Raw genomic sequence first — 288,358 nt, 5'->3', positions numbered from 1 at the left:
TTGTCCCAAGAGCTAGTTAGCCATTTCTGCTAATTTGCTCCATTGTTTAGAGACATTAACATTTAAAGGCTTCCTCCTACATTCCTTGTGTTTCAGAATGAATTTAGTCTCTTTCATTCTAATCTTGGCAAAATGAAGGGCCTTGGATCAGTCCCTTGGCCATCTCGCCCCCCTCATCTTTCTCTCCATCGACCTAACAGCCTTGGCTCTACTTGGATAACTCTTATTGCAAAGTTTCCAAACACATGCCACCCCCTGGGCTAGCCTATGGCTCATTTCTCAAGGGACAATGAGAGGAAAACATCTAGGAATTTATTGTTGGACAGAGAGGGTATCTGCTCCCAACTTGACCAGTTCAGGGGGGCTTTCCCCATTTGTTTTGAGGAGGCAGCACTGTCTTATCTAAACACTGTTTTCAAATCACTTTAAAATTATTATTAGCGAGTCTAAAAAATGGAAACAAATCTATACTGACAACAGATCAATGGTTTCCTGGGGCTTGGGAGGGAAGGTGGGAAGAGATACTTGGAAACTTTGCAGGAGATGGAAATGTTTGTTGTCTTGATTGTGATGGCTCCAAGGGTGTACACATATGTCAAAAGTGATCAAACTGTATACTCTATGGGCTGTTTATTGTACTCTATACCTCAATAAAGTTATTTAATAAATTCTTAGCTGTTAGTTCAACATCTTTCAGACCTCGCCTATGCAAACGCCTTGGTTTACTGATTTGGAAAGCAAAATCCCTCAGTCAATAGCTTGTCTCCCCAGTCCCCAGAGCTGGAAACCACAGCAGTAACATCCTAAGCAAACCCTGCTTTGTAAGATAGCCTTAGTTCCCTGTAACCATGTAACCACTTTACTGTCAATGAAGCTCAGAGAAATTAAGTCAATTGCAATTTGTTCTTGCCAGAGAGCATCATCCTTGCAGTTCAGCTGGGCGTGGGCCACTCTGTGACATTGGAGAGGCAGTACAATGGACATTTCATAGATGAATATTCTGAAGAGGACGTTCAGCTTCAGATATATGGACCACCACCCCCACCAAGACCTCCTCAAGGCCATGAGTAAGACTTTTCCTTTCTGAATGTGTTTGTTGAGGTGCCTTCGGTTTCACCCAGTGTCTCCTTCCCAGCAGCATCCAAGCTGTGTTAAAGGGAAGGGAATCTAGGGCTTTCTCTTCCAAATCAGTCCCCATCAGTCCCTTTTCTCCATCCCCTTCATGGGGGAGCAGTGAAGAGAGAACATGAGAACACTGAGCATCTTAGAACACCTCCAGAGCCTTCCACAGCAAAGGCTCCAATTGCATTTCACTCTCAGGCAAGGTAGAAGGGAGGAGAAGATGATGATGAACACGTGTATCCACGTCTGAGCTGCCTTTTCTAAGGAGTGGCGTGAGTCGTTGATTGTAATCACAAATACCCTTCCTATTCCAAGAAAAAATGCTTCTTCCTCCATTCACCTAGATAAACAAGGCGGGACAGACTTGATAGAAGTCAAGGTTCAGACTGAACTGAATGTGACAAAAGCCTGGCTCAAACAAACTGGCACAGAATTGGAATTTATTGACTATCATTACTAGGAAATCCAGATGTAGGTCTTCTCAGGCACAGATGGATACAGGAGTTAAAATCCAAAATATGAAGAAATCCAAAATATGAAGAAATCAGAGCATCGTTAACATAAATCAGCACTGGAAGGGAACATAAATCTTTTCTTCTGGTTTGCTCTTTTTTTTTTTTTATGTACCATTAAATAGTCTATCAAAGGTCCTAAAAGAAATGAACGGCTCATTTTTCCTAAGGCTTACATCTTATGATTACAGGCATTCTGCATTTTCTTTGTCATGTAAATTTTAAGAATCTCGATAGTAAAATTTCACTAGTATTGGGGAAAAAAGGGGGGGGGGAGACTTCCGGGGAAGATGGCTGGAGAGTAAGACGCGGAGATCACCTTCCCCCCAACACAGATACACCAGAAATACATCTACACGTGGAACAACTCCTACAGAACACCTACTGAACGCTGGCAGAAGACCTCAGACCTCCCAAAAGGCAAGAAACTCCCCACGTACCTGGGTAGGGGAAAAGAAAAAAGAATAAACAGAGACAAAAGAATAGGGACAGGACCTGCACCAGTGGAAGGAAGCTGTGAAGGAGGAAAGGTTTCCACACACTAGGAAGCCCCTTCGCGGGCGGAGACTGCGGGTGGCGGAGGGGGAAAGCTTCGGGGCCGCTGAGGAGAGCACAGCAACAGGGGTGCGGAGGGCAAAGCGGAGAGATTCCCGCACAGAGAGGATCGGTGCCGACCAACACTCACCAGGCCGAGGGGCTTGTCTGCTCACTTGCCGGGGCGGGCGGGGCTGGGAGCTGAGGCTCGGGCTTCGGTCGGAGCGCAGGGAGAGGACTGGGGCTGGCGGCGTGAACACAGCCTGAAGGAGCTAATGCGCCACAGCAAGCCGGGAGGGAGTCCGGGGAAAAGTCTGGAGCTGCCGAAGAGGCAAGAGACTTTTTCTTCCCTCTTTGTTTCCTGGTGCGCGAGGAGAGGGGATTAAGAGCGCTGCTTAAAGGAGCTCCAGAGACGGGCGCGAGCCACGGCTAAAAGCGCGGACCCCAGAGACGGGCGTGGGACGCTGGGGCTGCTGCTGCCGCCACCAAGAGGCCTTGTGCGAGCGCAGGTCACTCTCCACACCCCCCTTCCGGGGAGCCTGCGCAGCCCGCCACTGCCGGCGTCCCCAAATCCAGGGACGTCTTCCCCGGGAGAGCGTACGGCGCGCCTCAGGCTGGTGCAACGTCACGCCGGCGTCTGCCGCCGCAGGCTCACGCTGCACTCCGCGCCCCTCCCTTCCGCCCGGCCTGAGTGAGCCACAGCCCACGAAGCGGCTGCTCCTTTAACCCCGTCCTGTCTGAGCGAAGAACACGCAGAGGCAGGGCCAAATCCAAAGCTGAGACCCGGGAGCTGTGAGAACAAAGAAGAGAAAGGGAAATCTCTCCCACCAGCCTCAGAAGCAGCGGATTAAAGCTCCACAATCAACTTGATATACCCTGCATCTGTGGAATACCTGAATACACAACGAATCATCCCAAATTGAGGAGGTGGACTTTGACAGCAAGATTTATGATTTTTCCCCCTTGTCCTCTTTTTATGTGTATGTGTATGCTTCTGTGTGAGATTTTGTCTGTACAGCTTTGCTTCCAACATTTGTCCCAGGGTTCTATCTGTCCATTTTAGTTAGTTTGTTTGTTTTCTTAATAATTATTTTAATAACTTTATTATATTTTATCATACTTTATTTTATTTTACTTTATCTTCTTTCTTTCTTTTTTTCCTTCCTTCCCTCCTTCCTCCCTCCCTCTCTCCCTTCCTCCTTTCTTTCTTTCTTTCTACTTCTACTAATTCTTTCTTTCTACTTTTTCTCCTTTTTATTCTGAGCCGTGTGGATGAAAGGCTCTTGGTGCTCCAGCCAGATGTCAGGGCTGTGCCTCTGAGGTGGGAGAGCCAACTTCAGGACACTGGTCCACAAGAGACCTCCCAGCTCCACATAATATCAAACAGCGAAAATCTCCCAGAGATCTCCATCTCAAAACCAGCACCCAGCTTCACTCAACGACCAGCAAGCTACAGTGCTGGACACCCTATGCCAAACAACTACCAAGACAGGAACACAACCCCACCCATTAGCACAGAGGCTGCCCAAAATCATAATAAGGCCACAGACACCCCAAAACACACCACCAAACGTGGACCTGCCCACCAGAAAGACAAGATCCAGCCTCATCCACCAGAACACAGGTACTAGTCCCCTCCACCAGGAAGCCTACACAACCCACTGAACCAACCTTAGCCACTGGGGACAGACACCAAAAACAACGGGAACTATGAACCTGCAGCCTGCATAAAGGAGACCCCAAACACAGTAAGATAAGCAAAATGAGAAGACAGAAAAACACACAGCAGATGAAGGAGCAAGGTAAAAACCCACCAGACCTAACAAATGAAGAGGAAATAGGCAGTCTGCCTGAAAAATAATTCAGAATAATGATAGTAAAGATGATCCAAAATCTTGGAGATAGAATAGACAAAATGCAAGAAACATTTAACAAGGACCTAGAAGAACTAAAGAGGAAACAAGCAATGATGAACAACACAATAAATGAAATTAAAAATACTCTAGATGGGATCAATAGCAGAATAACTGAGGCAGAAGAACGGATAAGTGATGTGGAAGATAAAATAGTGGAAATAACTACTGCAGAGCAGAATAAAGAAAAAAGAATGAAAAGAACTGAGGACAGTCTCAGAGACTTCTGTGACAACGTTAAACACACCAACATTCGAATATAGGGGTTCCAGAAGAAGAAGAGAAAAAGAAAGGAACTGAGAAAATATTTGAAGACATTATAGTTGAAAACATCCCTAATATGGGAAAGGAAATATTTAATCAAGTCCAGGAAGCACAGAGAGTCCCATACAGAATAAATCCAAGGAGAAATAAGCCAAGACACATATTAATCAAACTGTCAAAAACTAAATACAAAGAAAACATATTAAAAGCAGCAAGGGCAAAACAACAAATAACACACAAAGGAATCCCCATAAGGTTAACAGCTGATCTTTCAGCAGAAACTCTGCAAGCCAGAGGGAGTGGAAGGACATATTTAAAGTGATGAAGGAGAAAAACCTGCAACCAAGATTACTCTACCCAGCAAGGATCTTATTCAGACGTGATGGAGAAATTAAAACCTTTACAGACAAGCAAAAGCTGAGAGAGTTCAGCACCACCAAACCAGGTTGCTAAAGGAACTTCTCTAGGCAAGAAACACAACAGAAGGAAAAGACCTACAATAACGAACCCAAAACAATTAAGAAAATGGGAATAGGAACACACATATAGCTAATTACCTTAAATGTAAATGGTCTAAATGCTCCCACCAAAAGACACAGATTGGCTGAATGGATACAAAAACAAGACCCATATATATGCTGTCTACAAGAGACCCACTTCAGACCTAGAGACACATACAGACTGAAAGTAAGAGGATGGAAAATGTATTCCATGCAAATGGAAATCAAAAGAAAGCTGGAGTAGCAATTCTCATATCAGACAAAATAGACTTTAAAGTAAAGACTACTAGAAGAGACAAAGAAGGACACTACATAATGATCAAGGGGTCAATCCAACAAGAAGATATAACAATTGTAAATATTTATGCACCCAACATAGGAGCACCTCAATACATAAGGCAAATACTAACAGCCATAAAAGGAGAAATCGACAGTAACACATTCATAGTAGGGGAGTTTAACACACCACTTTCACCAATGGACAGATCATTCAAAATGAAAATAAATAAGGAAACACAAGCTTTAAATGATACATTAAACAAGATGGACTTACTTGATATTTATTGGACATTCCATCCAAAAACAACAGAATACACATTTTTCTCAAGTGCTCATGGAACATTTTCCAGGATAGATCCTATCTTGGGTCACAAATCAAGCCTTGGTAAATTTAAGAAAATTGAAATTGTATCAAGTATCTTTTCCAACCACAACGCTATGAGACTAGATATCAACTGCAGGAAAAGATCTGTAAAAAATACAAACACATGGAGGCTAAACAATACACTACTTAATAACGAAGTGGTCATTGAAGAAATCAAAGAGGAAATCAAAAAATACCTAGAAACAAATGACAATGGAGACACAACAACCCAAAACCTATGGGATGCAGCAAAAGCAGTTCTAAGAGGGAAGTTTATAACAATACAACCCCACCTTAAGAAACAGGAAACATCTCGAATAAACAACCTGAACTTGCACCTAAAGCAATTAGAGAAAGAAGAACAAAAAAATCCTAAAGTTAGCAGAAGGAAAGAAATCATAAAGATCAGATCAGAAATAAATGAAAAAGAAATGAAGGAAATGATAGCAAACATCAATAAAACTAAAAGCTGGTTCTTTGAGAAGATAAACAAAATTGATAAACCATTAGCCAGATTCATCAAGAAAAAAAGGGAGAAGACACAAATCAATAGAATTAGAAATGAAAAAGGAGAAGTAACAACTGACACTGCAGAAATACAAAAGATCATGAGAGATTACTACAAGCAACTCTATGCCAATAAAATGGATAACCTGGAAGAAATGGACAAATTCTTAGAAATGCACAACCTGCCAAGACTGAATCAGGAAGAAATAGAAAATATGAACAGACCAATCACAAGCACTGAAATTGAAACTGTGATTAAAAATCTTCCAACAAACAAAAGCCCAGGACCAGATGGCATCACAGGTGAATTCTATCAAACATTTAGAGAAGAGCTAACACCTATCTTTCTCAAACTCTTCCAAAATATACCAGAGGGAGAAACACTCCCAAACTCATTCTACAAGGCCACCATCACCCTGATACCAAAACCAGAAAAGAATGTCATAAAGAAAGAAAACTACAGGCCAATATCACTGATGAACATAGATGCAAAAATCCTCAACAAAATACTAGCAAACAGAATCCAACAGCACATTAAAAGGATCATACACCATGATCAAGTGGGGTTTATTCCAGGAATGTAAAGATTCTTCAGTATATGCAAATCAATCAATGTGATACACCATCTTAACAAATTGAAGGAGAAAAACCATATGATCATCTCAATAGATGCAGAGAAAGCTTTTGACAAAATTCAACACCCATTTATGATAAAAACCCTGCAGAAAGTAGGCATAGAGGGAACTTTCCTCAACATAATAAAGGCCATATATGACAAACCCACAGCCAACATCGTCCTCAATGGTGAAAAACTGAAAGCATTTCCACTAAGATCAGGAACAAGACAAGGCTGCCCACTCTCACCATGCTTATTCAACATAGTTTTGGAAGTTTTAGCCACAGCAATCAGAGAAGAAAAGGAAATAAAAGGAATCCAAATCGGAAAAGAAGAAGTAAAGCTCTGTCTGTTTGCAGATGACATGATACTATACATAGAGAATCCTAAAGATGCTACCAGAAAACTACTAGAGCTAATCAATGAATTTGGTAAAGTAGCAGGATACAAAATGAATGCACAGAAATCTCTTGCATTCCTATACACTAATGATGAAAAATCTGAAAGTGAAATCATGAAAACACTCCCATTTACCATTGCAACAAAAAGAATAAAATATCTAGGAATAAACCTACCTAAGGAGACAAAAGACCTGTATGCAGAAAATTATAAGACACTGATGAAAAAAATTAAAGATGATACGAATAGATGGAGAGATATACCATGTTCTTGGATTGGAAGAATCAACATTGTGAAAATGACTCTACTACCCAAAGCAATCTACAGATTCAATGCAATCCCTATCAAACTACCACTGGCATTTTTCACAGAACTAGAATAAGAAATTTCACAATTTGTATGGAAACACAAAAGACCCCAAATAGCTAAAGCAATCTTGAGAAAGAAAAGCAGAGCTGGGGGAATCAGGCTCCCTGACTTCAGACTATACTACAAAGCTATAGTAATCAAGACAGTATGGTACTGGCACAAAAACAGAAAGATAGATCAATGGAAAAGGATAGAAAGCCCAGGGATAAACCCACGCACCTATGGTCACCTTATCTTTGATAAAGGAGGCAGGAATGTACAATGGAGAAAAGACAGCCTCTTCAATGAGAGGTTCTGGGAAAACTGGATAGGGACATGTAAAAGTATGAGATTAGATCACTCCCTAACACCATACACAAAAATAAGCTCAAAATGGATTAAAGACCTATATGTAAGGCCAGAAACTATGAAACTCTTAGAGGAAAACATAGGCAGAACACTCTATGACATAAATCACAGCAAGATCCTTTTTGACCCACCTCCTAGAGAAATGGAAAGAAAAACAAAAATAAACAAATGGGACCTAATGAAACTTCAAAGCTTTTGCACAGCAAAGGAAACCATAAGACCAAAAGACAACCCTCAGAATGGGAGAAAATATTTGCAAATGAATCAACTGACAAAGGATTAAGCTCCAAAATTTATAAGCAGCTCATGCAGCTCAATAACAAAAAAACAAGGAACCCAATCCCAAAATGGGCAGAAGACCTATATAGACATTTCGCCAAAGAAGATATACAGACTGCCAACAAACACATGAAAGAATGCTTAACATCATTAATCATTAGAGAAATGCAAATCAAAACTACAATGAGATATCACCTCACACTGGCCATCATCAAAAAATCTAGAAACAATAAATGCTGGAGAGGGTGTGGAGAAAAGGGAGCACTCTTACACTGCTGGTGGGAATGTGAATTGGTACAGCCACTATGGAGAACAGTATGGAGGTTCCTTTAAAAACTACAAATGCAACTACCATATGACCCAGCAATCCCACTACTGGGCATATACCCTGAGAAAACCATAATTCATAAAGAGACATGTACCAAAATGTTCATTGCAGCTCTATTTACAATAGCCCAGAGATGGAAACAACTTATGTGTCCATCATCGGATGAATGGATAAAGAAGATGTGGCACATATATACAATGGAATATTACTCAGCCATAAAAAGAAACGAAATTGAGCTATTTGTAATGAGGTGGATAGACCTAGAGTCTGTCATACAGAGTGAAGTAAGTCACAAAGAGAAAGACATATACCGTATGCTAACACATATATGTGGAATTTAAGAAAAAAACAAATGTCATGAAGAACCTAGGGGTAAAACAGGAATAAAGACACAGACCTACTTGAGAATGGGCTTGAGGATATGGGGAGGGGGAAGGGTAAGCTGTGAAAAAGCGAGAGAGAGGCATGGACATATATACACTACCAAACGTAAGGTAGATATCTAGTGGGAAGCAGCTGCATAGCACAGGGAGATCAGATCGGTGCTTTGTGACCGCCTGGAAGGGTGGGATAGGGAGGGTGGGAGGGAGGGAGATGCAAGAGGCAAGGGATATGGGAACAGATGTATATGTATAACTGATTCACTTTTTTATAAAGCAGAAACTAACACACCTTTGTGAAGCAATTATATTCCAATAAATTTGTAAAAAAAACGGGGGGGGGCATTGTCCATCTCTTTTTCTCTTTCCTGTCTCTCTCTCTCTTAGTCCTCTGTACTGGGTGAATTCTCAGGCAGACTCCTGCATTTTTGCAACCACCCACAGCTCTTGATTACACAGGCCCCTACTGATCCTACTCTATCCTAGATAAAGACAAGCCAGCTCCCTCAGTGGTAATATATCAAGTCTTATAGAGGAACTCTGATTGTCTCTGCTTGCGTTAAGTGCTGATTTGGGAACCAATCACTGCAGCCAGGAGAATGGCCATACCTACTGCCATGGCCCACCCATGAGGGTGTAGGTGAGGAGGGGAATTATAGACCCATCTAAACCACATGAGTTGGTTCCCCCACAGTAAAGAGGAGCTCTGCTAGCAGAATGGGAGAGGAGATTGCATTCTGGTAAGCTGTCATGGTCCCCTAGAAAGAGGAAGAGAAATTGCTAGCATCATATCAGAAGGCTGTTGCCTGAGGATAAAACTCTCTCCACTTGCTACCTCCTGGAGGGTCACAGAACTCGTCTTCTCTCTTGTGAACCTCCACAGTTCTCATTTATCTGGGGGAAAAGGAGATACTTCAACTCTGCTAGAAAGGCTACTGCCCTGCCTCTGCCTGTGCTATCTTGCTTTTTCCGCAGGAGGAAAGGCTATTGCACTGCCCTCCCCATTCACAGTAAAATAACGATATCAGCTTGTGATTCATTCAGAGCAGAGAGAAACCTGACCTTCACAGAGAAGAAAATAGCTCAGAGGGGCAGAATTGATGATGAATGAAATGTCATTTTTCTTGGCCTTGACCTGGAAGAATTAGACATATAGTGATTACATTCATGGAGGAAAGGGGCACCTGTAATCATCTTCTATTATGTGCCTGAGGTTTATGTTCTCAGAAAGTCCATAATTTGAGGTTCTTTCTCCCCCTCCCTTATTCAGTGCTATTTCACTTAATAGAAAGGAAATTTTAGCTGATATTCCTGTGATTTGAAAGCAAGTCTAGCTTTGCTAAAGCTTCTACTTTTACCATTGACCCCCCATTTCCCTGGTCCCTGCTTTGCCACCTGTTGGCTCTGTGGACTCAGACAAGTACTGTAATCTCTCCAAGTCTATTCCCTAAAGGGCAGGTAGAAATAATCAGACCATTGGTAGGGAAACACACCAGAAAATGTTCCTCAAGTTTCTTTTTTTCCCCAAAACCTAGGACAGCTTTTTAGAACTGCATTTTTAAACAGACTACACTAATAAAATGACACTTGTGCTATATACAAATGAAGGTTATCCAGACCTCCTAAAATGTGAATTTATACACATTTGATATCTCTCCGTGCTATGCTAAGAATTGTGTTTTTATCAAATGCTTTTCTTAAATCCATGCACAATTGCATCCCCTTTCACCTGACTCTGATGTATGAGCTACTTCCTCATAAACACAACTAGGACAACAACAGGGGAAGGGAAAGAGAAAGAAGTGTGTTTGTGTGTGTGTGTGTGTGTGTGTGTGTGTGTCCCTGCATGTGCACACACATATGTGGTGAGGTGGGTACCATGATTATTTGACCTGTGCATTTCTACCTAGCAAGGAAGTATTCTGATTATCACATATGGGCTCCATTCCCATGAGTATCCTCTGTGGGAACCCAGTGCCTCCATGTTGTGAGTGGGCATTCAACCAGTCCTAACTTCATACCTAAGGGAAGGGACTTGTCCTCCTGCAAAGTTATTCCACTCAGAAAAAGCAGAAAAGAAAAAACCCTGCATACCTGTGTCCTTTCCTCTGCCCTGTTCTGTATCCTGATTGCCAAGAAGAGAAAAAAAATAATAGCTTAGGCTTGGTTGGAGCAGTGTATGAGGACAGAGACTTCAGGATGACTTTAAGCCCTTGACTATCGTTTGCTGAGAAAATATGGAATTGCAATCATTTCTCCAACAATAAATATTTGCTTCACTGACAATATCTCTAGGTCTTACTGCTGTTTCCGTGTAAAAGAAACACAGAAAAACCTTTTATTTTGATGCCAAATTGTAGTGTAACCTTATGAAAGACATGAAAATAGTGTTTAAACTCAACACGTAACAATGCCATTACTTAGGTGAAGCGATATCAATGTGAACAACTACAGCAATCTAGTCTCCAGCAGTTGTGAGATGCCTGATTTCAAATGTGAAAAAATATCTACATCTTAGAATTGATAAAATATGGTAAACAGGGACTTACCTGGTGGTCCAGTGGATATGACTCCGTGCTTCCACTGCAGGGGGTGCAGGTTCAATCGCTGGTGGGGGAACTAAGATCCCTCTTCCGATTATAACCTGCCATCTCAATGAAAAATCATGCTCCATCCAAGGGACTGTCTAAGAAGGTGAGGAATTAATGCTAAACTCACACCTCTGACTTCACAGCGAGCCCACTATTGGTAGTAGGTGTCCTATCCCAGAGGATGGGGAAAAGCCTAGCTGGTACCCCATTTTCCAAACACAACAGGCTTGGTCCATACATGGTTTGCCACCATCCCCAAAGTGAAGATTACCAGCTCTCCAGTACTTACTCAGTCCCTTAAGCTAATGTTAGCCTTAAGAGGGGGTAGGAGAATATGCCCCCAGGTGTTCTTGGGCTACATTTTGGCTCCAAGTGGGAAAGGTAATTGTAAATTTCAGCTAACCAAGAAGAAGGAGAGAATCCAGGCTTAAAATGGGGGACACCTGGTCAGAGAAATATTTTTCTTTAGATGCCCTTATTCTGGTTTGGCCCCAGATCTCACACAGACAGAGGATAGATGCAGGTGGGGAAACTGTAGAGTCAGGGGGATGTGGAGGTCACTGCCAGAAAAAGCTAGTTTTGGGGTGATTTGTTATGCAGCAATTGATATTGGAAGGAAGGGAAGGAGGGGGGAGTGTTAGAGGCTATGATAACAGCCCCAGTATGAGCCCATGAGAACCTGAACTATAGACTGAGAGAGAGAAAAAAATCACCTCTGATTTGACCCAGAAAACTCAGAGCTTCTAAGCCCTGACAGACATGAAATAATACAGCAGCCAGAATTTCCACTGTCAAAACCTTCCAGATTGGACAACAAACCATGAGACAATTTTGGTCACTGCCCCATATAAAGTTCTACTCTGTAAATTTTCCCTGAAAGGAAGAGCATGTTTTCATTTGCAGTGGTGATCAGGTTCTAGCTACAGAGAGGCTTCACTGATCTCAATGTCAAGCCCTTCTGAGGAGTGTTCTTGAGAAGTGGCTGCTCTGAGGAACAAATAGAAATGTGTGTGAGGGTGGGAACAAGGTCCAGAAGCTCCTGGCATCCTCCTTGCCTCCTTTCCTAAATTTATCTGCTCTCACTTTCTTTTCTATTCTTTTTTTTTATTAGTTACCTATTTTATACATATTAGTGTATATATGTCAATCCCAATCTCTCAATTCATCCCACCACCACCCTGCCCCCGATTTCCCCCCTTGGTGTCCATACCTTTGTTCTCTACATCTCTGTCTCTATTTCTGCCCTGCAAACTTGTTCACCAATACCATTTTTCTAGATTCCACATATATGCGTTAATATACAATATTTGTTTTTCTCTTTCTGACTTACTTCACTCTGTGTGACAGTCTCTAGGTCCATCCACGTCTCTACAAATGACCCAATTTCGTTCCTTTTTATGGCTGAGTAATATTCCATTGCATATATGTACCACATCTTCTTTATCCTTTCCTCTGTTGATGGGCATTTAGGTTGCTTCCATGACCTGGCTACTGTAAATAGTGCTGCAATGTACGTTAGGGTGCATGTGTCTTTTTGAATTATGATTTTCTCTGGGTATATGCCCAGTAGTGGGATTGCTGGGTCATATGGTAATTCTATTTTTAGTTTTTTAAGGAACCTCCATACTGTTCTCCATAGTGGCTGTATCAGTGTCCATTCCCACCAACAGTGCAAGAGTGTTCCCTTTTCTCCACACCTTCTCCAGCATTTGCTGTTTGTAGATTTTCTGATGATGCCCATTCTGGTGTGAGGTGATACCTCGTAGTTTTCATTTGCATTTCTCTAATAATTAGTGATGTTGAGCAGCTTTTCATGTGCCTCTTGGCCATCTGTATGTCTTCTTTGGAGAAATGTTTATTTAGGTTTTCTGCCCATTTTTTGATTGGGTTGCTTGTTTTTTTTTAATATTAAGCTGCATGAGCTGTTTATATATTTTGGAGATTAATCCTTTGTCCGTTGTTTCATTTGCAAATATTTTCTCCCATTCTGAGGGTTGTCTTTTTGTTGTGTTTATGGTTTCCTTTCCTGTGCAAAAGCTTTTAAGTTTCTTTAGATCCCAGTTGTTTATTTTTACTTCCATTACTCTAGGAAGTGGGTCAAAAAAGATCTTGCTGTGATTTATGTCAAAGAGTGTTCTTCCTATGTTTTCCTCTAAGAGTTTTATAGTGTCTGGTCTTACATTTAGGTCTTTAAGCCATTTTGAGTTTATTTTTGTGTATGGTGTTAGGAAGTGTTCTAACTTCATTCTTTTACATGTAGTTGGTCAGTTTTCCCAGTACCACTTATTGAAGAGGCTGTCTTTTCTCCATTTTATATCCTTGCCTCCTTTGTCACAGATTAGTTGACCATAGGTGAGTGGGTTTATCTCTGGGCTTTCTATCCTGTTCCATTGATCTATATTTCTGTTTTTGTGCCAGTACCATATTGTCTTGATTACTATAGCTTTGTAGTATAGTCTGAAGTCAGGGAGTCTCATTCCTCCACCTCTGTTTTTTCCCCTCAAGATTGCTTTAGCTATTTGGGGTCTTTTGTGTCTCCATACAAATTTTAGGATTTTTTTTGTTCTAGTTCTGTAAAAAATGCCATTGGTAATTTGATAGGATTGCACTGAATCTGTAGATTGCTTTGGGTAGTATAGTCATTTTCACAATACTGATTCTTCCAATCCAAGAACATGGTATATCTCTCTATCTGTTTGTGTCATCTTTGATTTCTTTCATCAGTGTCTTATAGTTTTCTGAGTACAGGTCTTTTACCTCCTCATGTAGGTTTAACCCTAGGTATTTTATTCTTTTTGTTGCAATGGTTAATGGGATTGTTTCCTTAATTTCTCTTTCTGATCTTTCATTGCTAGTGTATAGGAATGCAAGAGATTTCTGTGCATTAATTTTGTATCCTGCAACTTTACCAAATTCATTGATTAGCTCTACTAGTTTTCTTGTGGCATCTTTAGGATTCTCTGTGTATAGTATCATGTCATCTGCAAACAGTGACAGTTTTACTTCTTCTTTTCCAATTTGTATTCCTTTTTCTTCTCTGATCGCCATGGCAAAGACTTCCAAAACTATGTTGAATAATAGTGACGAGAGTGAACATCCTTGTCTTGTTCCTGATCTTAGTGGAAATGCTTTCAATTTTTCACCATTGAGAATGATGTTTGCTGTGGGTTTGTCGTATATGGCCTTTATTATGTTGAGGTAGGTTCCCTCTATGCCCACTTTCTGGAGAGTTTTTATCATAAATGGGTGTTGAATTTTGTCAAAACCTTTTTCTTCACTTTCTTTTCATTATGATTCAAAAATACATTTATTTCATGTGGACATAACCCCTCCCCCACCCAAAAGAAATAATAATAAGCCTGGTTTTCCCAGGACAGTCTTAGTGCTTGACACCAAGGCAGCTGCTTGAAAATACAGCCATTGAAGTGACTCCCTCCCATCGTTCAAGTAATTACACCCACCTCTCCACTGGGAAACCCCGTAAGGCATTGGGATGTCCTTTGCAGTATCTGTGGGGAGAGAAGGAACTTGGCAAAAAGAGGCCTGGGGCTCCTCTTTCCCTTCCAGCAGACAGAAGGGTGAAAAACCTTTGAAGGTTTCATCCAATTATATTTACTCTAATGTCATGTGCACATGCTTGTGCATTAAAAGTTACCCATCAGACAACCAGGAAGAGTGATCAGGCACATTTGCACATCTCAGTGGTGGGGAGATCTCGAAAGGAGCTGACTTGGAGAGCCAAGCCCATCTGGAATTGTCTGACCCAACCACACTCCCCAAAGCACCCTCCATCTCCCACCCGACTCCTATCACCATCTCCACTCCATGGAGTTAATTCTAGTCCAGGAGCCCGATTTCAAATAAGAATCAATAGATACATGGACACGGTCTGTGTTCTGCCAAGGTGGATCAGTTTTGTTGCTTCTAATGGCTTCCACTTGTGATTTTATCTAGAGGTCTGTGCTCGGGCTACTGGAGTTTCTGCCTGCACCTACAGAAATCTGGAAGTGCCCACACAGCCCTCAGCCAATGATTGATGGGTGCAGCTATGAAAGCTCAGCCCCCTTGCCTCAAGTAGGGACATCACTGAGATATAACTTAAATGCCAGAGCTTCCCTGAGGATCAAGTGGAGGCCATCCTGTGTGGGATTTCTCTGGGATCACACCCTGCCTTGGCTTCCACATCCCTGTCTTGCTTCCCTCACTCTTAGACCAGTCTTCCCTGGGAATACTGCCTGCTGCATCACTCAGATTGGCTTCTGGGAAGCCCAGCCAAGACATTTCAGGAACTTGTTAAAAAGCAGACATCTGACTCATCTCCAGAGGTTCTGATGCAGTAGATCTGAGAGGAGACCCCTACTCTGCCTTTTTAATAGGCATCCCTGATGATTGTGAAGTAGGGGATGGATCCATGGACTCCACATGGAGAATGATTAGTCCAAAACATGGCATTCAGACTCAAGGAAATATATACCTGGGGGTTACCCTGTGGTTTGATGGTCCTAAGAAAGCATGAAAGTCTGGATGCTGGATTGAGGCCACCTCTGTGGATTAGGGTCCATGAAACATTCAGCAAATGCTTTGCCAACTTGTGCAAAAGGAAGCTTCTGCAACCTGCCAAGATAAACCCTCGTGTTCACATCTACACGTCAGCCCCTGATGCCTGGGAGAAGTAGACTCTTCAAAGCCAACACTACACCCTACTAACCACAGCATCCCAGGACTGTGCAGGTCTCTTAGCCACGTAGCCAGCAGAAGTTTATAGTCCATGGGCAGGGGTAATAAGCAGGAGGAATACATTTAACCCTGGAATATGACTCAGGTTGATGGAAGCTGAAAATTCAACCATTGTAGTTTGGGTTTTTGCAGAAGTAGACCCTAAGCAAAGGCTTTGAGGGCAAGTGGTTAATGTGGGAGGTGATCCCAGGAAGCACAGGGATGGAAATAAGGAAGTGAGACAGGGCAAGGAAGGCAGCCAATAAAGGTTGCGTTACTGAGCATGATACCACCAAGGACCATTAGGGCTTAACTGTGCTAGGGACCTATGAAGCCAGCATGGAATATGGTTCAGCATGAGAGAGCTGAGGTATGTGGTCACCACTTCCCACTAGTTGCTGGTTGAGGGCTGCTCCTCGGGGCATTCATTCCTTAGCCCTTGAAGCAGGCTCCCCTCTATGAGAGAGAGCACTCTGGCAGAGTCATGGGGGCTGGGAGATGGAAGTCAGAACAACCCACACAGGAAAGTAAGTGCTAAAGAGACATGGGCAGGGCACCCATGGCATCTAACAAAGCACCTACACTAATATGTGAGAGCCTGGTCTGTGAAGGCAAGTTCTTTCCCATCACAGTGCCTATTGCATGGGCCTTTTTAAAGCAAGAAAGCAAATTGTTATGGGTGGAAGAAAAAGAAACACAACCACAGCCAAGAAACCAGTAGCATTTCTCCAGACAAATCCTTGAGACCCATCTGTACCTTCTCAAGGAGAGCAGATTGCCTTGTGAGTTCCAGAGCTTTGGCTGGTAACAAACCCAGCTCCTCGTTTCTGATTTCCCAGCTGTGTGTACAGCACAGGCGAATGCCTTTAGCAGCCTGGCAATTCTTGCGGCAATTAGGGTTGCCAAGAAATAGCTACACGTTCACTCCTGCTCTCTGCATCCATGATTTCCCGTTAAAATTAGCATCTTGTTATACAAGGGGTCATCCCCAGGGAGCCCAGAATAAACCTCCTAAAACTTGACGGTTTCAGTGGACTTGAGTGCTGTTCTCTGTCACTTTGACATCCGTGGAGCTGCTGTTCTCCAAGTAACTGATAGAACTCAGGAGCCCTGGATCTGCAAAACTGAAAAAACCCCAAGATTCTGCTCACCTCTGCTCTTCCCTTCCAGGAGCTGTGTCCTACTCAGTATCTTATTCTGAGATCAATATTTTTGTTCCCAAAATTGCTGAATGTGGAAAAGGGCTGGAGGTGCGAGTTTTCTTGTCCCTGAGCCCTCACCTCACATGGCTAAGGTTTATCCCCTTGACGGTTTACACCCTTCTAGGAAGTGATTTCTTCCCACCTTGGATGGTTGTGAAAACGCACGGTCGTGAAACCAAAGTGGCTTGCTCTGCGTGACACAGACAGTGGGTGTGAGACCTGAGACTCAGAACTAATATCATTTTCACTATGAAGTTCCCAGGGTCAGAGAAGAAAGAGAACAGCTCCCACCATGAAAGAGGACATATTCCTTGAAAATGTCTCCAGGTCAAAATATTGGTACACATTTGTGCACATGTTCCCCCCAAAACAAGAACAAAATAGGGAGATTTGTGTTTTTCCACAGTTCAAGAATGTAATGGGGTCTTTCCTGAGATTTGCACTTAGGAGCTGCAGGAGCCGCGGTTGATGTTTCGCCTGATATCCCCTCTGCCTCCCTGAATTCACCTGCAGCTGTGGGGGACACTTCCTGTACCAGCTGATGGCTTCCCACGCAGAATACCTGAATTTCTCTTCTCTGCTTGTTAGGTACCCCTCTTTCACACCTGCTACAGAAACCCTCAAACAATAGGACATAGGGGTCATGGATAAATGCTCTAGTGGGAAAATTTTGAAGTGATTTCTATACAGCTTCTCTGAACCCCAGTGGGCCCCAGGAGTAGCCTGTTCTATTTTTTTTAAGACATTTTTTGCTTGATTATTTTTTTTAAGTTTTATTTATTTTTGGCTGCATTGGGTCTTCATTGCTGCGTGTGGGCTTTCTCTAGTTGTGGCGAGCAGGGGCTACTCTTTGTTGCGGTGCGCAGGCTTCTCATTGCTGTGGCTTCTCTTGTCGTGGATCATGGGCTCTAGGCGTATGGGCTTCAGTAGTTGTGGCTCGCGGGCTCTAGAGCGCAGGCTAAGTAGTTGTGGCACATGGGCTTAGCTGCTCCGCAGCATGTGGGATCTTCCCAGACTAAGGATCGAACCAGTGTCCCCTGCATTGGCAGGCGGATTCTTAGCCACTGCACCACCAGGGAACTCCCAGTAACCTGTTCTTTAACCCATGCTGTATCGACTTTTCTCTCTTCCCCACCTTCTCAGTTCAGCTTCCTGGGATGCCCTCCCAAACACACCAACTGCATCTGGACTTTGTCTCAGGGTCTGTTTACAGGGAGTCCCAAACTAAGGGACTCAAAATATAAGCCAACATTCTTGCTTAAAGACTGAGTCTCTTTTTTCTCCCCACTCCAAGCTCTAGAAACTTACATAAGAAACCCAATCTGGCAGCCACCATCATATTCTCACTCCTCTGCACGTCCTCGGAGACCCTGGGCCAAGCACCCTGACTCTCCCCGCTCAGCTGGAGGCCTGTCTGTTGCCAGCGTCTCCAGGGAAGTCTCAGATGGGGTAAACAAACCCCTTCCTTCACTCATCATCATGGGTGCTAGGAAAATCTATGCACAGATCCCTCATTTCCGGGCTGCCAATTTCCACACATGCTGCAGGTTCGTGCCATTCCTTAAGGAATAGATGTCATGAAAATCTAAATAGAACTCTTACTTTCATGGTTAAATTCCCTCTGCTTTTTTAGCACTGAATGATTTTCTCTTTTCCTTTTGCTCCCTTTCCCATCGACACGCCCTTTGCACATTGCTCAACATCATCCCTAGGCAAAGTAGCCCCAGACTTGCTTTTCCTAAAACCCTGAACCTCTGGAGCACCTCAGCTGGCTCTGCCCATCTCTGCGCTGAAATCTGACATCTCCCTTTCCACCCTCGGGTCTCAGGCTTGTCCAGGAGAAGCTAGTGCAAATGGGATGCCGTGGTCAGGCCCAATGGTCAGTAGCTTGGTGAGAAGGAAGAAGAACTTTGTATTCAGTGCTGTTTGTGTACCATCTCTCTTTTGTGGTGACCACATCCAGACTCCCTGCCCTCCACACACTCCACCCCGTCTTTCTGGAGTCCTTGCCTTTAATCCTTGCTCCCAATGTTTGCCCTCCGATTTTCCCCAGATTGAGTTAGGATAGCAAGAAACAGGTGGAGCAAGATTAGGCCTTAAACATCCATGCTCTGAAGACCTGGATTCCCAAACCCATCTGACTCTACATCTACTCTGGATAATAGATATTTCACATTCTCCCTTTATTGGCCTAAAATACCATTTATAACTCTTATGATACACCTATACAAACAATATTTTTTAAAAATCAATATAATGCCCCTAATATAACATAATATAAAGTATATTATGAAACATAAAAGGAAAGCAATTTAGAATACAATGATATGTATCTCAATATGTAAATGGTCAGGCACAGTTAACTAGAAGACAGTTTTCAGATGTTTGTACCTACTTAGAATGAGTAAGTTTGGATTTAAAACAAGTAACTCAGTTTGCAACTGAACTTTTTTTTTTATTTTTTTTATTTTTTTTATTTTATTGTTATTATTTCCCTATTTACTAGAAAGTTGACCCAGAGTATTGGGTTTTGGTATCAGTTTCCCTTTTTTTTTTTTTTTTTTTTTTTTTTGCGATATGCGGGCCTCTCACTGTTGTGGCCTCTCCCGTTGCGGAGCACAGGCTCTGGACGCGCAGGCCCAGCGGCCATGGCTCACGGGCCCAGCCGCTCCGTGGCATGTGGGATCTTCCCGGACCGGGGCACGAACCCGTGTCCCCTGCATCGGCAGGCGGACTCTCAACCACTGCGCCACCAGGGAAGCCCGCAACTGAACTTTATAGACATTTTTCCTTTACATTCGAGAACTTGAAATAAAAGTTAAACAGTATAAACAGAGGATTTTGTGAGTGGGACAACTAGATACATGGGCCAATAGAGGTGTGTCATAGAGGGAACTCAAACACCACGAGCAATATCGGGGCTGGTGACATGAGTTTTCAAAATGGTGGCCATCTCCTGTTAAAATCCCAAACAAAACAAAGTACAATCTTCAGTAGATTTAACATTGTTGGAAAGTTCAGTTATATTAAAACTTTGGTTTTAATATGTGCCAAAATGCTTTGGTTTTTTTATGTTACATGAAGTTAGCTTCTAGGCTTGAATAATTATAGACAAGATTTTCACCCACATGAATCACCGGGGGTCATCCAACATCATGTGCTTGTCCATCCAGCAGGTTGCCAGACACCCTGCCTCCTGGACCCCTCCCACCAAATGCCAGTAGGCACTGCCTATTATTGTGCTCACCCAAAAATTCCTCATAAATTTCCAAAATGTCACCTAGAGAGCAGTATCAGCCACATTGAGAAGTATCACCCACCCTTTGCCCCCTACGTGCACAGGCCACAGGAATTCAAACAGAACGGTGACCCAAAGATAAAACCCAGTGGGTTCAGTGGGGTCAGCTCTCCACCATCTCAGAGCTAACGTTCTCAGGCAGTGAGGAGGTAGCCAAGCAGCTGGAGCTGAAGCACTAATAAGCAAGAAAAGATAAATATGCTGCCCTACTGACAGGTGCGGACAATTGCCCCAAGGGTAACTTGGCAATATTTACCAAAAGTTTAAGTGTACATACTCTTTAATTCAGCAACTCCACCTCTAAGAATTCATCCCAAAGGTAAACGTGTGCATGAGCAGAATGGTATATATTCAAGGAGCCTCAGTTATAATTGGAACATATTGGAAGCTATTTAAATTTTTATCAGTAGGGCACTGGCTAGATGAATTAAGGCACATCCATCCAGTGGAATGTTCTATAGAAACTGAGGTAGAATTATGCCAACAATACAAAGTGACCTCCAATATATATTTTAAGTGAAAAAAGTAAAGCAGAGAACATTACGTATTATGTGCTTCCAAGTATGAATTATTTGTGTGTGTGTGTCTGTGTGTGTGTGTTTGACACTTAATTGATTTGCTTGTATGTCCATGGACTCTCTGTGGAAGAATTCACTAGAAACTAGAAGCACTCCTTGCTTCTAGGGAAGGACAGGGGCGAGGGGGAGACTTAGTTTTAACTACATACCCTTTTCTACCTTTAAATTTTTGAATTATGTGCATTTAATACCTATTCAAACCACTTTAATTTGTAAAATTAAGAGCCTTTCCTGATAAGGCTGTCTAGGAACAGCTGTGTCCTCAAGCATTAATTTGGAGTAGGGGAAACAGCGGCCATTGACCAGCAGCCAGGGTGGTAGGTGGGACGTGTCTCTGCTGGAGGCTGGGACATTGCAGGGACACTTGCTTGTCCTCTGCTCTGAGGGGTCCGCTTCAGAGGGAATCTGGATCAGCAGGACCTCAAAGACTTCAGACTGTCCCTCAAAGAATTTAAGTCTCCCTGTTCATTAACTTTTCCCAATTATGGCCATAGAGGCTGCTCTTAAAACTTCTACAAAGGAAAGTGACCCAAAAGACAGGACTGGAGACACTGGTGGATGGTTTCCCCGGCAACTACAATTCCTGTTGGCTTTTCAGTATTAGTTTGAAAAGCAAAGGCTCATTCTGCATGTGTGGATCAATGGGCTGGGAGATGACCTCTCCTCTTTCCTGTCACCTATTCAGGAGGCAACCTCCCATTTCTGATGGCTCTTACATCCATGGCTAAAAGAAATGGTGTTACAAACAACTCCTGTGGCTATTTGGGAGTCCATGACACAGCCAAGGGCCAACGAATGGCTTTTCATTTACCGCTATATGTCTTGTAAATCCAGTCAACTGAACTAAGAGTTGTTTCCTCAGTGAACATGTATTGATTACTTAGCATGTGTCCGGGTTCATTCTTGCATTGGGAGAATAAATCATGGTTCCTGTCCCCTGGCGTACTGGCAGATAAGATGTTCGTATAGATGAAGAGTTCAGTTAAATATCTACTGAGCAACTGCTCTCCTCCCAGGCTCCGGGGTGCTGGTTATGATGTGTGTGCCTTGGGTTATCTCACAGAGACCTCAGCGGGATTGAGTCCACAGCAGTAACCCCCTCATTAACATGCACTTGATTTTCTTCTCTCTCCTCCCTGCTCCTTCACTCCTGCTTCCTTGAGATCACTCCCAAGTAATCTCCCTGCACCCAGGTGCTTGTCTCAGCCTTGCTTTTGTGAACATCTGAACTAAGACAAGAGATTCTGAGGGAACTCATCATTAGGAAAAGGAAACTGTTCACCATGACCACAGCTACTTCTTTCTTTTCTGTCAAATTGCTTCATGTAATGGCAGATAACATTGGCTATGTGGGCCTTTGGAAAATTCCAGGACAAATAATGGCATTTCTAATACAAGTTCAAGAGAAAAAAATTCAAGATCCCAAATAGAAGCCTTCAAACACATTTCTAATCACAGCAAACATTCTCCTGACCTCCTTTAAATGGGGATCACTGTAACAAGTTTAAATTCTATGAATAATAAAGTAGGAGTCTCTAGTAGGTCCCTGGAAATTCCACTAAGTTTTGTACAAAAGCAAAATGGACATATATCTTTGAGATACTTCCCATGTCTTTGAGATACTACATGGAAAAGATCACATTCCTCTTTCAGGGACTGCTTTTGGGGATGCCTCCCCAACTCTGAATGGGGCCTCACTAAAATTATTTTCACCACAATCAGATGGAAATTTCTAGATTCCAAACCAATAAACGGTCATAGGTTTTCTCTCACCTCTACTCTCTCTCCAATGACACATCTGGATATGGTTCCCACCCTTTCAGTTCCCTGCATGAAGCTAGGGACCTTCCACATCATGGGGCATCTGAATCCCAGCTGTGAGTCTCACTCAGTGATAAGAGGTTGGCTTGGGTGGGGTGGGGGGCAACAGAGAGGGCTCTTCCCTTTTCTATTCCTTTCCTGAGACAAGGGTAAAATTGGGGTAAAATTTAATTGCCATCTCACACTTGGTAAAATAGAAAAAGAACCTCCAAACAAGGTAAAATTCCATTACAACTTCCCTGGTCTTTATTCGTACTGAGAAGAAAAACCATTTCTCCTTCACATGAGCAGGGAGGTCTACATGTCAAAGACCCTCACAGAGGGACCTCAAGCAGGGGTTTGCACGTGTTCATGCAGATACCCTGCCCAACCCCCCTCATACCCTCTCCCGGCTCTACTTTTCTCCTAAGCATTTGTGACCATCCCTCACCTACTGCACCTGCTAATATTTTTCCTGTTTATTATCTGTCTCCCCAACTAGAATGGAAGCTCCATCAGTGCAGGGATTTTGCCTGTTTTTCTCTCTGTTGTAACCCAACAGTGCCTGATAGACAGTTGGTATCTTCAGTAGTATTATCCTGAAATTAGACAAAAGCTTGGGGGCAGGTGGTTTATTCGGGAGATGATCCCAGATACCAGAAGTGAGGAAGTGAGGAGACGACAGACAGGACACAAGGAAAATTGTTCAATAAATGTTAACTAAATGGATGGAGGGAAGGGAGTTCAGTAACTGGCTTACCCTAAGGAAATTCTACAGCAGTGGTCAGGGGAGCACCACCAGCAGCATTAAGGAACTTGTTAGAAATGCAGATTCCTGGGCTCCATCTCAGACCTACTTGCATCAGAAACTCTGGGAGGTGTTTGAACAAGCCCCTTAGGTCAGCGGTTCCCAACCTTTTTGGCACAAGGTACCGGTTTACTGGAAGACAGTTTTTCCACAGACGGGGGTAGGGGTGGGCGGATATTTCACGCGGTAATGCGAGTGACGGTTCAGGCGGTAATGCCAGCGATGGGGAGCGATGCGGAGCGGCAGATGAAGCTTCACCAGCTCGCCCGCCACCCGCCACTCACCTCCTGCTCTGCGGCGGGTCCCTAACAGGCCGCAGACCGTTAGTGGTCCACAGCCCGGGGGTTGGGGGCCCCTGCCTTAGGTGATTATGCTCTATAAGAACTTTTGTGTTCTCAGACACGTCTTGGCCACAGTCACAAATCAAACGAGTTTCCCCAACTGAACTACACAGCAGCCTTGTGGGAAAACCAGTGGAAAACATCTAATCTGTAGCTCTGTTTCTAAAATGTTGCCTTTAGATTGCAGAAATGCAGCAGCTTCTAGAGTTTAGAAAGGGGGACGGCAACCAGAGGCGGCTCCCCGCCAAGCTCTCCGCCCCCCGCCGGCTCCCCACCCACCTCGACCCCTACAGTCCCACCGTCCCGGGAGCTGAGTACAGATTCCCATTTTGAAAGAATCACTTGCAAATCTTTCTCGGGGAGGGAAAAAAGGGGGAGGAGTGGAGGACCCCAGGAAGGGACGAGGAATGGGTGGCGACCCCCAAGTCCCAGGCTGGAAGGCCTCGGTGCGCTAAGGCTCCAGGGGTCTGTGGAGGAGCCTCGGCCAGGCGCTGCTCCTGTTCGCGCCTGGGTGGCCGACGGTGAAATGGGGTTGTCAGTGACTTTTGCAGGACGCGGCGAACTGGAGCACCAACTAGCGGACTCTAACCCAAACGGCTTCAAGGCGGAGGTGGATGTAGACCCCTACGGCGCACTAGCTGGGGGTCGCCTAGCTACGGAGCCAAGGACGCGACCGCGCAGGGAAGGGCGCACAGCGGCCGCGGCGCCACCCGTGTCCCTACCAGGTGGTTGAGTGACGAGGGGCGAGGTCCTTATTTCAAAGCCGGCGGGGACCGGGCCCGGTGTGAGAGCTCGGGTACTCAGGGAAGGTGGGAGTGGCAGATGCCGATGCCAGAGGGGAATGGGGACTGGGAGGATTTGGGGGACACTTGCTGGCGCCACTTGGCCACAAGGAGCCGCGGCCACCGCGGGCAGGAGGTAGCTCCGCTCGGAAGAAAACACAGCCCTTTCCCAAACTCCGGGCAAAGCCCAGGGGTGTCATCCTCATTTTACAGCTATGTGAATCGGGGCCCAGGACGCCAACAGCCAGCCGTAGCCGAGCCCTTTCACTGACCCGGGAACCCTTGCCCTCGGAATCCTGGAGAACTTCGAGGGCTTTTCATGCGGCTGAGAACAAAGTGAAGACCCCTCTTCCCTCCCCCCGGAGGAAGCCCACTCTCGGGTCAAAAGACCAGAGCTGCTTGGGATGCTCCAAGAGGGGCCGACACTTCCTCCATCTCAGAATTACGCTTTGCTGACACCCAGCCTGGTCTAGCGTCCCCTCCACCCTACCCCCAGTTTCCCTTCTGGCCCCTCTGGTCCCCCGAGCAGACTAAAGGAGCGCGGGCAGCTTCTCCATCCCGGAGGAGGGTCCCCATTCCTAGGTCTGCCGCCCTGAGAGGGGGAGCTTCGAGCTGGAATGGGCAAGGGAGAGGGGGTGGGCCCGGCTTGGGGAGGAAGCTCTCCCGACAGAGACAGGGCTGACGCCGGACACCCCGCCTGGGACAGGTTCACCTGGCTCCGCTGGGCCATTGCTCCCTCTCTCCCCGCAGCCACCTCAATCTTTTGTCGCCCCGGTTGCCGCCCTCTGAGCACGTGTCGCTACCCGGCTGCGTCAGCGCTGGGTAAATAGATGACTGGCCAATGGCTCAGGCGGGGCTATTTAAGAGGCAGCCTCCTGCCCACCTACCGTGAACTTGGCTCGGCTCCCCCGCTGCTCTGGCAGGAACGCGAAGCCGGTCGCGTCCTATTCCGAAGGTAGGTTCCCCGCTTTGGGGGATCCAGGTACCAAGTGTCCTTCATCCAGGTGAAGAAGGGTGTCTTCACTTTTGTGCCCCTTCCGTTTCATTTTTCTGTTTTCTGTGTCTTCTTTCCGACAGCTCGAGAGACATTTCTTGAAGTCAGAAAGGACAGTGCGGGTGGGTAGAGCTGCTTTAGGGACTTCTACTCGCCGGCTTTGTTCTTCTCTCGCGCAGGCAACGCTGGGGTATCTATCTGTTTGCTCGGATTAGCATGTAAATTGCGATTTGCTAGATGTTACACATCGGGGCAGTCTACTTTGCAATCTTTTCAAATAAACTACCGAGAGGTTTTAAGATTTAAAGTCATTTTGAATACTGCAGGGAAATTCAAGTCTTTGGGGAATAGAAACGTGCGTGTTTTAACTGCCGGTGGATCTAAAATGCAGCGGTGCTTGGCTGAAGCCCGATGACTGAGCGCAGATTTCTGATTTTCTTAAAAAAAAAAAAAAAAACAAAAACCTGCCTGTGCTTTGCGTAGTGCTTTATTGCCAATTCCCATGTGCACCTTGAAGAAACTTGAAAGATGTGGCTTTTATTTATTGCTCCCACATTTTTAAACCGTGCTTCTTGGTTTTTCACCATTTATTTCCCTATTGGAAGCTTCTTAGCTCTCTGGAAATGTGCTACTATTCCTCAAGGGTCTCATTTCTCCCACAGAGTCTTCTCTTTAGGATAATTTTCACCTATCTTTAATCTCTTGCTTTTCCAGTTAGGAGAAGAGAGACTACACTCTGTAACATTTCCTCAAACTAAAGGAAAAGAGAAGACATTCCTTCTGCTAAACAGGGCAAAGGACAGGGTCTCTCTCCGTCCCCCGCACCATTGCCCGACCCCGGCTGTGGTTTCCCCAAAAAACGAGCGCGGTGAGCCCGGACGCGCGCGCTGGGGTTACAGCTCCCTCGTGCTTGCACCTGCCTGGCGGGTCCCGAGCCCCGCGCGTTTGGACTGAGCCCCCTTCTCCGTACCTCGGGAGCCCGACCCCCCGCGAGAGCCCGCGGAGGCCCCACCTTTTCGTTCACTTCCCCTTCCCTCTGCCCCCCGCAGCCATGAACGGTGCCTTGTGCCTGTGCGTGCTGATGGCTGTCCTGGTGGCGGGCGCCCTGGCGCAGTCCGTGCCTCCCGCGGACCCCGCGGGCCCCTGGGCGCAGCAGGAGGACGAGGCCCCGCGGAGACAGCTGAGGGCCGTGCGGAGAGTGGACGACGAGCCCCGAGCGCACCTGGGCGCGCTGCTGGCCAGGTACATCCAGCAGTCTCGGAAAGGTACGCAGGCCGCCTCCCTGTCTCTCCCTTCTGCCTCCAGCAGGAGCTAAACAAGCCACAGTTTTCTCAGCCTCAAAGTCTTTCTCCAGGAATAAGGTGATTCAGCAGCTCAGTAGCTGAGTATATGGACAGCATATATGGCATATGGACAGCCCTGTCCCTTTCCTGGGCCTGGCTATCTCATCTATAAAGAGGGCATGAGGGTGGGGTTCCCCTCGGCCCCTTCCAGGTCTTTTTGAGATTCAGAGGGAGGCTCATTCATCTCTAGAATTCCTGGAAATCATGGTTTGGACTGGCGCAGATTTTTTCCTACCAACTTTATCCACAGTGATACCGATGGTGAACACACTGACTGGGGAGCGGTATTTTAAACTGGACCAACACAGCTGGACAATAAACCACAGCTGCTGGGAGGGGTAGGGGTGGGCTCCATTCCCATGAGGCTCTCTTAACCTGCTGGTGTGCCACGGCCTGGATTTGAAATTTAACTCATGGCTTGACAAGATGGGGAGAAAATAAAGGGCTTGGCTCTCCAGAATCTCCTATAATTCCATATGAAGGTGAGAAGGGACCTTTTTACCAGGGGATTTCAGAAGGAAAGAATAGAAGATGATTTGTTATATTTCATCCTCTCATTGGGAAATTGTCCCAACTACCATCTTCTATTTTGCTTTCCTGCTAATTAAACTGAAAGATGTGGAAATACTAGTCAGATGACAGAGAACATCTGAAAATTTGGGGGGTGCCTGCTGATTGTCTGCCTGAAAATAGTTTAATATCTGTCCTTGGATATGGGTTGAATTTCAGCCAAACCAGTCTGAAATATCCTAGGCTTTTCATTGACCATAATCTGGAAGCCCCTTCATACCTTCAAGAAACATCCACCAGAAACAGTTGTGGGTAAAAAAGCCAATTACCAGATGATTTCCCTAGAACTGACACTGGACAGTGGCTTTAAACCACAAACTCATATAGGAATACCCGTCACTTGGAACTTTAGCTGCCAACACCCAGGATCAGCACTAACTAGAAAATAATCATGCTCTTCTATTTGACAAATATGAACTAGAAATAAGTATCTACATCTATAGAGTTTCTTTGACTGTTTTACACATTTTGAGATCACAGTGAATATTTACTCAACTCTAGTATATATTATGCTTAAAGATTCCAAACAAGATAATGCACCCTTTGGGGAGTGCTCAAGAGTTTATCATTAGAAACTGTCTGTAGAGCTTTCAATGATCTGAGGAGAAGCAATTCTGTTAGTGTACACCTGCCCCAAGTCCAGCAAAGCCCAATGCTACATCTGTATTGTCTCTCTTCATCCTCACAACAGCCCTGTGCAGTAAGGTCTATTATCCTCATTGTGTTACTGTGGAAGCTGGGATTCTGGAAGACTGAGTGACCTACGTGAGGTAGCACATCTAGGCAGCATCAGGGCTGAGAGTCTACTCAAGTCCTGCCCTCCCTGGATCATCTGGAAGCCATTCAGCTTCCCAGCTGTACTGCCCATTACAAGTTTTAAAATTTCAAGGAGCCCAGCCCTTCAATTGTGTAAGTCAGGTGTAAGTGCCTACTCTGTGTCCACTAAGTGAGTGAGGACTTTGGTAAATGCACAGAACCATGTGTACCTCAGCAGCAACAGGCAGGAGGATGGGGCATATTGCCGTGTGACTCTGCACAGATAACTGGGTCTGAGAGTTTTGCTGAATGCAAGGACTAATATTTCATCTGAAAGGTGTTGAACAATTAAACAGCAGGGGCTGTTTTTCCTCTGCATAGACTGGGGATACCTGCAAAAGGGTTGGAATGTGCTGGGGTGACACTTAGTTCCAAAGCTGGGAATTAATTGGCGGGGGTGGGGAGAGGGGAGAGAAAGAAAGGGTGGGGATGTAACCTGCTCTGTAGGGTTGTTTCTGGGTTTTAATTTAGCTAGCTTTATTTGATTATCCAACAAGACAGAATACCTGCTTCTGCATTGTCATCAATGAATAAGCCGTGGTCTGACTCGCTGCAGCCTGTGGGCAGGAGTTGGCAAGGGCAGCCTTGTACAGAAGAGCTCAATGCCAGCAGTGGGACCACGGTGGCTCCCAATACAATAGGAACCACCGAGTGATCCTCCACCCCTCTGCCCTTGAAGCCACCTGGGCTTTGCCTGTCGAGGCCCCTGAGGGACCTTTCTTGGCCCTTAGGTTGTATAAAAGAAGGTATGATACTGATTTTCTACCCAGGAGACCACTCTGTGTGATCTGTAGGCCAGGACTGTCACATGCCTCATCATGGCCCTATCCACTCAACGTGAATCATTCCTGGACTCATCCTGTTCCCAAGGACTTAACTCCCATCCCTAAGGGCCCATTTCAGGTTCAGTTATTGTATTTTGGTCAAAATGGCTGAATTAAATTAAATTACCTCTTTGTTCTGCCCACCCTTCTTTGAGTGTTACTGAGGTGCTGAGATTTTAATCTGATGGTGTGCCTTTTTCTCAATATCATTTTTTTAAAAAAGAAGGTAGCTTTCAAATTAATAATCTTAAAACAGTATTTATCTAGCAATGGGACTGGATTCCATTTTTAAAAAAACATCCTAACATCAAAATATCGTAATTGCATTACCTTAAAAAGAGTCAGGCAGGCTCAGGGATATTAAGGGGTAAACTTTAGAAGTGGGTAGTACTGGGGAAATCCTGGTTTAGCACCTGCTTAGAGCCAGCTATGAAAGGGAAAACACCTCTAGGAGTAGAAAAACCTAGGCAGGTCCCAGCTGTGAAAGGTGAGAGTGAATGAATTCACCTAAATTCATACAGATCGCAAACCACACCCACGACTAGAAAAGACTACCCTGTCTCCAGTTAAACAGACATGGGTCCTTCTCCTCGCTTAGATTTTGGCCCAGCAGTCCCACTATCTTGATACCTCTTTGATACCTTTCAGAAGATGCATGTTATGTATTGTCTGGCCTTTTCTATTGTTTTCCTTTACAAACTGAACATGAGATGCTCTTAGATATAATGGTCCCGCTTCCTTCCTCTCTGCCCCTTGTAGCTCCTTCTGGTCGAATGTCTGTAATCAAGAACCTGCAGAGCCTGGACCCCAGCCACAGGATAAGTGACCGGGACTACACTGGCTGGATGGATTTCGGCCGGCGCAGTGCCGAGGAGTATGAATACACCTCCTAGAAGACCCAGCCTTCGTCAGCACAACAGGAAGCAAACTCCTGACTCAGAGGAGGCAGAATAAGAAAACAATCACGCTCGTAACTCGTTGTCTCTGACGTCTGACATTTAAAGTATCTATTTATTAAGTGTTCAGTGTGAAAAATCTGTCTGTAACGTTGTCCAATGCAACCATGCACCTTAGCAGAAATGTACAAGTGGAAGACAAAATGTTTCCCTCATCTGTGACCCACACTCCCCGTTCCTAAAGTGTTGCTATGCTATTAAAGTGATTTCATTCTGCCCCTTATTCCCTGTTTCTACTGAGGGCAAAGGGTCCTTTAATCCTCAGAACATTCAAGCAGGGATTCCTGATGTATGGGGCCCAAGGAAGAATCCCTGTGGTAGATGGTCCCAGAAAGGGCTTGAGAAATGAGGGTCAGGCATAGAGCTGGCTTCTCTACTTCAGGCCAGGTAGCCAGTGAAAGGCCCTTCTGTGTCAGCTCCACGGCCCAGCCCTGGCCGCCCTGGACCCTGGGCCCCTGTGGGGCACCACTGCAATAAAACCTGCCCAGCTTATAGTGCTACTCGTTTGTCTAGGTGAATCCCAGAGAGGCAGCTGGAGATGGAGGTTTCCATCAGCCCATCCCCACAGGGTGTTCTCATCTGCCAGCTGCATCCCACACCAGGGTTTCTCTGGGGGTGCTCTTGGCCTTTAAATAAATAATGGGGCAGCACTGGTCAGCACTTTTATATGTATTGGACCTCTTCCGTGGCCCTGTGGCACAGAGGTTATTGTCCTTTTACAAATGAGGAAACAGACTCTGAGAGATGAAAGTGACTAGCCCGTGGTTCCCCAGCTAAAGAAATTGACAGACCTGTGGGCATATGGCTCCTAGGTTAGCATGACCTCCATCGCTCTAGCACTTCTCAGACTCTGGAGTGGGTATGAATCACCTGGAAATCTTGATGAACTGCACATTCTGACTAAGCAGTTCTGGGCTGTGGTCTAAGCAAACCCCCAGGTAATATCTGGTCCTGGACCACACTTGGAGTCACGACAGTATAGAAAAGAGTCTGTGATTACAACCCCTTGGGTCTCACCACATTCCAGAGATGTACTGCCGGGCATGTTCTGGGGGATCTGGTAGTTACCCAGAGCAGAAGCTCTCTTTTCGTGGGCCACTCCCTCTATTGGGTCTCTGCCGGGATCAGCAGAGAGAACTAGTCCAAAGGGATGTCCAGGGATCATCTAACACCAGCCATCACACAGCAGCCTTTCTGTACCTCCTGGCTGAGGCCCCCAGGAACCCAGGGTTTTATCCAGCAAAGGCCGCAGGTGGCCCAATGCAACAGGACATGCAGCCCCAAAGGGGACAGACATTGGAAAGAATGGTGGTCAGTTCAGTTTTCAAGGAAGGCATACTGCTGTTTGGTTCCATATCAGTTGGGCACCACCCAGTGACCAGTCTGGGAAGTAGATGGTGGTCTATGTGTTACTTTAGTTCTCAAAGTCTTTGATATGCTAATTAGGACCAGATTCAAGCATGCATGGCCTCGGGTGGGCCCTGGAGTTCATGAAGGACTATATGGGGTTGCTTTCCTGAGCTACTCCCTTTCTACGATCTCCCCAGTACTTTCCAGTTCCCTGGGCCTCCCCTTTTTGGTTCTCCACCCAAAAACTTGGGGCTCTGGTTACCCTATTCTGCCACACACTGCCACGTTTGGGCCCACATTCAGGTCCAAGTAGCAGAAGAATAGAGAGAGAAAAAAAGCAATGGGGATTGACTCCACCCTCTTGGGATCACAGCTCCTCTGATCCAAGAGCAAGTTTCCCCTTCCTTAGAGTTTTGGCCCTGGCCAGGCTCATGACTGACTGCTACCACAGCAGCTGTGTGTTTGCCTGGGGGCTGTGGCATGAAAGAAAGAGAAGAAAGAAAAAAACAGGGAATGTTCATGCTCTCTGGCCATTAGGAATTCCCTTTTTCACTCCTCGAGCCACAACTAAGAGGCATCTCCTGGAGATGTCTGTGGCCCAGACCCCACTTCTGGTCCTCAGTTGTGTTAGGCTCAAGAAAGGCCCCACCCATAGCCTTCAGGGACTGTCCCTGCCTCCTCTCTACCCACCAGGGCCTGGTAGTTTCTGCTGAAATTCTAGGATCTTGATGAAATATTATCTCAAGATGTGCTGAAATTTAAAAACCCAGTCATTCACAGCATCAGGCTATTCTCTAAGATTGGTGGCTTATTTTATTATCTTAATTTTGAATCCTTTACTATGACTCCCAAGAGGCTTCTGGTTTGGGAAATCTCAAGACAGCACAAATGGGATTAATGACAAGTGGGATGTTACATCTAATCAAGCTCCAAGACTAACAACTTTTCTACCTTTCCTTTCCATGGCTTCCATGCTGGTCTGGGCACATGGAAGCAGGCAGAATTGGCAAGGGTTCAAGCCTTAGCTGCCCTAACACCTCTGGACTTCAGCCAGAGTGACTCGAAGTGTTTGATCTTCTTCCAAGTTCCATTCTGGAAAGGATTCAACTGCTCTCTGGTATCACCTCGTGTGGACTGTTACAAGCTCTTCACTAGCCCGACAACACGCATGGAAGTGCACCTGTGTGTCAGGCACTACGCTGATGTGGCAGGTACAGCAACCAAGAACTCCAGTGGGAGATTCACAAAAGCACAGTATAATGTTCCAAGAATGATGACAGGTAATATTCAGAGGCTGGGAGAGAGCAGCAGAGCTGGCTGAATTAAGGGGCAAGACAGCTGGGCAGCTGCCCCAGGAGCCAGTCTCAGAGAGACATCTAATCATCATTGCAGCATTGGAATCTGGGTATCAGTGAAATTCTTCATACTTAGTAATTTAGCTAACTGAAGAAATGGGCATCGATTCCTCCTCTACAGAAGATGGCAATGCTCTCAAGTGGACAGTTTTTTAAAAAACCACTCCTGTGGGTGCCAGCTTCTCTCCATAGAGAAACACGTTAAAATCTGCAGGATTCAGGCCTGCTTCTCTTTGCCAAGCTGCTGGTTAACCCACCTAGTCAGCTGAAATTTTAAAACCAGATAATTCAGGCCCTCAGACTGTTTATTCTAAGAATGGGTGATTTATTTTATCTTAATGTTGGAACTTGAATATGACTGCCAAAAGGCTCCAGAGCTTGGAAAATCACTCAATGAAACTGAAAAGAGAACAAGAACCACCGACAAATGAAATGCTTTTTGTAGAATTAAAACCAAGAAAAAAAAAAAAGAGGAGCTCTTAGATGTATTTTGAAGATAACTTGGTAACTATGGTTACCTCTAATTAGTGAGTGCCTCATGCTTTCCAGATTTGAGTGGAGGAAAACTGAAGTGAAAAACAATTCCAAATTATTAAAAATGTTAAGTTCCATTGAGAGCATGTAATGTACTTTTGAAATGTAATTTAATGTCTGTTGAATCCAGTTATTAAAAAGTTGGTATTGCATTTTGGATTTTTATTTTTTTATTTTTTTCTGTAACTTATCATTATTACATGTTACAAAAAATATTGGGATAGATCAATTTAAAAAACAAAACCAGGGGGGACCTTCAAGATAGCAGAGGAGTAAGCCGTGAAGATCACTTTCCTCCTCACAAATACATCAAAAATACATCTACATGTGGAACAACACCTACTGAACGCTGGCAGAAGACCTCAGATTTCCGAAAAGGCAAGAAAATCCACACGTACCTGGGTAGGGCAAAAGAAAAAACAGAGACAAAAGGATAGGGACAGGACCTGCACCAGTGGGAGGGAGCTGTGAAGGAGGAAAGGTTTCCACACACTAGGAAGCCCCTTTGCGGGCGGAGACTGCCGGTGGCGTAGGGGGGAAGCTTCGGAGCCGCGGAGGAGAGCGCAGCCACAGGGGTGCGGAGGGCAAAGCGGAGAGATTCCCGCATGGAGGATCGGTGCCGACCAGCACTCACCAGCCCGAGAGGCTTGTCTGCTCACCCGCCGGGGCGGGTGGGGCTGGGATCTGAGGCTTCCGGCTTCGGAGGTCAGATCCCAGGGAGAGGACTGGGGTTGGCTGCGTGAACACAGCCTGAAGGGGGCTAGTGCGCCCCAGCTAGCCGGGAGGGAGTCGGGGAAAAAGTCTGGAGCTGCCTAAGAGTCAAGAGACCATTGTTCCAGGGTGCGCGAGGAGAGGGGATTCCTTCCCTGTCTGCCCACAGAAGGCAGAGCACAGCCTAAACGAGCTCCAGAGATGGGCGCGAGCCGCAGCTATCAGCTCGGACACCAGAGATGGGCATGAAACGCTAAGGAGCATTTCACCTCCTGCAGCCACCAAGAAGCCTGTGTGCAAGCACAGGTCACTATCCACACACCCCCGGGAGCCTGTGTAGCATGCCACTGCCAGGGTCCTGTGATCCAGGGACAAGTTCCCTGGGAGAATACATGGTGCACCTCAGGCTGTTGCAATGTCACTTTGGCCTCTGCCGACGCAGGCTCGCCCCGCATTCCAGTTATAACTACCGTACCCCACACGCCCCAGCATGAGTGAGCAAGAGAGCCCTAATCAGCCGCTGCTTTAACCCCGTTCTGTCTTGGAATAGACCTTGGGGCCAAAGCCAAAGCTGAACCCCAGGAGCTGTGCGAACAAAAAAGAGAAAGTGTAATTTCTCTGTGCAGCCTCAGGAGCAGCAGATTAAATCCCCACAATCAACTTGATGTACCCTGCATCTGTGGAATAGACAACTAATCATCCCAAAATTGAGGCGGTGGACTTTGGGAGCAACAGTAGGCTTGGGGTCTGCTGTCCATGACTGATTTGTTTGTGATTTTTATGTTTATCTTAGTATAGTTTTTAGCACTTGTTATCATTGGTGGATTTGTTTATTGGTTTGGTTGCTCTCTTCTTTTTTAAAAATTATTATTATTTTTTTATTTTAATAATTTTTTTCTTTTTTTCTCCCTTTCCTTCTGAGCCATGTGGCTGACAGGGTCTTGGTGCTCCGGCCTGATGTCAGGCCTGAGCTTCTGAAGTGGGAGAGCCAAGTTCAGGACATTGGTCCACCAGAGACCTCCTGGCCCCACATCATATCAGTCGGTGAGAACTCTCCCAGAGACTCCGTCTCAATGCTAAGATCCAGCTCCAACCAACGGCCAGCAAGCTCTAGTGCTGGATGCCCCATGTCAATCAACTAGCAAGACAGGAACACAAACACACCCATTATCAGAGAGCCTGCCTAAAATCATACTAAGTTCACAGACACCCCAAAACACACCACCAAACGTGGACCTGCCCACCAGAAAGACAAGATCCAGTCCCACTCACCAAAACACAGGCATCAGTCCACTCCACCAGGAAGCCTACACAAGCCACTGAACCAACCTCACCCAATGGGGGCAGACACCACAAACGAAAGGAACTACGAACCTGCAGCCTGCGAAAAAGAGACCCCAAACATGGTAAGTTAAACAAAATGAGAAGACAGAGAAATATGCAGCAGAGGAAGGAGAAAGGTGAAAACCCACCAGAACAAACAAATGAAGAGGAAGTAGGCAGCCTACCTGAAAAACAATTCAGAGTAATGATAGCAAACATGATTCAAAATCTTGGAAATAGAATGCAGAAAATACAAGAAATGTTTAACAAGGACATAGAAGAACTAAAGAGCACACAAACAATGATAAACAATACCATAAATGAAATTAAAACTTCTCTAGAAGGAATAAATAGTAGAATAACTGAGGCAGAAGAATGGATAAGTGACCTGGAAGATAAAATAGTGGAAAAAACTACAACAGAGCAGAATAAAGAAAAAAGAATGAAAAGAATTGAGGACAGTCTCAGAGACCTCTGGGACAACATTAAACACACCAACATTCGAATTATAGGGGTCCCAGAAGAAGAAGAAAAAAAGAAAGGATCTGAGAAAATATTTGAAGAGATTATAGTTGAAAACTTCCCTAACAAGGGAAAGGAAACTGTCAATCAAGTCCAGGAAGTGCAGAGAGTCCCATACAGGATAAATTCAAGAATAAACATGCCAAGACATGTATTAATCAAAGTATCAAAAATTAAATTCAGGGGCTTCCCTAGTGGCTCAGTGGTCAAGGATCTGCTTGCCAATGCAAAGGACACAGGTTTGAGCCCTGGCCCAGGAAGATTCCACATGCCACAGAGCAACTAAGCCCATGTGCTGCAACTACAGAGCCTGCGCTCAAGAGCCCGCAAGCCACAACTACTGAGCTCACATGCCACAACTACTGAAGCCTGTGCACCTAGAGCCCATGCTATGCAACAAGAGAAGCCACGACAAAGAGAAGCCCACGCACCGCAACGAAGAGTAGCCCCCCATTCACTGCAACTACAGAAAGCCCGCGCACAGCAACGATGACCCAACACAGCCAAAAGTAAAAACAAACAAATAAATAAATTTATTAAACAAAATTAAATTCAAAGAAAAAATATTAAAAGCTGCAAGGGAAAAACAACAAATAACACACAAGGGAATCCCCATAAGGTTAACAGCTGATCTTTCAGCAGAAACTCTGCAAGCCAGAAGGGAGTGGCAGGACATATTTACAGTGATGAAAGGGAAAAACCTACAACCAAAATTACTCTACCCAGCAAGGATCTCGTTCAGATTCGACTGAGAAATTAAAACCTTTACAGACAAGCAAAAGTTAAGAGAATTCAGCATCACCAAACCAGCTTTACAACAAATAGTAAAGGAACTTCTCTAGGCAGGAAACACAAGAAAAGGAAAACACCTACAAAAACAAACCCAAAACAATTAAGAAAATGGTAATAAGAACATACATATCAATAACTACCTTAAATGTAAATGGATTAACTGCTCCAACCAAAAGACATAGACTGGCTGAATGGATACAAAAACAAGACCCGTATATATGCTGTCTACAAGAGACCCACTTCAGACCTAAGGACACATACAGACTGAAAGTGAGGGGATGGAAAAAGATATTCCATGCAAATGGAAATCAAAAGAAAGCTGGAGTAGCAATACTCATATCAGACAAAGTAGACTTTAAAATAAAGACTATTACAAGAGACAGAGAAGGACACTACATAATGATCAAGGGATCAATCCAAGAAGACATAATAATTGTAAATATTTATGCACCCAACATAGAAGCACCTCAGTACATAAGGTAATTGCTAACAGCCATAAAAGGGGAAATCCACAGTAACACAATAATAGTAGGGGATTTTAACTCCCCACTTTCACCAATGGACAGATCATCCAAAATGAAAATAAATAAGGAAACACAAGCTTTAAATGATACATTAAACAAGATGGACTTAATTGATATTTATAGGACATTCCACCCGAAAACAACAGAATACACTTTCTTCTCAAGTGCTCATGGAACATTCTCCAGGATAGATCATATCTTGGGTCACAAATCAAGCCTTGGTAAATTTAAGAAAATTGAAATCATATCAAGTATCCTTTCCGACCACAGCGCTATGAGACTGGATATGTTACAGGAGAAAAACTGTAAAAAATACAAACACGTGGAGGCTGAACAATACGCTACTAAATAACCAAGAGATCACTGAAGAAATCAAAGAGGAAATCAAAAAATACCTAGAAACAAATGACAATGAAAACACGACAACCCAAAACCTATGGGATGCAGCAAAAGCAGTTCTAAAAGGGAAGTTTATAGCAATAAAATCCTACCTCAAGAAACAAGAAAAATCTGAAATAAACAACCTAATCTTACACCTAAAGGAATTAGAGAAAGAATTTTAAAAAACCCAAAGTTAGCAGAAGGAAAGAAATCATAAAGATCAGATCAGAAATAAATGAAAAAGAAATGAAGGAAACAATAGCAAAGATCCAGAAACCAAAAGCTGGTTCTTTGAGAAGGTAAACAAAATTGATAAGCCATTAGCTAGACTCATCAAGAAAAAAGGGAGAAGTCTCAAATCAACAGAATTAGAAATGAAAAAGGAGAAGTAACAACTGACACTGCAGAAATACCAAGGATCATGAGAGATCACTACAAACAACAATATGCCAATAAAATGGACAAATTCTTAGAAAAGCACAACATTCCGAGACTGGACCCGGAAGAAATAGAAAATATAAACAGACTTATCACAAGCACTGAAATTGAAACTGTGATTAAAAATCTTCCAACAAACAAAAGCCCAGGACCACATGACTTCACAGGCGAATTCTATCAAACATTTAGAGAAGAGCTAACACCTATCCTTCTCAAACTCTTCCAAATTATAGCAGAGGGAGGAACACTCCCAAACTCATTCTACGAGGCCACCATCACCCTGATACCAAAACCAGACAAAAATGTCACAAAGAAAGAAAACTACAGGCCAATATTACTGATGAAAATAGGTGCAAAAATCCTCAGCAAAATACTAGCAAACAAAATCCAACAGCACATGAAAAGGATCATACACCATGATCAAGTGGGGTTTATCCCAGGAATGCAAGGATTCTTCAATACATGCAAATCAATCAATGTGATACACCATATTAACAAACTGAAGGATAAAAATGATATGATCATCTCAATAGATGTAGAAAAAGCTTTCAACAGAATTCAACACCCATTTATGATTAAAAACTCTCCAGAAAATAGGCATAGAGGGAACTTACCTCAACTTAATAAAGGCCATATATGACAAACCCACAGTGAATATCGTTCTCAATGGTGAAAAACTGAAACCATTTCCTCTAACATCAGGAACAAGACAAGGTTGCCCACTCTCACCACTTTTTTTCAACATAGTTTTGGAAGTTTTAGCCACAGCAATCAGAGAAGAAAAAGAAATAAAAGGAATCCAAATCTGAAAAGAAGGAATAAAACTATCACTGTTTGCAGATGACATGATACTATACATAAAGAATCCTAAAGACGCTACTAGAAAACTACTAGAGCTAATCAATGAATTTGGTAAAGTAGCAGGATACAAAATGAATGCACAGAAATCTCTTGCATTCCTATACACTAATGATGAAAAATCTGAAAGTGAAATCAAGAAAACACTCCCATTTACCACTGCAACAAAAAGAATAAAATACCTAGGAATAAGTTTACCTAAGGAGACAAAAGACCTGTATGCAGAAAAATATAAGACACTAATGAAAGAAATTAAAGATGATACAAATAGATGGAGAGATATACCAAATTCTTGGATTGGAAGAATCAACATTGTGAAAATGACTATACTACCCAAAGCAACCTACAGATTCAATGCAATCCCTATCAAATTACCAGTGACATTTTTCACAGAACTAGAAAAAAAATTTCACAATTTGTATGGAAACACAAAAGACCCCAAATAGCCAAAGCAATCTTGAGAAAGAAAAACGGAGCTGTAGGAATCAGGCTCCCAGACTTCAGACTGTACTACAAAGCTACAGTAATCTAGACAGTATGGTACTGGCACAAAAATAGAAATATAGATCAATGGAACAGGATAGAAAGCCCAGAGATAAACCCATGCACATATGGTCACCTTATCTTTGATAAAAGAGACAAGAATATACAATGGAGGAAAGACAGCCTCTTCAATAAGTGGTGCTGGGAAAACTGGACAGCTACATGTAAAAGAATGAAATTAGAACACTTCCTAACACCACACACAAAAAATAAACTCAAAATGGATTAAAGACCTAAATATAAGCCCAGACACTATAAAACTCTTAGAGGAAAACATAGGCAGAACACTCTATGACATAAACCACAGCAAGATCCTTTTTGACCCACTTCCTAGAGAAATGGAAATAAAAACAAAAAAATACAAATGGGACCTAATGAAACTTAAAAGCTTTTGCATAGCAAAGGAAACCATAAACAAGACCAAAAGACAATGCTCAGAATGGGAGAAAATATTTGCAAATGAAGCAACTGACAAAGGATTAATCTCCAAAATATACAAGCAGCGCATGCAGCTCAATATCAAAAAAACAAACAACCCAATACAAAATGAGCAGAAGACATAAATGGACATTTCTCCAAAGAAGATAAACAGGTTGCCAACAAACACATGAAAGGTTGTTCAACATCACTAATCATTAGAGAAACGCAAATCAAAACTACAATGAGGTATCACCTCACACTGGTCAGAATGGCCATCATGCTAGAGAGGGTATAGAGAAAAGGGAACCCTCTTGCACTGTTGGTGGGAATGTAAATTGATACAGCCACTCTGGAGAACTGTATGGAGGTTCCTTAAAAAACTAAAAATAGAACTACCATACGACCCAGCAATCCCACTACTGGGCATGTACCCTGAGAAAACCATAATTCAAAAAGAATCATGTACCACAACGTTCACTGCAGCACTATTTACAATAGTCAGGACATGGAAGCAACCTGAGTGCCCAATGACAGATGAATGGATAAAGAAGATGTGGTACATATATATAATGGAATATTACTCCGTCATAAAAAGAAATGAAATTGAGTTATTTGTAGTGAGGTGGATGGACATAGAGTCTGTCATACAGAGTGAAGTAAGTCAGAAAGAGAAAAACAAATACCGTATGCTAACACATATATATGGAATCTAAAAAAAAAAAAAAGAGGGTTCTGAAGAACCTAGAGCCAGGACAGGAATAAAGATGCAGACGTAGAGACTGGACTTGAGGACACGGGGAGGGGGAGGGGTAAGCTGGGACGAAGTGAGAGAGTGGCACGGACTTATATATACTACCAAATGTAAAATAGATAGCTAGTGGGAAGGAGCCACATAGCACAGGGAGATCAGCTCGGTGCTGTTTGACCACCTAGAGGGGTGGGATAGGGAGGGTGGGAGGGAGACTCAAGAGGGAGGAGATATGGGGATATATGTATATGTATAGCTGATTCACTTTGTTATAAAGCAGAAACTAACACACCATTGTAAAGCAATTATACTCCAATAAAGATGTTTAAAAAAAAAAAAAGGTGGTTGGTTAGAAGCAAATCAGAAAAACCAAAAAACAAAACCAACCAACCAATCCTTCACCACTGAGGGTAGAGAAGTAGCACACTACATGTTCTTAAAGTCCCAGGGGCTTGGCTGGCTGTTGACACCTGGCTAAGGCCCTTGTATTCATCCCTGTGTAATCTGCTGGTCAGAACACTGGCCTTGAGAGGGCAGCCTCAGTGGGGCCCAGAGACTGGATATGAGCTGACAGGAGTGGAGGTACCTTCCTACCCAGTTCCTGAGCCAAGCAACCGTTTCTGTGGTGGGTCAGCCACTCATACAGCCGAGCATGCAATGCAGTTTCTTCTCCAGTCACAGACTAGTAGCCCAAGGGTGATGAAGGCCACCGGTGGCTGGAAGTCAGGTAACCAGGAGAGTCACGGGTCACATGCTGTCACTGCTACTCTGGGCCTTAGTGTCACAGGTGACAAATAGAAGCCCCTGGGGGGACCAAGGGTTTATATACTGGGGGGCTTGGGAGAATGACACATCTGTGGCTTTTCTCTTCTGAATAATGTCCGTAAACTTTAGCCTGCAGCTGTGAGTCTCTGCTACCGATGGCCCCCCAGTACTGCAGCTGCCTGGCCCTAGAAAACCCTGCCGAGTTCTGCCCTGCCCTCTGTCTTCCCTCAGACTGGGGCTCTTCCAGAGCAGGCCTGTCTTTCCTCATAGTCAGGCACCCCGAGGCAGGGCTGTGTCTTCCCTCAGAATGTGGCCCCTCAGTAGCAGTGCTGTGTTTTCTGAGAGTGGTTACCTGACGCAGGGCTGTGTCTGTCATCAGACTAGGGCTCGCTGAAGTCATGGCTGTGTTTCCCCTCAGAGTATGGCCCCCTGAGGCAGGGCTAGAGCTCCCCTTTTTTCTTTCTGGCCCCTCATGACTTGAGGGATCTTAGTTCCCTGACTAGGGATTGACCCCGGCCAGGGCCAGTGAAACAATGAAAGCAACGTACCTCCTCCTCACTGTGTCTCCTCAAGGGCGGAGCTGTGTTTCCTCAGACTGGGGCTTCCTGAGAAAGAGCTGTGTCTCCCCTCAGACTCAGGGTTTCTGAAGCAGGGATCTCTCTCTCCCTCTTTCAGAGCAGGACTGTGTTTCCTCAGATTGGGACTCCCTGAGGGTAGGGCGGTGTTTCTTTCAATTTCTGGCTCTCTGAGGAAGGGCTGTATTTCCCCTCAGAATGGGGCTCCCTGAAGGCAAGGCTGGGTTTTGTTTGTATTTTTGGTTTTTTTTTCGGTACACGGGCCTCTCACTGTTGCCGCCTCTCTCGTTGCGGAGCACAGGCTCTGGACGCGCAGGCTCAGCGGCCATGGCTCACGGGCCCAGCCGCTCCGCGGCACGTGGGATCCTCCCGGACCAGGGCACGAACCCGTGTCCCCCGCATCGGCAGGCAGACTCTCAACCACTGCGACAGCAGGGAAGCCCTGTAAACTATTTTAAAAAGGTGCTTTCCTCTGTCTCCTGGGTGTGGCAAGAGGATATTCGTGGTGCTTTCCTCCCCATTCTATGCTCAGTTTTTTCACTAATGCCCCAAACCTGTGTGTATGCCATGCCCTTCTCTATGAATTGCCTGCCTTGGATTCACCTGGTGAACTTAGACCAGGCCTCATGACTTTCCTCAGTGTCTCTACTAGGACAGCTGCCTGCCTTGAATTACTTTCCAGGGAAAAACACACCCACCTGATTTTAGGATTGGATCATCAGGGCAGGTTCCTTCAGGTCTTCTGCTGTCTCCAAGTGCCCTCTACAGGCCAAAGAAAATAAATCCTCCCAGGATATGGTGTTTTCCAGCCAGGAGCCCAAATGTGCAAAAAATTGATTTTTTTCTAAATTTGACTTAATCCGTATTATGATCTCCCAATCAATTCAGGTAATTCAGAATAACTTTCTATCTGCACCAACTTCTCCCCAGGAAACATCTAAGTTCTGTGCACCGGCTCTCATTCGAGCTTGCGGTAGGCACATGTCCACTTTCTTTATCCTGTTGGAAAGCCCCCAGGCCATACCTGCCTCTGCTCCCAGGCAATGTTTGGAGGTGAGTCCCACATATGCCTGGTGCTAGACACTTCGGGACCTCCTGCGGATCTTTCCATTGAGACCCACTTGCTGCCACTTCTACTCTCCCTGTGGTCACTGCCCTGTGATGGGGGTGAAGAGCTAGGCAGGGGTTCTGGAACATCTCCACTTTCTCAATCCCCCCAGGAAATGAGCTTGCCTGTCCTTGGATCCCCACACTCATCTGGGGCTTCCCCCAGACCTTGGACTTGGTTCAGGGACAGGGAAGGCGAAGGCTGCCACAGCAGCTCCCTCCTTCCTGCACCAGCTTGGTGAACCTATTTGGGCCCTGGGAGGCATGGAGTGGGGCATGGGGGAGGGTCAGTAAGCAGTAGAAAGAAAAACTGGCTAGGTTTTCAATCCAGATCTTTTTGTCCTATACCAAAACAGATGCTCAGCCTTTTCTTTCTTCATAACTAAAATCCAGGACTTTGACATCTTTGTTTCCTGGTCCCATCAGCTGCCTCTTTGACAACTTCCCTTTGGGCATGGTGCCCTCTGGTCAAGCTCCCTGGGCAGGAGGCAGGGCTCAGATATACAGAAGGAAATTCATCATAGAACAGGGAGGGGAAAACCAAACCACCTCAAGCAACCCTCTGCCACAGTCACAAGACAGAAGAATGCATTCATTTCTATATTTACAAAACATATAGTACGAGGGGGCTTCCTACCTTTTGAGGGTTCCTTTTCTTGCACCTTCCTTTAAAAAAAATTCTTATTTGCTTTTTCAAGAAATATCTGAAGGTGACTTGCAGAGAGGCAGCAAGCCCCTTTATCTTAATCCTTTGGCTAGTCTCTCCTGGGAAACAGGACATGCTTTCACATAGCAGAGTACAATTCTGCTATGTACAGAATTGTACATATTCTGTGTATGTGACATGTGACATGCTTTCACATAGCAGAGTACAATTCAGGAAATTTAATATTAATACAATATTTTAAAATATACTCCCAATATTCAAATTTCTCCGATCATCCCAATCTTTTCTTTTATAGCATCTTTTCTAATTTGGGATAATGAATTGCATTCGTTGTCCCTTTATTCTGGAACAATTCCTCTTTCTTTCATGGCATTGATTATTTTAAAGGGAACAGGTACATAGATTTATAAAATGTCCCTCAATTTGGGTTCGTCAGTTTGTCAACTTCATGATTCAGGTTTTGCATTTTTGGAACAACAGCATAGAAGTGCTGTGTCCTTCCCAGGACACCACACATGAGTGGTACCTGATACCAGTTTGTCCCATTTGGGTAATGTTCAGTTTGATAACTTGTTTAAAGTGGTGCCCGACAGGTTTCCCCACTGCAAAGGTACCTCCCCAGCACTTTGAAAATTAATAAACATTCTTTGGGAAGGTACCATGTATGTAAATATCCTGCTACCTAACAAATTCTTACCCAATAGTTCTAGCATCCACTGTTGTCTAAATGAGTTAGTTTTGCAAAATTGTGGTTTTTCTAACTCTATTGTCCCTTCTACTCAGCATTCTACTTAGAAGCATGCATTCCAGGCTCCTTTTCCCATCCCTCCTCCCCTTGGAATGCCCTCTCCACTTGGCAAATCCTGCCCATCCTGGAAACCCAGATCCAGGGTCACCTTGTCTCAAAGCCTTCCCCGCCCCAGCCGGTAGATTAACCCACCCACGCTCTCTCTCCACTTCAACCGAGGTGGCTACAGCTACAGCTGTCTGGTCTCCCTGAGCCCGAGACAGGGAGACACTGGGGAGGGGAGCCCACTCCTCCCATGGCAGGACTCCCACCCGAACTCCGCCTGATCTAGCACAGTGCTTCTCAGAGCCTAGTGAGCCCCAGGACCCCTTGCTGGGCTTGGTGAAACACATACCTGGACCCTACCCCCTGGGATTCTGATGCACCACCCCAAAACCTCACTGGCTTAACAGCAAAAGTTGGTTTCTCCTTCAGAGCATATGTCAAATGCTAGACGGCAGGGAGTCTGGTCCACACGGAGACCCAGGATAATGGTGGCTCCACCAACTTGTGACGCCATCATTTCAACATGTGGCTTCAGAGCAAGAGAGGAGCATAGAAAATCATGCATGGACTTTTCTCTGCTCACAGCTCACTGGCCAGAACTAGTCCTGTGCCCTGCCCACTGTAAAGTGACTGGGGAACATGGGGATCCGATGGGCCATTTGGTGACACTGGTTTCTCTGCCGTAACCATGCTCCCTTTCTCTACTGGCACACAGCCATGCAGGCCTTCTCTCTGTTCCTCAAACACACCACATGCTTTCCTACCTTTGGGCCTTTGCACCAGCTGCTCTCTCTGCCCAGATGCCCGTGTGCCAGATCTCACATGGTTGGCTCAAATGCCACTTCCTTGGAGAGGCCTTTCTTGACTGCCCAAAGTAGCCACCCCATCTCTCACACCAGCCTATTTCAATTCTCTGTTGAAATAGGCCTTATTATGCCATGTTTGGGGTCATCTCTCTCCTATTAACAGACGGTACACACACTCCATGAGAGAAACTGATCACTTATCACCATGTCCCATAGATGTTCAAAATATATCTCCCTCAGCTCATCAACCCTAAGGTGTATTACTATTCCCATTTTACAGGTTAAAAAAATGGAGGACCCAAACAGAAGTGGCTTGCCCAAGGTCACACCACTACCAAATGGTAGCACCTGATTGAAATCCATGCTGCCACCACCCACTACGGTTTGCTTGCGTGATTTCACTGCTCCCAAATATTACGGTGGCAGAAAAGTTTATTTTATCCTTTTGGTCTCCATATGGTGATCCTCCACTGTGCTTGGTTTTTAAGTCTCAACAAGTTCTATGGAGGGCAATTTGGCAACATCTATCTGGGAATTTATCCTACAGATATGCTCATGTATGTGGAAAATTACATATACGCAAGGTTTTTTCATTACAATGCTGTGATAGCAAAAGTTTGGAATTAACTTAAAGGTCCATGGGGGTGTGTATATATTCACAGGGGGCATGTGCACGTGGTGGAGTAGTATGCAGCCCTGAAAAGTGAGAAAGAGCTTCAGGTTCTGCTTGAAAGGTTATCTAAGGGAATGTATTACATTAAAAGAAAGGTGGGTTACAACAGAAGTATATGACTTTCATTTAAGTTCCCCCAAGAGCTGAATACCTTCAAGTCTTTCATAGAGATTGTCTACTCAATGAAAAGAACAAAATACAAATCAGAATAGCAGTGTGGTTTCCATCATTTGAACTTATTTTATTGGTACTCATTAGCAAATAAAATTTAATTGTTGATTTTGGATGCATTACAACACACTTTTTGGTAGTGGGTGCATAATGTTCATCATTTATTAACTATACTAAATACTGCAACCTCCGAATTGTTGATTTTTACACGGGTATTTCCTTTGTGATGATGGGTGGCTCCTCTCTTTGAATACATAAAATGGTCCGTTCCATCCATGGTTTTCATATTCCTTTGTTATTCTACCTACTGCTTTAAAATACATTCAAATAAAAAGATATAAGTTCCTTGCAGTGAGTGCATACATACCACAGCGAGGAGAGTTGAAAACACAATTAACCAACACCCTCGTGTTCAGAGAATAAATAGTATGAAATCATGGGACCGAAGCTTGCTCCTGGGGACTTTCTCAAAGTATCTTCAGTGGACATAAGGTCACACTCACTCAACTGAAGGATACGTCTTTTGTGAAGGGTGGTGGGAGGAGGGTAATGGGGGGTACAAAATGACGATTTCATTTGCATATGATGTCATCCTTCCATAAATGTCTGGAACAAATGGCCACAGAGCACCGTGATGTGCAGTGCAGTCCTCAGATCAGAATAAATAAATGACCTGCTTGGATTGGAAAGCCACAGGCGCACTGCGACCGAGCTGGAGAGGACAGATGTTTGTTTAAAATACAGCACAGACAAATAATAAATAAAAGTTTGAAACTTAGTCAGTGACAGCGATGGGACCAGACTCCCTGTTTGTTCATGGTTCTTCTCACAACACTTCTACCTTTTCCTAAGGATAAAATGTGGCACAAGGACACAAAGGGCTTTTTGGGACCACTCTGTTCTGAAACAAGAGGGCAAAACGTGTTTTGAGGGCATCAAACGGCTGCAGAAGAAGACCACAGACGTGAAAGCATGCTCACCAGTCTAGGGTCCAGAACAAGGACCAGAACAAGAGGACCGCCAAAGCCTCATTTCTCTGTGAACCAGTTTGATGTTACCTTTGGCCGTGGTTCTTCTCTTTTACTTTTACTGTTGACAAATTTCATCCATCACCTTTCCCCAACCCCCTTTCCTTACGATCCTATTGTTAAAATCGCCTTGGGTCTGGTCTTAATTTGGTTGTGACACTGGGTCCCAGAAATAAGCTGCTATCTCATTAGCAGCTTGGTGTGTCTGAAACTTGTATTTTGGTGTCACAGAACCACAGAGAGAACGTTCACTGCGACTTCCCATCTAGTACCATTACTTCCCTGCATATATTAAACAAAAAAAAAAAAACGCAGAAAAATAAAACAAATCACACAGAACACACAGGGGCTGCCAAACGGTGCAGCAGGAGTGTAAATACATTCTCTGTCAGGTCAGACGTCTGGCCCAACAGTGGATGACAAAACATGGAGGGATGAATTCAGGTTGAAGGCATGAGAAGAAAAAGTCACAGCTCAAGAAAAGAAGCGACCGTCCGTGGGGGCCGAGCAGTGAAGGTCTTGAAGAAGCTGGGACCCAAGAAAGAAAGAACAGCTCTCCCATCGTGAAAGCTACAGCAGCTGCACGTGGCAGCGGACGGAGGCCCCTTACGCTCTTACAGGGAGGGTGAGACGAGGTGCCCAGTGACACCAGGCGGCACAGCCACTGTGCTACGTGACAGCTCAGGATGTGTGGCTCCGGCAGCCAGCCACAGATTCACTGGTTTCCTATCCATGGGATAAGAACACACATGGGGGTTTCAGTGCTTCTCAAAGGAAAGAAGGAGGAAAGACCCCGGGCTGCCCCTGCCCCCGGCCAGCACGGGCCAAGTCCTCAAGAGAGCGATGTCGGTGCTGGGGTGCTTCCCGTGGGATTGGAAGGAAGGGCAGGGCAGATACAGGTCTCCCGGTCCTATGTACACATTTTACAGAGTCTCCACTCTGCCCCCATTAGGCACGAGGTTGATTTGTCTAGCTCAGGAGGGGGTGGACAGAGGAGAGCAGAGGAAGCGTGCACAGTGAAGGGGGAAGGAGAGGGACGGGGGAGCAAGACTGGTTTCCTCTAGGGGAAGGGCCTTCTCCCAGCCTCACCGTAGGCTAGTTTGTTTGGGGAGTTTAGCACCCATCAAGATGCCCGAGGTGAGCGTCACGGGGGCTTTCATCTGCATGCTGGACCCCACCATGGTGGGGAAGCTGCGGTTCCGTCGGATGCCACTGTTGAGCTGGAGCCCGCCGATGGCACTGGTGACAGTGGGGCATCCAAGGGGCAGGCCCTCGGGTACCAGGCCTCCGGGGACAAGGGCCTGCGTGGGGCCCGGGGGCCCACAGAGGAGAGGTCCCTGGTCCTCAGTCAAGGTGGGGACGTGGGCTCGCCCCGAGTTCACCACTTTGGCCACACCAAACCTCCTGACTTTGTCCACGAGGTTAAGGTTGGAAACAGACACGTCGGTCTGGCTCTCGCTGCTCCGGACAGGCTTCTTCTCCCTCACCTCCCTCAGGATGGAGCTGGCTGGCTTGGAAGCCAGGAAGTTGTCGTAGGGAGGGCTCGTGCACTTGAACTCGAAGGAGGGCGGGGAAGACGTGGGCGACTGCATAGGTGAGTTGGGCGGGGTAGAGGGGATCACGGCCATCCTGGGGGTGTAGGAGTGCAGAAGAGAGCCCCGGCCAGCCCTGTCCCAGCTCTGGGGGTCGTACACAGCCGCAGAAATGCCCCGCTCCTTCAGCAGCCACACCAGCCCCAGGGATGTGCTCATGGTGGTCGTGGACTCACGGACGTTAGTGAAGGATTCGGCCAGGCTCAGTCTCCGCGGTGTGCACGGCGTGGCCACCGGTGTGGACTTCAAGTGGCTGGTGCCGCCACAAGCTGGAGTCGGGGCCGAGTTAAGGCTGATAAGAAAGGACAACAGGTCATTGATCAGAAAATGCCCACGAGCACCAAGGAAGCAGTCTGTGGTCAGCCGCCTGCAGGGGCGCAGCGCAGCCCTAGGACATGCTGAGGGGACTCCCCCAGCCCAGGCTCCCCGGGTGCCTCTTTCCATGTCTGCTTTCCCTCTCACCACAGGGGCCATGGATTCCCCGAAGTGGGGACGTGGTTTAAGTTAACAGGAAGCTGCATGTGATTTCCCTCTTTCAGCCCTAGAGGGTGGGTACAACTGTCCCCTTTGCAGGTGAGGGAACTGAGGCTCAGGTTAGGTGACTTACTCAACGTCACACTCAGCTACTCCGTGGAAGACCCTGGATTTAAACACAAGTCTGAGTGACCCCAAAGATAGGGGGGAGGAAGGCGTTCAGCAGAGAGGCTTTCTGTCCCTCTCAGGTTCCCGCCTTCCTTCCCAGTAGCCGCGTCCCTGAGGCCAGACGTTAACCAGGGCTACGGGATATGAGAGTTTATCCTGGGAATGGTCGGAGCAGGCGGGACATCTCGGTGGAGGACCCTTGGGTGATGGGGAGACTGAGGCTGAAGGTGGCCATCAAGTCAACAGCAGACCTGGGCCTCCTGACTCCCACCACAGTGTTCTTCCCTCTGCACCCTGCTGTCCTTTAGTCCTTCACCCATGGGTGCCCAAGTCCACCATGATGAATGGAGTTATTGGGACAGAGGGAGCCACGTCACGTAGTATCAGATCTTCATCTATGGAACCAGCTAGAAAAAGGCCCACTGGGTGTGTGAAACCTAGTTACTAAAGGAAAAGTGGAAAGGTTCCTTCGTCTACTCATGTCATGCTGACTGAGGACCCACTATGTTCCAGAAGCTGGTATCCAGCCGTGAGGGAGTTAGGGCAGAAGGTATAACAGACGGGCAGCAGTGGGGAATGCACTGCTGTCTGCCTGAAAAGCAGGAGAGACCCACTTTGAACAACTGCTTCAGGGATGGAGTGAGGCCACCCAGGCACGGAGGCCCTGAGCTGCTGCTGGATGAGCAACCGAGCGGCACAGAAAACACATCCCTCCTGACGGTCTCATGAGACCTGCCCTGGCACCTGCCCAAGGATGCAGCAGGGGCTGCAGGTGCCCCTGGGAACAGGCAGCTGGGTGGTCCCCGGGAGCCGGGGGATAGAGCCCTCTCTCCCCAGCCTGACAGGGGACAGGCCACATACCTTGGACAAAGCACCAACTTCGGGAAAGGGGAGGAAGGGGATGGGCTCTGGAGCAGGTCCTTGGAATGAGTGGAGCAGGGCCCCCTCCTGCAGGAGGGACAGGTCAAAGGCAAGTACAAGTGGAGGCATCGGTTGGCTGCACACTCAGGTGACCTCACCACTGGCCAGTCTGCACAGGGTGAGGAACCCAGAACAGGCCTGTCTCACACACGCTCGGGACTGGGGATGCTGGTGGGTCGGGAGCACTCAGAGGAACGTGGGATTTCTAAGGTTAAGACGTGGATTCTTCAAAGGGCACAGGTGGGGCTTCCCTGGTGGCGCAGTGGTTGAGAGTCCGCCTGCCGATGCAGGGGACACGGGTTTGTGCCCTGGTCCGGAAAGATCCCACATGCCGCGGAGCGGCTGGGCCCGTGAGCCATGGCCGCTGAGCCTGCACGTCCGGAGCCTGTGCTCCGCAACGGGAGAGGCCACAACAGTGAGAGGCCCACGAAATGCAAAAAAAAAAAAAATAATAATAATAAATAATAAAATAATAAAAAGGCACAGGTGGAATTCTACAAAATTGATCTACAAGCAATAGAGGGCCCCCCCCAAATCTGGACTTAAAACCTTGTTCACAGAGCCATTCCTAGGGAGATTCTCTATTTTGTTCCAAGCTGCCATTCTTTCAAACTCAGGCAAAAAGCCTTTCTTACTACTGACTTCTCAGGCTTTTTCATCCCTGACGAGGCCAGAAGGACTTAGAGAAGAAGGCAGGGGTGTGGTGCGGAGTCCTATGGATACAGTCAGAAGAGCACCAGGATGCCAGCCTCTCCCAGGGGGAAGCTCTGTCCAGTGGTTCTAAACACGATCTCTTCAAACATAAAGCTGAGGGATAGGGAAGCCGGGTTCTCCAGAGGCAGGAAGGGAGACAGAGAGACAAGCTAAAATTTAGAGGTCCCCTTCCGGTGAGAACCTCGGTTAGACCTGTATTAGTGCTGGCACTCGGAGTGACTGGGGCATTTAGACAGGTTAGGGGTATCCGTTGTCAAGGCCGAGTTAGCCAGGCACAATCAGAGACAGGTCCACGCCTACGTCGTGGGTTAGTGGCGGCCACGCGTGCACACACAGCTCCTTCACAGGGCCCTGCCAGGCAGGCCCTGCTGGTGGTGTTCTCACCCCCTGCCTCGCCCGTGGGCTCACTCTCTGCCCTACATCTGCTCTCAGCTCAACGGGGCCTGGGGCTGCTTCGTCGTCCTCCTCACATGACCTGCGGAGAATTATTCGTCGTTGAAGGTGTTCCTTGGGGCAGCTGCTCCCTCCGAGCTGGCCCTGCTCACCTCTCTCCCGTAAGTTACCTTCCACTCACCCTGCCACCTCGTACCACAGAGAAAACAGCTGATGGGGTCACATGACCACGTTGGGGGAGACCATTTTCCCTTTCACTGGAAGCTCTGGGAGGCCTGAAATCCAGCCAAGCAGACCCCACTCCCCACCCCCCGCCCAGGCCATGCAAGTCCTCTCGTCCTATGGCACCAACTCTTATCACTTCTTGGAGGAGCCCAAGGGAAATGGACCAGGCTGGGCATGTGGTTCCATTCAAGTTTTATCATTTCGGTCATTACAGGGTGGCTGTGACGCATGGCCCCTGGGGCCATTGCCAGAGGCATAAGTGCTACCACAGGGCTCAGTAACTCCATTCTATGAAAGAACACGTTCTACCGACAAACTATGGGGCAAAAAGCCAACAGACTTGGACTTAGGGGCTGTGGTAGTGCCCTAAACTTCAGCTGGTTAAGAAGGGACGTAAGAATCTTCCATGGCCAATAAAAGAGCAACCAAAAGAGGGTCCAGGTCTCTCTATCTGTGCTGGATCTGAATCAATAAGGGCCTTGATTCAAAAAAATAGAAAGAAAGAAAGAAAAAAAGATGGGACTCAGAACAGGTGACTGCAGTGCTTGGGAGATGCTTCCAATGGCTGGGGGTAGATTTGAATGAGCCTCTCTACTTTGGCTTTCCTCAATGTTAAGTCTCACAGGGAGTGTCTCAGCCTCACCCCACCCTGCCCACCCCACGGCCGGGTCCCTTACCTTGGCGTGACCCGTGTGAGCTCGTCTGAAGGATGCAGGATGCGACAGGTGGTGAAGGTGAAGGTGGAGTTTGTCTGTGACATGCACTTCCCAGGGTGGTGGGCTAAATCAGGGGGAGGGGGAAGGGAGGAACAAAATATAGTCCTTGCATCCAAGTACACCCATGAGAAAAGTCAAAATCCCGCATGGCCCTGGACAGATGCAAGAAGCGATGGGCTACCTTGTGAACTGGATCTGGGCGAGGAAGGTGAAACACAAATGTTCTGGATCGAAGGTGGTCCCTCAAAAATAACCACACTTTTGAGCACTGGTGTGCAGAGCATCGAATTCCAGCTTCCAACCCAGTCCAGACAGGGTTTCCCATCAGCGTTCTTTGGCCAGTAGTGGATCCAGTTTGAAGGGCTAATGGGCCCTTGGGGGTAAATTTGGGTTCCCTCCTCAGAGGTCCAAATCGGCTTCCTTCTTTTGTTGCTTTACTTTTCGTTGGCAAATAGGTGCCAAACTCTGCCAAGGGGAGGGGAGGGGTGCAGGGCAGGGAGAGGCACTTGCACCTGGGAACAGGGCAAGGCTCACAGGCTCCCTTTTCTGTTTACATAAAAAGGGGCTTGAGGAAGCTGGCTCCACTACTGTCTAACTGTGGTCGACAGGGAGGGAGATGGGGCCTCAGCTGCCTCAGCAACAACGTGGCAGGAGTCCCTGGGTTCTCTGTGGGGCTGAAGCTCCAGGACCTGGGCTGGGCTGACACACAGTGGTGCAAGCAGCACCAGTCCCCCTGGGCTGCTTTCTTGTCATCTCTAGGATGTCTGGTTTCTGATGAAAATGAGACAGAACAAGTTGTCCTCAACTTATTTCCTCTGAAAGCTCCAAAGAGTTGTTAAGGCAGCTGAAGACTAAGATCTGGAGCAAAGTAAATCACAGAAGCGTTAGGACCATGCATCAGAAAGCTGGCAGGGGATAAGTAGGAATAGAGTCTACAGGAGACATCATGATTGTAGAGGTCATCCTCATTCATAACTCAAATGTAAAAAAGGAAGAGAAAAAAAAAAGGAAAAATGATGCTGTTCCCAATAGCATGCAAGGTGAGGTCTGGGTCAGCCCCTCTCCCCACCCACTCCACCCCTGTAGCCTCTCAGCCCCCAGAGACCTCCTTGGGAGACAACGGATTAGGATATTGGAGGCCATGAGCACGCTGAAGATTCAAAAGGCTGGAACTAGAATCTTCTAGCTCTTTATGGCAAGTTTTCTCTTGGATTTGAGAAAAAGGAAAAGGAAAACAAACCAGAAGAGATCGGTGCCCCAAACCTACAGATCCACACACAGGTGATTGTATCTTAAAACAAAAAGAAAAAAGAAAAAACTAGAACCCAGATGAAACAAACAAAAAAATATTGGAGACGCAAATTGAAGGCAGGCAGGACAAAGCCAAAGCACAAAAATGGTGGCGGTGACTCAGGAGCTATGCAAGACTGGTTTCCCCTGATTATTTTGGTCCAATCCATGTCTTTGTGTCAAGGAAGGCTCCCGTGGCCCCTGGCATGGCAGCCAGCACCGTGGCCACAAGAGCAAACTCTCAGCCACTGGGAGCTCCAGGCAAAGCAGGAGGGGGGTGGAAAACACACGTAAAAATAGCCTTTATGCATCTTTGTTTCTCAACCAAAAAATAATGGTTTAGGAACTCAGATAATTGAGAAATTACTGCAAGCAAAACAAAAATGGAAGAAGCTATGAAGAAAAGACAACCAACCAATCACGATTCTCTGATTGCAATAAGGTCTAGAAACAAAAGCAACAAAAAACCTGAGACAAGCATCCCAAATAACAGGCGTGAGGGGTTATTTGGGAGGGAGGAAAGAAAAATGCAGTAAGTGGAAGTAATTAAGACAGAACAGTTGAAAGAGAGAGAACATTTAAAAAAAAATCAAACAAAAGCAAGGCTTGATTTAAACTTAGAAGTGTACCCCATTTAAATACATGGCCAGAATATCAAATCAAAAGGTCACACATGTTCACTTTCTCCACCCCATTACATATCGGATCTTCAATCGCAACAGTTAGTGTGAGATGGACATTTTAGAGACAGTTGCATCAGCAGAAGCAAAACCCATGTTATTGCAAATGGGTTTTGGGAATAGGAAAAGGCTGCTAAAATTCAGAGGTCATCATTCCCCAGAAGCGATGGACAGTTTTAGAAGACCAAGGAAAATCAACAACAAGGATCAAAAGTGCCAAAGCCAGAGGTTCGGCCCCTCCGCAATACCACTGGGACGCCTGGACCGGCCAGCTCTCCGAGTCACCACTGCCCACCGGGCCGCTGCAGCATCTCCCTTCCTTGGGACACAACACAGAGACAGTGAGTCACCCGAGGCTCCTTGAGCTGCTGGGGGCTGATTCCTACAGGTCTGTGAACAGGAGACAGCAAATTCCCAAAGCAAGAGGCACTGACAGTCTTCTAGGCACGGAGCAGGGGCTCAGTGGGAGCACCCACTACTGCAGTCACCACTGCACCCCAAAGCCCTGCCTTAGGTGCTGTGGGTCAACCTCATGCTGCTCGCTTGGGGCCTCCAAGGACAGGGGTTTTGGATTTAATGTTCTGACTTCCTACTTAAATCCTCATTCCTTTTCTCGGTCTGACTGGAGGACTGCAGTGCTGTGAGCCAGAAGTATTAACACTGACAAGTACTTTATTTATTTAGGAATGAACTTGCATTTCCCCCCCTCAAAAGACCCTAACCTTTATTATTTTTATTTGTTCCTCCCCCCGCGGGTTCTGAAACTGTTACAAAATCCTCATCTGTCAAAGAGAACCTTTAAACTTCATTAATCCTTGATTATTCAAGATCGTCTACATTGGTGAACTACATACAGGTAACTACCGTGCAGATTTTTTGTTCTTTAAAATGTGCCACCTGCAAGCACATACCCTTCAGCCGAGGTGGGGTCTCAGAGGGCTGTATAAGGAGGACAGTCCCCCTGCTCACTTGCACTCTGACCGACCCAGGTGTGCTTTCTGCCCAGAGCAGGTGCACTTGGTAAATGGCTCTGACTGGCTGTGCTCCTCTGGGGGCACATGGTGCCTGGTACTGACTGGAAAATTGGGTGCTTGGGATCTTGCTGCCGCACCAGTCGTGAGGGAGCCCTGGCCCAGCCCTGAGTCTCCAGTGAGTTTGGGCTTCCTTCTTGGATGCCCTGAAGACCACGCTGGGGATTATCTGCAAGTGTGCTACCCAGACCAGGGTGACTGCTGCTTGGTGGAAGGCTCAGGTCTCCAGGGAAGATGGACAGGAAAGTCCAGTGCTCTCCTTGCAGCCCAGGGATCCAATGGTGAGAAGAGGAAAGAAACACGGATAAGGTTGGGTATACTGGCAGGGATCTGCAGGGTGACTGGGCTTTGCAGCCTGGCCGTCCACGTGATGAGATCTGTTCACACGAGCTCATGCATGTCGGTCAATTGGAACAATGCTTTCCTTCCCCCACCCACTGGGAAGGCCAGGCTGGGAATGTGCCAGGGAGACCAGAAACTTCTCTCTCTAAAGGCCATCGTAGCATCGTCCTTAAAAGAACCCTCCCGGGAGCCCACACAGCTGTCAGGGTGCAGCTGCACCTACTAAACTCTATGGGGAGCTGGGACCTACACACACAGGGCTTCCAAGGGGATCTCTGAGGACAGAGGAATGCTGGCCATGCTACACATCCAAGCTATTTTTTGGCTTACAGAAGTAACTTATTAAAATATTTTCTTTAAAATGACAAACCCATCCCAAAATCTTGGAAAAAGGGGTTTTATCTTTGTGACATACTGAGAGCCTTCCAGATTCTTTTCCCGCTCTTCATGGGAAGTGGCCAACTTGTGTAAAATAAACAAAATGCCTTGACCTTTTTCCCCTTTTCTTGACTTGAACATGTCGTGTGAAGCTACCATCACACGACTTGGATCTGCTCTGCCATTTCTATAAACTCATTCACCAACACACACACACACACACACACACACACACACACACACACTTCCCCCACCTCCTTTAATTCTAGTAGCTGCCACCACATCAACAGTGGCATCCACCGGCCGACCTTTTCTGTCCAAGCAAAAACAAACCTATTGAAAGTAAAAGCATTGTCCATCCAGCTTAAAGGCATGGCTTGAAAGCCCTGCAAACATCAGTACTTTTTTTTTTTTCATCTTTTTACCAGCTTCTAATGACTTTGTTGTTTTTTGCTCAAGGAGTAACTACAGTGGAGGTGGGACGTGTATCTTTGCCTGTCAGCTACACGCCCTTTTTTTTTTTTTTTAAAGCAATGTTTTAGAATTCTTCCTAAAAAACTAAACTCTCAGGGCATAGAAAAATGCTCTAAAGACTTTTTCTATCACTTCTTTATATAACTCTACATATGACTTTTTCTGGAAAAAAAAGTTCTCTGATGAGTCCATGTGGGAAAAACTCCATAAAACCTTTGTGTGCCCTGTGCTTCACCATTTACATAAATGCTGTTTGGGATTAATGTGGCTTTAACAAGTGTTTTTCTCTGGGGGGGTAGGGAATCAAGGGCACTTTCAGATACAGCAGTACAGCTTCTTTTCCTTTTTAAAAATAAAAGTGATATTAAACTACACAGTGTTACAAGATGACCTTTTTAAGCCCTTAGTTCCAGGCTTAACTTGGGCCTGTGACTCTTTTTCTCTGCTTCTTAAGCATTTCCTTTATACCAGCCCCTGTCTGGTCCTGCAGCTCTAGGGACCCCTGAGTCCCCAGTGCAGACATCCAGCCCATAGGCACTGGGGAGGTTTCTAGCACAGAGATTGTGAACCACATCACAAGATCTCTTCCTGGTTTCTGTACAACTTTTGTTTCCTGCAAAATTTTTAAAAATAAAAAGTCTACTTGTCCCCCTACACCAAGCTGTCTACTCTGTTTCATCTAAAAAGTGACTTAACAGAGGAACAATCTCACGGAATGGCACAGAGAAGACCAGAAATTCCCTCAGGTGGCCCTTGAGGTATCTTCAGGAGATAAAATGACTTAAAAAAAAAAAGATATATTTATTTATTTTATTTATTTTTGCCTGCGGCAGGTCTTAGTTGCAGCACGTGGCATCATTGTTGAGGCATGCAGCATCTTAATTGTGGTGCCCGGGCTTCTCTCTAGCCGTGGCGTGTGGGTTTTCTCTGCTTTAGTTGTGGCGTGCAGGCCCCAGGGTGCATGGGCTCTGTAGCCGTGGCCCGCTGGTTCCAGAGCACATGGGCTCTGTAGTTTGCGGCACGCAGGCACTAGTTGAGGTACACAAACTCAGTAGTTGTGGCACGCCGGCTTAGTTGCCCCACGGCATGTGGGATCTTAGTTCCCTGACCAGGGATCGAACCCATGTCCCCTGCATTGCAAGGTGGATTCTTTACCACTGGACCACCAGGGAAGTCCCAAAATCACTTTTTAGAATGCTGTTAAAATATCACAAGGGCAAACGCAGAGTCTCTTTGGATTCTTCGGATGCCAACAAAGCTGGACCCTGCGCCCTCTGCCTTCATGTCCGTCCTATGGCAAACACCAACAGGTGCGGGGAGCGGGCCTGGCTAAGCGGCCGCAAGTCCATCATCCAGCTGGTGCTACCAGAGCCTGTTCAAGAGCGCACTTCTCCCGTGCGTCAATAGGCGGCGCAACTGGACAACTCACCGGAACCTCAACGCGCACCCACGTGCTACCTCAAGGGCCCTCCACTTTAGAAGAGCCATTGTGCAAACAAACGCCCACTCAACAATCCAAGTGGGTGCCCCTCGGAGCACGGCAGTGCCCTCCTATGGTTTTCAGAGGTGAGGTTCCATAGAAAAAGCGGTTCCAGCAAGCGGGCTTGTTCTGGAAATGTTAAGCAGGGTTGACTCCGTGCTGTTTGGGATGAGTCAATTATGTGATTCTTCATTCATTTTTCACTTTGGGCTGCACTGGCCTGGTTCTGGTTTACTATACATTTTGATGCAAGAGCACAGGGCTTCCTTAGCATCTCCTAATACAGGGGGGTGAGAGCAGACCCCAGCTTTGTCCGTAATAACCAAATTCCTGTAACTGCTACACACCAGGGTGGGGTTGAAAAGTCTTCTCATTGGCGTGGGATCTCTTTGTCAACTCCCTCAGTGGAGATAAGAAGGAACCTTCCCAGAGGGTCTGTGAATCGAATGTATCAGACTTTCCCTTCTAGATTCATCAGGTCCTCACGGCCAACGTTGCCTCACAAGCCCCTTTGGGTCCTGCTTCTGCAGTGGGACTGACAGTGCAACAGGATGCCCACCCAGGGCTTTGCTCACACCAGCCCCTGCCCCAGAGGAGGCTGGAGTGATACTCAGTTCCTCGAGCTTTCTGTCTGCCTCCTTTCATCCACCAGCTGTTCCCTTCTCTTCACGTAACCTCTCCTGAACAGAGCCTGGACCTACGTATCAACTAAGCAAGCTACAAAAGAAGCTAGTTCTTGGCTTTTGCTTCTGGGCGCCCAAGTGCTGCAGCTTCAGGGATTTTCAAGGGCACTTTTGACCAAATGTGATTTTTGCCTTCAACACTCAGCCTCAAAAATGACACACAGCTCCACTGCAGTACCACTGCCAGATAGGCTGCCATGATTTACAGGAGCCTGTTTTAGGATATTTCTCCCACTGGAAATGGTCTCCATGTGTATGAGCATTAAGTAAACTGATCTTTGCTTTCTTGTCTCTCCTTTAAGAATCAAGGCATCCGAGATAATTCACCTGGACTGTCCATCCAACCATCTGCTGACCTAACTGTGTGACTTTAAACTCGGATCTTAATCCTTTACCACATGCAGACTCTTCTCTACACATAAATACCTAAAATTCAGAACACTGGCAGTACGAGATTATGTCTATTTCTGATAAAAGTGCACTTTCTATATGAATTAAAACATAAAATATATTACTGAAATAAAGTAAAACTGTAATCTAAAAATTGTTTTACATAGTCCATTTTAATCATCTAAATTATTTACAAATATAACAAGGATTTATCCTTTTTAAAGACATGGGATTATAAAAATCAAATAATGACATAATAATACATTAAAATATATTAATAAATATTTTTCAGTACTCAAAATGTTTTCTCCATGAGAGAGCAGGCTCTAGACAAAAGTGCCTAATATACAAGTTTTCCCAATTTCCTCCCATAATACCGGTTGTTAAAAAAAAAAGGTTAATCACCTTCTGTCTTCAAAGGTTCTCCCTACTAAGTCTTCCCAGGCAGATGGCAGCTCCTAGAACTGTGCTGTTTGGCAACAGGAAAGGGCAGACCAAGGCAGGGACCAGGCCAGCGGGGGTACAAATTCCAAGACAGAGGATGCCCCAGGCTTTCCCACTGAAACTTATCTGTCTACCTGTGACTCCAAGATTGTGTGCATAATGCCACTCAGGGTCCTTGGGATGATTTATGTAGAGTGACGTGCTTCTTACATTCCTAGAATCAAAGTGGTTCTGTCATTCCCCACAGAGAAAAAAGAGCCAAATCATTGTCCGTGCCTTTCCCTCCTGCACTGAGCTTTTACCAAGTCTCACCCAGAAAACAAGCTCGAAAGAACCTTTGCCTAGATGATCAGACCCTCCCTAAATTACCTTCAGCAATCTATATAATTCTTTCTGGTTGCACACTACCATTGTGACTCCTCTATAGTTTCCACTGTACGTTTGTGTGCCTCTCCTCAAAGTTGCTGGGATGAGTTTGCTGCAGGTTTGAGGAAGGTGGGAAGAAGCAACGGATACGCCTTTGTGTGTGGTAAGGAAAGTGGTTAGGACTTAGCTCCTCATAACTGGTCCCCTTGCTCCCTCTGTCCTCAGAGAGATATTCTTAGCTGAATTGATAAGCTTTATTCCTTCTCTACAACTTCTCCAAGAGAAACCGAATGGTGCTTCTTTAAATTTACAGGATTCACCTTCTAATCCACCTGCAAGACTGCAGGGAGGGGTCACCACACTCAACACGATGCCTGTCCCTTCAGCCACAGAATCAGCAGACACAGTGTCCCCTGTACCACGGTCTGCCTTCCAGAGGGGCACCAGTGCCGATGACACAGGGAGGTAACAGTACCGAAGGAAAAAGGGTTCCTTTTCTTAAGTGAGAAGATTCTAAATAATATGCATTTTCATTCCCTTGCAAGCTTAATCTGGCAACTCAATGGCTAAATATTAAAATAAGACATAAATAAACCCAGGTGCTAAATAATCCTTTGTACTTGATGATACCTCTAAAGTTTATGTCAAAGAAAAAAGAAAAGTTCCTTGGCCAGAGGTGTGTGAACTTAGCCAGGGGATGGGAGACACCACCATGAACCTCAGCTCTCTCCTGCCCTGTACTCTGTGGGGAGTGTTGGACCTCTCATGAATGAAAATTATCAGTCACAAAGATGAACGTCCTCTCCTCAAATCTGGTGACTTGGGAATGTCATGAGGATGACGACATTGGGTTAATTCATCTTTTTCTGGGTCTCTCCCCTCAGCCCAAGCAGCCAGGGGGTCCAAGAAGTCTGGGGTAAATAGTAAACCACATGACCCTGTGATGCCAGGGCCCTGGGCACAAAGCTTTTCATCCCAGTGACGCCTAGGATGTGTAATTCTGCAACCTCATGGTCATATCTTTAATATTGGGGTGAAGGGAGGTGGGCACAGAGATCAGCCAGTGCGCTTTTCCAGATTCATCTAGAGTTCTCTCTCTTAAAAAGCTTACTGACATCCTCTCAGGGCTTGCTGGATTAAGGAGTATTGCTAAAACACTTTAAAAAAAAATCTACTTTGGGGCTTCCCTGGTGGCGCAGTGGTTGAGAATCCGCCTGCTGATGCAGGGTACACGGGTTCATGCCCTGGTCCGGGAAAATCCCACATGCCGCAGAGCAGCTGGGCCCGTGAGTCATGGCTGCTGAGCCTGCGCTCCGCAACGGGAGGGGCCCCAACAGTGAGAGGCCCGCGTACCGCAAAAAAAAAAAAAAAAAAAAAAAAAAAAATCTACTTTGAACACATGTATAAGCTGGAAAGAAAACACATACTCTTTCACTGCAATTAGGAAAGGGAACAGGCTGATCTATGAAGTGATCTCTGAAATCCTGAACACTTTCTGGGCTTCTTCCAATTTTAATGCATCGTGTAGGTAACAGATCCTCTCATTCACCTTCTGAATGATCCAGCGCTCATAATTGCCCCTAAAACTGCCCAACTCAGCTCAGCTCAGTTTGGAAGTCACCAGGGGACCCGAGAAGCTGCCTTTTAGACATGGGGAGAGAGCCAGAACAGGAAGGGGGAGCTGATGCTTGGGGCGGGTAGGGGGGCAATAATCCACTTCTTTTTAGCAGCCTTTCCTGCTCCCCTCCAGGAGCCCACCAGGCCATGCACCTCCAAGATGGGCAGGGAGCCGCACCCATTTGTTACAAAAGGAGGCATCAGACTCTATTAAAAAATGGAACCGCAGAGTGGGAATGCTTTCATCATCACCCACACAGACGAGCAGAAGCTACAGACAGAGAGCCACTACGGATGGTGCTCGAGACAGAAGTGAGAATGGCCCGGAACTCTGCCTCCGGTAGAGATGCCAGGTTTACAGGAGTGATCGCGATGCCCTCACCAGACCCCTCCTCCTCCTCGGCCGCTGGCGGCTCCTGCATCTCCTCTGGGAAAGCCTGAGGCCGGTTCGGGTAACTTCTGCTGCCTGAGACAGTCACGCATGCTCGGGACCTCTCACCTGAGGTCTCTGGGTGCTGAACTGGCGTGGAGGTAGCTAGGCCCGGGAGGGAAATGTGGTCACCTGTGTCATCTTCTTCGAAGTCGTTAAGGCAGTACACTTCATCCAGGTCAACGTCCAGCGTCCGGAAGCCCTTGGTGACCACACCAGGCCGGGGGTCCAGGATGCCCCCGAGGTGAGGCTGGGCCAACTGCTGCCAGTGGTGAAGGGTGGCAGAACCTTGCAGGAGAAAGGGCAGAGGGGGCGACAGGGAGAAGAGAGGGTTAGGACGGGGGTCTAAGCGGATGGCTGTTCACCACCCTCCAGTGTGGAGCGTGAGCCCCAGGGGGCCCTGGGTGCCACAGGTGGACTCTGGTAGCGACACCCATTGCGCTGCCCTTGCCCCTCCTGCTGTGCAGCAGGTGCTAATCTCCTTCCATGCCTGGAAGGGGCACCAATTTGAGGACGCAAATCAATTTTTTTACAAAGTAAAATTAACGCCATACTATGTGCCAAGGATGTTTGGTGACAAACTCTTTATTTTAATCAACTGATGTCAACCCTCAAATCCAACACAGAATCACTTTAGAAATAGAAGAGGAAAAAATAAGCGAGGCAAGCACAGAAGAGGGGTGGGAGCGGGGAATGTATATGGATTCTATACCAAGTACACACAGCTGGGAACAGAGAAGACAGAGCAGAGGCAGAATAAGACGATGTCAAACCAACTCTAGGACCCACAACAAGAGAAAAGCAAAAAAGAAATTAAAGTAGCACCCAGAGAAGTGGTGGGCATGGCCGTCACCTCCTTTACCTAGGTTTTCTGTATTCCGCCAGCAAGCCTGGCAGGCTGCAGGTTTGGGGAGTGGGAACTGGCTTAAAGAGGCGCGATTTAAGAACACATAAGTCCACACAGAGGTCTGAAGCAGAGGAACCCATCTCCTGGCTGACACCAGAGCCTGGGACTCAGATGACACCAAGCAAGGTCTGTAATAACACCAGAGTGCGTCCTTGAGGACCTGGAAGGTAAACCCGGTGCTCCCAAAGAGAGGTGTTCCAAGACCAAGTCTGCTTAGGAAACTTGGGTTAAGAAGTGTATTTACTGAGGAACTGCATCTCAGAAGCTTTAGCATGTCACTGTGTGCCGAGACTCTGCCCAACCCATCTGCTAGAGCAAACCTTCCCCCCCTTAGGACACTTAATAGTCTTCACACGGCCCTGGTACTGTGGGTGCCCCGCCCGTGGGCATCCTATCCCCATTCCACAGATGAAGATGCTAGCCACACCAATAACATTCCACGCTCAACAGAGAGACTTTGAGAACAGTTCTCAATGAACTCCCAGACACTCACTGCTGGTTTCCCAAGGGCATCCTCTGTTGGGAGGGCAAGAATCCCTCCAGACTACCAGGATGCCCTGGGGAATGTCAGAAAGGGGAACCAGGGATGCCAGGGGCCAGCAGCTCAGGAGTCAAGATGAAAGAGAAGTGAAAGGCAGGCAGGCAGGCAGTGGGGTCAGGAAGTGGTCCAGGAATGTAACTGAACTCCCCGAACCTCCGCTGTGCCCAGTGAGTGCACTGCCTCCAAAACACTGCTGGGAAATAACTCTTCATGGGGCAGTCTCGGCCGAGGAGTCTTGAAAGGATTTTGCAAATGGGCAATTTCAAATCCACTTAAAAGAGAAAAAACTGTACACACTTAGGGATCTCTCCCGGTTTTAAGCGTCCCATGTACGACAGCAATCTAGGTAACCCGAACCTATTGAATATAACTAGAAAATACTCTAAATGCAAAAAAGAAGAGATGAAAGGTGCATATAATGAAACAAACCTGTGCATGGGACCCTGAGTCCCAGGTGCCACGGCACCATTTTTTAAAAAGCTACCCTGCATGGAGGCGTGCCAGCAGGGCAGCCTGCTTTACATGTATCACCTAGACTCACTCCTCAAAATCGCCCTGCACGGTTAAGTATTATTACCCACACCTCACAGACAGAGGTTCACTGAAGTTACGTAACTTCCAGAGTCACTGAGTTAGCGGTAGCATAGCCAGGCTTCAGTGCTAAAGGCCCAGTTCTTTCTGTAAACTCATCCTGCCTCCCTCCTCAAACCACAGGTCTGAAAACTAGCCAGGAACCTGGGCTCAGTGAGAATATGGAGGAATACATGGCAGGCAGTGCAGCTTCCCTGTGGGTATCCAGGTCCTGCCAGGAGATGCACACTCTCCCACCAATGGGGTTTCTCCTGCCACTCCTGGGGACCTCCACGCATAATAATCCAACATGGGCCCCTGGTTTGTGTGTTCACTGTTCACATGTCCACATTCCTGGCAACAAAACTACACTTGGGAGAAATTTTAAACAAGGCAATACGACACCCAGCTTGGGGCAGCGCATCCAGGTCTTAGAAGGAAGATGAAAAATCCCCAGATGCAATGTGGCCATGGCCACACTGGGAAGGGGACTAAAGGGAAAGTCAACACACTGGAAAGTGAAGAACCATGTCAAGGAAGTGGCAGATCTCCTCATCCTTCTGAAGGGGGTTCTAGACGTTTACAACGCACCGGGAAAGAACTCCTTGAGGCTGGGGGTCTGGGCCCGGAAAAGAGTCCCATGGGCCTCCATTCTCCATCTGTTTAACAGGCTGCCCCCATCTCTCCCCACCCCATGCATGAGTCTGAGAGAGAAATGAGGCTACAGAGAGTTGCTATTTGGAGTTAAAGAGGCTACAGAAGTACATGGAGTTTTTTGCATTCCCTGAAAATGCAGAGCAAGGAAATCTAGTGAGATTACAATGGAAAGGTTATGCTGAAAGATGCATATAATACGTGCCTTTTTACCCCACGCCTCAGGCCTCCTTTACTCATGGAATAGCCAACCTTTACTGAGCACTAAGGGCCAGGCTCTCTTCTAAGACGCCTACATTTACTGACTCAGTCATCAGGATAACCCTGCCATCCTCACGTTACAGATGAGGAAACCGAGCGCAGGGAGGTAAAGTGACTTGCCAGAGGCTGCACAGCCAGGCTTTAAACCCAGGCTGGCTCCAGTGCCCAGCCTCTTGACCATAAACACCACCTCTCAGACAGCACTGAGGAGGCCTCACATAATGTGAGCCTCAGAAATCGGGTCAATAACACACGTGAATGGTGTTCTAATTCTCAAACAGGTGTTTTCTATTCTACAAAAGTGACTATTGGTGAAAACCTCTGAAAACTTGACTGTCATGTGAGTTATGCCATGCAGGGGGCTCATGGACCATCTCCACTCCTGACTGGTTCTGAGGCCTGAGCAAACGTGGTGGTCCGGGCGTGGCAGTGGATGGGAGGTGGAGTGTGAGGGGTTCTGCCTTATTCAGAGCCTTTGTTGTCTCTTTCCTATCCCGTTTCCCCAGCTCCCCCCCACCTCCCGTGCCCACCCCTCCTGGCCTCCTTTATTTGTCAAGCACAAAGCAGGAGGATCACCGTACTATTAGCTACCTCCCATTACCATCACCTTCTCCCACCCACATGCGAATGAAGCTGGGGTCAGGCAGGCAAAGAGGGGAAATTTCATGTCCCTAGTCGGCACCAGGATGGTCTATGGAGCAGGGCGTGGACAGCGCAGAAACGTAATTACGGTCACTGCCCCTTTCCTCTGTTTGCTTTCTTTCCTCACCCCACTGTTCTAATTAAAAGGTTTTCATGTCACCAAAGGAGAAGAAAACTAAATCCATGTGTGTCAGCAGAGCACCTAGGGCTTTAAAAGTTAGAACTAAACCTGCTGGATAATGTACAGCTTGGAAGTGTATGCTTTTCCCTAATTACATATTAACTTGTTTATATTTGGAAATACTATCTGGTTATAATCAATCAGAAAGGAAAAGCAAAATAGAGGGGAAAAATACTGCCTGATTCATCCTTTTAATGCCAATATATCTCTTTCTAGTTTGAATATTTTGTTTGTCCTTTACCTGCTTAAAACGTGTAAGATAAGGTGAAGAGACAAGAGTGCTAGCATTCTTAAACACCTAGCCCAGTTATTTTGGCTGACACCAATGAGCAGATAGCAAGATTAATTAAATAGGTAAGGGAGACACAGATGGACGACACAGATTGGCTATCTGCTATGATCCCAGCCAACATTCTCCAGGGGCCTCACCATAGGTACATTTACCTGGGCCACTGGAGAGCATGGGAATCCTATCAGCTTCTTGGTGGCAGTGGAAAAGGATGTAAGAACATTGGCCCCAGCAAAATACTGGTCCAGGTCTCAACACTGGTAAGGCTAGCCCTTATGCCTGAGTTACTGGAATAGGGGCAAGTTCAAGGAGCCTACAAGTTAATAAGCACCTATCAGATGCTGGGCACGATAAAAACACATCACATTTATTCCTTGACACAATCTTGTGTGGCAGATGTGAGCCCTATTTCACAATAAGGGCAACAGGGCTCAAAAAGGTAAAGTAACTTATCCAACACCACAGTTAAGAGCTGTAATGAACCCAGCATCAGGCAGACTTCCATGTCAGCACTTCACCATATCAAATTAAACATGGTAACACAGAAGTAATTGTAGAGGAGAGGAAGAAAAAAAAATATTGGTTGTATTTTAAACAGCTAAGAAGTCAGAGGACTACAAAATGGAGCCAGAGGGATAGATCTCTATCATGAGGATACCTTACAGACCATAGTGATAAGACATGACTTTTTAATGGTAGTGATATGGGTTCCTGGTGAGCAGGGTACTATAGTTGAAACTTATCTTGCAAATCTAATGGGATTTCCTCTTATTCTATTAATTTATCACAAAACTACTGCTATCTACGTCACAAGATTAAAAGAGAAAAAGATGAATGGGTCAAAATAACTTAAAAAAAATCTCTTCCTACAATATGCTTGGAAAATGAATCCAAAAACATATCTTTAAATGATCTAATGAAACACAAAGTAAAATATAGAAAGCAGACAAGATAGAGATGATAAATTCCAATGACCTTTGAGAGACAAAGGAGAAAAAAGAAAAGAAAGGCAAAAAGTAAAATTGCAGAAATGGAAGATTTTATTGAAAGAAAAACAGACATAATTATGGATCAGAAAACAATCACCAAGCTTACAACTGAATAAACAGTTAAAAAAAGGATGAGCCATCCCTCTTCTGAAATCTAAGAAGGACCTAAATTATACAATTAAAAAGTAATTATGAAAAAAGAATGTTCGCCCACCCTCTTCCTTCCTTTGGAGAATTATAGCACCCAGCATTTCTTGGGTCTTTAACAAGTACAACCTCATCTTACAGCATGCATCCTAACAGGGGTGATACTGCCCCCCAGGGTTGAAAACTGGTTCTTCTGGGGTGAATAACTGTACTCTCTTTAGGCACAGATACACATATAACACATATATCTATGGCATTAACTTTTCTCGGGGGGAAGGATTGGGAATTAATGTCTAAAATGGCTTCTTAAAGAGGGTAATTAAAAAAAAAGTTGAGAAACACTGCCTTACAGAAATTCTGATTTGGCTTTGCATTAGATACATAGTAGAATTCTGAAATACCTTCTCAAACTCTCATGGGTTTCCAAACTAAAGAAGAAAAAAAAAAGAAAATTACAAGCACTTAGTGGCTCTCAGCAGGGTAGTGGTAGGTAAGGGGAACACATGTTATAATGCCTAAAGCAAAAAGAAGGAAAACAGGGGAGTTTTTCCATGAGGTTAATCATCTAGGGTGTCCCTGACACTAGAAACTGAATTGCCCCCTGGAAAAGGTAGGCTTAAAGAGGGACAGGACTCACTCGCCTCCACAGCCACCCCCTTCCCGGCCCCCAAATTGTGGAGGTCTAGAAGCCTTGCTCAGAACACACTGCATCTGAGGAAAGCCATACCCTCTTTATTTGAAGACCAAAGCAGAACATGAGTCAACAAACAGCAAACCGCTTTCACTTGGTTATTGAAAAAAACAACTTACAGCGTTTGCTTTGCACACCCCCTCCCTGACATCAAATTTTCTGAGAAGTCAAAGCATCAATTGGCTACACTTCTCACACCCCCAGGCATGTCCTGATTAACTTCTGAGGATGTTAGGAGCGCCTCTGCCTCCCCAAAAGATTTGTACTTCTAAGGTTCTAAATACAAGAGAAAGAGAACTAGGAAACCAGCGCCAACACGTTTTCTTTTCTTTGGCTGAGTTGGAGGTTAGTCTGGGCTGCGTGTGTATTTATTTCCAAACCTGCACCGGGAGAGGTGGAGGCCTGGCCACTCAGAGGAACTCAAACCAGCAGCGCGGGTGGCTATCTCGGAAGAAAAAGGAGTAGGCGTTACAGAGGTTGCCAGCTTTCCGGTGGTGGATCAGGGACCACAGAGAGTCGCTGAGGAGGGCAGAGAGGGGCCGAGGCCCCTTGTGATCACCTTCCAGCGGCTTGACGATCTGCAGCTTCTCGGGCAGGTAGGAGCGGCTGCTGAACGACATGCCAGAGAAGCCGGTGAACTCCGAGAAGCGCGAGTGCGTGCCCAGGGACATGATGCTCTCGGTGGGCGTCAGGGAGCCGCTGAGCAGCTCGCCCTTCTCCGCCAGCTCCCTGAGCTTCCGCTCCTGCTCCTCCTCGAAGAACCTCCTCTCCGAGAGGTAGTTCTCCCGGCGGAGGGACAGCCGCCGCAGCGCCGTCTCCAGGTCGTGAGAGCCCGGGGTGCCCGGCGTGCCCGGCTTCTTGCTCCGCTCCTCGTTTCTGGAAGGAGGGGAAACGGGGGGTGAGCGCGGAGCACCCAGCAGGGGGCGCTAGACAACGACGGCCTTACTGCTAGTTTCCAGGTGGCAGCTGGATCTTCTAAGTAAAACCAAGGCAGTTGAAATTTAGGCTAAAATGGGGAAACAAATGCCTGTCCAGAATAACAATTCCCTCTGTTGGTTCTTTTTTTCCTCAGGGAGGTGAGGAGGGAGCACTAAGGTGCATTGCAAATTTGCACACACTACATAAAATCCAACCCCTACAAAACATCTCCCTCATGACGCCTTAGGAAGAAACCTTCTTCAGGCTGATAACCAATATTTTATAATAACTCTAAGTGGACTATAACCTTTAAAAATTGTGAATCACTATGTTGTACACCTACCTGTAACTGACATAATATCGTACAGCAACTATACTTCAATAAGAAAAATAATAAAGTCCCGAAAAACCCAAAGTTCTGATAGAGCAGTTTCCAACTGTCTGACCCATCAGTTAGAAAAGCCAATTTTGTGAAGTCATAGGACAAGGATGGACAATGGAATGGCGGTTGTCGGCACGGGGGGTGTCCTGCAGGGCTTCAGGATGAGAATGACAGACCACCACTGAAGAGGACCCATCCCAGTAATGCATAGTGTGGCGGGCACTTGCCAGACACCCTGCACCCCACCTTCTGAAGCGAACCAGATTCTGGTCACAAGACCGAGCCTGAGTCCTCCTCAGCCTTTCAGAATCGAAGCTACAAAGGGGTTCATGAAACAAATGTCTGGTCTGTAGCCTTACAAATAAAGATTAACAGAAAAAAACTGTCATTTATCCTCTCCTCCAACATTTTACAGAAAAGCCGACTTCTGGTGCATCCTGTCATAACTCTTTAAACTGGTTCACATAGCAGCATCAAGATAAGCATAAGCTCAGCCAGTTGGTACAACAGATTTGAGAACTGGAAGGTCTACACTTCTCAGGCGACTCTTATCAGCCCCCCTTCTTCTGATGACTGAACCTGTGTTCAATCCCCCCTGTCCCCAAAGCAGAAAGATAAAAGACCCCGGCTGGCTCACCCCAGGTCTGCTGACTCTGCTTCCAGGATGATGCTGTTGGTCTTGTTGTCAAGGACAACGTTGCCGACGTCGCTGCCATAGAAGCTGGACCGGGGGGTGCTGACACAGCTGGACAGGAGGGAGTTCATGGCCGAGGACTGGTTGGAGCCAGGGATGTTCATGGGGGACGGGGTCAGAGACCTCTGCTTGACGACCTGGTTGATGTTTCTTACGGTCTCAAAGACTCGCTTCTGGTGACTGGGGAGAACGCACATCATCCATGACTAAGCAAGTGCAGGAATGACCCTGGAGTTCAATCCTCCAAACACTATCCCCTGAGAAGCCAATAGGCAGCTGGCCCACTGTGACCCCCAAGCAACCTGACACCCTGTGCCTTCAACGTGTTTCTTAGGGTGTTGGTTGGAATTCAAGAGACTCAATACCCACAGAATTCAGGGCTCCACTACGTGGTTGTGTCCTAAAGTTGATACTGCTTCCTACTTCCCTTAAGCTTGACCTACAAATTTTTTTTTTTTTTTTTTTTTTTTTTTTGCGGTACACGGGCCTCTCACTGCCGTGGCCTCTCCCGTTGCGGAGCACAGGCTCCGGACGCGCAGGCTCAGCGGCCATGGCCCATGGGCCCAGCCGCTCCGCGGCATGTGGGATCTTCCCTGACCGGGGCACGAACCCGCGTCCCCTGTATCGGCAGGCGGACTCTCAACGACTGCGCCACCAGGGAAGCCCCTACAAATATATTTAATGGTAACTTTTGTCTCCCACCTAGTTTTCTTCTCTCATGATAGTCTCTAGAAAGCAAATTCCAGGAGGGCAGTCTTCACTGCTCAGCACATAACAGGGCTCAATAAATTTTTGCAGAATGAGTCTTTGTTGACCATTCATATTTAAAAAAAAAAGTAAGACTTAAAGTTAGTCTTAAAAACTTCTATAATGAGATGATAAACACCAAATTAGTCTTTTTTTTTTTCCTGGAAACTGCCATTTCTAAGAGCAGAACCACACTTTGATGCTCATTTGTTCTCTTTAAGGAGAAAAAGGTAGGTATGTTTCTATAATGGCTGCTTCTTTCTGGGCTGCAAAGGGCTTCACACATGCACCGAGGCTTAGGGACTGGTCACTTCCAGGATCCCATTTAAGTTCTGTCTATGGGATTTGGGTACAGAGAAAACTTGATGAAATCAGATCCACAGGTTCCTTACACCTCCGAGCAGGCCAAGTGCAAGCTCTCAAGTTAGGAAGAGAGATGGCACAGGCCGGTGTGTATGCAGAAAGGAAACAGAAGCCTTGCTCACACCCCACCCCCCGAAGAGCCCTCTGTATCTCAGATTGCATCTTATTTTTCTTTTCCTTACAGATGTCAAATTTTTTTTAAAGTAACATTTTCCACTGAAAAGAAAGATAAAAATGAGCGGTGGTGTCAAGATGGAGCTTGCGTGAAGAGAGATGGGAAATACATCTGTCCTTCCCTAACTTTCCGCAAGTTCATAATATATATTTAAAACCCAACCAGAGGAGGAGGGGGGTTGTCAGCTGCGTTCTCTAATTCCCCCTAATCTAGACTGTCTGCGGAAGGACCACAGTGATCACTGCTGGCATCTGAACCCCACCCCACAGTCCCTGGGAGCTGAGAACCAAGGCCTTACGCAATGTCTGGCGACTCGGGCTCTTCCAGCTGCAGCTCCTTGCGCATGGTTCCCTCGATCTCCGCCGCCAAGGAGTCCTGGGAAAAGCCGGGAGACACACAGTGAGTGAGCAGCAATTCAAGCGCTCTGTCTCTAGAAGAGGCGCGAAGACAGCCTGGACACAGAGCATAAACCGAGGCCTCGGAACACAGGGTGACAGCAACTGCCACGGGCAGAACGCCGGGCTGAGCGATCCCCGTGGAGCTGAGTGTAAAGCCCCTTTGCTCCTATGAACTGAGGGTCTGAGAGCAAACCCAATGTTCCCTGGGCTAAACCATGGAGCTGTGGCGGTGACCACAAGAAGAGGCAGAGAGCTGGCGGGGGAGGACCTGAGTGATGGGTGCTGTCATTTGGGCTCTGCTCTTGTGATCCCTGGCCTCCGGCAGGGAAAGCTCCTGTGCTCACCAACCATCTGTGGCCCACCCACCTTTAACAACCGGCTCACATCTCATTTCCACCAGGAATCCTTCATCTCCTCCCCAAGGAGACAGCAAACACATTAAGACCTTGCCAGTTCTCTGCACAGTCCACTTGCGTCTTTCTCTAGCCAGGTTGTGAATGTGTGGGTCTGGGGAAGACCAGTCATTGAGGACTTCTCACCTCCTGGATGGGCCAAGCCCCAAGCTCAGACTCAGCAATGAAGGGGCCTGCTGAGTACCCCTCTCCCTGAGCCGCCCACCAGGCCTCACTGGGTGAATCGGAGCCTGACAATCCCTCATGCTCATGCAGGTGGATGCCGATAGGACCAGGGTGTGCAGAAAAGCACCTGCTGAGGCCTCAGAGGAGGACACCACCTAGGAGAACCTGAAGAGAAGGGCTAAATTCGTGCCGAACAACAGAACTTCTTGCGATGACGGGAATGTTCTCTTTCTGCACCATCCAGTATGGGAGACACTGGCCACAGGTGGCTACTGAGTGCTTGAAATGTGACCAGTGTGACTGAGGAACTGAATTCTCTTTTTTTTTTTTTGCGGTACTCGGGCCCCTCACTGTTGTGGCCTCTCCCGTTGCAGAGCACAGGCTCCAGACGCGCAGGCTCAGCGGCCATGGCTCACGGGCCCAGCCGCTCCGCGGCATGTGGGATCTTCCCGGACCGGGGCACGAACCCGTGTCCCCTGCATCGGCAGGTGGACTCTCAACCACTGCACCACCAGGGAAGCCCAGAACTGAATTCTTAACTGCAGTAATTTTAAGTGATTTAAATTTACATAGTCACTTGTGGCCAGTGGCTTCCCAGCTGACAGCACATGGGGCCTCCTCCAGGGTGTTCACCTCCAGGGCCCCCCAGTCCACTGGCGATGCTCCCGTCTGGAATTTGTAATTTTTAAGCTAGTTTATTTTTCTTAATACTGTTTACATTCCAAGTTCTGCACAAGGGAAGGACCTTCATACCACTTAAGAGAAACAAGATACCAAACTACTAATGACACTGCTGTTCTGGAGGAAAGTCACAAGCAAGGTCTGTGACATTTGTGGCCACGATCCCCCCTGGGCCATCTGGAGATGAGCATGGATCCCTTCTCAGAATAATGTTTTTAAATGAATAAAATAATTAGGATTAAAGAGGAAGCCAGATATACTTAGTTAATTACTAAAATATTAATAGCTGCAAGTATGATAGAGTAACACACAGGATCGGGTTTCAGGACTGGTAATGACTGTCACTTTGAAGCGGAGATTAGCACAGGTGGTGTCTTGGGACATCTGTGGCCACTGACATGTGCTATGAGAAGAGTTGTGATTTCGATGGATGACAAAGTCACGCGGATGCTTATATCACTGTGGTTTTTTTACCTACCTTCATGAAGGAAGGAAACACCAAGTACAGTTAGGGATTAATGAACATATAGGATATAATCCTCCCTCGAAGTTCAAGGGCCCACTGAATCCTGTCTGTAGATCCCAGATTAAGGACTCTTGGCCATAATGCAAGAGAATTGGGAACATACTTGAGCAAAACCTGCTACTCACTGTTTTATTCAGCAGTTAGAAGGGCTGGGAGCAAGAGAGGCAGACCCGGGCGTTCTGCTCCAGAGACACAGGCATGATGCGAGCTTTAGATTGCCTTCAATACCTTTCATGCATAATGCACTTTAAAAATAGCGTCTTCAAAAACTGAGCTCTGCCAACAGCAGAAAAAGGGCAAACAAAAGCTCCACCTCAGCAAATAATAAACGCTGAGAATCAATCTCTCCAGAAGAAACCCAAATGCAGACTTTCAATGCAACTTTTCTTATGTCCTGGTTTAGCTTTAAAGTACAGGTCTGTCCTTGAGAGCAGGAACACAGGAGAGTGAATCCCAGGCATGCAGGAAACAAGACAGCCCCAGGAGATGTGAAACCGGGAAGGAGGGAAAGTGAGGCAGGGAGTGTACAAAGCTACACGGGCCCGTCTGTGAGCCGAGCACAGTCAGCTCTAGATCGCGATTCAGGGGATATATTGTCCTTTGCTGCCTTCACTGGGATTCTTGGAATCACTGGATCACCAATCTGTTTCTTGGAAAGCTGACTATTTACGTTGTGTCTTTCTTTTTGGTTTCCCTTAGATTTCAATCAGGTGGAGAGAGAGCGCCTGACTTTATATACGAAATCAAAGAGGAAAAGGAGATCATGATTTAGAAAAAGTGGTTCAGACAGCAAGGGGTTGGGTGACAGTGTCTGCAATGGGGAGGGGGAATCTGTGAAGAAAAAAAAGCCCTGAGTAAAGGTCAATTTGAAAGGGACCAACTTTCACAAACATTTATACAGCCCTCCACTCCTATTTCATTTAGGGGAGTTTCTCTCAAAAGTTCTTCTCTCCTCAGAGAGAACTGGTATCTCATCAAAGCATGGAAATAGAGCCTGAAAAGTTCTTGGTCGTTTGCTTTTCAGTCTGTTGATCCAGCCATCCAGATCTAATATCTAGTAAGCACCTACGACTCTACAATATACCAAGCACTGTGCTAGGTGCAGAGTATTAAAGAAGGGGAAGGAGGAAATAGCAAACAAGACATGGTCCCCACCTTCAAGGGGCCCTAGTCTGACAGAAGAAGATAAAATGAGAAAGTTCCCCAAATACTACTGGGAAATGACCAGCAGAGGGGCACCACCCTGTGCTGCCCAACCCCCATAGGGAGAGGTCAGCCTCCTGGAAAGCCCTCTTCTCAACCACATTCCCCTAAAGCTTAAACATGAAACAGATCAGGCCAGGGTTAAAGAAATAAGATTGTGGGGAAATAAGATGAAAAATATAAAAATGTCACACCCAGCATAGAGGGAAATCTTTTTTCAGATCGCAGATGCCGAAAGCCACCAGAACGGTTAATAAGCATACAAAGAACTAGCGGAAGCTTAAGGCAATTTAAGAATTCTCGAATGTGCTTGTGAGGCCAAAATAGCACATACTCTAAAAAAGTCGGGGAAAAATAATGTAGAGTGCCTTCCAAATACCTGAGGTGCCTACTAAATCTAGTTCCTACTAAATTTATCTTCCAAGGGCAGGAATAGAAAAGACAGATTCAGAGGGACGGAAAATAAAGAACCAATTTGTCTCATGTGGTTAAGAAGCCACGGGCTGGGCTCGCGAGCCCTCATCTCGGATCCAGATCCAAGCTGCAAAAGGAGAAGCCACCTGCAGAGGCTCAGCTCCAGACCCGCCCTCCTCCCAGGAGCACCCGCTGGCCTGAGGGTGGGAAGTGGGGGTCAGGCAGCAGGCGGGCACTCACCATGGGAAACAGGCCCAGCGAGTGGTAGCGCCTGGACGTGGTGTTGGGCATGGTCTTGTTCCGGAGGTTCTTGAGCTCTTCCTGCGCCTCGTGGAGCATCTCCATGCACTCGGCGTACTTGTCCTCCAGCTCGCGCAGCTGCCGGACACCAGGAAAGGGCAGAGGGCTGGGATGTGAGACCCGGTACCACCCACCCACCCACTCCAGAGCCAGGGAGAACCAGGATCACTACCAGAGGCTCCCGCCCTCCACAGGACCAGCTGCCCTGGGTCCTGAGACCAGAGTCCTCAAGGCAGTTTTTCTTTTACTTGCAGACTCGGAAATCTCCTAAAACACTAACGAGCAACTGAGAGAAAACAAACGAGAGGGCAAATCATCACTCCCTCGTTTCCTGCCACATCTTTGAACAGGGCTCCTCTGACATGGCGTGCTCTGTGTCCTTTCCCTTATTGGAACGTTTGTCGGGGGCCCGTGCGCGCCCAGCTCCAGGCTGGTGTACAGCCCAGCCTCCCAGGTGCCCACGACCAGCGTCAGCGCGACTGGGTGCTGCCTTAGGAGTAAGAATGACATTCAGTTCAATATCAGAATGGTTGTTCAGATGGACGGGACCCACACAGCCTGTTGGAGGGAGGCTGATGTACCCCAGCTGGGACTGGGGGCCCTGATGAAATGAGGGAGAGCCACTCACCTCGGCTGTGAGCTGCCGCTGGGCATCCTTGGCGGCCCCCAGGTGTTGGACAAGTTCTTCATTTTCCACTGCACACTAGAACGTGGCAAAGGGAAATCAGCTTCTCTTTTAAGACACGTAGAAAAGTCTAACTTTTCCCCTCTTACTCCCTCATCCGTTTGATCCTATCACATGTCCACAGGGAGATTTTATCTTATACTGGAGTCAAATTTTGTCTTTTATATAGTTTGGAAGGCAGCGTATTTCCTGTGTCCGTGTTCATTCCCTATCGCTTACCCCTACCCTCCATAGTCACAGCTGCTCTCTGGAAGCATTTCACCTCAGGCTTCTAGCAAAGGCCTGACATGGGAAACTTAATTGTTTTTTCGCTGCTTCATCTTAAATCTAAAGGGGACTTGGTTCTACTGCAGAATATACAGGTGCCCTGTGTAAGGACAAATACCAAACTAGATTATTCAGACTTTGAATTCCCAAGCTCTCTGTTTACAGCCGCTTTACCTTTCTTAATGAGTTCTATTCATTTGCAGATTTTTCTTAGGAGGTAAGTGGTGATAAATGTGCTCCCCTTGCCAATTCAGGGCAACAAATTTTATGCTATTGAATCCAATAAGCTTTAGCAAAAGCTCTAAAGGGACAGCACAAATTCCTAAAATATGAATCTAAAGGGCACTGTCTTTGGGGTACATGCCCCTTCTCCATCTCAGAACAGCTAGTTTTTTATCAGCCAGAGAAACAGAAGCCTTACAGCTTTTGCCTTCTTCTGCAAATCAACTATTTGGGAGAGCAGGTGTGTGATCTCCTCCTGCTGGCGGGCAGCATCTTCCGTCTTCTTGGCCAGTTCCTCCGAGATACTGGCAATCTGCACGTTGGCATCCCCTTTGACCAAGAAACAACAGTCACGAGAGCCAGAGAGAATGGTTTCTTTGTGGTTTGTCCAAGAAAAAAACATCTTTATTACAAGACAGGGGGGAGTAGTGGAGAGGGCACGTGAAGATGGCTTGGAGGGAGAGTCCCCATCTTCCTATATGGGCTCGGTCTGTCGTGAGGAGGAACCGGCCCACCAGCTGTGGCTCGCAGGCTCTGGGTGGGTCCTCACCCCACTGCCCAGAGCCACCTCCCCAGAGAAAATTGGGCAGGCTTTCGCAGTCAGCCCGGAGGTGCCATACCAAACAGAAGGCGCCTCTGGCCAATTCTGCACGTTCCACACAGGAACACACCCCCATCAGTAACAGGAAGCCCTGCTGCACTCTGTTCTAGAAACGAACTACTGCCATGCAGAACACAGTTCCCCTGGGCGTTTTCAACCCATATTCAGAGCCATAACTCATTTTACTAGATTTAAACATAGGGTGTCTTTCATTGACTTAGTGTTTTGCTGACACTCAGAATACTGTGTTGCCCGTTTGTCTTAACGTGTAAACTTATAATGGAGAGGGTGGGGGGAAGCACGTCGTATTTGCAAAGCTGAGAACTCTGGCCTCAACGTTTACACATCAAATTACTGATACTATAAGGCTGTTCTTCCACATCTTCAGCTCAGGACTCCGAAGCTGGACCTAACTCAGACATTCAATAACCAATATTCCAGCAGAAAGCCAAAATTAAAATTAATTTTAATTAATTGCGAGAGATTGGGAACATATGGCTGACAACACCGCACCCAGTGCTCATACACGAGGGTGAGGGGTGCCACACAAGATCAAGGGAGGCCTCTAGTTTTCAGAAAATGCTACTGAGCCCAGGCTGGCGGGAAAACCACACTCTATCAGGTGATGCAAATCTGTCTGGTCTTAATGATGGCAGATGGGGAAAGTAAAAGCGGGGGACAGGAGGGGCGGGGGGCAGGCCATACTCAGCTCCTTCACGCAGTCGTTGACCAGCTGCTGCTCCTTTTCTTCATAGGTAATGGTCTCTGTCTTCAGCTGGCAGGCCTGTGGACAAGGCTCAGGTCAGAGATCCCACAGTCACACCTGGACAGCCTAGGGGATGCAGCAAGGGCTAACCTGGGTCTGGAAAGCTGCCCTTCAGCATCTCCCCAGCTGTGACCCACTGAGCCGTCAGATATAGAAAGTCAATCCCAACCACTAGAGGGCACCACACAAAGCAGGTGCTAAAAGTCTTGTGAGCGTCCCCTCTATCAGTCGGCCTGTCTACTCACGTGTGTCTGTCCTGGCTCATAGTCATGGACCCCCTTGTGACCCAAACAGTGCCTATGACACAGCCCTGCCTACTGTGGGCATTCTAAGGATAACCACCACCACAAGAATGGCTAACACTTATCACACCTACTACGTGCCGGGCACCATCCTATGAGTTTCTGAGTGGGAGTTAGACCTGTTGTATTCAGCTGAGTAAAAACAGGGTACACTATGAAAGCATTAAAGCTCAGAGACCCAAGAGCTACCCTCGGACTCTGGATGGCTTTGCTCCTGGCTGAAAAGGTGGGAAGATAAGAGATCTGAAGGCCCCAAGAAAACGCCCCAGTTAGAGAGGTATCTCTGAGCCCTCAGGTCCTGGCCCCAGAGATGCCACAGTCCTGAAAGCCAGATGCAGGAGCCGGAATCTGTGGCTGGGATCAGATTCCCTCTGCTTGCTTTAGGGGAAGACTCCGACAGAGGGACAAACTGTTGTGTGCCTGGGGCTAGAGCATTTACTTGGGGCAGATGCTGGAACTCAGAATGGGGAAAACTGGACTGTGGTCTTGGCTCAGCCACTGCCTGGCAGAGAAAGCTTGGTCACACTGGGCTTAAGTCTCCCATCAGTAAATGAGAGGCTGGAAGAGCTGATGGCTAAGAGACATGAATGACCCTTTCCTCAGGCAGAAGAGCATCCTGTTAAGCCCAGATATGAGGCTCTTTCCAACATGTGAGGCAAGTTCGAGGTGACACGTGGTCTGCCCTATTGGAGGGACTTTGGGGAACCCTGGGCCAGCTTAGGTGAACATGCAGCCCAAACTTGACAGACAAGGGCCTGATCAATAGGGCTGTACCATACCTCTGGCTAGAGAGCATAAACTCACTGATAATTAAACAAAAAGGACTAAATTTGCATGCATCTGTATTTCTGGATAGGGGCAGTGGGTGAAGGGAAATAATGTGGGGTTTGGAGCCACAGAGACTTACAAACCCTGGCTCTGTTGCTCACTAATTTGCAAGATCTTGGGCAATCAAAACACTTAGTAGCCTGGGTCCCGGTTTTCCCTACTGTAAATGAGAATCAAAGTAAGCAGCTTCCAAGCCTTGTTGTGAAGATTTTTTAAAAAATAATGCAGGCAAAGTACCCACCATAGTGACTAGCCAATCAGAAATACTCAAAAGCACAGGTTTCCAAACCGCCTAACTCAGTTCAACCTTTTTAAGTTAACTGTCTAAGAAATATGTCTCCAAGTTCTCGTGTACTATTAGGGCACATCTGACCTGCAGTAAAGTGAAAACGAGGCTTTCACACCAGGCCTCCAAGTCATTTCTATGTCCGAGATGGAGACCACCGTGGCAAGGCCCCACTTTGCAGGAGCTTTGGCCCTGACCGAGAAGGAGAAGGGTTTGCCACTCTTACCCATCCTCACGCTGCATAATTCACCAGTCCGTCTGCTGCAGCCCGGACAGTATGTGCTGCCCTTTGAAGGCAATGCCCAGCTCATAAATGAGGCACGCCCTCTGGGCACTTGGTGTGGCTGTGACCCCAGGTCCCCATGGCTCTTCCACAGACCATCACCCTGGAGGACGGCGGGGCTGTAATCACAGCTATTCACACCAGACATGCAAATGGGGCCACCATCCTTGCAGAGGGGACGAGGGCAGGGAGTGCACTTCACCTCTGATCGAAGTACAACGTTCTCCTCTTCAAGGTCTTTCAGCTTCTTCTGGAGAGAATCCAGATGGAAGTAATTCTGGACGGAGGAGGATGACTCATTCCTCTTCAACCTGGGGGAGAAAGTTCACTTTCTAGGGAGGGAGGCATTTCCTCCCACCACCTGGCAAACCACGGAGAAGCACAAAGAAGGGCCGTTTCAAAGAAAGCTCATGAAAGGTGCAGGGGTGACAATGACCCATCAAGCTGCTCCCTCACCACCAGGAAAACAGCACAGGCTTATGGCACTTCAGAGCCACATCCCAACCCTTTGCTGCCACTTTGCCTCAGATTTCGGGGGAACCAACTCTATTTGAAGTCTACACAATCTGGGATGCCTTCTATGTGCCAAGAACTATTTTAAGTACTCTACATGTATGAACCCATTCAGTGCTCACAGCCCTAAGAACTGAGTACTATTATTATGCCCACTTTACAAATGAGGAAACAAGCACAGAGAGGTTAGTAACTTGGCCACGAGCCACAGAGCCAAGATCTGAACTCAGGCCATCGGGCTCTAGAGTTCATGTTCCTAATAGGAGACTCTGCTGACTCAGAGAAGCCCCTCCCCCCAGGCACCCCCCAAGGACCCCCCACAGCACTGCTGGCTCCAGAACCCTGTATTTCCTCCAAATGCAGAGTCCAGCCTGTTGCTCCTTAACAGCCAGGCCAAACCAATCTAAAGTGACAAATAAGCAGTAAGACCCAGGAAGAGGAAAACTAAAATCCCATCAGAATAGGGAAATCCATCTGTCGGAGGCACTCAGAGATGTCTGGCCTACAGAAGGCTGAGAGCAGCTGACTCGTGCTGCCAGTGAAGGTGACGCTGTCTAGGAAACTCCAAGGACATGGACCACAGCCAGCCAGTGCTCCGGCCTCTAGAGACAGGCCCTTGGGTGACTTACGGGGTGGAGCACACAGACTCCGGCTCGCTCTCCTCTGCGGCGCTGGTGTAGAACTGAAGCAGCTCATCCTTCATGGACAGTTCGTGCCGGAGCTGTGACACCTGCACAAACACAGCCCGTCGTGCGCTCTCTAAATGTGACAGTATCCCCACTCGTGCTTAAAAACTTATGGCTCAGTGACAACATTTTTTAAATTCCTCCTTCAGAGTGAAGGCATGTCGCCGATTTTGTGCTATTCAAGGAAAACAAAGGGCTGAGTTTGATCCCATTTAAGAAAAATACAATCAATTACCTTTTGGCAAAAATCCCTCTGTCTAAATGTGTAGTTTTTACTTTGGTACAAAGAAGAGGTGAGAGGGGACTAGAAGGTGCTAGAATGATGGCTGGGGGCGGGGGGCGGCAAGACAGCATAGGGGCTTTGCAAGTAAATAGATGACCAGCTGGGAAAACACTCAGAGAAGCGGACCATGTTACCACATGGAGGAAGAGGCCATTCACTTCTGCCAAAACCAAATCCCATCTCGGACCAGGACCCTGGTGATGCCAGTTCCAGGTGGGCAGCTATAAGCAGCGAGCCCGTCAACCCTTGTTCTCCCGCTTGGAAAATCTCATAGCCCCACCTTGTGACTGCTACACCCACACAGGAATTCTGGCCAAGCTTGGACAGACCTTGCTTTGTACTCAGTGATTACAAGATAGGCATTCCAGATACAGGAAGAAAAGAGGCAACCATCAGGAACTGGCCGTACCGACTACTGCAAGGATGGTTCTGCAAGTCACACTTATTTATACTTCAGGTTTAAAATAAACAAACCTGAGCCATAAAAATTTTCACCTGCCCTTTCACCATTCAGCACCGATGAATAGGCAACCAGCACTGTGAGCGAGGATTATAATTGTTTTAATTCTTTCTTGTTTCTAATTTGATTTGGGGTCTATAGTTTATCCCAACTTTCCTCCACAACACCGTGAATATATTTTATCTTCCATGGAGAAACCAGTTTTATGTGCGTAAAGGCTTCAGCTTCAACACCTAGACTGATCATTGAATGATGTGCCAAAGGGAAACAGTTTTCAAATTCCAAGGTTTCCCAAGGGGACAAAAAGTCACTTCCACCCCCAGGTGCAGGATGCACTTTGTGTGAGGAAAGGAAGCCCCAAGCAAGGGCAGCACCTTGGAGAAGTAGCACGTGAGGGGCGACGGGTGACCATTTACTGGTTCTTGATGGCATGTCCCTCTGCTCAGAAGGGGCCAAGTAGGGGGCCAGGCTGACCTTCTCCCATACTTGGGAGAAGGGAGATTCAGGTCATGATGCTGGAGGCCGGGAGAGCAGGGGTCAACTTTATTTCTCCTTGAACACGACCGTATCCTACCTCATCACCTTTTAAAGAAAGCCCAGGATTAAAATTTGTCTTTATACAGCACTGTACATCAATTATATCTCAGTAACACCAGAAGGGAAAAAAAATCAATAAAAATTACAATAGGGGGCTTCCCTGGTGGCGCAGTGGTTGAGAGTCCGCCTGCCGATTCAGGGGACACCAGTTCGTGCCCCGGTCTGGGAGGATCCCACATGCCGCGGAGAGGCTGGGCCCGTGAGCCATGGCTGCTGAGCCTGCGTGTCCGGAGCCTGTGCTCCGCAACGGGAGAGGCCACAACAGTGAGAGGCCCGCGTAACGCAAAAAAAAAAAAAAAAAAAAAAAAATTACAATAAACCCTTAAAATACTTTTTTCTTATCGAGTGGCTACTCTGTTTCATCACATTAAATGATTGGTAAACCCAGACAACAATAGCTGGGGATATCTTTAATGAGGAAAAAGTCTGAATACGTCTTAGGGACAGGAATAAGGGCATCCCTGCCCCTCCCCAACAAGAAAGTTTCTGATAGAAAATGAGGGAGAAGAAATGAGAAGAAGGAAAGCCAATCAAAGTCCTCACAGTTCAGATTCACTGTTCAAAGGCCAGTTACGGGGCTTCCCTGGTGGTGCAGTGGTTGAGAGTCCGCCTGCCGACACAGGGGACACGGGTTCGTGCCCCGGTCCGGGGGGATCCCACATGCTGCGGAGCGGCTGGGCCCGTGAGCCATGGCCACTGAGCCTGCGCGTCCGGAGCCTGTGCTCCGCAACGGGAGAGGCCACAACAGTGAGAGGCCCATGTACCACACACACACACACACACACAAAAAAAAGCCCAGTTAGGATAATGGCAAAGACACTAGCAAGGGGGGGCCTGGCTGTAAGCTCCTAATTCTGGTTGTAGCAACCCCGCCCGACTCTGCAGCCTTCCTCCTCCCGTCCACACCATATCCCTCCCAGAAAACCAGTGCTGCTCCTCTGAGACCTCAGCCCCTAAGTTAAGCCTAAAATGTTCTTCCCCTGCCCCCCAGCCCCCCTAATGATGGGGGCTGAAGACATAGGCTAAGATTTGTATCATTAACATAGTAGGGCTTCTATCATGAAAACAATAGGCTATTTTTGGTTTTGTTTTAGAAACACAAAATTATATTGTGCTGATGCAGGGGCAGTCACTGCCTCACCCTGCAGCATGGCTACAGCTCCTTCTCCGCCTGCCAACGCCCACCCCGGCTCGGGAATCTCCTCTCATTGTTGGAATAGCCTGCGTGCCCTTTAGCCAAGCTCTGAGTGTCTTTCTCAGCTGACATGATGATCTAGACTCTTGGAGGACACGGGCTGTAGCGGGTCCACACTGGGGGCCTACTGACCACGTGAGGGCTGGTCCCAGCCTGGGAGACCCGTCCACACTGTCGGAAGGAGACACAGATGAACAGGAGGGGCGGCAGGAACGCAGCTCTCCATGCCCGGGGAAGGCCTTTCCCAGCGGGATCCCGTGAAATCATCACCTTCCTCGGGCACGCCTTTTGCGGCACCCAAGCCCCTGCAGACGCCCCTGCTGCCAGGTCCTCACCTCCTCCCTGATGTGTTCCACCTGCTCCTCCAGCAGCTCATTCCTCTCGGTTAGTGTCTTGTTCTTCTTCAACAACGACTGGCCGATCCGAGCAGCCAACTCTAGATCCCGCTCTTTCTGTGAAAGGCAGAAGCGAGAGCAGAGGTTGAGAAAACCCGTGCTTCCAGCAGGAGCCCACAGAACTCAGGGTCAACTGAGGAAAACAAGGGCGTTCCGCAAAGGCAAGGAATTAACTAATTCACCATCCACGCACCAGCGTCTGATACCTGTTCAAAGAGGAGCTCACTCAGCTACCAGGGCCCCAAGCAATGAAAGGGAACCTTCCGATCTAATGAAAACAAGTCTCTTCCTACAGGAAAGACATGCTTCCAAAAACCTTTCTATGCAACTGCTTTTGGTCCTTGTGTAATCATTTGATAACCTATCTCTCTACCTGAAGGGCTGGGCTATTGTATCACCAGCACCCAGCACGGGGAGACAGCTCGGTAACTATTTGCTCAATGAATAAGTGAATCCAGAAATTCCAAAGTGCACTTAAAATAGCTAAGGCAGCCTCTCTGGCACACATTAAGCTGGAATTTACTGAGTTCCTTAGATTTACCGCGTATGAAACAAAAATGTTTAAAGTTACTCTAAAATAGGATACAGTTATGTGTTTCTTTTACTTATGGAAGGTAGGCTACTTAGGCTTTATTTTTTTAAAAATAGCTTTAAAAATGGAGAAACAATGCATAAAATTGCCCTACTTCAGAAACAAAGACTGTTGCAGACAGAATTTTCTGTTAGCTCAGTTGTTGACATTTAGAGTACAGCAGTGCACAGAGGAAGATCTTTACTGGCATACAAAGATACAGCTGCCTTTATGGGAGGAAAGCTGTTGCCTGACAGTGGAGACAGCGGGGTGGACGCCGTCACCAAATGCAGACTCACTGATCCTTGCTGGTGAAACTGCTGGCCATCACGAGTAGATTCACTTGCTCACTTTTAGGTGGGGATTGGCAATGGGGAGGAGAACTCCGGAAAATGAAATCCTTTTAGAAGCCTATGCTAATTATTCTGTTCATCTGGTGTAAAAAGCAGAAGAAGAGGGACATGGGGTTTTGAGCAGAAAAAAGCTGGGGATTCAGGAATCCTCGCTTCTGATAACCACGTAGTCTTAAGGCTTCCACTTAACAAGGATCGGGTACCCTCTAGATCCATCTTTTCCAAACACAGATTATAAGCCATCAGTAGGCTGAGAATCATTTTAGTCATGACAACTGCCATTTTGTTTTAAATGACATTCAACAGCACAGAACTGAAATACCAAAGTGCATTCCACATAGTCAGGTTATCACTTCATGCTTAAATTTTGCTTGTCACACATTTACCGACGACCTAAGAGGCATTTCTTAGAGCAGGTACCCGTCAAAAGTTTAACTGGGGCTTCCCTGGTGGCGCAGTGGTTGAGAGTCCGCCTGCTGATGGAGGGGACACGGGTTTGTGCCCCGGTCCGGGAAGATCCCACATGCCGCGGAGCGGCTGGGCCCATGAGCCATGGCCGCTGAGGCTGCGCGACCGGAGCCTGTGCTCCGCAGCGGGAGAGGCCACAGCGGTGAGAGGCCCGCGTACAGCCAAAAAAAAAAAAAAAAGTTTAACTGCTCCAGGTGAACCGTTCTACCCTAAAATTTGAGAGTCTGGGTTCTGATTCAACATCCCGGGGGCCCAGTTCCCTCGTCTGTGAGATGAGGTAGGGTGGACGGGCAGACTTGCTGAGGGACCCTTGGAAGAATCTTCTAGCTCTATGATGCATTGAGTTGTAAGATATTTCAAAAAGCATCTTTTATTTCTAACTTCTTATATACCCACCAAATTATACCATGCAATGGTAGCACATCTTCCTTTGCTCATCCCGGGAGTTTCGGTGAATTACAAGCAGAGCACCGGAGGTCAGAGCATAGTCTGGGGGGACTGGCTCCAACAGCGATTTGGCTCTCTGGAGCTCTTGCGTGAATGATGGTCTCTCTCCCCTAGGTCTTCCATGGTCCTGAAACCTGTAACTGCTGTCCCAGAAGCCAGCTGGGTGTCATGTCAAGTGAGCCATAAACTCCTCCAACTCCTTCCCAATCTGTGCCTCCCCCTCATGCCCTCCCAGGGAACAAAGGGGACCAGTGAGTCTGCCCAACGAACCGAGACGCCCCTCTCTGTGCATTCATCTGTGCCGGCTACTGTGTCTACCAAGGAGGGTCCTTTATTACTTTTCAGACACAACGGTTGTGCACATTTGGTCCTGGGAGGAAATGACTCACAGGGATTGTGTGAGGGAACCCACTTCTATAGGGGCCGCCTCAAAATTAGCAACCAGTGCAGGTGGTTTCAGCCGGCTAACTCTCTGTGAAAACTGTAGTACCACTGTCCATTTCCCTTTGGAAGTGTGGTCTCCATAAATCTCACTCCAGTCTGTTAAATCTTTCTACTAGAGCAAGCCCTCAGACTGAATACCCAGCAGGTGCTTCATGCTCGTTGGCTCACTGCCTACTGTTCTGTGTTGCTTGCCATCACGCAATCGAGCTGCTAAGTTTCAGCACACACAGACATTTCGTATGCAGATTTCAGTGCAAACAACTCAAGCCAAAATCATAATGATGAAGACAGGCCGGGCAAGGCACTGATGAGCACGTGAAGAATGCTGAAGGCTTCCCACGGCACACAGGGGCCAGAACCCAAGAGGAATGGGATGCAGGCAGGGGAAGGAAACAAATGCTGAGGGGCTCAACAGTGAAGCCCCTCGCCCCTCCCCACTATACCCCAATACACGTCAAACCTCGGACTTGAGGGCCTCCTTGCCCTCCGGAGGGGGCAACTCTCACTTTGTCTACACCCAAAATCTAATCTGTATAGTAACATAAAGAAAATGCTCTGCTGGAAAAAAAAAAAAAAAGGAAGTTAGAGTAAAAATATTCAGAGATGAAATGAAATTCTTAAACAAAAAAGTCATCAGAAGGTCTCTGGTTTTTCTAAGGCAAAAAGCCAGTTGGGTTTCTCTTTAAGAATTTCAGTAATGAAAAGAGTCTCATTTCTTACAACCAGCCAACATGTGATAAATATTTACTTCGAAAACCAGGAAAACAGCTAGGAAATGACCACTGGATCAAACTCCAGTGAGAAAATGAGACCATAAATAAATCTCAATTTGGAAATCAGCTGTTAGAAGAACTGGTTCTTTTATTCCCCAGGAGATGGCGGTCAGGTAGGGCTCATTCTGGCTCTCCTAGCTCCCTCTCCGCAGCTATGTTTCGCTGAAAACTTAACGCACTGTAGGATATATGTATATGTACGGCTGATTCATTTTGCTGGGCAGTAGAAGTTAATACAACCTTGTAAAGCAACTATACTCCAATAAAAAATTTTTTAAAAAGACTGTGACTTGTGTCTCAGCCCCTTTTAGCAACGACCATGAACACTCGAGCTGCCTGGCACGGTCCCAGAGATGGAGAGCTGCCTGCCTCCCATGCTGAGCAGCTGACTCATCTCATTCACCCATTTGGGGATAAAAAAGCATGACTATGGTGCTCCTGGAATAACCCTCTCCATAACTGGGGAGGAGACAGCTTTGCCCAAAGGTAAATTCCGAACAGCAGCAAAAGCCAGGGCAAGCTGCAGAATCCTCTTCCCCTTTAACCTGAAGGCAAACTCTTCACATTGGCCAAGGGCTGTGCTCCGGCATCCCGTGCAAATCCTGCCAGCACCCCACCTGCATGTGGCAGGCATGCAAAACCAAAGCAAATGATCAGAGGAAACGGAACCAAAGCCAAGAAAAGCACAGCATGGCGCAACCTTCATGGTGACTGGGGCAATTAGACTTTAACCAGGAAACCCGCCTAGTTCCACAGAAAGGCAGCAACTCAGATGTGATTCTTATCAGGAAAAGGAGAGGCACAGCGTTGTATATAAAACACGCAGATGCACACAGACCATGGCCATGGTGAGCTGCTAAAAATAAAACAAAGAAGCACAGCAAAGAGCCATCTGAAGAAACTGCCCCACAAATATTCTTTTGAGCAACTCAGTTTTTTTTAAAGACGACAGCATACTTTTTTATACAGTGACACTCATTTAAGAAATGAGCTGTGAAGTGCTGATGACCAGGATCTGCATACAGGGCTGGAGTCCCAGGCTGCTCTGAAGTGGTCCTCAAACATCCAAGCAGAGACAGGTCTGGCCCTGCAGAGTCCTCACCCAACCCTGCCAGCTCACACCCGGCAGGAGCCAGGAACCACGGGCCATGGATACTCACTGAAGCAGCATCCCATTAAAAAAAAAGTTATCCAGTTCATGTTTTTAAAGTAAAAATGTCTCACTGGGGGGCTTCCCTGGTGGTGCAGTGGTTGAGAATCTGCCTGCCAATGCAGGGGACACGGGTTCGAGCCCTGGTCTGGGAAGATCCCACATGCTGTGGAGCGACTGGGCCCGTGAGCCACAGCTACTGAGCCTGCGCGTCTGGAGCCTGCGCTCCGCAACAAGAGAGGCCACAACAGTGAGAGGCCTGCGCACCGCGATGAAGAGTGGCTCCCGCTTGCCACAACTAGAGAAAACCCTCACACAGAAACGAAGACCCAACACAGCCAAAAATAAATAAATTTATTAAAAAAAAAAAAAAAAATGTCTCACTGACAATCAACTAACCGTACTCCCCAAAACTAAATAAACAGGGCAGTAAACAACTACAGGGCCACGTGCATAGTGGTTAACGGCCCAGACTGGAAAGGAGCTGAGCCACCGGGTGTCGTCCGTCCTCTCAAATGTCGGTCCCCTCACAGTAGGATGGGGGAAATAGTGGCACCTACTTCTGAGAACTATCACAGAATTAATGAGATGATGCACAGACGACACCCAGCTCTCAAAGTTTACCCTTAATAATAAGCGTGACCACAAAGGCAGACACTTATCAAAGGCCCATCATTTCCAAGATTAAAAGGGAGAAAGAAATCAGGACCCAAAAGGGTCCTCGCCTTGGAAAAACGTCTAACCAATCCAGTTGGATGAACAAAGCCAACAGAATGACAGGGTGGCTCCCGAGCTCAGGGTTGGCCGGGGCACGGACTACCTGGGGCCGGGGGAGTGTGACAGCTTCAGAGATCCCCAATGAGCCCTGCAGTATGACACTCAAGGCAAGAAAAGACAGAGGGGCCAAATGGTACAAAAGGTCACAGGTGGGAGAGCAGGCAGCAGGTCCCGGTGATGAGTACTAAGAGGATTCAGGAATGTGATCAAGTGTGTAGCCTTGAATGCCACGCCAAGGAGTTCTGAGTGTCGGGGGTAGCCGAGGTCATTAAAGAGGGCTTGGGAGGGTGGCAGCTGCAGGGAAGAAATCTGCAGAGAGAAATCTCACTGCCAGGGCTCCAGGAGCTGGAGTGGTGGCCTTGGAAAAAAAATAATAAAGGTACAGACGTAGGACCTCCCTCAGAAGACTTGAGGACTAACTGGGTATGGGGTGAGGAGTGGATTTAGAAACAGGACACTGTTGGGGAAAATTGACACAGCAGGAAGGGGGAACATGGTAAAAACTATTTTCAAAAGTTGGTGGTGCCAACCAAGCTAGCCTACGAGGTAGCTAATGCCAGCCGCCAAGACGGCTGCAACTGGAGAGCCACCAGAAGGCCAGTGCCCTAAAATGCCTCACCAATGGCCCTGTCACACGGCCAAAAAATCTAAACTCACTTATTCGGGGCTGAGCGGTTTGTAACTTCCCTGACATGCAGGTGGTCAAGCAGGTCTCGGCTCCTGCCCTGTCTCAGCTACACTGGGTCTACCCGTTGGCGGCCTTCAGGAGAATGGGAGGGGAGTGTGTAGCAGGGCAGGTGAACCCTCAGGAACTTGAGGTAGGGGTAGGGGAGTATTGGAAGGGTCCAGCCCTCAGAGCGGGTAGGAGAACACTGGATGTGCAGAAGGGAAAAGCGCAGAGAAAGAGAGAGACATAAAAATGGGGTGAAAAGGGCTTCCCCGGTGGCGCAGTGGTTGAGAGTCCGCCTGCCGAGGCATCGGACGCGGGTTCGTGCCCTGGTCCGGGGGGATCCCACATGCCTTGGAGAGGCTGGGCCTGTGAGCCGTGGCCGCTGGGCCTGCGCGTCCAGAGCCTGTGCTCCGCAACGGGAGAGACCACAGAAGTGGCAGGCCTGTGTACTGCAAAAAAAAAAAAGGGGGGGGGATGAAAAGATGCCCCCCACCAAAAAACCTCAGGTCCCACACTCCTGCTTGGTCCTGTGTTTCAACTTTGTCCTGCCACTGGCTGAAAATGATGATTTCTGTGTCTCTCATATCTTTCTACTCTCTTCCTCAAGAAGGGCTAATGAAGAGTCACATGACCCCAAATCATTCTAGATTCTAGCACAGAAACCAGGGTCTAAAAGTTAGCACCTCTGGGACTTCCCTGGCGGTCCAGTGGTTAGACTTTGCCTTCCAATGCAGGGGATGCGGGTTCGATCCCTGGTCAGGGAGCTAAGATCCCACACGCCTCAGGTCCAAAAAACCAAAACATAAAACAGAAGCAATATTGTAACAAATTCTATAAAGACTTTAAAAATGGTCCACATCAAAAAAAAAATCTTTAAAAAAAAGGTTAGCACTTCTGCATTTGAGGTCTGATTTTGTGGGGAGAGTGGGAGGTAGTGCTTTAAGATGGGCACTTATTCAATAAATACTGAGAACCTACCATGTTCTGGCCTGTTGAAGGCATGGGGATACACATATTACACTCATCTGCTTCCAGAGGCCACCATAGCACCTTAATTCTCAACTGTCAACAGAACGCTGAGAAGAAATTGAGAAAAGCATAGTCTCTAAACTAATTGCGGCTCATCTAATCCCAAGCACGTTTCCTAAATTTTCCTTACCATGCTTGCTTTGGTTATTTCCATGCTGATGCTGCATAATAATATTCCCTTAACCTGATGTAAATAAAAACATAACAGAATGGAACTAAAACATTACAAAGATATGGATAATGATGTACTTTTCTGACATTTTTTGTATACACTTAACATATATCACTAGTATATATTTTAAGGGTTTATAAATCTTAAACAGGGTATTCTATAGCAAGTATTTAAATGCCACCTTATTCTGTGTCATTAATACATTCTTTTTAAAATCCAAAATACCTTGTACAAAGCTAGTGACAGAAACCAACATAGCTCTCAGTTCAGAAGATAAATAAAATAAAGCCACTGAATTATACCCTGAGAGGGCTCAGTTGCTGAGATTCTTCACCAAGAAAGATAGTAATGTATGCTTTAATTGATATAAATTATAATCAGTTATAAATGACTCTTTGCCTTGTCCCGAATCACTTACCTCCTCAAGAAGCCGAGTTACAGAATCTATGTCATTATATGTCTTAGTCATCTGGCCAACTCTTTCAGCACATAAAACTGCAAGAAATAAAAATGACAATGAAACTACTGATGCTACAAGCCTGCCGAACAAACAACCCACCTAAAAAAGTGACTCTAAAGTCATACTGGGCACAAAGGGTGTTTGGTTTTGCTGGGTTCAGCCCCACTCGGTTTCGTTCCCCGGTTCCAGAGGAAAGATTCAAGCTGTGGGGTGAGGGGGCAGGGGTCTACTATTCACTGCAAAGCCTTGTCGCTGCGTGTGTGTGCGTGTGTGTGTGTGTGTGTGTGTGTGCGTGCGTGCCCATACGCACGTGCACACTCGGGGGTGGCGCTGAGTGAGGGCAGGGCGCTGGAGTGGAAAGGGGTCTGGTTTCATATACGGTCAGCAAACCAAAGTGGGTCAGCAGCACAGCGACTGAGGTATGAAGCGTTAGAAAGATCCAGAGGATCTCGAACCCACTCACTGTGCAGACCCAACTACGTGGATAGACTGGGTCCTTCCCAAAGCAGCTCTTGGTATAACTATTAAACAGCCTTAGCTGATAATTTCATAATGGCACACAGTCCCCTCTTCCCCAAATGGCCTAAATTCTAAGGCTATGCAACCGGTTTCCAAACCATGAAAACCAGGGTGACAGATTTTTTTTTTTTAATCCACACTCCCACCCCATACCCTCACATACGGTATTTCATGACATATGCCATTTGCTTAAGAGGCCTTAAGAGGCTGTCTGCAGGCCACTTTAGGACTGTGTTCTTCCACTGGAGAAAAAGGGTGTGCACTGAAAGGACGCTTTAGTCTCCGGAAAAATCTCAGGGTTGTTTTATTTTAAATCAATGGCAAGGAATCGATTTGTAGCCCAAACCATGAAGGTAGCATGGGTTTTATTCTAAGGAGGAAGGAGTGAAAGAAAGCAAATGGATTTAGGGCCAAAGTGTAAAATTTTTTGAAACCAGCCACTTAGGGGCTAAATAATAACTTGTTAGTAACTCCTCATAACTAAGACTCTAGAAAATCATTCTTTTAAGCGTAGAGGGCTTAGCTTTCGCAACAACCCACTTGCAGTCACAGCCCATGCAAGGCCTTTGGGAACTGAAGTGTATTGCTAAACCAAACTCAGTAGCGTTACTAATGGCTAACTGCAACTGGAAAGCAATAGGTCTCTAAATATTTTATAAGTCCAAGTAGAGATCATCCTAGTGGGTGAGCGCAGAGAAATCTGATCTGTTGGAATGATTTTCTAGCTTAAGGAGGAGACCTGAAATCTGGTTCCAAATCTGAAACCCTCCCAACACAAGGCCCTCAGAGCTGGGGGCTGGGGGGATGAGGAGAGGTTCCTTTGCTGGCCTCTCCTCCACCCAGTGCTTTATGGCAGGAACCCTCCAGCCATTGGAGGGAGCATTGCCTCAGGTATTTTCCTTCTCTTCCCACAAGAAAAAGCAAGGGAGATGTACAGGGTTGGCTTGAACCAGAATTTAATCTGATGGAGATGGAGTCCAGCTCAAATTGCTCTAAATAGATCATCAGCTCGAGGTCACAAGAAATCCTTAAGTGGAGATTCCTGTGCCTCGGACAGGAGTTGGTTTTCATGCTGCACAGCTGTGATGCTCTGGAACGGTGCAGACAAGACCCAGGAGCCCTCTAGCCAGCTCCCTCTAGGAGAGTATGGCGTCCCCTGTCATCTACCGGCAGGTACAAAGGCCTCTGTGTTGAAGCTTGTGCTGCGACTCTAGGGCCAGCTAATGTCCCCCTTGCTCTCCTCAAAGGACCAAGTCCTCTGCTTTCCTGGAAAAAAAGACAACCAGCCTACATTTTAAACTAATCTTGGTTCTATGTCACTCTAACATAAGAGAACAAGATTTGGAGCAGCTTTTTGCTCTGGGATTGTATTAAACGGAAATTACACTTATATTTTTTAAGCTATTTTTTTAAAATTGAGATCACAATAGTTAATCATGTGTAGATAATCAGATGCAGATGTCAGAAATAACACAGAGATCCCATACACCCTTTAAGTTTCACCCACAGTAACATTTTGTAACATTATATTCACAACCAGGGTACTGACATTGCTACAATCCAGGAATCTTACTCAATTTCCCCATTTTACTTGAACGTGCACGTGAGTGCGTGTCAGTGTGCGTGTGCGTGTGCATGTGTGTGTGTGTGTGAATATTAAGCCCTAATGATGTTATCGCCTGTGTAGTTCCTCGTATCCCCCAGCACAAGGACCCCTTGTGTTGCCCTTTTATAAAGCTAATTGTAGAAATATTTAACATGCTTTAACAACTGAACCCAATAAAACGTACACCTGGGCCAGGGTTTTTTCCAGCATTAACCAGTCAGGCACATAGTGTCACCACGTACACAGTGACCGGAGGCTTGGGGTGCAGAAGATGCAGGGAGAACCTCTGGGAGGTTCTGAGGTCTTTGACAGAACCCACCTACAGAAGTCAGAGGCAGAAATGAAAAACTCCTATGGAAGCATGTGTACTATTATTCCAGTTACGTTTTCAAAATACATATAATCTCACCGGTGGGGGGGGTGTGCAGATTTATAATACACACAAGAAAACAGCAAAGCCATTAAAAACACTGATATTTGGATAGAATTACCAATTTTAATATTCTTTTTTGTGCTTCAAAAATTTTTTTTGTAGTGACCGTGCACTGATGGGGAAAACATTACTTAAAATATTTTTTAAAAACCATGTGGTTGACTACAATAGAGGGTCCTCCCTGAGGTAACTTTTAAGAGAAATTAGTAGCAGCAGCAGCCTACTTTTACCAAGCACGCTGACTACAGCCTGGCCTTGTTCTTAGCCCTCTAGATGGATTATATCATTTATTCCTCAGAGCAATAAATACTACAGGGTAGGCACTCACATTAACCTCATTTTACAAATGAGAAACTGAGGCCCAGAGAGGTTAACTGACTCATCCAATGTCACACAGCTAGCAAATGGCAAATTTCAAAATAAGAGGAGACTCCTAGCAGGGGCAGCAGCTAACATTTATGGAGGCCCTGCTATGTCCGGGGATTTAACGTGCTTCTTTTGTTTACTCCTCAGAACAATCTTGCAGGGTAGGCGCTGTTATGATGACTACTCCATGGATGAGGAAACTGAAGCTCAGAGAAGTTAAGGACCCGACCAAGGTCACAGCAAATGAGGTTGCATAGGGCGGGAACTGAACAGAGGCAAGTCTGGCTCCTGAACTAAACTAAGGAGCCACAAAGAATGCAAGGGCAAGGCTGAGGTCAGCACAAATCAACAATGTTTAAGAAGCACAAAGAAAGCAAAAAGCATCTGTGGTGTAGGTCAGATCCCTGACTCTGGGGCCCTGAGGCTGAGGTTTTCACAGGAGACTCTACCAAGGTCATGAGGCCCTGGGCAGACTCCTGTAATTGTGTATCTTGGGTTTCTATTCCGAGAAATGAGGAATAACAAATGACTCTTTAAACAGTAAGACAAGCACAAGCTGCACTTTTCAAGCACCATTTTTCTAGATACTCAATCTAAAATAAACCGTCACAAATTTCTCTCTCCAGGAGAACAGTATTTCAAATAGAAGTTCCACTTCTGACCAAGGGAACTCTACCAAATAAATCCACTTCCCCCAAAAGGTGTCCAAAACAAACAAAAATGTTATGCTCAGTAGAAGCTAGACATAAAAGACCATCTATTATATGACTCCATTCATATTAACTATCCAGCATAGGCAACTTATAGAGACAGAAAGCAGATCAGTGGTTCCCTGAGATTAGGAGTCTTACGGGAGGGAGATGTGTATGTTCCAAAACTGAATTATGGTGATGGTTTCCAACTCAGTAAATTTACTAAAAAACACTAAATTGTTCACTTAAAATGGGATAATTTTACAGTATGTAAATTATACCTCAATATTTTAAGTTACCACCAAATAACATGCAAACAAGCATCCCTGAACTACCTATGCCATATTCCAGCCACGTCCCTGTAACATGACAAGGTAAACACATTCTTCCACGATCTCATGATGGAGCCTTCCTCCGGCCACAAGAATGTTCTCAGAAGCAGAACTGTTTAGGAATAGCAAATCATCCATTCGAAAAATCAGCACTGATGAATGGCACATAAATGTACTAATCTATCTCACACAGACTAGACTATTTTTATTTTATTTATTTATTATGTATTTTTTATTGGAGTATAACTGCTTTACAATGTTGGGTTAGTTTCTGCTGTACAATGAAGTGAATCAGCTATATGTATACATATATCCTCTCCCTCGTGGACCTCCCTCCCACCCTCTCCCATCCCACCCATCTAAGTCATCATAGAGCACCGAGCTGAGCTTCCTGTGCTTTATAGCAGGTTCCCACTAGCTAGCTATTTTACACAGAGATAGTTATCATAAATATTTGCTCAGATGGCAGAAGAATTTTATGATATGTCCATAAGAAAACCGAGAGCCAGCTCTCTCCCGTTTTACTCTTCCACCCTTCTCCCAAGTTACAGCCACTTCTTGGAGATTCAGCCATGCCCTTCCTTTGCCTGTCGCCCTTCAATATCTATCTTCAAAATAATTTAGACTTGGCCCCAAAGCCCAAGTGTATTAACTACTAAGACCCATAAGACACACCTGATTTGGCTTAAAAAACAAATAAAACCTAACTATTTTCATGCAGCCCTTGAAGTGTGTACAGGAATAGGGTGAGGCGCACAGTACCTGGTAATAAAAAACAACGCTCATTTGTCAGTAATTAGAACAAAATGAAAAAAGGCAGAACAAATGCTCTGTATTCTTGTTTAAATGGCTTCACGTCAAAAATGGCCAGAAGCATAACGAACCTAATTCTTACAAATGTCCCATGTCCCTTCCCACCTGTATAAGTCACATGATGGCAGCTGAGTCTTATTCATTTGGGGGGCCCGACACATGGTTGATGCTCAAAAAAATAGAAGGTTTTGTTTTACTCCCAGGCCAGTCTTTGCAAAGAAAGGCTCATTTCTAAGCAACCAGAGGACCCAGGGAGGGGTGAAAACATAAAAGCCTGGTGTATATCTCATCACCTCCAGATGAGCACGTGTCTTGGAAAGGGGAAGTATCCCCTCCCCGCCAGGCTTCCTGCATAAAAAAGAAGCCATCTGGAAAGAGGCGATCAAATTCAAGTCCAGTGTGACACAAAGACATGATGAGGCACAAAGCTGCTAAGAAAGAAGCTGCATTAACAGAAAGGCATCAACTAATAAGCAGCTGTGGTCTTAAGCCAGAAGCAAACGGGCAGGCTGCTGGCTACTACGACTGCTCTGAGGTGAAAGGTGCTGGTTTATCATGGCAGCTTCAGGGACAGTCTGTGGGACGGCGTGGTGGCAGAGGCCGGCCTAGAGCCCAGTGCATTGCGAAGAGTGGTCTGTTTGGCCACGACCAGCATCCGCATGGTGCTGGGGCTGTGCCCTGGGAGGCGGGAGTGAGGTGTCTTGCCAAGAGCAGAGACCTGACAGTATAGCTCTAGCTACATCTACCTGCTCATCAGCATCCCCATCAGCTGAAATTTTAGTGTGACGATTGTACAGGCCCACTTCCCCTTGCCAGGGTAGTCTGAGAGCAGGGCACCAGAGCAAGTTACTGAAGAGGCCGGGAAGAAGAAAGGAAATAACTATTAAGTATTTACAACATGCTAACTGCTACCATGGGTATTTTACAAATATTATTTCACTTAAAACCCAGAACAACCCGATGACACAAATATGACCCCCATGAAACACTATGAGACAGAGAGAGGGGCTAAGTGACTCATCCAAAGCCAGACAGGACATAACCATGTACTTGAACCTGGTCTGTTGGGTGCTATAACCATCCACCCTTCCCTAGCCTTGAACATTCAGAGTTGACCTATGGTGGCCATTCGTCACCAGAGTGTTTAATGAAGGCCTCCTTGGTGATAACCAAGTGGCTCACTTATGGACTTCTCACTGTGTGCCCAGCACTCTGCTAAGTGCTAAATGTCTAAGTGCTGGATGTAGACCCCTCCTTCAGGGTCTATACTCATCCTAGGAAGAAAGTACTACTATTACCCACATTTTAGACATGAAACTGCACAAGGTCACAGAGCTATAATGAGAGGGTCTGATTCTATTTGACCCCCAAGTTGGGTCTCTTAACCACAGCTGAGTAAACACATGAATCCTACCCTCGAGGACTTCGAGGCCTAATTGAGAAGGTCAGACACATGTATAAATGAGTATGGAACAAGCAGGAAGTCCTAGGTGACAAAATGCTCTTGGGGAGTTCAGACACAAGACGACTGGGGACTGGGGCACAGGTGCCCCAAGTGGGCAGAGCAGTAGGGGGACCCCAAAATGCACAGACTGTGGGTCAGCTTTGACCATGGCCAGCCCTGGGGTGATGCTGGTACCCCCACCCCAGAAAGAGAACCGCCCTGGACAAGGGACATCACCAGAGGCCTGCATGGAGTAGCCATGGACACTAACAAACAAACCTCAGGCTGAAACCAAGGTGATGAAAACCATGGGCAGAGAGACCTTTGTAACAGTGCTGAGGTCAGTGCTGATAAGCTAGGCCGCTCCTTTCTCTAACGTGACCCTACAGGAGAGAGTCCTACAAAGCAGTGCTGCTGGCCACGCTGAATCAATACAGACTGCAGGGCCCAGGCCTGATGGCTCTTTTCCTGGGGTGGACATTCCCACCCCACAAGACATCACAACCACCAGCAGGACGCGGCACCATTCCCCACATGGCCCAGCCTTCCCCCTGCAGCCCGAGATGTCACTCTCAAACTGGAGGAATGAGCTCCATTTGCGCTGCTTCTTGTGCTTCATCTTGGAACCATCTGGAGGATTTGGACATGTGACGTTGGCCATCGTTTTCATCTCAGCTTTTGCAGATGATAATTACTGGTTAGTGCTCAGCACCTGAAAACTGCCCTTTGTGCAAAAGACGGACAGCAGCCCCCTCTGAGGAGGGGACGTGCGCTGTCCCGCAGTCTCAGGGCTCAGTAAACCCCAGACCTTGCCACATGCTCTTTTCAAATCCTGCCACCCAAGGGCAATCCTGAATGACACCTGCCAGGAACTGAGTGACCAAGCTTGCAATTGGGTAACAGCCTCAGAAGCGTCCAGGTGAGAAAACATTACATAGTCGGGCTTCTTTAGGCCTCTCCTTGAGAAAGCTGAGGGAAACTGCCATGCAACAAACCACAAGGAAGTGATGACAAAACTCCACTCTTCACCAGTGTTTTCCTGGTGTAGGTGCCACCCCTCGGGCACAGAGGGGGTGTGACCACCATGTCACTCAGCAGCACTGTGATTCCCCACCCCCAGCTAATCCTGAGCAGACGGGATGGGGGAAAACAAGAAAAGCCTGTCTTCAAGAACACCACTCAGTAAGAAATCACTTGAGATCGACTCAGTTTCTGCACAACGCAAGCCTCCAGTGACCAGAAGACACAGAGCCCAGGTATTTTCTCTCCTGAAGACAGAAAGAGCAATGCTGCCTCTGACAGCTGTGTGAGCCAAGCAAGCTGCTTCTCTGGGTGCCTTGTGGGTTATGAGGATGACATGAGGAATGGGAGGCAAGGGCCCGAGGTTCTACTAGCTGAGAGCCTGGGAGTGGCGGAGGGCAGACCCCAAGGCAGGGCGAGGGCCCTGCTCTGTGCTTGTGGCCCTGGGACTCTGGACAACATATCTGAGTCTCAGTCTCTTTGAGTGCAAAATGGGAGTCATGCTTATTTCAAAGGCTGTTTTGAAGATTAAATGGCTGACACTGGGAAGTGCCTATCACCCCCACAAGGTGACCTGGGAGGGAACAACAAATGTCTCCTGTACCCATGGCTACCAATATGAGTGTTACCCCAAACTGATTTTGTCCTTCAGTTTTCAATCAGAAGTATCTCTTTTAGAACCACTGGTGGTGTGGAAAACCACCTAAATCACCTCAGAATCCAGGGAACATGGTTACATCCATGTCTTGCACATATTCTCACTATTCACAGGGTCAGAAGGAAACAGGGTCCCGCCCAGTGAACACCTTGCTCTGGGATACAGGTCAGGCTTCCAGCAAAACTAGACACAGAAACCAAGCCTTCCAAACCAAACCTCTGTCTTCCTCATCTACGCCACAGACTTCCTTCAGGCCGGGAACAAGTCTAGTGAATTTCAATTTACAAAGAAAACTAAGCATGTTGACAATGAAGTCTAGTTGGCCTTTCATATCCATGGGTTCTACATATGCAGAGTCAACTAACTCCAGATTGAAAATATTCAGAAAAGAGAAAATTCCAGAAAATTCCAAAAAGCAAAACTTGAATTTGCCGCACTGGCAACTATTTACTTAGCGTTTACATTGTATTAGGTATCATGTGTAATCTAGAGATGATTTAACGTATACGGGAGGATGTGTGTAGGTTATATGCAGATACTATGCCATTTTATATAAGGGACTTGAGCATCCATGGGTTTTGGTATCCAAGGGGGTCCTGGAAACAATCCCCGGCTGATACCGAGGGTCAATTGTATCTTTCTTTTGCAGTTACTGTCCTGAAAACATTATTTTCACCTTCAGGACAGCTAAAAAAAATTTTATTACAGAAAGGAGGGAAACTGGATGGGAACAAAGAAGAGACAAGGAAGAGAAATGTAACAGTCTATCTTAAGACGGCAAATACAGAGACTGTTCCCCCCTGCCCCCCGACCCCTACCATCGAATGTGATCACAAAGTAGAGACCCTGTCATCTGTGAGATGTGGACCAGCACAGGACAAGGGGCACTGGAATCACCCAGAAGGTGTGTTAAAACCCAGATTGATGGGTCCCACCCCAGCATGTCTGACTCAGCAGGTCTAGGGCGGGGCCCGAGAATGTGCATTTCTAACCCATTCCCGGGTGCTGCTGCTGCTGTGTAGGGCCCCTACCTTGAAAACTGCCAGCACAGTATCTAAGAGCAGTCTATGTAGGGCCCTAGAGCCCGTCTATGTAGGATGAAATCACCTATGAGCTGTGTAACTTTAGACGAGTTGCTGAAGGTTCCTCTTATAAGTCTATGAAATGGAAAATTGTAACAGTACTTAACCTCCTATGGTTATTTTAAGGCTTAAATGCATGAATCCACTTAAAGTACTTGGAATGGTGCCTGGCACATAGCAAGTACATACTAAACACTGGCTATCATCATCATTATCATCTGGCTATCAGTTAAAGAAAAAAGTTCAAAATATATAGATATATGAAATATGTACATAAAATACATGCAATATGATTTTTCTTCTCTTGACGAGGATATATGATACTGCTCTAGAACCTAGTAAAACCTTTCATTTTAGAATCATATGGTTCAATAAGTGATTTTTAAAATGATCTTACTATGCTTTTAGGCAGCAGCTCATCTCATACTTTAATGTGCATAGGAATCCCCTGAAGGTCTTGTTAAAATGCAGATTCTGACCCAGTAGGTCTGGGGTGGGGCCTGGGGGTCTGCATTTCTAACAAGCTCCCAGGTGATGTGGGTACCCAGGATGCACGCTGAGCGGCCCAGCTTCAAGGGACACAAGCTGTTCCAGTGAAATCTGGGCTGGCCCTAGTTCTTAAGAGCAGATGGAGGCCTTTCTCTTGATCACTTCCAGGAACGCAACAAATGCACAGTCCCAGTCGGTCTTTCACTCCTCTCTCCTTTCACCTCCACCATCTCTTTCATGAAAGGACCAGGCAGGGGGTGCCAGGTTTCAGCACTGCTCTCCCCCTTTCTCCAATTAAACACTTTTAACTCTCCTATAGGTGAAGTGTTAATATTTTCAGGGCAGTAACCTCAAAAGAAAAACACTTTCAGTATAGAGTCAATTATAAACCATTTAAAAAATAAAAAGTTATTCTGAGACATGAAAACAGGCCATCACAGAGCAGAATTTTGAAAAAGTTTTTTGATTGCTTTTACTCAAGACCTAAAGAACTTCCTGCAGTTACTCTTTAAACATTCTGTTTCACAACACCCCCCCCCGAAAAATCCCTTTTTCCGGGCTGTGAGTGAAAGCCCCAAAAGCCCAATTAGGAAACTCACACTCAGCATTTGGGCTTATGTTTATTTAAAACACTCCCCCTCTTCTCCAAAAGCAGCACCCCTCTGATACAGCCTGGGGGTGAGTTCCCAGGTAATTTCAATGTCAGCCCTTGTACTTTTCTATTTGAAATATTTCTAAACTTTTTAAAAATCCCTATTTCAAATTGGTGATTAATAATTTTTTTAAATAAACAATTTCCTAAATTAAACAAAGACATATTATTTAATAATGACTCAGTTTCTTGTCCATTAACCCACCAAAAGCCATTCAGTCAGAAGAAAACAATGAAAACTCTTAAAACAGAGTGCTGGAATGCCATAAAGTGTGTGCATGTGGGGGGACTACTGACGTTTGCAAAAAGTATGAATTTCAGGGCTTCCCTGGTGGCGCAGTGGTTGAAAGTCTGCCTGCCGATGCAGGGGACACGGGTTCGTGCCCCGGTCCAGGAAGATCCCACATGCCACGGAGTGGCTGGGACCGTGAGCCATGGCCGCTCAGCCTGCATGTCTGGAGCCTGTGCTCTGCAACGGGAGAGGCCGCAGCAGTGAGAGGCCCGCGTACCACAATAAAAAAAAAAAAAGTATTCAAAGACCTCGGTTAAGCAACAGAGCTAGACAAAATAATACACACTGTTTGATTTCATTTACATAGATCAAGAACAGGCAAAACAAATCTAAGGTGATACAAGTCAGGGCAGTGGTCTCCCAGGAAGGAGGTGTAAACTAGAAAGAAAGGGGGGCAAGGGGACTTCCCAGGATGCTGTAAACGCAGCTTCTCTCCTGGCGGCTTTACATTCACCACGTAAGATGTGTGTACTTGACCTTATACCCCACTACGAAAATAAAAGACTGCTGTGAGATCAGTGAAAACAGCCAGGCCTACATAGACACTAAGAGGGAAAGGATCAGACTGGCGCAAAGAACAGAATTTACCCTTCTCCAGGAGGTCCAGGGTTTCAGGCTGCTTGTGGATGGGCTTCCTCTCTTCACCCTGGCAGTCATACTCAAAATATTCTTCTTCTCCTCCCACGTCTCTTAGGGACATTGCTGAAGTCACCCCAAAGCCAAAACATCACCCGAAGGAGCAGTCCCTGAAGGAGCTCCTGGCTGCCCTCCTGGAGGAGGCATTGGGGCCGGGGCCCCCAGGGCGCACGCTGGGCCTTGGCTGGGGCCACGGACATGCCCTGGCTCAGCTGAAGTGGAGGGTGTGCACAGGGCCACTGGCCCTTCGGCGCCCAGGCGACCCGGAAGGGGGTGGTTCCCACAGAAGGAGGCGGGGCGGAGGGGGGGAGAAGCACCTATCGGAATGGGAAAGCCCTGCCCAGCCCTGGGGTGGCCCTAACGGGTGCTCTGGAGTCAGAAGGAAGGTGAGCAGGCAGGTGCACGGCCTTGGGCCAGCTCTCTGCCTCCAGATTCTTCTTCCGCTTTTGCTCCCCCAGAAGCAATGAGGAATGGTAGCTTCCTGGAAGTTTCGCAGCAACTGCACAGGGCAATACCATCCATGCCTCAAGCAGGAACACCTGTCTAAAGGTGGAGCTCTGGCGGAGGAGGTGCCCTGGCGACCGACTGCCCAGTTCCCTCAGGTGGGAGAGTTCCTGTGGGCGTGCTTCAAAACTTGGGACAAATCTGACTGTGACAACAGCATGACACAGGGCTGAAGAGGGAAGGAAAAGATCATTTTGGTTTCTAGCAAGAGGGAAAGAAAAAACTGCAGTAAGCGCTACTTGTATTAAGCTTACTTCATCCCAGTTTTTCTGTGGTAATAATACATTGCATTTGCTCTTTTTTAAACTGCGTTTTGTAAATCCCACTCTCACCCTACATCTGTGTATTCACAGCCAAATTTATAAAGATCTTTTCTAATTGCAGGATAAGGGGAAAAAAATCTACAGCCGAATAGTTTGCAAAGTTGCCTGAAAAAAGAATCAAGTTTTATCGCACATCTCACTACCACTTCCTCTACACTGTTTGATTTTGCCTGTAACAGTGAAATGGCAGGTCCTTCCATCAAACGCACTGAAAGGTGGCCTGAAGCACAGGTGTCTCAGAGAATCATGGCACATTCTACAATTCCTGTGCTTCGGCCACCTCCCCGCTACACTGTGGCAGGTCTCCCTGCTCCTAAAAGCTATACCAGGAGACCTAAACCACCTCTCTACCCAGTCACCTCCCTCAGGTAACCAAGGGGGCCTTTAGCAGAGGCCAGATTGTCAGCAAGAATTCTCTGCACAAGTTCAGGAACTAGGTCTCATCCATCTTTAAATCCTTAGGGCTGTAGATCCTGCTAAGTCAGCTAAAAATGTCTGCTAAACTGAATCGCTACCTCCATAAAAACGAATAGAAGACCATAGACCAGTGCCTATAAACAGAAAACTAGAATAAAGGTTTTATTAAGAAATTAACATCTCGAGACATACTCATTGCCGGGTTACTTTTCTGGAACCTGAAAATGATTGCTACATTTTAGGATGATAAAAATCTGTTCTTTGTAAAAAAGTAGGGTCAGGGCTTCCCTGGTGGCACAGTGGTTGAGAGTCCACCTGCCGATGCAGGGGACACGGGCTCGTGCCCCGGTCCAGGAGGATCCCACATGTCCCGGAGCGGCTGGGCCCGTGAGCCATGGCCGCTGAGACTGTGCGTCTGGAGCCTGTGCTCCGCAACGGCAGAGGCCACAACGGTGACAGGCCCGTGTACCGCAAAAAAAAAAGTAGGGTCAGTAGAAATTCAGTAGCAGGGAGTTCAAAATCACATTTTGAAAATCTTCATAAGCTTTAAATACAATGTTTATAAAGGCAGACACTCAGGGGAAAAAAATCGTTCTTTAATCTCAGTAAACATTATCAAATTGGGGCTTGTTAATTCAATGCAAACGACAGTGAGTCTGAAGCTCTGGGAGAGGAGGGAGGGAGAAAGCTCCACTGTGCATAATTCATTCGGCGAGTATCAGATTGACTATAAGATGTGCAGGCTAGTGGGAGGGGCTGTAGTATATATAAATGGGGAAAAAAAGCTGATTTCATATATTTGAAAACACTTTTAAGTGATTTTACTCATAGCCAGTTGGTTATACTCATCTTTTAACTCAATTCTAGGCTACCTTTAGCAAATGATGTTCAAGTCTCTATATATTATATAATTAAAAAATATATACATGTAAATTAAAAGATAAATTTAGGACATGGCATTGTGAACACAAGACCATCCTAGCCTCCCCATGTCACCCCATTTCTCTCAGTTCTCTCATTCTTCAGGGTACTCCCCACCTCAAACCCTTCCTCCTTCCCTCCCTCCCTCTGCAGGGGTGTGAGGGAATTCTCCAACCTCATCCACATCTGCATTCACTTCAAGGTTAAAGGCAGAGATGGGACAAAGTGCACCTTCTCTGAGAGAACAGTTTTCCAAAAGTCAAAGCAGAACAGACGCCTAAAGACCAGCAAGAAAGCCCAGGAATCCCTGTGCCAGGTGATGGATGGACCATGGGACACAGACATGGGAGGTGGAGCTGAGGGTGGCCCAGCTCACCCCGGACAGTCAAGCAGCTGTAGTGTGTGCTGTCCCAGAAGGACTAGAACCGTGGCCCAGAGCAGGGGGGCAGGGCATAGGTTCTGACCCATATCCAGGAACGTTCAAGGCCACAGAAGGCAAGTGTCACTCGCCTCCCTCCAGTCAGAGGGAGCTCTTCCTGTGAGTGTCCTCTCCAGATTTATTCTACACACCCAACAGAAGTCATCTTCCCGAAGCTCCACCCTCTGCTGTCCAAAGAGTGGTCACGAGCCACTAGGGCTATTTACTTTGAAATCTCTATTGATTAAAATTAAATAAAATCCAAACTTCAGTGGCAGTAGCCAAATTTCAGACGCTCCATAGCCACATGGGGCTAGTAGCTACCAAACTGGACAGCACAGAATGTTTCCCTCATCACAGAAAGTCCCACTGGACAGGCACGCCCAAAGATACCCCTTGTCTTCAGACATGAGCCTGATGCTCCTCAGCCAGCTTGGCCTGCTTTTCCCCTGCAACCTGTACCCGCTGACCCCCCTCACCCTCTACCAAGAGTCTCCTTCCCCTCTGTATCCCATGCATTCTGCTCCTCTCCATGAGCCTCCCTGTCCTTTTACTTCTCTGCCTATACAGAGCAGGGTGGCCCGTCACTGAGGGTCACTTCCCCAAGGCCCTTACTTGTGCTATTTTTAAAAAAATAAATGAGAAACACAAAGCTCTGAAAACTTGGGCTCTAAGCTCTCTCTGGCCCTCTCATCAGTTCTCTAGTCCTCCGCTTCTACATCTGAGGGATGACATTATCTCTGTTTTACCAAAGTTGCTGATAAAAATGTACAGCTACATCATACCTTTACATTTAGTTCTTTTTTTTTTTTTTTTAAATCATCTTAACAGCCATTCAGAAGACTGCTGAGCTGGAAAGGGAAAGTCAGCCTCTACCTCCAATGGTGCATCCCACAATAAACACACATGAAAAATGGGGCCTGTTTACATGTCTGAACACAAGTGCAGGGAAGTTAGAAAAGCATCTCAAAAGCCTAGTATCAGTTTTTCAATTAATGCTTAAAATACCTCTGACAGAACTTCACTCGCAAACCAGCCACCCTGACCCTGGGTGACATTTTAGAGGTCACTGCAGTCAGGGAACAGCACACGTGCCACCTGTGTGTAATGCTGTGGATTTTCATTATGGAATAAGAAGTCCTAAAAACAACCACTGCACAATCTGCCTGAGTGTCCCCATTTATAAAATCAGTATGAACTAGACCACCTCCTGCTGTGACATTCAAACCTATAATGTTGTAAAAGGGGACACGAGGGTCGATGATTACAAGAGACTGCAGCAAGAAACAGGTGGTCAAGATACTATACCTTTTTGTTTTCTGGCTGTGCTGCACAGCTTGTGGGATCTTAGTTCCCCGACCAGGGACTGGACCTGCGTCCTCAGCATGAAAGCGTGGAGTCCTAACCACCGGACCGCCAGGGAATTCCCAAGATACTATATCTTGTTCAAAATACCAATTACCTTTTTTTTTTTTTTTTTTTTTTTGTGGTACGCGGGCCTCTCACTGTTGTGGCCTCTCCTGTTGTGGAGCACAGGCTCCGGACGCGCAGGCTCAGTGGCCATGGCTCACGGGCCCAGCCGCTCCGCGGCATGTGGGATCCTCCTGGACCGGGGCACGAACCTGTGTCCCCTGCATTGGCAGGAGGACTCTCAACCACTGCGCCACCAGGGAAGCCCCCAATTACCTTTTGAAAGGGATTTTTAAAAAGAACTTAATAACTAGTACTATATCTGAAAAAATAAAATTAAGCACTGGCCTGGCACTTCACCGATCCACAAAGCTTTTACTTTATTTACACGCTTTACCCCGCTTCGCAATGGTTCTGGCCAACATGGTTATCCCCATTTGCCAGATGAGAAAGCTGGGTTGACAGAGGCTCACTGGGGTCCCAGGATGTACCCAACCACTGGTAAAAAGAAGCAACAGGCCCCAAATGGAGCCACCTGTGCTAAGCCCCAGGGCAGCCAACCAAGACTTAATACCTGACTAAATGCAGCTTCAGCCTCTCCCAGGAATGGAGTCTTAACCAGTCGGTCTGGAATTTCCCAGTCGGCAGTAATGAGGTAATCTGCCTGATAGACCCCATCCATCCCCCAAAGAAAGAGAGATAATCTGCTTTTTCCCCGTCCCTGCTCCCGTCTGTCTATAAAAGCCTTCCATTTTATACAGCTCCTCAGAGATCCTTTCTACTTGCTAGACAGGATGCTGCTCGATTCATGAATCGCTGAAGAAAGCCAATTTGATCTTTATATTTATCCGTTGAATTTTGCTTTTTAACACCACACAGCCACGCAGAATGCAAAACAGGCCCCAAAGGCAGACTCCAGGCCAGCACTCTTTTCTGGCATTCTATCTATTTCTAGAATAACTACAAAAGTGCACTCCATTTCTTTAACTTAGGGACATATACTTGAACCCAAGCCTTTCTGAAAATTAAAAAAGCCTCACACTCTTTATAAGCATACTTTTTTTAAGTGACCAGTGTAGCCAAGAAACAACATAGGATTTCGTGACCAGACATAAAGAATTATCTTCCAGACCCCTGTGCCCAGGGATAGTCTCTACTCACACTGGCATAGTTTCCCAAACACACCTGATGTAAAGAATCACCGAAAGCGTGCACTAAAGATTCAGATTTCTCAGGGCCTCTCCTTGTCTGGAGTTAGTCTGGGAATGTGTTTTTGTAATAAGCGAATGATTGCCATTATTTGCCAGGTTTTAGATGTCCTGCAATTAGAGGTGGGACACAGCCAACGTAGGTAACCAGGACCCTGTTTGACGCTAGAGTTGTTGTTTTTCTAATTTTTATTGGAGTATTGTTGATTTACAGTGTTGTGTTAGTTTCAGATGTGACTGAAGCAAAAGTGACTCAGTTATACATATACATATATCCACTCTTTTTGATGCTAGAGTTTAAACTGTAAACACTGAGTACATGTGTGAAAATTCTGCAGAGACCACTGCTGTACTCTGTTGATCGCTAGCTATTTCAAACCTCTAAAAATTACATTAAGGTATCGGGCAATCAACCCCTCCAATTTCCTACTATTCTAAGCCCCTGCCCCATACCCCTTGTTTGGGCGGTAGTGGGGGACACAGAGTATTAGACTCCACAACTAAAACTGATTAAGGGGGAAGGATACAATCAGTGGACTGAATAAAGCTCTCCTAAACCTCAAAGAGAAAAGCAGCCATTTCTTAATTCCACCTTTAAAAGAGGGGTCCCTAATCATCCTGCAATCTGTATTCCCACCCATTTGTATTACTTTTTCGGTGCTCACCCTGCAATTTAAGTGTGAGTCGGTAACTCTGACATAAATGATGATTTTGCATCTTTTTCAAAACATATGACTTATCTTTTGTTATTAGTATGGAAAGCTCCCTAGAAGTTTCCCTCATTAAAGATTCGAATGGCAAATAATAAGAGAGACAAAGCAACGCTGTGTGTCTAACTCCTACCTGGCCTCCTCACCAGGAAGTTCAGGACCAGGAGATGAAAGGGCTATTCAAACACTGATTTGCAATTTTAAAGATGCATAAACACCCAGGCAAATTGCCTTCGTTTCCAGACTAACCTGCCGAGGTCAGGAAAGAACCCTAGTTAGACATGTATAAACAAGTAACGACAACATTAGCATATTCTTGAATTCCACTCCCTTTTGTGGGGTTTCCTAAACCAGATTAGTTCTGAGCTTCCATTCCTTTAATTCCCTGCTTTACTTAACTATCTTTAAAACAGGATTACGAAATGTAAGTCAGTTGCCACAGTAAATTCTGTCCCAGTGGCCTTCTCTGCTTCATCCAAATTGGGATGGAGGATAAAGGCAAGTATTTTGCTCAACATAATTCCGACAGTAATTGCAATCAACATTTATTTACCCTTGGACAGATGAGCTGCCTCTTCTTCCATTTTCCTTTTCTGCTGGAAGAAGAGAGATCTGGCTGCCTCGGGGCCAAAAGACTCAACTGAGAAATGGCTGGGTAAGAAAATCCTTCTGATAGACACCCAGATAAGAGCAGGCCTCCTCTCACCCTTCAGATTAACCACCGAGAGTGACTGGCTTCATTTCCTCAGACAAGGGTGTAAATAGAGCTGGACGGTGTCTCAATTGGGTCAAGACAGTAAGAAACCTTCCTCCCTCACTTCCAGGATGGCTCCGTGGGAGCCATGGCCACACCCAGTGCATCCCCGGGCTGTGAGTCAGGCCCTCTGCTGTAACCAATGCTCCGTGATCCTGTGGTCCATACTTTAAAAAGTTATGGAGGGTTCAGCGAGTCACAAATCACCAAGAAAACTTCAAGAGGTCAGTGATGGATTCTGAAAAGAAGCACCCCTATAATTGCCTCCTGGAGGTGGGTAATAGGATGGGAACTTGCTTCAAGAATAATGTACCCAAAAGAAAAAAAAACTGAGTCATCTTTTCCCTTCACGACCCTGGGAGTTGCCCACCATCATCATTACTCAGGATGTTTAAAGATGCACAGGGACTCAACATGGCAATGTCTTCATCTAATGCTTGGGGATGGTGGGGCTCAGCTAGGGAAGTTTCTCAGCACATTTAAATATCCATTCACCCCCACTAAGAAAGGTTCTTGGCCCTTTTCCTGCAGCCCACAGTCAAGGCAGAAATCAGCAGATAAAGAGATAATTATGTAGCTCTTAGCCTACTAATGAGGCCAGGTCCCAGCCTGTTACATCATTCAGGTTAATCAAATGTAGTCATGTTAGAGAGACTGAAACTCTGGATTCAATTAAAAAGCAGTTAGTTACCTTACCTATTACTGGCTCGTGTGAGGCTGGAAACGTATCATGACTGGGGGAATGGACCCTCTAAGTATATATATTAATTGTGTCCTTTTTGTGTGTGTCTATGTAAAGGCATAGATTGAGGGTCACTTTAAAGAAGAAATTAAAGATGACAGGTTAACTGTGTCATATACAATTTGATGTCAACACCACAGGAGCCTGAGACTCCTCCCCTGTGGCCTGAGAATGCACCTCAGTGCCATTTCCTGTTGCCTGGAACCTCCTGAGGCCGCTCCAGGCACATAAACTCCACGCAGTCTCCTCTGGAATGTGCCACACCCTCCCTGCACACACAGCGGATGATACAGGCTCTTCCAGCCCCTCCCAACATCTCCCACCCCCATCTCTGGGAGCCCACAAGGAAAATTCATTTGACTTGTCTGCCAGGTGGGAGGCTGCTTCTGCCTTTTCTCCAGCCTCCCCTGTGCCCCCAAGTCTGGGCTCAGAAAAGGGTGGACTCTCCCAGGGCAGAGGACCATTTCCTGAAGACACTAGTCCCTGAACCCTAACAAGGACCACATCTCCACTTGCGCGCGCGCGCACACACACACGCACCACCCCAGAGAGAATTCAATCCCACTGAACTGTGATGCTCATAAGCCCAGCACACACCAACACCACCTCCAAACTGCCAAGGAGCCTCCCACAATCACGAGCCCTGCCCACCTGCTGTCCCTCCGCCACGCCTTCGCAAGGGTCAGAGCCATGGGGTGCTGGTCCCGTGGCCCTCCTTCTGCCCGTCTCCCCAGGAAGATTCCAGGACACCCCCTCCCCCGAAGGAGACAATGGCCCTGCACATCCCCGCTCTGTTCTGCAGGAGTCATAATTACCGTCCGAGCATTCTTCATAATACCAGTCTAGTTCATAATAATCCGCTTCAATAAATTTCTGCATAGTCAGTATTCTTGCAGAGGAGAGAATGCACTTCACGGCGCCATCGACGTCAAGTGAAACGCTGCCATGCCTCCCCGCCCTTCCAAAACACTGGGCAGAAGAGCGTCCCAAAACACGCCAGAATTAAGCTGTGCATTCTTAATGACAGTCTGGAGCCAAAACAGAAAAGGGGCAGTGAAAAGAAAAATTGTGGAGGGTCGGAGGAGCAGAAAGAAAGGCAATTTGCAGAGCTATCAGAGACCCTGGCAGCCCCGCTAATAAAGCGGCACCAGCCAGCAGCCCTGAATGGGAGTAGCCAGAATCGTCCTATCCGGAAGCACAGAAGGTGACGTCAGGGACACACACCACCACCCTGAGGTCTCACTCCAGCCTCGCCTCCCGCTCCCGCTCATCTTTCAATCTCACAGTTGCCATAGAAACAGGCCGGCTCCGAAAAATGATGCAGAGATGGAGGAAATGTCTTCCAAGGATGCTGGGAGCAGGGGCTGAGAGGTGCCGCGTTGGCAGAAAGGAGGGTGCAGGCAGAAAAGGGGGGCAGCACCAGGGACCTTACCACCATCGTACCCTCCAACAAATGTCAGCACAAGTTTATTTGCTTAATTCTGGGTCACTACAGAATCTGCATTTGAAAAAGGGCACCTTTAAAAATCTGCAACCATTACTTCTTTCCTCAACCTGATTTTAAATATTAAGCATTATTTCTTAAACATTTTAATGACCACCTAAAGGAAATGTAAAATACTTAGAAAATGGAAACGTTTTCATTTAGATACAGTCCTGTGCTCTGCTCATGCCTTTGCTCAAACTCCTAGAAAAAGAGCCTGCAACATACAAATAGAGAAGAACGCCATTACAAAGGGGCCCGTGCAATATAATAGGCTGTTTTCATGGACATTTATATGTGTAATCAAGGTACAAAAATACACACCAGAAGGAAACAGCCCACCCTCAGGAAGGTGGTTCCCTCTGGGGAAAGAGTGTAGGAATGGGACTTTGAAACTGTACTTATAAATGCATCGGTAACGTTTTATTTATTAAAAAAAAGTGAAGTTAACATTTATTAGTCCTAAGTGTTTAGCATGTTTGAAATATTTCTTTTAAATGAGTAATGGGATAATTAAACAGATTTTAGTCTTCCTATAAGTTAAACTCACTCCCTAAAGCAGGGTTTCTCAACCACAGCACTATTGACATTTAGGGTCAGATAATTCTTTGTTGCGGGGGGCTGTCCTGGGCATGGCAGGATGTTTAGCAGCATCCCTGGCTTCTACCCATTTAGGTGCCAGAAGTACCACCCTCTCTCTCTGTAGATGTGACATCCAAAAATGTCTCCAGATGCTGCCAAATGACCCTTGGGAGCAAAATCTCCCTTGGAAAACCACTGCCCTAAAGCAAAACTACCTACAGAACCTCACCAGCCTGTTAGCCAGGTACTGTAACCGTCTGTTGGTGTCAACAGCAACAAGTGTGGCCTTGATTCAGTTTTCCTTTTAACTTTCTACTCAAGACTGTATAATTTGCGAATGGGTAATAGTAAAAGAACTCTTCAACCACTACTGGGCGGGCAAGCTTCTTTCCTTCCACAGTGACCAAACGGGGACAATTTCCCTTTATCCTTCCAATGGCATATGATACCTCAGTGAATGAACTTGGAGGAAAAGGCATCCCTCTAGGGCAGGGCTTCCCAGGCTTTAATGAGCATGTGAATTACCTGGAGCTCTTGCTAAAGTGCAGATTCTGATGCAGCAGGTCTGCAGTTGGGCCCAAGATTCTGCATTTCTAACAAGCTCCCACATGATAGCAATGCTGCTGGTCCCCAGACTACACTGGATGGCAAGGCTCTTCAATAGAATAGACAGATTGGGGTGGGGGGTAGATTTTACAGTGTGTGTGTATATGTGTGTGTGTGTGTATCTGCCTGTCTGTGTGTGTCTGGTAGAAAATTTAGAGGAAAACTATATAAGTGTGCGTGTGTGTGTGTGTGTGTGTGCGCACACAGACCTCAGACCCTAACTTGGATACACACTTAAAATTTTCTAGGACATTCACCTAATTAAAGTCAGCAGCCAATGATTTTAATTCCTGCTGTAACTGCCCCCATTATCTGAACATATCTCATCTCTCCCTTTGGTCCTTATCATGTCTCTTCCTGGCAATGATGGCACCTCTCAAGAGCCCCACAGCAAACCACCAGGCGACCTCTCAGATGTCATTCCTTGTGACAGGTGAGCTGAGGCTGGTGTCCTAAGGTTTTCCGAGACTTTATTTTTTTAAAGTTCCCTAAGGTGTTTCTAAAAAGATGATTATAGGTCTCATAAATAAACCGATCAACAGTTAACAGGTTCCTCAAAATCAGCAAGTTCAACAAGTTCAATCCAATATTCGGGGCGGGGAGAGTCCAATATTAATTTTCAAAATGAAGACGGAATAAAGGAACAGGAAATACAAACTCCACAAAGCATCATAGAAAAGTTAGGTGCAGTTAGAAACCCCTTAAACAAAGACTTGGCACATTTACCTCACAGTGCTACGAATTTCAAAAATATTTTATTCATCCCACATCACCATAAAAGCAAAAATCAATGGATGGATGGATGGATGGTCAACTAATGGCAGGCAGTTTAGCTTCATAGCTAAGAGCAGAGCTTTTGGAGTTGGGCGGCCTGAAGTTTGGTCCAGGATCCTCACTTCCCATCTCTGTGACCTTCTTAGACACCCGAGTCTTATCTGCTCAATGGGGTGACTATAATACCTGCCGCACAGATGGGGCGAGGCGTTAATTAATTAATGCACGGCAGAGCACTTAGCACAGCACCTGGGACAAAGTGAGTTTGCAAGAAATGTTAGTTGGGATCATCTTCATCACTCTAATTCCTTAAAAAAGGAAACAAGCCGGTATGAGCAATTAAAAAGAGAGTACAATTTTCTAAACTGTAATTAGGGAAATGAGGTAGAAACGTCATTTATTAGCTTTTCCCAGCATAATTCATTAGAAGGCATTGAGTTCACAATAATGAGCAGAAGTGGCAATCTGGGGCCACTTACAAATTACTGAACACAACTTACATCATAGCCGAAGACTGCATATACCCAATTGACTTTTTTTCTTTTTTTAATTTATTTTTTGGCTGCGTTGGGTCTTTGCTGCTGCGCGCAGGCTTTCTCTAGTTGCAGCGAGCGGGGGTTACTATTCGTTGTGGTGTGCGGGCTTCACATTGCTGTGGCTTCTCTTGTTGTGGAGCACGGGCTCCAGGCGCAGGGGCTTCAGTAGTTGTGGTTCGCGGGCTCTAGAGCGCAGGCTCAGTAGTTGTGGCACATGGGCTTAGTTGCTTCACAGCATGTGGGATCTTCCCAGACCAGGGATGGAACATGTGTCCCCTGCATTGGCAGGCGGATTCTTAACCACTGCGCCACCAAGGAAGTCTCCCAATTTACTTTCTTAGAAAATGGGAAAGAAAGCAGAATGTGTATGAATAAGGAAACAGCATCATTTATGGGTGAATTTTATGGGCCTTGAGCAAGTTTTAAATTGAACCCCTATACCAAAACTGCCATGTGATAGGCTCAGAAGGAGGCAGTAATCCATCCACAACTCTGCAGAGATGGTTCCAAGGTTAAAATCCAGGTTTCTCTGCCTTCAAAGCCACACTTTCCTCCAACATTCCCATGACTCGAGAGAGTTACAGCCCTTCCTTGGCCCAGGCTTACTGCAGCTGAAGAAGCACTTCCTCCTCCGATGTTCCTGGGCTCCCCCCATCACTGCCCAACCCCAGGAGGATGAGGAATCGGGACTGGTCCCAGGAGCAGTCTCAGAGAAGACCCCCTCACTCACCCTCATGTTCACACAACACTTTTTTTTTTTTTTTTGCCGTACACAGGCCTCTCACTGTTGTGGCCTCTCCTGTTGCGGAGCACAGGCTCCGGACACGCAGGCTCAGCGGCCATGGCTCACGGGCCCAGCCGCTCCGCGGCATGTGGGATCTTCCCGGACCGGGGCACGAACCCATGTCCCCTGCATCGGCAGGAGGACTCTCAACCACTGCGCCACCAGGGAAGCCCACACACAACACTATTTAAGAAGTGCTGACTGCACATCAGACAACAGCCCTTTACAGCTCACTCACTCCTCAGACCCCTGCGACCTAATACCCCCTCACTGGGCAGACAAGGAAAGGGGGCTCAGAAAGTTGAAGTCACTTGACCAGGATCACTCAGCAAAAACCAAGAGCAACTGAATCCAAAGCGGGCACCAACCACCTCCAAAGCCTTTTCTGTCTATAATTGAGAAAACAGGCCTGGGCTCTGAGCGCAGCGGCGGCCGGAGCGCTGGGGCGGGCCGCTCTGCTTTCCCAACGCCTCCCGCCGCGCCGCCGCCTCCTGCTGGGCCAGCCGCCGGCTTCTCCTCCCCAGATGGCCCTCAGCCCGCACGCCAGCCGGCTCCATTACAGCGACCCGCAGTCCCAGCGTCGTGATTAGTAATGATGCACCAGGTTATGACCTAGATTTATTCTGTAGACCTAATCAGTATGCTGAGGATTTGGAAAAGGTGTTTATTCCTCATGGACTAATTATGGACAGGATGGAACGGCTGGCTCGAGATGTGATGAAGGAGATCGGAGGCCATCACATAGTGGCCCTCTGTGTGCTCAAGGCGGGCTATAAATTCTTTGCTGACCTGATGGATTACATCAAATGAACAGAAATAGTGATAGATCTAGACCTATGACTGTAGATTTCATCAGACTGAAGAGCTACTGTAATGACCAGTCAACAGGTGACATAAAAGTAATTGGTGGAGATGATCTCTCAACTTTAACTGGGAAGAATGTCTTGACTGTTGACGATATAATTGACACTGGCAAAACAATGCAAACCTTGCTTTCCTTGGTCAAGCAGCATAATCCAAAGATGGTCAAGGTTGCAAGCTTGCTGGTGAAAAGGACCCCTCGAAGTGTTGGATATAGACCAGACTTTGTTGGATTTGAAATCCCAGACAAGTTTGTTGTAGGATATGCCCTTGACTATAATGAATACTTCAGGGATTTGAATCATGTTTGTGTCATTAGCGAAACTGGAAAAGCAAAATACAAACCCTAAGATGAGAGTTCAAGTTGAGTTTGGAAACATCTGGAGTCCCACTGAAATCACCAGGAAAATTATCAAATGTTCTAGTTCTGTGGCCAGCTGCTTAGTAGAGCTTACTGAATGTATCCTCTAAGAATTTTATCCATTTTGTATTCTAGAAAGGTCAGTTGCTGCATTCCCAAACTCTTTATTTGCACTATGAGCCTACAGACTGTCAGTTCCCCTTGGGTGGATTGTTGTTTGACTTGTGAATGAAAAATCGCTTAAACCACACCACTATTTAATGAAAATATTGAAATTGTATCTGTAAGAAACATTTAAAGAGAAGAATATATTAGTTTTTTAATTGGTATTTTAATTTTTATATATTCAGGAAAGAACAGAAGTGATTGAATATTGTTAATTATACCACTGTGCGTTTAGAAATGAAGCAGTCAGTTTCATACAAGTGACAGCATTTAGAGGTATTGTTATGTCGGATAAACCATATGTCCTGGAGTTATTTTAGTAGGTTTCAGTAGTATTAACTGTATTTTCCCGTTTGTTCAGATTATTTCTGGAGAATCTTTGTCAACAGTTCCTTTTAAATACAGGTTAAGGAGTTCTAAAAACCTACCACTTTTTGAAGTCTTCATTGTAAAAATCCTTAAAATAAAGGCTGTCTCTTTAAAAGAAAAAAAATATTGAGAAAACGTGCAAGGAGTATTCACAAATAGAATTTGAAAGAAAAAAAAGAAGGGATAGAATTAAAGGAGATAACTCAAGTTGGCATCGCACAGAGAAAACAAATTGAAAAGATATTTTTAAGAACGATATTAAAAATGATCAGGAGAGTAAGAGTTAAGTTCAAATTACCAATGTGTCTTTTGTGATATTAAAAAAAATTCTATAGGCATACCTCAGAGATCCTGCGTTTTTGGTTCCAGACCACTGCTTTCATAAACCAAATATCGCAACATAGCAAGTCACATGAAATTTTTGGTTTCAAAGTGCATATAAGAATTATGTTTATACTATACTGTAGTCTATTAAGTGTGCAATAGCATTATGTCTTAAAAATATGTACATACCTTAATTTAAAAATAACTTATTGCTAAAAAAAATGCTAACCATCATCTGAGCCTTTAGCAAGTGGTAATCTTTTGGCAACAGTAACATCAAAGATCACTCATCACGGGCTTCCCTGGTGGCGCAGTGATTGAGAGTCCACCTGCCGATGCAGGGGACACGGGTTTGTGTCCCGGTCCAGGAAGATCCCACATGCCGCGGAGCGGCTGGGCCCGTGAACCATGGCCGCTGAGCCTGCGTGTCCGGAGCCTGTGCTCCACAACGGGAGAGGCCACAACAGTGAGAGGCCAGCGTACCGCAAAAAAAAAAAAAAAAAAAAAAAAAAAAAGATCACTCGTCACATCACCATAACAAATATAATAATAATTTAAACTTTTGAAATATTGAGAGATTTATCAAAATGTGACACAGACACACAAAGTGAGCAAATGCTGTTGGAAAAATGGTGCTGACAGATTTGTTCGTTAAAAAACCTTCAATTTGTAAAAAATGCAGTAATCTGCAAAGCACAACAAAACGAGGTAGGCCTGTATTGCCAGCTCTGTCAAGAAAGCGGCCCAACTAGGACACTATTCCACCCATCCCCAGCACATCAACATTCTGGTGCTCAGATATGGGTTAAAACTTAACAGGGCTCCTTGGAGAGTTGCTGATTCCACGTCTTTCGGCAGGAAAATTCAAGACAGGCCTGCAGTAGCATGTTGCACAAAAGCAAAAGACCACTCCAGAAGGTCTGGGGTAGAAGTGATAAGGCATAGGAGCCTGCTTAAAAGGACATCATCAGCCAGCTTGTGATAATTCGAACATCAAAAAGAAAAGATAGCTAATAACAGTTCAAGGAAACGGGTTGAGTCTGTAAAGGCCATGAATATCAATGAATATGAAAATAAAAAGGGCAACCGAGTGAACAAGGCAACTGATATACTGCCTTAGGGAAAGGGGAAAATAATAGAGAGACATTTTTAACCCATCTTAAGAAGTAGGGGAGGGCGGGTGTGTATGACTGTTCTGTTTCTGGCGCTAATATCTTTTATAAAGCACTGTATGAACATTTCTCTAAGTAGGGTGGCTATGAATAAGCCAACCACATATGGAATGAGGAGGTAGGTAAAAGAATAGAAAAACTTCATGTTGTGGCCACAACTACCCCCAGGTAGGAGGAGGATCAGATCCTGGGCTGCAAAGTTAGTTATATATTGTCTTTTGTAAGCATTTAAGAGACTCTAATAGATTTGGTCTGCAAAGTTAAGAAGACTCTAATTAAATAAACTTGTAATCAAAGTTAAATGTGTAAAAGAATTTAATAAAATTTCTGAGTTTCTAATTATTAGTTGTGTGAACACATAAGTATTCATATACACATACACAATTTAATAGACTCATATGCATATATATATACATATAAGAATTTTAAAGTTATTCAATACATTTTAAAAATGACTAAATGCTAACAATTTTGGATTAAATTACTACTGATGCAATTATGAGTCTGCAGATAACTGCAAATTAAGATGAGTTTCTGATCTTAATTTTTTAAAACACTGCCACTACCAGCCACTGAGCTCCTGTGGCAGAAGGCAGGCTGCTAACGAACAGCTTGCTGTCAACTACCCCCTCCCAAACCATCCCCACCTCATTTCAAGCACAGGAAAAGCAGGCACCCATCCCACCTCCAGGGAGAAGGTGGGGACAGAAAAAAGGCAGGAGACGGCACCCAAGAGAGACCTACAGACTCAAGTGCACCCCAGCCTGGATGCAGTCCTCATTAAAATCACTCATACATCTGAGAAGGATACAGAGAAGAAACAAGAGTTCGGATATGTTGCATGGTTCCAAGTTTGCTTCCTGCAGCCTGGGAGGGCTGCACAGGGCATCTCACGCCTGGGACCAGCAGGTCATGTAGCAGACATCACAGGTTTCAAAACACAAACCAGAAGCTCAGAACACAAACCGTACCTCAGAACCACTACGGCCTGAGCCCATCACCCAGGAGGGGCGGATGGGCTACAAGCTGAGCTGTCATGTCAATTTCCCGCCTGAGTCCGTTCCCACTTTGTCTTAGACATGCTGGATTCACATGAAAAGGAAAACGGTCAATCTGTACAGAATTGCTTGCCAAGCATTTCTGTTCTTAAAAGAAAAAGCAAAGATAAATCAGCATTGGAATCTGGAATGATGAGAAAGAGTAAAAGCTGGCAGGTGGCAGGTGACAAAGTAGACCTAAGGGTCACAGGGTAATCTGCTCACTGGGATAAGTAGCTGGCTGCCCTGCTCACCAGACACTGTGCCCAGGGCTCCTGGTCCCGGTCAGCACCCTGCATAGATGTGGCTGCTTTGGACCTTCAGAGATAAGCTCCTTCAATTCTCCCGGACGCCTGGCGCCCAGGTCCACGCCTGGAGGGGAATGGCGGGGAGGCGGCGCCTTGACCGCATGTCGCTGACATGTGGGGAGTGATGGTGCGGCCAGGGCTTCTCTGCTTCCACCTTTGACCCTGCAGACCTCTGTGTAGCTAAAAGCAATGAAACTGGGCCCGAGGAAGAGCCCGCTCACATGAGGAGCGAGCAAGAGAGGGGAGAAGGCACAATTCCAGGGCTCACTCAGGTGCTCACCTAGAAACAAAATTGCCTGAGGTCTTGAGAGCAGCAGAAAGGACACAACCAGTACGTGGGCGTTTACATGAGAGAAACTCACTGGCAACTATTTATAAATATAATGTACACATTTTAGTATTATTTTTGTTAGCAAATGATAATGAAATGTTTTCTCTGGCTATTAGTTCCCTTCTCCATCCCCTGTACAACCTCCCTGACTCCCATCTTTTATCTTTCCTTCCTTCTTTCAACCCCACCTACCACAATGTTTGTCAGTGCTCCACATGGCACCCCTCCCGCAAACACACACACACACACCCCGTGTTTTCTCTTAGGTCACCATCTCATATAACTTTTGACCCCTCCCTTTAGAAGGTCAGCATTGTGTGTTATTTATCCATTTAATTTGCACAGGCTCAGTGCATATTGTGGTGCCTTTATTTTTGTTTCACTTACGATTTTAGTTAGATGAAGGCAATCTTTGGAAGGGGGCAAGAAACAAAATGATCTTTCTATTCTATACGTTGTTTTTAATTTTGCTTTGTTTTTACAAAAAAAGATAAAAAAGGAGAAAAACTTGTTTTTTAATTTGAAGAAGATGCCTTTCCATTTTCTCTTATTTAAGAAGCACTTATTAAGTACCGATTTAATACAAGGCACTGGGCTGAGGACTCTGGCCTATTCAAACATGAAGTGGACATGGGCTGTACAATAATGGTTGGACTAGATCAACGGTCTTTGGTTTTTTTGCCATTGTTTAAATTAAATTTTACAAAATTAAAATGGGACGGGGAGCTGGTTTAACATGCAGGTTCCCAGACCCCATTCACTCCTCCCACACAAGCAAGGTAGACAACTCAGTACAGGATGCCAACAGAGGGCCTCAAGGGCATCATGTGTTGGCCCAACCTGGTGCAAAGTCCCTGGTTAGATAATGAAAGAAAATCAATAATCAGATGTCTTTGCTTCCTTAGCCAGAGAACCTCAGCTGAAACTCAAACAAGTCAAGCTCATGAAAGATTACAGGTACATACCAGGCACTCAATAAATACTTGTTGACTGACTCATTAATAATACTTTACAGCAAAAGCAAACAGTGAGATGATATCTTGAAACTCTTATTTGCTTCATAACCTTCTCTTCTTAGGAAAAGGATTGTTCCAGATAAACTCAGAGGTGAAGTTGTCAGCAGATCATTTGCGCTTGAGACAGAGAGAGATTTCTTCTCTCGTCCAATGCTCCTTAACCAAAAAGTTAACAAAAAGCACAGCCCTTAGAAAAGGAATCAGAAGGAGCCATAACTACCTACATACCAACACAGCAACCCTCATGGCTGCTGTCCACTGAATGTTATGAGACTAGAAAAATCTACAGCACACAGAGTCATCTCCACTTGAATTCAGGGAAGCATAACCTATAGACCACAGGACGCAGGGGCAAAAATCACAGGGAAGAAGGAAACCTCATCTTGAAATTAAGCTACATCAGGCTAAGTTTCACTTGGGACAGTGACCTTGAGTGAAAGAAAATGAATTTTGAATATGTCGGACACATTTTTATAAATAAATAAGCTACTGACATATTCTAAAGCTGAGGGTTTGCTTTTTTCACGTTTACTAAATGTGTTTTATTCCTAAACTAGAATTTTTTTCTTATTTAGTTTCTCTGAGAGAATGGCTAATTATGACATAAAGTGAGACCAGACAACCTAGGTTTGAAACTCAGCACCCCACCTTACTAGCTGTGTGATTTGGGGCAAGCTCCTTAACTTCCCTGGGCCTCAGTATCCTCATCTGTAGAATAGGGATAGCAAGACTATTTTATTCAGAGGTCACTGTGAGAATTAAATGAGATACTTGTAAAGCATTAAAAACAGTGCCTGGGGACTTCCTTGGTGGCGCAGTGGTTATGAATCCTCCTGCCAATGCAGGGGACAGGGGTTCGAGCCCTGGTCCGGGAAGATCCCACATGCCGCAGAACAACTAAGCCCGTGTGCCACAACTACTGAGCCTGTGCTCTAGAGCCCGCAACCCACAACTACTGAGCCCACACACCACAACTATTGAAGCCCGCGCGCCGATAGCCCGTGCTCCGCAACAAGAGAAGCCACCACAACGAGAAGCCCGCGTGCAGCAACAAAGACCCAACACAGCCAAAAATAAATAAATAAAATAAAACAGTGCCTGGCACACAGTAAGACTATCCTTTCTTCCTGTTGCACCATCGAATCCTAAATGCTCCATATTTATGGGTACATTTGCTGTGTGGGTCATTTTCATTTTCTGTGTTTCTCAGACTCAACAGGAGTGAAAATCCACTTGACTGTTGAAATTTGTCTGAAAAGGTCATTCTACCACCTGGTAAAGGTAGAAACCCCAAAGCTTTCTTGCCTCTTCTTAACAAGCCAGGTGAGGGCCAGATTTAAAAGGCAAAGCATTGTTTCGCTCCTCTGGGGGATGACATGTAGGAAAGGGAGATGAGTTTCATCCCACCCAAGGTGTCCACTCTGATCTGTGTAGCAATGGTGTAGGTGACCCTCTTGTCCAATGGTTCTCACCTAGAGGAGCGTGTCAGAACCCCCTGGGGAACCACTTACCCTGATTCCCAAAGAGAACCACTGCCCTGATTGATGCAGAAAATAAATCTAAAATGAAAGGAAGGTTTACGTTGTCTTCCCACACACCTCACAACTGACTTAATACACTGGTGAGTCACAGTGGTGTGAACCATGGCGTGTCCTGGGTTACACGTGTTAACAAACAGATGAAATCCAAAAAGGACACCAGGTACAGAACAGGGCTCCTAACCTCTAACCTCTGCTTCCACTGACCCCTGGGCCAGTCTGGCAAGGCTCACAGACCCCTCCTCAGAAGAAAGATTTAGAGACATAAAATAAAATACAGAGGACTACATAGGAAACCAATTGTATCTCAATGCAGTTATTAAAACTTCAAAAAGAAGTCTGCAGTACAAGTGCCTCTTTATCAATGCACATTAAATAAGATCAGCACATCTAATAATGAATGTAACTTCAAAGCAGTGATGAGTAAACACCTTATTTCTTCTGTATCTGCTTCTTCTGTAGCATGACATGAAAATATCTGTGATTTCTACTGGTGACAAAGTCACAGGCCCTGGTAATACCACTGTGCTTTGTTTTTTCTATGTTCATAATGAAAGCAAATGCTGCATTTCAGTTAGAAGTTCATGAAATTAAGGATGTAATTTTTTTTCCTTTACAAGTTAACAGAACTCCAATTTCTCTCTACAGACCCTTTGGGGGTCCCAGGACCTCAATTTGAAAGCCCTGCTCTAGAGGGCGCTGCATTTAAGTTAAGAGTTAATGCTTGATCATTCATTTAATTGATATTTAGCAAATACCCACTTTGCTCTAAGCGCAGGTACCACAGAAGAAAATACAGAATTAAGGTTAGACTTGAAGGCAACCATGCTCTAAGAAATTTCGGAATCTCTGCTCAATGTTTATTTTGGTTTTCTAATTTTATTATAATTTGTGTTATGTACTGCCAAATCCACCAGGATTTTTTTTTCTCTCTCTCCTTTAAATATATCACTAGAAGCAAAACAAACAAACAAATAATAACAAGCCACAATGTCTGTTCAAGTATACTGTTAAAAGGATTTTAGAAGCTATAGATCAGTGTTATGGAATAAATACTACGAGCCCTCCACACCTCAATTTCCTTGATAATAAAATCAGCCTGGCCCAAACTGTAGACATTTTACAGGGATGAGATGAGCCAGTTCATATGAAAGGTCTCTGACAACAGTGAAGTATTATCCTTGGGTGGTGTTCCAATCATACTGTGAATGTAAGTGATTAATCAGTGTGTGTGTGAGGGACCCGGGAGCCTCCCTCAGCAGAAATGGCCAAGCGGAGTCCTGCAGAATCACAGGAGGGTCTGTTAAGGAAGAGTAAGTAACACACAGGGATTTCTGGAAAAATAACTCTGCTGTGAATTCTACTGTGAAGCAGTCTGGAGAAACCAAATACGAAACCTACCAGGGAGGTCACCCAGGACACAGTTTTCCACAGAATACCACATCTCCCTGGGCATACAGATACCGTGAGTAAACAAAAGTGACTTGTAATGAGCCTCCTCTAGGCTACAAGATACACCGAAAGTTCTGAAGCATCAACTTGACCATTAGTTCAAGTCTAATGTGCTTCATATCTGCCCTCATGTAGATTATTCTATTTTTACTCCTATCAAAACTGATGGTCTGCAGTGCTCACAAAGAGACTGTAGGGTTTGCACGAAGTATAAAAACACAGGCCAATTTAAACAAAATTCCTTCCTTACTAATATCTAATAGAGAAAATGTGAAAATAGCCCAGTTACGTGCTAAAGAAGAAACTTAAAAGTTCGACTTGTTTATTATTAATGATTTCACAAATTCAAGAGTATTGGAGATTGGTTTGTATTAGCAAAAATAATTACAGAAAATTTTACAGATGCACAATAAGCTGGGGTTTTTCCCCCCCCACTTTTATTTATTTATTTATTTATTTATTTTGAATAAGTCGGTTTTGAACCAAGTTATCTCTAAGTAGAAGCAGGACTGTTGTACTTTTTTTTTTGTTTAAGGTGACACAATGCTACATGGGTATGTAAATGATGTCACTTTGAAAGTGACATCACTAATTTAGACTAGGTTCAAATTAACTTGAATTTTAAGTCAGGAGGGTCAAAACAAAAGAGAACTGGTCTTACCAATCTCACAGGGCTGCCATGAATTTCTAAAGAGAAAAATTACATCAAAATTACATCTTGAGTGAACCTCAGAAATATCATTGTGTTGTAAATCAACTACACCTCAATCTAAAAAAAAAAGCAATATCACTGGCATGAATATTTTTAATTATCATATATTTTTCAAACCTGCAAAATCAAGTTTCACATCCTTGTCATCACAAACACACTGAAAGAAGCCCCACCTAGTGTACTGCTCACCGTACTAGGTGTCAGCTCTGCAGCCCACGGCAGGACCAGTTTGCTGCTGCAGCAACATCTTGCCTCTCCCAAATAACCAGCTTAGTGGCCTTTCACACAGAAATCAGCAGCCTTGATATCTCAGGCTATGTCCTATAAATACTGAGCAGCCTAGAGATTCCCAATACCTTGGGTTTTAAATGCAGACAAGCTCCTCTCCAACACAAGTTTCTAAGGACTTACATGGAAGGAAATGGGAGCTTATTTTTTTTTTGGCCCTGGCTAGGGAAGTCCCTGGGAGCATTTTCTTTTTTTTTTTTTTCCCCATCTGTTTTTTTTGCTGTTGTTAGTAAGCTTTTATTTAGTTAGTTTTTGGAATTTTATTTATTTTTTTTATACAGCAGGTTCTTATTAGTTATCTATCTTATACATATTAGTGTATATATGTAAATCCCAATCTCCCAATTCATCCCACCACTGCCACCCCCCCTTCCCCGCTTTCCCCCTTTGGTGTCCATATGTTTGTTCCCCATATCTGTGACTCCATTTCTGCCCTGCAAACGTGGGAGCATTTTCTATTCTTCAATAAGGTTAAGAGAAAGCTGGTTCAAATGAAAACTCATACTTGTCCCCACTACTCTGACATTTCTATCCAGAAGACTCAAAGTCAAGGCCTTTTATGGGGCTAAATCCCACAGCCACATTTCTTCAAGTACTTTCCACAGATGGCAGGCTGCAAGATGCAGCAGCCAGTACAGGCGCTCACGTGCGGCCATGGCTAAGGACGACAGGGCATCACAAGAAAGGGGAATCACTCACGGAAGTACTTCAGCGTCTCCTCAATCTGCTCGGTCGTGAGGTCAATGTTGGCATCTGGAGAAATGAGGGGTGTATGGAGCCAGTCGTCGTGGTCATAACCGTAGATGGTGTCAGCTCTTAGCTTGTAATGGGGCAGCTGCTCCTCCAGCAGGCTGATGATCTCAACTTCCGGAAGGTCAGTGCTGTTGCACACGTCTGGAGGGGAGAAGATGGAGAGATGAAAGCCCGACCTGGTGGTGGCCCCGCCGCTGCTAGTGACCTAATCCTGGGGCCTACAGCCAGTGTCTTGGCTACTTACCCGCAGCACAGAGAGGCCAGATGAGGCCACATCAGAGATCTTTTTCCAATTTAAGTTCTACTCTTGAAACTAGGAGTTATGCATGCTTACTGCCAGACCTACCTGAAATAGTTCCTGCTTGTTTAGCCGCCCACTTTCTGTGAAGTAAAGCCAAAATTCTTGTGCTTTCACCATTTGGGCTAAGTCTTTCTTTCCGACTCTTTCTCTGGCCATTCTCTCAATGACTCTACAATTAAGCCAAACCAGTTATAATTTCACCAATATGCCAAACTTCTTCCTGCCACTATTTTACCATTCAAACCATGTCTCCACATAGATAAGATCTTGCCTTCGTTTAATTCATTCATTCACCTGTTCATCCTCCTGCATTTCCTTCCATCCACCCATCCATCCATCCATCATCATCCAACTATATCCTGAGTCCCACAGTCACAGGAGACATGATGGTAAACGCAACAGTCATGGTCCTTGGCAATGCCTTTGCAATGCTTGTATCCTCATGGGGCTTCCAGCCATTAAAACAACAAGTGCCCCTCCATCAAGGCACAGCTTGAATACCACCACCCCCTGACAGGATGGTGTTTTGAGCATACCAGGCAGTATTAACCTGTCTTCCTCAGGAAGAATATGGACACCTTTGCCCAGAAGAAGGGCTATGCCAGAGACTTACCAAAATCCCCATCTCCTTCGTATTTAATAAGAAGGCTGCATGGCAGCCAAAAAAATTATGGAATCACAGGTAAAGAGAGCGTTCAGTGGCCAACTTCCCCCCTTCTTGGGCAGGAGCCCAGGGAAAGCACCTGCTAGCTGCCCCCCGCAAACCTCCTACCACCCCACGCTAACCCTTCTTACTTAATTCAACATATAAAGCTTCACTGCAGGACATTTCGACTCAGGAAGTCCACATGGCTTTTCAAGTGCTTGTGGAAAGAGTTATAAGTGGAAAGTAAAGACATCTCAAATTTTACTTGGAGCTCTGGGGACTGGAGGGGGACATGTGAACGCTCAGGATTCTCTGCCTCATGTGGGAAATGTCACAGCCAGCGCACTTGGCATTTCAGCCAGCCCCCACCAGGCTGGAGCTGCTCAGCCACTCTGCAAAGGTCTGCGGAGAACAAAGTAATGTCCTCCCCTCGGCCAGAGCCAGCAGCCCAACCTCAAGGAAGAAGATGTCCCATATCTCTTTATCATCTCCCGCCAACGACAAAACGCCCTCCAAAAGGCTCCAGCTGAGCTCCTAACTAAGGAGATATTTCCTCGTCTCACAGTCGAGTGGGGAGTAAGTTCCCGCAAAGCTCATCTCGAGGTGAGGCCTCACAACCATAAAATGACCAGCATCTGGCTGAGGGGATACAGGGTCAAGGAGGGATGACACCCAAACGATGGCATCTCTTGGCTAACCATAGATCTGCTCCACAAAAGGCCACGCCAGCCTGTCCCTAGGAGAACGGGCAGGGTACCAACACATTCCTGTGTGACACACCCACACAACAGGCTAGAATCTTCTGGTGCCACTGCCATTTGGTGGTGGGAAAGGCAACAGACTCCAAAAAATAAAAATAAAATCCCTTCTAAGAACACCGTGTTACTTGTGAGCACACTGGCAGCTGCTCAAACGCTGAGATTTCCCTGTCCTTCCAGGTTCCCAGGGCTGAAGGTCATCATATTTACAGTGTGGGTCCTTGTGCCCAAGAGGTATCGTTTTCCTTAAAGCGTATGATGACCAGTGAGATCAAGTATCCAAAGGTGAGGCTGTGTCAAAAAGCCTTTTTAAAAATACTCTGAATATTTGATTTTTCCGTAATGTGACCCACCATGTAAACATCAGCAAGTTTTCAGCTACCTGGCAGGCCCAGAGAGTTAGGAGACAATTATAAAGACTGCCCAGGGAGCTTTCCTTGACCCTGGCTGCAGAGCTAGGGGCCCCAAGGACCTCCTGTGGAGGGGGACACCACCTCTGTCACATGGAGAAGACACATCTGAGGCCTGAGGTTGGGTAAACATAACATGAGAGCCTTTGAGAATTCCCCTGTTATGCTTTCACCGTGCCACGCACCAAGCCAGGAGCCTTCAGTGCATTCTCTGACCCTCCCGGCAACCCGCGATGTAGATAATATTTGCTCTGACTTATAGGTGAGGAAGCTGAGATTCACAGGAGCTGTGGAATATCTTGTAGGGCAAGGTCACCTGGCTAAATAAGTGGCAGATTGTGTATGAGAAGCCTCAGCCGTCTGACTGCAAGCTGTGCCCTTCCCTCTGCCATCTGCCGCCCACCTCCCAGGCGGGAGTACTAGAAATGCTGGGGGATTCCCAGGCTATTCTCAAAGGGAAGTTTTCGTTCTAAACAGGTACAGATTTCATAAGTATGGTAGAGGTGTCCAACTAAACACACTGACACATCAGGGAGGTGTCTGGATGATTTTCCCTTCCAGCGCGTAGGAAGTAAAGCCAAGAACTGAAGCAGCTTGTCTGCCGACTCACCCCCTCCCCTGGCGCTTACTCAAGCTCAGTGCGTGAAAGGGCATTGCTGGCCTCACTTGGAGGAAAGGAACCTTTGAATGCTCTCTACGGTCATCATTTCTCCACTGCTCCAACTCACACTATTAACAAGCTATACTAGGTAGTCTCGGGTAAGTCTCAAACAAAGGGCATCCACCTCCTGAGTGAACCCAGGCCCCGAAAGGTCCATGGCTTCTGGCAGGTCGACAGCAACAGCAGCCCGGAACCCACCGACCCCCAGCCTGTCAAAGCATCAAAGGCCAGGCTCACCCAGGCAAGTCGGGTGGACTTAGGCTCAGCATCCTCTCCTTCGCCAATTACAACAGCCCCATGGATGCCGGCTCCATCTGTGAAAGACACTTTTAAAATCACAGTATTGCCCTGCTTTAAAAACCTCCCCGCTCCCTATAAAGTGCTTCATGATTCAGCCCGCACTTTCCTAAGACAGAGCCTACTGACTGCTTCCCGATAGCCAATTTCTGCTTCTTTCTTTCGGTAAAGTCACCCCAAAGGTGTGGCTGGGCACACGGCCACGCAGCTAAAAACTACATTTGCCATCTTTCCTTGCAGTAAGGTCTGCCCATATGCCTGGTTAACAGGATGTAAACAGAACTTCCAAGCCAGACCCTATCCAACTGTCGAAATGCAGAGATGGGGTGGTGCTGGAGCCGCCTTCAACTGTATAAGTAAAGGCAGCACCTAGGGGGTTACCAGAGCAAACCTGGGTGCCTTGGACAAGTGGATAGGGGCAGCACTCCTGGGCCATCTACCACTTGGACTTTTAAGAGAGAAAGAAATACACATCTACCTTATTAAAGCCACTTCTCAAGGATCCCTTCAGTGAAGCCACACCAACTTTTTGCCATCCTCCAAACACATTTTTGCACAAACCTTGGTTTGGACACCAGCTGTTCTAGCTGTCTGGAATGCCCTTCCCTGCCAGCAAACTCCATGGCAAAATATCACTCAAATTCACCCCATATTTCAAGCTTCCCTTGACCTCTCCCCTCTGGCTATGTATCTAGTACAGAGATTATTTCACTACAATGTTACATGCATCTTCTAACAGAGAGTCCCTCAGGAGGAGCTCTGAATTACCCCTTAACATCTAACCCAGCCCTCAGCATCACGCTGGGCAACAGGAAGTGCTCAGTAAGCGCTGGATGAATGATGGAAAAAAGGGAGGAAGAATCGGCCACGGGTGGCAAGCCTAGTCGGACAAACACCCAGCCTTTAGAATGGGGGAGGTGGAGCCATCTAGTGTCCAGGTCTTTTCAAGTCTCACTCAGTATCTTCGTCCAGCATGGAGGAAAGTCCCACGGGGAAGTGAATGGCGCCTCAACCACTCAGCAAACGCAAATCCAATCCAATGTCCAGCATTCTTACAGCACCACCCTGGGAGCAGAACGTAAGACCTCTCTTCACCTCTTCAGAGCTATAACCCTTCCTAGCTTTCTCCAAGACATAAGGTTTGAAGCGGGTCCTCCTATCCGAGGATGGGGGCTTCACTGAGGGCTGTGGGAGGTGGGAGTGGGCCCTGAGGGTCTGGGGCTGTAGGTCCAGCTACGTCCACTCTCCACCTGACTTGGGCTAGATCCATAACCCCCAGAGGGGGCTTGAAGGAGGCCCCTCCTTCTAAGCATTTGCACTGATGCAAAGGTGACACGCCAGGTTCATGAAACCTGCCAGGCACCCCAGATGATGCAAACATTTTACAGCAGAGACTGCAGCTCTAAATTAGTGTCCAACGTTTAAAAATCAGAGAATCTCATGCAAAAATACAGATCCCTAGCCTGTTGGGAAAAGCCAGCATATCTAGGACCACACAGTTATAGGCTCTGAGTGGTGGCCACCTCCAGATGGGTGGGTGGGGGTAGCTCCACTGGGGTTTCTGGGCCTTCTGCCTGTACACTGGAGCTGAGGGCGCTGGGCCCAGGAGAACAGAGAGCTGCAAGGGACAGGAGGACAGTATCCTGAACACTCCCCCAGGCTCCGGAGACCCTAGGAAAAACAGCAGGGGGAGAGGCGAGGATAAAAGGAGGGAGAGAGTGCAGTGCTGGACAAAGAGAAAAAGCTTGGTCAGAGAAAATCTGGCAAAATCAAAGTAAGAGAGGAACAGAAGGGCACAGGAAAGGAGGAAGGAGGAAAGCCAGACCCTGAGGCAGGCCAGCCAGCACCACGACTGCCACCTGCTGGCAAGCGCCTGCTCAGCCCTGGATGCAGCAAGAGCTGCTCCAGGAGTTTGGAGAATGGGCTCCCAGCCCTGGCCCTGCCCCCAACTTCGCCATGTCACCCGCAAGTCACGTCTTGGTTTATCTTGGTTTATCTGGGACTTTGTCTCTCCATCTGTAGAACAAAGGCATCAGGTTTCAGAAAAGCTCTTTTTCTACCCAAAATGTCTCTGAGCCACCAGACCAAGGGCTGTGTCTGGGGGTGGCCGCCACTCCCAGCACACCCTGCCTCCACCGAGGGGGGCCCATAGCACCTGGATATGCCGACTCCTTCTGAGAGGGCGGGGATCTGTATTTTTACATAAGATTCCCTGATTTTTAAATGTTGAGAATTCTGTAAATACCTGAGGTCAAATTAAACACATGTGCCTCCGGTTTGCATGCCGGGGTTTCCCATCCTGGTGTCTAACTCTGGGCCTTGGGAGAAGGTTCCAGACTACACTAAAGGTGACAAGCAAAGAACGTGACCCCAGCCTGTGCTTGAAGAACTTCTGGCTAGGGTCCGTAAGCCCCTGTCATTACCCATTAACCTTGGCAGTGACTGCAAACCCACAGCCATGTTTTAAAGTCTTCACAAGACAAGACAGCTCACCTACTCAGCCGCCTGCAAATCATTCTGTACAGACTTGAAAACAACGCCTTTTTCATGAGTTATTAGGATTAAAGGGCATGAGCTCAGAGACTCACACACAGGCCATACTGGTGCCAGGGACACACGTGATACTTTGCAACTGGTATCTGCCAGACGTCCTTCTGGAAAATTCTTCTCTATCATAGGGTCACATAGTTAAGAGTCTCACCTAAGCTTTGTTGGGGAACTCAGTGTTAGTAATTATTCTCTAGAATACCATAAAAGTTGTGATTTCACCAACTACAAAGGGACCTTTAGAACTAGAAATTACTGGCTCAACCACGTCATTTAATAGAAGAGGGATGCACTCAGAGAGGCTGAGGAGGTGGCTGAATGTCACAGAGCAGCCAGTAACAGACGTGAGACCGAGGCACGGTCCACTGCATGGCCCCCGCACCAGGAGCCTCAGGAAGCGGCAGGACCACCCCGCAGGCTGACATTCTCCACTGTTTACCCAGCACCCTGCCTGGTAACCAGTAAAGGCTCAATAAACATTTTGCTGAATGATACAAACCACTTGTATCTATTCTTGCATTTCACTTGCTCTCACAAACCAGTAGGCAGTGCAGGGTGAAAAGCAGGAACACATTTACAAACCAGGAAACCAAGGTCCCAAAGGTTATACGAGGAGCCCAAGTCATTCCACTCGGAAGTGGCTGAGCCCACTGCACACACACCCCTGCCCCCCGACACCGTCCCCCCAACTCTAATCCACACATGACTCGCTGCTACTCTCTGCCCCTTGAGAGGATCACCTAGGGAAGGAACCTGCAAGAAAGCATTTCTCCTCCCTTCACTCGTTTGTGGGCATTTCAGCAGAACTGGGGGACCCTCCCGAGAACTGAGTCTGGGGTGATGGTGTCCCGGGGCAGATAGCACTTCTGTAATGGGCTCTTTATATGCTCCTTCGGTTCTACCACAGGCCTTCTGTGCCAGGATCTATGAGGGTGGGATCCAGGAGCTGGCTTTTACATCAAGTTCTCCAGGGGGATCTTGCCCATCAACATTTGAGAGTTGACAGCCCCTTGTGATTTTCATTAACTAAATTTGCTTTCTTAAAAAAAAATTGATAAATAAGGCCTGTGGCTCAACGTTCAAATGGTCTAAAAGGGCAACGTGGTCCCCTCGCCTATCCCTCCCACGCACCTGCCTTCTCCCCACTTCCACCCGAGACTTCTCAGACCCCTCCCCAGGACCGGTGTGAGCTCACACCCAAGCCAGCCTCTCTCAGCCCTGCCATTTACAGAAGGGGACACTGAGGCCCTGCCAGAGGTGCGGGGACCTGGGTGAGGTCTCGTGGCTGAGCAGTGTTGGCACTGGACGCCAGGACTCCTGATGCCTTCCTGTCCCCACCATCCTAAGTTCACCTCCCGACACACTACCTCCTGCTCACATTCCAGCCCCACAGGGACATGACGGGGACAAGATTTCTCTTCTCTTCCTCGATGCCTCGCTGTGAGCAGTAACCGGTGTCTCCAGAGACACTCGCCTGGAAGCAGAAAGGCCAAGGAAATCAGGATTCAGAGACAGAAACAAAACCTGACACTGGAAGGGCCGTGGCCTTACCTGCCACCAGAAGTGACTCTTTCTAAGAAAAAAGATAAACAATGACCCCGGTTCAGTTCCACACAGATGGGGTGTCAGGTTCTGAGCTGTGGCTTGATCACACACGACACCAGCTCCCCGTGACAGCGGCACAAACGGAGATGGTCGAGCCGCCCAGCGGCCGCCTTCACAAGCAGGGTCTCCAACACGAGGCTGAAGCACCACCTTGTGCAACTGAATGTGGCCCCGTCCACTCAGACTCGCCAGCGTGTTGTGCAACAAGAGGGCAGGAAGAGGCGGGACAAAGCAAAGTCAGAAGGACCCTGCTATGGAGGCCCCCGGAAGTCAAACTGATCGCAGTGTTTTGCAGAAATAGTGACTCCAATGGGCTGGGCACAGAAAGCAGACGATACCACATTACAAGATAGATTGACTCTAACACTAAGACATAAAGTTAGAACTGCACAGAAATTTTATTTTAAAAGGAAAAATTAATGTGTTAATTTTAAGAGTTAAACCTGCAGGAAAATGCTCAAAAAATGGGGTGGGGTGGGGTGGATTAATATTCATTTGAATTTGTTTTACTAGGAAATAAATAGGAAAAAAATACTTTGGTTTTCCAATTTTCTTGATAATTTCTCTTAAAAGCGTACATATTATATATCTTATACTTATTAAATTACCAGGCGAAAATATTTACATGAAAATAGCCAGTGTCAGTGTGATTGTAATTAATGTGCTCACAGCTGAATTAGTGTTTAAACAGATGGAGCTGGTGGAAATTGGAACGACACTTGCAGTAAACGGTTTGACAGCATGTTTGGAGAACCAAAATTCTGTCATGACCCTCAAACAAGTAATCTCCCATATGGGATTAAAAATAAGACCGGAATCCAAAAAATCTGAAGTGCAAAATACATAAGTGTGTTTATAGTACATATCTGATAAAGTTAAAAACATGCATAACCAGGTTCCTTGAAAAGTTAACATGCATAACCAGGTTCCTTGAAAAGTTAAACAGAATTACCATATGATCCAGCAATTCCACTTCCAGGTATATACCCAAAAGAAGTAAAAGCAGGGACTTGACCAGATATTTGTACACCGTATTCATAGTAGCATTATCACAATAGCCAGAATGTAGAAGCAACCCAAGGGTCCATTAGTGGATGAACAGATAACAAAATGTGGTAGATATGTACAATGGAATATTATTCAGCCTTACAAAGGAAGGAAATTCTGACATAAGCTACAATATGGATGGACCTTGAGGACGTTACACCAAGTGAAACAAGCCAGTCACAAAAGGACAGACACTGAATCCTCCTATGGGGGGCTGGAGGAATCAAATTCAGAGACGGAACGCAGAAAGGTGGCTGCCAGGGGCTGGAGGAGGGGGGAAGAGGAATCTGTGTTTAATGGGTGCAGTTGCATCTGGGGAAGATGATGAAGTTCTGGAGATTTACAGAGGTGATGTGTGCAAAACAAGGTGAAGTGTACACTTAAAAATGGCCAAAATCGGGCTTCCCTGGTGGTGCAGTGGTTAAGAATCCACCTGCCAATGCAAGGGACCTGGGTTCAAGCCCTGGTCCGGGAAGATCCCACATGCCTCAGAGCAGGTAAGCCCGTGCACCACAACTACTGAGCCTGCACTCTAGAGCCCGCGAGCCACAACTACTGAAGCCCGTGCACCTAGGGCTCATGCTCCACAACGAGAGAAGCCACCGCAATGAGAAGCCCACGCACCACAGTGAAGAGTAGCCCCCGCTTGCCTCAACTAGAGAAAGCCTGCGCGCAGCAAAAGACCCAACGCAGCCAAAAAAAAAAAAAAAGGCTAAAATGGTAAACTTTATGTTATGTATGTTTTACCATTATTTTTTTTAAATAAATAAACAACCACTCTACTCATGTTATCTCCCAGTACGGTTTCACATAACTCCTGTTTGTTTTGTTTTGTTTTGTTTTGCGGTATGCGGGCCTCTCACTGTTGTGGCCTCTCCCATTGCGGAGCACAGGCTTCGGATGTGCAGGCTCAGTGGCCATGGCTCACGGGCCCAGCCTCTCCGCGGCATGTGGGATCCTCCTGGACTGGGGCGAACCCGTGTCCCCTGCATCGGCAGGGGAATCTCAACCACTGCACCACCAGGGAAGCCCTAGTGTCCCATTTTGTAGAACACAAAGTTTTTCAGAAGCAAGTATATTGTGTTACAGCAAGAATGCCTGTATAAGGTTTAATTTTTGTGCAGTCAAATTTTTTTCCACCAGTTTTACTGAGATATAATTGACTTACAGCACTGTGTTAGTTTAAGGTGGACAGCATACTGATTTGACTTACATATACCATTGAAATGATCATCACAATAAGTTTGGGGAACATTCATCACCTCATATAGATACAAAATTAAAGAGACAGAAAAAATTGTTTCCATGTGATGAAAACTCTTAGGATTTACTCTCAATAACTTCCATATATAACAAACAACACTGTTAATTATATTTATCATGTTGTACACTACATCTCTAGTACTTATTTATCTTATAACAGGAAGTTTGTACCTTTTGACTGCCTTCATCCAGCTCTCCCTCCCCCGAAGCCCCCATCCCCCCCTTGGTAACCACAAATCTGATCTCTGTTTCTATGAGTTTTTGTTTGTTTGTTTCTGAAGTACAATTGACCTACAACACTATGTTAGTTCCTGTTACACAACACAGTAATTCAATATTTCTATATATTTCAAAATGATCACTAGGACAGGTCTAGTCACAGTGTGTCACCAACCAAAGATATTACAAAACTCCTGACTATACTCCCCACACTGTACATTTCATACCGTAAATCATTTGTTTTGCAACTACAAGTTTGTACCTCTTAATATCCCCTTGATCATTTTCTTTGTAATCCTAGCCTTTGGATGGCCTTCCCCATCTCAAGATTACGAAAATATCCAGCAATATTTACTTCTAGCACTTCTATGGCTTCATTCCTAACATTCTGTCTTTGAATCACCTGGAATTTATTGGGTTTGAAGGAGCTATATAGGGATCCAGCTGTACTTTTTATAATGATAACAAACAACAGCAATAATAATGGCAAATATTTATGGATGCTACCATCTCCAAGCATTTATCTCCACTGACTCATTTAAACTTCCCCACAGCCCTAAGAGTGGAGACTATTATCATCCCCACTTTACAGAAGGGGAAACTAAGCCACAGAGGTTAAGTAACTGGACCCACATCACATGGTAAGTATTAGACCTGGCTTTCTCACACAGAGTCTGGACCCATTGGCCACAGCCATAGCCACCACCCATGGTGCCTCTGGCCCTCTGGTCTCACTGATTAAATAATTCCTCCGTGTAACTCTCTTTTCTCTAAATTGTCCTCCTCCTCCCAACTTCCACTCTCTTGAGTACTTTGCTTTGAGACTTCCTAAAACATAGCACATCGCTAAAGCTTTACTTTTGACCCATTCAGAGACTTTGTCTTCAAATGTCAGACGTGACTGATCTTACTTTTGTCCTGCCTCCTGGTGGTTCTACTCTCTTGAGGTTCCGTTAGTTACCTGTCTTTTGTTTTATAGAATATGTGTCACCAGATTCTTTTTTTTTTCCCTAGTGATTTAGGGCAGAGTTTCCTCCAAGTGCTAGGAATGGAGGGTGGCAGGCACTATGCAGGGTGGCCTCCAGCTATGAGTTACCATCACCATTTACCCTATGAGCTATGCAAACATCATCATTTTCTTATGGGGGTCATGTTGTGAAAGACGAGGAAACACTGATTTGGAAGGTTCACACTCTATCTTTTTTTTTTTTTTGTGGTACACGGGCCTCTCACTGTTGTGGCCTCTCCCGTTGCGGACAACAGGCTCTGGATGACCAGGCTCAGTGGCCATGGCTCACGGGCCTAGCCGCTCCGCGGCATGTGGGATCTTCCCAGACCGGAGCACGAACCTGTGTCCCCTGCATCGGCAGGCAGACTCTCAACCACTGTGCCACCAGGGAAGCCCCACACTCTATCTTGTTTTTTGTTTGTTTGTTTGTTTGTTTGTTTGCAGTACGCGGGCCTCTCACTGTTGCAGCCTCTCCCGTTGCGGAGCACAGGCTCCGGACGCGCAGGCTCAGCGGCCATGGCTCACAGGCCCAGCCACTCCACGGTATGTGGGATCTTCCTGGACCAGGACACGAACCCGTGTCCCCTGCATCGGCAGGCAGACTCTCAACCACTGCGCCACCAGGGAAGCCCCACACTCTATCTTTAAGATATGACACCTTATGATATCATATCAAAGAGGCATGGTAGACACTGCTAGTGGCTTCCCAACCACCCATACTCTCCAACTTTCCTTAGTATCAAAGACCTGGGAAGTCTACATTTCTCAGCCTCCCTTGTAGCAAGGTATGACCAAGAGCGTTAAGTTCTGGCCATTGAGATTTAAGCAATGGTATGGTGAGGCTTTCCCAAAGGCTGCCTTCCTACAGCCTGAAACTTGGACATGATAGCTGGAGCTTCAGCAGCCTTCTAAGACCATGAGATGACCTGAAGGATAGAAACCACGAGTATGGTGGAAATGAAGGACAGGAGGAGCCCAGGCCTTTGAGGCCAGGAGGGCCACACCAGCACTGCAGAGCCTCCCTCTGAACTTCTTTTACGTGAAAGAAAAATAAATCCTATCAGGTGAAGGCACTGTTCTATGCAACTAAGCTTAAGCCTTGCTGATACAGGTAGTTACCTTTAAATTACTAGGAGGTAAATCTGTATTTCTCTCATTATCTGTAGCAAAAATAGGATAACTTGCTTATACTTCATCTCACTAATCTTCCTCCCACCTCTTGGGTTTTGTTGCTCTAATCTGGGGATTCAGATCCAATTTCCTGTTTTCAAATTATTAACTCTTTACACTTAACCTTTGCTTTCTGGTTTCCAAAAATATTTACACCCAATATTTATAGTCAGACTCTCAAAGACCTTCAAGGCAGCCTGAGCAGCTGCCAGAGTTGAGGGCCCCATCCTTCTGTCTATCCTCTCCTCCCCAAAGTCAGCCCTTACCAAGGAACAATGGAAGTCAGTTAGCATTTGGGATAAACTTTGAGATAAAGATTTATGTGCCAAATCACAGAAACTTCATTTTATTAATAGAACAAAATTTTGTGAACCCGAAATTCCTACTGTGCCTCTACCATTCAATGCAGTCAACTGTCTTATTGTTAATCTAAATTAACTTCCGGAACAGGAAATTCTGTTTATAAATGAACAATGGTTACTTTTTCAAAACATCACATGAGATCATCTGGATATTAAAAGATTTCAAACTCATCCAAAAACAGATCACTACAGCCTGATAATAAACAGTTAAAACAGATGAAACAATAAAACCTGGGCGTGAAACGATTCCACGTTACTTGAACCAGGTTTCAAACCAACACAAACGTAAATTCAAAATGTAGAAAATTACAAAGGATAACCTCCTACAAAGAAGAATACAAATGAAGAAATATAAGCCTTTGTTAAATATAAATAAATAAAGGAAAAAAATGTAAAGTTATCTCATCAGGTGACGTATGTATGATACACAAGTGTCAGGAGCAGTTAAAGTTCCTCCAAGGTGTGCACTTGAATAGCACGGATGACCACTCAAGATCCCTTGCTCAGCTTCCCAACGCCAGGGATGAGCCAAGAAAAACAAGGACAGCAGAAACCAAAAAGCGACTTTCTGAAAGCCTATTAAAAATGCAGGGCTTCCCTGGTGGCGCAGTGGTTGAGAGTCCGCCTGCCGATGCAGGGGACATGGGTTCGTGCCCCGGTCCGGGAGGATCCCACATGCCGCGGAGCGGCTGGGCCTGTGAGCCATGGGCACTGAGCCTGCACGTCCAGAGCCTGTGCTCCACAACGGGAGAGGCCACAACAGTGAGAGGCCCGCATACCGCAAAAAAAAAAAAAAAAAAAAATGCAGCCACACTGGGAGACATGTGAGTGTATTGCTGGGTGACAGCTAAAGGGCCTGGGGTGTCTTTTTGGGGTGATGAAAATGTTCCAAAATTGACTGTGGTGATGATTGCACAACCCTGTGAACATACTAAAAACCATCAAATAATACCCTGTAAATGGATGAATTCTATCTCAATGAAGCGGTTACTCATACACAAAAAATGTAACCACAAGGAATGTGAAAAAAGGTCTCTGGGCACATCTACCACCCTTGGGTATATCTCCAAATCTCCTACCAAACACTGTTCATGAAAGACGCATCTGAATCCATCCAAAAGGTTAAATCACCTTCCCTATCATCCTAGGAAAGCCCAAGGAATTTCTAATACCCTTCACTGCCATTTCTACTGAAAATGGGTCAAGCAAAATGAGATTTCATGCTTAGAAACAATAAACTCTGGCTGCCTGGAGACTCCAACGATATGGAACAACTGTTCACGGCTTAACAATGCTGAGGGGAATGGGCTATTACTGGACCCAACAGGAGTCCTTTGAATTTTTATTTCTGGCTTCTCAGCTAAAAAGGGATATTTCTCTCTTATTGTTAAGTTGAAGTCCTGATACAGATCAGGGCTTGAAGGTCTAGACCAGCAGTCCACCAACTACAGCCCACAGTATAAAATTTGGCCCCCTGCCTGTTTTTATAAATAAAAATTGCATTGGAAAAGAGCTACGCCCATTCCTTTAGGTATTGTCTGTGGCTACAACAGCAGAGACCACAGAACTGACAAACCTAAAATATTTACTCTCCGGCCCTTCAGGGATAAGTCTGCTAGCCCCTACTCTAGGCCATTGGAGCCCAGGTCCTTCCCCTACCCACCCCCACTGAGTTCCCTAGTCCAGCAGAGCTAAGAGACTAGGCAAAGGGCTTAAAGGTCACTGACGCCACTTCAGGGGCTTTCCTGAAGACCACCTACATGCCTGTGCCATTCAAGACCACTACTGCTACCTGAGGGTCTTCAAAAATCCAGGCTGATTTTCCCTCACTCCCCACCCTTGCTATGGTTCACTGTGAATGAAGTATCATTTCGTAACTCAGTGACCTTGAGCCAGGCCATGGAACTTCCCTGGGCCAGTGGAATGTGTCACTTACTGCATGTCCAATCAGAGGCTCTGACTGTGCCTGTGTGGTTACATTTGTCCCCTTGAGTTCCTGTCCTCTGCCAGGAGAAGAACATGGCCCTACACAGCTGCTGCCTGTCATCTCAAATCTTCAAATGAGACAAGTGAAGCAGACCTGAACTGAAGCTCAGGCATGGAAACTTAAGACAAAGAGCAAGGAGTAAATGTTGCAGTAGCCACTGTGAAATTGAGAGCTGTTGGTTACCCAGCATTTCTACAGCAAAACCTAACTAATACACACACCCAATTTAAAAGCATGTAAAGTACGGCCACCGATAACTAGCAGGATAAAGTTCACTGCATAGGACTGACATTCCATCATCATCAGGATCTCCTAACAAGTAGTCTAAGCAAGAAAGACGTGGCCACTCTTGGCTTTCATAACACCCTCCCTTAAAAAAACAACTCCTGGAATTAACTCCAGCAAATGGCAGATGGGAATAAAATAAAATAAAGGTGGGATGGACCAAGGCAGGAGAAGAGATGGGAGCAGATCTCTTGTTCTACACATTTAAAGTTGCCGGCCCTACCTGTCATACTCTCTAGACAAATAACACCTCTCTCCAATCCCTTTCAAAAAAGTTGCAAACCCAAGGCACTGCAGGTGTCTGGTCTCAAGGTTAAGGCTGCCACTCCAGTTGCTAGTGCTCCCCTGGCCCACTAGGTGGCGCTGCATCCGCACCTGCGCAGGCTCACACCCTCCCTCAGGTCCCAGACAAAGGGAGGAGAGGACACCAGAATACAGTACTTCCAGGCCTACCTCAGACTCAGACTTGCCCCTTCCCATTTCTACTCTCCACAAACCCTCCTTAAATAGAACTGAAATAGCACTGAGCGATGGAGTTCAAACCTACAGTTAACGACAACCTGAGTTGTCTGTTGTGAGGTTTTTTCAACACCGAAAAAAAAAGTATAGTTACATTTATCAGGTACACTGAAATCTAACGTGTTGGGTTGGGCGTGAGAACTGAATTCCTACCAAAAGAAGAGAAGGGAGGTCAGGGTTCCCATGCCCGTCGGCTCTGCCTCGTCATCATGTTTCTAACCATTAAGAAGCAAGACCTTCCTTCTCTCCCACCAAAAACATGACCCACATGCATGGTCCATCATGTAGATCAAAATCCAGTTTGGGGCTGAAAACCTCCTGGAAGAGGGCAATTCGAGTCTTGCCCTAAGCTGACTCTCTGGGGGTCTGGGCTTCGTGTTGGCAATCTCTGGCTCCTCTGGCCATACCAGTTCATTTTCTTCCACCTGCCTTTAAAAGTCCTTGCTAGCTTGAGACTGAAAAATGGAATACTGCCTGCCATATCGGTAAACAAAGGATGTCACAGTCATCACCGACTGCAGCCACCACCAGACAGTGAGCTGGTGAGCCCTGAGGGAACTCAGGAAGGAAGAGAATACCTGCCATCTAGCAGCCTTCAGACAGCAGCCACTCCCTACCGTGAGCCCTGAGGAAACTCAGGATGTGAAAACACAGGATACTGGCCCCAGATAGCTGAGGTGCATATCAAAGGAATGATTTCAGTGAACCCAGACTCTTGCATCTTCCCATACATAGAAAAGCGCTAAATTCCTTAACTTGGGATATCTGTTTGTTTTTAATTAACAATTATCTTTTTTAAAATTATTATTTATTTATTCTGGCTGCACGGGGTCTTCCGGCATGCGAACTCTTAGTTGCGGAATGCACGCGAGCTCTAGTTCCCACACTAGGGGTCAAACCCAGGCCCCCTGCATTGGGAGCGCGGAGTCTCACCCACTGGACCATCAGGGAAGTCCCTTAATGATATTCTTTTGACATTCAGACTACCTGCCCTTTGTTGCAAAACTTCTATATAACCTGGCTCTCCCCTTGCCTCCTTGGAGCAGTTCTCTCAGGGTTACTTGAGATGCTGCCTCTGGGCTTGAAGTCCTAAAAATTCCCACCAAATAAAACATAACTCTCAATTGTTAGGCTGTGAATATATATATATATATATATATATATTTTTTTTTTTTTTTTTTTTTTTTTTTTGCGGTACGCGGGCCTCTCACTGTTGTGGCCTCTCTCGTTGCGGAGCACAGGCTCCGGACGCGCAGGCTCAGCGGCCATGGCTCACGGGCCCAGACGCTCCGCGGCATGTGGGATCTTCCCGGACCGGGGCACGAACCCATGTCCCCTGCATCGGCAGGCGGACTCTCAACCACTGCGCCACCAGGGAAGCCCTGTGAATATTTTTTAAGTCAACAAGACTCACGCTGCCCCTGGCTTGTGATCACTTGTCCACTGCCCAGTCCGTCCCCTTGAGGCATCAGGCTTGCAGTCATCATCCCCATGACATGATGGGCACATCACCTCCAAGCCAAACACCGTCCAACTCCCCACCGCTCAACTCCTGGAGTCCGTGCTCCCCCTCTGCCAGCCACCTCTGAGATCTGAAATCCACACATCTCCCTCCCTGCCCACAACCCCCAGTCCTCCCAGTTTTCAAGACCCCCTCCCCTTGATCCCCCATATTGCCTCCATCGCCTCTTCCCATCCAGCTTCAATCCCACAGCCCTCCCTCCCTCCCTCCCTCCCTCTGTGGTACTTACATGGCACCCACAGGACAAAACCCAATTCTGCACAAAATCAACAGTCCACCTTACTCTGCCCTGCAGCTGGGCTCCGGGGGGTGAGGGGTAATCACAAAGCATGATGGGCAGACGGAGAGCCCTAGAATGCCGTGGGCTCCCAGGCTCACCGCGCTTGGCACCCCATCTCCTCTTCCAGCACGGTGCCCAGGGGTGCCAGGGAGGGAAGTCCGATGGGCTGGGTAGGGTCTGAAACAGCCTCTCCCTGGGTGGGAAACTAGGGTAACACAGCCTCTGCGCAGCTCCCAGGTGCCCAGAGCAGGAGCGGGCTGGTCCTCTCTCCTTTCCTCCTCTCCCAGAGGTCACTTCCCTCCCGAAGACTCCCAGAACTCCCAGCCTTCAGGCCTCTTCTTCACTCCATTCCTCTCCCTGCCCGTTTACCTCCATCTAAGAATTCAGAAGATGTCCCGCACAGGGACTGCAGGCAGAGTGAGACAGGCCCTCCTCCCTCCACCCCCTCACCTGCAAGCTCACATCTTCACGACAAACCCCCCCCCCCCCGAGTTTCCCAATGAGCATTACAAAGCCCTTCATTATCACAGGAAGCCTGTTACCTAAGACACTACAGGGAAAGGGCCAGCTTTACCACAGGCCAACCTCACCTCTCCCACATGCTGGAAAACACTAAAGAACATGAACGCAGCACTGCCTGTAACCTGCTGTCTTTACCTAAGAGGTTCTGGTTGAACGGGACGGCGAGGCTTACCAAGTCTTCACCAACCGAGATCCACCTCCGTTGTAAAATTTTTTTACAAGGCAAAAAATTAAAAACTGTAACTGTTTCTTTTTATGCAGTGGGGGAGGGGAAGAACAGGGAAAGGAGGGAGAGAAGGGAAGGAGTAGGGAGATGGGGAGACAGGTAGCACGGAGGAGAGAAAAGGCGCGGGAGGGAAAAGAAAGAGGGGGAGAGAAGGAGGGGGACGCAGTGGCGAGAGGAAGAAAGAAGAAAAGGAGAGAAGAAAGGAAAACTGAAAGTAAAAGTTCTCCAAGAGCGCCCTCTGGAACCAGAAAGCCTGCTGGCCCCTGTCTCTATTCGATTTCCCTATTCTGGACATTTCACGTGTGACCTTTTGTGTCTGGCTTCTTTCACCGAGCATACTGTTCTCAAGGGTCATCCATGCCATAGCAAGTATCAGTACTTCACTGCTTTTTATTCCTGAACTATATATACTCCATGGTATGAATACACCACATTTTGTTTACCCATTCATCAGTTGATAGACATTTGGGTTGCTTCTACTTTTTGGCTATTGTGAATAATGCTGCTTGGAACACTCATAAAGTTTTGTGTGTGGAATTATGTTTTCATTTCTCTTGGGTACATAACTAGGAGTAGAACTGGTAAGTCAAACAGTAACTAGTATGTTGAACCTTTTGAGGAACTACCAGATTGTTTTCCACGGTGCAAGCTTTCACCTTGACGGCAGCATCGTGAGGGACCCTGAGCCAGAGCCACCTAGCTAAGCTACTCCTCAATTCCTGACCCACAGAAATATGTGAAACTATAAATGTTTGTTGTTTCAAGCTGCCAAGGTTTGCGGAAGTTTGTTACACAGCAAGAGATAACTAACAGATGAGAATTAAATGAAGTTAGACACAAAAGGTGTTTAGGACAGTGTCTAGCACATAATAAGTGCTCTATCAATGTTAGCTACTATTATCACAGTATCTTCCCACCACAGGGCCTTTGCTCATGCTATTTTCACTGCTTGGAATGCTCTTTCCCTCCCTCCCTCCCTGCTAACTCCTACTTATCCTTCAGATTTCTGCCAAGACTACTTTCCCACAGAAACCTTCTTAGAAATGCCACTTCAGGGAATTCCCTGGTGGCCCAGTGGTTAGGACTCTGCACTTTCACTGCCAAGGGGCTGGGTTGGATCCCTGGTCAGGGAACTCAGATCCCACAAGCCATGTGGCATGGCCAAAAAAAAAGAGAAAGAAATGCCACTGCAGAAATCCCCTTTATACAATCTCTTAGCACCCTGTACTTCTGTGAATATCAAACATAGTCATAGTTAAATCGTCATCTGTGTAACTATTTTCAAGACATTTTTTCCTCTTCCGAAATATAAAAGAATCTCAACCTGGCACACCGCCCTACCCTCTGTACACACAACGGAATCTCAAGAATACCTCTCAAAGGCCAACAACCCACTAGAAAAATGAGCAAAGACAAAAAACAGGCTGTTTTCAGAAAATGAAATAGAACAGAAAGGAGGCACAGACTCATTCATAATTTAAAAGAAACAAAATAAGATGAAATACCATTTGTTATGACTACCTGATTAACCATGATGAAAATGGTTGATCAAACTCAGAGACTGCCACTTCCCCACATGGATGCTGGGCACTTAATGGGTGCAGGCTCTCTGGAGGGCTGTGCTGTGATGCACACAAAATCCTAAATGCACATTTCCTGTTAGCCCACAGACATGCAGGATAAGTGACCCAAAAGATGTACATGCAAGAACGCTGTTCCTTGGAGCACTGTTAAAAAGCAAACACTGGGGCTTCCCTGGTGGCGCAGTGGTTGAGAGTCCGCCTGCCGATGCAGGGGACATGGGTTCGTGCCCCGGTCCGGGAAGATCCCACATGCCACGGAGCGGCTGGGCCCATGAGCCATGGCCGCTGGGCCTGCGCGTCCGGAGCCTGTGCTCCGCAACGGGAGAGGCCACAACAGTGAGAGGCCCGCGTACCACAAAAAAAAAAAAAAAGCAAACACTGGAAACAACTTAAAGCATCCGTCAAGAGGGGATTGACAAAAACAGAGGCTCTTTTTTGGTCACTGAGTGGCGAGTATGATGAACTCCCTGCCCTCATAGCTGCTACTTGCACAGCAACCCTGTCTGCAGGGGCAGTGCCTGCCTGCTCACTACATATCCTAATGAGGCCAGGTCCACACAGTTACAATCAGAATCCAGGCTCCATCATTTTAATTTAGTTTCTCCTTTACATTACAGTAAGGCATTACACTGGTTCTTCTAAGATGATGTATTTAGAGGGATTCGTTACCTATTAATTTCTGATTAATAAAGGAGGAACTACACAATGTTTGTTATAAAAAAAATGTCTGAGAACAGCTGGTTTAAATAAATGGAGATGATAATGATACAGCCAAATGAGTGACTATGGAGCCATTGCAAAGCATAAGGCAATATTCTATGTACTGTAATGAAACAACCATAAGTAATAGTTAATTTTTTTAATGCCGATTAGGGTATATGGTATGGTCCCATTTGTGTATTTCTAGAAAAGGAATTATGTGCATAAAAACCTCCTGGAATGATGTTTTTTAATGGTTAAACTGTACAGATGGAAGAGTGACTGTTACCCTACGTTGACTAAGCTTTGGTACAATTCCAAGCTTTACCATTTGCATGTGTTACTTTCACCATTTAAAACCCTAGTTAAATGAAATTATTAGAAGAGAAAAATCCACATGGAAGGAAGTTAAATAGGGTCAGAAAACAACACTACTGGATTGTAAACCCAAGGATGCCTGGCTTACATGAGAGGACAGGCCACCCCACTCTGCACCTCCTTAAAGGTAAGGGTGGTAACAGTACCTGCCTGGCAGGACTGTGCTGAGAAAAAAGTGAGTTTCCAGAGCAGTGCCTGGAAGCCTGCCAGGCACAGAGCAACTACTCAATAAGTGCCAGCCATTGCTAGGATCTGTGATGGCTGTCAACTTGACTGAGCCATGGGGTACACAGATATCTGGCCAAACATTATTCTGGGTGTTTCTGTGAGGGTGTTTTTGGATGAGATTAAGATTTAACTCGGTAGACTGAGTAGAGCAGATTCCCCTCCATGATGTGGGCAGGCCTCATGCAATCCATTGAAGGTCTGAATGGAACAAAAAGGCTGACTCTCCCTCGAGTAAGACAGAATTCCTCCTGCCTGACTGCCCTCCAGCTGACATCAGCTTTTTCCTACCTTTGGACTCAAACTGAAATACTGCCTCTTCCTAGGATGGCGAGCCTGCTAATCTTTGGACTGGAATTACATCACTGGTTCCCCTGGATCTCCAACTTGCCAACTACAGATCTTGGGACTTGTTAGCCTCCATAACTGTGTAAGCCAATTCCTTATAATATGATATATATATGTAATATTTTATATATATATATATATATATATCCTGTTGGTTTTCTCAGGAAAGCCCTGACTAATACAAGATTTATGAAATTTGATTTGTTCCAGGTCTAATTACAGTTACAAAGTTTCTGTTCATAATAGTTTCACTTGATTTGCTCAAGTTTGTCAACGTTCACACAAGATCAGACATCAGAGAAGAAAGTCAAGTTTCTCTGGGCCATGAGTCCCAGAGTCACCAGTGAACTGTGTGGCTGGGAGAACATCCAAACCCAGCTGCAAGGCACACCCAGCACCCTCTCTTGCTGAATCCCTGGAAAGCCCCTACAGCAAACCTCCACAGAGTGGGACAAACAGGGTGCTGACGGCAGAGGCCCACGTCTGGCCGCTGCAGTCCCACTAAAGAGCATCTGGAACAAAGTGTGTGTGAAGTGACACTGCTCTAATACTTGCAAAACAAATTAATGTAAATCCATTATGAAAACTTGGCATCTAAGAAAACACCCTTAGGAATACTATTTGTGGCTGGGATCAATGTTCTGAAGCCCCTGCAAAGCACCCCTGATCAATTCGTTAATAAGATTACTCTTTATTTTTATTGTAATTTATTATTTGCCAGCTTCCTAAAATGGTTTAAAGTAGGCAAAGACTAACACCAATACATTAGGTGCATTAAAAACCTGCTTCAGGGCTTCCCTGGTGGCGCAGTGGTTGAGAGTCCGCCTGCCGATGCAGGGGACACAGGTTCATGCCTCGGTCCAGGAAGATTCCACATGCCGCGGAGCGGTTGGGCCCGTGATCCATGGCCGCTGGGCCTGCGCGTCCGGAGCTTGTGCTCCGCAACGGGAGGGGCCACAACAGTGAGAGACCCCCGTACCGCAAAATATAAATAAATAAATAAATAAATAAATAACCTGCTTCAAATTCAGAACGAAACCAATTAGGAGGATAAAAATATAGCAGGCACCTGCAACTGTAGCCTCCCAATCACATGTCAAGAATCTTACTAATACATTTTAACTAAATTTTTTTGTTTGTTTGTTTGTTTTTTGCGGTACGCGGGCCTCTCACTGCTGTGGCCTCTCCCGTTGCGGAGCACAGGCTCCGGACGCGCGGGCTCAGCGGCCATGGCTCACGGGCCCAGCCGCTCCGCGGCATGTGGGATCCTCCCGGACCGGGGCACGAACCCGTGTCCCCTGCATTGGCAGGCGGACTCTCAACCACTGCGCCACCAGGGAAGCCCTTAACTAAATTTTACAGTATATGTCCAAACCTAAGGATGAGGAATGGAGGAGAAGCAAGGTCAGCTGGTAACTCCCAAAATCATTCACAGCATGTTTAAAAGGCAAATGTGAATGTTTTGTGTTTTGCTGAAGGTTAAGTGTTAGCTCTAAAATCAGCATAACAAGGCCCTCCTCCTGTACTGCATGTGCAAAAACAAACCAACTGCTAAATAGGGGTCATTCCACTGAGAGAGGAGGCAAAGAACACTTCTAAGTTATAAATTTGAAAAAAACTTGTAATTCCCTAGATTCTAATTCACGTATTCTCCCTCTGTGAAAGAAGGGATGTTTCACTGTCCAGTCTTTTCTGTTTCACTTAGCCAAGTAAGTACCATTTACATCATACATTTTCAATGGAAAACACAGTAAAAGTTTTATACTAGACAGGAATTGACAAGCAAGATTTTACATTCAATTCATAAAAGAAGTCCATAATACTTTAACTTGAGCATGTTTTCAGAGGACAAATCATCAACTCTGATGGCTTTAAATCAGTGATAGAAAAGGAACAAATCTGAAATGGTGGCCCTGTGTTGACAAGGACACCAGACAGGACTGTTCCCATAAGCATAGTGGCAGCAATCCTGTCCGGGGTCACAGCGAGTCATTTCCACCTCTGCCCACCTCCAGGGCTCTGAGGAAGAGACCAGAGCTCATCTACGGACACCAGCAAAAAGTTGGCCTCGAACAGATGCTAGTTGAACAGAATTATTGAACAAGCCTGAAAATACTTTAAATACACAGACAGACAGACAGACAGACAGACACACACACACACACACACACACACGCCCCACAGCATCTCCATTATCTCCCATCCAGAGTCTCATCTGTCTTGAAACCTAAAACTGAATAGAACAGGGCAAGAGGAGCTCATGCCTCTGAGGAACTCACTGGTTTGTGGCCCAGCAGATTGTGAGTAACAGCATATAGACAGGACAGAAACCAGATGGGTCATCAATCATCAGACTCTGATCAGCCTGGAGGAAGTGAGGAGAAACATCAGCCCCACATCAAGAGACAAGCCAGAGCAGAACTGATTAGCAAGCTCGCCGTCACCGGGGTGTGGATGCAGGTACACGGCCAAGCACATTTAGTACAGAAAAAAAGAAAAGTGGGGCAGAAAAGAGGGAAGGAGCGGGGGAGACACCCTGCCTGACTCTATTCTTCACCTCCTGAAAAATTCCTTGCTGACCCAGACACCAGGTGAAGCTTTAAGAAACCAGGATAAGACACAGGATCAGGAAAATCAGTAGGAGAGGCCAGAAGGGGCCTCAGAGATTGTGGTCAGCCGCTGCAGAGAATTTCAAAGAGCAAGGTGGTGGAGTCCAGAAGCCTGGTCCCAACTCAGACCCACTGCTCATGGCCCTGCAGGGGTCACCTGCCTCCCCTGAGCCTGGATGAGGGGCTGAAGGGTGAGCAGCCTCCGAGGTCCCTCTGCTCTGCCTGTCAATAACTCGATACTGCAATTCCCCACCCCAGGTCCAAGGACAACCTGCCAAGCCAAACAGAACAGGAGAGAAACAACCTTCCCGGTGGCCTTTTCACCCTTCCGGTCGCAACTTTCACAAAGAGAAGCAACAGTGGACATGCCGGGTAAACACACTTACCACATGAGCTTGTCCGAATGAGCCTGCCTGGGCAGAGTCTTGGCAGAGGCTGGGCCCTCACGGGCTGCCCAAACTGAAATACCAATGCCATGTGCAGAAAGAAACTCCAACAGCAATTCAGAGCAAAGAGCGATCCCCCATTAGCACCCAACCCAGGCAGCACCTCAGCACAGCCAGCTTCTGCACCTACTCAGCAGTTCTCTGAGCTTGCTTGTCGGGGCAAATCCTAAGACTACTCGCTGCCCTGGAAGCACAATGGGTTACGTAACTAGAGGCAGCATGGGCACCCTATCGGCTCATCTTGTTAAACTGCCCCAAGCAGAAAATGACGCACCCCAAAATGTGATATCCCTAGGTTGAGGATAAGGGGAGGGAGAGGGGGAGCAGGGCTTTGTGATGGGCATTTGGGCTTTGCCTAAAAATTAAAGAGGAACAAAAAGCCTGTTGTTCATCTCAGCGCTCCCCAGGAACTGTGGGTGGCGTGGATTTATTAGAGGCCGGGTGCCAAACGGTCTCCCAGGACTGCACTTGGCAAAGCCCTTGGAGGCCACATACGCGTTCTCAGAGAAACTCCAGATCTCTGGAAAATGTTTTCTGTTTTGTGTCTTCCTCTCAGTGACCGACACGTAAGACTTTAACCTGAGCGTGTTCTGCGTTGTCTGGCTGCACCTTAAACACGTAACAGTGTCTGTGTTTACACTCCTGTTTACCAAGCCACTGCCAGACGTGACAACACTGAGCTGTTTCTCAGCCGTCCTAAGGTGCCTGCTACAGATGTTCCAGCAAAGAACCCCCAGTTACCATGCCCCATAGCCTTTGAAGTTTCAGCACTGCAATTCTGCCATGACTTTGCCCTCGGTTGTCATGTTCAAAGCTAAACTACTTTAACAAGCTAAATGTTTCCCCGATTTCACTGGCACAGATGCCACTAGAATCCCAGTGATTAGACCATGTGTTTAGACAAATGAAGATGCAGTTGGGACACTTCCTCCTCTGAGAAGCCCTCCTAGTCTCCCGGATCCTTTCCCCTCCAAGGCTCACCCAGGCACCCTCCTTGATGCTCTCCCATGTGCTGTGATTCTCACTGGTGTAACCATTCTGCACAGCCTGTTTCCACTCACTCATCTACGTCCCCACCCAACTGGACAGTATTCCTTGGTCGGGGGTGGGGGCGGGCAGGTGGCAGAGAACACATACCCCAGGGGTCATGACCTACATGCAAGCCCCACCCCTTAGAGCTCAAGATCTTAGGCCAGATGCTGAACCTTTCCTGATTTAGTCTCTTTACCTGTAAAAATAGGACAATAGTCTCCACTTAATAGGGACTCAGTACAATTAAATGACAACTCATTCATTCAGCAAATGTTTACTGAGCACTGGCCACAGGCAGGTGCTCTTTCAGACACTGGGACTCGGTGGTGCCCAAAGTCCTTGCCCTTAGCGAGTTTCTATTCTACTGCAAGTTTGGTCAACGAAATACAAACATGTAGTACTCACGGCTAAGTATGGGGAGACAGCTAAAGCAGGTAAGGAAGATGGGGAAGGTGGGTGTGGACCACCCTCTATGCAGGGGAGTCACAAAAGGCCTCTAAGGAAATGCCATTTGGAGAAAGTAAAGAAGGAATCTGGAGGACATCTAGGGTTAAGGCGATCCAGGTGCTGAGCAGCAGCAAGAACAAAGGCCCTGAGGTGGGATGTTCCGGGTGTATCCAAGGATTAGTGAGGAGGCCAGTGTGTCCGGAATGGAGTGAGTGAAGAGGAGATAGGTCAAAGGGGCACAGGGAGCCCTGTCACTTAGGCCACGGTCAGAAGGGAGCCCGCTGGAGGTTTGGAGCACAAGAGTTAAACCACCTGACGTTGTATTTAAAAAGCCACTCCCGCGGCTGGACCCGTGAGCCATGGCCGCTGAGCCTGCGCATCCGGAGCCTGTGCTCCACAACGGGAGAGGCTGCGGCAGTGAGAGGCCCGCGTACCGCAAAATAAATAAATAAATAAAAAGAAAAATAAAAAGCCACTCCTTTGGCTGGGCAGAGATTGGATTGCACAGAGGCAAGAAGGGAAACAGGAGGCCCAGTTAGGAGCCCACTGCAATGATCCGGGCGTGAGATGAAGGTGGCTTAGACCAGGGTAGTTACTGTGGGGCTGGGGAGAACCAGTCAAACTCTGGACACACTGGGAACAAAGAGTCAACAGACTTCCCAGCAAACCAGGGTCTGAAAGAAATACAGAGGTCATGAATGCTTCCAAGGCTTCTGGCCTGGGCAACTGGAAGGATGTAAGTACCATTTAGAAAGACCGCAAAGAAAGCAGGTGGAGGGGGACATCAGGAGTTCATTTCTGGCCAAGTTAGTCAGAGATGCCCATCAGGCGTCCAAGTGAAAGTGTTATGGGGAGTCAGATCGACACATCTGGCCTTCGGGGCAAAGGTCTAGTTTGAGGACAGGAACTGGAGAGCGCTCAGTGTAGAAGCAGATTCTAAATCCCGGAGCCCGCGTGAGATCACGTAGGGCATGGGGTACCCGAGGGAGTGAAGGGCTGAGCCCCGGGGCCCCCAAGGTTCCCAGAGGGGAGCAGCTAGCAAGGTCGGGACCCAAAACCAAGGGAGGACCGTATTTCCAGGAGAAGGGGGTGGTCGGCAGTGTCAACCCCTGCTGAAAAGGCTAAGGATGGACCCCTGAACCAAATGAGGCCATCAGCACTGGGGGCACAGTGGGGTCACAAGCCTGCTCGCGGCAGACACAGGAGAAAAACAGGAGGAAAAACAGAGCAAACCGAAGAGCAGAGACACAGACGCTGGCTGCAGGGAAAGCAGAGCAAAGAAGGATTCTTTTTAAGAAGGGAGAGATGATAGCATGCTTTTGTGCTAACAGGAAAGATCCAGGAGCAAGGAGAAACGGATGGTGTAGTAGAGAGAGGGCGGGGGCCGGAAGCGTGTCCTTCAGGGGACAGGCAAGCAGCGGTAGGATTTAGTGCACAAGTGGAGGGGAGGCCCCTGGTGCAATCGGGAGCTCAGGGGTTCAGCACCCAGGCATTCGGCTGGGATCCCGGCACCTCCAAGCCCCTCACACCCAGGAAGCCCTTGACATGGGGTGGGGCTGGGGGCCCTCAATGCCTAACTGGAGAGAGAACCAGGAAAAACTACACACCATTCCCACTCAAAGCCCCCTCCTGTGCTGGCTCCAAGCAGTTGTCTCAATGATCCCTTGAGGAAAGACACAAGCGAGGGCTCCGTTACAATGTGCCTGAATAGCAGATGTTGCCAGTGCGCTGGGGGGTGAGCGCCCTGTTCTCAAGACACTGGGAAGGCATGACTGAGAAAACTAGACAAAGTTTTTGTCTGTGCAAAACTTGACAGTGTACAAAGGGCGCTGCAGGGAGTTCCCCACTGCTGCAGCGCACAGCATCATGGCATGTTATTTCCATTACACCTATCTTATGTCTGAAGAAACTGAGCCTCAGAGAGAGGGGCAAGGGGCCAAACTACACTGAGCCCCGCTACGGGCCAGGGACGCTGCTCAAGGTTCAGTGATCCCGTCTTTAACCTTCACGACAGTTCTATGAGGTGCTGTCTTCATCTCAGACAAGTCAGTTCTGGATGGCCAGTCTCATGATCCCAAAGCTCAGACTCTTTGCACTTTGGTAGTCCCTCCCCACTCTCCACATCCCTCCCCCAGACCCACTCCTTCGGCCCCACCCTTCCCCGGTCCTCACTGACTTCCCCCGTCCCTGGCAGGGAGAGACACCCTTACCAGTGATGGTGCAGGCATCCCGGTACCCTCTGCAGCCGGGAGCATCTTCCACAGCCTCGCTTACATAGTGTTCCTCAGGGATGCCCGGGCTGCAGCCTAGGACTGCATGGTTGCACGCCTCCGAAGGGGGCACGGAGTTGGCCAAAGTGTCGTCGTGCAGAGCTGTGGCGTCCAGCTTGGCAGGTTTCACGGGGAGGTGCCCACTGCCATCGGGGACCCCGCTGCCGGAGTCAGTGGCAGTCGGGCAGACGGCCCCCAGGAGGTCTGGCACACCAGCAGCGGTTCCTCACGGGGAGTCTACGGGACAATCCAGAGAGAGGAGCTCAGTGACTTAGAGTCTCTGAAAAAAAAGAACAGAATCTTCAGAGAATAAGGACCCCGAGATGATGTGGGATCAGACTGTAAATTTTGTTTCCTTCAAGCCAAGGTACTTCCAATTGAATTCTTCAGTTTCGATAAAAGAATTGCAAGTGAAGTTGCATTCAACCAATCAGGTACCAGTACAGAACAAAATACAGAGTGTGTGGCTTCATTTACTAACTGAAACCTGTCTTGAAGCAGCTCTAAGCAAATCAACAGACTGGACCACAGCTAAAATGATGACACCTACCCTGAAATGAGCATACCCAGGTCACCTGGCAGCCACATGGAGTGTGGGAAGAGCTATGCATGAGCATCCTGGGGAAGACATGCATCCCTCTAAAAAAAAGGCATCTTTTTTTTGTTTATTGAATTATGTAAGATGTGATATCTCTCTTAAACCCTTTCCAACCACCGTATATTCTCAACTCTCCAAGAGCTTTAAGGCATGCCCCAACCTTAAGCTACAGCATGAAATTAGAAGACTTCTTTAAGAATATGATGTAAACTACAGACCGTATGCCAAAAAAACACACGCAGGTTCAGGAAAATCATCCCATTCATAGGGTCTCAGGAATCCAAGGGCAGCAGGTTAAGGGTCTGGGGACTAGCAGGTCACTCTCTATAGGGGCCATTCCAGCAATATCAGCCTGACCCAGGGTCTACACCCCTGCATAAAATCTGGATGGGCCTAAAAAATACCTGCTAGAAAAGGGATGGTGCATGGCAGAGGCTACTGAGAACCCCACTTGGTTCCAGTAACAGCAAACCTACATGCAAGAGATGTCTCCACACATTTCAGGAGAGCGCTACTGCCTTAGACATTAACTTTCAATTCAGCCATGGCCCCTTTCCTCCCAGCCCACCTCCACATACCACATACTGTGGGTATGCATACATATACCCAGAAAAAATGCCAAACATGACCATCATGAACAAGACAGAAAGCCTGAGAAACATTCTTTAGCAGGACAGTTCTCAAAGTGTGGCCTGAGAACTCCTGGGGTTCCCTGAGACCAGTTTAAACGGTCTGCAAGGTCAAAATGATTTTCGTAGGTACTTTCACTATCATTCTCTCATAGATGGTACAATGGAGCTCTCCAGAGACTTCCATGATGTGTGATGATACCTTTGTTCTGAAGGTTAACGAAGGGAATGTGTACTTCTGAATCCTTGTGGTTTAAATTTTTCTGTTTTGATTTCTAATACAATATATGTAAATCAAGGTGACACACATGAACAAAAGCTCTTTGGGATCCTCAATCATTTTCTTGGGACCAAGAAAGTTTGAGAATTATTGTTCTAGTAATGATATATTTACAGTTCATTTTTTTCTAATAAGAAAAAAAGAGAAAAAAGAGGAAAGTTAACAGAGATTTACTCAACATGGTGTAGTCAGTGATGAAGGGAAACTACAGCCCTCAATATTAAGTTATTTACCAAAATACACTAAGAGTTCCTATTGTAAATGGTGATAAACTCCCTGTCCCCACTAAAATGAACACACAAATATAAAGTAGGAAGAGGTGGGCTTCCCTGGTGGCGCAGTGGTTGAGAGTCCGCCTGCCGATGCAGGGGACACGGGTTCGTGCCCCGGTCCGGGAAGATCCCACATGCCGCGAAGCGGCTGGGCCCGTGAGCCATGGCCACTGAGCCTGTGCGTCTGGAGCCTGTGCTCCGCAACAGGAGAGGCCACAACAGTGAGAGGCCCGCGTACCGCAAAAAAATAAAAAATAAAGTAGGAAGAGGTGCGGGAGCCTGTACGTCCCTGGTGAAAAGTGATAGGGAACCAGAGATAAAAAACAGGAATTGTATCGACATCTCCTCAGAGATTCAAGTACAGACAGACGGAGAAGCCGCCCAGTAAGGAAAAGCCTGGAATTCTCAAGAAGAACTCCCAAAATATTCTAGGCAGCAGAGGCCTGGGGGTGGACTAGAAGACCTTCCAGAAGGGAACCAATTAAGCTATTGTTATAGGGTACTCTGAGATATTTAAAGACATAACGACCCCACTCTTCCCAAGCAGCTGCAGGTACTCGGACCACACCTGGTGAGCTATCACTATTAAATAGATGGACAAAAAGAACTCAGAGGTGGGGAAGACAAGCTGAAGTAGGTACGGCAGTGAAATTAAACCAGGGACACTTAAAATTAATACACGTTATTCACAAACCTGAAGCCTAGAAGAAGAAAAATGGGCAAAGGATATGAAGATTCTCTCCCCTCCCCCAAAAAGAAGTATACAAACACACACCAAACGTTTTCAGGAGCATTAATTGTGACTCAAAAAAATCTCTTTATCAGACTGACAAAGATTTAAAAATTATAACAATGCTCAATTTGATACGACTTTTTTTTTTTTTTTTTTGCGGTACGCGGGCCTCTCACCGCTGTGGCCTCTCCCGTTGCGGAGCACAGGCTCCGGACGCGCAGGCTCAGCAGCCATGGCTCACAGGTCAAGCCGCTCCACGGCATGTGGGATCTTCCCGGACCGGGGCATGAACTCGTGTCCCCTGAAGCGGCAGGCGGACTCTCAACCACTGTGCCACCAGGGAAGCCCTGATAAGACTTTTAAGAAATTTATAGTGGAGAGAGGGGTAATAAATTCAGAAGGACAGCTTGGCTAAATGCATGTGGCTTTTTGGCCTGAGGATGCACAGACCAAGGGTGCTTATCACAGTGAAAGGCTAAGACAAGCTAACACGTAACAGAGAGGATGGAGCCAATTACAGTGCAGCCACAGAGACGTGAACTCTGCAGCTGCAAAAAGGAAGTCTCAGAGCAGATATGAATTGATCAGCGTGGAAGGATGCTCTACACAGAGAAATGGTAGGTAATGAACATGGGCTCTAAAAGGTTTTGAAAACTCATTAATGGATTGAACCCTCATTCGAATTTTCTTTAATCTGTACCTCGACGCAGTCTATATGATCCTTACACAGGAGTTTGAAATAGTTTCTCCCTTTGCAAAATGCCATTGTCCCCCTGAAATCAATAGGGTTTTTTTTTATTGAGATATTATGGACATACCACATTCTGTTAGTTTCAGGTGTACTACATAGTGATTTGACATTTGCATACATTATGAAATGATCACCGTAAGTCTAGTAACCATCTGTCCCCACCAATCAATGTGGTTTTTAAAACAAAGGGTCAAAAACATAAAGATTTCTTAAAGAGAACTTCAATCATGGATTTTACAACTTTTGCTTTCGTTTTCTATAAAATGAGGGAGTTGGCCTAAATCCCGATCACCAGCCCCAAATCACTACTGTCCCTCCTCCTAGTACCTTTGCTTCAACTTACAGCTCTCACACACTAACTCAGAAACATAGCCAAATAGTTCAAGTAAGTGCAAACATTTTCTCAAAAAAACAAACTTTGGAGACACCAGCCCATGCTCACTCAAGCCTCAAAGGGAACTCAAGCAACCACATTCAAGTCCAAAGTCCACTTTTTATGGGCATCAACTGGCGAAGCCTTCAAAAGCTTGAGAAGCCCTCTTTTTTTTTTTTTTAAAGTAGAACAGAACGACTCCAATTGATTTTTTTTCATCTCAAACCCCAATTAAAATAATTAAGCACACAGATGTGTATATTCAGCATTCACATGCATACCAACTTGAGGTCCATCGTATCCCATGATTTGTGAATTTTAATTCTCACCATATGACTTTTTTGCCACAACAGTATTTTTGTTTTATTGTGGTTAAAAACAAACACATAACATAAAATGTACCATCTTAACCATCTTTAAGCTCAGGAGCGTTAAGTACATTCACACTGTTGCACAACCCATCTCCAGAACACTTTGCATCTTGCAGAAATGAAACTCTGTATCCGTTAACCAATAATTCCCCATTTCCGCTCCTGCCAGCCTGGGGCAGCCACCAGTATGCTGTCTATCTGTATCTCTATGAACTCACTATTCTAAGTGCCTCCTATAAGAGGGATCCTACTGTATTTGTCTTTTAGTGACTGGCTTATCACTTAGCATAATGTCCTCAAGGTTCATCCATGTTGCAGCATGTCAGAATTTCATTCCTTTTTAAAGGCTGGATAATATTCCACTACACTGAGAAACCCTTCTTGAAGTAAAAATCTAGTGGGAAATAATCTAAATGTCTATCAATACAAAAGCAGTTTATAAATTATGGCCCGCCCAAATCACTGGATTTTATAAAATAAGATTATCCACATAAGGCACTTACATCCATGCCAGGTACATATCATATTCTCAAAATAATCATTATCATTGAAAGTATAATTTCCAGACTCTCAGAATCAGGCACCTTTCTGGACTCTCCGCCAATATTCATATGCCAACATTTCCAAACCTATTATATCATGAAACCTTTTGCCACAGGATACCTGGTCCCATGGCATTTATTTCATGGAACAGACTTTGGGGAAAGCTTCTCTGTATTTGGCAAACCTCCATACCTTCATCACCCCCTGTCCAGGACTCATCTCTCCCAAAGGCTGTGGGAGCTCCTTGAAAGCATGGGCTGGCCCTAGCACCTGTTAGTTACTGAGTAAATGTCTGCAGAATAAATAATAATGAATGAAACAAGGGGTTTGGTCCAAATGACTTGAGGATTTTCTGAAGCTACGAAGCTGTAATTCTATGATCCATACAGGAACCAAAGGGTCAAAACTCCCAAATTACACACAGCTAACCCTGAAGATTCACAGAAATCAATAGGGAAACTTTCTGAAACACTCCTGAGGTGTTCCAGGGATGCAGACCACCTCCCATGGGCCCTTCAGAATGGCTTCAAATGAACCTCACTTCATCCTTTCCAATACAGATCAACATATGCCAAAAGTGATGTCACTATTAAACGTGTAAGATCATCCATATACAATAATTCAGGAATCAGGAAGCCTCATTTATAGACCACTCAGAATCTGGGTTGCAAGTCCCTCACCCAGTTTCTAGAAGAAAGAGTCACAGCAGGTACCCTCTGAGGAGACCCAGGGACCGTGGAGTGCTGAGTGGTGCTGAGAAGGACACCGTAAGGACTCAGTTTCCTAGGACAACTGTTTATCAGTGTTTTTATTCATAACGCATTTTTTCTGCTGATAACTCAGGATCTCTAACAGCTCAAGGATCAGAAATAAACAGAGCCAGGCATCTGATCAGACTCGCAGAGGAGGCAAGCATCCACTGTAGGAGAGACCGCCTAGCACATGGCCCCAACGACCCCAAAACATCGTTTGGGGTGAAGAGGAGAGAGATGAGTTCCTGTAGGTCTCCAGCCTCAGTTTCCTCCTCTCTGAGGTAATAATACCCACACCTCTCAGACTGCTAAACTGATTATGGACACAGATGCAAATAAAGTACCCAGCACAGTGCTAAGCACACAGCAACCCTCCAAGTTCACACACTCTCAAAGTGGTCACCTCCCCCTCAAAATGATTCATTTACTGTCTAAGAGAAGTGACCCTTGCAAGTTCCTAAATTTTCACAATTTCCCATACCAGTATTCTGTAAGGCAGTGCACAACTGTAAAATCTTAACAGTATCAACTTTTGTTGAGACTTACGGTGTGCGCCAGATACTATGTCAAGTGCTTTGGAACCTCTAACTTCTACCACCTGCCGCTGGGTCACCTCTCTCTTAGCTGAGTACTGTTACCAGTTCCATTTTACAGCTGAGGACAAGAATGCTCAGAGAGGTTCAGTAACTTTCCAAAGGTCACAGAGCCAGCAAGAGGGGGAATCCAGGTCTGAACTGAGATAAGTGATGGGAACCCCATGGGAAAACGATCCTTGGCACCTGGTTACTGCCCCTCACTCTAATGTACGCAGGCATTTCCAAGGCTTCACACGGGGTTCAGGAACAAAGCAGCCACAGCCCTGGATGCTCTCTGGCTCTGGCCAACCCTGGCACACCAAGCAAAAGGCTTCTTTCAGGCAGAGGGAACAAACGAGGCTTAAGCAAAGTGAGAGTGGACGGCCCTGAGAGATGAAAGCACCTCTGTCTTACTCGATTCTGCTTGGGGAGCCTTTGGGAAGGAGAGATTTTTCTTCGCAGAGGAGTGAGAAATTCTGCAACCTGGTCAAATTTTCAGCAAAAGAGGTGCCAGGAAAAGAAGCAGGAAATAGTACAGAAGGAGGCAGGCTGTTTTGCATTTGAGCTGAGAGGGATCTCCTGCCTCTCGCCTGGGGCCCTTGGCCCAGGTCCGGTGCCTCACTCTTCTCCTCAACTCGTGATCAAGATTCCAGCCCCTAGGCTGTCAAAGAGTACTGACCAAGCTGCTCAAGCCTGACCCAGTTTGCTGCTGACAGAATACATGTGTGCACAATCTTCTTCCTCTCCAGCATGGGATTTTCGTGGCTCAGAACCTGAGCAAAAACTCCAAGAGCTGTGTGACACTGAGGGGATGGTGTCACTCCTCTGGGCCTCAGCCACCCCATCTGAACAAAGAAGAGACTGAATGAGCAACAAAAAGCCAGTGGCCTTGCAGATAAGCCATGCCAGGAACCCCAAGTGCAGGCAGGTGGAGCTGCAGGAGGGCTTCTGTGTCCTAGTCAGCCCTTCCCCCGCTGCCCCAGTGCTATTAGCATGAACCCTCTGCCACCCACGTGTAGGCAACTTCTGGCAGGAGAGCCAAGGGACACTGTGCAGACAGAGCTGCCCTTTGTGAACACAGATCACCTGTTTCCCAAGGGCTAAAGGAGGCGCTTCCTCCAGGACAAACTCAGAGGTTGTCAGGAGAAAACCAGAACAGAGCTTCGGGGTTGGCGGCCCAACAGGTGACAAGGAGAAGCCCGTGCTGGGTGACCCCCTCCATGGTCAGCCAGGTGCCTGAGCTTTCAAGGTTTATGTTTGGGGGGCAGAGGCAGCCAATGCATCTGGGGGACTGACTTACTGTCACAGTTCAGCAATTCTGAACAAACAGGTCCCAGTGCAGCAAAAGTTTTCAAAAAGGGACAAATTGTTCTCCAGGATCATATGAGCCCTCTATTGCTATTGTGACAAACTGCCACAAATTTAGTGGCTTGAAATAGTCATTTTTCAAGTCACAGTCCTATAGGTTAGCAGTCTGACACGAGCCTCGCCGGGCTCCAGTGGAGGCGTCAGCAGGGCTGCGCTCCGTCCTGGAGCTCCGGGGAAAAATCCGTATCCAGGTTTATTCAGGTTGTTGGCAGAAATCAGTTACTTGTGGTTGCAGGACTGAAGACCATACTTCCATGCTGGCTGTCAGCCGGGGGCTGGTCTCTGTTCCTAGAGGCTGCCCGTGTTCCTTCCCCTGCTTTCCACGGGCTCCTAGAGGCCTCTCTCCAGTCCCTGCATGAGACCCCTACATCTCAGAGCCAGCAAAGGCATGTCGAATCCTTCACACACTCAATCTTCTCCTTCTGCTGCATCTTTCTAGTCTCCTCTTCTGTCCTTTTCTGTTTTTAAGGGCTCACGTGATTACACTTCAGATAATCCAGGACAATCTCCCTATCTTAAAAGTCATGTGACCAATAGCCTTAATTCAATCTGCAGAGTCCCCTCATAGCAGTACCTAGATCATTACTTGACTGGCGAACCAGGCGACAGGAGTCTTGAGAGAACAACTTCAGAATTTTGCCGCCCACAAGGGCCTTCGGTTCTAAAGGCACAGTATGCTTTAGAAGCCCCCAATAGCCCCAAGCCTAGTGAGAAGGCAGACCACAGTCAGCCCACAGCCTCCCAGGCCCTTTCAGCCCCAGAGCAAGATGACTCAGATCCAATGATGGGTACCACACAGGACTGGGTTTAGTCCCAGCCCAGCCACCCCCTACTGACTGCAGTCCCGGGTCAGGTTCCAAAACGTCTCATCTATAAAATGTAGGTACCACCAATGGTTGACAAGCTGCCGGAAGAAGCAGACACAATGAAAGGAAATGGCCTGCCAGGCCTAGGACGGCAGGCCTGAGACCGAATCAAAAGTCTGGAGACCTGCCTTAGGGATCACAAGCATTTAGCACCTGGACATGCGATAGAGGCACTTTTTCACCACATTGTTTCTATCTTAGGAATAATCACATGAGGCCAAGGAACTTGCAGGCTGTGGATAGTCCTAAAGGAAAAGAGCCATTTGAAATCAGGGTGAGCACCCCAGAACCGTGATACCTGCTTGAGGCCGACTCGCTTGCAAAGGATCTTGACTGAGGCATGACTGGCACCAGGGTTCCCCCCTCTCTGGCCAGGGCTATTTGCTTTGATGCTATCTTACAACTACTTCTCTGAGCAAACGGCTGCCTGCTTACATGGTGATAAGACGAACATGTGCTTTTTCAAAGTGCAGAGAGCCCCAGCACTCCTTGCAAAACGAACTACAGGTCTGGCACTGGGCTTGTTCATTTACATGCATGATCTCCTTTAAGGATCACAACCTATAAAGTAATATCCGTACCTGCTTTTTACAGAAGAGAAAACAGGCTCAGAGAGATTAAATTACTCGCCCAGGATGTGAACCTAGATTTGAATGGCTCCAAAGATGTTGCTGTATTACGGTTCTGAGTGTATTGTGCTTATGTGCTTAAAGTTGTTCGAAGTCCAGTGGAGAATCAGATATTTCATTGGGTCCTTGACCAATGATCATTCTCCTGCATCTAGCCACTGTCTCTTAAAACAATGCTCTTGCCATAACAGAGGCAAAGGAACTCAAAGCGAAGACCCCACTGAGACCACTCAAGCCCGTATAAGAAATATGCACACCCCAAACAGCCCAAAGATGGGGATCTGACCTCCAGGGCCATGTTGGGCTGGCGGACAGCTGATGGGCGACTGTGCAGGTCTTCTCCTCCCCTACTTCTCCATCATATCACTCCCCACTTCATCTGACTTTTCTGGCCAATGGGACAAGGGGCTAAGGAGTAGAAAATATCATGTAAGAGTTGAACAGCTGGAGGAGGAGGAGACGAGTTGCAGTTTTGCAGCGACAGTGTCAGGAAAGAGCAGGGCCGCCAAGAAGCAGCCACTGGCCCTACAGGATGACGCTCTCTGTGGGCTTTCACACGCGTGACGCCATTTGTCCCGTAAAATAAATCTATGCCATAGCTTGGAAGAACCGTTCTCATTCTGTGAGGTGGGAAAAGGTTAAGCGGCTTGCTCCAAGTTTTCTCTCAGATAATGGCAGAAGCATCTCAGATAATGATTGGAAGCATTTCTTATTTACTCAAAAATTTCAACTACTGCTACACCTTGCTGCAAAAGGAAGGAGCATCTTGGGAGACGGCATGTGTGACCACCCACAGATTGAGGAAGAATACTTGGAAGAGCTGATATCAGCAACTACAACCAGAAAGTCAGAGCCACATGAGGTAACCAAAGGCACGGGAAAGGAGACGCCATATGGTCTCCAGGACGGCAATCAGGGCCCTCCGTGAAGTCCTATGAGCACGCCTGAGGGTCCCTAAAAAAGAAGAGGCCAGGACAGCTGGAGACTAAGGCAGATACTGTCAAGGTTTCCACCAGGATGACTGAAGGGAAGAACCTGAGCACGGAATGGGGGCTGCACGGGTGTGCCCGTCACATATGCCCAACACCTGAGCCTGTCACTTGTGTCTGTCACGTCTGCCTGACCCGGACACCTGATAGGGGTGTGCCCGTCACGTGCACACCCCCATCAGGTGCACCCATCACGTGCCCCTGACCCGTGCACCAGACAGGTGCGTCAGTGCTCCCATCATGTGCGCCCAAGACGAGTGCGGTGCCCTCACATGTGTCTTTCCGCCCTTGCTCTCTCTCTCCCATGCTCTCATGGCCAGGCACACACAAGCACCCATGTACACCAACATACATGTGTGAGATAAATGCCATTCTTCTTTTTTTTTTGTATTTTTTTGCGGTGCGCGGGCCTCTCACTGTTGTGGCCTCTCCCACCGCGGAACACAGGCTCCGGACGCGCAGGCTCAGCGGCCACGGCTCACAGGCCCAGCAGCTGCGCGGCATGTGGGATCTTCCCGGACCGGGGCGCGAACCCGTGTCCCCTGCATCGGCAGGCAGACTCTCAACCACTGCGCCACCAGGGAAGCCCAATAAATGCCATTCTTAAGGCCATACTGTTCTCTAGCTCTGAAGGTGAATCCCTCCAAGTTTTCTTTTTAAATCAAGAATCACTCAAAGAAAATTTCCATCACTCAAGTCAAGTGGAGAAAAATGCCTCTGACTCAGCTTAGTCCCATAACTCAGCCTTCTCTTTCTAAACTGTGCTGAGGACAGAAGCAAACCCACCAATACAAGGCACGGCCCCCTGCAGATGCCTACGAAGTAAGGACAAATCCATTTCATCGGTCAGGTCTCACTGAATGAAAAGTGTCATGTGACCAAATTCCCCGGTTTCCAAAAATAATTCTGCTACAACCCAGAGCACAGATGTGCCCAGCCACGCTGCCTTCTGTAAGCCCAGTGCCCTCTCCCAGAATAAGGAAGAAAGGAGAATAAAAAGGTGGCACGCTCTGACAGCCTTACGTAACAGTCCCTGTCTCTCCGGCTGGCAGCAGCAGATTTATAACGTGCCATAAATAGCTCCCTCTCCAGGGAAAGGAGACCTCGCTGTGAGGCTGAGCTGTAGAGCCTCACTGACAGCCTGCCTCTCCTCTTCCATCCCCAACGGAACCTTCATGTGTCTTGCAGCACAAAGCGAGTTCAGTGAGAGCAGCTGGCCCAAGCCCAGCGCAGACCTAAGAGACCTGAGTCACCTAAGGGACCCTAAAAGCTGAACAAGACATTCAGGGAGCACCGTGTAGCACAAGCCAGTGTAGGAACCATAACTACAGCACGGTCCTCTGCAGACAAGCCTCCCCAGCATACCAGGCCGACAGAGCCGCTCTGTGCTCCCAAACCAAGTCGGGACAAATCGCAGCCTCTGGACATTTCATTCTGCCAGCCAGAGTGTGTAAGGCCAGCCTGGCAGGTGGCAGGCAGGCTGGAGGTGGTTCTTGGTGGAGCATCCTGGCCCATATGCTCCCTGCCCCAATTCAAACCCCCATCAGAAAACCCAGATCTGCACCGGAGTCCTCTCCACATTCCCAGGTCCAGGGAGGAACCCTAGAGGCTGGCTAAAGCCGGGCAGGGTAGCAGGAGTGGGAAGCTCATCCCAAATCCCTGTGGGGTGGCTTGTTGGAAATCTCTGTGATTCCAGGCTGGAAAGCAGTTGCTCTGAAGAGGAAAACTTTCCCTGAGAAGACTCAGATGTCTTAAATGAGGAAGCCCTGCAGCCCACACTTCGAAGGGGTGTGGGGTCTCTGGGGAGCAAGAAACGGGGGGAAAGAGCAAGTCGGGATCCACGGGGAAGGCAAGTACATGAGGCCTGTTAGTGATAAAACCTCACCCATCCAGAACAGTGGCTGCGGAGCTGTCATGCTCAAGGATAAAGGTAATATAATAACCAGAGTGAGGAAGAGGCCCGGGAATGCGGGGCAAGGGTGAGAGAGGAAGAGAGGGGAAGAGAACAGTTCTCTGTACGGGACCCCTTCTTGGGTCCCGGCTTTTACTGCACTCACTCCCCAGGTGGAGTCTGGCTTTTAAAAAATCATAATGACTCCAACAAGGAAAAGAACACGAATGCTTCCCGTGAGCCCAGCCAGGCCCGGGTACATTACCTCAGGGAATGCTGACCTAAAACTCAGAGCAGCCTGCAGGCCTGCGTCATGGCCCTCCTCCAGTTGCCGATGGGGAAACCGGGCTGGAGGCAACACCCCACAGTCCCAAGAACCTAGAGGCGGGGCCGGTGTTGAACCCAAATGTGTTTAATGCCTCAGCACGTGGCAAACCCGCCAATAAATGCATAACGACAACATCAACTTAGTTCACGGTATTCTTCTCTTACCACTTATGTAGATCTAAAATTTTCAAAACCAGTTGGGACATAAAAAAGAGCAATCCTACATGAAAAAGAAAATTTTAAGATTATAAGGGAATGTCGATTTCAAGACAAATGCTTTCAAAGAAACCATGAAGATCATTTTACACTGAAAAATGTTAACCTCCCCACTAAAAATACTCATGTAGGAATCATTATGAGAGAAAATTCAATAATAGTTTTCAGGAGAAAAATCACAAGTAATCAGAGAAATGAAAATAAAAACAAGTATGAGATACTCACTTGTTATCTATCCCACATGCACACCTTTTCCCCCTAGTTATAACCTGTGCCTCTGACCATGTGGGTAAGGAGGTCGCTCACACCCGGGAGTACGCATCAAAAGCAGTTCCACTTGGGGCTTCCTGGTGGCTCAGTGCTTAAGAATCCACCTGCCAATGCAGGGGACACGGGTTCGGGCCCTGGTCCAGGAAGATCCCACATGCCACGGAGCTACTAGGCCCATGTACCACAATTACTGAGCCTGTGCTCTAGAGCCCGCGAGCCACAACTACTGAAGCCCACGCACCTAGAGCCCGTGCTCCACAAGAGAAGCCACCGCAATGAGAAGTCTGTGCACCACAGGAAGAGTAGCCCCTGCTCGCTGCAACTAGAGAAAAGCCAGCGTCCAGCAATGAAGACCCAACGCAGCCATAAATAAATAAATTTATTTAAAAAAAAAAAAAAGAAAAAAAAAGCAGTTCCACTTCTACAATTATTTCCTAAGGAAAAATCATAATGGTGCACAGAGATTGAACTTTCCTCTTCCAGCACTGCATCACAGTGAAACACTGGAAAATAAAAAATGTCTAATAATACGGATTTCAATGAAATAAAACATGGTCCATCCATATAACAGGTCTGTACATGTCCCATTTCTAATGATGCTGCAGAGAAACCCATGGAAGCCAAGAAAAGGTACTCGGGATAGCCTGAGTGGGAAAAGGCAGGTCACAAAACAGGGTATAGAATATAGTGTCTCTGTTTTAGTGAAAATGAGACACATACAAATATAATTGAAGAGTATTTCCAGTAGAATTTCATCTCCGCAGGCACCCTTTTCCCATCCACAGAACTACACCCAACAGTCCTGTTACCCCTCCTTATTAGGTCCTTGGCTGTCCCCCAGCACGACAATCGAGCCCTCACCTCTCCACGCTTCAGCACCCCTGCACCGTCCTACCAGCCCACATGTTTAAACAGCCTGGATATGAGTGCATTTCCTCACCATGGCCACAGAGGTTCAAATGCCATTTCCTAAAGCATATCCACTACAAGTTCACCCCTCTGGGGACAGAAAGACACAGTCACCATTAGTCACTATGGGATGTTGGGCAGGTCAGTTAGTTAAACTTGTAGAAGTTATCTACAAGCCTCAGTTTTCTCATCTATAAGATGGGAAATAATAATAGTACCTAACGATGCAGGGCTCTCATGGGGATTAAAGGAGATAATACACTAAAGTCAAATGTCCTCTAAGCCCTTAGTAAATGCTCAATAAATCACACCTCTGCTCAGACCTCTGAGAAAACTCCCCAGAAGCGGAGGTTAACCTTCTGGGGAAATGGGGGCCCTATTTCAACAGGCACTTTCCTACAATCAGGCTTTATAAAAAGTTCAAGCACACATAATTTAAATTCCATACCTCTTATAGTATTGGCAGAAACTGAGTAAAATAAAGACTTACCCTGTCTGTTTTGTTCACTGTTGTGTCCCCAGTGCCTGGAACATAGTAAAAGTCAAGTGTAGAATGAATTAAATGATTCACCCTTTATGCTCAAACCTACTGAACACAACCAACCCAACTGTTCTATCTTAACCACAACTACACGATAGGCTAGTCACCACGATAATTGTGGTGACATAAAGTACAATGGATTTCCACTGAGTCATCTGTCATATTAGGAAATGAGAAGGAAATGTGGGATCTTCCCGAACCAGGGCTCGAACCCGTGTCCCCTGCATTGGCAGGCGGATTCTTAACCACTGCGCCACCAGGGAAGTCCTTAAATTGTGTTTTGAAGAAAGCTTCATTTCCATTTCCATATGAGCTTCTCAATGTGCACTGAACCTACCGTGAAATCATAGCCTTGTGTTTTTGAAAACAGATTCCGCCGCTATGGAAACAAGTTGTCACTGTATACTGACTTCACTGTGGGATCAAGTGAGAAGAAACATCTCAGCTTGGACACAGCTACTTAGCTACAAATATTGTTCTTTTCAATAAAAGTGCTTAACCGTAATCAATAAAGCCCTTAAGTTCCCAATTCTGTAGACAAACTGTAGCACATAAAAGTTCCTTCAGCTAACAATTCATACTTCAGGCACATGTGTAGTAAAAAAAAAGTGTCCCATTCCTGATTTTATTAATTCTAAATAATCCCCCGAGAGGCCAAGTGGGTTCCACTTGGTCCACATTCAAAGTCAGATTCTAGACTTAAACCAGCTTGACGGCAAAGAACAAATTCTCTACAAAGCACTAATGCAGGCATCTGGAAATTACAAGAAAGGAATGGGAAATCTTAGCTCAAGTTTTATCATCCACTTTCAGTAAGTAATCCAAAGCAGACCTTGGAATTACTCATGAAGTAGCACAAATAATTAGGAATGCGTGATACTGACAGCAGAAGCCAAAAGTCTCTATATAAGAATATCCCAGGAAGCAGTGAGGTCAGAGATCAGAGCCACCAATGGGCTGAAGGAAGCACATTTTTCCCCCAGAAAAAGGCACTCCATTAGTCTTTCTGACTGAAATTAACAGGGCCGTTACTAGGAAACTCGTCAAAACAGCCGTGCAAACATTGAGTGAACACTGACAGCTGGGCCTTCAGTCACAGAGCTTCGTGGGATGGCAGGATCTCACTAGGGTGAGGGACTATGGTAAGCACAATGCATAAAGGCAATAGCAAGACAGGAAGTGAAAGGAGGAAACACACCAGCTAGGAACTGGATGGCGGGGAGCTGGGGGGTGGGGGGGGAAGGGGGCAGGGAGGACTGAGTCATCCCCAAGCAAAAGCGGGCTGGCGCCTCACTAGTCCCCACCAGACACCACCCCCAAGGGTGCCAACTACGGGAGGCTCCACAGAGGCACCACATCTGACCGTTAACGACCTTGCTCCGAGGGACCAATACCCACACGCAGCTTTATTTAGCAAGCCAAGCTATCTCTTTCTCTCTCCATCATATTTCCAGAACAGAACAAGCAGCATCTCTGCACAGCCTTGGTGGGTCTAACACACCTCACAGATCCTCTTCACAACTTAAAGTTGAACAGCAGACCCAGCTAAGACAGCCTGCTCATAGCTTTAAAACAACACCACCCACGTGGCCTCAGGGGAACTGATGAGGTCACATTTTTACAACTGTGTTATGCTTTGCCTACACTGTGTTTTTAATTTTTGGACTAACTGCCAAGTCTTAAAAATCATAAGTTTTCACACACAAGAGTCTGGATTTCTCAGCCCCTCTTGATAAATGTGGAGATCCGACAACTTGAGGCTCACATTCGTGAGATTTTGCTGACAAGTAACACTTGGTCAGGACCTAGAAAACAGCTGCCCTCCAATGTGCCAAAGTCCCCACCACTCCCTAGTACCTGGTACCCAGTTGATCTCATCCCTTTGTGTTATCCACCTGGCCTCTATTAGCATGTTCTATAGGAAAAAAAGGGGGGCAACATTCTGGAATAGCTTTGCTTCCACTAATACAGAATGATTCCAATCTTGGCAGATATTCTTTTATATGTCAATGTCATTTGCAAAATTCCAGTTAAAAAGAATCTCCAGAAAGGGGATTGGTTTTAGATGGAGTTCTGATTAGCGTATTGTTTATACTTACAATTGTGACATATAACCCAACGTAAAAATTTTTTAAGAAATCCTTAAACTTCACATCATGAGAATTTTCTCCAACAAATTCTACTGTTCAATTTACAATCAGAATCTTACAGGAGATCTATTAGACCTTCAAAGACTAGATAATCCCAATTATACTTAAATTGTTCCAGAGCAAAGGAAATGAAAAAGAAATTCACTTCTTTTTATGAAGCACATATAACACTGACACCTAGGGACTTCCCTGGTGGTACAGTGATAAAGAATCTGCTTTCCAATGCAGGTTGGGTTCGATCCCTGGGACCCCACATGCCGCGGGGCAACTAAGCCTGCGCGCCCCAACTAGAGCCCACGTGCCGCAAACTACAGAGCCCACATGCCCTGGAGCCTGTGTGCCACAACTAGAGAAGAGAAAACCCACACATCACAACTAGAGAGAAGCCTGTGCACCACAACGAAGAGCCAGCATGCCGCAATGAAAGATCCCACATGCCACAATGAAGAGCCTGCATGCTGCAACTAAGACCCGAGCCAAAAATAAATAAAATAAAAATAAATAAATAGGGACTTCGCTGGTGGTGCAGTGGTTAAGAATCCGCCTGCCAATGCAGGGGACACGGGTTCGGGCCTTGGTCTGGGAAGATCCCACATGCCACGGAGCAACTAAGCCCATGCGCCACAACTACTGAGCCTGTGCTCTAGAGCCCGCAAGCCACAACGACTGAGCCCGCGTGCCACAACTACTGAAGCCTGCGTGCCTAGAGCCTGTGTTCCACAGCAAGAGAAGCCACCACAATGAGAAGCCCGCGCACCGCAACGAAGAGTAGCCCCCGCTTGCCGCAATTAGAGAAAGTCCGCACACAGCAATGAAGACCCAACGCAACCAAAAATAAAAGAACAAAAATAAAATTTAAAAAAATAAATAAATAATAAATCTTAAAAAAAAAACACTGACACCTAAACCAGATAAATACAGCACAAAAAAATGTAAACTAGAGACTAATCTCACTCATGAATAGCAACACCTTACTCCACAAGGAAATGCCAGCAGCATTCTCAATAAGGTTGGCAACAAAGTTATATCTATACTACTCTAATATCTCCACGACTATGTAACAATGTGCACAATAATCAACAGCCTTCATCAATAACCAGTTAGAAGATGCAATGGAAGATAAAACACCAAATACGACAACAAAATATAATACTCAGAAGCAAACTGAACAAGATATATGTAAAACACAGGAAAACATTTTTAAAAATCAAAGTTATTCATTATGACACAAATTAATTGTAAGAGTAAAATACTGGAAGCAACCTCAATGTTTACATATAGCAGTTTATACCAAACACTGGAATACTACGCCACAGTAAACAAAAGAATATATCAGGAAGATCTCCGTAAACTGATTCTAAAACAGTCTCTGGAATCTACTGCTAAGTGAACAAGAAAAGGTTACTACTTTCTCTACAAGGAAAAAGGGAAATAAAATATTCACACATAAGTAGCTATTTATTTTTACAAAAAGAAATAAGGAATGAACTAACAATGGAAAATGGATTACCTCTGGGGGTGGGTAGGAAAAGGGTGAAAGATTAAGAAGGTAATGAGCCACCTTTGGGTAGAGCTTTTCCTACACTTTGGACTTCGGATCATGTTAATGTTTTACATAATCTAAAAATTTAGTTAAGCCAATGAAGATGGAGACTCTAACACTGAATGTAAACAGAAAGAAACAGACATAACCAGAGAGCAAACAATAACAACCTTAGCAACCTTAGCACTCAGAAGAAAAGAAAGCATCAATCAAAAAAGAAAAAAAAGCAAAGCATCAATCAATGTCACTAGTGCATACAATACTCTTGTATGTACTCAGTGAGATACATTCTCTAAAGGTCAAAAAGAACTGCAAAAAGTAAATCTTGAATTTTATATAGTAGGTTTGTTGATGGTAGTGGTATGAGTGTAGCCAATTTTTAAATTATTTGGGGTGCAGTGTGTAAATATATTGGTGTTGTTTATAACAAGGTTTGGGAGTTGTCAATTTAGTTGAAAGGGCAGGGAAGGCATTTTTGGCAGAAGGCACAAGAAAACCGTAAAAAATTTCAACATGGGTGGAACTTAAGATTTGGGGGGTAAAGGTGGAGAGGCGAGTGCAGATACAGGCCACTTCAGCACACAGCTCCAGGGGCTACTACTCACACTGTAATCTATGTAATTGTACACTAAGGTGGCCCTGGCCTCGTACCCCATGCTAAAAAGAGTTTGGCCTTTGTCCAGAGGCAAATAATCCACCATGGCAGACATTCTCTCGGCTGCAAGTTCACCCTGAGATGCTCAATGATTTAAAGGAAACCATGGGCTTTGACATGAGAGCTTCATGGCCTGGAGGTCAGGAATACTCAGTATAAACCAGCACTGCCAATTCAGATCTGCAAAAAGATATGTATTCTAAAACCTATTCTAAAACCTATTCTAGAATTTCCACAATTCTGTGACCTCTGATTAGACTCAAACAGTATCAAAGCAAACGGCCTTTACCCAATGTAACTACTGAAAAACTTAACCCACTGAAAATATATCCTTAACCCATTGAAAATATATCCTTAATATTCTAAGGTAAAATCAATTCATAGATCATTTTCAGAAAAGCGTTTTCATTTCCCAGAAGAAACCTAGCACAAATATTTTAACTTCGGTATTTTAGGAAACATTCTGTAAGCTGCTTAAAATCTTTACTTTTCACTTGCTTTTCCATGGTAAGTTCATAATAAAGCAAGATTCATCCTGTTCTTAATAGTCTAGAATCACATGATAGCTTCCCAGATTCCAGTTGACAACATCCTAAGAGTTCTTAGGAATCACATTCAGGTAACTCAGCAAGTTCAGAAAACTGTTTCACAACTCAAAAGTCCTCCTGCACTGACTTGGGACTGTCTGTGAGAGAATTCACATTTTTGTGACGCGTCACCATCACCCAATCCAGGAGCCTTCTGTGGCATGTCCCCCAGGTCCTATCTCACCTTGGTCTTGGGGTGTTTCAGTTATCTACTGTTATACAGCAAACCACCCCAAAACATAATTGCTAAAAACAACAACGACTGATTATCTCTCACATTCCTGTGGGTGTGGCAGAGGCTCAGCTGGATGGTTCTTCTGGTCTCACTTGGGATCTCGCACAAAGTTGCATCAGATGATAACAAGGGCTAGGGCATTTAAAATGAGTTCCCTCACACGTCTAGCACCTTGGCAGCGATGCCTGCAAGACTGGGACCTCTCTCTCATGTGGAAACATGTTGTTTCCACCATTGGGCTTCTCCAGTGGTGGCAGGAGTGTTCAAAGTGTGAGGCAGAAATCGAAGATCTCTTTAAACTCGGTCTTGAGAGTTACACATTGTCACTTCTGCCACAGTCTATTGGTAACAGTAAGTCCCAAGGCCAGCCCAGATTCAAGGGGAAGAGATACAGACTCCACCTCTCCACAGGAGTTGGCAAGAATCTGTAGCCCAGCCCAGGGCAAGACAGCATCATTCCCCTCGGACAATAAGGCACAGCTGTGCTGCCCCTGCCTGCTTTCTCTTTGTTCACCATATGGCTCACAAGAGAGTAAGAACTTGGGACTTCCCTGGTGGTCCAGTGGTTAAGACTTCGCCTTCCAATGCAGGGGGAGCTAAGATTCCACATGCCTCGCAGCCAAAAAACCAAAACATAAAACAGAAGCAAAATTGTAACAAATTCAATAAAGACTTCAAAAATGGTCCACATCAAAAAAGTAAGAACTCACAAAGTCACAAAGTCTTTCCTGCAAGAAAAGTCTGATTACACAAAGAACCGGAATGCTTCTTCAGCTATGGTCAAGGACAAGAGTTGACAAACTTCTTCTATAAAAGGAAAGAGAGTGAATATCTCAGGCTTTGAAAGCAATATGGTCTCTGTCACAACTATTCAACTCTGCAGCAGCAGCAGGAAAGCAGCCATAGATAATATGCAAACAGATGGGTGTGGCTGTGTTCCAATAAAAGTTTATATACAACAACAGGTTGGAGGCGGATGGAGTCGGCCTATAGGACTTAATTTGTTGAGCCCTGGGCTAGGAGAATGAGTGCTGGATTTGGGACTGGAAAATCAGGCCTGGAATTCTGACTTTACTCACTATCCATGTGACCTGAGTTTGTTCAACTTTCTGAGGTCACCTTCTTGATCTAAAACGTAGAGATAATGCCATTCATCTTCTGAGGCGGCTGTAGGAAGGGATATGCGTGAAAGTGCACAGCCCCTTCCCTCAGTAAGACAAACATGCCTTGGTTCTAGCCTGCAGAGCCTGGAGAACAACTCCTCAGGAGGGGGCTCCCAGGGAAATCTAGCTGGCAGGACAGAAGGACTGTCCACCACTGTTTCCCAATGAAATGGAACCTTCACTGATGAAAATTATATTTCGCAGCAGACTGAACAGTCTTTGTTAGAGACCTGGCCCTGTTTTGCTCTTTCTCAATAGCAAAATATCTTGTTTTAAGGCATATAGACAGGATGGACACAGATGGTTTTTCACAAACAAGTAAGCATACATGGTCAGTGAAAAAACAAAAAAAAAACCAAAGTAAGCAAGCCTCAGAGGTGTGATTACTCAAACAGAAAGTTTGTTCAGTGGCATAGCAGTATACTCATACTGTATTTAAGCTGGTTTTGTAGCTTCTGAAAGGTTAAACAAAAAACAGTCTCTGAGACAAGTATATATATATATTTTTTAATGCTAAAGGCGTAACTGGAATTTTTTTAACATGGGAGTGCAAGCTTTACTTTTCTAAAATTGGCCCTGATGGGGAAAAATAAAGTATTCAAAAATTTTTTTAAAAATCTATCCTTAGCCAAAAGGAATTTAAAGCATTGAAGTACTTTGTTTGCATCTCCCCTAATAGGGCAGTGCTTTGTAATACCAAGAGTCCTCTAAGAAAATAAGAGATTTCTATATAGCTGGCAGCATTCTACTCCAGCTTTCAGAAGATTCCATTCATCCACAGGAAAGTAGACAGATTAGAAGTTGAGTGATTTGTCCACTGTCAAAACCTCGTCCGCTGTAGGATTTTCCTGCAGCACCCACACGAGCAGGATCTCAGCCATGGCCCCTCTTGCAATTTCATCGTCCCTTTCTGCCACAGCGGTGTGGCCCTGGCCAGAGCAGCTGTCCCAGTCTCCAGGAGAGACAGCTGCATTCTGGAGGGACGGCGTTAGAAGGGCGTGCATTCCCTCCTAAGCCCCAGAGTGAGTGCCAATGGCTGTCATCATTTGGATTAAATGTCCCCTTCCAAAGCAATCTGGATCGCTTCCAGAGCAAAATACTACTGAATAAAGTTAAAATCTAGGCAAACGGATGGATGGAAGGGTCGATGACCGGACTTGTTGCTCCTGATCCATAAATTAATAAATGGATACATATTGTTGGTCTTCTGAGTCAGAAATGAGATGGAAAAGAAGTGAGATGACTTAGCATGAGACAAGCAAAAGCGAACATTCCCAAATTCCCTTGTATCTGTACTTGAGCCGAATGGAATTCTCACATGATAGCTGGGATGTCTATATTAAGGATCTCAGGCCAATCTTCTACTAAATAAAGTTCCAGTGGCGTTGAGTTCACATGATACCCAGAGCTCTCCAGACAGCTGCTTGTTCTCCCCATATCTCCCGCTTTGGGACTTCAGCTTCAAAGTAGCTCCTTGCCTGCTCTTGCCATGGCCAAAGTCCATGCTGTACCCAGGAGGTGTGAGTGTGATGAGCTATCAAAGGACTGACAGATAACAGAGCTGCCTCTCTCGTGCTCTGTGTGTGTGTGTGTGTGTGTGTGCGCGCGCGCACGTGCACGCTCACATGTCTCTAACTATCTGCATATGTACATGTAAACCCACGACTGAAGGTCGATGGTTATGTAACATGTTAACATCAGGGGAAGATGGATCAAGGGTGTGTGGGAACTCTCTGCACTCTCTTTGCAAATTTTTTGTAAATCTAAAATTATACCATAATAGAGGGGTTTTTTTTAATAAATAAATAAACTTTAGGTCAACTTGAAGGCTTGAAGCATATAATTCCAGTTTCCAAAGGCTCCTTCAGCATAAGGAGATGAAGCTGATCAGGTCCCCAAAAGACTGCAAAACACACCTGACATTCTGTGACTGTTTAGTGTTGACATTAAGACGTTTCCCCCCTCCCCGATGGCAGGCTGCTACTATACACTAGTGAGGTTGCTAAGCAGAGTCCCACCTGCAGGACAGGCAGTCAACTGCTTATTATGTTCCTAAGCCTTCCCACACTGTCAGTGCCTCCCTGCCTCCACTCTCCCAAATGCAATGGGACAACAAACACCAAGACATGACAATGCGCAGGGGAAGCAGAGGGGCAGTATTCACATGTCTCCTTCTTACCCACAAGAACCTTCCTCAGGAGACCAAAGCAGACTGGTCCTAATTGCAACTGCCCGTGTCAAAACCATGGCAGGGGTGGTGGGGAGAGGGTGGGGGGATGGAGGGTATGGGGGTGATGGTCAGTGGGGGTGGAGGGTGGGGGAAATGGGGGAGAAGAGGTGGGGGGATAGGGGAAGGGGGGTGAAGAGGTGGGAAGGGATGGGACCACGGTGATGGGCCTGGACCAGTCAATGCCTGCTCATGCCTCCCCCTCCCCTAGCCCCAGGTGTTGCAAAGGAGGAGGCTAAAGAGTGGAACAAAATCTCGATTCTGTTAGGAAAGAGGAAAGGGTAGTAGAAGATGGATATGTGAATTGGCAATCAGTTTCTGCTACTACCATCATTCATTTGCTCATTCGTTCATTCAAGCTGTGAATCTGCTGACAGTCTGTGTCTTGAACTCTTGCCCAGAATTGGATTCTAGCCCTCCAGGAGCTTGTGGTACAGCCACATTTGCATAAGAATATTCCATTTCCCTGATATTCAAAGTAGCACTGGATATCCCAGGCAGTCTAAATACCAAAGAGTAATTTACTGGTTTCAGAGTGATTTTAATTACTGCATCGTAAAATGCACCAGTGCCCCCCTTCCCATCTCCATGGTCACTGCTGGCTGGGAAGCTGCTTAATCTGAATCGGTTGAGGGAGCAGAAGGTGCCCTTCACCAGGCCCCATCCTATTAATAGCAGCTGTGCGTGACTCAGGTTACAGGTTGGCTCAAATCCGTATCAAACTGGCTCCTCCAACTGAGGCAATTTTGGTACTTAACTTTGTCTCTCACATGAGATTCTTATTTTTAAAACCCGAGTACTGGAAACAGAAAAGTTAATGTTGAAGTATATTAGAAAGGATATAGAGCAGTCTATTATTACAGTTAAGGCCAGAAAAAAGTAAGCACTGTGATTTTCAAAAAAAAAACATACCAAGTACTCAATGTTGTATCCTCATGTGGCACACATTTAAAGCTTAAGATATGAAAAACACATACTATTATGTTGCATTTGGGACATTAAAAAGCAGGATTTCTTACCTTGTTTCTAAAAGATTTCTGAGTGAATAGAACAAAAAAGAATACTTTTGATTTTACAATTTCTAATATTCACCTGGGTTAAACAAACTATTTAATGTCAGTTAATAGATATACTATCTATAATTTTAGAAATCAATGATACAAGAGAAAAGGGTATATTTCTGTTTATGTTGAAATATTGTAAGCATTTATTGCAGGATACTTAACCCCAGATATATTTCAATTAAACAAAATCATTTCAAAGGTTTGCATGACACAAATGGCCAATAGGCACATGAAAAGGCGTCTGACATCAACAGACATCAGGGAAACGCAAATCAAAACCACAGTGAGACACCAATTCATACCCTCTGGGATAACTAAAATCAGAAAATAATAATAAGGTACTTCCCTGGTGGCACAGTGGTTAAGAATCTGCCTGCCAATGCAGGGGACACAGGTTCAAGCCCTGGTCCGGGAAGATCCCACATGCCACGGAGCAACTAAGCCCAGGCGCCACAAGTACTGAGCCTGTGCTCTAGAGCCCGTGCTCCACAACAAGAGAAGCCAACACAATATGAAGCCCGCACACGGCAACGAAGAGTAGCCCCCGCTTGCCGCAACTAGAGAAAGCCTGTGCGCAGCAACGAAGACCCAACAAAGCCAATAAATAAATTAATTAATTAGTCAAAAAATAAAATAAAAACAAATTGTTTTTAAAATAAAAAAGGATAATAACAAGTGCTGGAACCCTCATACACTGCTTGTGGGAAAATGTAAAAGGGTGCAACCACTATGGAAAGCAGTCTGGCAGTTCCTCAAAAAGTCACCATATGATCTAGCAATTCCACTCCTTCCCATCTACCCAAGAGAAATGAAAATATATGTCCACACAAAATCCTGCCTATGAATGTTCGTAGCAACATTATTCATAGGAACCCAAAAGTGCAAACAATCCAAAAGTTCATTAACTGATAAATGGATAAACAAAATGTGGTATATATCCACACAGGGAATATTATATGGCAATAAAAAGGAATGAAGTACTGATCGATGCTAGAACATGGATGAACCTCAAAAACATCATGCTAAGTGAAAGGAGCCAAACACAAAGGACCACACATATTATACGATTCTATTTATGTGAAATGTCCAGAATAGGCAAATCCAAGGAAACAAAGCAGATTAGTGGTTGCCTGGGGCTGGAGGATTGGGGGAAATATGGAGGAAGTGGTGATGAGTACAGGGTTTCTTTTTGGGGTGATGCAAGTGTTTAAAATTGATTATGGTGATGGTTGCACAACTCTGAATACACTAAAAACCAGTGAATTCTACACTTTAAAGGGGTGAATTGTATGGTATGTGAGTTCTATCTCAATAGAACCATTTTTTTAAAGCTGTTAAAGTCTATGGGAAGGGGTAACAATAAAGGGATAGGCACAATTTGGAGTGATGAAACTATTCCGTATCCTGGTGGTGGTCACACAACTCTTATACATGTATTAAAATTCACAGAAGTGGATGCCAAAAGAAAAAAGTCTATTTCGCTATATGACAATGTGAAAAATAAACATTTGTCCATGAGTCTATGGCTTTGGGCACGCACAGCTGACGTATTATGAACAAATGCTCAAAGCTAATCACGTCAATGATTAGTCTGTAAGACAGGGAATGACTGACCTCTTGCTGACTTGGCTGTATCTGCTTCAGTGAATAAAATAACCAAGTCACCTCCACTTAGCACCATGCATAAATTGTAACATTCCCTTCCAAACAGTTCAGCCATGCTGGGAACAGGTATGATGGTGATAAAACAGCAGAAGTCCATTTTGACAGGAAATAATGGAGTCTTCCGATATAATGCTGCTTCTTCCAGCCACTAGGTGAGGAGTGGGACTGGCTATACAACTGGTGAGCAGGTGACCTGGGGTGAGTTATTTCAGACCCTCCTGTTTAAACCTACCCACAGCTTCCCATCATTGCTTAAATAAAACCCAAGCTCCTGATTCTGGCCTGCAAGGCTCTCACTGTGCAGCAGGTATCTGGCTGTACCAGGCTGGGGGCAAGGACGAGGCAGGACAGCAGCATGGGCCATGAAGCCAGCCAGGCCTGACCTTGCAGCCAAAGGGAAGACTGAAGGAGGTCATTCACTCCACGGGATTGATTCATTGATCACGCTGACTCAGTGCTCAGCGCAGTAACGGGCACATATGAGCCCTCAATGAACAGCAGCTACTGTTACTATTATAGACACACAAGTTCCACACACATACACAGACACACACCAACGTCAGCTTCCTAAGGACAGGTGTCTGCCTCCCCCGTATCCTCAACACCCACAAAACCAGTCTTAGAGAACAGAGGTAAGGTTCAGGAAGAGCCCAAGTGTTTAGAGAAAATTCTACAAAAATTGAAAGCAGACCTTTCCCAATATCTCTGTCACAGCTTACCTAAGTGTCAGGGTAGAGTAGGCTGTCTTCAGGGAGAGAGATTTTGGTTCCCACCTGTGTGAGACGAGCAGTAAATCCATCGCTGGTCATGGAAAAGGCACAGGGGACCCTCAGCAGACAGGGGCTGGGTCTCATTTCACTCAGAGAAGACAAATCAAGGAGGGAGGGAAGGAGTGTCCCTGGATTTGGAATACCTCTTTGCTCGGGCCAGTTGAGGCCTGTTCTACCTGCCCAGCCAGGTCAAGCAGGGTCAGTGTGAACTTGGCTCAGAGCAGGCCCTTGCCAGGGCTCCTGTGGGCCTGGATCCTGGGGGCGGCGGTGGGGAGGCAGTGGCTCTTCTGACAGGATTTCTCCAGTTTTCACCCGGGTCCAGGAGGAAAGGAGACCACACCACGGAAGGGGGCCAAGCAGAGTGCACCCAGCTCCCTCACGGAGAGGAGAGGCTTAGCAGGCCCCTCGAAAGCAGCCACTTGCCCCAAGGGTCCTCCTTTTACCCTCTTCCTTCGCCACCAATGTGATCCCTAATTCTGAATGGGACTGTGGTATTTTCTCTCTCACAGAGTGTTCGGGTTTTTTGGGGGTTTTTTCCCAGGGATGGGCGGTTGGGGGGTGGTCATCATCCACCTTTTCTTTCTCTATGTGCAAAGGATGTGCTCAGCTATCACACTACACAAACTGTAAACGTCCACTAAAAGTCAAGCAGACGGGGTCCATAAGGTCCACCAGCTTAAACAAATGGAAAAGAAAAGATTTCATTGTATGGGGCATTGCCTGGGAGAAGCAAGAACTCATAAAAACAGCCATTGTTCGGGAGGAAAGAATCCAATGGCTTTATTCCAGGCAGCACATGAAAAAGCAACATTCAGCCAGCTTGCCGAGTCAGGGAATCTAAATGGCAGTGGAGTGGCCGGTCAGCCGGCTCCCCCTGCCTTTCCCCCTTAACAGAAGGCTTGAGAGGAGCCAGGCACACCAACACCACCAAAGGCCATGGGAAAATGGCTTCTTGAGGGCCTGTGCGCCTGGCCCCCAATTTGCTCAGGATGCAGGGAACTCTGACAACGGGACCTCAAATCCCGAGGCCCCTCACCACCCCAGTCCTTAGCACACTGGTGTCCGTGGCTCTTTCATGATGGCGGGGAGGGTCAGAGGGAGATAAGGGAGAACAATGCATACAGTGTGAGCTCAGCTAGGTTAAACACACATCTCATAACCATATGCACACAGAATAAAGACTGGAAGGAACCCCCAGAATGCCAACTGCTGTTATCGCTAGCATCCACACGCACAGACCTTGTTAGTTCTTCACATAATGTACAATAACACAAGTTATTTTTTCCTTCCAGATTTAATCATGCTTTGGGTCCAGTTGGCTACCTTCCCAAATCAGAGGCTGAAATTGCTCAACAATGGCATAAGCAGCCTTAAGCAGTGATGCTCCAGGGGTATTTCCCTCAGGAAGCCTCAGGTGAGATTACGGCTCCCTAGGGGGATAGCTTTCCAAGTTTTCTGGGACTAAACCCCAAACCCACAACAACTGACTCTTCTGTGTGTGTGTCTACGAGATCATCTGAACGAGTTAGCGTGCACTAGAACCTTCTGGAGGGCTTGCGAAAACACAGATTGCTGGGCCCCAAGCCTGAGTTTCTGTGGTCTGGAGTAAGGCCCGAGAATTTGCATTTCAGACAAGCTCCCAGGTTAGCTGATGCTGCTGGCTGGGGACCAGCAGGAGGGCCACTGTTCTAAACCAAAAGGTAATTTCAAGCCAAACGCATCCCTAAGACACCAACACACTGAACTCCAGCACAGGGCTGATGCCATGCCCCTCAGAGCTCTACCTGGGGTGGGGCGTTTTTGCTTTGTAACCTCCTTTAAATTCTTGTGAGTTTGGACTTCACTGATTACTCCCTGCTTCTGACGGAACCTGTAGATCTAATAATTCAAAAACTGGGCACATGCTAATTAAGCTATCGTATCATGAGGCCATAGTGCAGCTTTAAATCACAAAAAGGTCTTCAAATGAGTCACTGGGGTGTCGCCAGGCAGTAGAGAATGCAGGATTAGAAGGGGGAAAAGGTGATCTTGATGAACAAGAAATAAAGTTATTTTAAGACCCTCAGAAAATACCAAAACTCAGTGTTCAGAATTGACAATCAAAAAGCATACATTTACTGGGAAGGAGGAGAAAACTACTCAATTAGCACCAGAAATATGACCCATTGGTGCTTTATGGATTTATGATTGGCAGTTAGTTTTAAAGGAAAACATTTATATTTCTTCCTCCCAAAACAAGTACTATAAATTGCAGCAGACACTGCACCTTCTAGCCTAAATCCAAACATAACAACTGTGAACACACTGATCCATCTTCCCCCTGTTAGACGGGCTCCAGGCATGCAGTAGACATCCTCTGAATTCCATCTTCCCAGGAGTGGGAACTCCAGCAAGAGCTGGTTTATCCTCCTGGCCGGTCAGATGAGCCACAGACTCCTCCAGAGCAGGAAGGTCTTGTACAAGCAGCCGCGCAAGGCAGCACAGAGGCAACCATCAGAACCCACATCTGCCGGTGGAGCCACCTAACTCCACCCTGCCTTCCTAAGCTATGGCCTTCTGAGGGGCTCTTAGGAGTTCCAGAATAGTGCAAAAATTATGTGTGATTTTTTTTTCCAGATGTGCTCTATGGCAGATCTGAATCAATAAAAAGAAATAAAACTGTAACAGTTGGACTTCCCTGGTGGCGCAGTGGTTAAGAATCCGCCTGCCAATGCAGGCGACACGGGTTGGAGCCCTGGTCTGGGAAGATCCCACATGCCACGGAGCAACTAAGCCCATGTGTCACAACTACTGAGCCCACATGCCACAACTACTGAGCCCACGTGCCACAACTACTGAAGCCCGCACGCCTAGAGTCCGTGCTCCACAACAAGAGAAGCCACCACACTGAGAAGCCCACACACCGCAACGAAGAGTAGCCCCCGCTCGCTATAACTAGAGAAAGCCCGCGTGCAGCAACAAAGACTCAACACAGCCAAAAATAAAATAATAATACATTTTTTTAAAAAACAAAAAAACTGTAACCGTTTTTTTGTTGCTCAGCCAAAACACAACACTTCCAGTGATACAATGCTACCCAAGTGAGTCCCCAGTTTTTATCTGTTTGCCACTCAGTTTGGAGACCACTGCCCCAAAACACACATTACTGGCTTAGATACCAGCCTGGTACAGGAGGGAGGGAGGTAGGAAAAGAGGGCCAATCTCTGCAGGCTCAGAGGTGTGCAGGCACAAGTGCTCTGCTTATAGGATATACTAAATTGTTCAATTACCTGAAGTTCACACAACCAAAAAGCTCCAATAAACAGATTTTTAAAATTACATTTATATGTAACGGGAGATGATGGCAATTCTGAAGAACCTCTAAATAAAGAGTACACTGTGCAGTGTTTCAATTTATTAAGCACAACAGCCTGATTTCCAGCCCTTCCAGGTGAAGGAGCCTCGGCTAAGTGGAAAACACATGCCAAGTCCTCAGGATCACAGAACATCGCAGGCTGGGCTGAGATCTGGGGCCCAGTCTGGGGCCCAACCATGGCAGCGAATGGAGAGTCCAGGGGCCTCAGAGGCCCCATCTTCACTTTAAGCGATAGCATTAGGCAAAGGGTATCTGATCTCCCTTATCCCAGATTAGACCCACGACTACCCAACCTCACAGAGAAACTTCAGCTTTTGTTTAAATGAATTAAATAACGATGTGATTCCACCTTTAAAACTTCTACCCTGGAACAGTTTCCACAGTGGGCTTCCTGCTTCTAAATAAGGTTATAAAATGAAAAGGTATACTATAAAGTGTGTTCTCATGAACAGAAGTTTATGGTAGCAATACGTTTCTGCTTTGAGAAATTTTAATCATCACATTTCAAAATTGCCACATCTTACAGGAAATTTTTTTTTTTTTTTTTTTGCGGAACGCGGGCCTCTCACTGTTGTGGCCTCTCCCGTTGCGGAGCACAGGCTCCGGACGCGCAGGCTCAGCGGCCATGGCTCACGGGCCTAGCCGCTCCGCAGCATGTGGGATCCTCCCGGACCGGGGCACGAACCCGTGTCCCCTGCATGGGCAGGCGGACTCTCAACCACTGCGCCACCAGGGAAGCCCCCAGGAAATCTTTTCAAAGAAACACACAGGCATCAGCTGGTAAAGATTTTATTTTCTTCAAGGAAACTGGTTTTATGGCTTGAGTTTCTTAAACTGAGCTAACTTAAAAATCCAGAGAAATCATGTAATTCAAGTGAAAAAACAGAGCCCAGAAAGAAAACTGGCAGCAGGCTCATGGCTGTTTCAGTGGCTGAACAGCTGACCTTTGCTACTAAATATTTGTAATAACTAATAGATAGCATTTATTAATAAGCACTTAACCTGTAGCACCTCCCCTCACCCTCACCACCTGATGAACGAAGCACCCCATCTCAGTCCTACTGAGGAGGAGACCGCAACTTTAGAAGCTTAGGCAATGATCAAACAGCTGGCAAGGGGTAGAGGGGGCTAGAACCTGGGCGGTCTGGCCCCAGAGCCCAAGCTCTTGGCACCGCAAGACGAAACTTGTACTGGCAGATCCAATTTATCGACTCCACTTTCTAGGAAAGTTGCCCTCTTACACACAGAAAACTCCTTCCACATAACACAAATGAGATCCAAACGACCTTTAAAAAAAAAAAAAAAGCCTGAGCCTGGATGGGAGGGGAGTCTGGGGAGAACGGATACATTCTCAGCCATATGAATGGCTGAGTCACTTTGCTCTGTACCTGAAACTATCACAACATTGTTAGTTGGCTATACTCTAATATAAAATTAAAAGGTGGGTTTAAAAAAAAAAAAAAAAAAACAGCCTTAAGAGTAGATGGGGGTGAGGGAGGAAGACACTGTAGTAATGAAAAAGCAGTATTTTAAAATTCCAGCATCAGTGTTATGGTCCACAATCTACAACAACCCAATGCCTGGGGCCACCTGAAAGGTGGGTTTGTACCCAAGCCAGGGGACGGGGACACCTGGACTCCAGCAAGTCAAGAGAACTAGCTGGGGGCTTCCCTGGTGGCGCAGTGGTTGAGAGTCCGCCTGCCGATGCCGGCGGCGTGGGTTCGTGCCCCGGTCTGGGAGGATCCCCCATGCCGTGGAGCGGCTGGGTCCGTGAGACATGGCCGCTGAGCCTGCGCGTCCGAGAGCCTGTGCTCCGCAACGGGAGAGGCCGCAACAGTGAGAGGCCCGCGTACAGAAAAAAAAAAAAAAGAGAGAGAACTAGCTGGTCACGGGCCACACTTTTCATCCCATACCAATCCACTTCCGGAGATCAGCACAAAGAATCACAACCAGACGGCAAGGAACACTCGCGTTTCCATTTTCAAAACACTAAACTATGATCACAGTCATCATTTTGTTTTATTTAAACTATACAGCCTCCCGCTAACCAAAGGCATTTTAAAGGGCCAGGAAGAAGGCTGTCCATCAAGTTATCAAGAGCTCTAAGAGGCCAAAGCACTGTCCCCTTCCAAATCCCAGTCCCCTGGGGAAGGAGCGGGGAGGGGCTCCTGTTCCCTCAGCAGGCCACTGTGTGAGAACCGGAGACACAGGGAGCAAAGCCAGAGACTGGCTCAGAAACGGCCAGACCTTGCAGACACAGCCTGTCTGAGACCATGGGCACTGGGATCCCCTTTACTCCCCACCTCCATGGAGAAAACAGGACACAGGGGCTCGCGTTGGAAAAACCCACAGGCAAAAAGCCAAAGACAACATCCATCTAAAGCTGGAGAGATGTGCCCACAGGGCTGGGGGTTTGGAGCAGTTAGAGGGGTGCTGGGGTCAGAGCAAGGACAAAGGATTCCCAAGACAAAGGGGGAAGGGAGAGGGCAGGGGTCAGGAGGAGGGGACTAGGGAGAGGAGGAGGGATGAAGGAGGGACCAGCAGGAGAGGCCATGGGGAGGAGACAGGAGGAAGAGAAATGGGGAAAAGACAGGAGGAGAGGGGCGAGATGGAGGGGAGAGAAGAGGACAGGCAGGAGGAGAACTAAAAGCAAAGACAAAATGAGACAGCTGAGGGCTTCCCTGGTGGCGCTGGTTGGGAGTTGGCCTGCCAATGCAGGGGACACGGGTTCGTGCCCCGGTCCGGGAAGATCCCACATGCCGTGGAGCGGCTGGGCCCGTGAGCCATGGTCGCTGAACCTGCGCGTCCGGAGCCTGTGCTCCGCAGCGGGAGAGGCCACAACAGTGAGAGGGCTGCGTACCGCAAAAAAAAAAAAAAAAAAAGGAGACAGCTGAGCTCCATGAAACGGTTGCTAAGCTGCTGCCCATAAACCCACAATAACAATCACAGATACACTAATCCTTACCCCAAAAGGGGAGGAAAGGTCAGCAAGAACCGTAAAGCAGAGTTCCCAGGATGGAATTCCACATAAGCATCCTTCCTAATGAATTCTTTACAAAGGAGACCAACATCCTCTGGTAATAAGAACCCAGGATCATCATTCTTTTTAAAAGATGAGACAAAGAGATCAGTATAATTAGCAGCACTTCCAGACCATGACAGGTCAGGGTCTACTTCAGTATTAGAGACAGTAATCACAGCAGTGGCAATGATACATAATCAGCCCTAGAGAGTAGAACAGCCTTTTCGCCATCCAAATTAAGAATTGTATTCCTTGTCTGGGACGTATACTGTGAAGCAATCACTTTTATGGGTTCTTTTTCCAAAAGAAAAAGGACAAAGAACTTTAGTTCAATGAAAAAGAATTTTGCAAGCACAAGCAGTTTCTATTAAGAATTGTCTATTTCATTGAAAAGAAAAGGTATTTTCACTTAATGGCAGTTCTGAAAAATAATATAAAAAAGTAGTGAGGCAATTTCTGAAAATCATTTATTGTAATACACTATATTAATAAAATAGAGGACAAAGACCATACAACCAGCTCAAGAGATGCAGAAAATGCATTTCACAAAATTTCAACAAACTTTCATGACAAAACATTCAACAAATTGGGAATAAAAAGGAACTTCCTCAACCTGATAAAGAGCATCTCTGAAAAAGTTACAGACAGCATCAGACTTCATAGTGAAAGACTGAATGTTTTCCCCTATGATCAGGAACAAGACATGGACGTCCACTCTTGCCACCTCCCTTTAACACTGTCCTGGAAGTTCTAGCCAGAGAAAGTAAGCAGAAAACTACTTGCCGGCTGGGCAACCTCTAATTGGTTTCCATGAACCCACCTCTGGGGGGGGTCGGCTGGGAGGATAAAATGCTATAATCCATGTAAATGCTCAATAAATGCTATCCACTGTTATCGTTAAGAAAGAAGAGACAAGTCCATTCTCTATGTCTACATCTTTTTTTTTTTTTTTTGCGGTATGCGGGCCTCTCACTGTTTGCAGAGCACAGGCTCCAGACGCGCAGGCTCAGCGGCCATGGCTCACGGGCCCAGCCGCTCCGCGGCATGTAGGATCTTCCCGGACCGGGGCACGAACCCGTGTCCCCTGCATCAGCAGGCGGACTCTCAACCACTGCGCCACCAGGGAAGCCCTATGTCTACATCTTTATTCCTGCCCTGCAACTAGGTTCATCAGTACAATTTTTTTTGATTCCATATTTATGCATTAGCATATGGTATTTGTTTTTCTCTTTCTGACTTACTTCATTCTGTATGACAGACTCTAGGTCCATCCACCTCACTACAAATAACTCAATTTCATTTCTTTTTATGGCTGAGTAATATTGCATTATATATATGTGCCACATCTTCTTTATCCATTCATCTGTCGATGGACATTTAGGTTGGTTCCATGTCCTGGCTATGGTAAATAGTGCTGCAGTGAGAACACTGTAGTACATGTCTCTTTTTGAATTATGGTTTTCTCAGGGTGTATGTCCAGTAGTGGGATTGCTGGGTCATAGGGTGGGAGGGGGAAGCTGGGGCGAAGTGAGAGTAATATCAACATATATACACTACCGAATGTAAAACAGTTAGCTAGTGGGAAGCAGCAGCATAGCACAGGGAGATCTGCTTGGTGCTTTGTGACCACCTAGAGGGGTGGGATCCCACCTAGAGGGGTGGGATAGGGAGGGTGGGAGGGAGGCTCAGGAGAGAGGGGATATATGTATGCATATGGCTGATTCACTTTGTTATACAATAGAAACTAACACGGTATTGTGAAGCAATTATACTCCAATAAAGATCTATTAAAATAAATAAAATGAAATACTTTGCCCAACATCATAAAAAAAAGAAAGAAGAGGCAAGTGTTAGAGCCCAATTTCAGAGGCTGAAAGAGATTATCTAGATCTTGCTCGGGTTGGTTCCTCTAACACACTCTCCCAACACAGAACATGCTATTCCCTCCACCTGAATGGCACTGCCCCCTCCATTTGACTGGGTACTTTTCCTTTAGCTCTCGGCTCCTCAGGGGAGCCTTCCCAAACTCCCTAAGCCACAAGCTCCTATGATAGCCCTCCAAGTACAGTGGCCTCATGGTCACAGTTACAACTTTACATTTGTTTGTGAAATTGCATTATGTCCATGTACACAACCATACTGTAAACTCCGGGGGGCAGGGCTGTGTGTCTGTTCACCATCCCCAGCATCGTGCCTGCCATTCATTCAATGAAATCACTGTGCCAGTTATCTAGAATAATCTTTACTTAAAACCAACTGATTATGGACTTCAATCACATTTACAAAATACCCTCACAATAACAGCTAGACGAGTGTTTGATTGCATAACTGAGGACTACAGCCTAGCCAAGTGGACACATTGAACTGACCATCACACCCCCTAAGATCAGGAACAAGGCAAGTATGTCAACTTTTACCACTCTTACTCAGCACAGTGATGAAAGTTCGAGCCAGTGCAATAAGGCAAGAAATGGAAATGAAAGGCACGTGGGTAGGAAAGGAAAAATAAAACTGTCTCTATTTGAAAAAAAACAAAACACTGTGCCAGGCACTCTGCTAGGTCCTGAGCATCCCCAGTTCACATGATATATGACGTCCCTGACTTACAGCAGCTTCCATTCTATTTAGGGGAAAGGCTGGAAACAAAACCCATAAACCAGTGAGTAAGATCGTAAAAGAAAATAGGCAAGGGTGGTCCAGTGGTTAAGACTCTGTGCTTCCAATGCAGGGGGCGCAGGTTCGATCCCTGTTTGGGGAACTAAGATCCCACATGTGGCGCTGCCACAACAAAAAAGAAAGAAAGAAAATGGGCAAAAAATGGGCACACCATAAGTATTTGTCCAATGAAAGAATGACAAAGACCCTTCTCTAATTAGTTACTTAACTCCTAAAACTATCAAAGTAGCTTTTGTTTGTATCAGACCACAACAGCACGGCTCTCCTCCGTGGTTCCACAGCGCTATCTACTGCACTCTGCCAGGTTAACTTCAAAGGAGCATAAGCTCCCCAGAAGGTTAAAAGGCACTTCAATAGCCAGAGACAGATCTGGCCTGAAAGTGAGGAGATACTGCCTCTAATTCTCAGGACCAGAAACACATCAATTTTTCCCAGTTGCGACATGAGTCAGAGCAGCCACGGCTATCTCATGACCCAGGAATTCTGTTACACGGCTCTTGTGACTACAATTTGTGATTTTAAAAGGTTCATGAATGTGTGACAAAAGAGAGCACAGGGAGGCTGCAGAGGAAGTCGGCTCCTGTGAGGCTGGCTGCTATTTCCAAATCCATGCCCTTCTATCACCCTGGCAGAGGGATGGAGCAACTTAAACCAGCACCATGAAAACCAACTGAGTTAAGATTGGAAAGCTCACTTGTGCCCTTCAGTCATTCGAGAAATATTTATTGAGCAACTATTATGTGCCAGGCACCATTATGTGCCCCCCTAGTACTGGGAATATAGCAGAAAATGAATACAACAAAAACCCCTGCCCTTGTGGAACTTGCAATCTGTGGGGAGTAATTATCTCAACAAGTTTTGTCCCCTATACTACACAGACAAGAATGGCCCTTTGGGTCAAGAGCTGAATGCCGAGTCAGACGTCTGCATGCCTTCCACTGTCCAGCTGAAGCCTTGCACAATGCTCTTTACCCTCAGGAGCCACAGACAAAAATATCAGCAGTGATAGGCCACTGGAAAAAAAAAACCTGCTGATACAGACGGGTAACCTGGTGTCAGGAAAGGCTTCCGAGGCCAATCTCAGGTCAGAACTAAAAGGTGAGTGGGAATTAGCCAGGCTGCCAGAATAGGCTGTGCAGAGATTGGGGGGCGGGGGGGCGGGGGGGTCCTCTACAGGAGAGGTAACAGCAGAGGCAAAGTCCCGGAGGAGGAAGAAAGCATGGCTCAGTTAGGGAACTGAAAAAGCTCTGAATGGCTTCAGCAAAGGAAGGAGGGGTAGCAGCCTCTTTGGCCCCATGGGGAGTTCCTGAATGGATTTGAAGCAGGGGAGTGATGGGATTCTATCTGCACTTTAGAAAGGTCACTTTAGCAGCAGAGTAGAGAAAATATTGGAGCAGCCAAGCCTAGCAGGGCATTAAGGGAGATCTGGGAGGTGACTGCCCAGAAGGGAGGGAATAACAGAAATGGAGAGTCAGGAAAAGGTCCAGGTTCCTGCCTGAGCAGCTGAGAACAGTGGTGCCCTCCACGTGACTAGGCAGACCCTTTTTATGGCAGGGAGGAGGCGGGGACGAGGGGGAGTACATGGTGGCACTGGCGGTGGTAATGAGCTGGGCAGTGTCTGTGCATCTTAAAACGGAGGTGTGCAGTGAGCAAGCCGGTAGGTAAATGGGTCCAGAGCTCAGGAGAAAAGATGTGGGTTGTGAATGGGAACCGAGGCCACAGGCGTGGTGGCCTCCAGGGGCAGAGTGCAAGGCAAGGTGCTCACCTGAGGTGACACACCCTGAGGACACCACCACTGAAAGGCTACACCGGGGCAGAGGAGGCTGCAGCCTGCCAAGGCGGGGTGGCGGAAGGAGGAGGAGGGAGGCCGTGAGGGTGGAGCTTTCCAGAAGCCAACGGAGAAGAGTGTTTTGGGATGGAAACGACGCAAGTAATGCAGTCTGTGCTGTCAAAGGTCAAGGACGCCAGGACTGGAAGGTGTGCTCCGGGCTTAGCACCAAATTCACTGTGCTGGTGCTGGTGGAGTCATGGGCTCAGGTGCCCAATGGTAACAGGGCCAGAGAAGAGGAGAGGACGTTTCAGTGAGACTGGCAGCGAAGAAGAGAAAAGCTATGAATGGGGGTGAAGACATGGGGTCCAGGAAGATGGCAGAGAACTGAGTATGTTATAGGATAGTGGGTGGGGTCCACGGAGAGAGGACGCTCTCCTGAGAGACAGAAAGGAGGGCCGATCAACAAGCACCAGCCCTGAGTAGGTGGGAGAGGATGGGATCCAACAAGAGGGCACAGATCAGCCTCAGGCAGGAAGAGGGTCCCTCCCTCACGTGACAGGAGGGAGGACAAGAGAAAGGCACTCCCACGGCCGGCCGGGCATGAAGGCGGCAGGGCAGCTAGGCTGCTGGCTCCTGCTCACTCTGTTAAAAGTAGCTACTGGGCTTCCCTGGTGGCGCGGTGGTTGAGAGTCCGCCTGCCGATGCAGGGGACGCGGGTTCGTGCCCCAGTCCGGGAAGATCCCACATGCCGTGGAGCGGATGGGCCCGTGAGCCATGGTTGCTGAGCCTGTGCGTCCGGAGCCTGTGCTCCGCAACGGGAGAGGCCACAACAGTGAGAGGCCCGCGTACCACAAAAAAAAAAAAAAAAAAAAAAAAAAAAAAAAAAAAGTATCTACTAAAAGCAAGCGCTTAGGTATTTGAAAGAGACATGGGAAGTCTAGATCAATCACTGCAGCAAAACGCAGAGAGAGAAGCCCAAGGAACCACAAGGGAACCGCTGGGCAGAGCCCACGGCCCGGCTGAAGCTGCTTTACACGGTCATCACGCTGGGTGACAGGTGATTATATAATTTCACCAGCCATCCCCAAAAGGCAGGGGCAGAGTTCTGCCAGGTGGCACCAAGGAAGGACAGCAAGTACTCAGTGAGGACAAGACAGGGTGGAAGGGAGGAAGCCAGGAACCTGGAGGGGGCAAGGAATGCGTGCAAAAGGCTGGAAGGACTGGAGTTCAGAGAGCAGGGAGGTTATGCCTAGGATCTGAAGTGAACAGATAACTCCAGGAGATGACACAGTCCAGCTGTGACGGGGCAGTGGGTGAAGCAGGGTGGAGAAGCCACTGCTGGAGGGGAGACAGGCAAGGTGCTAGGTGAGCCATCAGAATGCAGAATGATTCAGAAGTAGGTCAGGGGAAGATGACCTGAAGTCAAATGCTTAAGTCTTCCCTGGTGGAGGCAGTGAGGCTGGGAGCGAAAGGAGGAAGGAGGGGATAATACACTGAAACTCACCAGCCCCAAAGGAACGGGCTCAGAGCTTCTTCACTGAATGCCTGCTACATGCTGCCAACCAGCAAGAACAAGGCAAACCTTCCTATACATCCCCTTCTTTAATCCCTGCAATCACACTACACTGTCTTAGTCTACAGATGGAAAAATCGAGGCTCATTGGCTAAGAACTCGCCCAGGGTCACAGAACTGGACCCAGAATATGAGGTTCCGGCTTCTGAACATCAAATCAGCTCGTGCCCACCACACTCACAGAGAGACAGGGTAGATTGCATTATTTATGCCCCAGCAATCAATCACTTATGCCCATGCAAGGGTTCTCTAATTGCGCCTCACACCATCTCTGAGGAGGAGGGGTCAGGGGCCACCCGCTGGTGGCTAATAAGAGACCACCTGTCCTCCTGAATGGCTTACTGTACTCACTGAGATGGGAGGCCACAGTAATTACCCAGAGCCCATTAAAAAGAGCCCAGAACGTGATGTGCTAATAGTTCCAGAATAAACTCATCGAAATATCAGTTTTTAAGGAAACACTAGTCTGGAATTTATATTTCTAAAAGAGCTAACTTGATCCTACTCAACAGGAAAAATCCCTTCCTTCCCACACTTCCAAACAAAGCAGCCAGCGTTTTAATTCCAATGACAATGTATTTTCATTTTTAGGAGGACAGCGGACTACCACACTTTTTTAGTGAGGTAAAAAATATTGGTGCCACCGTCTCAGGGTGATTTAAAAACAAAAAAAACCAAAAAACTCTGCCAGAAGGCAGCATGATTTTCTGTCCTCAAATACTTCAGATTCCAAGAGAATGCACCCTTCAAATTCTTTACCCATAACCTCAGCCTCTGACCCACCTGAAGCATCAGCACCTGCTTTACAAGGGAACCTGCTAAGCATTCTTAGCTCAGTCCCTTCAAGGCTGCAGGTGGACTAGCCGAGTCCCCTCACTTCTCAGGAGCTGTGGCTGTGTTTGGTTTCTCCCCTGTGCCACGCCTCAAGGCCAGCCTTGCAGGGAGGGAAATAATCTCAGATTTCTGATGTGAGCAACAGTGATAATGATAAACCTTGGATCAGCTGTTTAATCTTTTTTAATCTCCCTGGTCCCTGAAATTCTGATCCTCCCTGGGGGGAAAAATGCTATCATCCACATCCATCATAAGGAAACTGGAAACGTACCTTCAGATAGCCCCAGTCTAATGAGAGAAGCATTTTTAAAATAGTCAATTTCCCAATGCCATTTGCAGCAACATGGATGGACCTAGAGATTATCATACTAAGTGAAGTAAGTCAGACAGAGAAAAACAAATAACACATGATATCACTTATATGCAGAATCTAAAAAATGATACAAATGAACTTATTTACACAACAGAAACAGACTCTCAGACATGGAAAACAAATTTACAGTTACCAAAGGGGAAAGGGTGGGGGGAGGGATAAATTAGTTTGGGATTAGCAGATACACATTACTATATATAAAATATATAAACAAAGTCCTACCCTATAGCAGAGGGAACTATATTCAGTATCTTGTAATAAACTATAATGGAAAAGAATCTGAAAAAGTATATATATACATAAAAAAACGGAGTCACTTTGCTGTACATCAGAAACTAACAACATTGTAGATCAACTATACTTCAATTAAGAAAACATAAAAAATAAAAAATAAAATGGTCAATTTCCAATAGGGCACTGTCTCCAGACACAGGTTAAGCAAATATGCGTATTTACACTGAGACAACATTATCGAACCCTTTAAGAATCCTGGAAATTTTTCAATTTTGAAAATCCATATTCCTAATGATAACAATCATCAATTGTTATTGATACTGTGCTCTGAGGCATATTGTTCCTCTTTCTCTTCATCATCTGTTCAGTGGTTACTTCATGCTCATTGATTTGAGATGCACCTTCTGACTTCTGCCACGAAGCGTCGTTTCTCAGCCATAAAAGAAAATAGCTGTGACAAAGCGAGAGAGAGGCATGGACATATATACACTACCAAACGTAAGATAGATAGATAGTGGGAAGTAGCCGCATAGCACAGGGAGATCAGCTCAGTGCTTTGTGACCACCTAGAGGGGTGGGATAGGGAGGGTGGGAGGGAGGGAGACGCAAGAAGGTAGGGATATGGGAACAGATGTATAACTGATTCACTTTGTTATAAAGCAGAAACTAATAAAAAAAAGAAAGAAAATAGCATTCTCGTCCTTCTCACTGTTTAGCTCCAGCTTGAGATGAGGATGCCTCCACTCATTTCTTTGGTGTTGGGAAAACTTAAACCCCAGTGCCCCTACCAACCACTTGACCAACAAATTGCATATAACGATTTTTAACACCAGGATTCTTAAATTGTGTAAATGCTTTGTGATGTTAAAAATTCCACTTAGGGGCTTCCCTGGTGGCGCAGTGGTAGAGAGTCCGCCTGCCGATGTGGGGGACACGGGTTCGTGCCCCGGTTCAGGAGGATCCCATGTGCCGTGGAGTGGCTGGGCCCGTGAGACATGGCCACTGGGCCTGCATGTCCGGAGCCTTGCTCCACAACGGGAGAGGCCACAAAAGTGAGAGGCCCACGTACCGCAAAAAAAAAAAATTCCACTTAGAATACATGTAAGATTGAAGGCATCACACTAGATCTTCTTTGCTCGTGGCTTCCCTCACACAGGGCCAGGTGTCCCGAACTGCCAGCCACCAGGCCACAACACATCCTTCCACTGGCCTTGAGCTGCTACCACTCTCCCTGGGCCTGTACCAACCTCTCCTCTCTCCCTGCCCCCATACCCTGGCTCTCCACACAGCAGCTGGGGGATCCGTGAAAAAAGTCAATCAATTCATGCCACTCGCCTGTTCAGAATCCTCCAGCAGCTTCCTTCCAATCATACTTGGATTAACATTTCAATTCCCGACCAGGGCCAGGAAGGCCAGTGAGATGCAGGCTTGTGATGACCATCCCCCTATCTGTGTGCACTTACCCAGGGGGGTGCTGCCCTCCAGCCACACTGGCCTTCTTGCAGAGGCCTGGGCGCTTGCCATCTGCCCTACCTGGCACTCTGTGCCTCCATATTTTCCCATGGCTCATTCCCCTCCCCTCACCAGTACTGGGTCTCTTCTTACCCACAACCTTTGTGTCTCTCTCGCCTGCCCCCAGACCTGGACTGTCTATTTACTGTCAAATCTCAAGGCCTGGTCCAGAGAAGCCACTCAACACACTCAGAAATCATTCTTCTAAGGAGACCTCCAGCTCCTACCCTGCCAAGAACACCCTCACTCCAACCAAAGGCGACCCTTACCTGCAGAAGGCCGATGAAATCAGAACCAACCACCTTTCTGGAGCAAGCATAAACCACTCAGCAAATACATCGGATGTGGCATGTACACATCTCTGCCCACAGCCTGGAGCTCCAGCACCTGCACCCACCACTCTGTAAGATTCCTCTTCTCCAGATAAAGTTAGGAAAATGAAAAGAGACTGTTCCTGTTTTTCTTTCCCATTCTCTCAATTGGCAGAGGTATCAATGTGAATAATTACTTGACCAGTTCAGTATCACTTTTCTCATGCTGATCTCACTCTATAGTTTGGGGTGTGGTTTTTTTTTTTTTTTTTACCTTTTTTGCAACTAAATACATTTTTAAATTCAAAAAAGTATTTTTCTACAATAGTTATATTTACTCTCTCTTGAAGAAAAACGCCTAGGTTACAGAAACTTTTCTTAAGATCTACTTCTGACAGTTATAGCCATCATTAGAGTAAGAAAAGATGCTAATGTATGAACATATTATTTCATTATTTTTGAAATAAGAATATAATGTTGTGTCATAGCTACAAAATTAATATAAATATTTCAAAATATCAGCACTTTGAAATAAACACGAGGAAACTTCTATAATGAAGCTTGCATCACTCTGAGCTTTAAAGAATATACCTTGAGGTCATATCATATAACAGCACATTTCCTGCAGAAATTCAGGCTCCTAGAACAATAATTTAAGTCAATTTGATATTGATTCTATCTTGTGATCCCAAGCTGAGATGTAGGTCACTATGAAAAGAAAGGGAGAGGGGGAAGGGCCATGTGGAAGCTGAGTGATAAAAGCTGGTTAATGAGATGCAGGAGAGGTCATCAGCAGAACCAACAAGGCACAAATCCTGCCAAACTAAACAAAAATTACCAGTGCTCCAGGCCAGCTCATCGATCTGTTCGGGCTTAGAATGGCCCTGCAGCTACCGCTGTGCCACAGGAATGAAGAGGGCATTTAAAACAGACACTTGGCCAAACAACCTCCAGTGTAGCATCACCCTCGGACTTACCTGCCCTCCTTATACTTTCTAGAAATGCCAAGGTTCACTTTTACCCTAAAATGGGCAAACTTTCTTCCTGTCCTACTGTGTCTTTTTCTAGTTCCACACAGGGTTAAATGAAAGGGCCTAAAAGGAGAAAATAAGGAAGTATGGAGGGAGGGACAGAGGGAGCACCAGGGGAGTGAAAACAACACAGAAATAAAAAGAGAGAGAGAGACAGAGGGAGGGGAAAAGACAGAGAAGACACACACAGAGAAAACAGAGAGACAGAAGGAACAGCAGAGAGAGAGAAAATGACACCGAGAGAGTGACAGAGAGAGGAAAAAAAAAGGAAAAAGTTCATGGGAAAAAAGGAGTAATGTGTTCCATGGAAAAGCTATTTGTTTCCAAGTCGCTCTCTTTTCCATGTACTGTATTATGCCATATGTGGGAAGTGAGGGAGGCTGGAACTCCGCCTAAGAACATCTGCCAGGGACCTTAAAAGCCTTAATAATAGCACAGCTGGTGTCCCCAGCCTAATGAGCTCACCACCCACGTGACCCCCCTTCCTCAGAGGCTCCTCCAGGGAAACGAGGGGCCGAGGGCTGGCCCAGGCCCGCCTCCTGCCCTCCCCCACGTCTAGGCTCTCCTTCCTCCACTGCCTTCGTCCTCCCTTTCCTGAAATCACCCCCACCCGCTTTCCTGAGCTAACTTACTCTGATTCCCCCAGTTCCTCAGAACAGAGAGGTTCTTAACACGAAAGGCAAATATCAGAAATAAAAGAGGTGGACATCACTACAGATCTTCTGGACATTAAAAGCACAATAGTTATGCCAATAAATAATTCAACAGCTTAAATGAAATGGACACACTCCTTGAAAGAGGCAACTTGCCAAAACTAACACCGGAGGGAAGAAAAGGTCTGAAAAGCCCAATATCTATTAAAGAAATGGAACTCCTAATGAAAAGCCTTTCCACATTCAAGGAAAGGCCAGGATGCCACCACGTGGGCCTTTCTGCCAGGGTACAGGCCCCTCCAGAAGCTCTGGCGATTCACTGTCTCTGACAGGGAGGCTCTCAGCCAGCTTGACTTTCCCACTGATCACTGCCTGTAACTAGGAGGAAACCATGCACACAAAATTGGAAAGGAGGGTGCTGGGGCATGGGAACAAAGAAGTGAGGCTTTACAAGTTTGGGAAGTTTTAACCCTCCCTGGTATAATTTTTTGAAACCAATTCCCATCACAGTGCACTTTTAAAGGCCCTCTGGCACTTGAACAAACGGCACCTTAGCATCAGGATGGGCAAGGATTTCAACTTTTAAGGGGAAACCTATTGGAAACTGACAGAGAGGAGACTCCAGCTGGCACTGACACGGTATCCATAGTAATTGGAAGAAGCTGAAAAATCTGCGATCTCTCTCTCAGTCCGAGCGACACATCCCAACCACAGTGAGGAGCCAAATGGACATGATACATGGGGCTTATTCACCAGAAAAAGACAAAGAAGGCCACGTTTCAGAAACCGCACTTGGGGACACACAATACCATGGGTGTCTGTAAGCATGCAGTACTGAGGCTAGCAAATTACATGATTCTATCCCTGCCTACCAGGTAATTATATCAACAGCAATCACATGATTAGCTGAAAGGTGGGCAATCATTAACTTTTCCTACTGTTAAACACTGTTACACACCAAAAGACAGGGTTTTATACCTTGTTAATGCCATGAATAAGTTATCTAAGCCTTGACAACTTCCTGTTTTGATTTATAACACCAATGCCACTCCTGCAGTAAGTTAACATGGCAAAATTCACAAAAATTTAAAGAACAATTATGGTATTTTAAGGACTATAAGCACTTTTATACATTATTCCCTTTTGTTGAAATGTTTAATAAACTGAGAATCCTTTCCAAAAATAAGAGTTGTTTCCGTTCGCAAAACAACAAAAGCATTAACAGAATCAGTATAGTCTTTATCAACCTTGTCCTTCCACTTTCACTCTTCTTAGGTTATACATCCAAGGTCAAGTCTATGGTTTTCAAGTCTTAGGGACTCCTCCTGGCTCCATCTTCGGGCCCACAACAGTACACCTGGCCAAGCTGTATTTGGGCATCAGGCAAAAAGAACATTCAGTAATACCAATTCTGTCTTTATTTAAATTTTTGATTTTTTTCATCACTGATTTCTTTACATTTAGATTTTTTTTGAAATATTGCACTAAAATACTATTGATATTGATTACTTAAATTTTTTGGCAACTCCCCTGCCGTTAAATTTTGTACTGTAGGCAAGTGCCTCAGTCACTTTAACTTAGCCCAGGCCCTAGCCCACAATAATAACAATACACCCTGGGTGAACCAATGAAGCAGAATAAACACCCATGCTCCCTGTCAGAGACTGGACAACAGCTGCCTTACGGACCATCTACTAGGGGTATGTATGTGTGTGTGTTCTAAATGACTCCAAGGGGAAGGGGGAATCGTATGAAAGCCACAAGTTCGAGCACAGTTAAATTCTGTGGAACAAATATTTTACATCATGTTGCATTAAAATCTAATAGTGGCCAAATTAACTAGAATCTTTAATTATCTTACACATTCAGCTCCATTAATTTTTACTTACATATACACCTTATACAGTCAATACTTCCTCAGAGGTAACCACCACTATTCTGATCCTTATTACAGGATAGTTTTGCCTGGTTTTTTTTGTTTTATTTATTTATTTATTTTTGGTCACAGCACGCAGCATGCGGGATCTTAGTTCCCCAACCAGGGATCAAACCTGCGCCTCCTGCAGTGGAAGCACGGAGTCTTAACCGCTGGACCGCCAGGGAATTCCCTGCCTGCTTTTGAAAATGGAATCCTACAGCGTATAATTTTGTGTCTGGTCTCTTTTGCTCAATATTTTGCCTGGAACTTTCATCCATTTGTTGCATGGATTAGTATTTCATTCCTTTGTATTGCTGAGTAGTACTCCATTGTGTGGATATACCAATTTGTTTATACAGTCAACAGTAATTAATGGACATTTGGGTTTCTTCTAGTTTGGAGCTATTGCTAGTAAAGCTGCTATGAACTAAGTAAAGAACACTGGTTTCTGCTGAGTATATGCCCAGAAGTGAATCACTGGGTCATAATATATACGCTCAGCTTTAGTAAATATTGCCAGTGTTCCCAGTGTTTGTTCTTCTTTGCAGGCGGTGCATGAGGATTCCAGCTGTTCCACATTCTCACCAGGGGTTGATATTGTCATATTTCTTATTTTGTCCATTCTGCTGGGGCTGCAGAAGCATCTTTGCTAACACAAGAGATTTCTAATTCCAATTTTACAACGATTCTGTAGCTCCAATAGTACAAACCGTAAAACCTCAAGTAAGATGTACATGAATCACAAAGTGCAGAAAAATCTCTAATTCAGAGCTCATTATTTCAGGAATTCATAAAAATATGGACACAAGCAATATGTGAGACAAACACACATGATGCTTGGCAAGGAAACCTGAAAACATTCATGAATACCACAGGAATTCTTACAGTCAACACGTTACTGTAAGATGTTTACAAGGCTAAGCCAGCATCTCTTCTGAACCATGGAGAACCGAGTGATACAACTCTACAAATAAATGCACACCTATTATATATGAACGAACCCAAAGAACATTTTAGCCCTTATCCTCCCTGGCCTCTCACAGCAGAGGGACCCTATGAACCCCACCTATCGCCACAAGAACACTCTCTCCCAGCATTTCTGGTCTCCTGGTCAATCTCTGTGAGTGCTTCTACACGTGGTATCACCACTGTCCACACGGGGATAGCCCCCAGACCCTGACCTCACACTCAGATCTTTCTACTGAGCATCAGCCCCAGATGTCCCACTGCCCTAAATACCTCCCCTTGGAAATCTCACGAGCACATCAAACTCAGCACATTCACAATAGGATCCTCCAGGCCTTCACCCCTGCACAACTGATTGATGTTAATCCAGTGTGGAAATCTTGGCCCCAGGCTTGACTCTGCCCCCCATCCCCGAACCCTAACACCATCTCCCCGAACAGCAGGGCTCATCCCCTCAACATCACTCAAAGGAATCCACTTCTTTCCACCCACAATATCACTTACGACCCCAGGTGAAGTCACCACGCTCTCTCTCCCTGGGTGAAGCCAGGGTTTTCACTGCAGGTCTCAGTCGACCAGGAGGTGGATGAGGCCTGGGACCACACGCCGGCCTGGGCACGTTCACCAAGGGAAAGCCAGCCACCTCCCCTAAACGACCCCCCCGCCCTGCCACGGCTTTCTCTTAGGAAAGTCTACAAACTGCATCCCTTTTCCGCCCTTGTGAACAAATGTAGCTGCAACTTCAGAGCTTATGAGGGAAATTCTGAGACTTGATTATCCTCGCCATTCTCTGTCTTGCTGCCTCTTGCCAAATAGAGAATCCAGTATATCATAAATGATAAAGCTCTGACTATAAGATAACCAAACTCCCAGGAATATTTTCTTTTTTCCCTTCCATAGGAGTATTATTTCTCTTCCAGTATCAAGAGACTTACCCAGCTAAAAGTTTTTCATGCCATGGATGAACCTAGAGATTGTCATATTGAGTGAAGTCAGAGAAAGACAAATATCATATGATATCACTTATATGTGGAATCTAAAAAAATGGTACAAATGAACTTATTTACAAAACAGAAATAGAGTCACAGATGTAGAAAACAAACTTACAGTTACCAGGGGAAAAGGGGGGAGGGATAAACTGGGAGATTGGGATTGACATATACACACGACTATATATAAAATAGATAACTAATAAGCACCTACTGTATAGCACAGGGAACTCTGCTCAATACTCTGTAATGGCCTATATGGGAAAAGAATCTAAAAAATAGTGTATATATGCATGTATATAGCTGATTCACTTTGCTGTACACCTGAAACTAACACAACATTGTAAATCAACTATACTCCAATAAAACTTTTTAAAAAATAAAAAGTTTTTCATGGTAACATTCAATAGTTGCTATGACATTCCTCTTGTACTTGTAAAGTAGCTCCTTGTTAATAATACAAACTATTTTCCTACCTTGCAAGTATAGTATAAATATATCCACTGCATTAGCCAGCACTTTAGTCTATTTTCCCAATGATCTGCTTGTCGTTCCTTATCTATTGTTGTAGTAATAAGAATATCCTGCTTATTTTCTCAAATAGAAAGGTATTTTCTCAAAATTTTAACACCAAACTACACTTCTCCCTTTAAGAGACCTTTGAAATGTCTTGATATTTGTGTCCAAATATCAAGTCAAAGGGATTTCTCTAATACCTTGGGATTCTTGCAAAGTTAACCCTTTCTCCTCAGAGCCGAAGGAGGGAAGATAGTTGTCAGATGAACAAAAACCACAGCCTACATCACTGCCTTAGATCATGGGGGCTATTCCTGTTAGTATCACAAAGATGAAGGCCAGCACATACCCCTAGGGCGTGGCACAGATATGTGCTCCAAAATTATTTGTGGATGAATGGATCATAAGTTCAATAACAGCAACAATAATAATGGCTAACACAAAATGCTTACTGAGTTAAGCGTACATATTAATTCATGTGATCCTCTTAATAACTATATGAGGTTATCATATAAGGTAATGATTCAGAAACTCGCTGTCATAAACAGTTCTTTGCTGGGTTTAACATATCTAGCCCTGACAAAGCACCAATCTTAAAGTGGGGAATAAAAAAGGAACACGGCTTCAAACACATCAACAGTATGGTAGTTTATCCAGACACATTGTTAAATCTGCATGTTTTTATTTTTTAACAAATGAAAAAAACAAGGCTATACACTACTCAGGTCCATAAAGCAAAATTTTACAATTCCCATAGTACTCAGCCTTTTATTGAAAACATTCTAGATTCAAAGGTTGGAATGAAATACCCACCGTCCAGATAACAGTCTTTTCTTCTCTGCAATGAAAGCCAGTAAGCCAGTTGTCTCAGAAGTTCTGCACCCCAATGTAGCACTCACAGAGCACCAGTGAGTCACACATGTAACAAATTGCTCATTTTCCCTCCCCACCTTTCCTCTAAATCATTACGCTGCTATTCCAGAATCATAGGTTTGGTTTTTTGTTTGTTTGGTGTTTTTAATCCCCCATCACAAAGCTTACCAATTCCAACTTTGTTCCAGTTTCGTAACTCAACAAGAATCTGCCTGTCCCTTTAGTTTAAATAAACCTCCAATTTTCTTCCCAGGTTTGAAATTCTCCAATGAAAGCAAGGCCCACATCTTTGGACTCCTCTTTTAATTGAGAAGAAAAAAAAAAAAAAAAAGGCCCTTGCCATTCTAACTGTGCTGCCAGATTTCTGCCAGTGTCAGACCACCAACACCCCACCCCCACTCAAAGTCAAGGTCCAAGAGGAAAACCAAATTCACTGTTAGAACCCTGTATTCAGAATCCCAAAATGTAATGGATTGTCTTCCTGAGTTGCCCTTCTGTTTTAACCTCTTTGGTCCTCCAACTCACAAACTCCAATTTCCATTCAAAATAAAAAAGGTGAGGGAAAAATGGACGCAAAGACCATAAACACACAGACCCTAAAACACTAGTAGCTTCTAGAAACCTTATTAACCTGAATCCCACTACACTTGCTAAATAAATTAAATGTGACGCCCCCAGAGTTAAGCAGCAACCAGAAGCAAGGGCTGAAGCAAGAACGCCTATTACCAACCACTTTTCAGGAATTCCCCACAGCTCAAAGCAAGGCAAAGACCATGGTTAGTGCTGGGAGGATAACAGAATGAAGGGAGAAAAGTGACTTGAAATAACCATGTCACAACCATTATGATGGCAATTATAAAAAAAAAAACAAAAAAAACAGAAAATCGGACTTCCCTGGTGGTCCAGTGGTTAAGACTCCATGCTTTCAACTCAGGGCTCATGGGTTTGATCCCTGGTCGGGGAACTAAGATCCCACATGCCGTGTGGCCTAATTAATTAATTAATTAATTAATTAAATATACATAAAGTAAAATTTAAAAAAACAGAAAATCACAAGTGTCAGTGAGGATGTTGAGAAATTGGAACCCTTGTGCACTGCTGGTGGGAATACAAAATGGTGCACTCACTGAGGATAACGGTATGGTGAGTCCTCAAAAATTAAACACAGACTTACCATAGGATCCAGCAATTCCACTTCTGGATACATACCCAAAAGAAGTGAAAGCAGGGACTCTAACAGTTGTTTGTACACCCATGTTCATAGCGGCATTATTCACAACAGCCAAAAGATGGAAGCAACCCAAGTGTCCAAAGACGGATGAATGGGTAAACAAAATGTGGTACATATATAACAATGGAATAACATTCGGTTTTAAAAAGGAATGAAATTCTGGTACGTGATGCAACATGATAAACCTTGAAGATATTATGCTAAGTGAAATAAGCCAGATACAAAAAGACAAATACCGTATGATTCCTCTTATATGAGGTTGCTAGATATTCAAACTCATAAGAGACAGAAAGTAGAATGGTGTTTGCCATGGGCTGAGGAGAGGGGGAGAATGGGGAGTTAGTGTTTATTCAGTACAGAGTTTCACTGGGGTAAGATGAAAAAGTTCTGGAAATAGATGGTGGTGATATTTGTACAACAATGTGAATGTACTTAATGCCACAAAACTGTGCACTTTAAAATGGCTAAAATGGTAAATTTTATGTTATATTTACTTTACCACAATTTTTTTAAAGACACAAAAATGGTCACTGCATTAGGGAGTTCCCTTCATCTCTCAGACTGGAGGACTTGGGCACCTCTAAGGGAAAAACAGAATTGGGCAAAGGTAGGTTATCTGCTCCCACACCCCACAGGAGGTTATGGAAGGGGCACGGCAGCCCTATGGCGTTGAACCTGCTAAGGAAGCAGGAGGGAAGATGGTAGGGTGAGGAGAAAGTTACATATACTGGGGTCAGATCCACTCACCTTCCATCTGGCTCCCATTCTGTCGTTCTTGTGGTCTCCCATATTCACAGTGCACATGAGCCAGCACTTAAGATTTACTCTTCAAAGGGTAGGTAGGTGGATAGATGGATGGATAGATGGATGGATACATGGATGGACATTTCAACTACTTGGCTAGAATTTGGGGAGAACTGCCTATGACCGCTCTGGCATATTTTTAAGAACTCAAAACACCTTCCAATGTTGGGGTAGGGAGGGTAAACCACTGGCTAAATTTTGGGCTGCTTTTCTCACTAGTGATTTAGAATGACAGTTTGTCCCTTCCCTCTTGGGTCCTCCAATTATACAGTTCATTGCATACAAGTGAAGGAAGGGAAGAGGTGGGTGTTGGGAAGAGAGTGGATTCAGCAATCTTTTCTGAAAACCCCAGCCCCTTTCTTTTCGGTGGAGGGCAAGGGGTCGAATCCAGCTTTGAGCACCAATTCTCCCCAGCAACGCAGGGAGCAAGTGTGTGCTGGCTACTTACTCTTCCCAACATACAAGAAGTCTGGCCTTGTGCTTCTGAAAAGAACATTCTGTGTAACCATGAAGGAATGTCTAACAATTAACACTACCTGGGACGTGTTTAAAATGCAGATTCAGGGGCTTCCCTGGTGGCGCAGTGGTTGAGAGTCCGCCTGCCGATGCAGGGGACATGGGTTCGTGCCCCGGTCCGGGAAGATCCCACATGTTGCGGAGCGGCTGGGCCCGTGAGCCATGGCCGCTGAGCCTGCGCGTCCAGAGCCTGTGCTCCGCAACGGGAGAGGCCACAACGGTGAGAGGCCCACGTATCGAAAAAAAAAAAAATTTTTAATAAATAAATAAAAATAAAAAAATAAAATGCAGATTCGGATTTAGCAGGTCCGGGGCAGGGTCTGCCATTTCACAGGTCTAACAAGCTCCCAGGTGATGCTGAAGCTGCAGGCCGACCCACCACATATTGAATAATAAGGCCTCACACTCCTGCAATCAGCTGGAACCATGACAGCAGGAACCAAAATCAGGCAGAAACAGCAACAGTCAGGATCTCCCTCTAATGAGCATCACCCTCCTCCCACTGCCATTCTCCACCCAGGCCACAGCCACTTGATTCCACCATGAATCTGGACCCTTCGTCACTTTGGGATAATTAGCCAAGCCATCTGCAGTCACTCACTCCCAGCTTTTCTCATCATATTGAAGACAACTCATGCTCCTGGAGGTCAAAGAAATGTTTGCTCCCCACTCCCCAAGAAAAGTTTCCCCATGGTCCTCATACAGAAACTCGAGGATGACTGCTGCATTCATTGCTTACCTGCTCCTCTTGGCTAAAATGCATGATTCAAGAATACACGTGAAGCCAAACTATTTTCAACACTCTAGGGAGACATTTTAGCTTTGGCCATATCTCAAACTGGAAATTTTTTGTGAAGGACCATAATAAAAGGAGGCGAGCATACACTAGATCATGCCTCCTCTACTTTTTGCAAAACTGAAAAACTGAGAGCTTGCAGAATGCTACCATTAAAAAAAAAAAAAAAATCCAGGCCCACCCACAGTATATGCTGTTGATATTAAAGAACTACCCGGAAGGACTTTTTTGACTTTACCAAAACATCAGAGGAACTGATGGAGAACCTCGAAAATCCTCTGGTTCTCCATATGCATGGATGCTTCTTCTCTCCAAACCTGGAGAGAGAAGAAAAAATAAAATCTTGTACTCCTATTCTAATTAGTACCTATTTTAAGAGCTGCAAATACACCTGCATCTATGTTATCAAATGTAGAATTTACCAATAGCTAATCTGTGTAAACACAAGTCAGGAGACAGTGGCATTTTTTTTTATGGTCTTTTTTTTAAAATAAATTTATTTATTTACTTATTTATTTTTGGCTGTGTTGGGTCTTCGTTGCTGCACGCAGGCTTTCTCTAGCTGCGGCGAGCAGGGGCTACTCTTCGTTGCGGTGCACGGGCTTCACATTGCGGTGGCTTCTCTTGTTGCAGAGCATGGGCTCTAGGCGTGCGGGCTTCAGTAGTTGTAGCACGCAGGCTCAGGAGTTGTGACTCACGGGCTCTAGAGTGCAGGCTCAGTAGTTGTGGCACACGGGCTCTAGAGTGCAGGCTCAGTAGTTGTGGCACACGGGCTTAGTTGCTCCGTGGCATGTGGGATCTTCCCAGGCCAGGGCTCGAACCCGTGTCCCCTGCATTGGCAGGCGGATTCTTAACCACTGTGCTACCAGGGAAGTCCCTCAACTAATTCTTTTTTAAAAAAAGATTTCAAAGCCCCCTGAATACCCTGAGCAGGGTCTTCCTTAACATTCAAATCCAGATAATTTATATTCTGGTGGTTCTTTAATTTACTCATATACCTATTTCCCCTAAAAAATGGAGCATCCTTTTCAGATGTCAGTATAAAATCCATTTCCTCTGGGAAGATTACCTTCTGCTGTGAAATGTCCTGGCGTATCATAAAATCTGGAACTAGAAGAGATACTAGAAATAATCCAGCTCCAAGACTGTCAAACTGGGGTACAGGTGCTTATGCTGTGGGGAGCCCCCAGAACCCCAGGGAAAATAAGGTGCATCTTCCCTGAGTGTTTTTTGACTCAAGGCAGCAATTTAAAGCATTTTTATACTAAAATACGTAAGATGAATCCTGCATTCCATTCTACATCAAAGGAATCGCTGAGGGCTTCCTTGGTGGCAGAGCGGTTAAGAATCTGCCTGCCAGCCGCATAGCACAGGGAGATCAGCTCAGTGCTTTGCGCTGACCTAGAGGGGTGGGATAGGGAGGTGGGAGGGAGACGCAAGAGGGAGGAGATATGGGGATATATGTATATGTATAGCGGATTCACTTTGTTATAAAGCAAAAACTAACACACCACTGTAAAGCAATTAAAAAAAAAAAAAGAATCGGCCTGCCAATGCAGGGGACACAGGTTCAAGCCCTGGTCCAGGAAGATCTCACATGCCATGGAGCAACTAAGCCCGTGCACAACAACTACTGAGCCTGTGCTCTACAGCCCGTGAGCCACAACTACTGAGCCTTGTGCCACAACTACTGAGCCTGTGTGCCACAACTACTGAGACTGTGCGCCACAACTACTGAAGCCCACGCGCCTAGAGCCCGTGCTCCGCAACAAGAGAAGCCACGGCAATGAGAAGCCCGCGCACTGCAACAAAGAGTAGCCCCCGCTCGCCGCAACTAGAGAAAGCCGGCCAGCAGCAACAAAGACCCAACACAGCCAAAATAAATAAATAAATAAATTTAATTAATTAATTAATTTCAAAAAATAAAAGGAATTGCTGAAGTAACACTGAAAAGTCATTGAAATCTCAGGCTGAGCTCCCCAATCCCCCTTTCCAGGGTTCCTTTGCCCTGAAGGTTATGAGGGCAAGTTTCAGAAGCATGAAGAGAATCCATTTCCTAGCTTGAGACACAGAAGCCAAAAGACTTTCTCAAGGCTGTGAGTGGCCGTCTGAAAGGTCACTGCCCCTAGATAGTCTTCAGAGAGGTTTACAGTGCTTCTCACCACCACCCAGGTGAGTCTGAGAGCAGTCTTTCCTAGAATGCCAGACTCGAAGCACAAACAAGGGTTTTAAGAGCTCGCTTCCCACCCTGTTCCACCCTCTTCTACCTCAGGTGCAGTATTAACAAACACATAATTAAATAGGCTTCTCAATGAATAATGCAGCCACACAGCCCTTCATAAACACATGTCAAACCCTTTCTTTAACCAGCTACACACCATTTGGTATTATATGTAGCTCAGAGGTGCCTAGATTGACACATGCTATTATTTACTGTCTCCTTGCTAAAACTTTTAATTTTTCAACAGTGCAGGTGGCCTCCATTTGGATACACCTAATAAGAAGGCAAGTCAAAATAGGGAACATTTATTCAGAAAGAAGAAAAAAGAGTGGGGGAGGAACCAGAAGACCCATTCACAGTGTATCTCTATACAACACTCACCCAAGATAAAATCTAAGAACACACATGAGCCTTGGGCTTGGTGGAGATAGTTCTCTCCCTGACATCTGAATCTCCTTAAAAGAACCACCCCTTTGTCCTCCCACAAAAATCATGGTGCATACCAAATACAGATGAATTAAACAGATCAGGGTTCATTTTCAAAACCAAGGGTCATGTAATCACATATTTGAACAGGCTGGCCACTGTAACATTATCCTCAAGTTTATTAAGCTGCAAGACAGGTGAAAGGCTTGATTTAATATCTGCAACTCTCAGTGAGTTTAAATGAACTCTTCACCCTCCAATGCCTTTCTCAATGAAGCCCTATAGAAGAAATAAAGAACTGCCCCTTCAGGAAAAGCAGCCACCAACCTGCTTGCTTTCCTCGGCTGTCTTCCAGGTTGTATGGTGCCAAAGAATAATCAAGTGTACGAAAACAGCAACAGCTGATGGGGCAGAGAAAGCCCAAGGTCAGCTGCCCATCTTGGGAGCAGGCAGTCAAGATGGGAAGCCCAGAGGGTTAATTCCAGACTCATCTAACAATTACAGAGACCTACTATGTGCAAAGTCAGGGGTAGGGGCTCAGAAGAAAGTCCACATCAGATGGCAAACAGTAAAATGTTGTTAGTTTGGAAACTGAAAGTTTAGGAACTCCTCGGAATGTGAATAATGCTATTTTATTTTCAAAGTCCTTTTACAGGATCTGATTCAACCCTCACAATAAATCTATAAGAAGGAAAATAACGGCTATTATATCTGTTACCTTATCCCTATTAGGGCTCAAAAATGTTAGCAAGTCACAAATCTAGTTATGTTGGAATGAGACCTGAAAATCCTCCCAGGTCATTCAAACTTTTACACTTTCATTCAAAACACTCTTTAATCCTTACAACAGGCCAGTGAGGTTTGTTTGGGTTTTGTTTGTTTGTTTTAGGGGGTCATTCCCAGAGAGGGGAAAGCCAAGTCAAAGAGGTTAAATAAGGGCCCAAGTCACCCAGCCAGCAAAGAGAGAAAACAGCTGGAATCTGAATTCAGGTTCCCCACTCCAAGGCCAATGTCCTTTTTTAACACACCAGAGAGGAGTGTGAGCAGCACAGCGAGAGTGGAGACACCCTCCACGGAGAGCTGGGGATGGGAAACCAAATCCCACAGGTCCCTGGGGCATCAAACAGGAAACGGCTTGTGCTCAGGCCAAGCTGAAACCCAACTCTTGCCAAACCTGCTGCACACAGACATGGGCTTTCTACCCAGCTCAGCATCATCCCTGAGCCCAGCTCAGAGCTCCAGGTGGCTCAGCCCATGATTGTCTGGGTACCTCTGTGATAAAGCTGGGGCCAGAGGTCGAAGGGCAGACGAGCGTGATCTTTCCAAACCAAGAGAAAGAGGAAGGTGCCATCTGTCACTCCAGGTCGAACTCGGAACCTGCCAGCCAACCTGTCATCCTCCACTGGAACTTGGGACACCCTTCCCAGTGCAGCCTGCCCAGAGCCCACACTGCTCAGTCGGCCACCTCCCTCTCTGCTGCTCTTGTAGTTGGAAACGGGAAAGGACCCTGTTCCTAGTTTCCCTGGGGTTTGTCTCCCCCCACCCCATAACCAAAAGATGCTCCACGGAAAAAGTACCCAGCCGGCCTACACACTCGCAGACACTGACAACGTCCACACATTTGTTTGAAGCAAACAAAATTCTAGGGAAGCTTATCGGAAAAAATATTTTTTAATCAGAGGCCTAGACATACTTAGGAGGCGCTCAAAGTGGACGCTGATTTCAGTTTCTGAACAAGTGCAGCGAAGGGTTCTAAAGCACGTAGACTGAACGGGTAGGGGCCATCCAGCGCCAGCCCCAAGAGCAGCGGGGCCGGGCTTTTGACCTGTACTTCCCTAAACACAACTTTACAAAAGAAGCAGCAATACATTTCATTAAGTTTCTTGTTACCTGCAGGAGGCTGACCTTGGAGATTCGAAAAGAACTGAAAAACTCAGGTCAAAAAAGTGACAAAGTGAACTTGTTAACTCTCAGGACGGAAAGGAGGGGTCCTAAAAGCCATTTGTCTCGACCGAAACACTCTCAGAAGATGCAGTTTACATTCGTTTTGTGGGTGAGTGGCAATCGGGGCTCAGCTCTCGCTCAGCTCGGGACTCTTTGAAGGTCGCCTCACTGTCACTTCGGAGTGCCGGAGCCCGGAATCAGGCCACGCGGCGTGACCGATACGATGCACTACTGGCACCTTCCTGTGCACCCCCAGGGCCTCCCGCAGGTGCGGCCGATGCCAGAGGGGGGCCGACCCCGCAGGGTCCCGGCCTCTCGCCGCTACCACACCACCCATCCACACTCCCGGGACACCCGTGTCCTTCCCCACCCAACCCCGGGCCCCATGCGCCCGAGGCACGGGTCAGCGGTCCACGGGCTTACCCTCGAGAGGCGCACGAAGCGCGGCCCCGTAGCAGGCGCGACCCCGGGGGCCTCCGGCGCGGGGCTGCCCGGGCGCTCGGCTCTCCTGGCCGCCTCCTCTTCGTTGTCCTCGGCCGAGTCCCGGCCGCCCGGCGGCTCCGGTTCCTTCCGCAGCAGCCGGCCGGGCGGCACCGGGGCGCACGCGACGGGCTCGCCTGGGGCGCCTCCTCCTCCTTCCGCTGCCCGCCCGCCGACTCTGCGCTCCCGGGCTCGGGGTCCGAGGTTCCGGACGCGGGGTTCGTCGGGGCGCTCGGGCACCCCAGCGCTCCCTCCCGCGCCGCCCTCCCGCGCGCGGCCGCTCTCCGGAGGCGTCCCGCTCGTAGCGCGCGGCCGTCAGGGGCTCTGGGTGCGCGGGGGCGGCGGCCGGGTGGGCCCCGGGGCGGCGGGCGGGGGCGCTGCTGTGGACCGGGGCACTGATGCGAGCGCCGCGCCGCGGCCTCTCGCCATGGCTCTCGGCGGGCGGGCGCTTCGCACCTCCCCTCCGCGCTGCCGTCACCGCCCTACGCTCGCCGAGCCCTCCCCTTCCCCCGGCCCCGCCTGCCGGCCCGCGCCGCCACCTCCAGGACGCCCGCCGGGCGGAGCGCGGCCCAGCGGCCCAGAGCCAAGCCCCTCCTACCTCACCGGCAGGTGACCCGCTCCTGCACCTTTACCCGCGCGGGGCCTGGAGAAGTCCCCGGCGAAACAGCTGGGTCGGGAAAAGGTATCACACACAACCACCACCACTACCACCACCCCCGCCGCGAGCGCTTATTTACTTCTAGCACTTCTTCGTGTCCGTCCAGCCAGTCTAAGGGCAGGATGGAACTCACGTGGAGACTGTTTGCCGAGAACGCAGTAGAAGTCCAGACGTTTCGTTCCTGCAGGCCAGGCCGTCCCTTAGGAAAGCAATCCTTAGTCTTAAATAAGGGAGGGACAGAGCCGGGAGGTGGGGGGAATATAGATGAACAAAATGCCACCAAAGGGTAAGGGAGGAGGACAGGTGTGTGGCGGATCAGGAAACAGTCCAGGAAGTAAGTCTCACAGGCTACTCTATTATGCAAATGACCGGTGGAAGGTTTAACGGGGAACAACACGCATGACCTCATTTCCACTTGAGGCTGCTGAGTCTACAGCGTTGGCCTAGTCCCTGGCCAAAGGTCATAGAGGACATTGGGAGGACATGGAGAAGACTCAGACCAGAACCGAAGACCCAGGGAAACTAAACCATAGAAAACCTGGTTTCCAGTACTGGAAGAGTCAGTGTATAGTAGAGACTGGGTCAGGCAAGAGTCATCAATGGATACTAACCCTAGGGGAGACTTTACTGGGGAGCAGATATTTGCCTGGATTAATGTGCTTTCCCATAGGTGGTTTAGACTTATTAGTAGCAAGAGAGAAATATTCAATATACAAAGGCACAGAGAGACAGCACCTTGACCAGGATCAAAACTGACATCATTAATGAAAGCAGATGGATATCATGTCCTCAGAACACATCACGTATGCAGTATTTCCAGGAAGAATGCATAACCTGAATCTAATGATAATGAAACCCCAGACAAACCAAAATGAGGAATATCTATTAAAAGGGGGCAGGAGTTGTATTCTTCAAACATGTCAATGTCACAAAAGAACGCTTGGAAAATGTTCCAGATTAAAGAGTGCTATAAAGTCGTGACAGCTAAATGTGATACCTGGTCCTAGACTGGATTCTTTTGGGGGGAGGGGACGCTGTAAAGGACATTCCAGTGGGCAAAACTGGAATCGTGATAGTAGATTAAAGTGTTGGATCAATGTTAAATTCGCTGATGTTGATAATTTGTACTATGTTCATGTGTAAGAATATCCCTATCCTTGGAAATACACACTGCAGTATTGTGTAGGGTTAAGGGGGCATTCTGTATGCAATTTACCCTCAAATGATTAAGGAAAAAAATGTTGATAGAAAAATGATAAAGTAAATGGGCAGGATACGAACAATCAGTGAATTTGGGTGCAGGGCATATTGGAATGTTTCTGTAAGTTTGAAATTATTTCCAAATAAAAAGATTTTGAGGGACTTCCCTGGTGGCGCAGTGGATGACTCCGTGCTCCCAATGCAGGGGGCCTGGGTTCGATCCCTGGTGGGGGAGATAGATCCCACATGCGTGCTGCAACTAAGAGTTCACATGCCACAACTAATGAGCCCTGGAGCTGCAACTAAGGAGCCTGCCTGCCGCAACTAAGATCCAGTGCAACCAAATAAATATTAAAAAAAAAATTTTTTTTTTTAAAAACCATCAAGTGGGAGAAGAGATGAGGTGGGAGGAAGGCAAGAAGTGGTCATAAAAAGACAACACAGGGGGGGCTTCCCTGGTGGCGCAGTGGTTGAGAGTCCGCCTGCCGATGCAGGGGACACGGGTTCGTGCCCCTATCCCGGAAGATCCCACATGCCGCGCAGCGGCTGGGCCCGCGAGCCATGGCCGCGGAGCCTGTGTGTCCGGAGCCTGTGCTCCGCAACGGGAGAGGCCACAGCAGTGAGAGGCCCGCGTACAGCAAAAAAAAAAAAAAAAAAAAAAGACAACACAGGGGATCCTTGTGGTTTTAGAGCTTGTGGCTTTAGAACAGGTGATAAAATTTATATAGAACTTACAGAGACACACTTAAGTACAAGTAAAACTGGGGAAATGGAGTAAGGCGGATTGTAAGAATGTCAGTATCTAGTTGTGATACCATATTAAGGTTTTGCAAAATGTTATCATTGAGGAAATTGGGCAAAGTGTATTATTTCTTATGACTGAATGTGAATCTACAATTATCCCATTAAAAATTTCAATTACAGGGAGTTCCCTGGTGGCCTAATGTTTAGGATTTCAGGCTTTCACTGCTGTGGCCAGGGTTCAACTGAGATCCCTGCAAGCCACATGGAAAGGCCAAAAAAAAAGAAAAAAAAATTCAATTAGGGCTTCCCTGGTGGTGCAGTGGTTGAGAGTCCGCCTGCCGATGCAGGGGACACGGGTTCGTGCCCCAGTCCGGGAAGATCCCACATGCCGCGGAGCGGCTGGGCCCGTGAGCCATGGCCGCTGGGCCTGCGCGTCCGGAGCCTGTGCTCCGCAACGGGAGAGGCCACAACAGTGAGAGGCCCGTGAACCGCAAAAAAAAAAAATCAATTACAAAAGGAGATCAAGCATATTCCAGGTGTACATAAATGAGCATGGCTGCCTGGGAATTCAAAGAGCAAATGTGCTGGAACTGACTCCTAGTGGGTTTAGGGCAGACATGGAGCTGTTACCAACAGCGAGGGTTTTTAAGGAAAAAAACAAAAAGACTATGTGAAGTATAACTGACAGATCAGGTTCCTACCAGTTCTGTAATTTAAGAATCCTAGAGCTGGGGGATCTTTGAGATCATCTAGTCCAACCTTCTCATTTTCAGGAAACTGCGGGCAGAAAAGTGGTACATGACCAGAAGAGCATCAAATTAGTGGTAGACCCATAACTACAACTCTTGTCTGCTGAATATGTCCAATGGTCTTTGCACCTTTACCAGCTGCCTGTCACTCTCTATATCCATGAGATTTAGTCAAGGTTGGTACAGAATTTTGAAGTCATTCATTCACCCGTTTGGAGTGTGACAGTGGCCTTGTGGGAGCAGGGTCCTGACATTTGGTTTCCAGCACCAGATGGCAGACATGTGGATCCCGCTCAGGAGGAGGAGGGGCCAATCTCCCTCTTGTACTCCCAGCTTGGAGGAAACAGGTGGCAAGCGGAACGCCTGGAGTGAGTGAGCCCCCCCGCTGCCCAGCTATGGGCCCTGAGCTACTTGGAGCTGATGATAACCTGCTGCTGCTGCAAGTCAAGGGTGCAGGGCCCTGGGAGGGAGGCAGTATGGGCACACAGAAGAGAAAACAGTCATTGCCCTGGCAGGTCCCAGCCTCATCCAGTGTTAGCAGAGGTCTCTGCACCAGAAGTGACTCTGGGCTTCCCTGGTGGCACAGTGGTTAAGAATCCGCCTGCCGGGCTTCCCTGGTGGCACAGTGATTGAGAGTCTGCCTGCCGATGCAGGGGACACGGGTTCGTGCCCTGGTCCCGGAAGATGCCACGTGCCACGGAGCGGCTGGGCCCATGGGCCATGGCCGCTGAGCCTGCGCATCTGGAGCCTGTGCTCCGCAACGGGAGAGGCCACAACAGTGAGAGGCCCGCGTACCACAAAAAAAAAAAAAAAAAAAGGATCCGCCTGCTGATGCAGGGGACACAGGTTCGAACCCTGGTCCAGGAGGATCTCACATGCCTCAGAGCAACTAAGCCCGTATGCCACAACTACTAAGCCTGCGCTCTAGAGCCCGCGAGCCACAACTACTGAGCCCAGGAGCCACAACTACTGAAGCCCGCGCGCCTAGATCCTGTGCTCTGCAGCAAGAGAAGCCACCGTAATGAGAAGCTGGGGCACCACAACAAAGAGTAGCCCCCGTTTACCGCAACTAGAGAAAGCCCATGCGCAGCAACGAAGACCCAATGCAGCCAATAAATAAATAAATAAATAAATAAATAAATAAAATTTAAAAAAAGAACTCACTCTGGCCTCCCTTGAGCCACAGAAAGCCCCAGAAAGCTATTCTTTCCTTTTGTCAAATCAAATCAAAATCAACACATGTTTGTTGATATTTGCCAGGCTCTGAATTAGTAACTGGGGGAAAATACAAACAAACAAAACAAACAGCAAAAAAAACATATCTGATCCCTGACTTTTAGGAACACAAAATACAGCAAAGGACCCAAGATGGAAATGTAGAAAATGATCTGACAGAAGAATTAAAATGCTAGCTCTGTGGGCTCGGGTTCTCCTCAAAAGCAGTGTTGGAGAAGGGCTTGAGGGCAGTGATCACTTTTGGGAAGTGATCCCATGGAACAGGGGTGGGAAAAGGAACCAGGACCACACAAAACAGAGAGGGAGAGAAAGCCCATCCAAGGGTGCTTAATCTAGCTGGTCACCTCTGTAATCAACTGAGCTAAGTCCCACTGGGGGGCCCTCTGAGGAACTGCATAGAATGCAAGACAAAAGGAGGATACATCTATCCACCAGCTCCTATCTCTCATTGGTCAAGTGGATGCTGAGCAAATAGTAAACCAAGCAAGTATGACACAGGACATACATGCATAAAATGATGGCTGACTCACTAGCAAAAAAGCAGCCCGAGGGCAGGGATTTTTGTCTACTTTATTCATTGTTGCTTTCCCAGCACCAAGACCAGCGCCTGATTCATAATGGATGCCCAATCAATACATACGGAATGGTTGAAATACTAACTCAGGTTGATAATAGAAGACATTGTAAAAAATAGGAGCATAAGTCATTTTTTAACAGTTTTTGTATGTATGTGTCTATTTGTGCCAGGTGTTGGATAGGCTAGGGTGACAGTATAGTGAAAACAGGCACAGTCCTGGCCTTATTGGACTTTTCAGTCTAGGAGAGGAGTCAGGTAACATGATACATACACACATATTGAGTTAGCTTGTGACAAGTGCTATGAAGAAAAGGATGCATGCACTAGAAGTAGGTAATAGGCAGATTTATGATAGATTAGTTGGTCTGGGAGGACCTGTCTAAGGAGGTGACGCTTAAGTTGAGACCCAGAGGAATAGGAGCCAACCATGCAAAGGGGAGGGGCAGCATGAGACAGAGACCCAGAGGCAACAAAGACTCTCAGTAGCTGGAGCTCTGGGGAAGAGCCAGACCATGGGCCTGTGATGGTTTTGGTAAGAAGAAAAGAGTTTTAGGTAAAGGAGTGATGTGGTCAAATGCAGTTTTTTTTTTTTTTTAATGAACAGTTTTACAACACCATGTACTGGTGTGTCAATAGATTGTTCATTTTTTAAAAATAAATTTATACATTTTGGGCTGCATTGGGTCTTCATTGCTGCATGCAGGCTTTCTCTAGTTGCGGTGATCGGGGGCTATTCTTCGTTGTGGTGTGCGGGCTTCTCATTGCGATGGCTTCCCTTGTTGTGGAACACAGGCTCTAGGCGCATGGGCTTCAGTAGTTGTGGCACTCGGGCTCAGTAGTTGTGGTTCGTGGGCTCTAGAGTGCAGGCTCAGTAGTTGTGGAGCAAGGGCTTAGTTTCTCCACAGCATGTGGGATCTTCCCAGACCAGGGTTCGAACCCATGTCCCCTGCAATGGCAGGCGGGTTCTTAACCGCTGAGCCAGCGGTGAAGCCCCCAAATGCAGAGGGTATATATGGAGGGTATAAAGAGGACCAGACCATCTCAGGGCCAGCCAGGGAGGCATGACTTCCATGGCATCCACCTGCACCACCTCTACTGCCCACCAGTAATACTTCAGTGATGTGCTAACACCCCACTGTAACATAAGTGGGCCCCTCAAGTTCAGCTGGTAGAGTGTAGGGTTGCGTAACTGAAGTTTCATTTAAATCAGTATTTCTCAATCTTACAATTACTATGTGAAAAAAAAGGAAAAAATATTTTCTATTCATCTCATAAATATGTAGGAAATAGACCAATTATTACAAATAAAGTATCAGCTTAAACTGACAGGGAGCTCCCTAAATGATTGTGGGGTACTCACTTATAACCACCTCCCACACGTACATCTTCCAAGAAAAGAACTTGAACCTGCCACCATTCCAGAATGAGAGCAAAGGTCCAACTACTTTATATCCACATTCACATTATCATTGAATTTCTTATCTTGGGGTTGTAATCTAACACTTATTGAGCACATATATGTACCAAACACAGTACTAAATGCTTTAATAATAACAGCTCATTGAATCCTCACAGTAACTCTGTGGGGTAGCTGTTATCATCTGCAGTTTATAGATAAGGAAACTGAACCTCAGAGAAGTTAATTAACTTACCTAAAGTCACATACTATTGACAAGGTCAGAATCCGCTCCAGGTTTCTAGCTTCTTATGACTAATTAAACACATTGCTTTTTTTTTTTGCGGTACGCGGGTCTCTCACTGTTGTGGCCTCTCCCGTTGCGGAGCACAGGCTCCGGACGCGCAGGCTCAGTGGCCATGGCTCACGGGCCCAGCCGCTCCGCGGCATGTGAGATCTTCCCGGACCGGGGCACGACCCCGCGTCCCCTGCATCGGCAGGCGGACTCTCAACCACTGTGCCACCAAGGAAGCCCAAACACATTGCTTTTGTTCCCTGCACATAAAAGAGAATCAACCTCAGTCTCGGAAGATGGGAAGAATGGAGAGGTGAGGATTGGGGTGGGAAAGGAATCCTATAATTAAGACATTAATGTTGATGCATTGCTCACAGATTCCTTAGAAGGAAAAGAAAATGGATTAATACCAATAGCTTCTTTATTGCATCTGGTGTTTATCTTGAGACTTCAAACACCATCTATGCATGGATAGCTTCCAAATTTATACTTTTAGCCCTGACTTTCCCTCCTGAACTCCAGACTCCAGAAGTTTATAAACAAACTTCCGACTTGATGCTGACATTTGGATGTCTAATAGGCATTTCAGCCTTCTATGCCCTAACCTGAACTGCTGGTCTTTCCCCAGTTTCTACTCTTCCAGGCTCCTAGGTTTCAGTTGCTCAGGCCAGAAACCTTGTAATCATTTTTAACTTCTCTCTTTTTTCCACCCCACATCCAACCTGTCCTCAAGTCTGTAGGTTCTACCTTCAAAATATAAGCCAGAATCTACTTCTCACCACTGTCACTGTTTCCATCTTACTCCAAACCACCATCACCTCTCCCAAATTCCTGTAAGAGCCTCCTAAATCCCTGCTTGCTCCCCGGCCCCCATCTCCCCCACAGTCCATTGTCAACACAGGAGCCAATGTTCTGGAAAATGTGAGTCATATCATGGCTTTCCTCTTTTATTTTTAATTAATTAATTAATTAATTAATTAATTTATTTATTTTTGGCTGTGTTGGGTCTTCATTGCTGCCCACGGGCTTTCTCTAGTTGTGGAGAGCGGGGTGGTCTACTCTTCACTGCGGTGCACGGGCTTCTCATTGTGGTGGCTTCTCTTGTGGAGCACAGGCTCTAGGAGCACAGGCTTCAGTAGTTGTGGCACGCGGGCTCAGTGGTTGTGGCTTGTGGGCTCTAGAGCGCAGGCTCAGTAGTTGTGGCGCACGGGCTTAGGTGCTCTGCAGCATATGGGATCTTCGCGGACCAGAGCTCGAACCCGTGTCCCCTGCATTGGCAGGCAGATTCTTAACCACTGCGCCACCAGGGAAATCCCAGCCTTCCTCTTTTAAAACTCTAAAGTCTCCCCAGTGCTCTCAATATAAGCAAGAGTCTTCCCAATGGCTCATAAGACCTACATGGTCTGCCCCCGACCTCATTTTCATCTTTTCTCCAACTCACTCACTCATTCCAGTGGTCTCCTTGCTGTTCCTTGAACGTGCCAGGGACACTCTCACCTCAGCACTTTGGCTCTGTTCCCTTTGCCTGGAATACCCTTCCCCTCCTTGAACCACCTCATTTAATAATGCCACTTCTATTCCCTTGGCATCCCACTTCCCTTGCCCTGCTCTATTTTTTTCTTATTTAGCACATTTAAAAATATTATAAAATTTATTATTGTTTATTTTCCATCTCCTCTTTCTTGATTCATGAGGTAGACTTATTCCCAGATGTATCCTCAGCACAATATCTAGAATATAGTAATTGTTCAATAAATATTTCTTGAATGATCAAGCCTTCAGAATCTAACCAAAGATCAACATTTTATTGTTTAGGGGGTGGAGAATGTAGTACTTTCTGTTTTTCATATCAAACTTAAAAGATCTTGAGGATATGTCCCGAACATTCTTAGCTGTCTTTTCACAACCCATTGTGAAGTGACCATCTATCAAAAACCTGCTAGATCCTATTTGTTTTCAAGATCTATATTATTATCCTTGGGGTAATGAATGTCCCACATTACTTTCTGATTATGGTAGAAAAGGACTTCTTATCTCCAAGTTCTAGGACTCTGAACAGAGTCATTGGATGACTCTGTTGACACTGGCTAAACCTCCAGCTTTCAGGGACTTTGAGCTCATCTAATCCTCTTTCTAAGCTAAAGAGTCCTAATCTCAGTTTAGCCTGATAGAAAACTACCTCTGCTATTTTAATTCTCTAGGTGCTCCTATCTAAATCTTTTCAAATTTATATGCCTTTCTGAGTTTCTGGTGTATATTTTAAGTGTGGCTAATATTATCCTAGATGCTTGTTTCCTAGTGCTGTGCGTATATGTTTTGTTTTATTTTCCCCTGAGCAAGGATTCTTCATCCAGGGTCCATGGGGGTCTCAGGGTAGGTGTTGGGGTTAATTAATATTAGAGTGGACTAAAGCGATATAATAGGTAACACTAAAATATAATGGCTGAACACAATGCCAATTTTTTGCTCAAGTAACAGCCTAGAGTAATTCCAGATTGTTTCACACACTTATTAAAGGACTTGGGCTAATTTTGGCTCTGCCGTCTTAGGTCACCCTGGGCCTGGCCATCTCAGTTAGGGGCTGGGGTAAAGAGCATGGAGGAGGTTTTATGAGTCAGGCCTGGCAAGGGCACACATACCACTTCCACTCAAATTTCACTGGCCAGAGGTCCTACTGACATAGCCACACTTAACTGCAAGGGAGGCTGGGAAATATAGTCTAGCTGAACAACAAAGAAGAAGGGGAAAATAGATTTTGGTGCTCAGCTAGCATTTTCTGCCAAAGGGGGGTCTGCGAAACGGACACATACACAAAATATATTTTTTATTACATTTGTTTTGTGCTATTTTGAAAATTATCAAGAAAATTTGCTTCATCAGTTAAAATTATAAGCTTATGGTTTTACTATACTTTATGCTTCACCAGGAAGCACGAAGTTATATGACTGGCCCAGCTCAGTCACATGACTGTAAGGACTTAGGGTTGCCGTCTGTTACTCATGAAAGATGCCAGTACATATGACCCGGCAAGGTACAAGCATCATCATACCATCATACTGTGTTATGACATCTGAAATAATTTCTTGTTAATAAGAATGGAGCAAAACCTGATGTGAGGGACACTCTTGGGGCTCCATCCACATCCCTTGTGGCCCTACAGTTTCGTGCAGCCAGTACCAGCTGCCAGCCCCTGCATCTCTTTCACTGTCTGCCTCCCCTGGCCACTGAAGGCTGCTCTGCTCAGTACAGTGGCCTGGAAGTTCTGGGGAATCGATGACCTTGTACCAGAAGTTCCTCTGTCCCTTAGGGCAATGTATGTTTTATGCTGGCTGCCAGAATTCGTCCATGTGATTAAATTCCAGTTATTTTTGCTTGATTAAACATCCTTCATTGGGTATTCTCCTTCCCCTGTCTCACTTCTCTTCTCTCCTGCCTATGTTTCCTGGGATCACCAAATAAATTGCTTGCATAGCTCTGGATCTTCTTCTGGAGGAACCCAAACTAAGACACCTATCCTGCCATGAGTATTACGTGTATTAGTCAGTGTTTGCGCTCAGAACAGATTATATTGGAAGCCGTCAAAGCAAAGAGCCTCAAAGAAAATTCTTTAGCCTCTCTGTGATTATGTCACAATAGAAGGGAGGTGAGGAGAGGCAGGGTCAGCTGTCTGAGCACTGCAAGGTCTCTGAGAAGAAAACTAAAGTAACAATCTTGCACTGCTCAGCACCATCAAGTAGAACATTTTCCTCCTGGTGTTACTAAATTTATCGCCTTTAGCAAAATAAAGCCATTGACCCAATATGAATAGATTCCTGTTTTTTTGACTGGGCCCTGGGAATAAAGAACCAATAAGAAACAAACTCCAGGGCTTCCCTGGTGGCGCAGTGGTTGAGAGTCCGCCTGCCGATGCAGGGGATATGGGTTCGTTCCCCGGTCTAGGAAGATCCCACATGCCGTGGAGTGGCTGGGCCCGTGAGCCATGGCCGCTGAGCCTGTGCGTCCAGAGCCTGTGCTCCGCAACGGGAGAGGCCACAACAGTGAGAGGCCCGTGTACCGCAAAAAAAAAAAAAAAAAAAAAAAGAAACAAACTTCATGTAGGGTATACTAACTTGGCAAAAACACAGCTGAGTTAAATGATGGAATAAGGTGGCGAGACAGTTTAACTTATTCCTCCCAAGCCCACCCCGCATGGACCAATTAAATGGAGGATGCAGCAGCAGCAGTCTCTTAAAGGAAGATGCCAGGCCTATCTGTCAGCTGAGTAGACAAAGAAGGACTTTCAGGAATGGAACGAAGTGCTCATTCCTTTCATTTTACTTGAATCACCCCATGGGACAGGACACAAAAGCCACCTCATCACATGGGATGACATTATTGCCAACAAAAGCACAAAGCCCAGGGCAAAGTGCAGGAGTGCCTACGTCTGAGCATCTTGGACATTCTGAAGAATGCGTGAATCTTTTTCCTGAAAAGTCAAACTTGGGTCAGCTTCCATTCAGAAACCTTGTTTGAAGCAGGCTTCAAGGTCATACATCCCAGTGCCAAGCAGGAAAAAATGACACACTATTCGAAGAAACTTGATTAAGTCATTGCTTCCCTTTTTCCCCTCTATTTCAAAAGCTTGTTGGATAGAACACATTTTACTGATTCTTTTCCTCCCCCCTCTCAATTGGTTTGAAAGTTTTGCAAACTATTTCTATTTCTTTAATATTTACCCTTAAAATTTAAACAAATTTATATTTCTTTAAAACAAGATGTAATCTTACTTGAGGATGTACTCTAGGAAAACAAACAAGAATGAACACAAATAAAGAATGTAATCGTTCACACGCAAAATATGATGATAAAATACAATATGTGCCTGGAGCATCTGGGAGTGCCAGCAAGTAAGAAGTGCTCAAGGGACTTCCCTGGTGGCGCAGTGGATAAGACTCTGTGCTCCCAATGCAGGGGGCCTGGGTTTGATCCCTGGTCCGGGAACTGGATCCCACATTCATGCCACAACTGAGAGTTTGCATGCCACAACTAAGGAGCCCACGTGCCGCAAGTAAGACCCGGTGCAACCAAGTAAATAAATAAATATTTAAAAAAAAAAAGTGCTCAAAACACAAAACCAAACCCAACCCACAGTGATAGGGTATGTCAAAGGGTACAGGAGTTCACTGAAAGAGCTTCCAATGGCCAAAGCTGAAATAATTTGAACCACAAAATAAAGTAGTATTGGATTATAACCCAAAGGGCAAAATAAATAGCCATGAATCCACACTGATACAGATAAATGATTGAATAAATAAATACATGGGGAAACAGAGACAAATCTCTCATGCAGAAGTATTCCAAATAAAGTGTGTAGATCTCTACTCTCAAGTGGGTGGTGCACAACTCCCCACTCCATAAGTGTGGACTGCATATAGTAACTTTCTTCAAAGAGTACAGCATAGAAAGGGGGAAGAAATCACTGTATGGTGGAAACACCTGACAACCACCAGCTCAGCTAGGCAATCAAGGTTTACAGCAGTGATGAGTCAGGTTGATAGTATGTAATTTTGATATGATGTGATGAGAATGGCACTTTGCCTCAGTGGTCATCCTCTCCCAAACCCACAACCCCAGTCTAATCATGAGAAGTATATTATAAAAATCTCACTTGAGGGCTTCCCTGGTGGCGCAGTGGTTGAGAGTCCACCTGCCGAGACAGGGGATACGGGTTCGTGCCCCGGTCCGGGAAGATCCCACATGCCGCAGAGCGGCTGGGCCCGTGAGCCATGGCCGCTGAGCCTGCGCGTCCGGAGCCTGTGCTCCGCAATGGGAGAGGCCACAGCAGTGAGAGGCCCACGTACCGCAAAAAAAAAAAAAAAAAAAAAAATCTCACTTGAGGGACATTCTAAAAATATCTGACCAGTACTCTTCAAAATGGTCAAATGCATCAAAAACAAGGAAAATCTGAGAAACTATCACAGCCAAGATGAGCCTAAGGAGACCCAACAGCTAAGTGTAATGTGGTGTCCTGGATAAGATCCTGGAACAAAAAAAAAAGAATATTCAGTAAAAACTCAGGATATCTGAATAAAATACGGACTTTAGTTAATAAGGTATCAATATTTTTTCATTATCAGTATTTGTGAAAAATGCACCACACTTATATGAGATATGAATAATAGAGGAAACTGAGTGTTGGTCATATGGGAACACTTTTACTATCTTTGCAATTTTTCTATGAATCTAAAACTATCCTAAACTAAAATGTTTACTTCAAAAATAGTGGTAAACATTGAAATTGGTATAATTTAAGGTCTAAATAATTTTTAATAATGTGATGAGAATGTTTAATGCATTGGTTATTAAACAGCCATTTCCATTAACAGTATTATTTAAATGTCAACAAGATGAATGACTTGAAATTAAGATATAATTTCTGCAGTCTGGACCGTTATGGAAGAAGGAAAAAGATGGAGAAAGGAGATCAGTCTAAAGGTTTCATCCTGTGTAAGGAATGATTTTGATGGAGAAAGGTAAGTTGTTTTTAGATATTAGGGGTTATTGCTAGAGAAACTGAAGTATAGCTGTAGAACATTCAGATCAATAGAGGGGAACAGTGATAAAGTCAAAACAAAATATGACAAGAATAAGAGCAATGAGTAACCGATGGTCAGAGGAAACATTAAAAGGTAAATCCTCCTTTAGAAAGAGAAGACTCTCAGACAGGGTGAAAAAACAAAGTCCAACTTTCTGGTGTTTATGAAAGACACACCCAAGAGAACACGATTTTTAAAAAGTTGAAAGTATTGGGAAGGGCAAAAATACAACAAAAGAATGCACAATAAGTTAAGAAAAGAAAAAATAAAGAGAAAGCACAGGTGACTATTAATATGGCAGCAGTGTCCTCAAATTCTGTACACCTGCCTTTCTCAGTCAGCTCACATACAACCTGAGTCCACATCCGGCCTGAGTGCAAGGAGTTGTGCCCTTCCCCCCAGTAAACCTGAGGATCCTGAAAACTTCACATTTTCCAAAAATCCATCCCATTATTCTCATCACTTCTTGTGCTGGGCCTCTAAATGACCCATTGCAGGCCCCTTGCCTCTGCAGATCTCACTAGCCAATGCCACTTTGAGGCCCCCCAACTGTCTGCCTGAGCACAGCTAATATAAGGCTGTTATGTTTAATTAGAGATGACTAAGACCTGCGGATAGTAATTACACATTAGCCCAGTTAACCAGATGGAAAGATTCGATGTTGTGATATGTCATTTATCCCCAAATTAATCCGTGAATTTTATGTAATTCCAATCAAATGCCAAAGAAACCTTATTTTAAGGAAATGACAATATATCCTAAAGTTCATATGGAAGAAAAAATACATAAGAATATACATGACAATTAAAAAACAATCAAGGGGTACTAATTTTGACCAGAAAGTAAAATATGACATAAAGTGACAGTAATTAAGGGGTTATTTCTGTCATAAGAATAGATGAATTGCACAGAACTGAGACTAGAAAAGCAGAATAATGTATCTGTGAGATTTTAGTTTTATGGATAACAAGACACTATTTTCCCCTCATTATAGTAATCTAGATTCTTTTTTTTTTTTTTTTTTTTTTTGCTGTACGCGGGCCTCTCACTGCTGTGGCCTCTCCCGTTGCGGAGCACAGGCTCCGGACACACAGGCTCCGCGGCCATGGCTCGCGGGCCCAGCCGCTCCGCGGCATGTGGGATCTTCCGGGATCGGGGCACGAACCCGTGTCCCCTGCATCGGCAGGCGGACTCTCAACCACTGCGCCACCAGGGAAGCCCAGTAATCTAGATTCTTAAGGGTCCTGGATAATCAAATAGAAACTATTTTACTGGAAGAAAACTGTATTAAGTTTCATTAATCCTATGGTGCCCACTGTGACATGGGTTTTAGGCAAAATCCTGGGACAAATCCGAGAAAACACTTTTCAAAAAAACCACTTTTCTCTAAGTGTTCCAGTCTTCTCTGATTTCTTTTTAGTTCTTCTTCCTCTTTTTTTTTTTTTTTTTTTCCGGTATGCGGGCCTCTCACTGTTGTGGCCTCTCCCACTGCGGAGCACAGGCTCCGGACGCGCAGGCTCAGCGGCCATGGCTCACGGGCCCAGCCACTCCGCGGCATGTGGGATCTTCCCGGACCAGGGCACGAGCCCGTGTCCCCTGCATCGGCAGGCAGACTCTCAACCACTGCGCCACCAGGGAAGCCCTCTTCTTCCTCTTTTTAAAGAGATGATCCTGATAATATATCCCTAGGGGCCTCACTTCATCCTTAGAAATTCCAAGATTAGCAGCCACCACCAATAAAATAAGCCGTTTTTTTAAAAAGTTATATTATAAAATATGTGAAATATAAAAATAGAATCAAAGGGACTTCCCTGGTGGTCCAGTGGCTAAGACTCCAAGCTCCCAATGCAAGGGGCCCTGGCTCGATTCCTGGTCAGGGAACTAGATCCCACATGCCGCAACTAAAGATCCCACATGCCACAACTAAAGATCCCACATGCCGTGATTAAGACCCAGCGCAGCTAAAAAAAAAAAAAAAAAAAATAGAATCACATAGTGAGCACGATGTATTCACCACCAGCTTCAAGAATTATCAGTGCGGAGCCGATCTATCTCTATCCTCACACAATCCCCTCATCCCTTGAATTATTTTGAAGCAAATCCCAGTCCCAAACATCATATAACTTCACTCATAAATATCAGTGTTACAACTGGGGCAAAGATTAGACTTAGGGTTAAGGTTAGGTCTAGGGTTGCAACAGAGTGAGTTTTAGGGTTATGGCTTGGGCTTGGCTTCGGGCATTTGTTAACCTTAGGACAAAGAGCCATAGGGCAGAGGTAGGGCTACGCCCAGTGTTATAATTAGCATTAGGGTTAAAGCCAGTGGAATGCTCATATGGTGAATGTAGTACATGTTCTTTTTTTTTTTTTTTTTTTTCACGGAAATCTTTAATAAAAGGCGAAAATCTTACATGTTTTCAAGGGAAACGACAGGATTGTAGTACATGTTCTTGATTTCACACCCAGGTTTTCTTGCCTGGCTAGTGTGCACATCCTCCATTCACTTCCTTCTTCTGAAATTTACTCTTATCTTAACTGTAACAATCTCAACCCTGGAAATTAAGGTCGTCCATCCCTAGTAGCCTGCAGTCACAGTTTGACTGCTACAGGCCTTCTAAAGTGACACCCTTGCCTCAAGGTGGGACCAGCTCTGGGGTGCAAATTTTGGTTCCAGGCTCCCCGTGGGTTCAGGCTTATTGTAGTCTGCATTGCTTAGCTCTTCTCGTGCCCTGTCTTGTTTCCCTCACTGCCCTCCCCCTACAAGCACTTTCCCAGTAAATCACATGCACAAGAATCCCCTTCTCAGGTTCCACTTCTAGGCAACTCAACCTAAGATAGTGATCAAAAACCCAAATATAAGAAGGAGATTAATGTTATGAGCTGTCAAAAACTGACAATCACCTGCAATGCTTATCTCGATAAGAAAAAGTAACAAGATGCATAACCCCCACTGACTACATATCCTACTCCAGGGACAATATTTTTCCCTCTCTCCTTCCAGTAAGCTCAAGAAGGCAGAATCCCATTTTTTTTGTTCACTGCTTTAGCCTCAGGAGCTAATGTAGTAGCTGACACATAGTGGGCCCTCAATATATATCTGTTGAATGAATGGACAGATGATACATATGATTCCTCTAACCCTGTTCCTAGACTACTGCCGACTCCAGGCAGTCACGATGCCAGACTTTTCTCTCATAATTTGAGGTTCTTTAGTTACAGCCAGGCCATGAGACAGCTCAGTGCCTTGACTCGAAATGACCCTCAGTCACACACACCGCGCTGCCTTGTCTTAACCATTTTCCCTCTCTTTATCTCTTGTCATCTTTGCCCCTTCATTCTCTGTGATAATTTTTCTTTCTTCTGTATTATTAACATTTAATACCCAGGTGATTAAGAACCATCTCCAACTGGTTTAAAAATGGAGAACTCAGTGGAGCAACTTTAATAAGGTAGCAACAAACCTCAATGAGCTTATTAAAAAATTGGTCTGTAATGAAGGAGGCACCACAAATTCCCGAGGAAAGGAAGAATTTTAGTGCTAGGATAATTGGTTAATTATTCTGAGGGGTAATAAAGTTATAACCTAATTTACCAATGTTCATTGAAACAAATTACAGATGGACTAAGTAATCTGATACCCAAAACTGAAACGAGTAGAAAAACAGGTGAATAACTAATCTCCATGTGGGAAATGCCTTTCTGAGGTTAAAAATATATATTTTTTAAAAATCACAAAGGAAATGTTAAACCTTTGGCACCACCCCATCACATATGAATTTATCCTCGGCAAAAAATCAGAGATACTTGCCAAGATGGACGTATAAAAATGTTCATTTCAGTGTTAACTATGTATCAGGAAAGAGGAAAAGAAACTGGCGTTTACTCTGGACAAGGAGAGTGTGCCTCTCCTCTCCCCTATCAGAGACTGTTAGGGAGGTTGACCTAGTAATTTGTAAGAGAAAAATCTGAACTCAAATAATCTGCAGATTCTTTGCACTCCTAAAGGTAAAAGTCAGGAGTGGGCAACATTTGTTTAGGCAAACTCCTCAATGACTTCGCTGATGATGAAAGGTTAGATTAGGTTAGTTCTGTCTAGAGGGAGGTGAGTAATGGATAGAGAGTTCAGATGCTCCAACAGATAACATGCTAAGACTTACAATTTTCCCCTGAGGACAAGGAAGAAAGGGAGGTGAAGTCCGATGAGTAGAAGAGGTAAGAAAACAGAAAGAGCTATAGGCAGAGTCCTAGGGAGGAGTGTGGTGCATGGTTACCTGTGGGAGGACTTGCAGGCTGTAGATGGGCCACACTCCATTTTGTCCATTTAAATTATAAATGTATAAAGTACACACATATATAAAATATAATTTAAACATATATTCATTTAAATTACATGGTGTACAGATAGAATAGGTAGTACAGTTATGTGCTTCCAAATTAGAACTGTTCAAAATGCATCTCTTATACCCAGTCCTGCACCCATCCACCCACTTCCCCTCCACCGAGTCAGTAGTTACTGGTTTCTCGTCCATCTTTCAGGAGATGGTGGATCTACTCTTTTATATATGAGCGACATATATTCTTGTCCCTTTTTTTTTCTTTCCACAGATGGTAGTCTATGCACCTTGTTTTTTCCCCTTAATCATTAGTCTTGGAGATATTTTCATATCAATGCACAAAGAGCAAATTCATTTCTAATTTAATCAGTCTCCTGCTGATGGACATTTGAGCTGTTATCAATTTTTTAAAATTACAAACAAGGCTGTAATGAATACTTTTGTGCATACGTCATTTTGCAAATGTAAGAATATATCCACTGGATAAATTTTTAGAAGTAGAATTTCTGGGTCAATGGGGATACGCATTTATTATTTTGATAGATATTGACAGATCGCTCTGCCATCAGCAATGTGAAGGTGCCTGCTTTCTAACACCCTTATAAGCATCATGTTTAACATTCACTTAAAATTTTTATTGAAATATAGTTGATTTACAATGTTGTGTTTCAGGTGCACAGCAAAGTGATTCAGTTATACATACATACGCACACATATATTCTTTTTTAGGTTCTTTTCCATTATGGGTTATTACAAGGTACTGAGTATAGTTCCCTGTGCTATACAGTAGGTCCTTGTTGGTTATCTATTTTATATATAGTAGTGTGTATATTTTAACCCCAAACTCCTAATTTATCCCTTCCCCACTTCCCCCTTTGGTAACCAGAAGTTTGTTTTCTATGTCTGTGAGTCTGTGTCTAACACTTTTCAGTTGTTCCCTTTCTGGGTTGTAACCTTCCTCTGTTATTGCCACAACTTCCGTAAAACCTGTTTCACACAGTAACACGGGCTTTGGGGAAGGAAGAAGAAGAAAGCACTGTCAGGTACATGAGGGGAGTCAGGGCCAGAGGTGGACAGGATGTGCTGGAGATAAGACGGTCGGAAGGGACCAACCATTAAGAAATTTGTTGCAAGAAGTGACCAAAAAATACAGTTTCACTGGAAATCTAGTTCAACCAGGAGTTGCCACAGTATGTGCGGTGGATGTTAGAGTGATTAATTTTGTTATTAAAGGAAAAAGACATCCTAGGAGGCCAGACATTTTACGGGCAATGGGTTAGTATTATAAGGTTGAAAATCCCCTATCCAAGAGGGAGGTGGAGTTTGGCTTTTCATGAATAAGTTGGTGCTGGAAGGATGACCGTGCTCCCTCCCAGGCCTTCCAGAGTGATGGGGCGCAGCAGTCCTGAGGCTCCAGGACTCCAGCTTCCGTCTCCAGGAGAATCTGTTCCCTGATGGGAGGGCTGGAAACCCCATGACACCTTGGCCAGCCTCTGTGTCCAGTTCAATGGGGAAATGACAACCTGGAAGAACATCATAGAAACCATCTCCTGCCCTCTCGGTTTATACCCTTGGTTAGAGGATTCCTCCCCACCCTCCATTCTGTTTCATTCATTTCTGTTTTTATCTTTACTAATGCTTTCCTTCTATTTCCATAGGGATCATTTTGTTGTTATTTTTCTAAGCTCACTGTCCTTGAGCTAAACCTAACAACAAAGAATTGGCAAATCCACAACATAACGAGTAACTTCTAAAAATGGTTCTCAGGAACTGGCAGAGCAAGCAGGACAAAGCAACGTAAAAAGAGGATTTGGAAGATTTGCACATGCCAGTTAATAAGCTTGAAGATATGCATATGAAATTTTGAACCCAACAAATAAAAGGAAATCTTCTTTTCAAACTCCTGTGGAACATTTAAAAATAGTAACCACTGATTAGACCACAAAGGAAATTTCAAAAAATCCCCCAAAGCCAAATAACATACAGGCCAACCGCAACAACAGCAAAATTTGTTAATTAAAACCAAACAAAACCCTAACTCTTAAATATCTCTTAAAGAAAAAAGATAATGCAAACTATGGATGCTATACCTTTTCACATCTATAAGGCTATTAATTATAATTTTGAAGTTTTAGTCTGCTCTCTGCATTGTTTTTGTTTCCTCTGAGTTACTCTATTCGTTTGCTTATTTTAATCTTTGTCTTTAGAGTCTTTTCTTGTATATCATGATATTTCTGGCTATGTGTTCACATGCGAGGGTAAGGCACTAAAAGGCTCATTCAGTGTTTATTGCACATTTTCAGGGTTTATTGATTAATAAGCTTCGTTTTGTGTCAAGGCACTGAAATATCTCTTTTATTGGGAGAATTTGCCTAAGCCAGGTGTCAATATTTTCTCTTGGGCAAATCTCTTTTCCCAGCAAGGAACCTTCCAATCTTTGCACCAAAGATGAGAACACTAGCTACTGTCATCATTCTGGTCAGGAAGGGCCACAAGGTTCAGAAGGCATTCTCTATCCTCTGATGCTCTAAGTCCTTTATTCATGTCATTAACAAAGTACTTCCAAGTTTTTATCTTGAAAGCAGAAGCAAGGGCAGAGAGACACTGCCCAGAGTGTCGAGTCAGTTGGTAGCAGAGGTGGAATTCCTTTCATCCACTACCAAGATGAGGATTAAATGCCCAGACTCTCACATGTTAGTGGCTGAGTTGGGGTTACTTCTGCTATAGATCCTCTGCTTATGTGAAGCCAAGTGCTTTCTGTGTTCCAGATGGAAAAGCCTCAGATTTCCCATCTGATGATGATTTCTTTCCTTGTTCTTAAGTGCCATTATGGTTTAAGTCCTGATTCAGTCATTTTAGTGAGGATTTGGGAGGCTGCATAGCAAATTCATGTGTTCAGTTCCTTGAATCATGAGTCCAAATTATCTTGTGAGGACAATTATAGCCTTTTACAAGTGTCCTGGTTTGGCTTCCTTCTGAGTAGAAGTGGAGCATCTTTCTCAGGTTCCCCAGTTGTCATAAGAATATGTGAACTTCTTCAACACAGGTGCTGCATATTTAACTGGCTTTAAGGAAAAACTACACTCCAGGTATTTTTCATAGTAGATAAACCTGGATTTAAATCTCTTCTATCTTTAAAAGTTGTGACCTAAGTGTAGCAGTGTCAATGGAAGCTTCTCTGCTGAGCCTCTACTCTGAAAGCTTCCCCAGACTAAACAGACCAAGAGGGCTGAGTGCCCTGAAGCATATCCATTCCTGCAGAGGTCAGCGGCATTGAATGGGGTAAAGCTATCTGCTTATGTGGAGCGAACATGAAGAGGAATCCGCCTATGAACTCATAGTGTTTACAAGAGTGCAGCTTTTCACAGCACATGTTATAGACCTCAGGGATGCATTTATTTCAGGAATAAAATTTTCCTGACTAAACGGTTTGCTTTTACTTTGTAGCCAGTGAAGATTTAAGATGTTCTCTCTAATAGCAGCTAGAATACACAAAGCCCATTTCAGGGCCCATTCTGCACACTTACCGTCATTCAGAGCCCTCAAAATATGTATTTTTTTGTTGTTGTTATCTTCTCTCCAGGATCCAGGTGAATTTTCTTAATTTGTTTGCCCTTTCCCTATTTATTTTTTTGCCTAACTTGACATGTATTATTATTTTGCATGCTTTTTCGAATGAAGAAAGATAACCAATAAGTGATTTTTTCTCCTCTGCAATGTCTAACATAGTGCTTTGTTCAAAGGAACTTTGTATGTGACTGAATGAAGAGATTCTTTATGATAATCTAGACAGTAGGAAGAGAAAGCAGAAGGTATTTCTGAGAGGAAGAGGTTGCATGTAATTCAGCATTTGGTATCCTTCAAGTCAGATTCATTCTTACCAACTATAATGAGAAGGAAAATCTAAAATTGTGGTGAAGGCAAAGGTCACCCTGAAAGTGCCAAGGAATTGAAGCAATTAAGAACATGGTGTTTCAGCTCTGCCCTGTTTAAGATCCTAAACAGCACTCAGCTGTTTTTTATTTTTTGAAATTGAACTAATGCCTGTTGAGGTCCTACCTTTGGTCCAGTGGTGGTCACTGAGCAGGGTGAGTTTTCCTTCATGCACTCTCTAGCTTGTGTTTGTGATATTGTCTTAAAATTATCTATAGCAGTTCTTAAACTTTTCTGGGTCATTGGTACCTTTGAGACTCTGATCAAACCATGGACTCTCCACCCAGAAAAATGCACATGCACACAACATTTTAACTGCCTTGGCAGGTTTATGTATTCCCTGGAGGCATTCAAAGAACTTAGGCTAAGAAGCACCAGGATTTGGTATTGTTTCTGACATGAACGCTTAGGCTGTCAAAACTCGGAATAAACTAGTTGATATTTCATTGTATGTCTTGATTAATTAGGAAGTGATAGATGAGGAATTTTTTTCCACATCAAATCTCTTAAATACAAAAAACTGACAATAATGGCTAATGTAAGACTCCTGAGAAGGCAAGAAGGGTTAGAAGTCAAAGAATAGGAGATGTGGTTGAGATCAGAGAGAGGCACGGTTCCTACACTAAAGGTTTGCAAAGCGTGGTCCCTTATCGGCAACATCCACATCACCTGAAACCTTGATAGAAATGCGAAATTAGGGGCCTCGTCCTGATTTACAGAATCAGAAGTCCTGTGGGTGGGTGGGCTTGTTTTAACCAGCGCTCCAGATGATTCTGATGCCAAAGTTGATAATCTCTGCGCTAACTCGCATGGAAGAGAGGAGCTGGTGTTAACGTTTCTGGTGGTTGGAATTTGAGAACGTGGAGCTTTGAAAGTCATAAGCAACCAACTGGAGATCAGGGATCTGGTCTGTTTTCTCATGTACAAGAAAGAAGGTAATTCATAGCCTTCTTTTTTCTAAAGGGTCAGGAAGCTATTCGAGGAGCCATTCGTTATCCGGATTATGTCGTCACGTCCACCTGAACTCTGGAGAGCATCAGAAAGAAAAAGGATGGAAGGAAACGGAGGACAGTGGGTGCAGGAAGAAATGACGAGGGCCCAGGACTCCACTGCCACCAACTATGCAACTACTGGCCAGGTAGGTCCCCGCCACCCGCCCAAGCCCCCAGTCCCCACACACAGTTAGGGTGGACAGACTCTCCAACTCTGCCGCCCACTTCCGGGCCCCAGCCAATAGCTACTCAAAGTGCTCAGCCAGTCAGCGCCCCGGTGCTCCTTCCGGCGTTCTGCGTGCTGCCCTAGAAACGGGATGGGCTAATCCAAATGCGGAGGGGTGCGGAACTCTCAAGTACGGTCGCCGACTCTGAGCCCTGCACTTTTCACCCCGATCTAGGGTGGATCGGTGGACTCGTCCTAACGCTGGGCGCGAGGCGGCTTCACTTCCAGGCCCCAGCCGATGGGAAGCGAAACTGCTCAGCCAATCAGCGCCTTACGCTCCTTCCGGCGTTCTGCGTGCTGCCCTGGAGACGGGCAGGCCGAATGCAAACACAGAGGGGTGTTAGACCTGCACGGCCTGACGCTGTACGCCTTGCTCCATTGCTTCGCCCCTGGCTTTTGGCCAGTGGACTCGTCCTAAGGGGTCGGGGGCGAGACGCGCGCACCGGCATCCAGTGGATCTGCAGCTTCTCCCCACCGAGCTGGTAGGTGAGTGGTAGTGGCGGTTTTAGAGGCCACTAATGTGGGTTCCTGTGTCTTTCAGCGTTTGTTGGAGAGACTGTAGGCCTGTAGGGGAGCCGCCCACCACCCTCCCTCCCTCCCTCCCTCCGTGGACCCTGTGCCCTCAGCGCCCCCTCTCTCTTCGGGTTCTGCTTTGTGTTTGTGTTAAACCCTACACAACTTTTGGTTCAGGGTACGCGGGACACCTCTTCTAGACCTGGGTTCGGGAGATGCGCTTTATAGACGCCCCGTATTCGGAGTTTTATCCCTTAAAACTCTGACTTAGCTTTCCGGGTTCTGAGCCGGCCTCGCTGACTGATGTCGGTGGACGTGGGGAGACAGTGAAAGCCGCCAGTTCGCTGGCCGCGATCTACTTGGGGTGGGGAGGAGAGGGTGTTTACGTAGCGACTCAGAGCCTACACTTTAGACGTCAGACCAGGCTCAAAGCTTGCAGTTGATTTGGTCCGAAAAGTGTTGCGAGGAGGAGCACCTGTTTAGTGCTTATCATAGTGCCCGCCGCCTTTTGTGCCCTCGGGAAAGGTTGACTTCGCCTGCGGTTTTCAAAGGTAGCGCGCATCCGGACGGCGAGTTAAAACACAAAATTGCTGGACCCTGTTTCCAGAGTTTCTGTTTCAGTAGATCTGGGCCCAGGGCGAGGATTTGCAGTTCTATCGAGTTTCCAGGTGTTGCTGATTGCCGCTAAAGAGGGAGTTAATGATTTGAAGGTGGGGATGATTAAGAGGAGGGTTCACTCATGTCTTTACCAGCGTGCTGTTACCACCTGAACCGTTTCAGAGTTTGTTGAATGTAGGCTCTGTCCGCTGAATCTTAAATGCTTCAGTTGCTCGTATGTGTGAATTCCTCTGACTTCTGGCTTCTCAGATGATACCTAGGTGAACTTGTAGATTAAAAGAGACTTTAAAATGCACCATGCTTTTAGAAAATGTGGAAGACTAATCTGTGGTGTCTGGGAATGCACACTACAGCGAGAAAACTATAAAGAAACGCATGAAAGTCTGGAGAGTGATTACTTTTGGGGAGTAGGAGTTGTTATTGTCCTAGGCTCAGGGAAGGGATTCTGGGGTCGCTGGCAAAGTGCTATTCCTGACCTGAGTGATGATTACGAGGATGTCTCCCTTATAATAATTCATTAAAGTATACATTTATTTTGTGGGTTTTTCTGTATTTGTGTTTTATTTTACAAGTTGAGGTTACAAATGTTTAAAAAAATACATGTTAGGAAGTCTAAGGTGAGGAACATCCCTGGAGTGAGTCAAAAAGAATCTTAGTCATGGGCTTTCAAATTTGAAGATAACTTAAACTTAGAAGACCATCTGAACCAATTCTTATTTTAGTCTAAGGAAGTTGAGCCCTCAGAATCGGGAAGTGCTGCAGGTAATAAACGCTCGTCTAAGCCCAGTTTGTAATTGATGTGTTTTGTTAATTTCAGGCTGCCTGCTCTGCTCAGATGCCTCTATTCAGTGAAAGATTGAGGACATGAATTTGGCCTGACTCAAATTCAAAATTTTAAGATTTTATTTTTTTTCTTGTGGCCTAAAACCTTGTTTTCAAGGAATCACTTACTCATCTTACATAAAAACGTATTATTTCAACATCTTATTCTGATGTATCCTAATGTACCAATTCGTGAACATTTAATTAAGGTCTTTGGTTATTTTTTTTGCCACATAATTACTCCTGTTACGGCTGCATTTTGGTGGGTCAGGACTCAGCACTGGTTCTGTTTACCTGAACCAAAAGACTGGCACACATTTCTCCAGGAAAGATGGGTTTATTTGGCATCAGCAGGGAATCCCAATTCGGGGTGTGTAACCATGACAAGCCATCGTGCAATTCCCCAGCATGGCAGGGAAGGCGAAAGCTTTTTTAGAGAGGAAAAGGAAGTTGGGAGGGCTGTAATAAACAAAGAATCCATGGCTTTTAATTGAGTTGAGTCCTTGCCAGCAAAGAAGAGGAATCTTTCTTCTTCTCTTTGGGCTCTGCTATCCTTGCAGGGCATGAGAGCTCCCCGCTTCTGGGCTCCTGACTCTAATTGAGGTTTCTGTTTATTAGTTTTTTACACTTCTCCCTTTTGATCAAGATTTTTCTCTGAAAGCATTGCTGATCAAGAGTCAGGTTTTCTAGTTTCAGGGGCTTTTTGTCCCTCAATGTCAGGAAGTATCTTTCCTGGGTGTAGTGTCTCAAGTCGGAGGGAAAGTACACAGATGGGAAACCTATTAAGGTCACAAGTAACAAGGAAAGGTAGGAGGGACAACTCTCAGGCACTTTTAATCTAAAATCCATATGTTGTCAAGACGATAGACATTGGGGATCCTCTGAAGTCTTAGGCCATCATCAAAGGTTTGGCTACTATATGGTTAGGCCATATTCAAAATGGTTGTTCTCTGCTCTCTGTACACGCCCTGCTTGACCAGTCCCTGCTTCACTCACATGACTATCCAATCATCTTAATTATAGAGGTTAATTAGTCCCTGGTAATTGATGAGCCCATCTGATGTCAATCCCCCCCCATAAATGGTAGCCTCCTCCTCCCTTGAGCAGTGAAGAGCGCTGCCGTGTCCTGTCCTGCCTGCTGTCTGCCATACACGGTGGGGTGTCACTCCAGGACCTTGCTTCAGACATGTAAGATCCTCTGTCCAATAAGCCATTTATGTCTCTGTCACTGAGTCTGGGCTCTTCGAGGCTTGGCAGCTACAAGGCTTGCAGGCCTGAGGGGGTGCAGCCTAACAGTGACAAACTTCCAGCAGGTCTGATCTGGATATCTTGGGAAAGCTGTCTCATCAGATACTGTCTGCTTCAATTCCAGGAAATCTTTACTTTCAGGTCACCAGAGGATGTGCAGGTCCAGTCAGAGTGCGGTGCTTCCTTTAGATGTATTGTGAATCCAAGAGTTGTATTCCTTGGAGTTTGGTGGCACAAGGGTTGGTTAGTAGTACTTGATAGAGGCCTTTCCAGTGATGCTGAAGACAGTTCTTCTGGAAGTGTCTTTCCCAGTAAATGAAATCTCCAGGTTGCAAGGTATGATGCTTAAGGTCTTTGTCTCCTGAGGGTGCATGGTAAAAAGACCGCCCTACCAGGCTTTCCTGGTGGCGCAGTGGTTAAGAATCTGCCTGCCAACTCAGGGGACATGGGTTCCAGCCCTGGTCTGGGAAGATCCCACATGCCACAGAGCAACTAAGCCTGTGTGCCACAACTACTGAAGCCCGTGTGCCTAGAGCCCGTGCTCCACAGCAAGAGAAACCGCCGCAATGAGAAGCCGGCTCACTCCAACGAAGAGTAGCCCCTGCTTGCTGCAGCTAGAGAAAGCCCGCACACAGCTACGAAGACCCAGCACAGCCAAAAATAAATAAAATAAATAAATTTAAAAAGACCGCCCTACCAAAACATGGTTATTTTTAATAGAGGCAATTAGACCTTTCAATGTTGGAGTATCTCTCCTTTTATTAATTGTGGGTCGTAAGAAGCAGGAGACAGGTGCTTTGGGTGTCCTCCGATGATCTTAAAGGTTGAGAGTTTCTGAATTCCAAAAGGGGTGGATCTGAGATTTAGAAGGACCAACAGCAATGCTTTTGGCTAAGGTGTTTGGAGGGTCTCGACACATTTTGCCAATTGAGTCTTCATAATGCCGTTAGAACGTTCAACTAAACCAGAGGATTGAAGAGGGTAAGTAAAGTGTATGTGTTGTAAAACCAGCTGAACAGCACACACTTGTTGAAGCACCTGGCCTGTGAAATGGGTTACTTGATTACTATGAAGTTTGAGAGGAGTTTCCCAAGTAGCAATACTCTTTTCCAAAAGGACTGTAGCCACGTTAAGAGGCAATAGGCTGTCTGCAAGGGAAGTCCAGTGAAAACGTACAGACCGTGACTAAAGCATACTTTATTCACTAGATGAAGTTATATGAAATCCATTTGCCAGAGCTCAAATGGTCCATCATGCAGATGAAAATGTCCTGGGGCAGTACGCACAGGCCTACATGGGTTGTATTTTGACAAGTGAGGTAGGCACCTTTTGTGGCCTTCGTAATGTTTCCCCAGCAATATTGATTCATGAAGGCTATCATTTTGTCAGTAGACTGATGCTTTAATGCATGTACAGTGGTGAGGAGTGGGGATCTTGGTCTCCCATAGGACTATTGTTACTTAGTTCAAACCAGAGCTTTCTTTTCTATCAAACCAACAGTTGCTGAATTTCTAATTTTTTTGTAAGTCAGCAGGCAGCTTTCTTTTATTTATTTTTATTATTTATTTATTTATTTTTGGCTGCATTGGGTCTTCGTTGCTTTCTTTAGTTGCAGCGAGCGGGGGATACTCTTCGTTGCGATGCGTGGGCTTCTCATTGCGGTGGTTTCTCTTGTGGAGCACGGGCTCTAGGCGCGCGGGCTTCAGTAATTGTGGCACATGGACTCAGTAGTTGTGGCACACGGGCTCAGTAGTTGTGGCATGCAGGCTCTAGAGTGCAGGCTTAGTAGCTGTGGTGCATGGGCTTAGTTGCTCCGTGGCATGTGGGATCTTCCCGGACCAGGGCTGGAACCCGTGTCCCCTGCATTGGCAGGTGTATTCTTAACCACTGCGCCACCAGGTAACCCCCTGAATTTCTAATCTTGTTTTTCCTTTTCTGAGGCCAACTGTTGGGCCTTTGTAGCCAGTTTTTCTAAATTATCATTTGGAGATATATCTCTTTGGACCATGACAGAGGTTTGGCTGCCATTGGTCCCTTTAAGGGCAGCATTCCTTGCAGAAATAGCAGCAAGGTGATTTCCTTTTGCTTCCAGAGAGTCAAGCTTAGAATGCCCTGGAATCTTAATAATAGCTAAAGCGGTAGGTAGAAGTATTGCATTCACTAATTCCTGAACATAGGGGCCACTTAAAATTTTATTTCCACTGGAAGTAAAGAAGCCACATTGCTTCCCCAACATTACAAAATCATGAGCTACTCTAAAAGCATATCTACTGTCAGTGTAAATATTGACCCTTTTGTCCTTGGCTAAACTACAAGCCCCTGTAAGGGTGTGTAATTCAGTATGTTGGGCTGAAGTAGCCATAGGTAAAGATGCTGCCTCAGCAACATCAAAAGGAGTTGCAGTAGCAATACCCAGCAAAGTATTTGCCATTGTCACCTTTAAAATAACCATCAGTGAACCATGAGAAGTCACGTTTACCCAGTGGAATTTCCTGTAGAACCATGAGGTGATTCGTGTGGAGAGGTACTTCGTTGGTGAAGGAGGGGAGAAGAGTAGCCAGGATAAGTTATTACAACAATAAAAAAGTTATGGGAGGGGCAGTTAACAAAAGGATTTCATAGGCGGTGAGGAGGCCAGCTGATAAACGTTGAGTGTAATGAGAATTTAGGAGAGCTTCTATTGCATGAGGTGCAGATGGTTAAAGGGGATCCCACATGGTTTTTCCAATGGCCTTAACCAAAGGGCAGTGGCTGTAATGGCTCTAAGGCAAAGGGGGTATCCCTGTGCCACAGGGTCCAGTTGCTGTTTATAATACCCTTTGGGCTGATGGTGGTCTCCATGGTTTTGGGTGACTACTCCAAGGGCATGCTCTTCCTTTTCATATACAAAAAAGAAAAAGGGAATATGATAATGGGGATGCCCAAGGACAGGAAGGTTCATCAAACTCTATTTTAAGGCCTTGAAGGCTGTGTCTTGTGGTCCTCCTCAGAAGATTGGGTTGAGGTTGTTATTGCTGAGTAAAACATGTAGAGATTTGGCTGTAAGAGAAATTTAGAATCCAATTTCTGCAGTAACCAACTAGCCTGAGAAAACCTCACAGCTGGTGCTTAGTTTTGGTTTTGGGAAACGTAGGCTGCCATGAAGTCTATCTGGACCTAGGTGTAGCCCTTTTTCTGATATTAGATGCCCTAAATATCAAACCTGGGTTTGGGCAAATTGCAGTTTTTCTTTGGTGACTTTATGTCCCTTTAAGGCCAAAAGCTTTAGGAAGTGGATGCTATCTTCCTGTGTTTCTGTTTATTAATTAAAACAATTTTTTTATTGAAATATAGTTGATTTACAATGTTGTGTTAATTTCAGATGTACAGCAGAGTAATTCAGTTATACATGTTTATTAATTTTTTACACTTCTTTTTAATGAGTGGGTTTCAGGGAGGAGAGGAATGTAAAAGGGACTTAGTAAAACTGTTTCTTAAAATAGATAGATATTATCTGTGCCTTTTTTGGGTTTGATTGATTTAAATTCAAAACTCTCCCACATTTTTTTCTACTTAGAATTTAGAAATTTCGCTGTTAATAGTTTGATTTCTTATTTGATCTAGATACCAGGTTTATAATCCAAATGACTAAATGTAATTACTAGCCTATAAGTTTTTTTAATTTTTAATTTTAATTTTTATTTTGGCTGCATTGGGTCTTTGTTGTTGTGTGCGGGCTTCTCATTGTGGTGGCTTCTCTTGTTGCGGAGCACAGGCTGTAGGCACATGGGCTTCAGTAGTTGCAGCACGTGGGCTCAGTAGTTGCGGCACATGGGCCTTAGAGTGTGTGGGCTTTAGTAGTTGTGGCACGCGGGCTCTAGAGCGCAGGCTCAGTAGTTGTGATGCATGGGCTTAGTTGCTCTGCAGCATGAGGGATCCTTCTGGACCAGGGCTCGAACCCATGTCCCCTGCATTGGCAGGCAGATTCTTAACCACTGCACCACCAGGGAAGTCCATGAGCCTATAAGTTTTTATAGTAGAATTTTTCCCATTTTGCAGTAAGTTTTAATTTCATTGGAAGTTGGAATCACAGAGTTACTCCTAGATTCTTAGATTAATGGTTTCCTATACCAAGATAGGGGTCAATAAACTATTGCCTACCGGCCAAATCTTGCTCCTCTGTCTGTTGCTGTATAGCTTATAACCAAAGATGAATAAGTTCTGGAGATATATATATATATATATATATATATATCATCGTGATCATGGTCAGCAAAAATGTACTATGTACTTTGAAGTTGCTAAGAGCCTAGATCTTAATTGTTCTTGCCAGAAAAAAGAAATAATTATGTGATGAGATATGGTTACCATCATAGCATTATTTAACACTATTATAATATATAAATGTATCAACATGTTGTACCCTTTAAACTTACACATTGTTATATGTCAGTTATACCTCAGTAAAAATATTGAGATAAAATTCACATACTATAAAATTCACCCCTTTAAAATTGTACAATTCAGTGAATTTTAGTGTATTTACAAAGTTTTACAACCATCCGCATTATCTAATTCTAAAACATTTTCATATGCCCCCAAAGAAACCCCATACCCATTAATTTATTGCTCTTTTATGTTCTGTTTCATAGGGATTTTGCTATGTTCTGACTTTCTGGGTACCATACAGAAACATAAGCTGTTTGTAAAGAGGATATCTTACTGCTTGGATAATTTCTGGGAAGTTTTATGTAGTCTAGCATGTATAATCCTCTCAAAGAGATGCCAGTTTAAAAGATGTTTTTGGTTGAGTAAATAACTTTGTTGTTGGAAATATGTTTAATATATCAAATCCATTATTTTATTTCAGTTTTAATTAAAAATCTAGAATCTAGACTAGTAAAAGACTACATCAAATTGTTATTCACTCAGGAATATTATGGGATTTTTCTTGGCCAAGAAAATGAACTCATTATCCTTGCTAATGATGTGGATTTTTTTTTTTTTTTTTTTTTTTTTTTTTTTGGTGCGGTACGTGGGCCTCTCCCATTGCGGAGCACAGGCTCCGGATGCGCAGGCCCAACGGCCATGGCTCACGGGCCCAGCCGCTCCACGGCCTGTGGGATCCTCCCGGACCGGGGCACGAACCCGTGTCCCCTGCATCGGCAGGCGGACTCTCAACCACTGCGCCACCAGGGAAGCCCTGATGTGGATGTTTAAAAAAAAAAATTCTTGATTTAAAAGAGGAGTTGGCAAACTTTTTCTGGAAAGGGCCAGATAGTAAATATTTTAGAGGGTGTGCAGGCCATAGGGTCTCTGTTACAACTACTCAGCACTGCCATAGTAGCCTGAAAGCATCCTTGGACAATATATAAATGACTGAGCATGGCTATGTTCCAATTAAGTTTAATTTACAGAATAGGCAGCAGGCTGGATTTGGCCCAGGAACCAGTAGTTTGCTCACCACTGACTTTGAATAATATTTGGATTGACTCCAATCCCTATGGATTAGATAGATGTACTATCATTCCATGTTTGTTTATAGAGTGTATTCACATCCATTGTCTCATCTCTCATAATTTGGGTTTAGGTGGGGCATATTACCCCATTCATTATACAGATATTGACACAAAGTGCTTTCCAGTGTAACAGAAAGTAAGAGAGGTATCAAGATACACTGGCTGAAATCTCATTCATTCCCTGATTTTGTTCCATGTGTTGGAAATAGCTGTCATTTTCATTATTTTTATTAATGTCTTGTTACTACGGCGTTGAATATTAGTTTGTGAATTGTTTCTTTTATTTTTTCCCCTTTTTTCATTCTATGAAAAAGACTTGTATTCAACATTTGTAGGTGAATATTTTGAATTTATAGAATTATTAGATTTATTTACATATTAAATAGCTTAGGCTAATTAATCATGCAGCTAGCTTGCTTTTTTTGTTGTTGTTGTTTTGTTTTTTTTTTCTGGTATGTGGGCCTCTCACTGTTGTGGCCTCTCCCGTTGTGGAGCACAGGCTCCGGACATGCAGGCTCAGCGGTCATGGCTCACGGGCCTAGCCGCTCCGCGGCATGTGGGATCCTCCCGGACCGGGGCACAAACCCGTGTCCCCTGCATCGGCAGGCGGACTCTCAACCACTGTGCCACCAGGGAAGCCCTTGCTTTTTTTTTTTTTAAAGAAGATGTTGGGGGTAGGAGTTTATTAATTTTATTTATTTTTGCTGTGTTGGGTCTTCGTTTCTGTGCGAGGGCTTTCTCTAGTTGTGGCAAGCGGGGGCCACTCTTCATCGCGGTGCGTGGGCCTCTCACTATCGCAGCCTCTCTTGTTGCGGAGCACAGGCTCCAGACGCGCAGGCTCAGTAGTTGTGGCGCACGGGCCTAGTTGCTCTGCGGCATGTGGGATCCTCCCAGACCAGGGCTCGAACCCGTGTCCCCTGCATTAGCAGGCAGATTCTCAACCACTGTACCACCAGGGAAACCCCTAACTTGCATTTTTTTTTTTTTTGGCGGTACGCGGGCCTCTCACTGTTGTGGCCTCTCCCGTTGCGGAGCACAGGCTCCGGACACGCAAGCTCATCGGCCATGGCTCACGGGCCCAGCCGCTCCACGGCATGTGGGATCTTCCCAGACCGGGGCACGAACCCATGTCCCCTGAATCAGCAGGCTGACTCTCAACCACTGCGCCACCAGGGAAGCCCCCTAGCTTGCATTTTTAAAAAATAAATTTATTTATTTATTTGGCTGTTATTTGGTGTTCGTTGCTCTGTGCGTGCTTTCTCTATTTGCAGTGAGTGAGGGCTACTCTTTGTTGCGCGGGCTTCTCATTACGGTGGCTTCCTTTGTTGCGTAGCATGGGCTCTAGGTGCGCGGGCTTCAGTAGTTGTGGCTCGCAGGCTCTAGAGCGCAGGCTAAGTAGTTGTGGTGCATGGGCTTATTTGCTCTGCGGCATGTGGGATCTTCTCAGACCAGGGCTTGAACCCGCGTCCCCTGAATTGGCAGGTGGATTCTTAACCACTGCGCCACCAGGGAAGTCCCAAGCTTGCATTTTTAAGTGTCATTTTTGTTTACTTTTTAGGAGCTAGAGATGCTATTAGGCTGCCATTTTATCAAACGTGAGAAGTCAGCCCAGAGATGGAAAACTTCATTCTGTATGAAGAGATTGGCAGAGGAAGCAAGACAGTTGTCTACAAAGGGCGACGGAAGGGGACAATCAATTTTGTAGCTATTCTCTGTACTGATAAGTGCAAGAGGCCTGAAATTACCAATTGGGTAAGTCAAGTATGTTTCCCTCCCTTTGGGAAAAGACAGAGTTATGATCAGATAGAATAAGTAGTATGTAAACAGAAGCCATTGAACTCACTATAGCAAATGGCACATTTTCAATTTGGAATGGGCAGCCTTCTCTCTGTAGTGCTACCAATCCTGAATAATGACTAATAAACATACCCAAGTAATAAGCAACTTAGGTTTTTGTTCTTTGTTTTTGTAAGAGTCAGGGAAAGTATACTCTATATTAGATCACTTATTATTATTTTTTTTTTTGCGGTACGCCGGCCTCTCACTGTTGTGGCCTCTCCCGTTGTGGAGCACAGGCTCTGGACGCGCAGGCTCAGCTGCCATGGCTCACGGGCCCAGCCGCTCCGCGGCATGTGGGATCTTCCCGGACCGGGGCACGAACCCGTGTCCCCTGCATCGGCAGGCGGACTCTCAACCACTGAGCCACCAGGGAAGCCCCAGATCACTTACTTTTAAATTTAGTATATGATTATGAAGCTTTCCAAAGGAAGGACATTGGGTGAGAGTGACTTGGGTTTGCAGTAGCTGTACCAACTTTACAGCCCAGGCTCCTTGGACCAAACCTAGATTTTTTTTTTCCAGCTTGTTTTTTATTGTGGAAAAATACACATAACATAAAATTTATCATCTTAACCATTTTTAAGTGTACAGTTTGATATTAAATACATGCATAGTGCTGCGTAGCCATCACCATTTTATATGAGGTGCCTTTCAGGAACAAAGTACAAAGGTGATTGCCGGAGGCCAGGGAAAGGGGAAATGGGGAATTATTGTTTAATGTGTATAAAGTTTTAGTTTTGCAAGATGGAAGGAGTTCTGGACAATTCAACAATCAAACTCTTGGTATTTTCCCAAAAGAGTTGACAACTTATGTCCACACAGAAACCTGCACACACATGTTTACAGTAGCTTTATTCATAATTGAAGCAATCAAGATGCCCTTCAATAAGTGATTGAATAAACAAACTGCTACATATATGCAGTGAAATACTGTTCAGTAATAAAAAGAAATGGGCTATCAAACCACAAGGAGAACAGGAACTTTAAATGCACGTTGTCAGGTAAGAGAAGCTGATCTGAAAAGGCGACATACTGTATGATTCCAACCATATGACATTCTGGAAAAGGCAAAAGTATGGAGACAGTAAAAAGATGAGTAGTTACCAGAGTTTGGGGGGTGGGGGGGGTAGTGGGAAGGATGAATAGGTGGAGTACAGAGGATTTTAGGGCAGTGAAACTCTTCTGTATGATACATGTCATTACATATTTGTCCAAACCCATGAAATATACACTCTGTTTTCCACAGAGGCTATACCATTTAATATTCCCACCAACAATGTGCAAGGGATCCCATTTTTCTACATCCTTGCAGACACTTGTTATTTTCTGTGTTTTTTTTTTTTGTTTGGTTCGGTTTTGTTTTTGTTTGTTAAAACAGCCATACTCATGTGCATGAGGAGGTGTTGGCTTTTGAAAAGCGTGTGAACAGTTAAGGGAAGACAGTTATATGGGGGGCAAGGTGCACAGTAGTTGGTAGATTCGGAGCTGGGAACATGAGGAATCTCTCTTCTGATTAGGATTTCTCTGAGGTGAGAATCTAAGTCTTCAGTTAGGAGATGGGGGAAGTGGAAGGCAGCGTTCTAGAAAAGAGGAAAGAAAAGGTGTGAATTAGTCACCTGGAGAACAGACCAGCTGGGGCCATTTGAGATTGGGAATCATCAGTGGAAGTTAGCTCAGTCAGCGTGGTTTGTGTCTGCTTAAGTGCCTTGGGTGTATGCAGAGTGTGTGGAGGATTGAATTGAACTGGAATAGCAGTACTAGAGCGAGTGAGCTGGAAAGTGAGTGAGTGGTGGTCATGGACTAGGATGTGTGGAAGAGATTTTGGAGAGAATACAGTTATCAGTAAAAAAGAAAAAATCTAGGACTTCCCTGGTAGCGCAGTGGTTGAGAGTCCACCTGCGATGCAGGGGACCCGGGTTCGTGCCCCGGTCCCAGAAGATCTCACATGTTGCGGAGTGGCTGGGCCCGTGAGCCATGGCCACTGAGCCTGCACGTCTGGAGCCTGTGCTCCGCAACGGGAGAGGCCACAACAATGAGAGGCCCGAGTACCAAAAAAAAAAAAAAAAAAAAAGAAAAGAAAAAATCTAGCAATGCTGTCCAGTAGGAATATAATGGGGGTTGCACATATTTTTATTTATTTTTTATTTTTGGCTGTGTTGGGTCTTCGTTGCTGTGTGAGGCCTTTCTCTAGGCGGTGAGCGGGGGCTACTGTTCGTTGTGGTGCGTGGACTTCTCATTGTGGTGGCTTTTCATGTTGCAGAGTACGGGCTCTAGGCGCGTGGGCTTCAGTAGTTGTAGCACATGGGCTCAGTAGTTGTGTCTCGCGGGCTCTAGAGCACAGGCTCAGTAGTTGCGGCCCGTGGGCTTAGTTGCTCCACAGCATGTGGAACCTTTCCCAACCAGGGATCGAACCCGTGACTCCTGCATTGGCAGGTGGATTCTTAACCACTGCGCCACCAGGGAAGTCCTTGGGGTTACAAATCTAATTTTAAAGTTCATAGTATCTATGTTGAAAAAGGAAAAATAAGTGGAATTCATTTTATTAATATATATTACTTAATCCAGTATAAACAAAGTATTATTATTTCAGCGTGCAACCAGTATAAAGTTATCGAGATATTTTTCTAATTTTGATGCACACATCTGGTGTGTGTTTTACACTTGGGGCTCATCCCAGCTCAGACCAGCTGCTCCTCAAAAGAGCACAGTAGCCATCTGTGGTGAGTATTGGCCACGGTATCTCCTGCATTGGCCAGTGCAGGCTGCAGATGGGTGGTTGCGGTGAGGGTGGAGGGTGAGATTGGCAGCCCAGCATCTGGAAGAGTGGGTACTTGGCATGTATTGAGTGTATGGAGGGTCCAGAGGGGTGTGCTGTGGCCTGAATTCTGTCGGGATTTCTGTACCTCTTTAATTGTTTCACTAGGACCTTCCCTTTTCTGTGCCAGAATCAGCAGAGATCCCTTTAAACTTGCTCACTGAGGGTTCTCCCCATTTTCTCTTGGCTTTATATTCGGGATCTATTACAAGATGCTCTTCAAATTCTTTCTTGGTCACTCTGATGCTTGGTTTTCTACTCATCTGTCTTCTAAGTCATGTAGATTCATTTTCCTTTATTTTTGGTACAGTATGAGCCCACCTAATTGTTCCTAGAGTGTGCCAAATTCCATTTTAAAAAAAAATATTTATTTATTTATTTGGCTGCACCAGGTCTTAGTTGCGGCACATGGGATCTTTTTTTCTTTTTTTTAGCTGAGGCATGCAGGATCTAGTTTCCTGACCAGGGATCGAACTCAGGCCTCCTGCATTGGGAGTGTGGAGTCTTAACTGCTGGACCACCAGGGAAGTCCCCAAATTCCATTTCTAAAACAGGGAGCTCTGTATTTCTACTAATTATGGGCCTGTTAGCCTGTGTTGAGTGACAGCAGAATTTGTAATTTTTTTTTTTTTTTTTTAAAGAAAATCAGAAAGCAAGGGTGCAAAGCACTTTGGTAAGTTAGTCATCAGCAATTCTGAGTCTTGATGGTTCGCACACATTTTTGTGGTTTTAGTTCCTATATTTAATGGGATTTTTAAAGGGAGAAAGCAAAAATCCCAGAAGCAACTTAGCGTTTTTAAACGGACAGGCTTTTGCATCTTTATTGTTGAGTTTTGAATTCACGCTTGTTTTTGGTGCATAAGTATTCTTATAATCTAATGGAAATGTACATTTTAAGATCAGTATGTTCATTGTAATCATTCCTCTTTTAAGAATCTAGGTGAATTGATATTAGAATTCACTAAGGATATGCTTAAAAAGAAAATAGAAGGCTTTGAGAGTTCTTTTAAATATTGTAAAAGTAATACACCGTCATTATAGAAAATTTGAGAATATAGAAAACTGAATAGAAGGGAAGAGCAGCATTGTTGTATCACCCGAAGGCAGTCATTGTTCTTTTTGGTTTGTTTCTTCTAGTCTTTTTTTCTATGGGCTTTTAAAAAATTTTCTAATCATGGTATTACATAATTTTATTTCTTGCTTTTTTCACTTAACATTATAACGTTGTCATTTTTCCATGTTATAAAATTCAACAAATACTTTAATGTTGGTCTAATAATAATTATTAATATACAACTTATTTAACTGTTATTGTATTATTGAGCCTTTAGGTTATTCTTACTTAAAGTTTTTTTTTGTTTCCTTTAAAATTATTTCTTTTTTCCTGATTATGAAAGTACTGGGTACTTAATATAGGAGATAGAAAATGAGAAGTAGAAAGAATTTAAAAACACGAGTAATTCTACTCATAACGGCAGCTATTTTGATGTATACCTTCTGGTCATTTTTCCTATGAATATTCTTTTGCGATGTTAATTTACACAAATACACAAAACTTTTGTACAAGGTTTTGTTTGTTTTCAAAGACTGTACATTGAATTAGCATTTTTCCATGTCACCAGCCTTCATAACCATCATTCTTAATGTCTGTATAGAATTCCACTGAATAAATTCCAGTGTTTTCTTATCTGTTTTCCAGTTGTGTATTTAGGTGTTTCTTAATAGATGCAAGGGTTTAAGAACTTTTTTATTTTAGTGTGAATGCTGTGTGTTTTTATAGGTTCGTCTCACCCATGAAATTAAACACAAGAATATTGTAACTTTTCATGAATGGTATGAAACCAGTAATCATCTCTGGCTAGTCGTGGAACTCTGCACAGGTAAGATCATGTAAGAAGTGCTACGACTGTAGCCACAATATATAGTTTTGAAAAAACATATGATGTAGTTTTTTTTTTTTTATAAATTTATTTTATTTATCTTGGGCTGTGTTGGGTCTTTGTTGCTGTGCGCGGGCTTTCTCTAGTTGTGGGGAGCAGGGGCTACTCTTCGTTGCAGTGAGTGGGCTTCTCGTTGCAGTGGCTTCTCTTGTTGCAGAGCGCAGGCTCTAGATGCGCGGGCTTCAGTAGTTGTGGCACGCAGGCTCAGTAGTTATGGCGCATGGGCTTAGTTGCTCTGTGACATGTGGGATCATCCTGGACCAAGGCTCGAACCCGTGTCCCCTGTTTTGGCAGGTGGATTCTTAACCACTGTGCCACCAGGGAAGCCCTGATGTAGTTTTTGCTATTTTCCATTTTTCTTCTATTACAAATATAAGCAGTGTTGATCCTATTGAGTATGTTAACTTGAATACCTATTACTTGATAGATATTAGGGACTGGAAAAGGGCAAAGGTGTTTGGTAAGAGGAAGACATGTAAAATTCAATTTGGAGTTAACTTGACTTTGGTATAAAATAATGCTAAATCACCTACGTAACACTTAGAAATATTTTTTTAGTGATTGTTGATCAAAAAAGCTTTCCCATTCAGTAAAAACAAAGTATTTTAGGTCAACTAGCTATTAGCTAATTAGCTTATAAAGTGCTTATCTTTTTATTTTTATGCAAAGGATACTTGCTTTTAAAAACAAGCAATATGGGGGCTTCCCAGGTGGCACAGTGATTGAGAGTCCGCCTGCCGATGCAGGGGACGCGGGTTCGTGCCCCGGTCTGGGAAGATCCCACATGCTGCAGAGTGGCTGGGCCCGTGAGCCATGGCCGCTGAGCCTGCGCGTCCAGAGCCTGTGCTCCGCAACGGGAGAGGCCACAACAGTGAGAGGCCCGCAAAAAACGTACCGCAAAAAACAAAAAACAAAAAAAAAAACAAGCAATATGGAAAAATACAAAGATGAATCAACAAATACCACCACCTAGCAATAATTAGAGATAACATGTTATAGCTCTTGCTTGATATAACTTTCTAGGACTATATACAGGAAGAAAGGTGACTAAATACATAGATACTGTATTATCTGGGCTTTCAGTTTCAGTGTCTTTAGGAAAAAATGTAACAAGTACCATGGTTAGTGTACTTCTATTTATACACTGAGTAATAATAAAAAATTATTAAATATTAAGATGAAATATAATTATAGCTTTATGAATCTTCTACATACTGGCACTTAGAATTTAAAACAATCATTAAAGAGGTTATTTGGAATAATAACTTATTTGCATTTTATTTTTCTGAATCAATAGGAGGAGTCTGTGGTTTAATTACTTTCATGAGATGTACACACTTTTGAGGTGATCAGGGCCCTCAACCTGTTTTACTTTTTGCTTCAGCTGTTATTTGTGACCCCTGGCCATTGTAATAGCCTAACTCTAATTTATGCCTGTGTTTGGAATGGTTCCTCACCCGCCGAACAAAATGAACAAACCCCAAAATACTCCTACCTTCATTGCACTAATTCTGATTGAACTTTCAGATTCCAGCTAAGACTTCACTTTCTCTGAACTTGACTCCTGTTATAATCTTGACCCTAAAAAAAAAAAAAAAAAAAGGTTTGTTTCTGGCACTTGGATGGTAGGAGATGTGAGTGGGACCCTGGTAGGGTATAGAGATGGAATTTGCAGTGTGTCTGCCATTGGCCTTTTATTTCATCAGTGGTGTACGTCGGAGTTTGTGATTTTCTAACTGTTAAGGAAGAGCACCTTTTTTTGTCATGCAGTTCTTGTAGAATGTGACCTAACTTTGCACAGGAGTAAATGTAACTGTACTTTGCACAATGTGATTAAAGTGCACAGCTTAGGTTAGTATTTAACACTAATTTTTGTAGCTGTTTCTTTCCTGAGGGATCTGGAGTGAGAAATCACAGCACCAGAGTGATTCTCCCATCATCCCACTGGCTTATTTATTGACTATTCTTACAGTCTGAGCAGTCGTTCTCCCTGAGCTGGCTCTGGAGCGTGGAGGTTTCCGTTACGGTGCTTGGACCACTGTTTGTTAACATGTATGTTTCCCCTGCCAGACTGTCCAGGTATACTGATTTGATCATGTTTTAATGCTCAGGTCCCAGCATGGAACCTCCCAGAGGCACTGTGTAATATTGGTGGGTTAAAGTGGGTGATTTTAATCAACTTGCAGGTGGTTCCTTAGAAATGGTTATTGCTCAAGACGAAAACCTCCCAGAAGATGTTGTAAGAGAATTTGGGATCGACCTGATTACTGGATTACATCATCTTCATCAACTTGGCATTCTCTTTTGTGACATTTCTCCTGGGAAGGTAATTCATGAAAGTTTTGATTTCCTGTTTGTGTTTCAATTTATAGGGCTTCCTCAAAGATGTTTTTATTTTTAGATACAATTTTGATATAGAACATCTTGAAATTTTAAGTTAACATTTTTTTTAAACAAAAGGAAGTACATAGTACTATATTTAGGTTCCTATTTAGCTACCTATTGAAGTAGCTTTTAGAAAGTGAAGTCTCCCCTCCTTTCAGGGTTCTTTGAGTAATTATTGCTCTTGAGGTATATGGTGAATGATGAGCTCAACAGATCTGTAAAGTAAGATTCTTTGCTCTTAAATTATAGTACACAGTTACGAGCCATTATTTTAGTTTGATAATGACATTCTTGGCTATGTATGTATGATTCCTGATATTATGGATCAAATATTTTTCTTTTCTGGTAAAACTAATTATCCATAACTAAACTGCTTCAGTGTCGTAGAGTCACAAAACCTGCTTAGAGTCTGAGCCACATTAACACTGATATTTAGAAGCTGTGGGCCCTGGACAAGTTACCCTTTCTCTCTCTCTGTACCTTAGTTTTCTTGCCTGTGATATGGAAGTAGATATTTCAGGGAGATTGTGAGGATTATGTATTATATTTAGGTTAAACTTTTAGGACATTTTCTTAGGGATTGTATGTGTTACTGGTCTCAGCTGCTAGTTCTCTTCCTTTGTTAATGTGAACACAATGAAATGAAAAGTTGAATATTTCCTTGTTAAACATTGTTCTAGGCCATCTATATAAGAACCTAATTAGACCTACAGAAAGCTCCGTAAAAATTCTGTATAACAAATAGAAGTTCTTGTTTGAAATATTCATATACTTGTGTCAAGACTATAACTACTTAACTGCATTACAGCCCTGAAAGCAGCTATAGACAATATGTAAATGCATGGGTGTGCCTTTGTTTCAATAAAACTTTATTTATGGACACTGGAATGTCAGTTTCATGTAATTTTCACATGTCAAGAAATATGAGCTTATTTTCATTTTTTTCCAACCGTTCAGAAACATAAAAACCACTCTTAGCTCATGCTTGTACAAGCCTAGAGGCTGTAACGTACCAACCTCTGTGTGGGAGCTCTTTAATGAGGTCTAGTATCAGCTCTTTATAACCTAGGAGCTTCAGGCTGATAAGTAAGGTAACTTTTATTCTAGAACTGGGGTTGGCAGAGTTCCGGCAGGATGACTGTTTCTGTAAATGGAGTTTTACTGGAACACCCACATCCTTTCATTTATGTATTGTCAGTGGCTGCAGACTTGAATAGTCAGGACAGAAGCCTTATGGCTTGCAAAGTCTAAAATATTTACTAACAAAATTTTTATCTGCCCCCTGATGGTGGTTTTCAAAGTGTGTTCCCTGGACCAGCAGCATCAGCATTACCTGGAACTTGTTAGACATGCAGGTTCTTGGGCCCTACCCCAGACCTGTTGAATCAGGAACTCTCAGGGTAGGGACTAGTAGTTTTTCTTAACAAGGCCTCCAGGCGCTCAAAAAAAAGTTTAAAAGTCACTGTTGTAGACTAACTGACATCCTTAGTATTTGTGACTAGAAGTTGAGGGTAAACTTTAAATTGCTTTTAAGGACCAAAAAGCCCCCTGATCCATTGCCAGGGAGGAAAAGATAAAGGTATGATTTCAACAATCAACAGATAACTTCTAATCACAAATTATATTAGCAGACCTGCGCACTTAACACATGCCAGTCACTGTCAAAAGCCCTTTCATGTATAACCTCAGTCCTTACAACAGTCTGAAGAGTTAAGTATCATTTTTTCCATTTTATAGGTGAAGAGACAGATTTACAAAGGTTAAGTAAAGTCTGCAAGTCAGACAGCCAGTAAGTGGTGGACCTAGGGCTCAAGTCTAGATCTCTAACTTCAACACCCTAGTCTTAACCCTAAATCATAGTCCTCATTTGAATGAACAACCCCTAGGACAGGTGGGCTTGGGTGGGCTTCCAAATCCTCTTTCAACTGTCACTGAGAATAGGTGAGTATAGATTGTTTCATATACTTTCCTCTTTATCTTCTCCAAAAGACTGAGGTTTCCCTCTGTGGTTAAATGATGTGTTTTTTCATCTACATCTGAGAAGGGACAATTTAATATTTGATTCTATTACTAGTCATATGTTGGATTTATGTTTCTTTGGCTTCTTTTTTTAAAAAATTGTAAGCATTTAATTTTCTGAGTTGTGATGAAGCAAGAAAACCAATACTCAGAGTTCTATAGTGAGATTATAAGAGGTACGGATGGATATGCAAATTGAATAGAATTTGTTTCTAAACACATTTGTTTTTTAACCTTTATAGATACTCTTGGAAGGGCCTGGCACGCTGAAGTTTAGTAATTTTTGCTTGGCCAAAATGGAAGGTGAAAATTTGGAAGAATTCTTTGCATTGGTGGCAGCAGAAGAAGGAGGAGGTGATAGTGGGGAAAATGTACTGAAGAAAAACATGAAAAGTAGAGTCAAAGGTACGTGGAAAGCTTCCAGGTCAGAACTCTAGTTGTGGGCCGCCCAAGTCATGTGTTTAGGAGATAATGTCCACCTTTTATGTTGCCAGTCAAAAAATGTATTAAAAATGATCAGGAGAAGTCTGGATTTATGGATGGTTTTTTCCAGGGCCTAAATTTTCCGTGTGGCTCTAATGCCGTGTGAGGCGCAGGGAACCTCTGACAAAGCCTTATCCTTAGCTTTATCACTGACCACTCATTAGAACATAAGGAGGGGGGTTTTGTCTCCCTTCCTGCTGTATCCTCAGCACTTAGAACAGTGTCTGGCATACACTGGTGGCTCAGGAGATACTCAACATTGTTGAGCAGCTGATATTCTTCTGCAAGTAAGGAAGATTTTTAAGGGTGCATCCTTGGGAGGTGGTTTTGTCAGTGAGATGGGGCCTGGGCTGTTAGATTGCTGTGCTTGAGGGGAGAGTGTGAAGTCATATTTCTTACACCAGAACTTTTGATAGAAGTGATAAAGATCTTTTTTCCTTAAGTTCCTGGTGTATGTACTTGAGACTTTGGACCACCGAAGCTCTGGTACACTCACCAGGAAGCAATGGGCACTGAGAGAGAGAGTGGCATCCTTGGGCTTGGTAGTCATATGGCCGTGGATGAGAGGAATGAGGGAAAGGGACGGGGGGAGCAGCGGGTTAACAGAGGCCCCATAAATATGAGCAAGGAAATTTAACTTGCAGGGCCAGTCTTGAAGTAAGATTTCATGCCCAGGAAGAAGGCTTTCTAAATCCCCAAATATCATTCCATGGGATGACTGGCATCCTATGAAAATGAGTATTATGGACTATGCTTTTATATAGAAAACAAGGAGGGCAATATGTTTCAGGAATGTGTATTTGAAATTTTCCCCTTTTGTAAGGGGAAGGGGGCTGTGTTGTGAAGAAATGTCAGAGTTTCTAGCAGTGACACTCGATTACTTCTGAGCTTAATCTAAGAACAGTCCCCATGGTGGGCGCACATTAACCTCTTTTCCAAGGGATTGGTGATTACTCACTTCATGGTAAGAGCATTGTCATTGGAAGATGGGAGACTGTGGGTTCTGGCAAGTGCTCTGTTACTGCCCAGCTCTGTGACTTAGAGGATGTTAGAGTACCTTCCAGGCTCCAGCTGCTCTCATAAGTAAGCAAGGGAACTTTCTATCTCTAGAATTTGGTGTTTCTATGTAATACTAAACTCTGTATCAAGTGTACATGATACACACTAGTGCTGTTCACCAAATAGGTCCTGTTCTGTTCCTCTTCTGGTTACATGGTAGGATTGCATCTTCCCTGCCAAAGCTCACCAAGTGTGTGCAGAAGTGATGCGAGTCTCTTTGGGAATTTTAAGAGCCAGTGTTTAATTTGCTACGTTCTTTGCCCCTGCCTTGGTGATTGAGGAAGCATGGTTGAAATGAAGCCTGGGTCTTGGCTGGACTGACTGTGAGGGTCGGGGCCCCTTGGCTGACCTGTGAGGGACGTGTAGTTTCAGTTATAAGGAAACCTGTGTGGTTAAGTCAGTGGGAATTTGGGGTGCTTACTGCTGCATAACTTAACCTATCCTATTCAAAATACTACAATCAAAGGTTCTTTTCTTTCAACTATTTGAATTGTTAATTTAAAAAGAGAATGCACCTCAATGTGCCACACCTCTCAGGTGAATATTCAAAATCTTTACATTTTTATATATTCTCACATATTCTTGGGAAGTGGGACCTTAATATTAGAAAACATTAAAAAAATGTGAAATATGCATGAAATTATATTTATGTGCATGTTCTCCCATCTTTTTTCACCTCACCTGGTCTCTCCTAGGTAGATTTGTGTTGGGAACAGGACAAATGCCTAACAAAGCTGCCCTTTCTCCCTTGTTCTTAGGATCTCTTATCTATACAGCTCCAGAAATTGTGAGAGGTACTGACTTCTCCATTACCAGTGACCTCTGGTCCTTGGGCTGCCTGCTCTATGAAATGTTTTCAGGTGATTACTTTCTGGTTCAGTTTAAAATCAGAGCTGGACACACACACACAAAGGTTATATCTGGAATTTTCAAAGAGTTTACCTGTAAGATGTGAAAAAGCTAGTTTTCCTAAAATTTTCTATGTACTGATTTTGGCTGACTTGCTTGGTGTCTAGGCATATGCAGATTTGTAGGAACTTTTGACATGGAGGTATTTTTCATGATAATCATTTGGAATGTTGAAATATGCCTTAACTAATGTGTCTAACTGATTATTAGTAGAAAATCTCGTAAAGGTACCTGTGACTGTGAATTATCAGATGTATCCAGTGGCCCAGGTAGCCATTGGATCATGGTTGTCCATAAGTGAATTTTGTACTTGTTAGGATGATAAATTTTGAATTACACAACTATAAAAATATATAGACAGTGTGCCTGGTATGTACTAGGCATTCAATAATTAGTTATTGCTATATACATATTTTTCCTATAAATTATGCAATCCTGAACTATCTGTAGTTGAGATTTATTAAGAATTATTGGTAACAGCAAACTGTTGTTTAATTTTGCAAGTTTTCATATGATTTCAGGAAAACCTCCGTTTTTCTCAGAAAGTTTCTCAGAATTAGTTGAAAAGATTTTTTATGAAGATCCTTTGCCGCCTATTCCAAAAGGTAGGATGTTTTTATTAGAAATGCAGTTAATTTACTTCTTACGTGGACTGAAGGTGCACTTTTATCCCCAAAGTGTGTTTTTATTGATTCATAACCCCTCAAATTTATATTTTCTAAATAGTCACAAATTGATATTTTTAGAAATGCTAGCATTCCTCTTGCCATTTTTAAAAAGATACTGAAATGGAAAACAAAGTACTACTAAGACTTTCCCTCGTTTAAAAATACAAAGATACAAATTATCTTGTGCTCCTATATCAGAAGAAGTCTGGTTCAAAGATTTAAGAAACTCAAACTTTTATGTCTTTTTTTGGTGTGTTCATGTGTATGTACCGTTTACTTAATGTATAGTCATGTCCCATGTAGTTATTTCTATTTAGTGCTTGAATAAGAACAAATCAGGTTTTTCTCAGTCCTTATCTTGATGAATCAGAATGCTACCCAGATAAGCTTTTAAAGTCTTTTAAGCTAGATATGGTTGTATTTTTAAAGTGTTGGCAATTTAATCATACAAAGTATAATTAATGTAAGTCTACCATTAACAATTTTAAGAAAAGAAAAAGAAGGTACAAACATAGTAAAACACTTTGCTACACACCTCAAAAGATGTGAATCTTAAGTCACAAAGATGAAAACAGGACTTTATGAAAAATAAGGTTGTGAGTTTTTAAAGAAAAAAAATCCTCAGTAATTAATGGAAATAATAGAAATACAGAATATTTTCAATATTTTAAGAATCATCCTAGGTGAAAAAACAACTCTCGGTGTTTTGAAAATGGTCTATATTTCTTAAAACAAAAAGCATTTCTTTTTTATTAACTTTATTTTAGTTTTTGTAGAAATCAGTCATTCCTATCTCCTATAATGATGACTTCTGATTTTTTTTGTTGTTGTTTTAAGTACTCATAGTACTGAGTATTGTTTTCTCCTATAACGTAAAGATTTTTATGTAGGGAAGAGAAATCTGAGAATGAAGATATCAAAGGTCTGGTCAAAGGGTCAACTTTGGCCTAAGTGTAATTATTTCACAGGAATCTTGATCAGACTGTGGCCACAGTGCCTGATAGCACCATCTGTTCTGATGGCTTTGGCCATTATCTTCATGGCCACTTCTTTTAATGATAGACTGATAATTTGACCATGGTATGTATCTTTCTAATATAAAAAGACAAAACACTTGGAGATTAATGGAATTGGACATTGTCATAATATTGTGATGGTAATTTTCCTGTTAAAAATCTTTAAAATAAAGAGAGATTGCAAGTACTCTTATCATAGTATATTATAAAGCAAAGCTGGTCAAGTTAAGAGAAAATGGTCAGAAAATGAGGCATAATTAATAGTTGAAGACCAAGGGTGTGAGTTTGTCAAGCTGGTGGTCCTTACTGGGGTTGTTCAGTAAAGAGAAAGTTTAGAGGTTAGTCAGAATTTAGTTTTTGAGATTCATATTTTTTGTGGTCCAGGGAAAAGTTTTTAATTGTTGTGTCCTGCCCCCCACCAGCCCTCTCCTGGCATTAAATGAAGACTGTAATTGTTACTATGTATTCACTGTTCTCTTAAAAATAACTTATGTGCTTAAAATACTATTATTATAATGTTGATGTAGGGTGTGTTTTCAGCTACTTATCACTTTTTTTCTTTTTTGGGTATTACTTTGTGTATAGATTCTTCTTGTCCTAAAGCTTCTTCAGATTTTATTAATTTGCTTGATGGTTTACTTCAAAAAGATCCTCAGAAAAGGTATGTATAGGTAGTACTTTAACATGAATAGAGACTGGAATCCTTTTTTTCCTTTAGTGTGCTTCTAACACTGTATTGGTCTTAATATAGAAAGAACTGTTCAAATTATCTTTTCTGAAAAAAAAGAAATCTGAGTTTACACTGAGTGGCTGCTCTCGGTTTACAGGTGTTTTTAATTATGAGGAATTTTAACTCTTTTAATGTAGCAAATAGTTGCCTCATAGGTTGACAGATTTTCTTGTAACTCCTAAATCCAAGAGGTACATTTCCCCCGCACCCCCACCTTGTGGATTTCAGGCTAAAACTGTCTTAGCCTACTCAACTAGGGATGACACTGTCAAGATACTTAATGTAATAATGACTAACTGAGCAATATTTCAATGCGATGTGATTTATGATAATCCTGTCATACTGGGAATATCAAGTGACAGGATAATAGGCACAGTGTGAATTTTCTGTGTTGCAGGGATGGCAGGAAGTTAGAAATCCTTATGGTGTGGAGTGGAGGAGGGCAGGAGGGAGTGGGGAGTGAAGGGGGGTCTCCCTGGCCTGGGAGACAAGAGAACCTAGGTTCTGGTTCTGCCACTAGGTATCTAGGGGTTTTAGGAAAGCATTTGGGTTCTCTGCTTCAGGGTATAAAATGAAGAATAAATTTAGTGTAGCATGTAATGTATCTTCATTAAATATAACTGAAAAACTGCAGAAGAAAATGTTGATTCTTGTATAAGTTGTAAGACACTCCTATGCTTACAATAGAATGCTTTTAGGATCAACGTTATTTTAGTGGATACCTTCCCAGACATATTTAGATAAGATATAAATATACTTAATTTAACTTACTTTATTTAGGATTTATTTAGGACATAACTTACTTTATTTAGGATTTATTTAGGACACATTTCCACATATTTATATCCCATATTAAATACTTTTTTTGCATGCATGAGACCACCCCATAATCTAGTCTTTTTCTCTCTATATATTTGCTTGGTTATTTTAAATGGCTGCTGAATGTACATGTAATAACCTGTAATAACAACACTGAGAGTTTTCTTGATTTAGAATATCATATACACTGACTGCTACAGTGAATATCCTGCTATTTTTTTTGTTGTTGTTCACTTAGGCAGTTATCACCTTTGGATAATTTTCTTAAGGTGGGGTTGCTGGCCAAAGGCTAAGAACATTAAAAAGTTTGACACATTTGCTGCATCCTAGGAACGTGGGTGGGTTTATACCTCCAGCATTAGAAATTTCCTTCCCCCGCATTGTTACCTACAATGGGTTTTGTTGATCTTATAAATTTTTGCTAATCTAATGGATGAAAAAAATTCCATTTTATTGGTAATTTTAATTGTTAGTGAATTTTAGGAGCCCTTTGTATAAAAGGAATATTATATGTGGTTGCAAATTCTCTCTTTAACATTTGTGTTTTAATTTTGATCAAGGTAGTTTTTATTTCAGTATGGAAATTTTGAACGATTAAATGAATCAGATACAAATTACTTTTTTGTGTTAAAATTTTAGTTGAGCTTAATCATTCTGAGTTTGAGTATACATCAGGTATAATCTATTTTATTTATTTATTTATTTTTTGGCCGCCTCTGCGGCATGTGGGATCTTAGTTCCCCAACCAGGGATTGAACCCGTACCCCCTGCAGTGGAAGCATGGCATCCTAACCACTGGACTTCCAGGGAATTCCCCTCAGGTATAATCTACTAGTAATAAAATTTGATGCTTTGATAGTGAGTCTGGGTTTTAAATATGGCCTGAAGTCATTTTAAAGTGGGTGAACTAGTTAGATAACGTTTTGACTTCTAAAGAGAAGAGTGACTCTGGATAGTCATGAGGTTGATAATCTTGTTTATTTCTGAATGAAGTTCTAAAGTGAAGTTCCAAAAAGAATGTGTGAAACAAATTTGATATATGTAACTGGAGCATGTCCTGGGAATTCTCCATGGTAAATCATGTTAAAATAGATTTTTAACTTTTATGTTTTATAAAGATTAACCTGGGCAGGACTACTGCAGCATTCATTTTGGAAGGATGCTTTCACTAGAAAAGATCAGGACTCAAGCAACGAGGATTCCAGTGTCAGGTAGTATAAGCTTATTTTTGTGTGTGGGGCATGGTTATTAAACACTTGTACCCTTGCTATTCTATTTTTGCAGCATCAATGACATGAATTTCTATGCCTTCATAATAGGAGAAAATCGAGCATGTGTTTAATTACGGGTTGCTTAAAGAGTTTAGTCATGACATTTTGTGTTCTTGATTTTGCTCATTTTCTGGTTAGTTGTTTATCCAGGCAGGGATTTAGTATGGTCGTCATTAGTTGTGTTCAGCTGGCTTCCCACCTTGTCAGCACATGGTAGGATCTCATTTCCCCTTTCAAGTTAGGTGCAGTCATGTGACTTGCTTTGGCTAATAAAATGTGAGCAGAAGTGACCTGTGTTATTTCTGGATAGAAACTCAAAGAGCCACTGTGTGATGTGCCACATTTCTTTCTGTTGATGAGGTAATTGGGAAGGAAATGTCCAGGTGGAGTTGCTGTCATGCTGGGTCTTTAGTGACCATGATGAGCATAGCTTTCCTGCCAGCCTTCAGTGGCTATGTGCTTGAGTGAGACATAAAGCTAGGAGATTCTGAGTTCTAGGATTTGTGGATTTTGTGTTACCACAGCATAACCTAGTTCATCTTGACTAATCCACTTCACTTTTATTATAAAATCTTTTTAGCCCAGGACAGTTATAAAAGTGAGGGTATTTTCAAAAAATTAATTAACTAATTTATTTTTGGCTGTGTTGGGTCTTAGCTGTGGCATGTGGGATCTTTCGTTGCAGCGCGCAGGCTTCTCTCTAGTTGTGGTGCACACGCTCAGCAGTTGTGGCGCCTGGGCTTAGTTGTCCCATGGCATGTGGGATCTTAGTTCTCTGATCAGGGATTGAACCTGTGTCCCCTGCGTTGGAAGGTGGGTTCTTAACCACTGAACCACCAGGGAAGTCCCAAAGTGATGGTATTTTGAAAAGAACAAGGTGAGAAGTAGATGAATAGAGGCAAAGTCCAGATAATTGACTCCCCCTCTCCTCCATTCATTCAATGGTAAGTGGTTGTCTGATTCTTAATTTTAATCTTGTAAACTCAGTGTATTGGATAGAGAAGTCTGAATTCTATTTAAGGTCTCTCCCAAACTTCGGTTTCTGTGATCCATTGAGCTTCAACTATGTTTTCACATTGTATTAGACTCTCTGAAAAGTACAGAAACCTGGGCTTAGGACCTGGTCCATCCGTGTCAGCAAATCCCAGGACACCTTTCACCTTAGTTTGTCATCTTCCTTTTAATCTGTATGCCTTTTATTTCTTTTTCTTGCCTTACTTCCCTTGCTGGGACTTTTTCGGTAAGGTAATGAATGCAGAGTGATGAAAATGAACACATTGCCTGGTTTCTGATTTTAGAATGAAAGCATTCAGCCTTTACTTGTTAAATATGATGAGCTGGAGGTTTTTGTAGCTTCCCCTTTTCAGTTTGAATGAATGTTGAATTTTGTCATTCTTTCTGTATCAGTTGATATGATCATGTGGTTTTTCTTCTTTAGACTCTCATTATGGACTCTTACATAAATTGGTTTTCATATATTGAGGCAGCCTTGCCTTCCCACAATAAACCCCACTTAGTCGTGGTGTATTATAGTTTTTATGTCTTGATGGATGTGTTTGGGACCAAGTAGCAGTAGGACAAGGAGAGAGGAGAAAGAAGAGAACAGAGCAACAGGGATTTGCTTCACATTCTTGGGGTTATAACTCTCTGGCTAGAGAAGAGAATGTTCCTCCTTCAGGGTTTTAGGCACTGGCCAGAAGCGGCTACTGTCCCCTGTAGCTGCTGCAGGATTACCTGCAGGCTGGGGAAGGACAAAATGGAAAAAGCAAAAGCAAAAGAACAAACAAAAAACTAGGGTGTTTCCACTGCTCTGACCCTTAGGGGTCCCCTTTCCTGTTCCTTGGAACAGAAATAGAGGGTTTCTCTTGGGGCTCCTGTCTGTACTCACTGCTTTTGAGTCCAGGTCGAATAATACTGGAAGGGAAAAAATAAAAGGGAAACTCACTACCGGTTCACTGATATCTTGAGTTCTGGTTTACTTCTCCCATCTGCCTGCTGTTACTCATTTTTCAGGGATAAGGTTTATAGGCTTCTTAGTACAATACCTAGCATGTAGTAGGTGCTCATTTTAGCTACTCAATGAAAAATATTACTTTTCTAACTCGCTAGTTGTTTTTTTTTTTTTTTTTTCTGGCCACACCACACAGCTTGCAGGAGCTTAGTTCCCCGACCAGGGATTGAACCCAGGCCCTGGCAGTGAAAGAGTGGAGTCCTAACCACTGGACCACCAGGGAACTCCCTCTTACTCAATAGTTTTGCCAAATGTCCTGTGCAGTTTAAGTATCTTTTCCAACCTCTTGTTTGACAGAGAAAACTCTACAGAAAGCTCAGTAGTAAGCTTGATTGTGTTGGGTTTCTATTGTTGAACAGCAGAAACCTAGAGTATTCTGGGTCACAAGATTCCAAGGAGCTTCTGAAGAGCCCTCATTGTGGACAAGCAGAAGGGGCGAAGAGTGGTCAGCAGCTCAGTCACTCCTTCAGACTAGGTGAGCTTTCATTTGGCACTCTTGAACTCAGAACGCTATTTCTGAGAGTTCCTAATTTGTGTTACCTTTCTCTTTAAATCTCTGTGTACATCGTGCCCTGCTCATATTTTTGTGCATTGATGGATATTGTTCTACCTTCCTGCCACAGAAAATCCATCTGAATTGCGGCCTAAGAGCACTCTTGGGGGTCAATTGAATGAGTCCATGTTTCTTCTCAGGTATGTAAAATGACAGAGCAATAAGGGATCCATGGGAGATGAAAGTGAAATCTTCTTAAAGTGTCTGTTGTCTGGCTGGTAGACCATGTTACACAGAAATAAAGGACAGGGATAAATGCAAATTCCAGTCTCACTCTCTACTTTCAAAGTTACTGTTAAGTGCTGGCCAATGGAATGTAGACGTCGCTATGTATTTTTAAAAAATTTTAACCAAACCACCTTATTTTTCCTATTTATAAGGGTTAATTAAAACTTTTTCATTTTGTACTTCTACTTCAAATAAAATTGAATTTAAAATTTCAGAACTCCAGCTTTATTTAGATAAAGACTTAAGAAAAAGAACAGGTTGTGTTTTTATTTAAATGTCATTTTATCTGTGAGGCTTAAACAATATTTGCAATAACTGAAATAATAAAATCAGAATGGTATTTAATGTGATTAAGACCAGTGTATTTAAAATTTTATTAATGTGTAAATATTGTGTTATATTTTATTTATAGTTTTAGTCTCATAGAGAAATAGTTTAATTTCATGACATAGGGGTTATAATGATAAACTAAAATTTCCTGATTTGTTTTACTCATATTTAAATATAAAGCATGTTAAATTTATTATATATATCTTAGGCATTTTAAATTCAGTTTCTTAAAAAAAATTTGTACAGTCTCTGGTATATTTTATGACTTAAGTAAGTCCTTGTTTAATGAATGAATAAAAAGGCAAGTAAATGAAGGAGGGGTGATATTTGGAAATTTGAAGGAATTCATTAAAAGAGACCATAATGATCTGAATGGAAGAATTTCTTAAAATGCAGAAAACTCAAAATCAGAGACCTGGGTGTAATGGAGTGGTCCACAGAGTATGGCAGCCATTGATAAGTGTAGGAGGAATCATTAAAAATAGATGCAGAATATAACTTGTTGCTTAAATAGGTACCAAGGTAATTTTCCATTTCAAACATTTTATGAAATAAAATTGTAAACATTGTCTATGCTTTGTAGAATATCTGTTCTATTTTATTATGTTAATCCTGCCTAGATCAGCAGACATTAAAAAAATAAAATCTTTTTTTTTAGTTGTCTGGTTAAAACAGAAAATACTGTATATAGCATAGAAGCTCCAAATAAAAAAAAACAATTACCCAGGAAATTACTTTGAAAACAGTTTAAAACAATTAGTGTCAAAAACACAAATTAGAGTTTAAAGTTTTTAAAATCTAACAAGATCACATAGAATCACCATATTCTACCATTTTTCATGAGATGTGTTTTTTAACCCAGAAAATAGTAAACAGGATAAAGTTTCTGAAATGTGAGTAGTGTTAACTGGTGTGCATTTTTCAGTTCTCGTCCTACTCCAAGAACTAGCACCGCAGTGGCATTAAATCCTGGTGAGGCTATGACTCAAAATTCACCACAGAAGACTTCTCCCTTGACCGAAGTAAGCAGAGATGGAATTTTCTTTTTTCTTTTTACGTAGGATACAGGGATTCAGAAGAATAATTGCAAGTTAATCTCTGAACTATGTTTTTAATTGCAAAATTTACAACTAAGTCACCTTCCTTGATTATCACTGGTTTTTCTAGTAAGTACTCTTAAGAGAGAGGTGCTTCATAGGTGTTTTTTTGATAACAGCTTTATTGAGATATAATTGACACACCATATAATTCACCCATTTAAAGTGTATAATTCAGGGGCTTTTAGCATAGTCACAGAGTTATGCAGTTACCAGCACAGTCAATTTTAGAATGCTCATCATCCCGCAAAGAAGCCCTGTACTCATTAGCAGTCACTCCTATTTTCTCCCAGTTTCTCTACCCTCTTGCCTGAGGCAACCACTAATCTACTTTCTGTCTTTATAGATATGCCTATCCCGGACATTTCATATAAATGGGATTATACAATATGTGATCGTTTGTGACTGGCTTTTTTTTTTTTTTTTTTTGCACGGTACGCGGGCCTCTCACCACTGTGGCCTCTCCCGTTGTGGAGCACAGGCTCTGGACACGCAGGCCCAGCGGCCATGGCCCACGGGCCCAGCCGCTCCGCGGCACGTGGGATCCTCCCGGACCAGGGCACGAACCCGTGTCCCCTGCATCGGCAGGCGGACTCTCAACCACTGTGCCACCAGGGAAGCCCTGTGCTTTTTTCACTTAATGTTTTTAAGATTCATCCAAATTGTACCATGTATCAATACTATATTCCTTTTTACTACCCAATAATATTCTGTTGTATATACCACATTTTGTTTTTCCATTCATCCATTTGTGGGCATTTGGATGGGTTTCCCCTTTTGGCTATTCTGAGTGATGCTGCTATGAACATTTGTGTACATCTTTGTGTGGGTGTGTGTTCTATGCTGTTTCATATGGTAACTGTTTAACCTTTTGGAGAACTGCCAAATTGTTTTCCAAAGCAGCTGTACCATTTTACATTCTCAGCACCAGTGTATGAGGGTTCCAATTTTTGCACATCCTCACCAAAACTTGTTATTATGTCTTTTAAAAAATTGTGGTAAAATACACATTACATAAAATTGACCGTTTTAACCATTTTTAAGTGTACAGTTTGGTGGCATTAAGTACATTCACACTGTTATGTAACCATCACCACTATCCATTCCCCCCTACCCAACCCTCCCCCCAACCCCAACCCCTGGCAACCACTGTTCTACTTTCTGCTTCTAGAAATTTGCCTAGTAACCTTATATAAGTGGAATCATACAATATTTGTCCTTTTGTATCTGGCTTATTTCACTTAGCATAATGTCTTCATGATCCATCCATGTTGTAGTGTGTATCAGGAATTTCATTCCTTTTTAAGTCTGAATAATATTCCATTGTGTGTATGTACCAATTTATTAATTCATCTTTCGATTCACACTTGGGTTGCTTCAACCTTTTGGTTATTGTGAATAGTGCTTCATTGTCTCTTTTTGGTTACAGCCATCCTAGTAGGTGTGAAATTATATCTCACTGTAGTTTTAATTTTCATTTCCCTGTTGGCTAATGATGTTGAGCATCTTTTCATGTGCTTATTGGCCATCTGTATATTTTCTTTGGAAGAATGTCTATTCAAACCTTTTGCCCATTATTGAGTTGTAGGAATTTTTTATATATTACAGATATATGATTTATAAACATTTTCTCCCATTCTGTGAATTATCCTTTCACTTTCTTGATGGTGTCCTTTGAAGCACAAAGGTTTTAAATTCTGATGTAGACCAGATTATCTTTTTTGTGTGCTTGTTGTTGCCTGTGTACTCTTGGTGACGTAACTAAGAAACAGTTGTCTACTCTAAGGTCATGAAGGTTTATTTGTATGCTTAGCTCTTACATTTAGGTCTGTAATCCATTTTGAGTTAATTTTTGCATATGGCACGAGGTAAGGGCTCCAACTTCTTTGTTTTGCATGTGGATATCCAGTTGCCTCAGCACCATTTGTTGAGAAGGCTCTTCTTTCCCCAAGACATTAAATAATGTCTTGGAATTCTTGTTGAATATTAATTAACTATAAATGTGAAGGTTTACTTCTGGGTTCTCAGTTCTATTCCATTGATGGATATGTCTGTCGTCATGCTGCTAGCACTCTGTCTTAATCACTGTGGCTTCTTAGTAAGTTTTGAAATTAGGAAGTATGATTTCTGACTTTGTTCTTTTTCAGACTTTTTTGTTTTTGGCTATTCTGGGTCTCTTGCATTTCCATATGAATTTTAGGATCCGTTTGTCAGTTTCTGCAAAGAAGCCAGCTGGGATTGTGACAGCAATTGTGTTGAATCTCTAGGTCAATTTGAGGAGGATCGCCATGCTAACAATATAAAGTTTTCTTCCACAAACATAGGATGTCTTTCTATTTATTTAGGTATTCTTTAATTTCTTTCAATCATAGTTTTTTTGAATCAGAAATATTTTGAAGTAAAAAATTTACCAAGTTCTTATTTGTTGTACTTACTGCGGTTGTTGCTGTATTTTTTATGTAATGTGAAATGCATTCGAACCATGTGAAACTTAATTTTGTATTGAAATGAAATGTAGATAGGTTGTAATAAAATCTCACTGTGCTAATAATTGTTTGGTTATATGTGAGATAGAAAATCAGTGTAAAAGTAAAAAATGCATTCTGAAATGCGATAGATGTTGAATTTCTTCTGCCAGATGTTTATTGTAGAGGAGTGTATGTAGTTATTTTATTGAGAATATTTAAGCACTAATTATATAAGTAAGGGAGCTTATGTTTTATAAATTTTTTTAATTTCTAAGTTTGTTTACTGGCTGCATTGAGTCTCCGTTGCTGCGCATGGGTTTTCTCTAGCTGTGGCGAGCGGGGGCTTCTCTTGTTGCGGAGCACGGGCTCTAGAGCACAGGCTCAGTAGTTGTGGCACACGGGCTCAGTTGCCCCGCAGCATGTGGGATCTTCCCGGACCACGGCTCAAACCCATGTCCCCTGCATTGACAGGTGGAGTCTTAACCACTGCGCCGCCAGGGAAGCCCCTATTTGTTCATTTTTAAACAAGGGAACATAATTTTATGACTTAATTTTTTCATTTAATATGTAAGACCTCATGGCAATTTTTTTTTTTTTTTTTTTTTTTTTTTTTTGCAGTACGTGGACCTCTCACTGTTGTGGCCTCTCCCGTTGTGGAGCACAGGCTCCGGACGCACAGGCTCAGTGGCCATGGCTCACGGGCCCAGCCGCTCCGCGGCATGTGGGATCTTCCCAGACCAGGGCATGAACCCGTGTCCCCTGCATCGGCAGGCGGACTCTCAACCACTGCGCCACCAGGGAAGCCCGACCTCATTGCAATTTTTGATTACTTAGTTTATTCCTGAGCATTTTATTTAACAGCTTATTTTTTGCTATTGTGAATGGGATATTATATTTTTATAATCTGTTTTTGTGCATACATTCACTTTATGTATATGAAATTAATTTCTACATATAATTTTCTAATTGGTCTACCTTACTCATTTTTAGATTATTGTATAAGTTTTTCAGTTGACTTCATTTTGGCTTTTCTTTCAAGTTTATCTGTTTTGAAAGTCCATGTTCTTAAATTTTCTTTAACATATTTTTTTTTTTACAAAAGTTGCTCCTTACTTATTCTTCATGTGTTTTTAATATGTCTGTCTTCTAAGTTGAAGAAGGGTTGTTGTGGTTTCCAGGAACTTTGTTAGCTAATTATTCTGTCCCTTACCTTAGTTTTGGATTGCTTCTTTTTCTACTTATCTTTCACTTCACTGATTTGATTTTCTGGTTAGCATTTTTTCGGTCAAAGTTTCAGTGGAAGTTCTTAATGCATAAATCCTCTTTTTTTTTCTTTGTCTGATGTGAAATACTAAGGCATAGCACTAGGAATAAAAGTTGAGTTTAAGGAGAGCACAAAGAAACATCTTGAATAACTGATGGGGAACATCTAGTTATTCATTTTCATTATGTGTCAATTCCACTTTAACTAGGATTTGTAAAGATATGGGTGTTTAATACTTATATAACAGGTCACTACTTCAGCTTGAAATTTTTTTATGCTGTAATTTAAACTTCATATTGAATATTCTGTAAAGCAGAAATAAGCTGATTAATTTTTGGTCGATGAAAGATAACAACCATGCTGGTAATTGAAAGACCAATTTGTCTCATCATAGTTTAGAACATCAAACTATAGAAGATCTGTTTTCTAGTTCTAACCAGCCGTCGTGGTGAACACGAGCAAGTCAGTTACTTTCTCTGAGCCTTGTTTTTTTCATCTGTAAAAATGGGAATAATGATACACTAGATTTAGGATTTTTGTGAAGATCAGATGAGACTGTCTGTGGAAGTGTTTTGAATAGCAGTGGAAGTCCATTGATACAGGTGACTTTTTTCAGTGGAGTCTACTCAGCATCTTACTAATTCCATCTCTTAAAGCTTTTCACTAGTCACAGAAACCGGGTCTAATTTTTGTTCTTGTTTCAGATTACAAGTGGACACCTGAGTCAGCAGGACCTGGAGACCCGGATGAGAGAGCTTATCTACACAGACTCAGATCTTGTCATCACCCCAATTATTGACAATCCGAAGGTGCGGGAAGGCACCCTAACAACCGAGGGCTGAAATCTGGGTGATGTTTTCATTCCCAGTATACTTTGCCTTATTTTCCTTTTTGAAAAAAAATTATTTATTTATTTTTTGGCCACACTGCATGCGGGATCCTAGTTCCCCGACCAGGGATTGAATCCATGCCCCCTTTCAGTGGAAGCGCAGTCTTTTTTTTTTTTTTTTTTTTTGCGGTATGCGGGCCTCTCACTGTTGTGGCCTCTCACGTTGCGGAGCACAGGCTCCGGATGCGCAGGCCCAGCGGCCATGGCTCACTGGCCCAGCCGCTCCGCAGCATGTGGGATCCTCCTGGACCGGGGCACGAACCCGTGTCCGCTGCATCGGCAGGCGGACTCTCAACCACTGCACCACCAGGGAAGCCCAGAAGCGCAATCTTAACCACTGGACCGCTAGGGAAGTCCCTTCTTTGCCTTATCTTCTCTCCTGTTCTTGTCGTCTGCTTTTCTTTCTTTCTTGCCACGTGTCTACATTCCTAACCCTCACCCTTTCTGTAACCCTCTCCTCTTCCTGCATCACTCTCTCTTTCACTGGAAGGGTAAGTTTTCTTCCCCCTTTGCAGCAGCTCTGCCTGTCAGTACATGAGCTGGAGAGTGGCTGCTGACTTCTAGACCTCAGACCTTAGCCTCAGTCCCTTCATTTCTCCATACTTACTTAGGTGAATTACTCCAGACATTCTCCTCACTGATGAGTTGTGAAGGCAGATGTCAGAGAGCAGCGCTCACCAGACTGGGGTGGGTGGGCAGATTACAGAGAGACCACACCTCTCATAGGTTGCCAGGATTGTAGGGCAGATGATGGGGAGACACGGGGAGCTTGGGGAGTCATGGTTACAATGCACTTCTAACCCAGTTCGATTTTCATTGCTTCACATCTTTGAAATATAATACTGTATTAGTAGGGAATGATGAGTACTCTCCTTGGAAAAGGAAATTAATTTCTCAGTTCCTCTGTTTTCTGTTGATTTCCAGCTCCAACACACATTTCACCACCTATTATGCATTTTTATTTTCTTCCTTTTTTTAAAATGTCTTTTTCTTTATTAATTTATAACTGTTTCATCTCACTGGGGAAGTTTCTATAGTTTGGAACAAAAGGCTTCTTAGATGAATGTTTATTTACTAGGTAGACAACATTTAATATAGATTACTCAGCTATTTTTCATAATGGAGCTATCTCTTTTTATGCATTCAGGTATCTGGCAGAGTAACTGTATATTATACCAAATTTAATGTGTAACAGGGCATTTTCCCAGTGGAACTTCTAGAACGCTTTGTGCTATCTTTTTTTTTTTTTGGCAGTATGCAGGCTTCCCACTGTTGTGGCCTCTCCCGTTGCGGAGCACAGGCTCTGGACGCGCAGGCTCAGCGGCCATGGCTCATGGGCTTAGTTGCTCCGCAGCATGTGGGATCTTCCCACACTGGGGCACGAACCCGTGTCCCCTGCATTGGCAGGCGGACTCTCAACCACTGCGCCATGAGGCAAGCCCCCCGTGCTATCTTTTGACCATATTCTGTATTTCTTTCTTTTTATAACCACACTTAGTTGTTTCTGGGAAACCTTAGAAGTTTTTTTTTTTAACTTTTAATTTTGAACTAATTTTAGACTTAAAGGTTCAAAAATAGTAGACTTCCTGTATACCTTTTACCCAGCTTCTCTTAGTGTTAATATTGTACAGGAACACAGTACTGTTAGCAAAATCAGGGGATTGACATTGGTACAGTGCTATTAACTGACAAACTCATTTGAATTTCATCAGTTGTGCCACCAGTGTCCTTCTTATGTTCCAGGATCCCACGTTACAGTTGGTTTTTATGCCTCCTTAGTTTGCTCCAATCTGTCCTTGTCCTTCACAGTCATGTGGTAATTTCTTATTCTTTCCTTGTCTCTCATGACCTTGACACTTTGAAGAGTACTGGGCAGGTATTAATATTTTGTAGAATGTCCCTCAATTTGGGTTTGCCTAAGTGTTTCTCATGATTAGAATGAGGATATGCATTTTTGGTGAGAATACTACTAGCAGAAGTTTAAAAGATGCTCTATAGAGAGGTTTTGGAGAAGTTAGACATAGAAATGATGGTTGAATTTTTTTTTAATTAATTATTTTTGGCTGCATTGGGTCTTCGTTGCTGCATGCGGGCTTTCTGTAGTGCGGCGAGCAGGGGCTACTCCTCATTGCGGAGTGCGGGTTTCTCATTGTGGTGGCTTTTCTTTGTTGCGGAGCATGGGCTCTAGGCGCGTGGGCTTCCGTAGTTGTGGCACTCGGGCTCAGTAGTTGTGGCTCGCGGGCTTAGTTGCTCCGCAGTATGTGGGATCTTCCCAGACCAGGGCTTGAACCGGTGTCCCCTGCACTGGCAGGAGGATTCTTAACCACTGCGCCACCAGGGAAGTTCGATAGTTAAATTTTTTAATTAAAAGTGTCATGTTGAAGTACCCCAGCTATTCAGAACTCATGGATCCAGCTGCTATATGCTTTCCTCACTTTGCTCAAGGAAATCGTGTGCTTTCCTATTCATGAAATTGTATCTTCTCCAATTCAGTCATCTAGTCCTAACCACTCTTCAAGACCTAATGCCACTTTCCAGGTCTTCCATAAACCCTGCCCTGACCACATCAACCTAAAGTCCTTTCTGATTCTCTATCTTTTTAGGAACTTTTCTCCGAAGTATTTTGTCTGTAATTATGTCCCGCCTGTTTTGCATTCTAATTTAAATTTCATGTTTTTCTGTTGTTTCACAGATGTTTGTCTTATCTTTCTAACCAGTATGTCAGCTCTCTGGCAGTAGGGTCATGTCTTTTTATCCCCCTTAGCACTTAGCATAGTGCCTCACCCTGGCAGGTATCCAATAAATATTTGTTGAGTAACTAAATTTCTAACCTAAAGGTAAATTAGCCTAAGAGTAAGCCAGGATAGGGTGACCCTTTTCCATGACGCTTTATTTTATTGAAGATATCAATTGAAATGATTTTATTTTATACATTATTACCTATATTTGTATATTTTAATCTGAAGGGGCTTTGTTGAATGCTTATTCTTTTTGGTGTTAAATTTTAGTGTTCTTTTCTGTCCTCATTGATTTATAATCTGATATAGGAGACATATCAGGAGATAGATACCCATCTTAAAAAGGTTTTGTTTTGTTTTTTAAATCACAGATAATGAAACAGCCACCAATTAAATATGATCCAAAAATATTGCATCTACCAGCACATTCAGGTAGGATCATAAAGGGCTTATCAAGCACATAGATTCATGGTGGACAAATACAAATATGAAATTTAATAGCAAATGGAATATTTTATTTATGAATAGCTAAATTTTTATTTTCTTGCCAACTGGCTATATTCTTGAGACACTGTATAAATTATAGACAACCTGTAATCCATTTGAGCCAGCGTTTGACCTTACTCAGCTGGGTCTAGGCTGCTCAGTACTCTTGTGAGTGGGAAAGTTCCTATGAAACTGGGCGAGTTTTCCTGTTGAATGGGTGGGCCCTTCTCCTGTCCTTTCCCTTGTCAAGCCAGTTGAATTTCCAACATTAATGGTGCTCTTACCAGTACAGAGGGTTGGAAACCACATGAAGAATCGAGATTCTACTTGAGGGAGTAGGGCAGTTGAGATCAGGGTCAGACGGTTCACTTTTGTGGGGTTGATGTAGGACTGGAGATACTTAAAGGTTGATTGTTACATTTCCTTTCCCCTAACAAAGTCTTACTTAGGGTGAGTTTAAGAATTTTTCTTATACCTTAAATTTTGATGTATTTTGTTTGATAAGTTATATTTTAAGCTTTTAAACTAGATCTGGAAAAATTCTTCATCATAGCTAGAGTAGAATCTATGATTTGAAATCAAATCAAAATAAGTTCAAAATAAACAACATATGTTCAAATTTAAATAAACTGTTCCAAGTAGAAGCACTATTTATGAAAACTTAGAGGAAAATTATCTCAAAATAATATTCCGTCCCTTTCCGCCTTTATGTTGAATTATTTTAGGAAATTATTGTTATAGCTGATTTTGTTTAAATATAGAGATTAGGTGAAACTATGTTAATTTTAGCTGGCATTTCATTTCCCAGTTTTTGTCTTTTGTTTGTATAGGGGTTTGGAGGTGGGACTCCCAGATGATTTCAGCTTTGTATTAACCTAGTTATGTTTACTAGTAATTTCACTGGGACCTTATAACATCTGTAGAAATTTTGGCTTTTCCAGTACTTTAAGGCTAGGTTGCTTTATTTATGCAAAGGGTATCTTGTTTTTTCCATAGTACAGTTTTATTTAAGTTTGCATTTTGTTATGTTCTTGGTTGCAAGAATATTCTCCTAAATTTAAGCATCTACCTTCTTTTTTTAAGCATAGGTTTTCATTGACATAGTTCAGAATGTCTCCATGGGGAGAAAAAGAGATGAACATAGAAGAGCAAATAAAAGTAGTGATGTCTTTGGAGTAATTTTGGTTTTGACAGTGTAAAGTTATAATTTTCTGTGTGCCCTCACCTTAGGTATTAAAATTCTGTGTTCCATTTTATTCCTCTTGTAATGTTCTCAGCAGTCCTTTTTCACATGATCCCCACTTTAATATTTTCTTTCCTCTGCAGTGGATAAGTTAGTATTTCTAAAAGACCAAGATTGGAATGACTTTTTGCAACAAGTGTGCTCACAGATCGACTCCCCCGAGAAGAGCACAGGGGCCTCCCGAGCCAAGCTGAATCTCCTTTGCTACTTGTGCGTGGTGGCCGGGCACAGGGAGGTGGCAACCAGGCTCCTCCACTCACCCCTGGTATGTAGTTAAGTCGTGAAGTAAAGACTCCTATCACGGGCTTGCAGCTCTCCTTCTGCACATAACTTTTATTTCTGTAGAGATTAAAACAAGCGCTAAAATACTAATACGATTTAATTTCAGTGAAAAAAAGTGACTCATCAAGATGATAGGTTTGCCAGAATTGTCCTCTGTTTAATGCTTAGATCTAAAAGCAGTTGAATCGACAGTGATTTTGAACAACTCCTTTGGTAACACTCAGCTTGCATTTTACGTTAACTTGTAGTAGTTGTAAGGTATTTTTCATCTGTGAAATCATAAGACAGAGGTCTTTTCATCAGCTGCTGGAGTGAGCTGCCCACGTGGAATAGGGGCTCTTTTTACTGGGTCTTCCTGGTAAATTCCAAGGTTTCCGATGTGACACTGAACGGGGAACTGAGTCTCTAAGACTTTTCTTTTTCCTTCCTCCCCTGGAGATATTTCTTGGACCGTCTTGATTCATCGATGAAACCATGGGAATTTGGCAGAGCTTTTTTGTTTGTTTGTTTTGCTGTACGTGGGCCTCTCACTGTTGTGGCCTCTGCTGTTGCGGAGCACAGGCTCCGGACGCACAGGCTCAGCGGCCATGGCTCACGGGCCTAGCCGCTCCGCGGCATGTGGGATCCTCCTGGACTGGGGCACGAACCTGTGTCCCTTGCATCGGCAGGTGGACTCTCAACCACTGCGCCACCAGGGAAGCCCTGGCAGAGCTTTTGAAGTCATCCTCAGAAAGGAGTTACAGTGGTCTGGGGCATTTTCCCTTGTGGACCTTTGTTTGGGAACTGGCTTGAAAAAATTTAAGTTAATTTTCTTCCAGGATAGTATTACAGTTCCTTATTTGGTACTTGATGTGTGTTTGTGGGGTGAGGGGCAGAGGCATATTTAGGGAATATAATTGAGTTGGAGAAACTGAACGTTCTTAGTTTTTATTTTTATCTTATATTTACAAAGATGCAAAAACACTGAATATAATTAATTTCCTTGGTGCAGGTTTGATTTGTTAACTTAGTGGTCACTTTCTGTGTCATTTCATGAATGAAATACATCTTAATTTTTTTTTTCTAGTTCCAATTGCTAACCCAGCATTTGCGAATAGCTCCAAACTGGGATAGGTAAGTAATATTTATATCTTAATAAATTATTATTTTATTAAGTAGTTAAAACATACATATTTATCAAAAGCACATAGTCCTAAATACTTATCACAAAATAGTCTAAAGTAATGATGACCCTGAATCATAGCACTTTCTATAGGCATCCCAGTTGTCCATTTAAAAAGATTCCAAAATAGTCCTTATCCTAATATTATAAATATAATTCCAAGGTTATGTAAACTACATCTGGAAGCTTTATTAATGGTTACTCTTTTGAATATTCTTTATCAAATACTTTACAATTATCCCTGTGTTTTAATTTAGTTACGCTTCTAAGACATTTTCCCTTGCCACTTTATCTTTCCTTAAGATGGTTTACAAAATCTAATGAGATTGTGTTCTGTAAACTCCTGATGGAAGGATGTGTACTTGCTTATATGGGGGCAGCATACTTGGTGAAAAGCTCATTAAAGTGTAAGAAGGCTCTGTGCTCTGGTTGCCAATGAGACTTGGTCAGATGATTACCTCTTTCTGAGTCTCAGCTTCTGGGGGACTGTTTGTGGGATGATGAAAGTGCTTTGGATTCAGACAGATGTGGGTGTAGATCACAAATCTGCCCCCAGGCAAATTATTATAACTGCTGAGTGTCAGTTTACTCATCTGTAAAATGGGGATAGTGTATCAACTTCATAGATTTTTGGTAACAATCAAATTTTTTTTAATTGAAGTATAGTTGATTTACAATGTTGTTAGTTTCAGGTATACAGCAAAGTGATTCAGTTATATATCTTCTTTACAATTAAATTTTGAAGGAAGTAGGTGTATGAAATACCTTGCCCGGTGCCTGGTTCTTAGTGGGTACTTAGTGTATCTTGGGGGTTTGGAAGTTGGTGTTATCAATCCTACTTATCTTGTATTATTGTTGAGAAGCTTGTGAAAACTTGAATGTGAAGGGGTTTTGTAAAATGTGTCAGTGGTAGGATAGTAATTATTCTTCCATGCTGCCAAAATATAGGGGAAACAATAGGTGTTCACAAAATGCTTTTTTGGATAATTATTCCTATGCATCTTCTAATGTTACTCTCCCAAGGTAAAATCTGGTGTTACAAAATAGGATTTTTAGATCATTTTTGGGCATGTTAAACTTTGAGAAGGATTGTGGTATGCTCACTGTAAAAGAAACCAACAAAAAAATCTTAGCACTTCAGCTAAAACAAATTATATCCTTGAATAGGGTGCCCTCTGCTGATTTTTAAAAAACAGACATTCTTAATCCTTTCCAGGTACTACTATTTTTTTCCATTTTTTAGATTTAAGTTTAATTGTAAAATAGTTCTAATTTGAGGAAAATATGGATAGATAAGCCCTATGCTTGGAGCTTTCTTTTACTCTCTTTCTCCATTCAAATACTACTTCTTCCAGCGAGGCCTTCTCTGTCCTGGGTCATATCACCTTGATAGCATATGATAAGGGTCTTTAACTTAGCTGGGGGACAATCACTGTTGAATTATGTATGTTTATTCCTTTGCTTTGTTCAGCATATAGAAAAATAAAATAAAATAACATAATTTTGTATGTTTCTCCACTTTATAACATGTATTCTTTTAATGTAACTAATTATTTGTCTAAGTTTTTTTATGGTATGCCTCTTTTTATATGCTATGAATATTTGATCATTTTATTTACCCTTCCCTATTTTTGGATGGTATTATAATATTGTAAATAATATATTGATGAACATTTTGTGCTTAAATCTTCATGCCTATTTTTGCTTTCTCCCCTAAGGGTAGATTTGTAGAATTAGAACGAATGGGTAGGGAGCAATAGATATTTTTGTGACTTCTGATAAATTGCTGAAACGCTCTGTAGAAACATGATATCAACATGCGTTCCCAGTCAATGTGTGTAAAAATGCCGTTGTGTTAGAAGTTTGAACAGTGAATACTTATCAAATTTTATAGCCTTTGCCAATCAAGTTTATTGAGGTATAATTCACAGATAATGCATAATATTTTAATTTAAAATTTTTGTTAATTATAAAATATAACAAAATTTACCATTTTAGCCATTTTAAGTGTATAATTCAGTGGCATTACGTATACTGCGATACGTATGTTGTGCAACCACGACACTGTCAATTTCCAGAACTTTTTCATTATTCCGAACAGAAGCTCTTCCCCATTAACCAGTAACTCCCATCGCTCCTCATCCCAGTCCCTGAAAACCTTTGTTTTACTTTTTGTTTCTATGAATTTCCCTGTTGTAGGTACCTAATATAAGTGGGATCATACATTTGTCCTTTTGTGTCTGGACAATGTTTTCAGAGTTCATCTGTGTTGTAGCATGTATCAGACTGTCATTCTTTTTTAAGGCTGAATAATATTCCATATATGTATGTGCCACAGTTTATCTTTTCATTTGTTGGTGGACACTTGGGTTGCTTCTACCTTTGGCTGTTGCAAGTAGAGCTGCTGTGAGCACTGGTGCAAAGATAACTGTTTGAGGGCCTCCCTGGTGGCGCAGTGGTTGAGAGTCCGCCTGCCGATGCAGGGGATACGGGTTCGTGCCCCGGTCTGGGGGGATCCCATATGCCGCGGAGCGGCTGGGCCCGTGAGCCATGGCCGCTGGGCCTGCGCGTCCGGAGCCTGTGCTCCGCAGCGGGAGAGGCCACAGCAGTGAGAGGCCCGCATACCGCAAAAAGGAAAAAAAAAAAAAAAAAAAAAAAAAAAGATAACTGTTTGAGTCCCTGCTTTCAGTTCTTTTGTGTATATAGCCAGGAGTGGAATTGCTGGATTATTTGATAATGTTATGTTCAACTTCTTGAGATACCATCATAACTGTTTTGCACAGTGGCTGCACCATTTTACATTTCCACCAGCAATGCATGAGGGTTCCAATTTCGCCACATCCTCTTCAACCCTTATCTTTTTCAATTTTTTTTAAATAGTAGCTCTCCTAATGGGTATGAAGTTACATGTCATTGCGGTTTTGATTTGCATTTCACTAATTAGTAATGTTGAGCACCATTATTTACCTTCTTTGGAGAAATGTCTGTTCAGGTCCTTTGCCCATTTTCTAATTGGGTTGTTTTGTGTTGTTTATTTATGGGAGTTCTATATGTATTCTAGATATTAACGACATATTAGGTATATGACTGACAAATACTTTCTTCCATTCTGTGGGTTGCCTTTTTACTCTGATAGTGCCCTTTGCATAAAGTTTTAAGTTGTGATGAAACCTAGTTTTTCATTTTTTCTTTTGTTGCCTGTGCTTTTAGTGTTCTATCTAAGAAATCACTGCAAAACCAATTTCATAAATCTTTTCATTTGTTTTTTTCTAAGGGCTTTATAGTTTTAGCTCTTAACATTTAGGTGTTTTTTTTTTTTTTTTTTGCGGTACACGGGCCTCTCACTGTTGTGGCCTCTCCCGTTGCGGAGCACAGGCTCCAGACGCGCAGGCTCAGCAGCCATGGCTCACGGGCCCAGCCGCTCCGAGGCATGTGGGATCTTCCCAGACCGGGGCACGAACCCGTGTCCCCTGCATTGGCAGGCGGACTCTCAACCACTGCGCCACCAGGGAAGCCCACATTTAGGTTTTTGATCCATTTTGAGTTAGTTTTTTTTTTATACAGTGTTAGGTAAGAGTCCCATTTCATTCTTTTGTTATGTTTATATCCAGTTTTCCCAGCACCATTTGTTGAAAAGGCTGTCCTCTCCCCATTAAACGGTATTGGCACTCTTGTTGATAATCATTTGACTATATATGCTTAGGGTTTGTTTCTGGGCTCTCTATTCCCTTGGTTTATAAATCTGTCTTTATTTGAGTATCACAGTGTCTTGATTACCATAGCTTTGTAGTAAGTTTTGAAATCAGAATATGTGATTTCAACTTTGTTCTTTCTCAGGTTTATTTTAGGGTACTTTGATATTTATATTCTAGGAAGGATTTTTCTAATTTTTAGTATAGTTTGATACTTTAATAAAATAAATGCTTATCGTCAATTTTTAAAATACAGTTTCTCCATTTGTGAATTACTTCACTTCTTGGTTGATGGGATTTCATAATTTGGTAGTTTTTTGTTTTGTTTTTTGTTTTTTAAGTAGAATATCTCTCAGAGGCTCTGCTTCTGGAGTTCCTCCTTCCTTGAAGCTTTCTGCCTGTGGTTTTGGGGCTCAGGCATAGCAGGCTGAATGAGACCTTCTTGCACCTTCAGGCCACACTCACCTCTGTGCCATGCTGCTTTGTTGCTCACTCTCTCATGTGCTGGCTGCAGCTCTGGAAGACTCAGGGGCCAACCTGACTTTTTCTTCCTCTTATATGTGACCAGTTTGATTTTGTTTTTCAGTGAAAAAAGAATTTTTCTTTATATTCCGGGCTTGCAAACTTTTACTAGAATGTGTCTAGGTATCCCTTTTTACTAATTTGCTTTGCCAGTCGGTCTGTTAAATGCTGCAGCCTTTCTTTTGCTTTCCTATTTCCTTATGATTTCCTCATCTCTATTTCATCCTTTTTCTGCTCCTGAAACTCCTGTAGGATGGGTGTGGGATTTTGTGTGTGTGTCTCTCTCTCTCTCTTTTTTTTTTGCTTTCTTATTTATTTATTTATTATTTATTTATTTTTATTTTTGGCTGCATTGGGTCTTTGTTGCTGCGCACGGGCTTTCTCTAGTTGCGGCGAGCGGGGGCTACTCTTCGTTGGGGTGCGCGGGCTTCTCATTGCAGTGGCTTCTCTTTTTGCGGAGCATGGGCTCTAGGCATGTAGGCTTCAGTAGTTGTGGCACATGGGCTCAGTAGTTGTGGCACATGAGCTCTAAAGCGCAGGCTCAGTAGTTGTGGCACACGGGCTTAGTTGCTCCATGGCATGTGGGATCTTCCCGGACCAGGGCTCGAACCCGTGTCCCCTGCATTGGCAGGTGGATTCTTAACCATTGCGCCACCAGGAAAGCCCAAATTTAGTGTCTCTTGACTTAATTTTCTTTTGCTTTCTCACTCTTTTATTGGGATACAATTCACATATCAAAAAATTCACCTTTTCTTGGTTTTTGTTGAGTTTATTTTTTAGAGCAGTTTTAGGCTCACTGCAAATTAAGGGGATGGAACAGAGATTTCCCACATACCTCTGCCCCCACATATGCATCGCCTCTCCAATTATCAATATCCCCTGCCATAGTGGTACATCCTAAACTGACACATCAAAATCATCCAAAGTCTATACTTTACGTTACAATTCCATCTTAGTGTTGTACATTCTGTGGGTTGGACAAATGTATAATGATGTGTATCCATCACTGTGGTATCATACAGAGTATTTCCACTGCCCCCAAAATCTACTGTGTTCTGCCTATTCATCCCTCTGACAACCACTGAACTTTTTATTACCTTCATCGTTTCTCCTTTTCCAGAATGTCATGTAGTTGGAATCATAAACTATGTAGTTTTCTCAGATTGGCTTCTTTTACTTCGTAACATTCATTTAAGGTTCCTCCATGTCTTTTCATGGCTTGATAGCTCATTCTTTTTAGTGCCAAGTATCCCATTGTCTGCAGGTACCACAGTTTATTTGACCGTTCACATACTGAAGCACATCTTGATTGCTTCCAAGTTTTGACAATTATGAGTAAAGCTGCTGTTAACATCCATGTGGACATATGTTTTCATCTCCTTTGGGTAAATACCGAGGAGCCTGATTGCTGGATTGTGTGGTGAGAGTATATTTAGTTTTGTAAGAATCACCAAACTGTCTTATAAAGTGACTGTACCATTTTGTATTCTCATCAACAGTGAATGAGAGTTCTGTTGCTTCACATCTTGCCAGCATTTGGTATTTCCAGTGTTCTGGATTTTGGCTATTTTGATAGGTGTGTAGTGATATCTTGTTGTTTTAACTTGCATTTCCCTGATGACATATGGTGTGGAGTATTTTCTCATATGCTTATTTGCCATCTGTATATCCTCTTTGCTGAGGTGTCTGTTCAAGTCTTTGGCCCATTTTTTCATCAGGTTGTTTTCTTATTGTTGAGTTTCAAGAGGTCTTTGTATATTTTGGAAAACAGTTTTTTATCAGATGGGTCTTTTGCAAATATTCTTTTCCAGTGTGTGGCATATCTTCTCATTCTCAACATTTCTTTTGCACAACAGAAATTATTCATTTTAATGAAGTCCAGCTTATCAATTGTTTCTTTCATGGATCATGCCTTTGATGTTGTATGTAAAAAGTCATTGCTACACCCAAGGTCATCTAGGTTTTCTGTTATCTTCTAGGAGTTTTATAGTTTTGCATTTTACACTTAGGTCTGTGATCTGTTTTGAGTTGAAGTTTTGTGAGCGGGTGTAAGGTCTGTGTCTAAATTCATTTTTTTTCTTGTAGATGTCCAGTTATTCCAGTACCATTCATTGAAAAGACTATCTTTGCTCCATTGTATTGCCTTTGCTCCTTTGTCAAAGATCATTTGATTATGTGAGTCTATTTCTGGGCTCTCTATTCTGTTCCACTGATCTATTTGTTCTTTTGCCAGTACCACACTGTCTTGATAACTGTCGCTTTGTAGTAAGTCTTGAAGTCAGGTAGCATCAGTCCTCCAACTTTGTTGCTCTTCTCCAGTATTGTTGGCTATTCTGGATCTTTTGCCTCTCCATATAAACCTTGGAATCAGTTTGTCATTATCCACAAAATAACTTGCTGGGATTTTGGTTGGAATCACATTGGATCTACAGATCAGTTTGGGAAGAATTGACATCAGGACAATATTGAGTCTTATTCATGAACATGGAATACCTCTCCACTTCTTTACTTCTTTGATTTTGTTCAATAGAGCTTTGTAGTTTTCCTCATATGGATATTATACATATTTTATTAGATTTGTTCCTACGTATTTCACTTATTGGGTGCTAATGTAAATGGTATTATGTTTTTAATTTCAAATTCTACAAGTTTATTGCTGGTAAGACTTTTATATATTAACCTTGTATCCTGCACCTTGCTGTAATCACTTAATAGTTCCAGGAGGTTTTTTTATTGTTGTTAATTCTTCAGGATTTTCTGTATAGACAGTCATATCATTTGCAAACAGTTTTATTTCTTCCTTCCCAATCTGTATGCCTTTTGTTTCCTTTTCTTGTCTTATTGCATTACCTGGAGCTTTCAGTGTGATATTCAAAAGGAATAGTGCTGAGAGGTGATGTCCTTGTCTTGTACCTGATCTTTTTTTTTCCCTTACATATTATTTATTTATTTTGACGGCACCAGGTCTTAGTTGCGGCACATGGGCTTCTTAGTGGCAGCACGTGGGCTTCTTAGTTGCAGCATGTGGGCTTCTTAGTTGTGGCACGAGAACTCTTAGTTGTGGCATGCATGTGGGATCTAGTTCCCTGACCAGGGATTGAATCCTGGCCCCCTGCATTGGGAGCATGGAGTCTTACCCACTGGACCACAATGGAAGTCCCTGTACCTGATCTTAGAGGGAAAATTTTGAGTTTATCACCATTAAATATGATGTTAGCTGTATTTTTTTGTAGATAGTCTTTATCAAGTTAAAGAAATTTCCTCTATTCCTAGTTTACTGAGTTTTTGTCATGAATGGGTGTTGGAATTTGTCAAATGCTTTTTTTGCATATATTGATATGATCATGTGATTTTTCTTTTTTAGTTTCCTGATATGGAAATTCACTTTTTAAAACTGTACAGTTTAGTGGTTTTTAGTGTAATCACAAAGTTGTGCATGTGTCACCACTATTGAATTCCAGAACTTTTCATCACCCAGTGAGACCTCATTCGTACCTGTTACCCTCTTCCCCTCAGTCCCTGGAAACCACTAACCTACTTTCTGTCTATAGGTTTGCCTATTCTGAATATTTCATATAAATATACAAAATGTGATCTTTTGTGACTGGCATCTTTTCACTTAGCATAATGTTTTCAGGGTTCATCCATGTTGTAGCATGTATTAGTACTTCATTTTTTTTGGCCGTGTCACATGGCTTGTGGGATATTAGTTCCCTGACCAGGGATCCAACTTGGGCCCCTTCAGTGAAAGCAGGGAGTCCTAACCACTGGACCACCGGGAAGTTCCCACTTCATTCTTTTTTATGACTGAATAATATTCCATTGTATGGATAAACCATATTTCATGTATCCATTCTCAATGGACACTTGGGTTGCTTCCACATTTGGCTGTTATGAATAACACTGCTCTGATCATGTGTATAAAGGTTTTATGTGAACATATATTTTAATTTCTCTTGGGTACATACCTAGTAGTGGAATTGTTGGGTCATATGGTAATTCTGTGTTCAGCCTTTTGAAGAACTGCCAAACTCTCTTTTACTGATCTTCCCTGATTTTATCTTTGAGCTTTCAAGCTTGATACTTACCCTTGCTCATTTTACTGAGAATCACTATTTTACTTCAACAATCATATTTTTAAGTTTTTGTTCATTTGTTCTCTGATTGGTCCTTTTTCCTAGCTGCCTATATTTGATTTAAAATGTACTTTTGAATTTCAGGATAAATTATAGGATTATAAAAATTCTGTTTTGGAAAAGAATTTAGGGTTAAATATTGTGACTGATGTTTAAGGTTAAACATTAGGATTATAAAAATTTTATTCTTTTTAACCTGTGGGTCACTTCGTTTTCATCACGGTCCAGCTTTTTAATGCTGTTGGTTCCTCAAATGCTTGGTGATCTTTGGTACTTAGTTTATATTATGAATAAATGGTTAAGTTGATCAGCATAGAAGCTGGCAGTACACATTTCCCCTATGGTTCTCTTAGTCTGTTTCTCCAACAACGTCTTCTTTAAAGGGCTGGCCTGTGAGTGGATGATGCCTGTTGACTAGTTGACTTGTATGTTGGGAGCCCAACTAGCTGAAGAGCAGGTAGGCAGGCTGGAGGCCTCTTCAGTTTCCAGGTTGGGTTTTTCTTTGGGGTGGGGCTGGCTTTCTTCCATTAACCTCCTTCCTTGCTCTAGTATCTGATGTGGAGGACCACTGTCTGTTTTCCACATCCATACTTGTATCCCACCCCAGAATAGATTGCTCATTGCAGGGATAATTTTACATTTTTACCCTGGAGGCCAGGACCGAGGGTTTATTCCGTGTATCAGGGAGGGAGATGGGAAGGAGGCAGGACCTAATTGGCTCACCTGTTCATTGTGAAGTTCTCTAATCTGATGATTGTCTATGACTAATCCTTGCTTTCTGTTTTACTTTATTCCAAGCCTCTGAGGCTTTTTGGGAAGACCTGTCTTTACCTGTGGTTCTTAGATAGGAATTTTTTCTCTCCATTTTCTGTCTAATTCCATCTAAGTATGTCATCTAGGATTTCCTCAAACATTCTGGTCTACTTTCAGCCCTTCTTTCTGTCTCCAGTTATTTAATTATAAATTTTTTTCTTTTAGCAGACTCTTGAGGGAACAGAAAAGTGGGTGTCAGTGTCCCATCTGCTATTGTAAAGGTTTTTTTTTTAATTTTATTTTTTTTAAATACAGCAGGTTCTTATTAGTTATCTATTTTATACATATTAGTGTATATATGTCAATCCCAATCTCCCAGTTCATCCCCCCACCCCTGCTTCCCCCCTTGGTGTCCATACGTTTGTTCTCTACATCTGTGTCTCTATTTCTGCCTTGCAAACTGGTTCATCTGTACCATTTTTCTAAATTTTACATATATGCGTTAATATATGATACTTGTTTTTCTCTTTCTGACTTCATTCTGTATGACAGTCTCTTGATTTGTGTTATTTACATGATTGTGATTAATGGGCATTTTTATTTTTCATTTGCTGTCTAAGCTATACAGAAGTGCTTCTAAATTTACAAATGTTTAGGCTTTTTGGTTTATGTTTGTTATTTCACTTTTATTATATCATCATATGTCCTGTATAATTTCTGCCTTTGGGAATTCTATGAATTTATCTTTGTGCTCTAATAAAAAATCATTAAAAAAAGTCATGAATGTAGTAGATAATGTGGTGGTAATCATAGCTAGCCCATTCAGCACATATTAAATGTTAGACACCATGGTAATTTCTTCACACAGATTATTTCCTTTGACTCTTTGAGTGACTTGGTGAGGTACATATTGTTGTTAGTCCCAGTTAACATGAAGTCATCAGGCACGTGAAGGAGGAGTAACTAACCCAGGGTTCCTCCACCCACCCCCCACTGCCCCGACCATGGGGCCGAGACTGGCCTCAGGACATTTCATTCCAGAGTCCTGAACACCATCCTAGACAGCCTCCCACTGAGTAAGTGTGGTCAGAGTTTAGATCGTAGAGCTTGATATATACATCTGTTACTATGATGCTTGTATGTTTGTATTCACTGTGGCTTTCTTGCTGTGCTTGGGAGAGAGGTAGATTGGAGTTTCCCACTACTATTGGGCTTACTTTTTATTCTTTATTAATATGGTTTGTAACGACTCACAATTTACATCTTTTGTAGGTCATACCGTTTTTAGTTCTCAAACAACCTTTTCCTCATTTAATGATTTTAGCCTTAAATTCTGCTTTGATATTTATGTTGAAAATCCTGCTCCAATTTTGTTTACCTTTGTTCAGTCATATTTTTACCCACCCGTTTTCTACTAATGTGTTTAGTTACTTTGTTTTGATGTTGATACTATATTCATTCAACAAACATTTATTGAGGGACCATGCCAGGTACTGTCTTAGTGCTTGCAGCCCTGCCTTCATGGACCTTGTAGGCTAGTGGGGGAGATGGATAATAAATAGTATGTTTTATTAAACACACAAAGAAGTAACTGTAACATTTTAGATCTGCTCTAATACAGTAGCCACTAGCTGCATGTGGTTATTTATTTATTTATTTATTTACATTTATTTATTCATTTATTTAACTTTTGGCTGCATTGGGTCTTCGCTGCTGCACACGGGCTTTCTCTAGTTGCAATGAGTGGGGGCTACTCTTTGTTGCGCAGCACAGGCTTCTCATTGTGGTGGCTTCTCTTGTTGCAGAGCACAGGCTCTAGGCACACGGGCTTCAGTAGTTGTGGCACACGGGCTTCAGTAGTTGTGGCTCGCGGGCTCTAGAGCTCAGGCTCAGTAGTTGTGGCACACGGGCTTTGTTGCTCCGCAACATGTGGGATCTTCCCGGACCAGGGGTCGAACCCGTGTCCCCTGCATTGGCAGGTGGATTCTTAACCACTGCACCACCAGGGAAGCCCTATGTGGTTATTTAAATTTAAAACTAGTTCCATATTTCTCAAAAAACTAAAAATAGAACTACCCTATGACCCAGCAATTTCATTCCTGGATATATATTTGAAAGAAACAAAAACACTAATTTGAAAAGAGAATGCACCTCAGTGTTCATAGCAGCACTCTTCACAATAGCCAAGACATGGAAACAACCTAAATGTCCATCAACAGATGAATGGATAAAGAACATGTGGTACATATATACAATGGAATACTACTCAGCCATAAAAATGAACCAGATTTTGCCATTTGCAGCAACGTAGATGGACTTGGAGGGCATTATGCTAAGTGAAATAGAGATAGACAAATACTGTATGATATCACTTATATGTGGCATCTGAAAAATAAACTAGTGAATATAACAAAAAAGAAGCAGACTCATAGATATAGAGAAGAAACTAGTGGTTATCAGTGGTAAGAGGGATGGAGGAGAGGCAAGATAGGGGTAAGGGATTAAGAGGTACAAACTAATTTGTATAAAATAAGTTACAAGGATATATTGTACAACACAGGGAATATAGCCAATGTTTTATAATAACTATATGTGGAGTATAACCTTTAAAAATGGTGAATCACTATACTGTATACTTGTAACTTATATTGTACATCAATTATACTTCAATAAAAAATAATAAAACTAGTTCCTTAAAGTAAATTTTTTTTGTGTGTGGGTATACATATACATATATATATATATATATATATATTTATTTATTTCTTCAGTTGCACCAGTCATACTTCAAGTGCTGGATAGTCACATGCATGTGGTGGATACTGTGTTGAACAACGTAGACATGGAATGTTTCTGTTATTGCATGAAAGTTTATTGGCCATTGCAGCTTTGCGTGCTGTTATGGATGTGGGATGTTCTGAGCTACAGTGTAATGGGTTATGAGGGGGTCCCCGAAATGGTGACCTTTAAGAAGAATCCTGAATTATGCGACGGAGCCAGTTTTGTGAGGGCATTACATATAGATATAGTTGTATGTAAGTATTTGGTATAAATTGAGAAATATTATCTCTATTAGTTTAAATAGTTTACAACTTAAAACTGTAGGAGTTTCAAGGAGGGTGTTTTCTCTTGTTCTGATAGGAATTGTTTCTCGTGAGAATGGGAAAAATGTTTAATTAGCATGTCCTGATACATGTTTCTTTTAGTTGGATAAATCTGGTTACCATTATCTAATTTTGTAGATTGAAAAAGTGCTTCAAGTTTTCTGAAGTATTTTGAGCTTGTCTTTGAACTGAGATAAATTTTGCCTTGCATCCTTTAATTCATTAGTGAGATTTTGATAATAGCATTTGTTTTACATTGTGAGAAAACTTAGAAGTTAATCCATCTGACCTTCTAAACTGCACATAGTTAAGCAATTCAAAATTGAAGTGTAATTGACTTGACTGTGGTCCCATATCTGGTCAGTGACAGAGCTGTGACTGGAAGCTTTTCCTTGTAACTTTTGGGCCAGCGTCCTACCAAATCTTTTTCAAAACCATTACTTTAAAAACATAATCTTCTTACTCAGAGGCAGAATGCTAATCATAGAAATGCCTAGGACTTCTTTAATCTGTTTATGTTTAGAGATTTAAATGGCTAATCCAAGAAGCATTGAAATCCATAAGAATTATCTCTGTATGATAGAGTTCTGACAACATGAACACTTACCTGTGGTACTTCTCTGAGTGTGATTTGTTTCCCTCCACGGGTCCTGCACAGTTTATTTTACGAATATGAAAAGTAGAGGCTCTCTGGATGAGGAACATGCAATGCAAACATTACTAAGTAAGAATACAGTTATAATCAACTCAACCATTTTTTTTCCAATTAAAAAAGTCTTATCAAAACTAATTTTCTCCGTGAAATGAACTTTTCCAAATCACCTGAAGTGATATTTAATAACTTATATTTCATTATAAAACTACTTTTATAATTTAATACTTCATTTTCTGCTGGATAATGAAACAAACACCTCACTGAAAGTATTTTTACAATATTTGTTAGAGTTGTAAAAATTTCTTTTAAAGTGAATATATACACATATGTTTCACTCTTCTGATATTAATTACTGACTACTTGCGTATAAAATCATTGGTCTACTAATAAGTAGAGCAGAAATCTTGAGAAAGAAAGACGGAGCTGGAGGAATCAGGCTCCCAGACTTCAGACTATACTACACAGCTACAGTAATCAAGACAGTATGGCACTGGCACAAAAACAGAAATATAGCTCAATGGAACAGGAGAGAAAGCCCAGAGATAAACCCACGTACATATGGTCACCTTATCTTTGATAAAGGAGGCAAGAATATTCAATGGAGAAAAGACAGCCTCTTCAATAAGTGGTGCTTGGAAAACTGGACAGCTACATGTAAAAGAATGAAATTAGAACACTTCCTAACACCATACACAAAAATAAACTCAAAATGGATTAAAGACCTAAATGTAAGGCCAGACACTATAAAACTTAGAGGAAAACATAGGCAGAACACTCTATGACATAAATCACAGCAAGATCCTTTTTGACCCACCTCCTAGAGAAATGGAAATAAAAACAAAAATAAACAAATGGGACCTAATGAAACTTAAAAGCTTTTGCACAGTAAAGGAAACCATAAACAAGATGAAAAGACAACCCTCAGACTGGGAGAAAATATTTGCAAATGAAACAACTGACAAAGGATTAATCTCCAGAATATACAAGCAGCTCATGCAGCTCAATATCAAAAAAACAACCCAACCCAAAAATGGGCAGAAGACCTAATTAGACACTTCTCCAGAGAAGATATACAGACTGCCAACAAACACATGAAAAGATGCTCAACATCACTAATCATTAGAGAAATGTGAATGAAAACTACAATGAGGTATCACCTCACACCAGTCAGAATGGACATCCTCAAAAAATCTGCAAACTGTAAATGCTGGAGAGGGTGTGGAGAAAAGGGAAACTTCTTGCATTGTTGGTGGGGATGTAAATTGATACAGCCAGTATGGAGAACGGTATAGAGGTTCCTTAAAAAACTAAAAATAGAACTGCCATATGACCCAGCAATCCCATTACTGGGCATATACTCTGAGAAAACCATAATTCAAAAAGAGTTATGTGGGCTTCCCTGGTGGTGCGGTGGTTGAGAGTCCGCCTGCCGATGCAGGGGATATGGGTTCGTGCCCCGGTCCAGGAAGATCCCACATGCCACGGA

At 44.8% G+C, this 288,358-nt stretch overlaps 4 protein-coding genes and 1 pseudogene across 23 annotated transcripts in view; 3 read left to right on the top strand and 2 right to left on the bottom strand.

Annotated features, from left to right (window-relative positions):
• Window positions 1–26,875: 26,875 nt before the first annotated feature.
• Window positions 26,876–30,270, top strand: CCK (cholecystokinin; the record flags this gene model as incomplete). Its single annotated transcript, XM_082638562.1, has 2 exons — window positions 26,876–27,089; window positions 30,137–30,270. 2 exons carry the CDS (start codon window positions 26,876–26,878, stop codon window positions 30,268–30,270), a joined length of 348 nt encoding a protein of 115 aa, XP_082494688.1.
• Window positions 30,271–46,433: 16,163 nt separating this feature from the next.
• Window positions 46,434–152,780, bottom strand: TRAK1 (trafficking kinesin protein 1). Of its 15 annotated transcripts, none has more exons than XM_082638159.1 (16): window positions 152,666–152,780; window positions 124,999–125,193; window positions 91,118–91,194; window positions 83,786–83,902; window positions 80,859–80,959; window positions 79,919–80,027; window positions 77,957–78,035; window positions 76,850–76,980; window positions 76,105–76,179; window positions 75,417–75,554; window positions 71,675–71,751; window positions 70,035–70,271; window positions 68,657–68,973; window positions 62,178–62,513; window positions 52,582–52,684; window positions 46,434–49,301 (listed from the first exon to the last, which is right to left on the bottom strand). In XM_082638159.1, the coding sequence occupies exons 3-16, from the start codon at window positions 91,166–91,168 to the stop codon at window positions 48,503–48,505; spliced, it is 2,670 nt and encodes an 889-aa protein (XP_082494285.1). In that variant the 5' UTR covers window positions 91,169–91,194; window positions 124,999–125,193; window positions 152,666–152,780; the 3' UTR covers window positions 46,434–48,502. The 15 variants fall into 15 exon arrangements, with proteins under 15 accessions (XP_082494285.1, XP_082494286.1, XP_082494274.1 ...); XM_082638160.1 differs by having other exon boundaries at window positions 62,295–62,513; XM_082638148.1 differs by having other exon boundaries at window positions 62,358–62,513.
• On the top strand, window positions 112,638–115,740 carry LOC309813802 (hypoxanthine-guanine phosphoribosyltransferase-like; annotated as a pseudogene). The gene is made up of 2 exons: window positions 112,638–112,704; window positions 114,787–115,740. The product of its transcript is annotated as a hypoxanthine-guanine phosphoribosyltransferase-like (transcript).
• Window positions 152,781–152,835: 55 nt separating the features above from the next.
• LOC309813801 (uncharacterized protein) lies at window positions 152,836–211,018 on the bottom strand (the record flags this gene model as incomplete). The annotated part of the gene is made up of 4 exons (XM_082638939.1): window positions 152,836–152,962; window positions 209,636–210,160; window positions 210,296–210,359; window positions 210,979–211,018. 4 exons carry the CDS (start codon window positions 211,016–211,018, stop codon window positions 152,896–152,898), a joined length of 696 nt encoding a protein of 231 aa, XP_082495065.1. The 3' UTR covers window positions 152,836–152,895.
• Window positions 211,019–232,952: 21,934 nt separating this feature from the next.
• The window catches only part of ULK4 (unc-51 like kinase 4), a 549,109-nt gene continuing 493,703 nt past the window's right edge, over window positions 232,953–288,358 (top strand). The window contains exons 1-16 of one of the 5 annotated variants that reach the window (XM_082638145.1): window positions 232,953–233,089; window positions 242,865–243,058; window positions 247,741–247,840; window positions 250,087–250,226; window positions 252,547–252,709; window positions 254,605–254,706; window positions 255,277–255,360; window positions 257,025–257,100; window positions 259,107–259,199; window positions 261,633–261,745; window positions 261,894–261,963; window positions 263,307–263,403; window positions 267,915–268,019; window positions 271,209–271,269; window positions 272,650–272,831; window positions 273,915–273,961. In XM_082638145.1, the coding sequence (XP_082494271.1) occupies window positions 242,921–243,058; window positions 247,741–247,840; window positions 250,087–250,226; window positions 252,547–252,709; window positions 254,605–254,706; window positions 255,277–255,360; window positions 257,025–257,100; window positions 259,107–259,199; window positions 261,633–261,745; window positions 261,894–261,963; window positions 263,307–263,403; window positions 267,915–268,019; window positions 271,209–271,269; window positions 272,650–272,831; window positions 273,915–273,961 (1,571 nt within the window). In that variant the 5' untranslated portion in view covers window positions 232,953–233,089; window positions 242,865–242,920. Of the gene's footprint in view, window positions 233,094–235,956; window positions 236,145–242,864; window positions 243,059–247,740; window positions 247,841–250,086; window positions 250,227–252,546; window positions 252,710–254,604; window positions 254,707–255,276; window positions 255,361–257,024; window positions 257,101–259,106; window positions 259,200–261,629; window positions 261,746–261,893; window positions 261,964–263,306; window positions 263,404–267,914; window positions 268,020–271,208; window positions 271,270–272,649; window positions 272,832–273,914; window positions 273,962–288,358 lie in introns of those variants that run through there. The other 4 variants (XM_082638142.1, XM_082638143.1, XM_082638144.1 and 1 more) reach the window with 4 other exon arrangements.

Source organism: Mesoplodon mirus, assembly GCF_964341445.2.
Source record: "Mesoplodon mirus genome assembly, chromosome: 12".
NCBI lineage: Eukaryota > Metazoa > Chordata > Mammalia > Artiodactyla > Ziphiidae > Mesoplodon > Mesoplodon mirus.
This window is presented reverse-complemented; position numbering and strand designations above follow the sequence as displayed.

Excerpts from the sequence above, each read along its gene's own strand:
- TRAK1 (XM_082638150.1), bottom strand. The coding sequence starts at position 149,007 with ATGGCATTGGTATTTCAGTTTGGGCAGCCCGTGAGGGCCCAGCCTCTG. Across the intron at positions 83,903-91,117 it reads TAACTCGGCTTCTTGAGGAG|AAAGAGCGGGATCTAGAGTT; the intron begins GTAAGTGATTCG and ends TGCCTTTCACAG. Across the intron at positions 76,180-76,849 it reads TGCAGAAGAAGGCAAAAGCT|TGTGCAGTGGAAAATGAAGA; the intron begins GTAAGGCTTCTG and ends GCCACGTTCTAG.